At 45.4% G+C, this 288358-nt stretch overlaps 3 protein-coding genes across 4 annotated transcripts; 1 reads left to right on the forward strand and 2 right to left on the reverse strand.

Moving 5' to 3' along the window:
- Positions 1–20010: 20010 nt before the first annotated feature.
- Positions 20011–132328, reverse strand: DMGDH (dimethylglycine dehydrogenase). 2 transcript variants are annotated; one of them, XM_073680178.1, is made up of 17 exons: positions 132206–132328; positions 131672–131982; positions 129209–129392; positions 128497–128595; positions 125793–125957; positions 111242–111446; positions 68444–68692; positions 66155–66353; positions 63361–63530; positions 47835–47988; positions 42723–42888; positions 39141–39271; positions 35203–35420; positions 32113–32270; positions 29867–29926; positions 25702–25836; positions 20011–22479 (listed from the first exon to the last, which is right to left on the reverse strand). In XM_073680178.1, exons 2-17 carry the CDS (start codon positions 131803–131805, stop codon positions 22264–22266), a joined length of 2643 nt encoding a protein of 880 aa, XP_073536279.1. In that variant the 5' UTR covers positions 131806–131982; positions 132206–132328; the 3' UTR covers positions 20011–22263. The 2 variants fall into 2 exon arrangements, with proteins under 2 accessions (XP_073536279.1, XP_073536278.1); XM_073680177.1 differs by lacking the exon at positions 132206–132328 and having other exon boundaries at positions 131672–132122.
- A 66-nt stretch (positions 132329–132394) lies between these two features.
- On the forward strand, positions 132395–144662 carry LOC141266561 (betaine--homocysteine S-methyltransferase 1). Its single transcript, XM_073680179.1, has 8 exons — positions 132395–132551; positions 134272–134404; positions 134989–135107; positions 139589–139780; positions 140111–140258; positions 141578–141760; positions 142385–142613; positions 143958–144662. Exons 1-8 carry the CDS (start codon positions 132438–132440, stop codon positions 144130–144132), a joined length of 1293 nt encoding a protein of 430 aa, XP_073536280.1. The 5' UTR covers positions 132395–132437; the 3' UTR covers positions 144133–144662.
- Positions 136729–139244, reverse strand: LOC141165149 (uncharacterized). The gene is made up of 2 exons (XM_073650790.1): positions 138555–139244; positions 136729–138345 (listed from the first exon to the last, which is right to left on the reverse strand). Exon 2 carries the CDS (start codon positions 137692–137694, stop codon positions 136729–136731), a length of 966 nt encoding a protein of 321 aa, XP_073506891.1. The 5' UTR covers positions 137695–138345; positions 138555–139244.
- Positions 144663–288358: the final 143696 nt, after the last annotated feature.

Consider the following 288358-nt stretch of genomic DNA (forward strand, 5'->3'; position numbering starts at 1 on the left):
GTGCCCATAGCCTTTAATATTATATTTTTCAATAAAGGCATCGAGGACTCCTTGTACTTTTGTAGTGAATCCACCATTACATCATGTGGCAGAAAGTTTCATATGCCAGTCTTAACCTTTTACATTGATGGCCTAGCCTTAGGATAGGGCATCAAAGTCTGATTGTTTAGGGTCTGACACCCAGCACCGCCGAGCAGCTGTTATCGGTGTCGGCGGCGGGCGGAAGTGCTTACTTGGGAGCTACTTGTAGTGGCTGCCACAGGGTACTGCACCTTTGCCTCCCATTCTAATCAATAGGAGGCGGATGTGCAGTACCCTGCAGCAGCCACTACAAGTAGACGGCCAGCGCCACAGGTGAGTACTTCCGGCCCGCAGCTGATAACAGCTGATCGGCAGGGGGGTGCTGGGTGTCAGACCCCTACCAGTCAGACACTGATGAACTATCCTAAGGATAGACCATCAATGTAAAATTAGTGGACAACTTCTTTAAGTATAATGCACAAAATGTATTAAGAGGCACATGTCTAATAAATTTGTGTCATCTATTAGCTCCCCTTCGGGCACAGCTTTGTGTAGCACCCCGAGGGCTCGGCTGCTACAGGGGTATTGCACCTCAGACCAGAGGTGTGATATTCCACTCCCGGGTAAGGATGGAGTGTGGACCAGGACTCGGTAGGCTGCATGCACCACACACACCCCATTTCCGAGGGACAGCTCAACGGTGCTCCCACAGAAGTGCAGGCACGACAGCATCTGTCCCTGGCTAGAGTGGGGAGGGGAAAGTACACCCAGTGGTGTAGGAGCAGATAGGGGTGGGTCTCTGGGCATAGGTAGGAGCCCATTGGTTGCTAGTCACCTGGGCTCGGGTGTTAGAGGGAGGTATATAAGGTGGGCACCATCTTAGGACAGGAGCCAGTTCAGTCAGGAGGAGAAAAGGAGAGGAGCTCAGCCAGAGAGGGCTGACAGGGAGCTGTGGCTCAGCCAGGGCCCAGCTCCAGAGGCAGGCCTGGAGTGGAGGCCAGAAACAGCAGAAAGAGAGAGGAGAAGGAACGGAAAGGAAAGTAAGAAAGGAACTGGAACAGAGGAGAAAGGAAGCAAGGAACACAGAGAAAGGCCCAGAGACACGAGGACAGAAGGAACCCCATATGCCCAGAGGAGATACAGGGTGAAGGGTTGGCAGAGCAGGGTACCGGAACCCAAATTGGTGGAGGCGACTAATCCTCAGCCAAAACCGGAGGTTGTGACCACATCTTGGTGCGACCCCTCACTACATCCACCAGGAAAGCATACCACATAGGGTCAGGGAAACCGGAGAGAGGTTTCGCCAACAGAAGGCCCGAGGAAGCTGGACAAAGGTGGGTCACTGGTGGGGACGGCCAGAGAAAGGAAAGGAAGGGAGTCCTGTGCCACGCTCTGGAATTGCCTGGGAGTTGGTCGAGTCCCTTGCCTGGTGGACGCAGCATGACTCGGGCGGTCCTAACTGCGCACAAGTGACCTGATAAAGAACTGTGAGTAAAGCATTGAAAACTGCAACTGCACGTCTCTGTGATTCCTCGCCGCACCAGCACCATTAGCACTGGGACGCTCACATCACCACTACCATCATCTACACTAGCTGCCCTGAGGTAATACTTCTCCCGTGGGGAGTTATCCCATTCTTGGCTGCGCATACAACATCAGCCTCAGCGGTTTGCAGCGCAGCGGCGGTCCCCACTGACCGCAATCCACGGGTGGCGTAGTCTGACATTTGTTACAACATTAAGACTGCCACTGGTTTGACCACCCTGGGCACGGACCGGGTCACCGCCACACGGAGACTACAACCCCCAGCATCCTACAACAGGCCCGGTTCCGGGTTCCCCTGCACAGCACAGGCCCAGGGGGCGCGTCATTTGCACCACAGTTTACTCTAATTTCTAGCATAAATTATGTCCTGCCCACTTCCCCTCATGCTACATCCTGCCCGGTTTTCTCATCATTGGCAAAGGTAGGTCAAAATTGCAAAACATTGCAAATTTTTGTGCAAATAGGACTTACATTTTGGCATACATCTAGTAAATTCCCAGGTTATAGCAGTACCTCGGTCTCGAGGCATCAGTCGTAAATATTCTGTGACCATACAAGGATGCCAATAGTGAAGAAGGGCTTCTGTAGCTGGTAGAGGAGAGACTGTGCAGAACATAAAAGATGCACATATGCCATTCACTAGGGATGATACTTGTTTTTTTTTACCTTGAGAAAGGTGGTGAAACGCGTTGGAACGATAAAGATTCAATTAGGAACACAAAGTCTTCTCATTTACCTCAGCGCGTCCTCCTCTACTATTATTCATCTGGAAGAAGTTTTTCTCCGGCAGCAGTTACACGCGTCTACAGGTGTTGTGCCGTCACACAACACCGCTAGGTGAGCACATACTCCCGGCCTTCACGAACCTTGCCAGGCGATACTGCTCTATGTATGTGCACTTTTGTCCCCCAAGCAGTTATTCAGTAGGGCTCGGCTCTGTTACATTACACATTGGCTAACGTCTTTTTTTTGGGGGTAAAATATTGCTCCATATAAATGCCTTGCCTGACGTTGACCTAAATCTTAGCACAGGAATGCAAGCACCGAGCAAAGGGTGACACATACTCCATTCATTGAAAAGACCAGCAGGAATGGTGTCTGCTCAGGGAACATTACAACATCTGGAAACGCATGTAGGATCTGCAAAGAAACAACGCTACCTAACCTGAAAAACAAGGTGCATCAGTTTGACATCCTAATTGCACAATTTATCATTTTGTCATTTTAACACATTAAATAAATGACTGCGTGTTACCAGAATTTATAAAATCCTAATGACTGATACTGCGAATGGTAAAAGCATATCGTAAAAATATTATCAGTGCTGTCAGTGTTCCCTTTTCTGAGTAACAACACTACGCTGTGTTGATTTAGCAATCTCCTCTTGCAGCCATGTGGCCAGATAGATAGAGCCTGATAGGGCTGGTGTAAGACATCCTGTAACTCTTCATGATGGCGGAAATGCACGGTATTACAGAACCTTGTTGTTTGGCCGGGTGCATTAGATAAGTAAATGTCAACTAGAATAAGGCTTAATGCAATAAAAGAGGGAACGATTTACACGTGTAACTTCCTTGGCACCATCTTCTTATTTTTTGTATTATTACTACCATGATGTTACCATAGTTGAAAATGTTCCCTTAGTCAATACTTTGCTCTATGGGTCCTAATATTATACACCTGTCCATGGGTAGTGTCTGGTGTTGCAAATCCAATCCATTGAAGTGACTGGGGCTAAGTTGCAATACCACATACAACCAGTGAAAAGGTGTGGTGTTGTTTTTGGAACAAAGCAGCCATACAGTTCTCCTCCTATACAACGGATTTAATGTCAGTATATATAGATATACAAGGCTTAATTATCAGCAGCATATCAGCACCAGCATTTATGAAAATAACTGGCAGTGCCTCTTCTTCTGACATATATCTGACAGCATACACGGCTGGCTGTCAGCTCTTTCTACTGTTACCCTCCCTCTTTTCACAGTAGCAAAATATTAAAGATAATAGAAGGGAAGGCACACATCAGATCAGAATCTGGTACAAGAGGAAAGCATCCAAGTCTTCAGAGAGAGCAGATCACTCCGGCTGTGCACTATCAGTGTAGAAAGGTTGAAGAGCACAAATCACATAATCTATAGAGGAAGTGGGTGAAACTCAGAGACTGTGTTTAAGTGTATGGAAAGAGGACAGAACCAAAGCAGACTGTGCACGGGAGGTCTTCAACATCAGCGTCTGTCAACACAAAGAAACAGATACTTAAAGAAGTTGTGCACTACTTTAGATTACCCCCACCATGTATCCCCCCGGGGCCCCTAAGACTTTTCATAAATACCTTATGTTGCTGATAATTCCTGTGAGTCACAACAAGTGAGGCGTGACTCAGCGCTGGGGTCCCCGCGGTGGCTGCTTTCCCAATGAATGGGGAGAGGCAGAGCGCACGTGGATGCCGGTTGTGATGCGGGGGGGGGGGTAACCCCGCCCACAGCCTGGCATCCAAGAAGAAAAAGACCCCCGGCTGCTGCCCGCACTTGTCGTGACATCAGCGGATGTCAGAGCCGGCTGCAGCCGGGGATCACATGATGCCTGTGAGCGGCCAGTGATAGCGTTAGGCATTATCTGCAACGGAAGGTATTTACAAAAAGTCTTAGGGGCCCTGGGGGGGGGGGGGGATACATTGGGGGGGTAATCTAAAGTAGTGGACAACCCCTTTAATGAGCTGTAGAATCCCTCCAGGAATGACGCTGTTCAGATACATGGGAGTTTTTAAAGCAGCAGCATTATGTGCACACACACTAGCATGTCCACGTAACAAAAGTGTGAAATTAGGAGCAGATTGTAAACTGCAGGAGATCTAAAAATGAATGACTGAATGAAGATTACAGCCTAAAACATTGTGCAACTTTATAACTCAAAATAACCAATAACATATCTAACAATAATTTCTCCATATCAAAAGGTGAAAGATAAATATCTACCTTTATCATCAAGAGATTTTAAGTCTGTGTTGATATAATTTAATTGTAATTTTTTATATCTTTCAGGCCTATTTTTACATGCTGAATACCCCAACCTCCACACATTGCTGTTTGTGAGAGCATATTTGCATGATTGGTATTTTCCTTTATCCCTGTACATATTACCTTATAAGTCTTGTTGGGGTATTACCATACACTACTACTCCCCTCTTCCCTGGATGAGGGGAGGGAACAGACTAAGAGCAGATTCAGGAGCTCAGCAAGGTACGCGGCCCCGGCGTCTTCACCATTAGAAGTAATCCGGGGAGCAGGGATAGCTAGGTGTCACGCAGTGTAAGGGAAGACTAAGTGCACAATGACGGGAAGAGGGGGAGGAAGCCCAAACACTAGGGAAAGGGGGAGAGGAGACCCTTGGACAGACCTGACAATCACCCTGACTCCCCTAACATCCCTAAATAGGTTCCACACCTATCGCCGAGCAGGATACCTGACTGGCCCTAGCAATAGGCCCTAGGTAGGGAGCGGATGCAGTGAGCACTAGTCAGCCCCAACTGCAATTAAAGACAACCAGGTAAACAGACAAGGGAAACACGTAAGACACCAGAGAGATCACGCCAACTATCCTCCAAGGGAACTCTAAGAAGACACTAGCCGACTACTAGTACTTCAAGCCTGGACAGAGGAAACACGTAATTACTTACCAGTAATGTGTTTTTTTCGGAGTACATGACAGCACCCAAAGAGAGAGGGATCCGTCCTCCAAGGACAGGGAACCATCAGGCTTTAAAAGGACCTCTTGATATCGTGAGATCACCACAACCCTGAACACCACGTGTAAAACACCAAGAGGAGAAGAAGAAAGAAGTGACGAGCCCTCAACAATGGGAGGGAATATGAGGGTGCTGTCATGGTGGTTTTTAAAGAACCTGACCAACCTCCCTGAAGTATGTGCTGATCTAAGTGGGCTCCCCATCCCGAAGGACTGGCATCGGTTGTGACTATCTTTGCAGCTGGGGACCACCAGGGGTCTCCCGTGGACAGTACTGAACCGTCCAACCACCAGCGGACAGACTCCAGCGTAGCTGGTTGCAGAGTCAGCTTGCTTTCTAGATTTTGGCGTAGGAATTCCAGATTCACTAGAATATCCCACTGTAGAGTGTAGCAATCGGCGTCTCTGCCTTCTTCCAGGCAGAGACGCCGTCCCTCTCACCTCCTCGCTTCCCGCTCTCCTTCCCAGCCTGCTGTTGGCGCGCGCAGCCCTGTAGCTTCGGCGTCTCTGCCTCCTGCCGGGCAGAGACGCCGTCCCTCTCACCACGCTCCCCGCTCTCCTTCTCAGCCTGCTGTCTGCGCGCGCAGTCCCCCGGGCACTGTGCTTAGGGCGCACGTGCGCTCCCCCCTCTTAAAGGGGCCGCGCGCGCCGTCCTAAGGAGTCCCCGGCCAATCGCCGAGGGTCCTCCCATATATAGAGCACCTCCTCCAAAATGGAGGTGCCCGAGCAAAGTTGTTGCACAGTTTCTGATCTCTGCTTCAGCCCTCAGGTCCCGCTGCTAGCCTGACTCCTCGTCCTGCCTGCCAGCCTGTTATCTGCCCGTTACCTGCCGAGCCTGCCAGCCTGCTCACTTGGAGCGCTCACCTGTTACCTGCCTGTTACCTGCCCTGTCTGCCAGTCCGCTCACCTGGGAGCATCCGCCTGTTACCTGCCCTGTCTGTCTGTCTGTCTTCTCACCTGGGAGCATCCGTCTGTTACCTGCTGTGTCCGTCTGCCCGCTCACCTGGGAGCGCCCACCTGTTACCTGCCTGTTACCTGCCTTGTCGGTCTGCCCGCTCACCTGGGAGCGCCCGCCTGTTACCTGCCTGTTACCTGCCTTGTGGGTCTGCCCGCTCACCTGGGAGTGCCCGCCTGTTTCCTGCCAGCCTGCCTGGAGGCTCTGCCGCCACTTGCTGTGACCACCTGCCTGGTAAACCTAGAGACTATTATCTGCTCCGCTGTCACGTGTCGTGACCACCTGTCAGCTACCAGAGACTTCTGCCTGCTTGCCGTGTCCATCCGTCATACCGGTCAGTCCCAGCCATCTGACCCGTGGGATCCACCTGCTCTCTTACAAGGTCGTCCCCAGAGTAGCACCTGGTCCCTCAGCCCGGATCCTCCCTGGTCACGGTGTCGTTTGCTGCCGTCCGACCAGGGTCGGTTCGGGTTGATACTTAGTCACGCCCCTCTGGGTCCCTCCTTGCACTTCGGCACAGAGGTTCCACCACCCGGACCCGTAACAGTTTGCTCGGGCCATGGAACCCGGTGGCACCCAAACTCCCTCGCTCTCTGACCTATACCACGAAGTCTCCCGTCAGAGATCCCAACTGGAATCCATCCTGAACCACCTCCAGAGTGTCAACTCCCGCCTGGACACACTGACTGTTCCACCAGTAACCACCGCTAGTCGCACGACTCGCACCCCGGCAGCGCCGCTGCCCACCAATACCATGGCATCCTGCCCTGGACCCCTGCTTTCTGCACCTCCTCATTTCAGAGGCGACCCCACTCTAGCTCGGGGCTTCATAAACCAGTGCACCCTGAACTTTGAACTCTTGGCTCATCAGTTTATCTCCGACCGGGCCAAAGTGGCATTCATCATGTCCCATCTCACTGGAGAGGCACTGGCATGGCTTAACCCCCTGTGGGAGAAAGGGGACCCCCTGGTGTCCGACCTGTCGTCTTTCCTCACTGCTTTCCAGAGAGTCTTCGATGAACCGGGACATAAGACCTCATCAGCCTCCTCTCTGCTACGTCTCCGCCAAGGGAGTCTCACCGTGGGCCAATATGCCATACGGTTCCGCACCCTCGCTTCTGAGCTTGCCTGGGATAACGAGGCCCTGGTGTCCGTCTTCTGGGAGGGCCTTTCCTACCACCCTGGATGACCTGGTGTCGCTGGCTACCCGGATTGACATCCGGTTTCAAGAGCGCACCAAAGAGACCACCCGTGAGAGAAGGTTTCCCCGCCTTGCTCCTACTTTCCAGAGACCTGTCTCCTCTTCTGTCACTCCCCGGGCGCACTTACCCGAGCCCATGCAGATCGACCAGACCAAGATGGTCAAATCTCGCCAAGAGTCACGCCGAGCCGAGGGGAGCTGCTTCTATTGTGGCAGTAAGGAGCACCTGATCCGTTCCTGCCCGGAGAGGCCGGGAAACTCCAGTGTCTAGGACCGCTCGGAGAGGTCGCCCTAGACAAAAGTAAGCCCTCTCCGTCCCTGACTTTGTCTGTCTCTATCTCCTGGGGAGAGAACCGTCACTTTGAACTCGCCCACCTGGATTCTGGAGCCGCTGGAAACCTCATTTCCCAGTCCCTGGTTGAGAAATACCGCATTCTTACCAAGTCTCTGGCTGAACCATTGTCAGTCGCCTCCGTGGATGGAAGACTCCTTCCGGTGACCATCCTGCTCGTCACGGAACCCATAACCCTGCAGGTGGGAATGCTGCACTCTGAGGTAATCTCCTTCCATGTGCTACCCGGACTCTCCCACTCCTTATTGCTAGGCCTACCTTGGCTCCAGACACATGAACCCGTGTTGAACTGGCAATCCGGTGAAGTACTCCCGTGGGGGCCGGCCTGCCATAAGACCTGCCTGGTGCCAGTTCGTCCGGTTCGTCCACCACCTACCCCAGCTAATTTACCCGGTCTTCCGGCTCCTTACTGGCCCTATGCTGACGTCTTCGGTAAAAAGGAAGCAGAGACATTGCCACTTCATAGGCCATATGATTACCCGATCGACCTGGTACCGGGTGCTGTCATGGTGGTTTTTAAAGAACCTGACCAACCTCCCTGAAGTATGTGCTGATCTAAGTGGGCTCCCCATCCCGAAGGACTGGCATCGGTTGTGACTATCTTTGCAGCTGGGGACCACCAGGGGTCTCCCGTGGACAGTACTGAACCGTCCAACCACCAGCGGACAGACTCCAGCGTAGCTGGTTGCAGAGTCAGCTTGCTTTCTAGATTTTGGCGTAGGAATTCCAGATTCACTAGAATATCCCACTGTAGAGTGTAGCAATCGGCGTCTCTGCCTTCTTCCAGGCAGAGACGCCGTCCCTCTCACCTCCTCGCTTCCCGCTCTCCTTCCCAGCCTGCTGTTGGCGCGCGCAGCCCTGTAGCTTCGGCGTCTCTGCCTCCTGCCGGGCAGAGACGCCGTCCCTCTCACCACGCTCCCCGCTCTCCTTCTCAGCCTGCTGTCTGCGCGCGCAGTCCCCCGGGCACTGTGCTTAGGGCGCACGTGCGCTCCCCCCTCTTAAAGGGGCCGCGCGCGCCGTCCTAAGGAGTCCCCGGCCAATCGCCGAGGGTCCTCCCATATATAGAGCACCTCCTCCAAAATGGAGGTGCCCGAGCAAAGTTGTTGCACAGTTTCTGATCTCTGCTTCAGCCCTCAGGTCCCGCTGCTAGCCTGACTCCTCGTCCTGCCTGCCAGCCTGTTATCTGCCCGTTACCTGCCGAGCCTGCCAGCCTGCTCACTTGGAGCGCTCACCTGTTACCTGCCTGTTACCTGCCCTGTCTGCCAGTCCGCTCACCTGGGAGCATCCGCCTGTTACCTGCCCTGTCTGTCTGTCTGTCTTCTCACCTGGGAGCATCCGTCTGTTACCTGCTGTGTCCGTCTGCCCGCTCACCTGGGAGCGCCCACCTGTTACCTGCCTGTTACCTGCCTTGTCGGTCTGCCCGCTCACCTGGGAGCGCCCGCCTGTTACCTGCCTGTTACCTGCCTTGTGGGTCTGCCCGCTCACCTGGGAGTGCCCGCCTGTTTCCTGCCAGCCTGCCTGGAGGCTCTGCCGCCACTTGCTGTGACCACCTGCCTGGTAAACCTAGAGACTATTATCTGCTCCGCTGTCACGTGTCGTGACCACCTGTCAGCTACCAGAGACTTCTGCCTGCTTGCCGTGTCCATCCGTCATACCGGTCAGTCCCAGCCATCTGACCCGTGGGATCCACCTGCTCTCTTACAAGGTCGTCCCCAGAGTAGCACCTGGTCCCTCAGCCCGGATCCTCCCTGGTCACGGTGTCGTTTGCTGCCGTCCGACCAGGGTCGGTTCGGGTTGATACTTAGTCACGCCCCTCTGGGTCCCTCCTTGCACTTCGGCACAGAGGTTCCACCACCCGGACCCGTAACAGTTTGCTCGGGCCATGGAACCCGGTGGCACCCAAACTCCCTCGCTCTCTGACCTATACCACGAAGTCTCCCGTCAGAGATCCCAACTGGAATCCATCCTGAACCACCTCCAGAGTGTCAACTCCCGCCTGGACACACTGACTGTTCCACCAGTAACCACCGCTAGTCGCACGACTCGCACCCCGGCAGCGCCGCTGCCCACCAATACCATGGCATCCTGCCCTGGACCCCTGCTTTCTGCACCTCCTCATTTCAGAGGCGACCCCACTCTAGCTCGGGGCTTCATAAACCAGTGCACCCTGAACTTTGAACTCTTGGCTCATCAGTTTATCTCCGACCGGGCCAAAGTGGCATTCATCATGTCCCATCTCACTGGAGAGGCACTGGCATGGCTTAACCCCCTGTGGGAGAAAGGGGACCCCCTGGTGTCCGACCTGTCGTCTTTCCTCACTGCTTTCCAGAGAGTCTTCGATGAACCGGGACATAAGACCTCATCAGCCTCCTCTCTGCTACGTCTCCGCCAAGGGAGTCTCACCGTGGGCCAATATGCCATACGGTTCCGCACCCTCGCTTCTGAGCTTGCCTGGGATAACGAGGCCCTGGTGTCCGTCTTCTGGGAGGGCCTTTCCTACCACCCTGGATGACCTGGTGTCGCTGGCTACCCGGATTGACATCCGGTTTCAAGAGCGCACCAAAGAGACCACCCGTGAGAGAAGGTTTCCCCGCCTTGCTCCTACTTTCCAGAGACCTGTCTCCTCTTCTGTCACTCCCCGGGCGCACTTACCCGAGCCCATGCAGATCGACCAGACCAAGATGGTCAAATCTCGCCAAGAGTCACGCCGAGCCGAGGGGAGCTGCTTCTATTGTGGCAGTAAGGAGCACCTGATCCGTTCCTGCCCGGAGAGGCCGGGAAACTCCAGTGTCTAGGACCGCTCGGAGAGGTCGCCCTAGACAAAAGTAAGCCCTCTCCGTCCCTGACTTTGTCTGTCTCTATCTCCTGGGGAGAGAACCGTCACTTTGAACTCGCCCACCTGGATTCTGGAGCCGCTGGAAACCTCATTTCCCAGTCCCTGGTTGAGAAATACCGCATTCTTACCAAGTCTCTGGCTGAACCATTGTCAGTCGCCTCCGTGGATGGAAGACTCCTTCCGGTGACCATCCTGCTCGTCACGGAACCCATAACCCTGCAGGTGGGAATGCTGCACTCTGAGGTAATCTCCTTCCATGTGCTACCCGGACTCTCCCACTCCTTATTGCTAGGCCTACCTTGGCTCCAGACACATGAACCCGTGTTGAACTGGCAATCCGGTGAAGTACTCCCGTGGGGGCCGGCCTGCCATAAGACCTGCCTGGTGCCAGTTCGTCCGGTTCGTCCACCACCTACCCCAGCTAATTTACCCGGTCTTCCGGCTCCTTACTGGCCCTATGCTGACGTCTTCGGTAAAAAGGAAGCAGAGACATTGCCACTTCATAGGCCATATGATTACCCGATCGACCTGGTACCTGGCGCCACTCCACTCCGTGGGCGTATTTATCCGTTGTCTGCGGCTGAAACCCGGGCCATGTCTGGGTACATAGAGGAGAATCTGGCTAGGGGATTCATCCGGAAGTCTACTTCCCCGGCTGCAGCCGGTTTCTTCTTTGTCAAAAAAAAGGATGGCTCGCTACGCCCCTGTATTGACTATAGAGGACTCAATCAGATCACGGTTAAAAATAAATACCCCCTGCCGCTCATCTCTGAGTTATTTGATCGCCTTAAAAGGCACCAGGATCTTTTCCAAGCTGGATCTACGTGGAGCGTATAACCTGGTCCGTATCCGTCAAGGAGACGAGTGGAAAACGGCATTTAATACCCGGGACGGACACTATGAGTATCGTGTGATGCCCTTCTTCCTCTGCAATGCTCCCGCCGTCTTCCATGAACTGGTCAACGACATCTTCCGTGACCTTCTTTACTCCTGCATGGTGGTATACCTGGACGACATCTTGGTCTTCTCTCCGGATCTTCCCACACACCGGAGGGATGTTCGTCAGGTCCTGCTTAGGCTCAGGCAGAACCACCTCTATGCTAAATACGAGAAGTGCCTTTTTGAGCAGACCTCTCTTCCATTCCTGGGCTATGTTATCTCCCAGACAGGCTTGCGTATGGATCCCGAGAAGCTCTCTGCTGTCCTAAAGTGGCCCCGTCCGGAGGGGTTGAAGGCGATACAGCGATTCCTGGGCTTCGCTAATTACTATCGTCTCTTCATTCCACACTTCTCTTCTCGGACTGCTCCCATATCTGCGCTCACCCGTAAGTGAGAAAATCCCAAGGTATGGCCACCCGAAGCTGAGGAGGCCTTCCTTTCCCTGAAGCAAGCCTTCTCCTCTGCCCCTGTGCTGCACCGTCCGGACTGCAACAAACAGTTCTACCTGGAGGTTGATGCTTCCTCCTCTGGAGCCGGAGCGGTGCTCACCCAAAAGTCTTCATCCGGGAGAATGGTAACCTGCGGCTTTTTCTCCAAAATCTTCTCCTCCTCTGAGCGCAATTACTCCATAGGAGACCGAGAATTGCTAGCCGTCAAATTGTCGCTGGAGGAGTGGCGCTATCTGCTTGAAGGGGCTCTATACCCGGTGATCATCTACACAGATCACAAAAATCTGGCATATCTCCAAAATGCCCAGAGACTTAATCCACGTCAGGCCCGGTGGTCTTTGTTTTTTGCCTGCTTCGATTTCATCCTTCATTTCCGCTCGGTGGACAAGAATGTCAAAGCTGATGCCTTGTCCCGATCCTTCCTGTCCTCCGATCAAGAGGAGGAGCCTATGCACATTATCGACCCCTCCAAGGTGATGAATGTGGCCCCCTTGGATTTGACTCGTCTTCCACCCGGCAAGACGTTCGTAGCGGTTCCTGACCGTGAGAAGGTTCTTCGCTGGGGTCATTCTTCTAAACTAGCTGGCCATGCCGGCCAAAAGAAGACCTTCCTGCTCATTTCCCGGCATTACTGGTGGTCTACCCTGCGTAAGGATGTGGTAGACTTCGTCTCTGCCTGTTCATCTTGTGGCCGCAACAAAGTTCCCAGACACTTACCAGCCGGTCATCTCCTGCCGCTTCCCATACCTGTTGCCCCGTGGCAACACATCGCTATGGACTTCATTACCGATCTCCCTGTTTCTGCCGGGTGTACTGTCATTTGGGTGGTCGCAGACCGCTTTTCTAAAATGGCCCACTTCATTCCCCTGCCTGGTCTCCCGTCTGCACCTGAGCTGGCTAAGGACTTTATCCGCCATATCTTCCGTCTCCATGTCCTACCCCTCCACATCGTGTCGGATCGAGGGGTTCAGTTCACCTCACGCTTCTGGAGAGTCACATGTAAACTGCTGGATGTCACCCTGGATTTCTCCTCCGCTTACCACCCTCAGTCCAATGGTAAGTGGAGCGGATCAATCAGATCCTTACCAGCTACCTCCGGCACTTTGTTAATGCCCACCATTCTGATTGGGTGTACCTCCTTCCTTGGGCCGAATTCTCTTATAATAACCACGAGAGCGAATCCTCTTCCAAGTCCCCGTTCTTTATTGTCTATGGCCAACACCCCCGGATTCCGTTTCCCGTCTCTGCTTCTGTGGACAACCCTGCCGCGGAGTCTCTTGTCAGCGAGTTTTCTACCATTTGGGAGAGTACTAGGTCCGCACTTCTTCAGTCCTCCGAGCGGATGAAGAGATATGCTGATAAGAGACGTCTGGATCCGCCTCAATTCCGTCCGGGAGACCAGGTTTGGCTCTCCTCCAAACATGTGCGGCTCAAGATACCCTCCTACAAGTTAGGTCCTCGCTTCATCGGCCCTTTCGAAATCCTCAAGCAAATTAATCCAGTGGCCTACAAGTTAAAACTACCGGCCATCTTACGGATTCCCAACTCCTTCCACGTATCTCTCCTCAAACCCGTTGTCTTTAACTCTTTTTCCAACAATCCAGGTACTTCCCCTGCTCCGGTTTCCGCTGAGGACGTCTTTGAGGTAGAGAGTATTCTGGCCACTAAGAGGGTAAGAGGGAGAACTTTTTTTCTGGTGGATTGGAGGGGGTTTGGCCCTGAGGAGAGAACTTGGGAACCCAGGGAGTACATCCACGCCCCGCTTCTCCTTGAAAAATTCCTTTCTGGCCTAAAAAAGGGGGGGCGTAAAGGAGGGGAGGGTACTGTAGCATCGGCGTCTGTCCCTCTCACCTCCTCGCTCCCCGCTCTCCTTCCCAGCCTGCTGTCGGCGCGCGCATTCCTGTAGCTTCGGCGTCTCTGCCTCCTGCCGGGCAGAGACGCCGTCCCTCTCGCCCCGCTCTCCTCAGCCTGCTGTCTGCGCACGCAGTCCCCCGGGCACTGTGCTTAGGGTGCGCGCGCGCTCCCCCCCCTTAAAGGGGCCGCGCGCCGTCTTCTAAGGAGTCCCCGGCCAATCGCCGAGGGTCCTCCCATATATAGGGCACCTCCTCCAAAATGGAGGTGCCCGAGCAAAGTTGTTGCACAGTTTCTGATCTCTGCTTCAGCCCTCAGGTCCCGCTGCTAGCCTGACTCCTCATCCTGCCTGCCAGCCTGTTAACTGCCCGTTACCTGTCGAGCCTGCCAGCCTGCTCACCTGGAGCGCTCACCTGTTACCTGCCCTGTCTGCCAGTCCGCTCACCAGGGAGCATCCGCCTGTTACCTGCTGTGTCCGTCTGCCCACTCACCTGGGAGCGCCCACCTGTTTCCTGCCTGTTACCTGCCTTGTCGGTCTGCCCGCTCACCTGGGAGCGCCCGCCTGTTTCCTGCCAGCCTGCCTGGAGGCTCAGCCGTCACTTGCTGTGACCACCTGCCTGGTAAACCTAGAGACTACTACCTGCTCTGCTGTCACGTGCTGTGACCACCTGTCAGCTACCAGAGACTTCTGCCTGCTTGCCGTGTCCATCCGTCATACCGGTCAGTCCCAGCCATCTGACCCGTGGGAGCCACCTGCTCTCTTACAAGGTCGTCCCCAGAGAAGCACCTGGTCCCTCAGCCCGGATCCTCCCTGGTCACGGTGTCGTTTGCTGCCGTCCGACCAGGGTCGGTTCGGGTTGATACTTAGACACGCCCCTCTGGGTCCCTCCTTGCACCTCGGCACAGAGGTTCCACCACCCGGACCCGTAACATAGAGTCCTGGTATGGACCTGAGCCCAACGGACTCCTGGTATGCACGCCGTGAGAGACCCTAGGAGAGACATGGCCCGCCTTAAGAGTCATAGTCGGAAAGTCTACGGCCTTTAATACTAACGTCTGGATCCTCTCCACTTTGTCTGGTGGAAGGAGACACTCTTGAATGTTTGAGTCCAGTGTAAGACCTTGAAAAATTTGGAGTTAATCTTGATTTGTCCATGTTGATAAGCCATCCCAGATTTTGCAACATTTCGAGGACCTGTTGAACCTGCTCTGAACAATGATGAGCCAACCTTCCAACTATCAGAAAATCGTCCAGATATGGCATAATCAGAACTTTTCTCCCAAAGACGAGCTGATACCTCCGATATTACCTTGGTGAAGATTCGAGGGGTGATCGCGATGCCAAACGGAAGGGCCAGATACTGAAAATGTCTGACTATTGAACCCACCTGAATCGCTACCCAGAGGAACTGTTGGGACTGGACACATATGGGAATATGGTAGTATGCGTCTTTCAAGTCCAGGACTGCCATGTGGCAGCCTGGAAAGGGCAATTTTATTGCAGACCCAATTGATTCCATTTTGAAAGTAGGAACCTCCAGATAATTGTTCAGGTCCTTTAGGTTTAGGATAGTTCTGAAAGAACCATCTGGTTTCCTTGCCTGGAAGAGGGGAGAGTAATACCCTCTCCCCTCCTCCCGGGTCGGAACCTGAACTAGTACAGCCTTGTCTAGGAGACTTTGGATCTTCAAATGATTGAGCATATCTCTTTGAGGTTTTTGCAATGGCTACATCTAATTTCAGAGCTTTATCTCAAGAGGAGCAAGAAGCTTCCTCAAAGGGATATTTGCGTTTCATAAAGGCCATTGGAGCGCCTTTCCTATCTGGCTTCTGCCACTCTCTGGTTATGAGAGCATGGATTCTTTCATCTAAGGGGAAAGGGCGCCGTTTTTTCTGCTCCAACCCCCCGAACATTAAATCCAACTTAGATGGTTGTGCCTTCTCTTCTTCAATCCCCATTGTGAAACGGATGACTTTGATAAGATTACCCACTTCCTTAACTGGAAAACAGTGGCGTCCACTGTAGTCTTCATCTGAAGAAGATGCTGAGGATGACCCCGAGGACCCACACTCTCCTTCTGATCTATCTGAATCCTCTAAGGGCTGGGGGGGGCACTTTAGAAGAAGAAGACAGCTGTTTTCCCTGAGAAAAAGTCTTAAAGGTATTCTTAACTTCAGACCTAATTAGGGATTGCAGGCTGGAAGCAAAACCTGGCGACTCCTCCGTAATTGTCTGTTCTATACAGGCTCTGTATAATTTCTTAGCCCAGGTGACAGGGAGCTCACACTCACAGAGCCTACCTTGCAAGAGTTTAGATTTAGCCATTGATTTCCCAGTTTTTTTCTTCGTCGAAGCTGGAGCAGGACCCTTGTCCTGTGACAAATCACCTCTGGAGGTCTCGCGAGAAGAATGACTGCCTGTAGCGTCGGCGTCCCTGCCTCCTGCTAGGCAGGGACGCTGTTCCCCTCACCTCTCCGCTCCGTGCCCGGCGGCTTCCTCCCGCTCTGCTGGCAGCGCGCGCTGCTTCCCGGCCTCTGTGCTTAGGGAGTGCGCGCGCTCCCTCTTTCTTAAAGGGGCTGCGCGCGCTGTCCCAAGGAGTCCCCGGCCAATGGCCGGAGGACTTCACCATATATAAGGCACCTCCTCCAAAATGGAGGTGCCCGAGCAATGCTGTTGCAAAGCCTTTCAACTCTGCTTCAGTCCTCAGGTTCCGTTACCAGATACCTGCCAGATTCCTGCTTGATACCTGCCTGATACTTGTCTATCTGCTTGCATTCCTGCGGTCCGACAGTCTGCCTACCAGCCCTGCCAGTCTGTCTATGGATCAGTCTGCCCGCTCACCTGGGAGCACTCACCTGCTAACTGCCTGCTAGCCTACCTGGAGGCTCTGCCGTCACGTGCCGTGACTACCTGCCTGTCCAGAGACTCTTGCCCGCTCACCTGGGAGCGCTCACCTGCTACCTGCCTGCTAGCCTACCTGGAGGCTCTGCCGTCACGTGCCGTGACCACCTGCCTGTCCAGAGACTCTTGCCTGCTCACCTGGGAGCGCTCATCTGCTACCTGCCTGCTAGCCTACCTGGAGGCTTAGCCGTCACTTGCTGTGGCCACCTGCCTACTCACCTGGGAGCGTCCACCTGCTACCTGCCTGCTAGCCTACCTGGAGGCTTAGCCGTCACTTGCTGTGATCACCTGCCTGTCCAGAGACTCTTGCCCGCTCACCTGGGAGCGCCCACCTGCTACCTGCCTGCTAGCCTACCTGGAGGCTCTGCCGTCACTTGCCATGACCACCCGCCTGTCAAGAGACTGTCCCCGTCACTTGCCGTGACCTCCTGCCCTTCTACACAGAGACTGTCCCCGTCACCTGCCGTGACCTCCTGACCTTCTACCCAGAGACTGTCCCCGTCACTAGCCGTGACTACCTGCCCACCTTCCCTGGGAGCCACCCGCTTCCTTACAAGGACAGCCCCTTTGTATAGTTGCTCAGAGGTTCCACCTCCCAGACCCGTTACACTGCCACTGTGGTGCGTCCTCTTCTGGGACCCCATCTCTCCTGGAGCCTCCGTGCCGCTCATGGCTGCTGAAAAGGAGTGCTGTTTTTGGAGCAATAACACAGCAGCAGTTGGATGGAGCACTAAGGCACCGCTCCATCACCACTTCCTGCAGCCCACCTCCTAGCTTGAACCCAGAAGTCCGGGCGAGTCACAAGACCGGAGCACTAGTCATCGGGGACGCCCCCTGACATGCGAATGCCCGAGACACGGCGGCCGCCAATCAGGGCCGCCGCCGCCGCGCGTGACGTCATGGGTCTGGAAGTCCGGCGCACTCATCACCTGACCCGCCTCTTCCGGCCGGCCAGGCGTGTGCACAGGGGGATGCCCACCACAGCATGGCACCACCGGGTAACTTCATCCAGAGGGACCGTCAGCCTCCTCCGGACCAGGAGTCGCAACCCTGGTGCCTGGAGCCACGGGGCCCGATCGGGCCTACCCCGCGTCCGCACCCAGCAGGTACATTCAAAGGGGAAAAAAAAAAAAGCGCAATCTTCTGGAACCGCCGTTCCTGAGGCTCCCCTTTCAAGGACAGATAACCAACTGACATGGGGAGAGAAACCGCCCCTTTTAAAGCCTGATGGTTCCCTGTCCTCGGAGGGCGGATCCCTCTCTCCTTGGGTGCTGTCATGGACGACCGATAAAATAGAGCTATCACCGGCGACTCTCTGGAGAGACTGAAGGTATTTAAACATCCAGCAAGGGTATGTCAATTAGCAGCAGAAGGTGGAGGTCACTGCTAGGTCCTAGAGGCAGAAGGATGTCACTACACTAAAGAGATGAAAAAGATCAAGAAGGTGCTTGCAGAGCCAAGCGCAATGACCTTCTACAGTTGGATCCAGAACGACTGTCACACCTGACACACTCGTGACACTGGGGCTCCCCTAGCGCTAGGGACAGGGAAGGAGCCCCCGGCCCCGGGATACCCGACAACAGAGTTGTGACAGTTAAGCCACACATGCTCCGCTCTAGGTGGCACTATGTTATATATGGAGATAGCTTAGCATGCCTTTTGGTAAGATAGCAATACATTGTGGCAGTGACTGTATTGGGCAAAGTGTCACACAGCCAAGGCGCATCTGTCCTGAACTAGAACCAGTGGGGAAGGTCAGTGGTTGGAGTTGGGCCTGCCAAGTAGTGACCGTGAGAGCTGAAGGGTCAGTTATGGACCACCACCAGAGCCCTATATCTGCTTTGAACTGCAGTTACTATTGGGTCTGCGATCATGCATGAATAGAGGCAGCCTTGAATATTGTAAGAGAACCACTTCCAGTCTGTATTAAGGGTATGTACCAGCTGAGATGCCCTGGTTTAAGAGAATGACATTGCCAGCTTGCTAATTCCTGCCCCTTCTTGCTGAAATGCCTCATTCAGATGTCAGTGTTTCCATGTTTTTCATAGATAAATACATACTTATAATAGTCTCTGGGGCTGTAAGTTCAGCAAAAAAAATAAAAAAAAATCATGTAGACATGTTAATTTTTGATCCGCAACATGGATGAAATTTACCTTTACAAGTCTAAGGGTCCATGAAAATCATGAAGAGCACACAGATAGCATCAGTGTGCAATTCATGTGCTGTCGTGATTAACATTGGAATGGATAGGAGAAGCTTTGCAATTTTTTTTTTTACATTAGTGAAAAATCACTAATAGTAAAAACTGTCACACCGACCAAACACTGATGAGACTCAGATCCAAAACACTGATAAAAGAGTGACACACGGACCAAACACTGAGGAACAATGATCCATGCTTTCATGTACATAAAAAAAATCACGGACATCTGAATGAGACCTTATATTGTGAAATATGTTAAGAAACTGTTCCTGTTGGTAACTGACAAGCCCAGTGTAACCACTCAGCTCTGTATCTTTATTCTATATCTTAAATACTGTTCAAGATACATTTTTGAAATTAGTAAGGAATTTTCTAAAATGGTGGTCTGTGCACGTTGTCAGGGCATGATGGGAGTTGCAGGTTGGGGGGGAACACCGTTGTAAGCTAATGAAATAATACCCCTTGAATTCCTGTGACTCTTGCACTCCGACTCCTGTGGTCCAATTCAGTGGCCCCAGCAATATTGTGCCATACATGTAAAGTAAGGCCAGTGATTGGCTGCAGTGGTCACGTGACTAAGAAACTGGACAACCTTTCTTCTTGGACCACCAGAGTGTAGCCGCAGGAAATTTAAGGTGTTAATAGGCAGCACGGTGGCTCAGTGGTTAGCACTGTTGCTTTGCAGTGCTGGGGTCCTGGGTTAAAATCCCACCAAAGGCAACATCTGCAAGAAGTTTGTATGCGTGGGTTTCCTCCGGGTTCTCTGGTTTCCTCCCACGCTCAAAAAACTGATCAGGAATTGAAATTGTGAGCCCCATTGGGGACAGTGGTGATGATGGCTGTGGAATTAATGGCACTATAAAAGCAAGAAAAAAATAAATACATTCTACTCATTTCATTATTTTACATTCTTTGTTGCCCAATTTTTAAACTCCTGAAAGAACTCTTAAATTAGCACAAAATGTTTAAACAGTTTAGATCAATACAAAAAAGGAAAAAAAACAAGTTGTTATTACTACTTATTATTAGAGTGCCATGGATTCCATGGTGCTGTACATGAGAAGGAGTTACATACAGGATAAATATATAAAACACGGTGACCAAACTAACAATGACAGACAGGTACAGTGGGGAGAGGGCCCTGCCCTTGTGGGCTTACAGTCTACTGCATAATGGGAAAAGAGACAGTAGGTTGGGGGCATTTGCAGCAGCTCCAGTGGTGGTGAAGTGGCAGCGGGGTCATGGCAGGCTGTAAGTTTCCTTGAAGATATGAGTTTTCAAATTCCATCTGAAAGTTCTGAATGTGGTAGATAATCGGATGTGTTGGGGCTCAGAATTCCAGATGATGGGGGATACTCGGGAGGAGTTCTTGGGGGCAATTTGGTCAGGAACCTTTGAGTGTGAAGGAGAGGAGGAGGTCTTAGGAGAACCGGAGATTACATGTGGGGAGATATCGGGACATTAGTTCAGACATATATGGCACAGACAGATTATTGACGGCTTTGTGGGTCAATACTAGTAGTTTGAAATGGATACGGTGGGGAATTGGGAGCCAATGAAGAGATTTGCAGAAGGGAGAAGTGGAGGAGTAGAGTGGAGAGAGGTGGATTAGTCGGGCAGTGGAATTAAAGAAGTTGTCCACTACTTGGACAACTCCTTGTCATACCACAAGCTTGGGCCCGATAAAATAAAAAAAACTTCTACTCACCTCCTGTGCCTGCACTGTTCCAGTGGTGTCGGCACTCAAGGTCCCGGGGTTCTCGTGCGGTTGTTGTGACACATGAGCCTGGCGCCCAATCAGCGCTGGTGTCACTGACCCTGTCTTCATACAAATTGAACATAAAGAGGAAGTCAGAGATCAGCTGCAGCCCGGACTTCCTCTACATGATCAATTTGTCAGAAGGTGGAGAAACAGACGCCAGCACTGATTGGGCGCCGGGCTCACGTGTCACAACAACCGCACAAGAGCACCGGGGAGAGCGAGTGCAGACACCGCTGGAACTCACGGGAGGTGAGTATAGGCTTTTTCATTTTATCAGAGCCAAACATTTAGATCAACAAGGGGTTGTCCTGGTAGTGTACAACCCCATTAAGGATAGACTGGAGAGGTGTGGGAGTGTTGGCAGGGAGGCCACAGAGGAAGATATTGCAGTAGTCAAGACAGGAGAAGATGGGGGCATGCACTAACATTTTGGTAAATTCAGGGTTGAGGAAGGGACAGATTCTGAAAATACTTTTGAGTTGGAGGTGGCAGGAGGTTGTAAGAGCTTGGATGTGCTGTTTGAAGGACAAGGCAGAGTCAAGGGCTACTCTGAGTCTGCGGTTTTCCGGTACAGGGGAAACCGTGAGGTCATTTATTGTGATAGATAGATCAGGTAGGGGAGATAAGTGGGATGGAGGAAAGATGAGGAGTTCAGGTTCGTTACCAAGTTACTAACAACGTATGCACAATCCAATTAATAAAAAAAATACGAAAACGTACAAATTTGGTATTATAATTCAATATATTTTATGTCAGATATCTTGCATTTACAGCGTATTAAATGCGTTTGTTTCTTCTACCATATGTGAATACTTTTTTAAATGTATCCAAAGTAAAGATTTATTTACCAGTACCAATTTTTCTCATTTTTCTTCAAGATTGCTGATCTTCACCAGTGGGATTTGGCACCCATAGTATAAGGCTGATCTAAGCATCAATACTAGCTCACCATTTTTTCTGTTTGTGTAAACTGTAGTTGGTTTACTATCAGAGGCACTCCAAGAAAACCTGGTACACTGTTATACCTGATATTGGACCTAAAGGAGGTTTCTTTAGTGGCCTTTCCCCTCAGGCCCTGCATCGTAAATCCATATTTCACAGAAAATGTATTAAAATAGATTCATTCATAGGAGCCTATAACTAAAGATCCAAAAACATAGCTATATAGCTATTCAATTGTATGTTCTTAAAGGGATTATCTGGCACTTCTCACCTCCTCAGGCGGTAGGGTGGGAGCAGCTGATGTGGCGTTGATGGCCACCTACCAGGTATAGGCAAGATTTAAGCACGGTTGGCAAGTATTGTGTACCTGTCCTATGCGATAGAGAAAGGCACTAGATAATCCCTTTAAGACCTGTATAACTCCTGCTGCCGCTGATCCTTTGTATTATTTTTACATTTCTCTCAAAAAAATATCATATCGCCAGAAGTGACACCGCAGGTGCAATAGACGCCGCCTTCACGGTGAGGTCCTCGTAATGACAACGCTGCTTGTAGTTACACTTTGGCCCCTTCTCCTTTTTTCTGCAGTTGGCTCCTGGTTGGTTCTGTGAACACAAGTGGTTCTTGTATAACTGTAGAGGAATAATGTTTGCCAAGAAGTTCCACCTCCAGTTTTTGTCCAGTCGCACTCAACTCTATAGGCACGTAGGCAAAAGCCAAGCTCTTGTTGGTGGAGTAACTAAAGGTTCCAGATGTGGTGTTACCAACAACCTGAGGAAGAACATTTCAGACAATTTCATTAGAGAATCTGCAGGAAAAAGCTTATTTTCGCTTACATTATAATGTCCTTATTTTAGCCAGTCCATCATATTCAGGAACTATGCTTATTTTGGCCACAAACCACATGCACTTATTTTACCCCATATTGCAAAGGGTAATTCTACAAATTTTTGAAAATCGCATCATCTTCCTGCGTATTTTTTATTGCATGTCTATTGGGTTTGATAAAATAAAATACATGTAAATGATGTTTATTTTATAACCGGATTTCGATGCAGATCTGGAACAAATTTGCCATGTCTGAATTGGTCTTATGATTTCACCTGTTTTTCTGAATATATCCTGGTTTTCTACAATTTTTGTAAAATGACGGCATAAAATGAAGTTTGGCTGCACAGCTTGAATGTACTCTACTGTTTTTTTTTCATGTTTTGTACCTTTTTATGTAGGATTTTTTTGCAATCAGTACAGTCTGCAAGGCCCAGTGACTCTTTAAAAACGGATCTGACCTGCCAGCCCGAGGGTAGGGTCTGAGCCGCCAGCCCGAGGGTAGGGTCTGAGCCGCCAGCCCGAGGGTAGGGTCTGAGCCGCCAGCCCGAGGGTAGGGTCTGAGCCGCCAGCCCGAGGGTAGGGTCTGAGCCGCCAGCCCGAGGGTAGGGTCTGAGCCGCCAGCCCGAGGGTAGGGTCTGGTCTTCTCGCCTGCATGGAGCGGCAGCTTTTAGTAGTGGTGTGGGGGACCATGTTGCCCTGTGACCCCTATTGCTGTTTCACTGTATATTGTATATACATGTTTTTGAGTGAAATGGCAATTTTTTGTATAATTTATCAAAAAGAATATTCTGTTCTGTAATGGAAAATGGGCCCTTATACAGTCGATCATATTTGGGACCCATAGATCCCAGACATCTGGAATATGCAGCTCAAATTATCCCATGAGGCCAATTATTATCTATGCGTGTCTCACTATGATCAGAGTTTAAAATACCATATGTGAAACCTTTATCTGATGCTGGGATCATATGATTTGCTATATTAGGGATTCATGAATACAGCATTATATGTACTAATGTATATGTGTATGATTTTTGTGTTTTTTTTTTAAATATATCCATAAGATAAAGAAGTAGTGAAAAATAAGGAAAAAACTTTCACCCATCTACCTTAACACAATTTAGTTTCTGCTGTGCATCTGACTGTGAGGCGACTTTGGAAACTTAAAACTTATTCCTTGGTCCTTGAATAAAGAACATCACGTTGCCAGCCTGCTCTCACTTGTACATCAGAAGTCAGAAAATCACGTTTAATTACCTTACCAATGAATCCCACTATACTTGCCGGTTCTACAAAATGAACCACGTTTAACTGAGCTAAATAGATGTGTCACATTGATCTCAAGCTGTCTCAGTGTTGCATTTACTGCTACAAAGCCCTCCATCTGGTCTATGGGCATTGGATATTATCTCAGCTTTAACCCCTATTTTGTATGCTGCACTGGGTTCCGGTAGGTTAAATATCTTGTTAAGTTACAACAGGAATCTGAAGACAAGTTCAAACAGTGAGAAATTGGGAAGCAAAACACATCCAATATAGATACCCTCTGTTCTAAAACATAATTTTATCTTTAGAAAAAAAAACACCAATGGAGATAACTGAAAATGATATTAAAACATAAGAAAGAGTATCTAAAAAGTTACTCATCTATTACATAGATTAAAATAAATGTAATTTCCTAGACCCATTGTGTTGCCTTCTAATACCTTTTGCATACATTGCAATAAAGCCTTAGCAAGGACCAGGATTTCCAGAGTAGAATCTGACCAGTCTGAGGGAAAGAACTAGCCAGCCCGACGGCAGGATCCGACCCGCCAGCCCGACGGCAGGATCCGACCCGCCAGCCCGACGGCAGGATCCGACCCGCCAGCCCGACGGCAGGATCCGACCCGCCAGCCCGACGGCAGGATCTGACCTGACAACAGGATCCGACCCGCCAGCCTGATGGCAGGATCTGACATAGTCCTCTCAACCTAATCACTAATTCTGCTCTGCACCACAGAATAAAAAACAAAAGCAAGAACAGGTAAGCAATGGCACAGTTCCTGTTGGCACTTTTCTATGTGGAAATGCAGAGGGAAGCCATCTCTATGTTAAAGATCTGCCTCATAGTGAGACCAGCAGGGGTGTAGTTATAAGTGGCTCAGAGATAGCCCTCATATTTGTTTGGTGTCTTAGGCGCCCGATGTCTCATTTGCCACATGAGAAGACAGCAGCATTATAAAGTGCACACAGTGGTTGGGGGCCCTGTTACAAATTTTGGCGTGACCACACAGTTCAGTGTACCTTCCCACCTACTTTTTTCCCATCCATCTCTGCTTCCTTTAAAACTAAAGCCGTCAATCAATTTAAAGGGGTGAATATTGATGGAAAACAAAGTTAGGACTTTTTCAGATGTCCACGATCATCAGTCCGACCTCGAATAACAAGGCACGGACTGACCACGCATCTCCTGAATGGAGCGTGACAGCCTCATAGAAATATATGAAGCTGTCACGCTCGTGTCGAGAGACGCTCAGCCAGTCCGTGAATTGCAGTCCGAGATCAGACCGATGATCATGGACATCTGAAAGAGCCTTAAGAGAGAAGGTGCATTGAACTTTTTGGCCATGCTAAAAGGTGCGCCGAGCGCCTGTGCTTGTTTTGAATAGACTCAATATAAGGTTACACCTCTGAGGAAAACCAATATCAGCCATTTTTGATTAGCCAATAATAGTATAAAGGGTTGGCAGAATGGTATAAAAGGTATTTTGAAGAGTGGGAATTGACTGGGTAAGGATGGAATGGAAATGTAATTTTAATGCCCCCCATAGTAATTATGACACTTCTTGGAAGTGGAGCGTGACACTAGATCACTTATCCAGACATGGGAACATTGTAGTCAATATACTGTATCCCGAGAAACTACTAGAACATATTGATACAGTGGATACATTGTATGTACATCAGGGTACATTATCAATTTTGAATGGAGTTTCCTGAAAATATGTAGAATGGGTTTTAGTTAACATGACCAAGCGACAGATTACGAGTGGTGTTATTATTTGAGTTTTTGCGGCTTGAAATTACTGGATGTCATAGTTCAGCTCCTGTGCACAGTTCAGGTTTCTATGGACTATGAGAAGATTTCCAATTCACTTGCTATGATTACATTCTTCTCACCTTCCCATTGTGCCAGATGCTCTCATTTCCCTCAGGATCAACATTATCTGTTTCCAAGGTGAGATACACCAGTTTCCTCTGAAGCCCCTTTTCCTTGATTTCCTTCAGAGCTTGCTTGCCAACAAAGTCAGCTTGCTGAAATGAAATGAAGTTAATGATGATGAATGACTGCTGTGGCATCGAGACAGATATGTGTGCTCACACATTTACATACATGCATAGCATCATCTAAAAGTCATACAAACATCATAAGCAGTCTATAGCGATGACAAGTCATATACAGGAACAATGCAACCAGGGCTGTGGAGTCGGTAAGTCAAACCTCCAACTCCAGCTCCGACTCCTCAATTTCCATGACACTGACTCTAACTCCGACTCCACGACTCCCTCATACATGGCTCATGTTTAAGTGATAAAATTTACTGTAGCACAGATTAATTTCAGCTAAAAGTCTAGACCCTTAGATCAGGAATAGGACAGATATTTATTGGACATTTCTTATGAAAAAAATATTCCCCACAAACTGCATTGAACTATTGTACCCAATTTATTATATATTTTAGGAGTTGGAGTTGGTCCATTTTTTACCGACTCCAATTCCGACTCCACCAAAATGGACACCGACTCCACAGCCCTGAATGCAACATTACCCTCTGTGCTGTAGGTTGTGGTTACTGCTGTTTACAATGCTAAGTAGCTCAGGGTAGGTGGAAAACCATTAAAGGCTTCGGAGGAGGTTGCCTTTATTGGGAAAGGGATATACCCATCTTTGAAGTCCGGCACCCCTACTGATCCTGAAAACTGTTGGAGGCCAGCGCTCCAACCTGTCCGCTGTTTAGGGAACTTCAGTTCTGATTTTTCCTGCACATTGTTTTTTCTTTTTACTGAGGATTATGGAGGGCAGCATTTGGATCTCCATCAATACGAAGTTATGGTATATACTAGCTATAATGAAAGTCTCTATGAGGTGTGAGAAGGTCACTAGTAAAATACTGGAGGGGAGATATGTGTCACTTGGGATGTTAGCCTCAGTAATGAACTTGGAAAAATGCTCCAGCATACTAAGTGCTGAGAGGGGTTGATCGGTCATATTAAGGGCTGGGTTTTTGTGAACAGCAGAAGAGCGGGTGGGAGGCTATTCACCATATTTCCACCCCAGGTGATCAAGAAGGTAAATGTGAAGCCTTTGGACTCAGTGTTCATTGTGTCTGGAGATGAGAGCTCCAAAGCTGTGCTCGTATTAAAGGGATCTGAACCTTGTTTTTGTTCCCTCGAGTGGGCGGATCCCCGCAGCCACATGGACTGTACTGTATGCTATTTTGTTTTTCCCATTATGCCAGAAGGGCTGTTTTTATTTACCTAATTTTGGATTGGTTTATGCAGTACGGTTTTAATAAACCAGTTGTAAACTTAAACGGAAAGTGTAAAGGTGACTACCTCTTTGAGCAGCTGAGTGAGTCAATTTACCACAATGGGTATGTGCACATGGAGTCTCTTAGATGCCTGCCCACTCGCCGAGTTTTCCTGAAGCAGCTTCACTGGTGATTTTGCTCTTGATCTTGCGGCAGTTCTGTCACCGGCATCTTTTTTTCCTATGTTTTCAGGTATACAAAGCAGGCAGCTTCTTAGCAGAAGGCGCCCAACTTCTTTTTAACAGAGTCAGGTGGACACAGGTAGACAAGGGCCCTTGTCCAAGAGAAGTATATGGGCCCCTGCAGTCGAATAGTTCTGTCTATGACAGAAGCGGCTTTGGAGATGGAAGTGGGCCCCTGCCTAAACATGTGCACAACAATATCAATTCCACAGCTCTGGTCAATTTACACTGTGGATATATTTCTCTGCTGTTCATTTTCTTCATTTTATGGGGCGCATTTGGGGCTCTTTTTCAGGCAGATTCTGGGTGAAGCCGCCTGAAGAAGACGCCGTGTGCACATACCCTGAGGACAATTTTTTTTTACTGAGGATTGTGGGGGGTAGCATTTGAACCCCCATCAATAGGAAGTGATGTTATATACTAGCTGTAGTGCAAATCTCTATAAAGTAGCTGCACACGGCATCTTTTAGAAGCCAACGCTGAATTTTCCCAAGCAAAACAGCTTCAGAAAAATGCTGGTGGTAATTTTCCTGAAGTGGTTTCACTGGTGGTTTTGCTGATGTTCTTGCGGCGACGCCGAAGTCTTGTACTCTATACTTTCAAGTGTATAAAGCGGACAGCCTGAAGAATGGATCGGTCCTGTCTTTTAACCGCTTCAGGGTTCGGACTCTCTGAAGCGGCAGAAATAAGTGACAGAAGACTTCATGCCCAGCAATGGATTTTGAGCGCTTTTGCGGAGCTTTATTATCCAGATTCATCGAGGAATCCACATGAAAAAGATCTGATGAGATCAGCAATGACATCCTGTTGGTCTCAAATCAACAGCTCTTATCAATTTACACTGTAGATATGTTTCACTGCTAGTGCATGGCATTTCTTAAAATCTTATGCACAATGCTAGCATAGTAGATTTCAGCAGATTTTACACAAGCGATTACGCAGTGGAATATCTGCGGTTTTTTTGGCACATGGGAACGTACCCTACAGGGTCACTGAACTGCAAGGTAGAAATATATTAAGTGTCATTATGTGTGCTAACTGTCTAGTACAAAACGTAATCTGATAATCGAGGGGACCTGGTCATTGCTGAATTATTGCATATTCTGCATTATCAAAAAAGTGAAAGAAAATTATATAAACTGTCACAAGGAAAACTTGTTCATAGACGGTTGTTGACGTAGTTTGGCACAAATGCAGCGCTAAAACCAAGATGAGGAAATACTTCAAATAAGCTCCCAACACGTGTTGTTTGGTAGAAAAAGCATCATGTAAATTCTTTGAAATGTTTTCCATGTGTAAATCAAGGTTTTATCATTTTTTCATTGTGGTAAATATACACCCCAGATCACACCGAGAAACCGCATAAAAAAACCTCATCAAAACAGCATCAAAAGCAGGTGTCCTTAAAAAAACTGCATAGACAAAAAAAAAAAATTGCGTTATTAGAAGCGTTTTTGTTTATGCGAGTTCTTTAACCTGAAAAATGTGCTAAAAAAATGTAAACATCCCCTTAGGACTTTGTTTTTATCTGCTCGTGTATCATTTTTTCTAAAAAAAAAAAAATAAATAAATACGGTTTAATAAAATGTTCCTAAATGGCTTTTTCAGAAAACTACTTCTGAGGATGACTGCAGCAAAGAAAATGCCCAAAAATACCTTGTGTGAACTCAGCATAAGAGGAATAAAACAGTCGTGTTAAATCATTATCAACCCCTAGGGGGCAGTGTTGTCCTCAGCAAATATTTCAGTACAGTAATTTTAATTAGAATTAGTTCTATTTGATAAACAGGAAACACAAAATGATGCTTTAAAGCAGGGGTGCATAATCTGCATCCATTCTGTGCGGCCCCCAACCATATGGACAAAAAATATGATTGACCTACAGATATGGGATCAGCCACACACAGAAGAGTAGTGGCAGCAGCTGAGGACAAGCACACGGTGTAGAAAGCTCTGAATGCCTAATACATCAGGAGAATGGGGTCTCTTAACCCGTTTGGCAGTCTTTAGGGCCTATTCTCACAGTCTTTTGACGAGAATTTAGAAGCAGATTTTACTGCAAATCCATATAAAAATGCTTAAAATACTAGTTGAATAGGTTTCCTATTAGTTTTACTGCGAAATGTTTAAAATAACGTGAAAAAAAACATTGTACCGCGAACTTAAAGAGCTTTTCCCATTAAAAACAGTTGGAATCTTCTTCAAAGACTGATGCGGTTTTTGATGTGGAATTAGGAGCAGAATCTATTTCTAAATCCTCGTAAAAAAAACTAATTGTGAAGATAGCATTAGAGTGCTGATTAGTGGAAGTAAGAGTCCTGTAAATAGGTGGAAATTCTATTAGACATTTATGGAATATACTTTCGATATGCCACAATACCCTTTTATTACTTTTAGTGCAGCCCCTGGACTGGTTTGGTATGACAATGTGGCCCTTGGCCCAAAAGTTTGTAAAGTATCCACTGCATGTTACTATTCTTACACAGCTTTTAATTTCTAATTAGTAGAAAAAAATGCATTCATCAATTCCGAAAATGGGTGGACACCAAGAACATAGCTTTCCCCACCTACCTTGTTTAGCTTTATAAAGTATTGTAGTCCGGCCTCCAGGGGGTTTGTATCGCAATTCATCTGAAAAAAAAAAAAAAAACATTTAGAAAACATCTTACAAAAAAGGTTCATGGAGTGAAAATCACCTCCTGAATGACGTAACTCTTGGGTCCCAATATACAGAGGACTCGTCCCAACATGCATCATTTATGCTACTCATGTTGTCTTTTAGAGGTAGAGAGGGCTTAATCCTCCCAGGACAACATAGCCATTCCCAATGGGACGCTGAATGGAACGAGTTACTAAAGAATGGAACGTACAAATGAATAGTGTAGGAATACAAATTTGAGGGGGGTCCAGAGTAGACTTCCCCAAAGACATTTATATGTGTAGTAGAGGCAAGAGAGCCTTTAAGAGAATTCTTACAGGATGCTTCAAAGATGGAGAGAGATTGCCACCGGCTGGTCAGGCACAGTCAAGCGGAACCAAGATTTGCAAGGGAAGTTGGAGGGGGATCAGATTTAGATGCTGGACCCAGTCAGGTGACTTCCAGGAATGAGTTTCTGAGTATAAGAGGCCAGCACGCCAAGCCTGAAGTGCTTTTGGCGCCAAGCAGCAGAGAGGAGCAGACGTGCGCCCTAGGTGTTGAGAAGCCCTGCGTGGCAGGTCTAAGCCAAAGGCCTGCGAGGTGCCACAGCCGGACACCGGTGGATGAGCTCCGGATCCCTCACAGATGTGCCCCGAGTGCTGTGCCTACTGAGGAGAGTAGGAACCTGCTTGCGGTGCTGAGTGAGTTCGCGGAACCTGGCGGGCGATGAGGTCTGGACCCCGCTATCCACAGCTTGAGAGACTGCCTCCAACAGCCAGGAAGAGAGGAGTTGGGAGATGGCTGCGCAAGGAAATCACGCTAGTGAAAGCAGAGGAGCTGCATACGTGAACAGGGCCGTCACTTCTACTGTTCACTCACGGTACCGGGGCCAGTTTGGGTTTAGGTACTCAAGGAACGGAGGGGAACGGTTGGGGCGGAAGAAGCTAAACGTGATTTAATTGACTTTGTCCGGAAAAGACTTTCGGCCTAGCGGGAATAACCGGTGACCCCCGCTAGGGCCATATACAGAGTTAAAGAACTGACGTGGCGACTCCCATGATTGGGTGCACTACCTTGAGAGACTTCGCATTTTATTAATATTTCAAATTACCGTTCATTACCCCTGTTGCCATTCCCTTGTTCAGAATACCTGTTATATCTATATATAAACGGTTTATATTCATCTCTGACTGTCCTTGCATTGTGTCTGCATTCCGGAACCTGCAATACATAAGCTCGTATAGGGAATCCCAATGGGACAACCCTCTTAAAGGTATCTGGACATGCTACAGATTAATATGTGAATTACACCCATCTAAATACAAATTTATGCTAGGAATCTGCAACACCACATATACTGTATGCTGCAGATTCAGAGTGTGTATCTGGCTGATTGAGCGCTCCCAGGGTCACAAGGAATGATTATGAAAAAAAGGATTTTCTTCTTCAAAAGATTTATTCAAGTTCATAAATAGATAAAACTGATAAATAAAACAATGCGTTTCGGCTATTAAAATGAAAGATGTATAGCCTTCCTCAGGCCTGAGCAAGAGGAGATGATCAGATTGATATACATTTTTGTGGGAAAAGATTTAGAACAACTTGACTTTTATTCATTGATGCCCTGGTGTTTGTATCCATGAGTCCAGTGGGCGGTCCTAGTCAGTGATGGACAGTCTTCCATGTATGACCATGTCTGCAGAGAGCTGTCAATCATTGAGTAGAACCGCCCACTGTACTCATGGATAAAAACACCAGGGATTTCAATGATAAATTAAAACAATAAAAAGTTACACTGAATTTTTCCACCAGTAAATCATTCTGCTCAGCTTCTCCTTCTCTATACCGTGCTGTCCACAGACCGGCCTGCAAATACAACATGACAGGTTCCCTTTAACTCTGCGTATTACATGTATAGTCATTTATCCAGTGGCTGCTATGTAATACTATATCTTCTTGCAGTGGCTACTGAAGGATAAAAACATGGCTGCTGAGGCTTCCCTTGCTACAATAAGTGGTTTACTGGGACCCGGACCTCCAAACAAAAAGGAATTTTCTCTAATAAGACAACCCCTTTATTAAGGTTTACAGAGGAGAAATATTTCACCTCTTTCTTAGAAATAAAACTTAAGTGCTCTGCCCTAGAGCTAAAGATCTGTACTGTACACAGGTCTCTTACCTCTGCTCCCCAGCCACGGAAAGCTTTCTCCAGCCTTAGCACGTTCATGGCGTATGTGCCAAAGTTATCAATCCCTTCTTCATCCCCCGCCTGCATGACCTGGTTGTAGAGTGCGGCAGTGTCCTGCCTCCTGTGGTACAGCTCCCAGCCCAGCTCACCTACGGCACATTACAAGGGAGGATAAACACTGCTGGGAATTATTCCTGACATCCTTATGCTAGAAAATGGAAGGACACTGATACTGATTTCTTGTTTCTCATGTGTCACTTTCAATGGCTACTTGTTTAAGGCAAGTTCATGGTATCTGGAAACACCTTCTACCATTACGGCCATTACAGCAGCCTCCCTAGATTTGTCTTTGGCCAGGAATCTCAAGTAATAGGAGGACTCCACCAGATCTTCATGATTAGCATCCTGTCACATACTGCTGGGCCCTGGAATGGTGGAGGAAGGGTGCCAATTAACCTAAAACCACCATACACCCATATATATTATATTATATTATAATATATTATATATATATATATATATATATATATATATATATATATATATATATATATATATATATATATATATATATATATATATATATATATATATATATATATAGCCCTTTAACCTGAAGGGATAATATGTACAGACCTCTAAAACGTCCTAGTCCACCACCTCTAATACACCCTAGAAGTTCAGGGGTAGTATGTATGTACTGGATCCCTAATAAGATCATCTAGTAACACATAAAGCACCCTAAACCTCCAAAGACACTAATGTAATAGAAGAAAAGAAGACTAAATGAAGAAAATGTATAAAAAGTAAAAATATCCCAGCCATTCATCTCCTCCTTTCCTTTGATTATATTGATATAATCTGATATTATAATTAATATTAAAAAATCTAAAAATAAATCTTCTCATGTGTCTTAGGAACTTATCCATGTTTCCCCTCCTCCTGCATACTATTCTGTGTGTGGCTGTAAGACAACTGGCTGCAGCAGAAACCTCCACCCTCTGCCCTGTCTGCAGTAGGATGAATGAACACCATGTTGTGACCCCTTAGCTAAGGGGGCAAGGCTTCAGCCAGTCACCAGTCAAAAACTGAATGCATGAGCTGGAGATTAACCCCATTGTTCCCTGCAGGATTTCTTGAAGACTGCCTATTTCACGACGCTGCAGAAAATGATGCAGACTAACAAACAGGGAGGACAAATACATCTTTTCTTTAATTAAAATCATTAATTTTTAGGTTTAGTATGACTTTAAAGAGAACCTGTCTTCACATTCATGCTGTTAAAAACCACAGGCATCATGAATCAGGCACTGGCTATGGGACTGCCGCCAGTTATTTTTTTGCTCTGAATTGCTGCCGACTTTCAGAGAAAACATAGTTTGAAAAACTGGCAGGAGACTATGCGTCTCAGCTGACAGTCTGAGGTAGGTGCCCGGCTGGCTTCTCCCTTCCCCAATGCCTTTGCTGCAGCATTTCAGAGTAAAACACACTACACTGCAATTGGACAGGCAGTGTCTGAATCATGCTGCATGTGGTTCGAGCAGTATTAATCTGATAACCGGTTCACTTTAAGATATGCCAGACCACCAAGAATGTTAGTAATAACCCTTAAACCAAAAATGCTAATATAATAACTCATTTAAGGGATTGCTCGGGCTTAGTGTACAAGTCTGCAGTCACTGTGTGCGGTGAGGATTCTCCGATACAGGGAGTGGTCATGTGCCGACTAGATGGGCACAGCCTAGCTCAATGCAAGTGTATTGAGCAAGGCCGGACACGTCCAGTCAGACTGTGGCCGGAAGACTGGACATTCATCGTCTCCCACTCACACACCACCTCCTCATCTTTCCCCCTATCTGTCGGTGTCCCCCAAGGTTCAGATCTAGGGCCCCTACTCTTCTTCTTTTACACCTTCAGCCTGGGACAGCTCATAGTCTCATAGCTTCCAGTATCACCTCTATGCTGATGACACACAGATCTACCTCTCTGGACCTGATATCTCCTCCCTACTAACCAGAATCCCACAATGTCTGTCCGCTATTTCATCTTTCTTCTCTGCTAGATTTCTAAAACTTAACATGGACAAAACAGAATTCATCATCTTTCCACCATCTCACTCAACCCCCTCAACAGACCTATCCATCAATGTCAATGGCTGCTCACTCTCCCCAGATCTGTAAACTCGCTACCTCGGGGTAAACCTGGACTCCACTTCCTGCTGACTCCAACTCAAAAATATTTCCCGGATCCATACATTCCTTAATCAAGAATCTACAAAAACACTAGTGCATGCCCTCATCATCTCCAGCCTTGACTACTGCAAGCTCCTGCTCTTTGGCCTCCAATCTATCCTGAACTCTGCTGCCCGACTAATCTACCTATTCCACGGCCTCTCCCCTCTGTCAATCCCTTCACTGGCTCCCAATTGCCCAGAAACTCCAGTTCAAAACCCTAACCATGACATACAAAGCCATCCACAACCTGTCTCCTCCATACATCTGTGACCTAGTCTCCCGGTACTAACCTGCACGCAACCTCCGATCCTCACAAGATCTCCTTCTCTACTACCCTCACCTACTGTATGCTCAAACATCCCTTGTAGATTGTGAGCCCTCGCGGGCACGGTTCTTTCTCCTCCTGTACCAGTCGGCGACTTGTATGGTTTAAGATTATTGTGTTTTCTTTTTTTCTTTTTTATGTATACCCCCTTTTCACATGGAATAAATGGCGCTATAATAATAATAAATAATAATAAAGTGTGCATATCACATACTTGTGGACACATGACCGCCTGAACCCTGCGTCAGCATCAGAGAATCCTTACAGCGTGCAAAGTACTTAAACGGGTTGTCCTAAGAACGGACAACCCGTCTAAACAATCTAGGCCACCTGAATAACTATAGCCAACCTACAAACCGTACAACATTGAATTGTACTCTGCCTTGAAGGACAGAGAATTTGGAACTTTCCGAAATACAATCCTGGGTCTACTTTCCTTTGGACTAAGGTTTTGATGTGACAGCAAAATGTAAAAAAAAATGCACAAGTCAAATATACCGTCTATCTCTGTTGAGCCCTCACCTGTATAAGATATCCGGATGGCTGTGACTGGGATTCCAGCAATCTTCATTCTTCTAACATGAAGAAATTTGAAAGCAGATTCACTCAGATCCTCAGATGTTAATTTCTGAAGAACTTTTCTTGATAGCGGTCCTGCTACACCGAGAACTCCCACCTCATCTGTCACATTTACTATTTCCACATCATAGTTGCCTTGTGTGGCAATTTCTTCTATCCACCTATTAATACAGAATATGCGTGAACATTTTCAAACATAATTTCAATTTACATATTAAATTAATTTGCATGAAAATGTGAGTAATTTTTGTAATCAATCATTCTTAATTTCTCATTTTAAAAGATTTTTAGAACACACATCAAACTTTGGCCCGTGGGCCAAATCTGGCTGCAGGGTGGTTTTATTTGGCCCATGACACCAGAACCACCACCCCTATGTGGGGCCATTATTCTGTATGGAGGACTATGTGGGGCCCATTATTCTGTATGGAGGACTATGTGGGGCCCATTATTCTGTATGGAGGACTATGTGGGGGCCATCATTCTGTATGGAGGACTATGTGAGGCCATTATTCTGCATGGAGGACTATGTGGGGCCCATAATACTGTATGGAGGACTATGTGGGGCCCATAATACTGTATGGAGGACTATGTGGGGCCCATAATACTGTATGGAGGACTATGTGGGGCCCATAATACTGTATGGAGGACTATGTGGGGCCCATAATACTGTATGGAGGACTATGTGGTGCCCATAATACTGTATGGAGGACTATGTGGTGCCCATAATACCGTATGGAGGACTATGTGGGGCCCATAATACCGTATGGAGGACTATGTGGGGCCCATAATACCGTATGGAGGACTATGTGGGGCCCATAATACCGTATGGAGGACTATGTGGGGCCCATAATACCGTATGGAGGACTATGTGGGGCCCATTATTCTGTATGGAGGACTATGTGAGGCCAGTATTCTGTATGGAGGACTATGTGGGGCCCATTATTCTGTATGGAGGACTATGTGAGGCCATTATTCTGTATGGAGGACTATGTGAGGCCATTATTCTGTATGGAGGACTATGTGGGGCCCATTATTCTGTATGGAGGACTATGTGAGGCCATTATTCTGTATGGAGGACTATGTGGGGCCCATTATTCTGTATGGAGGACTATGTAGGGCCCATTATACTGCATACTGGCTGGCCCGCGACTTTGTCCAAGTTTTTAATTTTGGCCCTCTGTGTGTTTGAGTTTGACGTTCCTGCTTTAGAAGCTGCCATAAATAGCGATTGCAAAAGGCTAAGTTTACAAAATTAGTATTTTGTGCATTTTTGACAATGCATATATATTTGCTGCACAAATTACAGTTCCAGCAAAGTTGATGGAGTTTATAGAAATCTCATGCCCACCGTGCTTTTTTTGTTACACTGCAGGAACTGACCTACAGTGCGATTTTGAAATCTGCGACATGTTAATTTCTCTTGCTATAAATATGCATTTAAAAAAAAAAAAAAAAAAAAAAAAAAGCGCACCTCCAAAAAATCATACATTGATCTACTGCCTGTCAGCAAAAATATAAAACTGAGCATGAGGTTCTTAGTTTAACATTCTGATCAGACTGTATGAAGCCCACTGCCATGTCACGGCTAACCTCGCAGTGGGTCCTAACGTTTCCTGCCTAAAAGGAGTGGCGCCGTGCACCAACCACCACCGCAGCAACAATGCACCGGCAGGGCGGGCGACCTGGTGCCTCACATTGCACATGCTGCAAGACTGAGCCCCCATGACTCCAGGCCACGCCGCCCCAAAAGAACAAAACCACAGCAACAATGGCCGACACTCTGCACCAACACCACCCCCCATCTTTTGCATAAATATGCATTTTATTTGTGGATTTTCCCCATAGACTTGAAAAAGATGAGGAAAATATGCAGATAAAAAGCACATATACATAATGACCAAAAATGCTTTTTTATGAATCTAACCTTATGGCTCATTTGGACGTTCGTGATTCTCGTACAATTTATGTGATCCTCACAGGTAGAACTTATGCTCATTATAGTTTATGGGGTTGTTCACATGTCTGAGTTTTCTTTATAAGTCAGAGTGTCCACAAAAAAGAATAACGGAGAATTGTCTGTTTTTTTTATCCTATTCTAGTATCAAACTCAAAAATGGAAGTCTACGGACCTCTGAAAAAAAAAATTGGACAGCACTAGAAAGGCATCTTGGTTGCATCCTTATGCTTTCCAATTGTCCAATGCTTGTTTCATAAGTGAAGCTTCTCGTACAGAAAAAAAAACTGATGGTAAGAATTGACACACTGACTAAACAATGATGAAAATCTGATCCAAAATACTCATGAAAATCATTAATTTTTTTCTTGCTTCCGAGAAAAATAACTGATGTCTTAATGAGTCCTCAGGCTGGGTTCAGACTGTTATATTTTCGATCAGTGCATGGTCAGGGTTTCCCAGCAGACAGTTAATAATAATAATTAATAATCTCTTTATTTATATAGCGCCAACATATTCCACAGTGCTTTACAATTCAGACACATTATCGGCACTGTCCCCATTGGGGCTCACAATCTACTTTCCCTATCAGTATGTCTTTGGAGTGTGGGAGGAAACCAGAGAACCCGGAGGAAACCCACGCAAACACGGGGAGAACATACAAACTCCTTGCAGATGTTGTCCTTGGTGGGATTTGAACCCAGGACCCCAGCGCTGCAAGGGTGCAGTGCTAACCACTGAGCCACCGTGCTGCACAGTTTATTGATCCATTAAAGGGTTGTCTAGGCTTGAGGTTTAAGTCTGCAGTCACTCTATGCGAATCCTTACAGAGTGTACAATGCATGTTGTGAGGATTCTCCAGTACTGGGAGCGGGCGGACGCGTGACCGCAAGTATGCAATTTGAATACTTCTGCCACATTTCAACTAGACGTGACCTGCCTTACTCAACTAACTGCGTACGTCTAGTTAGCATGTGACTGCATGTATGCAGATTGCATACTTGTGGTCAATTGCCCGTCTGCTCTCGGTGCCGGCATCGGAGAATCCTGACAGCACGCACACTGCACGTTGTGAGGATTCAGAAGTCTGCAGTCACATAGAGTGACTGCAGACCTGAACCCAAAGTTTGGACAACCCCTTTAATTACTAGTGATCCTTTGCACACATGCGATTTTTCCTACAGACCCTCGTTTTACAGACCAGACTAATGCATGTCAATAGCAGGCAGTTGCTGCTCTCATTCACTATGCAGACAGGCACGGAGCCAGTTAAATTTACAATTTGCAGACATGACTGGCTTGAGTTTTAGCACAACCATCTGAACCCGGCATTACAGTAAGGCTGGACGGAGAGGGTGAGAACAGGTGTAATACTTGTGGAACAGCAAGGTCATTACAAGTGCATGCACAGTTTTGCAGGTGAAACAGCTGTTCTACAAAATCAAGACGTAATAGTATATGCCACTGAGAGGCCGCCCCGTGCCAGTATCCTTATAGGACCCGATTCAACAAGTCGTTTTCTCTAGAATTCTGGTGTAAAAAAATGTGAAATATTGCAATACTTTTACACAAAAATGAGGCGACCTTTGACATTTCAATGCCAGTCATGGTCAGCAAAGATTAAGTAGGAAGAGCTGGGGCGGGATGGGGCAAAGCACACCCAGCAAATTCATCTTAATTTACACCTAAAGTGTTGTAAATGACTCCTGAAAAGTATTGTCAGACCCTGCCTGGAGTAACATTTCTGATGGAGGCGCATGGCAGCTGTAAGATGCGCCACATTCAATGAGAGGTGCATGCCTTTTAATGAATTAGGCGCACCTTACTCCAGCGCCAACTTCATAAAGACTGGCATGCAAAACACCAGTCTTACTGAATTGGACCCATAGTATTCACATGGAAATGCATAAAATCCTGCACAAACCTGAGATCATGTAGTTCTGATCCAGATCCAGTAATCAGAAGAAACTCTCCGAGGGACAAGTGGGAAACTGTGAGCTCAGCATAGACACGGCCCCTTGGAGTCAGCATGTGGCTTATATTTGTGAAACCCTCCTGTATAAGAAAAAAAAAAAAAGAAAAAGGTATAAAAAAAAATCTCTATTACTATAAAGAAATAAAAAGAAAAGTGGTTTATCACTCAGGTATCCGCTGTGGGCACTCTGCAAAAAATGAATAAAAATTATAAATAACTTTTTTTTTACTAAAAGTTTCCATGTTGTAACCAAACTATCAGCTCCAAAACCGGCTTGTGCCATTAGACTTTGGGCTGATCACCCGATTTAGCAGAATCTGAGGAGCTTACTGGTATTCTCCCTTTTAACCTATCTACTGGGATCTGGACTTCACTGCATGGACCCCAGGTTGTGTCTACGGAGTAGTCGCTGACTGGTGGATCAAACAGAGGCGATTAAGCAGCCTGGAGTTTGAAACGATCACAAACAAGGTCAGAATCAGAAGCAACAGTAAAGTCGGGATAGCTAGGTCAGAGTCCAGGAGGTCAGGCAGAGTATACAGGCAAAGAACAATAAACAGTCCGAGGTCAAACCAGAAGAATAGTAAGAAAACAGCCAGAACAGAGTCACTGTGAAAATAAGATTACCAGATAGCACAGGGAATACACAATAGCTACATAGTTACATAGTTTATAAGGCCGAAAAAAGACAAGCGTCCATCCAGTTCAGCCTATTTCTTGTGCACTGCAGCTATTCCGCAGCGTTGATCCAGGGGAAGGCAAAAAAAAACCATGCGGTATAGGCCAATTTACATCATTGAGGAAAAGTTCACTTCCCGACGCCAATCTGGCAGTCAGATTAAATCCCTGGATTAATTAACTATCACTAAGCATAAGATGTAATTTTATTGCTCTCAAGAAAGGCGTCCAGGCCTCTGTTGAACTCATTAAGTGAGTTGGACATCACCACTTCCTCTCCCAGAGAGTTCCACAGTCTCACGGCTCTGACCGTAAAGAATCCCCTTCTATGCTGGTGCAGGAACCTCCTTTCCTCCAGACGCATAGTGTGCCACCTCGTCTTTGTCACCATCCTTGGTATAAACAGGTCATGGGAGAGATCTCTGTACTGCCCCCTGATGTATTTATACATGTTTATGAGGTCTCCCCTAAGCCTTCTCTTTTCCAACGTAAATAGGCCTAATTTTGACAACCTCTCTGGGTATTCTAGTCCCTCCATTCCCTTTATTACCTTAGTCGCCCTCCTTTGTACCCTCTCTAGCTCCAATATCTCTTTCCTGAGCACCGGAGCCCAGAACTGTGCACAATATTCTAAGTGCGGCCTTACCAGCGCTTTATACAGAGGAAGAACAATGTTCTCATCATATGCCCCTATTCCTCTTCTGATGCATGCCATGACTCTATTTGCCTTCGCAGCTGCTGCCTGACACTGGGCACTCCAATTTAATTTGCTGTTAACCAAGACACCCAGGTCCTTCTCCATGTCAGATTTCCCCAACGGTTTCCCATTTAATATGTATGGGTGACTGCTGTTTTTCTTTCCCATGTACATGATCTTACATTTATCGGCATTGAACCCCATTAGCCATTCTTTGGCCCAACTCCCCAATTTATCTAAATCCTCCTGTAGCTGTGCCCTATCCTCATCTGTATTAACTACTTTACAAAATTTAGCTGGCACATGAGGTTGTACACAGGGAAGTTAAGTAGATTGCCAGGACGAACGATGGCCACCAAACCCACCCTGTAATTGGTCCACAGATGAGGCCTATCGTACTGTACATGCACCAGCCAGTGTCTTTGCCTTTCAGAAAGGCTAGGTGCCAGAACGTGGCATGGTAACTTTGTGACTCCCCGTATTTTGTTTTTTTTTGCTCCTACACCGATATATTTTTCCATGGTTACAGATGGCATTTAAACCTTATGTAGTCATCTCCTTTAGTCACGGTCCCTTCTCTCTGCCTCTTACTTGTTGAAAATGTACCAAATATATGATAAGGTGATGGTAGGGAAAACGACTACAGGATAAAACCACGTCGTTTGTTTTGCTTCTGTATTTATAGTTCTGCATAGGAGCTGTATGCAGAAAATAGGAGGATTCATTGAACCAATACTATTTAAGAAATGACAGAAAAATCCTCCACGGCATTAAAGGGATTGTCCAGTTTCGTAACAAAACTTTGCAATCACTCTATGTGACCTCAGACTGCTGAATCATAACAGTGTGCGATGTGCTCACTGTCATAATTTCACTGTAAGCTCCGTGCAATTGGGAAGTCACTCGACCGCATTTTATATATGATTTGCATACTGGCGCTCAATTCTATTCTATTGAAAGAAGCTGGATGAGACAAGTCAGCTTGTCACTGCAAATATGCAAATCGCATGACCACCCATGATTTGCAGGGGGAATATGGGGGATTGTGACAAGTGTGCTCATTGCATACTGTCACAATTTGGCAGTTTGCAGTCACAAACTGATTGCAGACTTTTCTATGAAGACAGGACAACCCCTTTACAAGGCGATACAGGCTATGTGAAGCAGCAGGAAACATGGGCAGGCTCTCTCATTATAAACAGCTAGCTTTTACTGTAAAGTGCTATAGCTCTTCAGAGAAACCATCCTTACAAAATGACATGGATAAGAAGATTAAATGGTGTACTCCCCACTCTGCTGGACATGACTGACGGGTCTCCGCTTATACACAAATAATAAGAGACCTAACAATCAAACTGGCTGAGAAAAATTAATCTGGTGGAGCCGCCCCACTGACTCTTCTGCCCATTCCCTAGTGATTTCTAAACTGTATTACTCTCAAGTGCCTTAGTACTTTAAGCTAAAACATAGCCATTTGTCATGAGGGAACCTATCCCTTAACCACAGGCAACATGAATTCTTTAAATTAATTAATTTACAGTAGATTTAACATAATACCTTTAAAGCACCACTCCAGCATTTTTTTTTATTTCAGTGCTGGAGTGGTGCCACTAATGTAAGTATAATACTATATGCAGGGAACTTACATTAGTGGCACCACTGATATAAAAAAAATGCTGGAGCGTAGCTTATTTTCAGGTAGTGTGCTATCCGTATGCTCGACAGACAGCACGTCCAGTAATAGCTGGTGTGAAAGTACAATTGCAGTACACAGTAGTCTAGTGTGTTTTATAGTCTGGTGCTAGTCCTAAATCATGTGGCAAGGCTCGTTAAAGAGTCGATATTGACTTGTAGCATTGTTACTTCCAATAGGTGGCGCTAGAGTTCAAATCATCTTCATCTCTGAAGAGACAATTTGCATATTATGTGCATTGTATTTTATAATTGGAAGGATGGTACAAATCCACCACGTTCAAGATTTTCAAATAAATTCACAATTTCATTTGCCGGTAAATTAATTGAAGAGAATTTAATAACATGCAGATTGATTTTCCCATTGTATTTTAGATTAGTACATTTTTCACTTAATAAATAGCCAGTGAAATATACATTTACCTATAAATATAATAGTTACGGTTTCCCACTTCATTACAAACCTTTGGAATTGTATTTGCAAAAAGATGGTCCAATAATTTGATTGCGTCCTTCCCTTTCACAGTAAACTTGCCAAATGGTGTCAGGTCAATCACTCCGACCTTTTCCATCACCTGCTTATATTCTCGCCTCACTGGTTCAAACCAGTTTGTCCTACGAAAACTAGGTCTAAAAAAAAAAAAAAAAAAAGTTAGAAAAATACACAAAACATAAAAAATAAATAACTCCAAAAAGGATACCTGTAGATAATGTGTAGCTTCCCTGAAAATTTTATTAACTCTTTTAGAAATTTTTTGGGACGGAGGTTCAGTAACAAACCCCATCCATGGACAATAGTGCTGCTGTTTCTGGGGAAAAAATAAAAATAATTTCTTTTTAACGTTAGAGAACCCATCGAAGCAAACTGGACTATGATATCTATATTAACAAGATTCCAAATGTTTGTTTGGAACTGGAATATTGTTGTGATCTCCCACTTTGTAGAGTGACATGCCAGTGAAAGGAGACGTGCAGGCCATGCAATGCACCTCTGGGAAGGGTAGCATTGCATGGTCTATAAGTCTCCTTGCACTGGGGTGTAAGGCATGTCACACTCCACAAGGAGAGAGGTTACCCCTTCCCCTTACAACCCATACAGCAAATTCAGATCACTTGCTTTGCACTGAGGAGGGGCAACATCCTGAAACGCGTCTACAAATTGAGATTCAGGTTCGGCTTTTATTCTAAGTCATATGACAAGGGTCAATATTGACTTTTAGAATTGTTACTTCCACTAGGTGGCCCTAGAGTTCGAGCCCTCTTCATCTTTGAAGAAGCAATTTGCATGATTAACTCCCCTTTCAAGGGTTATACTTCAGTAAAAAAAATGATAATAATAATGCAGGTTGGTCAGACTAAAAGAAAATCAAGTTAAAAGGTACAAATAAATATTCTGATATTTGTTAAGCATACCCGACAATGTAAGTTACACTAGTTTGTAGATTTACAGCAGCTTGTTGTTCTTTTGACTTGTCGGGTTTATTAAATATGTAAATCCCTTATGAAATAACAATTCTGGAGCAGGTTTTGTCCGAACATTGTTTTCTCTGTTAAAGGTGGTCATGTACATTAGACTAATATTGATGAAAATGAATAATTTCAATTAATATGGTTATTTGTTGACTAAGAGTTAACAATGAATGATATTTTTTGCTCATCATTCATAAACTATCATTGTAAATAAAAAATAAAAAAATTCCATAGTTGAAAAAAAAGTTACTAGAATTCTCTAAGAGAGCTCCCTGAAAGATTCTTCATCCCTCCCCCGATGTGATACAACATATGTGGCCAGTTTGAACAATTGTAAAGGCAAATATGGACTAAAATGTTTTTGACTGCATTGGGGTAATGATCGTTCACCAGACGATCCCTCGTTTAATTGTTGTTCAACAATCAACCTACTTCTATCTAAGGCGTAAAGTTGGCTTTACCTGTGTTGTCCCTACATAGTGTGACAACCTTTGATCCGTGGTGAATTAGTGTTTTAAGTGTTACTCTAAGGAAGCACTCAATTTATTTGTTCCACTGGAACTGCACAATGCAAAAAAAAAAAAAAAAAGCTTCAGAATTATTATCTTATAAGCAATACAGGTAGTTACTAAAACAGACATATGGGGTGAGCTGAAAGGTACTCTATATAAGTGAAGTTTAAGTTTATAATGTAAAAAACTATACAAGGCGATAAAATATTGTTATAGGCTAAGTATAGGCTGGTGATGGAGGGGGATTATTTGATACACTGCCGATTTTGCAAGTTTTCCCACCTACAAAGAATGGAGAGGTCTGTAATTTTTATCGTAGGTACACTTCACCAGTGAAGACAGAATAAAAAAAACAATAAAAAAACAGAAAATCATATTGTATGATTTTTAAATAATTAAATTGCATTTTATTGCATGAAATAAGTATTTGGTCACCTACCAACCAGCAAGAATTCGGGCTCTCACAGACCTATTCATTTTTCTTTAAGAAGCCCTCCTACTCTGCACTCATTACCTGTATTAATTGCACCTGTTTGAACTCGTTGCCGGTATAAAAGTCCACACAATCAATCACACTCCAACAACTCCACCATGGCCAAGACCAAAGAGCTGTCTAAGGACATCAGGGACAAAATTGTAGAGCTGCACAAGGCTGGGATAGGCTACAGGACAATAGGCAAGCAGCTTGTTGAGAAGGCAACAACTCTTGATGCAATAATTAGAAAATGGAAGAAACACAAGATGACTGTCAATCTTCCTCGGTCTGGGGCTCCATGCAAGATCTCGCCTCATGGGGCAAGGATGATTCTGAGAAAGGTCAGGAATCAGCCCAGAACTACACGGGAAGACCTGGTCAATGACCTGAAGAGAGCTAGGACCACAGTCTCAAACATTACCGTTAGTAACACACACGTCATGGATTAAAATCCTGCAGGGCAAGCAAGGTCACCAATGACCATCTGGATGATCCAGAGGAGGCATGGGAGAAAGTCATGTGGTCAGATAAGACAAAAATAGAACTTTTTGGTATTAAATCCACTCGCCATGTTTGGAGTAAGAAGAAGGATGAGTACAATCCCAAGAACACCATCCCAGCCGTGAAGCATGGTGGAGGAAACATCATACTCTGGAGGTGTTTTTCTGCAAAGGGGACAGGACAACTGCACCGTATTGAAGGGAGGATGGATGGAGTTATGTATCGCGAGATTTTGGCCAACAACCTCCTTCCCTTAGTGAGAGCATTGAAGATGGGTCGTGACTGGGTCTTCCAGCATGACAATGACCCAAAACACACAGCCGGGGCAAATAAGGAGTGGCTCCGTAAGAAGCATTTCAAGGCCCTGGAGTGGCCTAGCCAGTCTCTAGACCTGAACCCAATAAAAAAAAAATCTTTGGAGGGAGCTGAAACTCAAAGTTGCACAGCAATAGCCCCGAAACCTGAAAGATCTGGAAAAGATCTGTATGGAAGAGTGAGCCAAAATCCCTGCTGCAGTGTGTGCAAACTTGGTCAAGAACTACAGGAAACATCTGACCTCTATAATTGCAAACAAAGATTTCTGTACCAAATATTAAGTTCTGTATTTCTATTGCATTAAGTACTTATTTCATGCAATAAAATGCAAATGAATTATGTAAAAATCATATAATGTACGATACGATAAAAATTACAGACCTCTCCATTCTTTGTAGGTTGGAAAACTTCCAAAATCGGCAGTGTATCAAATACTTATTTTCCCCACAGTAATTGCAACTAAAAATTGAAATACCCCAAACAATACAGAATGGCTACATGCTAAGTTCAAGGTGAAGGTTAGGATACCTGTTAATTTATGTGTGGTACCCTCTGTCTGTTTCAATTTCTATAGACTATTTAATAAAGCCATTACGGCATTTTATTGGATCGTGGGAGCTGGATGTTTTTCACCTCTCTTCATTACTGGTCACAGAGCGTGTGATCCGTGCACCTGGTGGTGAGTCAGCTGGATTTTATTTGTTTGTGAAGAAAGTAAGTCCAGCATTACGAACAAGCAATCCTCATTTATTTGGTGTGTAGATACAAAATTGATGGCAGGTAAAACCTTCGTAACATCTACGTGTTTCAGGAGCTCATGGCTAAGGGTGCCTTGAGTACCTGAAACGGGTAGATACTACAAAGGTTTTACCTGCCATCAATTTTGCATCTACACACCACATAAACGAGGATTGCTTGTTCGTGGAGCTGGACTTACTTTCTTCACTTCCAATTTGTACCTTCTGGGCAAGCACACTGTCCGAGCTCCGGACTGCAATGGTGAGCTGGATACTTTCTTTATTATATTGACTTTTTATGTTCAGCTGTTAATGTATAGTTCAATCCATATAACTTGAAACCATAGAGGTTGTTAGGTATTACTGTATTTTTTTGACTATAAGACGCACCTTTTTGTTCCAAAATATTGGAGGAAAGTGGCAGGTGCGGCTCATAGTCCGAATGTGTATAGTCCAAATAGTGTTGCTGTGGCTGTGAATGGGGAGTAGTGAATATTCATGCTCTTAAATGGCGGGCAAACGTGATTGCCAAGCCGCTGCAGGAGCGGCGGCTGCGGCTGACAATGTGCGCTCTATTAAGGTGAATGAATAGTCACTGCTCCCCTCACACATAGTCCCGAAGAGCAGTGACTATCCTGGCAGCTCATCTCAGCGTGTGAGGGCGCATGGCAGTGATATCATGTGCTGCTTACACGCTGAGATCAGCTGCTGGCAGCAGAACAGGGCGCAGAGCTGGAGCAGAGGGTAGGAAGGTAAGTAGAATAGTTTGTTTTTTTTGTGTGCAGCATGATGGGGATGTGGATGGGGGTGCCATGTATACCAAGATGGGCGTGCCATGCATATGGGGGTGAGGGGTGTCATGCATATGGGGATGAGGGGTGCCATGCATACCAGGATGGGGGATGAGGGGTGCCATGTATACCAGGATGGTGAACCATGTATACCAGGATGGGGACAACGTATAACAGGAAGGGGAGGCCATATATATACCAGGATGGGTAATATTAGTACAGAATTGGGGGACATTACCCTTATAACAGTGTCAGCAGCAGAGCCCCTCCCCCATAACCGTGCACCATGACCACATTTTTTTGCTTCAATTTTTTTTCTATTTTCCTCCTCTAAAACTTGGGTGCGTCTTATGGTCCGGTGCGTATTGTAGTCCGAAAAATACGGTATCCGGATGAATGTGATATTCAATGGAAGAAAGACGATTCCAGTAACTATATAGGAAAGGGTTCTTTACAGGCAAAGCAGTCAGACTGTGGAATGCCGACCACAAGAAGTAGTGATGGCAGACACTATAACAGCTTTTTAGAAAGGGCTGGACGATTTCCTCAGCACAAATGACATGATGGGTTACAAATAATTTAGTGATAAAGAGTTTATCATTGGTGGAGAAAGGTTGAACTTGATTGGTCTTTTTTATAACTTATATAACTATGTAATAATAATAATAATAATAACAACAACAACAACAACAACAACAACAACAACAACAACAACACCACACTTTCTCAGATTGAAGGTTTTTAGTATAAGTAAAAACATCCATCCTACACTTACTTGTATTCAGCATCATCTCCGGGCTTGTAGAACCAGTGAGGTTGTTCCCATCCCGCATGGAAGCCCATGGAGCATTTAGTCTTCAGCTCCTCATAAACGCCACTGACTCTTTCGGTTGGTCTTCCTGCAAACCTTTCCTCCTTAGGATAACCAACTATGTGATGAAATAAGAAGAAGTCCATGTTTTACATCTGGAGCTGTGTATGAGTATAGAAAATGACAATTTGGGCGCTCTGAACATTGCAGATTGTTTCTTTTTTTTATCAAAAGATGCACCCGACCTTGACATGAGAGACGAGGGACATAACCTAAGGTTTTTTTTTTTTTTAAACAGATGTGTGGGAAATTGGATCTTCTAAACGTCTTGTGCAAAGTGCTCAGCCGGACGTGTGTGGTACTTCTTCAATCAAGTGATTATTTTGGAGCTCTCTCCAACCAATTTTAAAAATTTCTGTTAAAAGTTAAAGGGGCAAGACTTTAATTTGCTTTTAGACGAATAATTACACTGTCTATTGCTATTAAAGGGGTTGTCTGAGCTTCTGACAAAAGCTGGCAGTCACTCCATGTGACGGCAGACTGTGAATCCTTTCATTGTGCGCACAGTATGCTGTCAGGATTTTTCAATAGTGCTGGAGAGAGCGAGCAGTCATATAACCGCAAGTATGCAATCTGCATCCTTACGGTAACATTCAAACTAGACGTGCTCATCCTTGCTTAATACAAGTGAATTGAGGTCTCACTGGTAATACTGGAGAATCCTGACAATGCATGGTGTGTACACAGTAAGGATTGAGAAGTCTGCAGTCACAGAGTGATTGCAGACTTTCATCAGAAAACCGGACAACCCCTCTAAGCTACTACTTACAACATGTAAATTATTATTTAAATATCCAAGTTTAATCAAATGTTGTAATAAAAGCTTTACGAGCTTCAGGTGACCACTGCAGTCAATCAGCTGCCACTTGTTAGCTGCAGCAGTCACATTCCGTCTAAGCCGTAAGGCTCTTTCTCCTGGCTTGGACGGAATGTGACTGCTGCAGCCAACTAATGGCTACTTATTGGATGCATTGGTCAACTGATGAACCCCACAGCTAGAGGAAGGCAGGAGACCAGAGAGGGATTGATTTATTAGGCAAGTATGTGGAACCATGATGGGCCCGTTTTTAAACTAAGCAATAAAACCGAAAAAAAATTAACTGGAGTATAAATTTGCATACATGCAACGTGTTGGAGTCTGCTCGGCCCTTATTCACATTGAGGTCATTTTTTGGAACATGGTAAGGTTTTAATAATAGAGGTTAGGACCGTCCAAATTGGGTACACCTGGTCGCTGGTAGGATGGCTTTTCCACTTTTTTTGATCAAAAACTGTTTACTAAGTGCCCTATGTTACTTATATGCACTATTGCTTTTTACTTACTTATAGCAGGGTATATGCTCATTTTGTTTCTATCTTAGGTTTTGTCTGTTTAATGGCCAGTGTGAACATGCATGTATATTAACTTATACTCCAGGTAATTTCTTTTGGTTTTGCTTTAGTTTATTAAACTCAGTGCCAACAAGTGCTTGGCCTCCCTTTCTTTGAGCTGTGTATTAAGTTTATATAGCTTCCAATGACTGGGTGTCCACAGTCAGGCCCCGTCCTGCTTGACCCTTTTTCACATTACGGTAGTTTTTGACAAATAGTAAAGTTTTAATTCTAGAGGTTAGGACCATCCCGACTAGGTACACCTGGTCGCTGGTGGGATGGCTTTTATGACGCGCCCAGGGAATGGGGACGACTCGGCGCCCGGGCCTTGTTGATGGTGCTGGGTGATGCCGCGGTGGCCGGCTCCCGGGGCCGTACCCTGGGGTCACTCTTAAAAGCAAGGAATAATGAGGGAAAAGGGAAAGTTCGTGACGCCACCCGTGGTGTCTGGTGAGACTCACCAGCGCTGCTACAGTCCTCTGAGGGCGGTGATCAGGCAGCTTAGTTGGTGCGGCTCCCCACAGGTGGAGCGGGGCCTCAGGGCAGCGTATGAGAAGGAATGCAGAACAGAGCGCTGGCGGGTGCAGAGCCACGGAGGAAAGAACAGACAGAGGCAGGATTTGAAGTCATCCAGGTCTTTACTCACGGTAGTGCTTTCTCAGCCCAGAGTTTCTCTCTGCTGTCACCCGGCGAGCTGCGGCCGCCAGGGTGGGGTTCAGCACACTCAAGGTAGTTCAGGAGCGCTTGACAGGACCCCCGCTTGTAAAGTGTTCCTCTCCTTGTGAAGTTTTTCCCACGTTGTGTCCCCCACTGTGTCCCGTAAGGGTACTGCGATGTCCTTGGTGGGTAGCTTGTAGCTCCCGGACCGACTGAGTGCCCTTCTTGGTTACTAGTGGTTAGAACTTGGCGTAAGGCCGGGTCCCTCTGGATGAACTCAGATTAAGGAATACAGGTGGCGACTCCGCTCCGTCCATATCCCCCTGGGATCCACATAAGCCTCCAGACTTTTCCGACAGAGACGTGAAGTGCAAAGTCAGATAATCGGGGAACGGTACCCCCTCTTGCGGCAGGGTCTCTCTGGCTGGGCCAGAATAAGGTATGCAGGTGGCGACTCCGCTCCGTCCGCACCCCCTGAAATCCTTTCGCCTGTGGAGCTTAACTCCTCTGCTCCCCTCCTGGGTCTTCTTGGGTGGAGTCTGACCGGGGACAGAGCCGGGTATGACTCTGCCCCAATCCTCCCGTCTTGAGGCCTGAGACTGGGACCCCTCAGCCGGCTGCAGCTTTGCGCTGACTTGCCGTCCCAAAGACCCACGACCAAAGACCCGGTTATCAAAATGGCCTCCAGTTATATATGATTCTATTAAGTGCTAAAGTAAAGTGCTTCCTCCACCCTCACTCACTACTTAGTTCCCCCTAACTTTGGTTCCCCCCAACTCCTCCATTCCAGAATGGGGCAGCACTATGGTGCTTTTTAAGCCCCCTGCAGAACTGGAGTGGTGTAGTGTTGAGTGTGTTGGTTGGGGTCCTGTGTGGTGCTCCATCCTTACCTTGGAGAGGCGATACCACACCTCATTTTGAGGTGCAGTACCCCTGTGGCGACTGAACCCTCAGGGGCGCCACATTTACGCTTTTTTTGATGATAAATACGGTGTTTACTAAAATACCCCATGATATTTATATGCACTGTTGCTTTTTACTGCCTTACAGCAGGGCATATGTTCATTTTGCTTCAGTCATAGGTTTTGTAAGTAGAAGGAGTAGACAACCTTTATAAGATGACTATATTACTTCTTTGCCCACTTGAATGATGGGCTTATCCAAATGTGTGTTCTCAATGGGAAGAGGGGAATAAGCTGCTGACAGGTTCCTCTCATCTCCCACGGGAACAAAGGAACAGACATGTTGAAATTCAGAATGATGGCTATCACTTTACTGGAAAAAATATCAGTTATAAAAAAAAAAAAAAAAGCCTCCAATGCTGATGTGAGCATACCCTTACTGTAATCAGCCCTAAACCTGTGCGTTCATCACAAGACAATGACAGATTTTTATCTGCTAGAATTTAAAAAAATATATTTCCTTACTGGTAATTTCATTTTCCTGAAATCCATGACAGCACCTGAGAGAGAGGAATCTCCCCCTATCATTGGACAGGAAACCAAGAGTATAAAATAAAAAGAAAACTCCCACTTCCTCTTTCAGTTGTTTCCAAGAACTCAAGTAAGAGTCACCTAAATTTATTTTCATCCATATTCTTGTTATAATTTATACATTCACTCAAGCTCATTCTTCACTCTGAGGAGAGAAAGACCAAAACCTCATGAACCACAAGCCAGAGGGATGGAATAAAAAGGAGAACGGTCATGGGTTTCAGGAAAATGAAAATTACCGGTAAGTAATTATCACTTCACCCCTCACCCATGACAGCACCTGAAAGATGATAATAAAGAAATCCTCTGATAGGGAGGGAGAACTCCTTGTAAGATCTTAGACCTGAAAAAAGATCCCAAGAATATCCTGGTTTAACTGATAGTGCTTAAGGAAAACAGATAGTGAAAGTGCTAGATAATTTTCCATCTAGAAAATAACTTTTTTGATTCGGAGCACAGGCAGTGTCCACAAACTCACTGGAGACATCAGACCCGATAAGGAAGAATTTGAACAAGTTACCATAATTCAGAACTTTTTTTTTTTTTTCAAAAGGAGAGGATCTATATTTATTGACTTTCCTTATATGTATGCTTGGTTATTTTCCTGCATTTAATTAGATCTTTGGTACTTGTTAAACCACTTAACCGACAACTGAAGTATTTAGGAACCGGAACTAAAACTTTGTATGTTAAAGAAAGCAGAAGTCAAGTGATCCAATGAACCTGGTAAGCCTAACAAGGCCTAGAGTAGGGTTCCAAGTGGGTTGACAGGCCAAACAACTGCACCTGATCAAAAAAAAATTATTTAACATTAATCCGAATATTGTTCACATTTCTATATTAAAATATGGCCCCCTAAGGCTAAGATCTTGAATTTTAAAGAAACCCTTCTAGTGTTTATGACAGTAGAACATAATTAATTCATTAGCAATTTGAAAATTAATTTTAACAAGAACCCATTATGGGTTCAAAACAGGCATTAAATTCTGTATCATCAAGTGACGATTGAGCACTAAAGTATGCCGACCTGGTTCTAGAAACCGAAGGATTAGTATCTCCAAAGGTACTCTGTTCTATAATGGCATCAATTCTGCAACCTCAATTGATGCTTAGAATATAGTCCAACCATGAAGATTGTTAGTAGAAAAGGTCGAATGCAAAACAGATTAGTCTTCAGGCAAAGAAAGAGACTGAGAAACCAAGCAATAACCATTATGAAACTAAAAAAAAGCAGGGGATACACATTTCCCCCCCCCCCTTTTTTTTCATAAACCCTTAGTCTCTAATTTCGCATGGCATTGGTCAAAGCTCAGATGGTCTTAATCCAAAGGTATTAAAACCCTACACCTTCAACAATGTACCTTATGGGTGCTCATCATGTTCTTGTGTAATCAGAACAGTATTATCTAAATCCCAAGGTATTCATCTAGACTAGCAAAGACATTCATCCATCGCTAAAGGAGTCTGACAGGTTAGGAGATACTTTAATCCATCCATTGAATCTTCCGTTTATAGGCTGATTTCAGACTTGCAGTTCCTATAACTCCAAATCGAGCACTTACTGGACTTTTAATGGTACCACAAGACTCTGCCCAATTTACCAGTTTTATGACTTCAAACCAAGAATAGCGACTGGTTATAATGGCTTCACCGACTTAATTTCAATGTGTCCCTCTTTCAACTCCAACTGGGAAAATTCACCGGGCTTGGAATATTTTGCCAGATCTAGTGTAACCACATTCGTCATACAATTCCATCAAAGAGTATAGATTGGGATATGGACGATTTACGTACCCAATACCGACAAGTCCAACTTACAACTCCAGACCAGGAGAGCAGACTAGGATTTTGAATAGTGCCATCAGACTTCGTGCAATTATGTCCATCTTACCACTCCAACTAGGAGGATTGACTAGGACATTGAAGGTTTAATAATTCAATGACCACAAAACCTGCCTTATGACTAGATTAGCAGGATTAACTGGATTTACAATGGTTTTATTCACCTCATCACAACCAAGTAAATTTTACAACTCCAACTAGGAGGATAAACTGGAACATAGATATTTACTGACCTAAATGCTGACCAGTCCATATTATGACTCCAACTAGTAGGATCAACTGGACTATTGTGGTTTCATTTAGCTTAGTGCACCCATCTTACAACTTCAACTAGGAGGATAAACTGGGACATAGATGTTTATCAACTTAAATGTTGACAAGCACATTTTAGGACTCCAGACTAGGAAGACTAACTGGTCTTACTATGGTTTTAATTGGTTTAACCAACCATGTTCAACCTACAACTCCAACCAGGAAGATAAACTAGGACATGGATGTTTATCACCTTAAAAGGTTGTCCAGTCCATTGTATGAATCCAGCTTTCAGGATTAGCTGGACATACTATGGTTCTATTCAGCTTACCATCACCATATCCACCTTACAACTCCAACTAGGAGGATTAACTGGACATACTATGGTTTTTCTCATCTTAACGTAACAATGTCCATCTTACAACTCTAACTACGAGGCTAAACTGAGACATAGATGTTTATCAACCTAAATGTTGACCAGTCCATTTTCTGACTCCAGACTAGGAGGTTTACCTGGACTTACTATGGTCTTATTTGGTTTAGCGCAACCATGTCAAATTTACAACTCCAACTAAGAGGATAAACTGGGATATGGATGTTTATCAACCTAAATGTTGACAAAACCATTTTAGGACTCTAGACTAGGAAGATTAACTGGATTTACTTTGCTTTAATTTAGTTTACCTCAACCACGTCCATTTTACAACATCAACTAGGCACATAAACTGGGACATAGATGGTTTACCAATTAAATGCAGACCAGTTCAATTTATGACTCTAGGCTAGAAAGATCAAACAGACATACAATGGTTTTAGTCTATTTAGCAAACCCATGTCCTTACAAAACTAATCCAACTGGAAGGACAAATTAAGGAGATAGGAGATATAGGAGAAATGACTGGGCTTACAATGCTTACATTTGATTTAGTGCAATATGCACATATCAAATGGAAGGGATAGACTGGATAACTGTTGGACTCAGCAGACTCCTGCAGAACTGCATTTTGGCCCCCTTTTTAATTATAACAGACCCCTGTATCATCTGGTACTCATCCTTCAGCAAGCTCAGCAGCATTGAACTGCAAGAAAGATAAGGTAGAAGCCAACACATTGTGAAGCAGTAGTGAAAAAACAGACCTACAAAGCCATGAGTCAGCTGACTAATCAGGCAAAGCCACATAGCCCAATGGTAATGCATATCATCAAGAGTTCTACCTGGCCGAAGACCACATCAAGCCAAGCCATGAGGCAGAGACAGCAGGCTAATGTGTCACCCTGGCCTGGATGCCACAAATATAATAAAGCTGTGTCTGAGAGCAAGGGGGAGGTTCTCTGGTCAGGGGAACATTAGCATGCAATACCTCCTGTCTCAGGCCAGTAGGGGGAAGCAGGCTGCTCCTATAAAAGCTGGAACTGGGGGCAGGGTTAGGGAGAACTGGACAACCTGTCTCTGGATAGAGAAGTGTCCCAGAGCAGAGAGGGACAGTTGTATTGCACCCTAAGAGGAAGTGTGGCAGTAGGAGAGCCACAAGCCAGAGACAAGAGGCGAAGTGAGCCTGTCTGGGCAGACAAAGAACTCCATTTTACCAGACTTTGGAGTCTGAGGCTGTGAGGATTCCACATGCTGCAGCAGATAACCAGTCCGCAGGGGACTGTATGTTCCTTGGCCTAAGAAGCCCGGAGGCTCTGCCACGACAGAAGGGACCAGCAAAGCCGTACCAGGCCGGGAGCAGAAAGGAACCCACGTTGCAGGCCATACAGGCGAGAATACACGGTGAGCTCAGGACCGTGGGCTGTTACCCTACCAGGAGGAGATAGCCAGAAGGAGCACAGAGAGCACGGTAGGCCTACACCCTCACCCTGACCCTGACCAGGGCCAATTTCCCAATTGCTCTCAGACATCCAGGTCCCCTCCTAGCCGGGACTGTTTGTGGGTCAGTTCACCTGTTCTAGTAAAGACCCTGGACTGCAACCTGTTGTCTGCGTGCTCCTTGCTCCTCCAGCACTAACGGCACTGGGACGCCCTACACACCATCACCCCCATCTTCCATTATACTGCCCTGGGGCCGCACTCTTCCCGTGGGGAGTCACACTATCTCAGCTGCATACATCATCAGCCCCAGCGGTCTGCCTTGCAGCGGCGGTTCCTAATAACCGCAATCCACGGGTGGCGTAGTCGGACATCACTTAAAACTTATAAAGGGACTACCACTGGTCTGACCACCCTGAGCCACGGACCAGGTCGCCACTACTACCCCCATCGTTCCCCTATTGCCCGGATCCGAGTGCCCCACGGCCCAGGGGGCGAGTCAGCTTTGGCGTAGTCGGCAGGATCGTAACCAACCCGCCACAAACGGGTATTGCGTGCCTGAAAAAGACTGTACACGTCCCCGAAGAAGAGGTTTCCCGCTATCCGGAGCCGTTTCCCGCCATTTTCAGCCGTCTCCCGCCATCTTCAGCTGTTTTCCCGCCATCGGACGCCATCTTCAGGACGCCGCGCGGGAAGAAGAGGGGCGTGGACGCCCAAACCGCACGAGACCCGAAGCTCCGCCGCACGCACCGACGCTGCGCAAGGTCCTGGAAGGGAGAGAGAGAGACGCTGACATCACCGGGACGCGACCCAAGGTCCTCGTCCGGAGCAGCATCAGCGGAGCCGCGGCCTACAGAAGAGGATCGTCGGAAGGTAGGCCGCGCTTAACTAGGGGGGAGGAAGATGTCGGACACAGAGGCGCCCACTACCACCAGCGCAGCTGCAGCAGCGGTGATGCCATTTTGCCTGCCCTACATCCCTGGAGCGGCCTGGCTGCCCTGACTGATTTTAAGGACAGGCTGTACAGTTTGATCCAAGTTTACCCCCTGACAGAGGAACAGAAGGTTAGCATACTAACAGGGCAGTTAACTGGCGCAGCCCAGCGGGAGGTAAAGTCATGGCCCGCTGAGGAGAAAAGGACTGTGAAGGACATTCTGGCCCGGCTGCGAGGTACCTTTGATACCCGTACCTCCGCTGAAATTAAAATGCGGTACTATGGATGTAAGCAGCGGGCACAGGACATCATCAGAGACTATGCCCTAAATTTGCAGGAAACCTTGAGAGCCATCCAACAAGCTGACCCTGGCAGAGTGCAGGATACGGATAAGCTACTAACAGAGCAGTTCATAGAAGGTCTGCTGTCTAGCGCCCACAGGACCCAGCTGCGCCTCATGTTCTTCCAGAACCCTGACCTGACCTTTGCCCAATTCAAGGACAGGGCCATAAGGGTGCTCCGTGAACCCGCAACAAGTGGCGCTATAAACCCCCGGCGCCCTGCTCTCACCTACCACCAGGAGGCGGCGCCCTCCTCTATGGACTCTGTGGAGGCCGATGCGCAGGCCCTGAACCAAGCCCCGTCGAAAGATCTGCATCACCAAGTCCAGGAGCGTCGCGGCATTGACCAGGACTGTCCAGGCGTTACAAGTGGACCCGTCAAGACCCATCGAGCTGGCTTCAAGTCCGGAGGATGTCCCGTGGCGCCCACAGACCGCTACGCAGAGGATGGACAGCCCATTTGCCATCGATGCAACCAGCCCGGACACATTTCCAGGTACTGTAATTTAAACTGGTCCAACCTTGGGCAGAGGGCCAACCCCCAGGCATAAGATCACCAGGCCCTTACAATTGGCGTAATAAGTACGTTGGGGGACGCCCGGTTTTACCCGTGGTGCTGGACGGTATCCCCATGAGCGCCTTGCTGGATACCGGGTCGCAAATAACCACTATCCCTTATGTACTTTTTAAGCAGTATTGGACTGATGCTGATATAACACGGTATCCAGACAGTGACTTGAGCATCATCGCCAGTAATGGCTTGCCCGTGCCGCAGATGGGGTTCAAGGAGATGACCATTAAAATTGGTAAAGTTGAACTACCGGCACAGGGAGTGATTATTGTGGACATTGACCGTCGTGAAAGTCACCCTAAAATAACTGTGGGTACTAACGTGATTGAAAATTGTCTTTCAGAGGTAATTGTAATTCTACAACAGGCGGCGGTGAATGCTAGTTCCAGCCAACAGAGAGTCCTCAACAAGGAGATAAAAGCCCTGATGAGACGGCAGCAGGTAGAACTGTCTGGTGGTGAGATCGGTAGCGTAAGAATGAGTGACCCATTCCCCATTTCCATGCCTCCCAAAAGTGAAATGATGATCTGGTGTCGGACTGCAATCGGGTTGAGAGGTAGAGACTACCAAGCCATGGTAGAACCCGTGTACTCGGACAGCAGGCCCACCATTTTGACAGCCCGGGGGGTGGTTGATGTCCGGCATGGGAGGGTGCCCGTTCGCATTCTCAACATTGGAGAGAGAGAGGTACACTTACCCAGGTACGCTACATTTGCCAAACTGTGTTGTCGAACACAAAGCTATCAGGGCCGTGGAGCCTTTGCTTACATCTCCACAGGCGGAGGGTAATGGCTCCCAGAAACAAAAGGAGGACTGGTGCCAGAAACTCCATGTGGGTGCTGACTCCACTCCCCTGCACCAAAAACAAGGAGTTTACCGGGTGGTACAGGAGTACGAGAGAGTCTTTAGTAAGCACCCGCTGGACTTCGGCAGAGTAAAAGGGATAGAACACCGCATCCCCACAGGGAGCCACCCACCAATAAAAGAGAGACACAGGCCTGTACCCCCTGCACATTATCAGAACGCCAAGGGTATGCAGCGGGAAATGAAAGAAGCTGGGGTCATTAGAGATAGCTGTAGCCCCTGGGCAGCCCCCCCTGATTCTGGTAAAAAAGAAAGACGGCACCATGAGAATGTGCGTGGACTATAGACAAATCAACCGTATCACCCACAAAGACGCATATCCGCTGCCTAGAATAGAGGAGTCTTTAGCCGCACTAAAATCAGCTAACTTCTTTTCTACTTTGGACCTTACTAGCGGGTACTGGCAGGTTCCTGTGGCAGAGGCTGAACAAGGAGAAGACCGCCTTCACCACCCCGATGGGACTGAGCGAGTTCAACTGTATGCCCTTCGGGCTCTGCAACGCACCAGGGACCTTCCAGAGGCTGATGGAATGCTGTCTAGGGCACCGAAACTTCGAGACGGTCCTACTTTACCTGGACGACATGATCGTCTATTCGAAGACCTACGAGGACCATCTAAAGCACCTGGCCGAGGTGTTCGAAGCCCTGGAAGGCTATGGCCTGAAGGTGAAACCATCAAAGTGTCACCTGTTGAAACCGAAGGTCCAGTACCTAGGGCACGTGGTAAGTGTGGAAGGAGTAGCCCCTGACCCTGACAAGGTCACGGCAATCAAGAGCTGGCCAAGCCCCTCGCACATCAAAGAAGTGAGGCAGTTCCTCGGGTTGGTAGGCTACTACCGAAAGTTCATCCCCGGGTTCACTAAGATGGCAGCTCCTATGCAGGACCTCCTGATAGGACAGTCTAAGTCCAGAAGCCAAAAGCCACCCTTCAAGTGGGATAAACCAGAAGAGGAGTCCTTCCGCCAGTTGAAGATGGCCCTCACAGGGGATGAGATCCTGGCCTACCCTGATTATGGCCAGCCTTTTATTCTCCACACAGACGCCAGTAATGTGGGACTGGGAGCCGTACTGTCGCAAAACCAACAGGGCAGAGAATGGGTGATCGCGTACGCCAGTCGGAAGCTGAGGCCCATCGAGAGGAACCCGGAGAATTACAGCTCCTTCAAGCTAGAATTCTTGGCAGTGGTGTGGGCCGTAACGGAACGCTTCAAGCATTACCTGGCCTCCGCAAAGTTCACCGTGTACACGGACAACAACCCATTGACACACCTGGACAATGCGAGACTGGGTGCCCTGGAACAGCGGTGGATGGCCCGTCTCTCCAATTAGGACTTCGTGATCAAGTACCGGGCAGGCAAAACCAATGCCAACGCTGAAGCCCTATCGAGAATGCCTCATTTACCAGAAGGTAACGAAGACCCAGAGGAGCTGGAGGAGGTAGAACTCCCCGCGTTTCACCGGTACGGAGCCGCTCAATACTCCCACCGCGTGAAGGAGGAAGATTTAACCACCGTTGTGATCAACCCCCTACCTCACCACTGCTGGGCCGAGACCCAAGATAGTGACCCTGCAGTCCGCCTGGTTAAAGATCTGCTGACCCAGGAAGACGCCCGTTTAGGTCCGGATGCTCCAGAGGAAGCCAAGCAGCTATGGAAAGAGAAGAACAAGCTGTTCCTTTACGAAGGCAAGCTGTGTAGAAGGATTGTCAACCACCGGACACATGAGCTGACCTGGCAAGTCGTGGTCCCAAGGCGGGATGTAGCTATGGTCCTGGGGGCTTACCATGACAGAGCGGGGCACTTCGGTTGGAAGAAACTGGAGTTCCTGCTAAGAGGACGGTTCTTTTGGGTCGGCATGAGAGGGGCTGTAGAAAAGTGGTGCAGAGACTGTGGCCCTTGTCACCTAAGGAGGAAGGACCGTGCCAGCCAGAAGACACCCTTGAGGCCCATCGTCACCCAGCAGCCTCTTGAGCTGGTAGCTCTGGACCACGTCAAATTGGCTCCAAGCCGGTCAGGATACATCTATGCCCTGACGATCGTGGACCACTATTCCCATTTTCTAGTGGTGGTCCCGGTAAAGGACTTGACAGCCCAAACAGTGGCCAGAGCCTTCCAGCAATACTTCTGCCGTCCACACGGGTATCCGGAACAGGTCCTGACAGACCAGGGTCCAGCGTTGGAGGCTGAAATCTTCCAAGAGTTCTGCAACCTCTATGGCTGTAAGAAGATTCGGACAACGCCTTACCACCCACAAACCAACGGGATGTGTGAGAAAATGAACAATATAGTCATTGATCTCCTGAAGACGTTGCCCCAGGAGGAACGCAGCCTGTGGCCAGAAAAACTGCCGGACCTGATAAACTTATACAATCATATCCCGGTGAATGCTACAAACTGCACCCCGGCTTACCTGATGCGAGCTAGACCAGGTAAGCTGCCCGTAGACCTGGAGATGGGAGTCCTAACACCTCAGGACACCTCCCCGGATGCGGACTGGGATACGGAAAGGCAACTGCAGTACAAGAAGGTACAGGAGAGTGTGGAGAAGAGCCTGGCCCAGGTGAGAGAGAGGCAAGAAAAACTCTTCAACCAACACGCCCCTGCTGGTCCCCTAGAACCTGGTGAGCAGGTCCTGAAGCGAAAGAGAAGGCTTCACAAGTTGGACGACCAGTGGGAAAGGGAACCCAACACCGTACTGCAGTCTGATCATGACAACCCAAAGGTGTGCGTGATCACCAAGGACGGAGGAGAAACCACTAGTACCATCTCCAGAGACCACCTCAAAAGATGTCCCGAGCAACTCCGTAGTGCAGAAGAGGATCAAAGTGACCTTGAACCCGAAGAGGACAAGGAAGAAATGATCAGCACCGTTCTCGGAGAGAGTTTCCTCAGTCCTGGACTCGAATAAACGATGCCATAGTGGTACCCGTCCTGCATTTCCTGCAACCGGCTCAGCAACAACCTACACCAGAGCCGGAAGGTGAAGAAGAGCAAGCAGCCCCAGAGGCAGAAGAGCCTGTACCAGCAGCCCAGGAGAGTCAACCCTCTGCTGACAGTGAGCCTGCCATGCCTGCGGTAAGCCAAAGGACCCGCAGACAGCTGCCTGCCCTGCCTGTAAGTCCAGCTGGTAGCTGTACCCCTAACGCTAGTGGGGAAAGCCAGGTCGGTCCACCACCAGACAGTGGGTTACGCAGGTCAACCAGGAGCACAAAGGGGCAGATACCCGCTCGCTGGAGAATATAGGGTGCACTAAAATTGTAAATAACCCTGTTGCCAAATGTTGAAAGGTTTGCCAAGTTACCAGCATGATTATTAATAGTGTATTTCAGTTTCTTGCAGTCACCGTACGGACTCAAAGGTTATGGACTTTTAATAACCGGGACTTTGTATGGACTGCGTTCGGAGCCTGACCAAGGAATGAACTAAGACTGTAAAGGACTTGGGGTAGGACAGACCCCCACCTGGTTAAGGCTCCCCGTTGTATTGGTGATATGGACACCCAGTCACAGACCACACTGTGAGCTTAAGAACTCAATCTGTGCGTCGTTTGTCTACTAATGTTTTATAGTCATGTATATTGTCTTTGTTTACTGTTTAGTCCCGGAGTACTAAATTCTACTAGGGGGGAATGAGTCACCCTGGCCTGGATGCCACAAATATAATAAAGCTGTGTCTGAGAGCAAGGGGGAGGTTCTCTGGTCAGGGGAACATTAGCATGCAATACCTCCTGTCTCAGGCCAGTAGGGGGAGCAGGCTGCCCCTATAAAAGCTGGAACTGGGGGCAGGGTTAGGGAGAACCGGACAACCTGTCTCTGGATAGAGAAGTGTCCCAGAGCAGAGAGGGACAGTTGTATTGCACCCTAAGAGGAAGTGTGGCAGTAGGAGAGCCACAAGCCAGAGACAAGAGGCGAAGTGAGCCTGTCTGGGCAGACAAAGAACTCCATTTTACCAGACTTTGGAGTCTGAGGCTGTGAGGATTCCACGTCCTGCAGCAGATAACCAGTCCGCAGGGGACTGTATGTTCCTTGGCCTAAGAAGCCCGGAGGCTCTGCCACGACAGAAGGGACCAGCAAAGCCGTACCAGGCCGGGAGCAGAAAGGAACCCACGTTGCAGGCCATACAGGCGAGAATACACGGTGAGCTCGGGACCGTGGGCTGTTACCCTACCAGGAGGAGATAGCCAGAAGGAGCGCAGAGAGCACGGTAGGCCTACACCCTGGCCCTGACCAGGGCCAATTTCCCAATTGCTCTCAGACATCCAGGTCCCCTCCTAGCCGGGACTGTTTGTGGGTCAGTTCACCTGTTCTAGTAAAGACCCTGGACTGCAACCTGTTGTCTGCGTGCTCCTTGCTCCTCCAGCACTAACGGTACTGGGACGCCCTACACCATCAACCCCATCTTCCATTATACTGCCCTGGGGCCGCACTCTTCCCGTGGGGAGTCACACTATCCCAGCTGCATACATCATCAGCCCCAGCGGTCTGCCTTGCAGCAGCGGTTCCTAATAACCGCAATCCACGGGTGGCGTAGTCGGACATCACTTAAAACTTATAAAGGGACTACCACTGGTCTGACCACCCTGAGCCACGGACCGGGTCGCCACTACTACCCCCATCGTTCCCCTATTGCCCGGATCCGAGTGCCCCATGGCCCAGGGGGCGAGTCACTAAAACACCAGGCCGCAGACAGTACAGCCAACACAAGGCCGCAGCTAAACATCAGACAGCTGACCATGCAACTAACACTAGGCTGCCATCAACCCTGAGGGCACAAGCCCGGCACCAACCATGAGGACGAAGGCTCCATATAACCATGATGTTGTAGGCCAAATATCAAATTGAGACAGAGGGTACTGGAGGCATGAAATCTAGCTTTCTCCAAACTAATGACATTTCAGTGCCCATCTAGGCTAATGTACGATTCTTGTTAGACGCCGCTATAGAGAACCCCAAGGGTGATCCATAATCCATAGCTGCTCCAGCCGAGTACTCAAGACTCCTCCACCTGAAGGACAGAAAAACCACTGAAGGAGGAAGTGGGAGTACCCTTTTTATTTATTGCTCTTGGCTTCCTTTCCAGTGATGGGGCAAATTCCTCTCTCTCAGGTGCCATCATGGGTAAGGGGAAAAAAAAGAAAGATTCTGTTGAATAACTGCAATCAGATATATTGAGGATTGTCAGTATATTACAAGAAAATTGTATAACTTTTCATTTTACAAAGAATATCATTTATTTAAATAATAACCCTGACCAACGTTTAATACACCAACTTCAGAATTGTAGATTAAAGGCTTACCAATGTTGTTGAATCCGTAAGACTCTCTTGCTTTCAGTGCTGTGTATTTTGTACTTGTCCATTTTCCATATCTGTTTGGGTCCAGTTCAATGAGATCAAAAGGAGGTTCTCCACCAAGAATCCAATCACTCAAGAATTTGCCGATGCCACCAGCATGAATGATACCATACCTGAAACCATACCGCCGATTATTATACCATTATATGTGTTATCAGTGGTCACATTTATAGGCTTGAAGCCTCCTATTCCCATTCTCCACTATTTCCTGGACAGCACGCCTTGTGCTCAGACATTATACACACTTACTATTGGATACTAGGCTGTCGATATACATGGGATGATTATCTAGATCTACAATCTAACAATAATAACTGTCCAGATCACCAGAGACCACGATGTGCTGTCTTGAGGACACAATACCTGCAACTTCCAAAATGTAGAGGAAGTCACATTAACCCCTTAATGACATAGCCAATTTCCATTTTGGCGTTTTTGTTTTTTTCTCCTTTCCCCAAAAAAACGTAACTTCTTTTTTTATTTTACCATCAACATAGCCATATGAGGGCTTGTTTTATTCATTTTACCACGCAAATTGTGCCATTGTTTTTGAGTTTCGTTTTTACGCATTAACAATGCAGCAACAATAAACTGGAAACATGATTAAGTCAGTACAAATATGGCGGTGCCAAACTTGTAAGTTTATTTTTGTACTTGTTTTTTTTCTATTATCCTGGTTTCTTTAAAAAAAAAAATCTTAAAAAGGTGTAAAAAAAAAAAAAAAAATTGGTTTCTGTTTCCAGTTTCAAAACCTCGTAACCTTTTTTATTTTTTCCACCAATGGTACTTCAAGAGGGCTTGTTTTTTTTTGCATGGTGATCTGTAGTTTTTATTGGTTGTACCCCATTTTGGGGTGCATATCATTTTTTTGATCGCTTTGTATTGCATTTTTTCGTGGAGCTGCGTTGATCCCCCAAAGAATGGAGATTCTGGTGTTTTGACTTTTAGGGTCATATAATTTTATATGCTGATAAATCAGACTCTGATATGGTGATACAGTCAATGCTTATTTTTTTAATTTTTGGATGCAGAAAAGAAATTGGATTTAAATATTTATGCTTTTTGTGTTCAAAATATTTTTTTAAACTTTACCGGTAATTACTTTTTACTCTATTTTTTTAGCTCCCCTAGGGGACTTGAAACTTCGATTGTTTGATCACCTATACTATGTACTGCAATACTTCCGTTTTGCAATAAATAATAGAAATTACAATCTCATATGAAGCCTGGCCCATGGAAGTCACCCGCTTTTGACATTTTTGCTCTCTAGTCACAGGTGGCAGAATGCATTGAGGTGACATGGGTGAAAGAGCTTTCTTTTTATATAGCGCTAACATATTCCCAGCGCTTTACATACATAAATCATCATCATTGTCCCCATTGGAGCTCACAATCTAAATTCCCTATCAGTATGTCTTTGGAGTGTGAGAGGAAACCCATGCAAACACGGGGAGAACATACAAACTCCTTGCAGATGTTGTCCTTGGTGGGATTTGAACCCAGGACCCCAGCGCTGCAAGGCTACAGTGCTAACCACTGAGCCACCGTGCTGCCAAAACAGATCCATTCACACTGACTTAAGTGATTTAACAAACAGTTCCAGCTGTAATCAGGCTTTCTTTTTTCGCCAGAACAAGAAGGTCTCCACAATATTTTTATCTTTCAAGAAAAAAGATTGCTGCTGGACCTGTTGGTTAAAGGTTATCTGCCAATAGGATCACCCCCCCCCCCCCCCAAGTAGTCTATATGGGCATGTAGGTCATAGGAAGCTGAATAAAATGATACCTTGATATCTCTGATCCAACGTCTTATTCCAGGGAAATCCATGTTTTTCTTATATGTAAATGAGCTGTTCAGATCTAAGGGCCGGACCCAGATCTGTATGAGAATCTGCCTCCAGAGGTTATTTAAAAAAAAAGGGGGTGTTACCCATATAGATGGCTTAGGAGGGCTGATTCCACTGACAGATTCCCTTTAAATAACTGAAGTCAACCATTACTCAACTGAAGTAATCGAACATACATGGGCACAACAGAATACGTCCACAAAAATGTGTTGGCGGAAAGTTTGTACAACAGTTGTTCAACAATCAACCAACTTCGATCCAATGTGTATAGCCACATTAAAGTGGTTCGCCTCTAGTTTTTTTTTTTTATTTATTGATGGCCAATCTTTAGGATAGGACATTAATATTTGATTGGTGGCGGTCAGAAGTTCTCAGATGCTGCAGGAACACAACAGCTCGATCATTTCTATAGTGGCCGCGTCCTGGTACTGCAGATTCACCCCCTATTCATTAGAACACTATGTAATCCAGCAGCATCTGAGCACTTCTGTCCGGCGCCGGTATCAGCCAATTGGTGGGGGTGCCGGGTGTCGCTCCTCCAACGATTAGATATTGATGGCCTATCCCAAGTAAAGGCCATCAATAAAAAAAGTATTGGCCAACCACTTTAACTGTATGTAAAACACAAGATACACATACGTCCTGCCTTACCTTTGATAATTTAATACATTCTCATGTAGACACTTAAAGCATAAACAACATGAATTTTGCTTTTCTAAAAGCTGATCATCTCACGCAACTATATTTCTCTGCTGACCTTGTTGGATGTAGTTTGATATTTTAGTTTAGTCTACATGTATGCAGTAGAAGTTTAGTTTAAGATTATTTAAAACTTTTCCACCAAAGGAAAGTTTTCAAAATGTACAGACATGAATAAATTAAATTACTTACCCAAACCCAATGGCCACCCAGTAATTTTGGACACCTTGATGAGGTCCAACCATTGGAAGAATATCAGGAGAGTATGTTATAGGTCCAGAAACAATGTTGATAATATCCGCATTTCTAAGCACGGGAACCATGTCCATAGCGGCTTCCACGTGCGGCATGATCCTGTCTAGATCAGACTCAAATAATTCTTTTCCAAAACCTAAGAGGACGTAGAGGAGCTTAATTATTCACAAGTCATTCTAGTTTCAGTATCTAAGGGGTAACATTTCTCCTTGCGTAGAGTGACTTGTTAAGCATGTCAGGTGAGGAGACTTTTAAAGCCGCAATTCTCCTATGGGGAATATGCAAATTGTCTCTTCAGCGAGGAAGAGAACTAGAACTCTAGTGCCACCTAGAGTAAGTAGCAATCCTAAAAGTCAATAGAGACCCTTTAACGAGCCTTATCGCATGACTTCGGATATAAGCCAGAAACTCAATTTGCAGACACTGTTTCAGGGTACAGAAAATGGAGTTTCTGGTTCTGGCTTATATCCCAAGTCATGTGACAAGGCTCGTTAAAGGGTCACTATTGACTTTTAGGATTGCTACTTCCTGTAGGTGGCACTAGAGTTCTAGTTCTCTTCCTCTCTGAAGAGACAATTTGCATATTCTAGTTTCAAGCACAGAGCTTGATCAGTCACCGAAATATTGTAGATATAAATGGGTACAGTCTATTGAATGAAACTCCCCAGTGTGAAGAGTCACAGTATGGACAATATACAATGATGATAATCCGTTTATATTCTCAATGCTGAACATTATTTAACAAATTACATAAAAAATAAATGTACGGTACATGAAAAGTTAACCAACTTTACAAAACATTGCTTTATTATCTTAGACTGAGGAGTTACAGCATGTGTAATGGCCAATGTCAATTCTACAGTTGTCAGAGCTGAAATCTCCCATCATTCCTTGTTGTCTCAATCGCTATACAGGTTATACTCAGTGTATAAAATGACTTTTTATCAAAGACTAAAAACCTCAGTTACATACAGTGATCTCATTTAAGGAATGGTGAGGAACAATTCTGACAAAAGCTTTCTATTTGTGACTTTCCAGTGACACCCATACAAGTCATAGATGTGGCAGGCATGTGACGTGGAGGCAATAGTAGGGTTAACCATTTTTTGTTATGCAATTATTTCATCTTTGTGTTACATGAGTTAACAGACAATTGGAAATATTGCACTTTGGGATTACTTTATTATGAGGGCAGGAGTAGGAAAATCAGGAAATGCCAAGACAGAGTTGCCAAATTGCATGTTGTTCACATGGCGCAATATGTCTGAGCAGCAGAGTACTGGGGAGGGAAAAATCATAGATGGACCTTATCTGCCCCAAATATAGGATGTTATGGGTTCACCATTGTGTAGAACAGTACGAGCTGTGGCTCCTTTATTCTTACTTAATATGACATAGCTGTTTTAGTAAATACTTGTATTCCTTATAAAAATATAAATTCTGGTCTACCTTTCCTAAGAACACTGTATTTTACAATTCCTTTGTTATGCCGCCTGGAAATGTATGAATATATTGACAATTGGTCATCAACAATCCCTTACAATAGCTTTTCTCTCTACTCACTCTAAGGGCTTGTCCACACGACCCATTTTCTTGTATGAGTGCTACCCTTGATTGTCATGGATAGTGCTTGTAACTATGATATTCTATGTGCACATGTCTGATTTTGACTTTGGACCTAGTGGACAACAGAAAAAAAATCGGAGACATGTCCGATTTTGATTTGAGTGTCAGATTAAAATATGCAATGGAAGTCTATGTGCTCGTGAAAAAAAATCGTACAGTTCGGATTTTTACGAACTGACAGAATGGAGAAGGTAGAGAAGCTTCGTTTTTTCCCCTCTCTCCACAACTGAGAAAAACTGATGCCATTCTGATTAAAGTCCGATCAGAATAGTCGAACCGTTTTTCTCAGATGTGGAGCTATCGGTTGTGTGAACTTACCCTAATATTGTCACTATTGATTGGCCAATGTCATAGCATGCAAGAGCATGCCTAACTGATGAGAAATGGTGACACCAGGAACAGAATAATACAGATTTCAAAGAAAAGATGCTCCAGCATTGTTATTTCATACAGAATGTAAGTATTTCCTATAAAAGACATGTGAGGAGGGCTCAAGGTTTGGCTAAAATGCAAAACACCAATTCTTCTCATCTATTACAGCAAAGCAACAGTGACATTACAAAATAACTTCATGTATAAAGGGTTAATATATTTAGATACCTGGTGGGACTCCGTCTGTAACCCAGGATTGTTGTAATTTCATCTTCTCTTGACTTTCATACGGACCAAATAATAGTCCGTCACGCTCCTGGCGCAAGTAGTATGAGCCTTCGAGGTCTCTAAGAACCGGGAGCTCCTTCTTCAAGGCTTTCACTTCAGGAACTGTCCCAGTAACCACATACTGATGGTGCACAGGAATAAGAGGATGGGCAAGTCCGATCAACTTCCCAACTTCTCGAGCCCAAAATCCTAGGAGATAACATTAAAATTAATTTTAACGGACGCCGGAATATTAAATAATGTCATTTAATCAGGAGTGACAGAGGTCATGTTGGATTTTGAATAAGGAATTCTGTAATGATCGGATAATTTTTTTCCACCACTTCATTTTAATAGGGTATTTCAGACTCAATCTCAGGATCAGTGGGGATCCCACAGTTGGACCCCAAGCCAGAGGAGTAATTGTGGTGAGCGAGGGGTTGCAGTCACACCTTGGTCTTTGAGTCTAGAGTACCCAAAAGGTCCCTTTGGTACATATGAAAAGACCTGTACTATTAAAAAGGTATGATATGGTGACCCTGTTCGAAATTTTGCATTGGGGCCCCATTAGCTTCAAGTCACACCACAGACCCCAGAGATTAGCAAGTTATCACACAACCTGGGAATATGTGATGCCCAGTTGGGAATAGGTTGTGCTATAACAATTATAGACATTTATGACATATGTACAGGACATGCCATAAATATCTGAATGCGGGAACCTTCACCTATCTCCATGACAGAGGTCTCCATGTATAGAATAAACAAATTGGCTACGAATATGCATAACTTACTCCATTTATTTCTTTAGGAACTACAGAAACAAAAAAGCAGCACTTTTATTCCCCCACCTGGATGCGGTATCTGTTAAGGTCCTCATGAACACTTGATAACATTTTGTCAAACCCACTGATTTTGGCAGGACTGGACGACCATTTGATATGTATGGGGACCCACTTGACTCTCCCTGGAGAGATGATGACAGGGGAAGAGAAGGATCCGGCAGTTGGAATTGGAACACTCGATCATGATCCTTTTGTAGTCAGGGGAGATAAGCTGCTGCCAAAAGGTGTCTGACAGCGGCTTTCTCTGCTCTCCATCAAAAACACAATATGCTTAGCGGAGCTGAACATTTATATGTATGGGGGAGTCGGGAGAGATCGGGGTCAGACAAACATTATCTCGGCGGACAGCTATCTCATGGATATGGCCAGGTTTAGGGTACGCTCACACTAGTGTATAACACGGCAGAGTGCAATGCGATGTTTTACCGGATAGCATTCAGCCCAATTTATACTATGGGGCAGTGCAGATCTGCGATTTTTTTCTCATGCCGATTTGCCATGAGTAAATAATCGCAGCATGCTGTGAGCGGCTCTGCAAATTGGACCTAGTGCACCCATATAAGTCTAAGGGTGCGTGTAAAACATCCGACTGCACCCAGATGTGATCCGAGTGCAGTCCGATGTATACGTACAGACAATGTAGAAGATGGAGAAATTAAGTTCTTCGTCTTCTCTGCACCGGTGATGCGATTCTCTCATGCGAGAGAATTGGATCACAGTAAGATGACACTCGGATCAAACTCTGACAGCGTTTGAGCCGAGTGTCATTAGCATAAATCGGCCCGATTCTCTCGCATAAAAGAGAAAATACGGCAGTGTGAGTGGGCCCTTAGACTACTTTCACACAACAGTATTTTGGTTAGCATTTCACATCAGTATTTGTAAGCCAAAACCAGGAAAGGAACAACCAGATAACAAGTATAACAAACAGAAACACGTCACCACTTCTTCATTTTACACCCACTCCTGGTTTTGACTTACAAATACTGATGTGAAATACTGACCAAATACTGAACGTGTGAACATAGCCTTAGGGTGAGGATCTATGGATATACCATAGAGGTCTTTGATTGGAATAACACTTTAATATGACACTTGTCACACATGACATTTAAATATGGACCCAGGATAAGCCACTTTCCTGGGTCTCTGGAATGGCTCTTATATTAAAACTGTTACCTGTTATGAGATAGCCCAATTAAAGGGAATCTGTTAGTAGGATCAACCCTCCTAAGCCATCTATATGGGTATGTAGGTCATAGAAAGTTGAATAAAATTATACCTTGATATCTGCAATCCGAGGTTTTATTCCAGAGAAATCTAAATATTTTCTAATATGTAAATAAGCTATTAAGATCTATGGGCCGGACACAGATCCCCCTAAGAATTTGCCTCCAGAGATTATTTTAAATGAAAAGGGCATTAACAGTGTGAGACATGTAGATCAGGAGAACAGACTGTCAGTGATTACATGTCTCACATTGGTAACTCCCCTTTCATTTATAATCAACTCTGAAGGCAGATTCTCGGGGAGATCTGTGTCTGGCCCATAGATCTTAATAGCTCATTTACATATATTAGGAAAAATGTGGATTTCGCTGAAATAAAATATTGGATCACAGATATCAAGGTACCATTTTATTGAACTATGACCTACATGCCCATATAGATGGCTTCGGAGTGTTGACTCTATTGAAATGCCCTTTAAGAAATATCATGAACTACACACAAGATTTCTCAGCAGTTGTGCACGGTGTGAGATAGTCAACTATCGTAACAAGTACGTGTTCCAAGTTTAGAAGGATACGCCTTTCAAATACCACAAAGCAAAAATCAGATTTTGCTTGCTGTGGGACAAAATTGCTGGATCTGCAACTAATTGCACATTTGGATTTTCTAAAAAGTAGAACAGCTTGGAGGCAGCCCCATCTAGTTCATTCTGGTTTTGCTATTGGCAAAGAGTCGACTTTTCTAAACAGTTTGTCTGTTCCAAGTGAGGAAATATGAAGCCAGCTCTACTTGGCAGCGGTGACACATGGACTAGAATCTGCGGGTCGGGGGAGGGGATATTTAGGGGTTACAGCAAAGTAGAATCTGTGACTACAAACGTTATACAATTTACTCTGAGGATAGAGTTGGATTATTTTCCTTTGGAACTGATTATCAGATTATTTTACATGGTTTTCAGTATATAGACAGTTATTAGCTCTGTTGTAGTCCTTTTATAATAATGTTTTATCAGTGAAGTGATAAGTTTTACTAAGAAATGTTATCTCACGAAGTGAGGGTAAGTCGAAAACTATCCACACTCTGGCGACTTAATCAACTTTATGAAAAGACAAATCTATCATTTTTCAATATACTGTAATTTCCCTGATTATCAACGCATTTTGTCCATCTGTTAACAACCTTTCATATTCCCTCTTAAAAATATATATTTTAGGCTGAGCTGTGAGCCACGAATTCACCGCTGTCTTTACCTCTTCATCTCAATTTAATCTTCGATCCCTGTGTACTTCACTTAGGGAGTGCGTGCTCCCAGTCTCTTAAAGAGACAGGGCGCACCGACTCAAAAGGCATTATTTAAGGCACCTCCACCTGTTGGGAGGTGCCTGAACAACATATATGCTTGTTTGCATGCTTGCTAGTTCTCAGGTCCCCTGTCCTAGTTCTTCTTCCAGTACCTACCTGTATACCAGCTGTAACTGCATGCACCTGCTGTGCCTGTTTGTATAACAGCCGTACCTGCCTGCACTTGCCATACCTGCCTGCACCTGCCGCGCCAGTCTGTACACTAGCCATACCTGCCTGCACCTGCCGTGTCAGTCTATTCTAGCCTTACCTATCTACACCTGCCTTGTCTTCCAGTATTCCTGCTGTGCCTGCCTGTACTTGCCAATTTTACCTATTCCTGGCTGTTCTAACTACCTGACCCTTTAGGGGTCAGCTGCCGTGTGTTAGAGGTCTGTCTTGGAGTAGCACCAGGAGTCCATCTGGAGTCAAGTCAAACCCCACCATCAGGGACTCTAGCGAAGAGTCAGGTGTTCGCCTAGTTACGCCCCTCCAGGCTTTCCTCGGTTCACGGCACAGTGGTTCCACCACAATCCCCGTTACACTGGCCTTCAGTCATAGAGGCGTGCCTGGAGAGACTACAATACACAGTGAGCGGCAACTGTAAGCATGCCCTGACACTTTGATTGACAGCTCACTCTGCAGCACATCTGTGAAGAGCGAGCTGTCAATCAAAGTTCCAGGGCATGCTTACAGTCCCCACTCATTGTGTATTGTAACTGCTCCAGCCGCACCCCTATGACTGAAGGCCAGTGGCTCACTGGAGGAGTAAAGTTTATTTCCTCCCAGAAGTTGCGCTTTCAGTAAGGCACCCGCACAGAACTGTACTGCTATTAACCTGCAGATTAATGTAATAGCAGCAGGTTGATAATGTTTGGGGACATGACAGGTTCCCGTTAACTATTCTATGAATAAAAGAGTCTTCAAATTTTGATACATTAATGATACATCCACAGGATATGCCATAAATGTATAGTGGATAGAAGTGGGTCACACAAATGGCACCCATCTTGAGAACCAAGTCCCATCACTGGTGAATGTCACTGAAGAGGTGGTTGGAATTCCCATACACGAGTGGCACAGGCACTGCCGCACTTCAGGGCCCACTCTCAAGATAGGTGCAGGTTCCATTCTGGGACTCAAATCTACATTTATGGCATATTCTGTGGATATACAGGTGCTTCTCACAAAATTAGAATATCATCAAAAAGTTAATTTATTTCAGTTCTTCAATACAAAAAGTAAAACTCGGATTTATTATATATATATATATATATATATATATATATATATATATATATATATATATATATATATATATATATATCTATCAGTACAGACCAAAAGTTTGGACACACCTTCTCATTTAAAGATTTTTCTGTATTTTCATGACTTTAAAAATTGTACATTCACACTGAAGATATCAAAACTATGAATTAACACATGTGGAATTATATACTTAACCTGTGATTTCGGTGACTCTTGGTCTTCCTTTCCTGGGGCGGTCCTCATGTGAGCCAGTTTCTTTGTAGCGCTTGATAATTTTTGCAACTGCACTTGGGGATACTTTCAAAGTTTGCCCAATTTTTCGGACTGACTGACCTTCATTTCTTAAAGTAATGATGGCCACTCTTTTTTCTTTACTTAGCTGCTTTTTTCTTGCCATAATACAAATTCTAACAGTCTATTCAGTAGGACTATCAGCAGTGTATCCACCAGACTTCTGCACAACACAACTGACGGTCCCAACCCCATTTATAAGGCAAGAAATCCCACTTATTGAACCTGACAGGGCACACCTGTGACGTGAATACCATTTCCGGTGACTACCTCTTGAAGCTCATCAAGAGAATGCCAAGAGTGTGCAAAGCAGTCATCAAAGCAAAAGGTGGCTACTTTGAAGAACCTAGAATATAAGACATATTTTCAGTTATTTCACACTTTTTTGTTAAGTATATAATTCCACATGTGTTAATTCATAGTTTTGATGCCTTCAGTGTGAATGTACAATTTTCATAGTCATGAAAATACAGAAAAATCTTTAAATGAGAGGGTGTGTCCGAACTTTTGGTCTGTACTGTATGTATGTATGTATGTATGTATGTATGTATGTATGTATGTATGTATGTATGTATATATATATATATATATATATATATATATATATATATATATATATATATATATATATATATATATATATATATATATATATATATATATATATATATATATATATATATATAACCCTGGCCTGGATGCCACAAATATAATAAAGCTGTGTCTGAGAGCAAGGGGGAGGTTCTCTAGTCAGGGGAACATTAGCATGCAGTACCTCCTGTCTCAGGCCAGTAGGGGGAGCAGGCTGCCCCTATAAAAGCTGGAACTGGGGGCAGGGTTAGAGAGAACTGGACGACCTGTCTCAGGATTGAGATTTGTCGCAGAGCTGTGAGGGACAGTTGTATTGCACCCTAAGAGGAAGTGTGGCAGGAGAAGAGCCATAAGCCAGAGACAAGAGGCGAAGTGAGCCTGTCTTGGCAGACAAAGAACTCAATTTACCAGACTTTGGAGTCTGAGGCTGCGAGGATTCCACGTCCTGCAGCAGATAACCAGTCCGCAGGGGACTGTATGTTCCTTGGCCTAAGAAGCCCGGAGGCTCTGCCACAACAGAAGGGACCAGCAAAGCCGTACCAGGCCGGGAGTAGAAAGGGACCCACGTTGCAGGCCATACAGGCGAGAATACACGGAGAGCTCGGACCGTGGGCTGTTACCCTATCAGGAGGAGATAGCCAGAAGGAGCGCAGAGAGCACGGTAGGCCTACACCCTCACCCTGACCAGGGCCAATTTCCCAATTGCTCTTAGACATCCAGGTCCCCTCCTAGCCGGGACTGATTGTGGGTCAGTTCACCTGTTCTAGTAAAGACCCTGGACTGCAACCTGTTGTCTGCGTGCTCCTTGTTCCTCCAGCACTAATGGCACTGGGACACCCTACACCACCCCCATCTTCCATTATACTGCCCTGGGGCCGCACTCTTCCCGTGGGGAGTCACACTATCCCAGTTGCATACATCATCAGGCCCAGCGGTCTGCCTTGCAGCGGCGGTTCCTAATAACCGCAATCCACGGGTGGCGTAGTCGGACATCACTTAAAACTTATAAAGGGACTACCACTGGTCTGACCACCCTGAGCCACGGACCGGGTCGCCACTACTACCCCCATCGTTCCCCTATTGCCCCACGGCCCAGGGGGAGATAGATAGATAGATAGATAGATATATATCTATATCTATCTGACCAGCACATTCTAATGTGAACAGGTGCAAGCTGCAGAAACTGAATAAGATATATAAAAAGAAAGCGCAGCACTCCATTATGGCCAAAATACATAAAGACAATAAAAACCTTTGATTTAAACTGTGTTATTACTCAATGAACTTTACTTACAAAAAACTGAGGTTCTTAGCGCATAAATTGGCCAATTCATGTGTGACCATCAACAGCTGCAAGGTGACCTCCCATCTGATGGGTTCTACTCTGCCTACATGCCTCTCTTGGGCTGTCCAGAGTCATAGGCTTGAAGCCCGAGAGGCATGTAGGCAGAGTAGAACCCATCAGATGGGAGGTCACCTTGCAGCGGTTGATGGTCACACATGAATTGGCCAATTTATGCGCTAAGAACCTCAGTTTTTTGTAAGTAAAGTTCATTGAGTAATAACACCGTTTAAATCAAAGGTTTTTATTGTCTTTATGTATTTTGGCCATAATGGAGTGCTGCTGCGCTTTATTTTATATATATATTATAATGTGTCGGACTAGATGACTCACCCCCCACTTTCCTCCAAAATTTTGGAGGAAAAAAGTGTGTCTTACAGTCCGAAAAATACCGTAATCCTTTCTGACACTTTTTGTATCTCTTTATGCTTTCATCTATGCAGAACGTCTAGAATTCATCTGTAAATTTCAATGTATATCACAAGATATTACTTTGATTATTTAATAAAGTTAAGTAAACCCACCAAGTTCTCCTTACAAGATTAACATAATGCCACCAGTTATTTAATCGCCCTGCCTACAACATGCCTACACATATCTACCAATGTAGGCGTGTGCAGCCCCAAGTATATTCAATGCTTGGCTGGAAATTAATTTTGCCCCTTGATCCATAGCTATATACCAGAATCACTCATATTTTGTTTTACTGGGCAAATATTTATCTTTCTGTAGATATAAAATTGTACTATATATTTTTTTTAAAATAAATAATCATAACAACAAAATAGTGCAAATAGCGCCATACTGTTCACATAAATAGTGGCAGCATGTTATTGTCCGTATGTAACAACATGACTGTTTTATTAAATTGAAGAGTCTTATTCATGTGATATGAAGGAGTTTTGAAAACATGGAGGAGCTATAACTGTTACATGTTTTTTCACTTCTTACAACCCATTCATGGTCACTTGGTGTGCCATGTGTACGTGTAAAACAACAGTTGCGACCTCAAGGCTGTGGGGTCTAAAAGATAGGGAGAGGTCGAAGAACAAGCGCAGATCTAAGTGTAGATTTTCTATGTAGGTTAGAAAAAGGAAAAAAGGTTTTAAGCTCACCTTTAAATTATCTTGTAATATTGCACGTCAACCTCACTGTCTTGTTTCAGTATCCAACTCCTCAGGTATGCAGCTTCATCACAGGTGTCACAGGATCTCTCAGCTAGGCATCCGTAGGATAGGATTCAGAATGAAATACCCGATAAGACTAGCGCTCCCAGATTTGCAAGGATTGGAAAAATTAACTCTTTAATCTTCAAAAGATTTATTTCACTCTATTTTCTCGATATAGTATATATTAAAATAATAAAACAACGCGTTTCGGCTATAAAATAAACACATAGCCTTCTTCAGGTTAATTTTTCCAATCCTTGCAAATCTGGGAGCGCTAGTCTTATCGGGTATTTCATTCTGAATCCTATGTGTACGTGTGATATAGGTGTATGCAGAGCTTGCCTATTTCTAGCTACTGCAAGCCCCCTATTTATGGCTACTCAGACACAGCTAATCCACAGCTAGTATAAGAATCGGTGGTCTATCACATACTGCTAGTCTTCAGCTAAGACCACATGTCGGTGGTCAGCAAAACCCTTTCATTGTCAGGAAGTATGTATGTATGTATGTATGTATGTATGTATGTATGTATGTACGTACGTACGTACAGTACAGACCAAAAGTTTGGACACACCTCATTTAAAGATTTTTCTGTATTTTCATGACTATGAAAATTGTACATTCACACTGAAGGCATCAAAACTATGAATTAACACATGTGGAATTATATACTTAACAAAAAAGTGTGAAACAACTGAAAATATGTCTTATATTCTAGGTTCTTCAAAGTAGCCACCTTTTGCTTTGATGACTGCTTTGCACACTCTTGGCATTCTCTTGATGAGCTTCAAGAGGTAGTCACCGGAAATCGTCTTCCAACAATCTTGAAGGAGTTCCCAGAGATGCTTAGCACTTGTTGGCCCTTTTGCCTTCACTCTGCGGTCCAGCTCACCCCAAACCATCTCGATTGGGTTCAGGTCTGGTGACTGTGGAGGCCAGGTCATCTGGCGTAGCACCCCATCACTCTTCTTCTTGGTCAAATAGCCCTTACACAGCCTGGAGGTTGGGGTTATTGTCCTGTTGAAAAATAAATGATGGTCCAACTAAACGCAAACCGGATGGAATAGCATGCCACTGCAAGATGCTGTGGTAGCCATGCTGGTTCAGTATGCCTTCATTTTTGAATAAATCCCCAACAGTGTCACCAGCAAAGCACCCCCACACCATCACACCTGCTCCTCCATGCTTCACGGTGGGAACCAGGCATGTAGAATCCATCCGTTCACCTTTTCTGCATCACACAAAGACACGGTGGTTGGAACCAAAGATCTCAAATTTGGACTCATCAGACCAAAACACAGATTTCCACTGGTCTAATGTCCATTCCTTATGTTCTTTAGCCCAAACAAGTCTCTTCTGCTTGTTGCCTGCCCTTAGCAGTGGTTTCCTAGCAGCTCTTTTACCATGAAGGCCTGCTGCACAAAGTCTCCTCTTAACAGTTGTTGAAGAGCTGTGTCTGCTGCTAGAACTCTGTGTGGCATTGACCTGGTCTCTAATCTGAGCTGCTGTTAACCTGCGATTTCTGAGGCTGGTGACTCGGATAAACTTATCCTCAGAAGCAGAGGTGACTCTTGGTCTTCCTTTCCTGGGGCGGTCCTCATGTGAGCCAGTTTCTCTGTAGCGCTTGATGGTTTTTGCAACTGCACTTGGGGATACTTTCAACGTTTTCCCAATTTTTCGGACTGACTGACCTTCATTTCTTAAAGTAATGATGGCCACTCTTTTTTCTTTACTTAGCTGCTTTTTTCTTGCCATAATACAAATTCTAACAGTCTATTCAGTAGGACTATCAGCTGTGTATTCACCAGACTTCTGCACAACACAATTGATGGTCCCAACCCCATTTATAAGGCTAGAAATCCCACTTATTAAACCTGACAGGGCACACCTGTGAAGTGAAAACCATTTCCGGTGACTACCTCTTGAAGCTCATCAAGAGAATGGCAAAAGTGTGCAAAGCAGTCATCAAAGCAAAAGGTGGCTACTTTGAAGAATCTAGAATATAAGACATATTTTCAGTTGTTTCACACTTTTTTGGTAAGTATATAATTCCACATGTGTTAATTCATAGTTTTGATGCCTTCAGTGTGAATGTACAATTTTCATAGTCAGGAAAATACAGAAAAATCTTTGTACAGCAGGCCTTCATGGTAAAATAGCTGTTAGGAAACCACTGCTAAGGACAGGCAACAAGCAGAAGAGACTTGTTTGGGGCGATTGACTCAAGCTCGTGGGCCTGAACACAAAATCTCCAACAGGGCCCCAACTATCTCAGGTATTTAATTTTATTGGTTTTCTCATAAAGGGCTAAAGTGACCTTTTGGGCCCTTCTAAGCTTTAAGCCACAGGTGCAACTGCTACCCCAATACCCACTTTACACCCAGTTATCAATAAAGTGAGATATTGTGATGGATATCCGATTGGTTTACAGCAAACCCCCCAAAAAAATTTCCTTGTGGTATTTATTGAGCTTAGGTTTTTATTTTTGCTTTTTATTGTCAACACATTTTGGTTTTGAAACATTTTCCCTTATTGTTAAATTTTTTAGTTTACAGCTGTTAAAGATTAACCGAAGTCAAGAATGTTTCTCAGTAATATTTTACCCACAAGTTGCAGCTAACTTGCTTATCTTTTGGTAACTCAAAAATGCATGTTTCTTTCAGAACTGGTGATTTGGAAAGATCCTGAGAAAATATGGGTCAAACATAGTTTGCCTTAGGAAATAATGCAGCGAGTTGCAGGTTGTATTGCAGCTTAGTAAAAGCAACTGTTTTTAAAGAAGACCTGTCAATTGTGCAAAAGTTAAATGCCTTGTTAAAATCTCAGAGTGCCCCTGATTCTGCTGCTTTTTTTCCATTTCGCGCCATGTCTCTTCATTGCAGAGATATTCGCATTTGTTTCTTTTGGAGAGCAGTATGTGAAATTTCTCCTTGCAGTCCAAGAGGGCATTTATTTAGAATCTTCTCTGGGGGCATGCACTTTTACCCCTTCTTCCCAAATGCTGTCAATGTCTGGGGCAGAGAAATGCCCAAGAGGCCATCAATATAAAGTAGCAGACAACCGCTTTAAGGCAAAAGACGTTAAAAGGTAGTAGTCTCTGAAATATTACCTGTAACATGTGCCAAACCAAAGAGGCAATGAGTGATTAGGGCAAGTGTCTCAGGAATTGGTGTAGGAAGGAAGGTTTTGGGTTCCTGGAGAACTGGGCTGATTTCTATGTTGACTACAGGCTTTACGCTAGGGATAGGATGCACTTTAATGGGGAGGGTGCAGCTGCTCTGGGAGAAAGAATGGCTAGAATGTTGGAAGAATGTTTAAGCTAGGGATTGGAAGAGGGCAATTACTCTAAAGGAGGGGAACATAGTGTAGTGTAGATAGTGAGAGTTTTGCTTATACATTAAATCTTCCCGATCCTGTGTGATTGTATATGTGAGGCCAATGAAAATGTAGTGTTCCTATGGATGGAAATAATGGCAGGGAGAAAGAATAATAAAATACTGATAGGGGTTTGTTATCAGTCTCCAAGTATAGTGGAAGCCGCAGAAAACACCCTGAAAGGATACATGTTCTTTGGGTAGCCGCTAGCATACACAGTCACCATCTCTGGTCCAACAAGGCGAGGTTTATTGTCTCCATAAGCTTCCACAGGACTCAAAACAATAAAACAGCCTTATTTATCACAACGGTAAACAAAAAGAAAACAGTCCATACACTGGCGGTCAATGTCCAACAATGCGGGCTCATCCGTATTAAATCAAGGTTCAGCGCTTTCAGACAGTGGCAGAGTCTGTCCAGCACTAGAGGGTCTTCCCGCCCCCCCCCGCCACACCCAGACAACTGTGAGACAGCTCAGCTGCCTTAAATACGACCTGGAAAGCTCGGACTGGAGCTATGGGAGCCACCATTCTCACTCAAGCTCTTCTGGTTGCTCCTAAAACCCAGACACAAAATTTTATCTTATTAAAAACTTAATATCAACCTACTATTGCCGGAACCTTTTATCTACAGGACTTACATCACCGAGGCTAGCCACCTTGGTGACACATACCTCTCAGCCAGGACTTTAGCAGCTGCCTTCCTACTATCCTCAAAGCAAATAGATTGTTATGCAAAGTGGGCTCACTAAGTGAGATGGATTCTCTAAGCCCAAGGTCCAGATGGGCACATGGACCACAGGCATTGATGCAGCAAGCGGGTAAGCTACACAGGACACGGATAGCAGAGTTACTGAAGACCGCAAGCAGATTGCAGAGTTACTGAAGACTGAAGTTCGCAGGCAGACTGGAATCTCAAGGACTGCAAGCCACAGGCAGACAGGAGGCGTCATGGAGACTGCAGACAGGTAGCAGACAAAACTCCAGAGTAATAAGAAAGACCATATACCATGGAAACCACAGGCGGCTATGAGACATCCTGGAGACCGCTGGACACACAGCAAAAGTCCTAGAAGATCGGGAGCAGGTAGAAGACAGAACTCTGGAGTAACTAGAAAGTCTGAAAGCCATGGAAGCTGAAGGCATATAGGAGATGTCCAGGAGAGTCTAGCCAGTTAGCCGTGGTCCTGAAAGCTGTAATTTAGGGACTGGAAACCACAGACAAACTAAATGTTATACTTTAAAGTCTTAATACCAAGACACAGGTATGCGTCTTTTGAGGCCTTACTGTATATAGTCCTAGGAAATAAACACATGGGCGCACACCGGGCCACCTTCAAAGCCTGAAGTGGAGCACAAGAAAGTTTAGTGGATCGGGGTGTAAGGAACAGAGCCCAGACCCAAGACAGGTGTGTAACAGATTAGGCAGCGAATCAGGGAGAAGTAATTATTATCGGGGACTTCAACTACCCCCCGATATAAATTGAAGAGCAGAAATCTGTAGGTCCAGAAAAAGAAAAAGACAATTACCTTTCACAACTGGACCCAACAAGAGAGAGGTCATCTCTAATGTTAACCAATAGACCAGACAGAATTGGAAATGTACGAGTTGGGGGTGGGGGGGGGGGTTCGCTTGGTTAAAAGTGATAGCAAAATAATAAGTTTTCCCATAAAAGTATAAAAGAGGGGCTACTAGGAGACTAAGCTTCAGGAAGGTGAATTTCCAACAGCTGAGAGATTATCTTGTTGCCATCAATTGGGACAATGTTCTTGAAAATAAAAGTACACAAAGCAAATGGGACCTGATCACAATATATTCCCTATGGGAATAAACAAGCTGGAAATAGGAGGAAACCACTATGGCTAAAAAGAGCTGTAAGGGGGCACAATGACAAAAAAAAAAAAAAAAAAAAACAATTCAGAGGTGCATTAACCCCTTGAAGCCTGTTTTTTTTTCCTTCCTGACCAGGCCAATTTTTTCAAATCTGACGTGTCATAACATAACTCTCCCACATATCCTAGCGAGTTTGAGACCGTTTTTTTCGTGATGCACTGTACTTCATGATAGTAGTGAATTTAGGTCAATATGATTTGTTATTTAGATATGAAAACATCTAAAATTTTATACAAATTTGGAAAAATTAGCAATGTTTGTACTTTGAATTTTTCATTTTTACAAGGGTGATAGGAGAAAATGAACTCCACAATTTGTGATGCAATTTCTCCTAAATACATAGATACCCCATGTGTGATCAGAGAAAAAACTGTTGGGGCACACGGCAGGGCTCGGAAGGCAAGAAGCACCATTTGACTTTTGTAGCACAGTTTTTGCTGGAATAGATTGTGACGCCATGTCGCATTTGGAAAGTCCCTGTGATGCCAAAACAGCACAAATTCCCCACAAATGACCCCACTTTGGAAAATTCACCCCTCAAGCAATTTATCTAGTGGTGTAGTAAGCATTTTAAACCAACTGGTGAATTGTGGAGTTTTACAGCTTTTTACAACAATTTTTTTCCATGAAAATGTTGCTTTAGCACAAAATTCACAAAATAAAAAGAAAAAAATTGCACAACAATTGCACCCAACACCGATAGCCACATGGCAGGGCTCATGAGGGAAGGTTTGCAGACTCTATTTACAGGGCCTCCAAGTGCCAGAACAGCATAAACCTCCCTTAAGTGACCCCATTTTGGAAATTACACACCTCTGGGAATTGACTCCATTGGTGTTTTCCACAAACAAAAACACAATAAATGTTGCAGAGTGAACATTGCAAATATGCTATTGTAGTGCCAAATACATAGTACTGCCCCATACATTTTGCCCAGCTTCTGCTTTTGGAACACACACCCCGTAAATTAAGTGGGTTCTACTCACTACAATAATGGCACACGTAGATGCTAACTGTGGTTTATGCACACTGTGGGATTTAGTAGGGTGGGGGGACATTTGGATTTTGGAGTGCAGATTTCACTGGATTTCTTTGGGGCAGTGGGTGGGGTGGGAGACAAAGTCACCTTTCCAGAGCTTTTGTGCTACTAGTAACGTGGAAACCCCCTATCCCCTATATTTTCATTAAAAGATGATGGATCTGAATGGGGACTTATTTTTTTGTGGGTTGAGTTGAAGTTTTTATTGGTAACATTTCGGATTACTTTTAAGGCTCGGTTCACATCTATCAAGGGTTCTTCGCTGAGCAATTACATCAGGGTTTCCATCTGAATCTTTGTCATAGGTGATTCAGACAGAACCCAAAATGGTGGTGCTGATGAATTGAGAGAGATACCCCCATCCCTCTCACAAGCTTCTAAATACCATGATTGCTATGGATTGCTGCATTTGGAGGGTTAAACAGCCAAAGGTGGTGCTGGCACTGGACCTGGCTGTTATAACAGGAACGCTTATCAGTTACGCCAAGCTTCCAGTTGTGATGTACGATCTGGTATGTCTATTTGCAGGAAGCACTAGCAAATATGACATACCTGTCTGTCATATGTTTGGAAAGGGTAGAGATGTGGATGCCCTCTATCTATAGGCATTTGATGCAGTATCACATAAAATGTTGGCACACAAAATAAGAGCAACAGGACTAGGAGAAAATATGTGCAATTGGCTTAGTAATAGGAAACAAAATATGTTTTTTAATGGAACACACTTGGATTGGGTCACAGTAAATAATGGTTCATCACAGGGGTCAGTATTGGGCCCTCTTATTTTTAACATTTATTAATAACCTTGTAGGGAACATACAGAGTAGAATTTCAATATTTGCAGATTATGCCAAACTCTGAAATGTAATCAACACAGAGGAGGATAATTTCATATTATCGGGATTTATGTAAGCTGGTGGCTAGGGCTGAAAAACTGCAATTGAAGTGTAATGTAGATAAATATATGGTCATGCACTTGGATAGAAGGAATAAAATGTGCAAACATGTAGTAAATAGCAAAATACTAGGTAAAACTTTCACTGAAAAAAATCTTGTTTTGGTAGATCGCAAACTCAACTTTAGTGACCAGAGCCAGGCAGCTGCTTTCAAGGCAAATAATAAAATGGGATGCATTAAGTCAACAATACTCAGGACAAGAACATAGTTTTGCCCCTATACAAGCCACACTTAGAATACTGTATACAATTTTGTGCTTCAGTGTATAAGAGGAACATAGCTGAACTAGAGCAGATGTGGAGAAGAGCAGCCAAGGTTATTAAGGGAGTTGGTGAACTGCAATATCAAGACTGGTTACCAAATTTGGGTTATTTAATTTGGAAAAACAAAGACTTAGGGGCAATTTTATTACAATCTAAAGATACATGAAGGCACAGTACAGACATCTTTCTAAATTTTACACCTAGGCCAGCTACGACAATAAGGGGGCATCCTCTATATCTAGAATAAGGAACATTGATCATAATTACAGATGCAGATTCTTTACTGTAAGAGCAGTGAGACCATGGAACTCTCAGCCTCATGATGATGCAATAGCGGATTCCCTAAAAAAGTATAGGGATGGACTGGATGCTTTTCTTCATAAATATAATATTACAGGTTATGGGCACTAGATTCTGTGTTGGGTTGTTGCTCCAGGGAACTAGTCTGATTGCTGTATGTGGAGTCAGGAAGGAATTTTTCCCCTAATATGGGGCAATTTTCATCTGCCTTATGGGGCTTTTGTCTTCCACAGAGTCAGTGTTAGGATAAAGGTTGAATGTGATGGACTCTTGTTTAGTTTCATCGTTAAAAGCTATGAAACTATGCATGACAGAAGCATATGGTGGCATCTTTGACCTTTTGGCTAATAATAGGTCAATGCTCAATTATATGGAATTCGTGGCATGTTGTAGTCCATGTATAGATCTGTGAAGGATGCAGTTTTATTTCAAGGCAACAGATGTATATTTGATGCTCAGACAAAGTCTGACTAATCATAAAAGATTCTGAAAATACAAAAACGAAGATCTTCAGGTGGTATTTCTGCACTTTTCTGGAACTTTTTATTGTACAGTACAGGTGAGAAATCTAGATCAGGTATGGTATTGTGGCTAGGATAAGTTATAGATAAAGAATCTTTGTTTCGCTAATTTGCTTTAGTTTTATCTTTACAATTTGAAGGTTGAAAAAAAAAAATCATGTCAATTATTGTTTCATGGTTGATAAGATTGGGGCGTACCCTCTCCCCCCACAAAATCCAAGTGAAACCAATAACTCTAAAGTGCTGATTCAATGGAAGACAATAAAAACCCAGAGGGTAGATGCTGTATCCCCCATATTAGTGAAAAATTCCTTCTCAACTCCTGATATGATAGAGTAAACCCCAGGATCCACAAATCAAAGTCTAGTGCCCATATCTGATATTATCCTGAATTTACGATATAAACTTTTGAAAGTGAATTGTAAGAGACTGGATGAACAATCTTGTCCTATGCCCCTATGGTCACAACAATGTTTTTGTACTTCTAGGTTAGTTAAAATTATCCAAAATCAGAGCCTTAGGCCCTGTTCACTTGAAGCATTTTTTTACAGTACCTGTAAAACCTGTGAGACTTCAGAAATCTTATGCACACACTTGTTTTTTTCCTGACTTAATTTTAGAACTGCAACATTTTTTTAAATCGGCATCATATCAGGCAGCTTTTTGTAGCGTTTTTGCACCCATAGAAAGCAATGAGAAAGTTTTTGATGAATAAAACTAACTTTATAAACATGTCTTGTGTAATGCACACGCCCGGGCTGAGTGGCATGTGCGTGTATATGTAGTGATTCCACTGGACCGTGCCGGAGAGTGAATACTTGGAGGGGCGTAACTAAGTATCCACCCGATCCAACCAGGGTCGCACGACGGCATACAACGCCAGTGCACCAAGGAGGAACCGAGCAGAGGGACCAGGTGCTACTCCAGGACAGACCCCGGACACGGCTGTTGACCCACACAGGGGAATACAGGAACAGGCAGGTTAGGCTGGCACACAGACTGCTGGGTATAGGCAGACACGGCTGGTATGCAGACTGGCGGATGCTGGTAAGCACGACTGGTATGCAGGCAGGGAGGTACTGGCAGGTACGACAGGTTGGAGCACCGAGTGGATAGGACCCAGTACAGACTGGGACTCAGGAACAGAACCGCAGATGCGGTGGACAAACAGCAGAGTGAGGCCGCCCAGAGCGGCGAGCAAGAGCAGAACAAGACGAGACTGCCGGAGCAGCGAGCAAAGGGTCAGAGCAGAGCGAGACTGCCGGAGCAGCGAGCAAAGGGTCAGAGCAGAGCGAGACTGCCGGAGCAGCGAGCAAAGGGTCAGAGCAGAGCGAGACTGCCGGAGCAGCGAGCAAAGGGTCAGAGCAAAGCGAGACTGCCGGAGCAGCGAGCAAAGGGTCAGAGCAAAGCGAGACTGCCGGAGCAGCGAGCAAAGGGTCAGAGCAAAGCGAGACTGCCGGAGCAGCGAGCAAAGGGTCAGAGCAAAGCGAGACTGCCGGAGCAGCGAGCAAAGGGTCAGAGCAGAGCGAGACTGCCGGAGCAGCGAGCAAAGGGTCAGAGCAGAGCGAGACTGCCGGAGCAGCGAGCAAAGGGTCAGAGCAGAGCAAGACTGCCGGAGCAGCGAGCAAAGGGTCAGAGCAGAGCAAGACTGCCGAAGCAGCGAGCAAAGGGTCAGAGCAGAGCAAGACTGCCGGAGCAGCGAGCAAAGGGTCAGAGCAGAGCGAGACTGCCGGAGCAGCGAGCAAAGGGTCAGAGCAGAGCGAGACTGCCGGAGCAGCGAGCAAAGGGTCAGAGCAGAGCGAGACTGCCGGAGCAGCGAGCAAAGGGTCAGAGCAGAGCGAGACTGCCGGAGCAGCGAGCAAAGGGTCAGAGCAGAGAAAGACTGCCAGAGCAGCGAGCAAAGGGTCAGAGCAGAGCGAGACTGCCGGAGCAGCGAGCAAAGGGTCAGAGCAGGCAAGAACCGCCGGAGCGGTGAGCAAGGCAGAGCAGAGGGGACAGGGCTCTGTTCCCACGGAACAGACTGGAAGGGAAAGGCAGAACCAGGTACACACAGGATACTTGCAATGAAGTAGCGAGTGGACTCTAAACTCACAAACGGGAGTACAGGGACGAGTAGGAGTTAGGTACGGGATCAGATTCTGCAGGAAAAGGGAAGGTACGGACATAGAGAAAAACAGGTAACAGGCTAGGAGAGTATTCAGACAAGAACACAGCAGCAAGATACAGGAGCGGGTCTAGGTATGCAGCCCCTAGAAGGCGGAACGAAAAGGCTAGGAGCGTGTTCAGACAGGAACAGGCAAGATACAGGAACGGGTCTAGGTATGCAGCCCCTAGAAGGTGGAAAGAACAGGCTAGGAGCGTGTTCACACTGGCCTGGAAATACAGCCTCCAGGATAGGCAGAAGACAACAGGCTAGAAGATAGTTCAGACAGGACACAGTTCAGACACGGGAACTGATACCGCAAGGCAGGAAGCATAGACAGGACCTGGCACATCAGTGACAGGAAGCCAACTGACAGAACACAATGCTCAGGCATGGATTCCAGGGAGGAGCTGGGTTAAATACCAGGTGACAGACAGCAATAGGCTGAGGACGCACAAGGGGTGTGCCTGCAGCAGCTACAAGAAGCAGGAAGTGATCGGGCGCCGCCCTTAAGCAGCAGAAACAGAGGCAAGCAGACAGCATGGAGGGAAGCCAGGCTAGCAGACTGGACTGGAGATCAAGTGCGCGCTCTTGTACAGTGGGAGATGGACCACTATGCAAGGACGCCGCCAGGTATGTTACATCTTGTGGATATAATCTGCACTCAAAAAATGCTGAAAAAGAAACCATGGCAAAGCGTGCGTTTTCAATTCAGCGTTTTTACTGCCTGGAGGGCAGATTTTGGCTGCAGCAGAAAAAAAATGCAGCAGAAACGCGTTGTGAGAACATATCCTTATAATAATATCAATATGTTGGTTAGATTAAACTGTAATGAGGATAGACTGGTTGCTCTTCTATAGGAAAATAAGAAATATTTATTTTTGTTGAATCGGGATTCATCAGAGGCCAATTTGGGCAATGTTACAAAATATTGGATTGATACAATTGGGGTGGGAGATTTTTGTTCCCCACTCATTTCTTGAAGGGGTGATAAAGACTTACCATAACTCTATAAAAAGGCACAGGAGCACAAGGGATGGACACTACAGGCCATGACCTTCTGCTCTTCTTGTGACCAATATCATAATGAGTCTTGAAGTCCAACCCCAAACGTCTCAAATGTGTTATGATGATGAACGGAGTTATTTCTATCTAGATTCTGCCAGCTGCTTCAGTTTGTTTTTTCATTATATCTTGGATAAATAAGGCCTAAGCAAGAAGATGTTTGCAAAGGGTGATGCACAAGGCCAGTACTAGGGATCCCTCTCAGGTTTAAAAGAGGTTGTCCACTACTTTTACATTGATGGATAGGTCATCAATGTCTGGTTGGCTGGGGTCTGATACCCAGCACCCCCACCGATCAGCTGTTCTCAGTGTCTGCGGCGCCGGCCAGAAGTACTCACTTGCCGAGCTGCTCCATCTACTTGTATTGGCCGAGGCCTGGTACTGCACATCCGTCTCCTATTCAAATCAATAGGAGGCGGATGCACAGTACCCTGCGGCCGCTACTAGAAGTAGACAGCCAGCTCCGCAAGTAAGTACCTCCGGCCAGCGACCGCTGACACCGATAACAGCTGATCGGCGGGGGGTGCCAGGTGTTGGACCCCGTCCAGTCAGACATTGATGATGTATCCTAAAGATAGGTCATCAATGTAAAAGTAGTGGACAACCTCTTTAAGAACACTACAGAAAAGGGGCTCTACGCTCTACACTTACCACCCATATCAGCATCCCTGTATCCATCACCACAGGAAAAAAAGAGGAAGAAAAGATTGAGACAGACCTGGGCTGTCGAGAAAAATGACAGCCTTTGCGCACTGCAAAATGTATAACGGATCATTATGTATGCATAATAAATGTTGTTTGCCTGTCTACACAGGCTATTAAAAAACTTCTGTTTAATGCCGCAGGTCACCTACAGTGGGGAAAATAAGTATTTGATACACTGCCGATTTTACACCTACAAAGAATGGAGAGGTCTGTAATTTTTATCGTAGGTACACTTCACCTGTGAGACAGAATCTAAAAATAAAAGACAGAAAATCACATTGTATGATTTTTAAATAGTTCATGCAATAAAATGCAATTTAATTAAGTATTTGATCACCTACCAACCAGCAAGAATTCTGTCTCTCACCGACCTGTTAGTTTTTCTTTACGAAGCCCTCCTATTCTGCACTCATTACCTGTATTAATTGCACCTGTTTGAACAAGTTACCTGTATAAAAGACACCAGTCCACACAATCAATCACACTCCAACCTCTCAACCAAGGCCAAGACCAAAGAGCTGTCCAAGGACACAAGGGACAAAATTGTAGACCTTCACAAGGCTGGGATGGGCTACATGACAATAGGCAAGTAGCTTGTTGAGAAGACAACTGTTGGCACAATTATTAAAAAATGGAAGAAACACAAGATGACTGTCAATCTTCCTCGGTCTGGGGCTCCATGCAAGATCTCGCCTTGTGGGGTAAGGATGATTCTGAGAAAGGTCAACAATCAGCCCAGAACTACACGTGAGAACCTGGTCAATGATCTGAAGAGACCTGGGACTACAGTCTCAAACATTGCCATTAGTAACACACTACGAAGTCATGGATTAAAATCTTGCAGGGCACGCAAGGTCCCCCTGCTCACGCCAGCATATGTCCAACCTGTTTGAAGTTCGCCAATGACCATCTGGATGATCCAGAGGAGATATGGGAGAAGGTCATGTGGTCAGATGAGACCAAAATAGAACTTTTTGGCATCAACTCCACTTGCAGTGTTTGGAGGAAGAAGAAGGATGAATATAACCCCAAGAACACCCTCCCATCTGTGAAGCATGGTGGGGGAAACAGCATACATTCGGGGTGTTTTTCTGCAAAGTGGACAGGATGACTGCACTGTATTGAACGGAGGATGGATGGGGTCATGTATCGCGAGATTTTGGCCAACAAACTCCTTCCCTCAGTAAGAGCATTGAAGATGGGTCGTGGGTGGACCTTCCATCATGACAATGACCCGAAACACACAGCCAGGGCAATTAAGGAGTGGCTCCGTAAGAAGCATTTCAAGGTCCTGGAGTGTCCTCGCCAGTCTCCAGATCTGAACCCAATAGAAAATTTTTTGGAGGGAGCTGAAACTCAATGTTGCCAAACGACAGCCCCAAAACCTGAAAGATTTGGAGAAGATCTGTATGGAGGAGTTGGCCAAAATCCCTGCTGCAGTGTGTGCAAACTTGGTCAAGAACTACAGAAAACATCTGACCTCTGTAATTGCAAACAAAGGTTTCTATACCAAATATAAAATTCTGTTTTTCTATTTTATCAAATACTTATTTCATCCAATAAAATGCAAATAAATTATGTAAAAGCCATACAATGTGATTTTCAGAATTTTTTTTTTTGGATTCTGTCTTTCACATGTGAAGTGTACCTATGATAAAAATTACAGACCTCTCCATTCTTTGTAGGTGGGAAAAGTTACAAAATCGGCAGTGTATCAAATACTTATTTCCCCCACTGTATTTACATGTACCCTTAGGGTCTGTTATTTGGCCAAAAAGGGAAAATATGTTGAGTCCTCTTGGTAAAAGACCAGAGATAATGAAGGGCACAATCTCCAATGTTTCCTTTTGCCAGAGACCCTGTAGATGAGGGGTCTGAGAAGACCTATAAAAAGAAGAGGTATTTGGGCCATACTTGCCCATACTTTCCAACACTCCTATAATGCTTCTGATAAAACAAGAGACCTTTTGGATTTTCAGAAGAGTTCGAAAATTTCCCATGAGCAGCTGAAATCCCCTTGGAAAATAATTCTGGAATGGTAGCGTGGTGGCTCAGTGGTTAGCACTGTTGATTTGCAGCGCTGGGGTACTGGGTTCAAATCCCACCAGGGACAATATCTGCAAGGAGTTTATATGTTCTCCACGTATTTACGTGTCGTACATGCATTTCTCCTTGAAAGGGTCGTTCAAGACACTATTCAGAAGAACAGCATACTTTGACTAAAAAGTTAATTGGAGAGGGTAAAACTTATAAAGAACTGCAGACAATGAAAGGCTGTTCAGCTAAAATGATCTCTAATGCTTTAAAATGGAAAGCAAAACCAGAAAGACATGGAAGAAAATGGAAGACTACCATTCGAATGGATCGAAGAATAGCCAGAATGGCAAAGGATCAGCCAATGATCAGCTCCAGGATGATCAGAGACAGTCTCAAGTTACCTGTGAGTACTGTGACAGTTAGAAGACGCCTGTGTGAAGCTAATCTCTTAGCAAGAAGTCCACGCAAAGTTCCACTGTTAAAAAAAACACATGTACTGAAAAGAGGATACAATTGCCAAAGAACACCTCAACTGGCCTAAAGAGAAATGGAGAAACATTTTGAGGACTGATGAAAGTAAAATTGTTCTTTTTGGGTTCAAGAGCCGCAGACAGTTCGTCAGACAACCCCCAAACTCTGCATTCAAGCCACAGTACACTCTGAAGACATTGAAGCATTATGGATCAAGCATCATGATATGGGCATGTGTAGCATCGGCGTCTCTGCCTCCTGCCCGGCAGAGACGCCATCCCCCTTACCACCGCGGTCCTGCTCCGGCGTCTTCTGGCCTCCCTGCAGCTGCTGCTGGTGCACGCAGCTTCCCTGGCCCTGTGCTTAGGGCACGCGCACGCTCCCAATTTTTGTATATGTTCCTTTTTGTTCAACAAAGCTGATGTATGTTTGTTCAGGTTTATCTCACCTGCAGTACACTGATGAAGGTCTTATAGTTTTGCATGGTTTTGGACAATACTCGTGCACCCTGGTCCAGTTGTGCTGCTGTTTCTACTAATATTGACTACCAGCCTAGTCTGTCAGTCTACTCCTGACTATCCGTCCAGCCCGACAGTCTGATTACAGTTCCATCCGCCAGTCTGTCTATGGGCTTGGCCAGTCTGCTAATCCGGAGCCTTCACCTGCTACCTGTCTCCGCCAGCCAAGGACACTCTCCAGCCCGCTGGTCTGCCTACGGTCAACCCGCCAGTCTGTCTATGGGCTAGGCTAGCCTCCCTACTTGGAGAACTTGCTTGCTACCTAGAGGCTCCTGCCCGTCACTTGCCATGACCACCTGACAGCCTACCTAGAGGCTCCTGCTCGTCACTTGCCGTGCCTGCCTGACAGCCTACCTAGAGGCTCCTGCCCGTCACTTGCCGTGCCTGCCTGACAGCCTACCTAGAGGCTCCTGCTCGTCACTTGCCGTGCCTGCCTGACAGCCTACCTAGAGGCTCCTGCCTGTTACTTGCCGTACCTACCTGTCAGCCTACCTGGAGGCTCCTGCTTGTTACTAGCCATGTCTGTCAGTCCGTCTGTCCGGACCACCCGTCAGCCTGCTTGCCGTGCTCATCTGCTGTACCGGTCAGTCCTTGCCATCTGACCCGTGGGAGTCACCTGCTCTCTTACAAGGTCGTCCCCAGAGTAGCACCTGGTCCCCCTGCTCTGTCCCTCCCTGGTCACGGAGTCGATTGAGCCGCCGTACACCCTTGGTCGGTCCAAGTTGATACCTAGTTACGCCCCTCTGGGTCCCTCCTTGCACCGCAGCACAGAGGTTCCACCACCCAGATCCGTAACAGTTTGCACGGGCCATGGAACCCGGTGACCTCCAGACCCCCGCGATCTTCGACCTGCACCAGGAGGTCTTACGTCAGAGTTCAACAGGAGACTGACCTGTCCTTTCTGCGGTCTGTTAACTCTCGCCTAGGCGCATTGTCCGCCCCATCGGTGTCCGCCTCTGGCAAAGCGGCGCCTGCTCCCGCGGCACCGCAACCCTGTCCTATTACGGCATCCGGCTATGGACCCCGACTCTCGGCACCCCCACGTTTTGCTGGCGACCCCGCTTTAGCTCTGGGTTTCATAAACCAGTGCTCCCTGCACTTTGAACTCCTGGAACACCAGTTCATCTCTGACCGGGCCAAGGTGGCATTCATCATGTCTCATCTCACTGGAGAAGCATTGGCATGGCTAAACCCCCTGTGGGAGAGAGGGGATCCCCTGGTGTCCGATCTATCATCTTTCCTCGCTGCTTTCCGGAAAGTCTTCGATGAACCTGGACAAAAATCCTCTACTGCCTCCTCTCTGCTACGTCTCCGCCAAGGGAGTCTCACCGTGGGCCAATATGCCATACAGTTCCGTACCCTCGCTTCTGAGCTTGCCTGGAACAACGAGGCCCAGGTATCCATCTTCTGGGAGGGTCTTTCCGGTCAGATCAAGGACGAGTTAGCCCGCCGGGACGTTCCTACCACCCTGGATGACCTGGTGTCACTAGCAACCCGGATTGACATCCGTTTCCTGGAAAGTGCTAAGGAGACTACCCGGGAGAGAAGATTTCCTCATCTTGCTCCTGCCTTCCAGAGACCTGCGTCCCAACCTGCAACTCCCCAGGCACGCTCGCCCGAACCTATGCAGATCGACCAGACAAGATGGTCAAATCTCGCCAAGAGACACGCCGAGCTGAGGGGAGCTGTTTCTACTGCGGCAGTAAGGAGCACCTGATTCGTTCCTGCCCGGTGAAGCCGGGAAACTCCAGTGTCTAGGACCGCTCGGAGAGGTAGCCCTAGGCAAAAGTAAATCCTCTCTGTCCTTGACTTTATCCGTCTCTATTTCCTATGGAGAGAACCGCTTCTTTGAAACTGCACATCTGGATTCCGGAGCCGCTGGGAATCTCATATCCCAGTCCTTGTAGGGAAGTATCAGATTCCTACCAAACCTCTGGCCGAACCATTGGCAGTCGCTTCCGTGGATGGAAGACTTCTTCCGGTGACCATCTTGCTCGTCACAGAGACCGTAACCCTGCAGGTGGGAATGCTGCACTCAGAGAGGATCTCCTTCCATGTGCTTTCCGGACTCTCTCACCCCCTTTTGCTAGGTCTACCCTGGCTACAGAAACATGAACCCGTTCTGAATTGGCAATCCGGTGAGGTGCTCCGTTGGGGGCAGGATTGTCATGAGACCTGCCTGGTTCCGGTTCACCCGGCTCGACCCCCACCTACTCCGACTAATTTACCCGGTCTTCCGGCACCCTACTGGTCCTATGCTGATATCTTCGACAAGAAGGAGGCACAGACTCTACCACCCCATAGGCCATATGACTGCCCTATCGACCTGATACCCGATGCCACTCCACCCCGTGGGTGTATCTACCCGTTGTCGTTGGCCGAAACCCGGGCCGTGTCGGATTACATCGAAAAAATCTGGCTAGGGGATTCATCCGGAAATCTTCCTCCCCGGCTGGAGCCGGATTCATCTTCATTGAAAAGAAAAACGGTTCACTACGCCCATGTATCGACTATAGAGGACTCAACCAAATCACTGTCAAAAACAAATGCCCCCTGCCGCTCATCTCTGAGCTGTTCGACTGCCTTAAAAGCGCGAAGGTCTTCACCAAGCTCGATCTTCGTGGGGCGTATAACCTGGTCCGGATCCGCCGAGGAGACGAGTGGAAGATGGCACTCAATATCCGGGACGGTCACTATGAATACCGTGTGATGCCCTTCGGTCTCTGTAATGCTCCCGCCGTCTTCCAAGAATTAGTTAATGACATCTTCCGTGACCTCTTATATTCTTGCGTGGTGGTGTACCTGGACAACATCTTGGTCTGCTCTCCGGATCTTCCTTCACATCGGAGGGATGTTCGTCAGGTCCTGCTTAGGCTCAGGCAGAATCACCTATATGCAAAATTTGAGAAATACCTCTTCGAGCAGTCCTCACTTCCATTCCTGTGCTATATTATCTCTAAGACTGGTCTACGGATGGACCCCAAGAAGGTCTCTGCCATCTTAAAGTGGCCCCATCTGGAGGGGTTGAAGGCGATTCAGCGATTCCTGGGCTTCGCCAACTATTACCGTCTCTTTATCCCACATTTCTCTTCCCGGACTGCTCCCATCTCTGCGCTCACCCGAAAGGGAGCAAATCCTAAGGAATGGCCGTCCGAAGCGGAGGAGGCCTTCCTCTCTTTAAAACAAGCTTTCTCTTCTGGCCCTGTGCTGCACCGTCCTGATAACAACAAACAATTCTTTTTGGAGGTTGATGCTTCCTCTTCCGGAGCCGGAGCGGTGCTCACTCAGAAATCTCCATCCGGGAGAATGGTAATCTGCAGCTTCTTCTCCAAGCTCTTCTCCTCGTCCGAGCTCAACTACTCCATAGGAGACCGAGAACTGCTAGCCATCAAATTGGCGCTGGAGGAGTGGCGTTACCTGCTCGAGGGGACTCTGCACCCGGTGGTCAACCAGACTGATCAGAAAAACTTGGCTTATCTTCAGAACGCCCAAAGACTCAATCCGCGTCAGGCCCGGTGGTCTTTGTTCTTTGCCCGCTTTAACTTTACCCTACATTACCGCCCGGCGGGCAAGAACATTAAAGCTGACGCCTTGTCCCGATCCTTTCTGTCTTCCGATCAAGAGGAGGAGCCTATGCACATCATCGATCCCTCCAAAGTGATGAATGTGGCCCCCTTGGATCTGTCTCGTCTTCCACCCGGTAAGACGTTTGTAGCGGTCCCGGATCGTAAGAAGGTTCTTCACTGGGGTCATTCATCCAAACTAGCCGGCCATGCTGGCCAGAAGAAGACCTTCCTGCTCATTACCCGGCATTACTGGTGGCCTACCCTGTGCCAGGATGTGGTAGACTTCGTCACGGCCTGTTCGTCCTCTGCCCGCAACAAGGTTCCCAGACATCTTCCTGCCGGCCATCTCCTGCCTCTTCCCATGCCTGCTGCCCCGTGGCAACACATTGCTATGGACTTTATTACGGATCTCCCTGTTTCTGCCGGTTGTACGGTCATTTGGGTGGTCGCTGACCGCTTTTCTAAAATGGCTCACTTTATCCCTCTGCCTGGTCTTCCGTCTGCATCTGTGCTGGCTAAGGACTTCATCCATCACATCTTTCGTCCCCACGGCCTACCCCTCCACATTGTGTCTGATCGAGGGGTCCAGTTCACTTCGCGCTTATGGAGAGCTACGTGTAAGCTGCTGGAGGTCACCCTGGATTTCTCCTCCGCTTATCATCCACAGTCCAATGGCCAAGTTGAGCGTATCAAACAGATCCTTACCAGCTACCTCCGGCACTTCGTCAACGCTCATCATACCAATTGGGTGGAGCTCCTACCATGGGTCGAGTTCTCCTACAACAACCATGAGAGCGAATCTTCTTCCAAGTCCCCGTTCTTTGTGGTCTATGGTCAACATCCCCGGATTCCGTTTCCCGTTTCCGCTTCTGTGGACAACCCGGCCACAGAGTCTCTGGTCTGCGAATTTTCCACTATTTGGGAGGACACTAGATCCGCACTTCTCCAATCCTCCGAGCGGATGAAGAAGCATGCTGATAAGAGACATCTGGACCCACCTCAATTCCGTCCGGGAGACAAGGTTTGGCTCTCCTCCAAACATGCTCGTCTCAAAATACCCTCCTTTAAGTTGGGTCCACGGTTCATCGGCCCATTTGAAGTCCTCAAGCAAATCAACCCAGTAGCCTACAAGTTAAAACTCCCAACCACCTTACGGATTCCCAACTCCTTCCACGTATCTCTCCTCAAACCAGTTGTGCTTAATTCTTTTTCCGACAATCCAGGTACCTCCCCAGCTCCGGTCTCCGCTGAGGACGTCTATGAGGTAGAGAACATTCTGGCCACCAAGAGGAAAAACCTTTTTTCTGGTGGATTGGAAGGGGTTTGGCCCAGAGGAGAACTTGGGAACCCAGAGAGAACATCCATGCCCCGCTTCTCCTTAAAAAATTTCTTGCTGGCCTGAAAAAGAGGGGGCATATGGTGGGGGGGGGTACTGTAGCGCCGTCCCCCTTACCGCAGCGGTCCTGCTCCGGCGTCTTCTGGCCTCCCTGCAGCTGCTGCTGGTGCACGCAGCTTCCCTGGCATTGTGCTTAGGGCACGCGCTCGCACGCTCCCGCCCTCTTAAAGGGGCCACGCGCGCCGTCCTAAAAAGTCCCCGGCCAATGGCCGGAGGATTTCCCCTATAAAGGGCACCTCCTCCAATATGGAGGTGCTCGTGCAAGGTTGTAGCTTTGTGTGTTAATCTCTGCTTCAGCTCTCAGGTCCCTTTGCCTGCCTGACTACCAGTCTAGTCTGCCAGTCTACTCCTGACTATCCGTCCAGCCCGACAGTCTGCTTACAGTTCCATCCGCCAGTCTGTCTATGGGCTTGGCCAGTCCGCTAATAGGGAGCCTTCACCTGCTACCGGTCTCCACCAGCCAAGGACACTCTCCAGCCTGACGGTCTGCCTACGGTCAACCCGCCAGTCTGTCTATGGGCTAGGCTAGCCTGCCTACTTGGAGAACTTGCTGCTACCTAGAGGCTCCTGCCCGTCACTTGCCGTGACCACCTGACAGCCTACCGAGAGGCTCCTGCCTGTGGCTTGCCGTGACCACCTGACAGCCTACCTAGAGGCTCCTGCCCGTCACTTGCCGTGCCTGCCTGACAGCCTACCTAGAGGCTCCTGCCCGTCACTTGCCATACCTGCCTGACAGCCTACCTAGAGGCTCCTGCCTGTTACCTGCCATGCCTGCCTGACAGCCTACCCAGAGGCTCCTGCTTGTTACTAGCCGTGTCTGTCAGTCAGTTTGTCCGGACCACCCGTCAGCCTGCTTGCCGTGCTCATCTGCTGTACTGGTCAGTCCTTGCCATCTGACCTGTGGGAGTCACCAGCTCTCTTACAAGGTCGTCCCCAGAGTAGCACCTGGTCCCCCTGCTCTGTCCCTCCCTGGTCACGGAGTCGATTGAGCCACCGTACGACCTTGGTCGGTCCGAGCTGATACCTAGTTACGCCCCTCTGGGTCCCTCCTTGCACCGCAGCACAGAGGTTCCACCACCCGGATCCGTAACAGCACGTTTCTCTTACTATGGTGCCAGACGTATTTATCGCATACCAGGGATCATGGACCAGTTTGCATATATTAAAATACTTGAAGCGGTCATGTTGGCTGAAGAGGATATGCCCTTGAAATGGGTGTTTCAACAAGACAACGACCCTAAATACACCAGTATACAATCAAAATCTTGGTTCCAGTCCCACAAAATTGAGGTTATGAAGCCGCCAGCCTAATCCCCGGACCTTAATCCGATAGATCAATTGTGGAGTGATGTCAAAAATGCAGTTTCTGAGGCAAAGCCAACAAATGGCAAAAAATTGTGGGATGTAATCAAAGCATCCTGGGCTGGAATAACAGATGACAGGTGCGAGAAGTCGGTTGACTCTATGCAACATAGATGCGAAGCAGTTCTAAAAAACTGTGGTTATACAACTAAATATTAGGTTAGTGATTCACAGGAATGCTAAATCCTCAAAAAAAAGAGTACATATTGTGAGTTTATAAAGACAAATGCAGACACTGCTATTTTTTTTTAGAACAGCCTAATATTCATTTTTTGTTATCTTCTGTAATGTAGGTAAAAATTATATACATTTCTTTTCAGGTTTTGATTAAGAAAACAGTGTGCAATGTTCCCAATGCATGGACATAACAACTAGTAGAAAGATTTTGTGCTTCACTCATGTTTTTGAACTCACTGCTATTATTTTGAACACTACCGTAGCCAAACGTGTGTGATAAATGTGTGGTGCTTGCCTATTTCTGGCCACTGTAAGCCCTCTAGCTTGCAAATTCTACAAGGCAACAACTATTTATGGCTGCCCAGACACAGTCCTGGGGGCCCCCAGCTAATCCACAGTTAGTATAAGTAATAAATAGTTTCTCACATTCTGGTAGGGACCACATATCGGCAGCTAGCAAAATACTTCCATCATCATAATGTGCATTAAAAAATATAAATTGTGGTACCTTGTTAGCCCGAAAAAAAAAAATCTCTGTATATCCTTCTATGCACAAAAAAGTATTTTAGGAGTGTTACCTTTATTGGCTAACCAGAAAAATTATATTTTCAAACTGTCAGTGCACAGGGACTATATAACTGAATGACTGAGAATGACTGTATATAACTGAATGACTGAGACTCTCTCCGGTGTCCACCGCCGTTCTTCTCTGGTTCTCAGTGACATCACCACTCTGCAGACTCTCCAGGTCACGCTGCACTCTGCGTGACTCGGAAGTTCATTTTACAATGTAAGTCTATGGAGGGTCAGAACAAGGCACCGCAGGCTTTCTCTATAAAATAATCTGAGGTGCGGTGACGTCATTGAGGAGAGGAGAAGAGCTGTGCTGGACACTGGAGAAAACAGCGCAGGTGAGTATATACTCACACTACATTATATGCACATATACACACACATTTAACCCCTTTACGACCTTGGACCTATGAGTCGTATGAGGGCCCTACTCGCTGCAGCAAGTCATTCTACTTGGCTCCTTGGTGTGAGCAGTCGCATGGATTACAGCAGGGGACACTTAGGACAGGTGAGTATAAGGATTTTTTATTTTATTCTTATTTTTACAGTGGGAGCAGACTACTAATCTCATCATTGTCCCCTGCTGATGGTGATCGCAGCGGCGGCAGGGTACAATGATGACGGCAGCGTTCAGCACCAGGCGCTTGGAAACAGCACTAACTGTAAGCAGATTCCCAGGTGACGGTACGTGTCACACGGATGACACAAGGATGTCATCCATGTGTCATCTGTGTGGGACGTTTTACGGCTCGTGCAGCAGGTAAAAAAACAGACATGTCAGCGTGTTTTGCCCACAGACACACGGTCCGTGGAAACACGCGGACATGTGCGCAGACCCATTAATTTGAATGGGTCTACGTTTGTCAGCATCTCCAGTACATGTGGAAACGGACACCACACGAACTCGAAATACTGATGTCTGAAAGAGGCCCAATAGAGACTTTTTTTTAATTGTGCCTCTCTGTTGCCAGTGGTTTCATATGGTGCAGTACTTCTCCCTGCATGAGTTGCTATCTGATCACTATAGTTAAGTCCCAAGTGAGTGTTAACTCATTAGGTACCAAATACTTTCATTGCTAATATCTCGGCAACAGAGACTCGGAATTTTAACCCCTTCACGACATCCGCTGTACATGTACGCTGCTGTGGGAGGTGCGCTCCCGCAAAACCGCCATACATGTACAGCTTTCCAATAGTATGGGCTCACTCGGAGCTTGCGCCGGCACGATCAAAAGCGGGTGTCAGCACTATATGAGAGCTGACACCCTGCAGCAGACAATAGGAACTGTGTAAAAAATAAATAAATAAAACCAATTCTTGATCTGCTCCTTGCCCCCCAGAAGAAAACCACAGTGTGCCTAAACCAAATTTAGTGTCCACATGTTTGGCATTTCTGTAGTGATAAAAGCCTGCCTAATTTACGAGGGCCATGTCTCCAGAAGCACGAGCTGGGCACAATGTCCGGGCACTACAATGACAGATTTGCAATTTTCACTCAGCAACATCCACTGCTGCTTGTTTCTGGCAAACACCCATGGAGTCAAAATAATCACTACACCTGTAGATAAATTCCTAGAGGGGTGTAATTTCCAAAATGGGGTCACTTGAGGGGGGTATTCTGCTCTTCTGGCACTTAGGGGCTCTGTATATGGAGTCTGCAAAGTAATCTATGATAATTTGTTTATTTGTTCTCCGTCGCACCTGTGTGAGAACTTTTTATTTACGAGGGTCAGTCAATAAGTAATGCCTCCTATTTTTTTTTCTCCTTAAAGAATGTAGTTATGTTAAATATTCGAATTTGGCACAATTCCTCAAACCTTCTTCTCCAATCCACAGCAATTGCAACTTCCTCCACCAACAGGTGGCAGGACTGTATCAGTTTGCAAAATGGCTGACATCGATGTTCGTATTAGACAACGTTCTGTGATTGAATTCTTGCATGCAGAAGGTGAAACGCCCATTCGAATTCATGAGAGACTGAAAAATGTGTACGGTGATGCAACAGTGGATGTCAGTACTGTTAGACAATGGGTTCATTGCTGTAACACAGCTGAAGGGCCATCACCGTTGGCTGACAAAATGCGGAGTGGCAGGCCAGTAACCGCAGTGACTCCAAGCAACATTCAGCGAGTCGATGACATCATTCGTGGTGACCGCCGGGTGACTGCAGATGAATTGTGTGGCATTATCTGCCTCAGTAAAGGCAGTGTGATGAAAATTATTGGACAACTGGGATACAGAAAAGATTGTGCACGGTGGGTCCCAAGAATGCTTTTTACCATGCTGGAATACATGCCCTTGTTAAACGGTGGACCAAGACTGTGGAAATGGATGGAGATTATATTGAAAAGTGACAAATTACTCGTTAATGTTGTGGTTTTCAACCTATGTAATTGCATTAGAATTTCTTGCCAATTAAAAGGAAAAAAAAAATAGGAGGCATTACTTATTGACTGACCCTCATATTTTAAATAGAATGGTGAACCAGGGAAAGTGTGAGGTAGTGTTTATTTAAATAAAGATTTTTGGGTGTTTTTTTCTTTTTACTTACTGGGTTAGTAATGGGAGTGTCTGATAGACATCTCTCCATTACTAACACCAAAGCCCCAGAACCCACATTACCACAGCACCACTTCTGGGACGGCTGAGGACTGGTATTTTTAGGCTTGGAAGGGCCCAATTACCATGGAGCTTCCCAGCCTGATAAAATCAGCTCTCAGCTGTCTGTTTTACCTTTGCTAGTTACAAAAAATTGGGGGGGGGGGGGGAGAGAAGGAGGTGAGGGGGTGCCCACGTAGATTTTTTCATTAATTTATTTAATCATAAAGAATTGTCCAATAAGCTCCACAGGATGCAATTTTATAATATGTCGGGGGTCGTGCAATTATATGTCTGTCAATCTATCTATAATCCATCTCTAGAACATTCATTGCTGTCCAAAAACAATATAAAAACGCAGGTGAAAAAACACATGCAAAATGCATAGAAAACTCATCACAAATGATGCAAAAACGTGTGGTTTTCCTGTCAAGAGTTGCGGAAAAGGTGCCGAAATTTCTGCATTCAAATACTCAACACGTGCACATACCCTTAGGATCAACCTACACCACATATTAATACCAACTATTTGTGAACAACATTGCAACCATGCTACTTAAAAAGATCAATCAATTCAGGGATCCAAAGTCAATTTCCAAGCCATTAAATATCTTTTGGGCTACATTCTCATGATCAGCATTTGTGAGTTTCAAAAAAAAAACAAAAAAACAAAAAAAAACACCTTACCAAAAACTCCCTTTTTCCTCTCCCCCCGCATACCCTTCGGGGTCTCAGTCCAATGCTGCACGCTGAAATGCTCCGCACACAAAAATAAAGGAACGTTTTAAAGAAGACTGGGTGAGTGCTGCCTTTCCTTCTATTCTTGCTTGTGACTGAAATATTTCTTGGATGTGCACCACCGTTTAAGTCTTGAAGCACACAGTCTGAATTATGCCCTGGTGATTGATCCTCTGAAAAAACAGCGTGGTGCCAGAATGTTTCTCTTGCATTTGAACTATTAACAATCCTTTCAAGGCTGTGGTTACCCCGGTTGCTTGTCCACCTTTATCTACCACACTTTATTCGTACTCCCATGACAGCACCACGAGAGAGATTATCCACCCATCATGGACAGGAAACCTACAGGTTAAAAAGGACGCCACCACTCTCCCGCCTCAGTTTAGGTTTCCTGTCCATGATGGTACCTGCAGGATGAATATTGGAAGCGGTCTCTTGCCCAGAGGGATAGACAGGGTACCTGAAGCGGTGAAGTTCCTGCGCTGGTTGGTCCTGTTCTTCCTGGAGACGCCACGGCAGGGCTCAATGGGGCACCTCCGTGTGTGTTGCGGTCAGCGTGACATCCCCTCGATGGAGCCGGATGGTCCGCTGTGTGTGTGTGGGACCGAATGCGGGTAAACCCCCCCCCGCTTCATTACAAGAGATCTGGGCCGCGCCGGCGGGGAACGTGTTAGGCGTGGCCCGGTAACGGCGGGCCTATGACGTATTTCCGGTGCGCCGGCCTCCACCGGAACTGGGCGCAGTTCGCGCACGGCCAGGAGGTACGGGCCGCATGCGAGCGGTGGGGACGCCGGAGCCCGGAACAGTATGGGCATCCCGCAAGTACTGCTATGTGCAGTGTTCTGCCCATCCCGGGGAGGGGGAAAGGGAGCCCCCCCCCCCCTGTTCCACACAGGTACCTGCATGGCCAGTATAAAAAAGGTCTGGTTACATGCAGAGGTGCTTCCCAGCCCTTTCTTTATTCATGACAATGGGAGATACAAAGGAGCTTTCACCTCAGCAAGAACAACTGCTGCAGGAGCAGCCCTCTGGGGAGCCCTCACAACAGGCGGTGCAACGTCGTTCCCGGACCGGGTCCAGCCGTTCAACTAAGAAGTTCACTGCTAAAAGCAGGAAGGAAGGTCCTGTCATTCGGCGTGATCCTCCGCCGGTTAAGAAGGATTCCTCTGCTTCTACGGTACCGCATATGCCAGGGGGTAAGTGGAATCTTCGTGAAAGTTCTACTAATTGTTTCCTTTTTCTTCTCTTGTCTATGAAGTCTTTTCAGAGCAAGAAATGTTCGTTTAAATCAAAGCATAAAGAATGTGCCCTATGCAGCAGCCCGCTCCCTGATACATATATTAAAAAGTTGTGCCAACCTTGTATTGACAAGGTGATAACGGAAGAAACCCCAGGGTTTTCTTTGGGTCTAAAAACTCTAATTAAAGAAGAAGTAGGCAAGGCTTTGCGAGGGAATTCTGAGGTCAGCCATTCCCCTCAGGACCCTCGATCAGGCTCAAATTCCGACATCTCAGACATTTCTTCCTCTTCCCTATCCTCGTCTGATAGCGAATCTGAGAGACAATGTTTTCCTTTAAATGAGGTGGATGCCTTGGTGAAAGCTGTCCGTTCTACTATGGGCATTGTGGACACTAGACCAGAGAAGTCTTTAGAGGATGTAATGTTTGGAGGATTAGGTCAAAAAAAGAAAATATCCTTCCCCATGAATACAAAGATTAAGGATCTCATTGAAAGAGAGTGGCAAAAGCCAGACAGAAAGGGCAGCATCCCTCCCACTTTCAAAAAGAGGTATCCGTTTGATGATACCGCATGCTCCTCCTGGTCAAAGGCACCAAGGCTTGATGTTGCCATTGCTAAAGCATCAAAAAAGGCTTCCCTCCCCTTCGACGACATGGGAGCTTTAAGAGACCCCCTGGACAGACGAGCAGATACCTTTTTAAAAGGTACTTGGGAGACCACTACAGGAGCCCTAAAACCAGCAGTGGCTGCCACCTGCACATCCAGAGTCCTGATGGTCTGGCTGGAACAGCTTGACAACCAATTGAAAGAGAGTGTCTCCAGGAAGGAGATTATTTCTACTCTCCCCCTAGTCCAGTGGCCTTTCTTGCTGACGTATCTGCAGACTCAGACTAGCAGCGAAATCGGCAGCTCTTTCAAATGCTGCTCGGCGAGCCCTTTGGCTAAAGTGCTGGCCTGGAGATGTACAAACAAAATCTAGACGCCGTACAATTCCTTGTGAGTGTGAATATCTTTTCGGCCAAACCATGGATGATCTGTTGGAGAAAGCAGGAGATCCTAAGAGGGGCTTTCTGTCTGTACCTCTACCCTCTTTTAAAAAATCTTTTCTGAAAGAGAACTTTGTCCGAAGACGATTCTTTAGAACAGGAGAAATTCGAGGAAAGAGGTCGCAAAGGTAGAGGCCTACTCTTTGGTTCTTCTTCCAGGGTTGAGCAGAAGCCAGGGGAAAATCACAATCCACCCAGGTGGGAGGGAGATTGTCGTTGTTTTATCCGGCTTGGGAACGTATTTCACATAGCAGTTGGATTTTAGGCCTGATTAGTTTTGGTCTTAAATTTCAATTTCAAGCCCTTCCTTACAGGAGATTCGTAATTATTCCCTCTAGTTCCTCCCCAGAGTGGCAGACAGCCCTCATATCAGAAATACAAGACCTAACAAAGAAAAAAGTCCTGATTGAGGATCCGAAAACAGAAGAGGGACACGGATTCTACTCCACGCTCTTCTTGGTTCCCAAGCCGGATGGGTGTTTCAGGACTATCATAAATTTAAAATCCTTAAATAGGTTTCTTAAAATAGACACCTTCAAAATGGAATCATTAAAAACAATAATAAAATTGCTTTTTCCCCACTGTTATATGGTAGTCCTGGATCTTAAAGACGCTTATTACCATGTTCCCATTCATAGGGATTATCAAAAGTATTTAAGATTAGCCATCAAAATAAAAGGGGTGGTAAAACACTACCAGTATACCGCTCTTCCCTTTGGGTTGGCTATAGCCCCGACAGTTTTTACTTAACTGGTGGCAGAAGTTATGGCCCACATAAGAGAAAAAGATATTTTAATAACCCCTTACCTCCATGATTTCCTGATAGTGGGGAATTCCTTTGCACAATGCGAGGCCCACCTTCAGGTAACAATTTCTGTCCTACAAGACCTAGGTTGGTTTCTAAATCTGGAAAAATCTTGGTTAACTCCACAAAAAGCCCAACAGTTCCTGGGGGTCATTTTAGATTCAGATAGACAGTTATGTCATTTATCAGATGAAAAAATTGCAAAAATCCAGGGACTAGTGAAACATTGTATGGATAGACCCTCCATGACACTGCGCAAAGCCATGTCATTATTAGGGACCCTGACCTCAAGTTTTTCTGCAGTGCGCTGGTCCCAATTTCACTCAAGGGCTCTTCAATGGGATGTGTTATATAATGACTCAATCCTAGCTGGACATCTAGACCGGGAGTTTACCTTGGCCCCTAGCTCCTTACAATCCCTTCGCTGGTGGTTGCTATACACTAATTTTTTTAGGGGAGTAAACCTACAGCAGTTTTAACTACAGATGCAAGTGCTACAGGTTGGGGAGCTCATTTTGAAAACAGCTTAATTCAGGGAACCTGGTCAGAAAATGAGGTACAATTTTCCTCGAATGTTAAGGAGCTTTTGGCGGTTGATTATGCGTTCTATGGGTTCCTTGTATATTTACAGGGCCAGGATGTCCGTATACTCTTGGACAATCAAGTCTCTGTAGCGTATATAAATCATCAAGGGGGGACCCATTCAAGAGACTTAATGAGAGTAGCAGACAGACTTCTTCAGAAAGAAGATCATTTTCTCTCCCTTTCTGCGGTTCATCTAAGAGGAAAAGAAAACATCAGGGCAGATTTTCTCAGCCACAATTCCCTAAAAGAAGGAGAATGGTCCTTGAACCCTCAGATATTCTCCAAGATTGTCGCAATGTGGGGTCGTCCAGCAGTGGACTTGTTCGCGACGAAGTCCAATCGGAAGGTGTCAACATTTTGTTCTCTCTCGGCTCCATACTGGCCCTATGCGGACGTCTTCGGTAAAAAGGAAGCGGAGACGTTGCCACCCCATAGGCCATATGCCTGCCCGATGGACCTGGTACCGGGCGCCACTCCTCCCCGTGGGTGTATCTACCCGTTATCAGCGGTCGAAACCCGGGCCATGTCTGAATACATTGAAGAGAATCTGGCTAGGGGATTTATCCGAAAATCTACCTCCCCGGCTGGAGCCGGATTCTCTTTGTCAAAAAGAAAGACTGCTCGTTACGTCCCGGTATTGACTACAGAGGACTCAATCTAATCGCTGTGAAAAACAAATACCCCCTGCCGCTCATCTCCGAATTGTTTGACCGTCTCAAGGGCGCCAGGATCTTCGAGGAGCATATAACCTGGTCCGTATCCGTCAAGGAGACGAGTGGAAGACAGCATTCAATACCCGGGACGGTCACTATGAGTACCTTGTGATGCCCTTTGGTCTCTGTAACGTCCCCGCTGTCTTTCAAGAGCTGGTCAACGACATCTTCCGTAATCTCCTGTACTCCTGCGTAGTGGTTTACCTGGACGATATCTTGGTCTTCTCTCCGGATCTCCCCACACGCCGGAGGGATGTTAGTCAGGTCCTGCTTAGGCTTCGGCAGAACCACCTCTATGCCAAATACGAGAAGTGTCTCTTCGACCAGACCTGCCTTCCATTCTTGGGCTATGTTATCTCCCAGACAGGTCTACAAATGGATCCAGAGAAACTCTCTTCTGTTCTAAAATGGCCCCGTCCAGAAGGTTTGAAGGCGATACAGCGATTCCTGGGCTTCGCCAATTACTATCGTCTTTTCATCCCACACTTCTCGTCCCGGACTGCTCCCATATCTGCGCTTACCCGTAAGGGGGCTAATCCCAAGGTATGGTCGCCTGAAGCCGAGGAGGCCTTCCTTTCCTTAAAGAGAGCCTTCGCCTCTGCCCCCGTCCTGCATCGTCCGGACAGTAATAAACAATTCTACCTGGAGGTTGATGCCTCCTCCTCCGGAGCGGTACTCACCCAAAAATCTTCTACCGGGAGAATGGTAACCTGCGGCTTTTTCTCCAAAATCTTCTCCTCGTCTGAGCGCAACTACTCCATAGGAGACCGTGAATTGCTAGACGTCAAATTGGCACTGGGGGAGTGGCGCTATCTGCTAGAAGTGGCTCTTTACCCGGTAATCATCTACACGGATCACAAAAACCTGGCATATCTCCAAAATGCCCAGAGACTCAATCCTCGCCAGGCCCGGTGGTCGTTGTTTTTTGCCCGCTTCGACTTCATTCTTCATTTCCGCCCGGCGGACAAGAACGTCAAAGCTGATGCCTTGTCCCGGTCCTTCCTGTCCTCTGATCAAGAGGAGGAGCCTACGCACATCATTGACTCCTCCAAGGTGATGAATGTGGCCCCCTTGGATCTGACTCGTCTTCCACCCGGTAAGACGTTTGTAGCAGTACCAGATCGGGAGAGGGTTCTTCGCTGGGGACATTCTTTTAAACTAGCTGGCCATGCTGGCCAAAAGAAGACCTTCCAGCTCATTGCCCGGCATTACTGGTGGCCTACCCTGCGTAAGGACGTTGTAGACTTCGTCGCGGCCTGTTCATCCTGTGCCCTTAACAAAGTTCCCAGACATCTACCAGCTGGCCATCTCTTGCCCCTGCCCGTACCTGCTGCTCCATGGCAGCACATTGCTATGGACTTTATCACCGATCTTCCTGTTTCTGCTGGTTGTACAGTCATTTGGGTGGTCGTTGACCGCTTTTCTAAAATGGTCCACTTTATTCCCCTGCCTGGTCTCCCATCTGCACCAGAGCTGGCTAAAGACTTTATCCGCCACATCTTCCGTCTCCATGGCCTACCCCTCCACATCATGTCGGATCGTGGGGTTCAGTTCACCTCACGCTTCTGGAGAGCCACATGTAAGCTGCTAGACATCACCCTGGATTTCTCCTCCGCTTACCACCCACAGTCCAATGGTCAAGTGGAGCGGATCAATCAGATCCTGACCAGCTACCTCCGGCACTTTGTTAATGCCCACCATTCGGGTTGGGTGGGTCTCCTACCATGGGCCGAGTTCTCTTATAATAACCATGAGAGCGAATCCTCTTCCCAATCCCTGTTCTTTATTGTCTATGGCCAGTACCCCCGGATTCCAGTTCCTATCTCCGCTTCTGTGGACAACCCTGCCGCAGAGTCTCTTGTCAGCGAATTTTCTACTATTTGGGAGAGTACCAGGTCCGCTCTTCTTCTGTCCTCCGAGCGGATGAAGAGATATGCTGATAAGAGACGTCTGGATCCACCTCAATTCCGTCCGGGAGACAAGGTTTGGCTCTCTTCCAAATATGTGCGGCTCAAAGTACCCTCCTACAAGTTGGGCCCTCGGTTCATCGGACCCTTCGAAGTCCTCAGGCGAATTAACCCAGTGGCCTACAAATTAAAACTCCCGGCCACCCTACGCATTCCCAACTCCTTCCACGTATCCCTCCTCAAACCCGTTGTCCTTAACACTTTTTCCGACAATCCAGGTACTCCTCCTACTCCGGTTTCTGCTGAGGATGTCTTTGAAGTGGAGAGTATCCTGGCCACCAAGAGGGTAAGAGGGAGAACCTTTTTTCTGGTGGATTGGAAGGGGTTTGGTCCTGAGGAAAGAACTTGGGAACCCAGGGACAACATCAACGCTCCGCTTCTCCTTGAGAAATTTCTCTCTGGCCTAAAAAAGGGGGGGCCTAAAGGGGGGGGGTACTGTAGCATCGGCGTCTCTGCCTCCTGCTAGGCAGAGACGCCGTCTCTCTCACCTTCCTGTTCAGCGCGCGGCGTCCTCCAGCGCTCCTTCCCTCGCTGCTGCCGGCGCGCGCTCCTTCCCGGGCACTGTGCTTAGGGCGCGCGCGCGCTCCCCCTCTCTTAAAGGGGCCGCGCGCGTCGTCCTAAGGAGCCCCCGGTCAATTGCCGGAGGACTTCCCATATATAAGGCACCTCCTCCAAAATGGAGGTGCCCGAGCAAAGTTGTTTGCACTGTGTCTGTTCTGTGCTTCAGCCCTCAGGTCCCGCTGCTAGCCTGACTTCTCGTCCTGCCTGCCAGCCTGTTATCTGCCCGTTATCTGCCGAGCCTGCCAGCCTGCTCACCTGGTGCGCTCACCTGTTACCTGCCTGTTACCTGCCTTGGCTATCTGTCCGCTCACCTGGGAGCATCCGCCTGCCCTGTCTGTCAGACCGCTCACCTGGGAGCGTCCACCAGTTACCTGCCTGTTACCTGCGGTGTCCGTCAGCCCGCTCACCTGGGAGCGCCCACCAGTTACCTGTCAGTTACCCGCCTCGTCTGTCTGCCCGCTCACCTGGGAGCACCTGCCTGTTTCCTGCCAGCCTGCCTGGAGACCCTGCCGTCACTTGCTGTGACCACCTTCCTGGTAAACCTAAAGACTGCTACTTGCCCTGTTTTCTCGAACTGTGACCACCTGTCAGCTACCAGAGACTTCCGCCTGCTTGCCGTGTCCATCTGCCATACCGGTCAGTCCCAGTCATCTGACCTGTGGGAGCCACCTGCTCTCTCACAAGGTCGACCCCAGAGTAGCACCTGGTCCCTCAGCCCGGATCCTCCCTGGTCACGGTGTCGTTAGCTGCCGTACGACCAGGGTCGGTGCGGGTGGATACTTAGTCACGCCCCTCTGGGTCCCTCTTTGCACCTCGGCACAGAGGTTCCACCACCCGGACCCGTAACACCCTCCTTGGGGAGTGTGTCAATGACGGCCTTTTGGACATCTGTCAAGTCAGCAGTCTTCTCCGTGATTGTAGAGCCTACTGAAACAGACTAAGGGACCTTTTTAAACGCTTAGGAAGCCTTTGCAGGTGTTTTTTGTTAATTATTCTAATTTACTGAGATAATGACTTTTGTGTTTTCATTGGCTGTAAGCCATAATCATCAACATTAACAGAAATAAACACTTGGAATAGATCACTGTTTGTAATGACTCTATATAATATAGGAGTTTCACTTTTTGGATTGAAAAATTGAAATAAAATTTACTTTTTGATGATATTCTAATTTTGTGAGAAGCACCTGTATCTCTCCAGTTACCATCTAATTATCCTATACTTATGCAGAAAATGTGCCATTAGAAAACGACCTTCAAAACATAAAAAAATAATCTTGCCTTTTTGACACTGGCTACTGGGGCTACTTTAAGCTCATATTTCCTGTTCTTTACAGAAGACTTTTCAGAAGTCTCATTATCCATCACAGACAGAATTACAATGAAAAAGGTAACACCTCTATCTACACAGAATCCACCAAAGATGATATTACAGCTCATGTCCATCCCCTTCATTCACAATAACATTTGCACAGATCATTAGATGCTTTAGTACATCAGATAGACTGCCACAGACCCTATTGCTGCTGATGTTCATGTGAATTTCTTTAAAAACAGTATGTTTGAGTCTTGAATAGCCCAAATTACCAGTATTAACTATGCATTATTTCTAATTTTTCCTTAAATGGCATCTCTCAGCAGGTTTTTGTCATGTAATCTGAGAGTAGAATGATGTAGGGGCAGAGGCCCTGATTTCAGCGATGTATCACTTACTGGGCTGCTTGCTGTGGTTTTGCAGACAAATAAGTGACATCAATGGAATCAGGGTCTCTGTCCCTACATCATGCTGCTCTCAAATTTAAATAACAAAAACCTGTTGACAGATTCCCTTTAATACAGACTGTGATATGAAAAAAAGGTACTTTTTTTTTTTACATAAAAATCTGATTTAAACAGTAGGTTAATTCTAATGACACATTCTTTTAAAAATAGTAAATGAGCATGCTGCTGCAAATCCAAACAAACTTGCTGGGAGCTAAAGATAGATATACAACTACAGATTAGACAAAAACCTATGAATTTGACAGGCAAGTTTGGTTTAGGTTGGATAAACAATGTGGAGTATATACCTGTAGCATTCACAATCCTTTTTGCATGAATCGTCCCATGAGGGGTTTCCACATTCCAAGTCCCATCAGGTTGAGGTATTAGGTTAGTGACTTGTGCTGGAAAGTATAACTGTGCACCATATTTCCTGGCCCCAGATGCAAGGGCCATGGTTAGTGAATAAGGATCAATATGACCATCCCCAGGGTTGTACAAACCAGCAAGAACCTGTAGTAAAAGAAAAAAGTGTTAGGCTGCGTGCCCACGTTGCGGATTACAAGAGTTTTTTGCTGCGGATTTTCCGCAGCGGAAACGCTTGTAAAACGCTTGGTAATCCGCATCCCATGGTCCCCAATGAGAATCCACAAGTTCTATGCCCATGCTGTGGATTTTTCCGCAGCGTTTATGCCGCGTTCAAAAATCCGCATTAATTTTGCGTTTCTGCATGCGGAATTGCCTTGTGCAATGCATTAAAAACGCAAGGCAATTCCGCATGTTGAAAACGCGCGATAAACGCGCATTAAACGCGGCGGAATTCCGGGGGAGGACATGCGGAAATGAAGCAGAAATTTTGTGCTTCATTTCCGCAACGTGGGCACATAGCCTTAAAATGTTGAATACATCTGAAACTTGATAAATATAGAGCAAAAATATCTGATACTTTGATTTTCTGAACCACTGAGACGCATAGAATTTATTTAAAACGTACACTACTGTTCAAAAGTTTGGGGTCACCCAGACAATTTTGTGTTTTCCATGAAAACTCATACTTTTACTTATCAAATGAGTTGCAAAATGAATAGAAAATATAGTCCAGCCATTGACAAGGTTAGAAATAATGATTTTTATTTGAAAGAATAATTTTCTCCTTCAAACTTTGCTTTCGTCACAGAATGCTCCTTTGCAGCAATGACAGCATTGCAGACCTTTGGCATTCTAGCTGTTAATTTGCTGAGGTAATCTTGAGAAATTTCCCCCCATGCTTCCTGAAGCCCCTTCCACAAGTTGGATTGGCTTGAGGGGCACTTTTTTTGTACCATACGGTCAAGCTGCTCCCACAACAGCTCAATGGGGTTGAGATCTGGTGACTGCACTGGCCACTCCATTACAGATAGAATACCAGCTGCCTGCTTCTTCCCTAAATAGTTCATGTATAATTTGGAGGTGTGCTTTGGGTCATTGTCCTGTTGTAGGATGAAATTGGCTCCAATCAAGCGCTGTCCACACGGTATGGCATGGCGTTGCAAAATGGAGCGATAGCCTTCCTTATTCAAAATCCCATTTACCTTGTACAAATCTCCCACTTTACCAGCACCAATGCAACCCCAGACCATCACATTACCTCCACCATGCTTGACAGATGGCATCAGACACTCTTCCAGCATCTTTTCAGATATTTTCAAATGTTCTTCTGTGTGATCCAAACACCTTAAACTTTGATTCATCTGTCCATATAACTTTGTCCAATCTTCCTCTGTCCAATGTCTGTGTTCTTTTGCCCATAATAATCTTTTCCTTTTATTAGCCAGTCTCTGATATGGCTTTTTCATTGCCACTTTGCCCTGAAGGCCAGCATCCCGGAGTCGCCTCTTCACTGTAGACGTTGACACTGGCATTTTGCGTGTACTATTTAACCCCTTTACCCCCGAGGGTGGTTTGCACGTTAATGACCAGGCCAATTTTTACAATTCTGACCACTGTCACTTTATGAGGTAATTACTCTGGAACGCTTCAACGGATCCCCCTGATTCTGAGATTGTTTTTTCGTGACATATTGTACTTCATGATTTTGGTAAAATTTCTTCGATATCACTTGCGTTTATTTGTGAAAAAAACGGAAATTTGGCGAAAATTTTGCAATTTTCAAAATTTGAATATTTATGCCCTTAAATCAGAGAGATATGTCACACAAAATACTTAATAAATAACATTTCCCACATGTGTACTTTACATCAGCACAATTTTGGAACCAAAATTTTTTTTTGTTAGGGAGCTATAAGGGTTAAAAGTTAACCAGCGATTTCTCATTTTTACAACAAAATTTACAAAACCATTTTTTTAGGGACCACGTCACATTTGAAGTCACTTTGAGAGGTCTTTATGACAGAAAATACCCAAAATTGACACCATTCTAAAAACTGCACCCCTCAAGGTGCTCAAAACCACATTCAAGAACTTTATTAACCCTTCAGGCGCTTCACAGGAATTTTTGGAATGTGGAAGAAAAAAATGAACATTTAACTTTTTTCACAAAAATGTTACTTTAGACCCAATTTTTTTTATTTTCACAGGGGTAACAAGAAAAAAATGGACCCCAAAATTTGTTGTGCAATTTCCCCTGAGCACGCAGATACCCCATATGTGGGGAAAAAAACGCTGTTTGGGCGCACGGCAGGGCTCGGAAGGGAAGGAGCGCCATTTGACTTTTTGATTGTAAAATTTGCTTGAATAATTAGCGGACGCCATGTTGCGTTTGGAGAGCCCCTGATGTGCCTAAACATTGGAGCTCCCCCACAAGTGACCCCATTTTGGAAACTAGACCCCCAAGGCACCTATCTAGATGCATAGTGAGCACTTGGAACCCCCAGGTGCTTCACAAATTGATTCGTAAAAATGAAAAAGTGTTTTTTTTTTTCACTTTTTCATTTTTACGAATCAATTTGTGAAGCACCTGGGGGTTCCAAGTGCTCACTATGCATCTAGATAGGTGCCTTGGGGGGGGATCTAGTTTCCAAAATGGGGTCATTTGTGGGGGAGCTCCAATGTTTAGGCACACAGGGACTCTCCAAATGCAACATGGTGTCCGCTAACAAATTGAATGGAAAATCGGCTCAAATTGTTAGCGGACACCATGTTGCGTTTGGAGAGCCCCTGTGTGCCTAAACATTGGAGCTCCCCCACAAGTGACCCCATTTTGGAAACTAGACCCCCAAGGCACCCATCTAGATGCATAGTGAGCACTTGGAACCCCCAGGTGCTTCACAAATTGATTCGTAAAAATGAAAAAGTGTTTTTTCTTTCAGTTTTACGAATCAATTTGTGAAGCACCTGGGGGTTCCAAGTGCTCACTATGCATCTAGATAGGTGCCTTAGGTGGTCTAGTTTCCAAAATGGGGTTACTTGTGGGGGAGCTCCAATGTTTAGGCACACAAGGGCTTTCCAAACGCAACATGGTTCCAATTTGTTAGCGGACACCATGTAGCGTTTGGAGAGCTCCTCGAGTCCCTGCCCCGCAAGTTTCACGGTTATTAGACACCCAAAAAAAAAAAACATGCGGGGATCGCTCGTGCATGGCAGGCAATCCCCGCAAAGTTTTTTTGGCCACGAAGCATATGGGGCGGAGACTCGAGCATGTCACTCAAATACCCACGATACTCAATGCATACCAGAGCACCCGATCCAAACTCAAGTAGCGAGCACTTGCGCTCAACACTAGTCGCCATATCGTCATCTTTTTTTCTTACTTTTGAAAAAAATACCAACCCTGACCCCAACCCTAACCCCAACCCCAGCCCTAAGCCTAGCCCAACCCTAACCCCAAACCCAGCCCTAACCCTAGCCCAACCCTAACCCGAGAGTTTATTTTTTACGCCGTTTACAGCGGTACCACATTTATATCGTTTTTCTATGTTTTGCACTTTTACATAATAAAAGCAATTTTATAGAAAAAATTATTTTTTAGCATCGCTTTATTCTGAGAGCTATAACTTTTCGATTTTTCGGTTGATGAAGCTGTATGGCGGCTTGTTTTTTGCGGGACGAGATGACGTTTTCAGCGGTACCATTTTTATTTATATTAGTCTTTTTGATCGCGTGTTATTCCATTTTTTGTTTGGCAGTATGGTGATAAAGCATTGTTTTTTGCTTCGTTTTTTTTTTTTTTTTTTTTTTACCGTGTTCACTGAAGGGGTTAACTAGTGGGACAGTTTTATAGGTCAGGTTGTTCCGGACGCAGCGATACCAAATATGTGTACTTTTATTGTTTTTTTTTTTTTTTATAATAATATTTATTGATGGGTACATTATATTTTTATTTTTGGTGGATTTTTTTTAAAATATTTTTACAATTTTTTTTTTATTTTATTTTTTTCACTTTGACACTTTTTTTTACTTTTTTACTTTGTCCCACTATGGGACTTTCACTTTTTTTTCCTCTGATCGCCTGCATGGCACAGGAATGGAGCACCATCCCTGTGCCATGCAGGCTGTCAGCGCTGGACAGGGAGAAGATAGTTTGGAGATGCACTGCGCATGTCCAAAAAATCTTCCTGCTGTCTGGTGACCCGGATGTTGTCATGACGACATCAGGTCGTCATGGCAACATCCTGGAAGCCACGGCAGACAGCGCTGGAGGCCGGAAGAGGAGGTGAGTATCGTTGATCACCACCCCTTGCCACCGCAATGCTGCGATCGACTTCGATCGCAGCATTGCGGGGGTTAATGTGCCGGGAGCGGTGCGGGACCGCTCCCTGCACATTGTCACAGCTGAAACCCGGTACTATCAGCTGACACCCGGCGGCAATCGCGCCCGCACAGCCTGTGTGCGGGCGAAATCGCCAGGGCGTATAAATACGCATCTGGTCCATAAGTCCCAGGGCACAGATACGTACTAATATGCCCTATGTCGTAAAGGGGTTAATGAAGCTTCCAGTTGAGGAGCTGTGAGGCGTCGATTTCTCACACTAGAGACTCTAATGTACTTGTCTTGTTGCTCAGTTGTGCAGCGGGGCCTCCCACTTCTCTTTCTACTCTGGTTAGAGCCTGTTTGTGCTCTCCTCTGAAGAGAGTAGTACACACCGTTGTAGGAAATCTTCAGTTTCTTTGCAAATTCTCGCATGGAATAGCCTTCATTTCTAAGAACAAGAATAGACTGTCGAGTTTCATATGAAAGTTCTCTTTTTCTGGCCATTTTGAGAGTTTGATAGAACAAAAATGTAATGCTCCAGAATCTCAACTAGCTCAAAGGAAGGTCAATTTTATAGCTTCTCAAATCAGTCAAACCGTTTTCAGGTGGGCTAACATACTTGTGCAAGGGTTTTCTAGGGTTTTCTAAACATCCATTAGCCTTCTTACACAGTTAGCAAACACAATGTACCATTAAAACACTGGAGTGGTGGTTGTTGGAAATGGGCCTCTATACACCTATGTAGATATTGCAATAAAAACAAGACGTTTGCAGCTAGAATAGTCATTTACCACATTAACAATGTATAGAGGGTATTTCTGATTCATTTAATGTTAGCTTCATTGAAAAAAAATGTGCTTTTCTTTCAAAAATAATGAAATTTCTAAATGACCCCAAACTTTTGAACGGTAGTGTATATAAATGCACATGTCCTGATAATCATTTCTGTTATTTTAGGTAGTTCAGAATCCAGACAACTTTAACAGTCATACTAGAGCCATGCATAATTAGGAACTACCTATTTTAATGTTATTAATGGCATTGTTTGAATTATAAGCAGTACTCATCTAGTATTGTATGCATATCTCATAGCCATCCCCTATCCAGCGAGATGGTCTCAAATTGGTGAAGATGTCCCACTGTCTCAGGAGACCATTGTAATGTCCCAACTTCAATTCTGAGTCTCAGGGGCAACACAGCGATGTTTTGTTTTATGGCTGTGAAGACTCAGACACTGCTGCAATTGTTCCTCCTTAGATACAGAATCCTGGAGGGGGACTAGCATCTGTCTGATCTGTACATTCATTAATGCTTTGTTTTTCTTGAAGTGTGATCATCCCCAGGATTCAAACTCTTAATCTCTTGTATAGTGGGCAGCAGCTTTAACCAACTATAGATGAATTTGTTCTGCTTACATATCTAAATAATCTTCTTTACCGGCACATTGTACTGGTACATAGACATTTCTCTCTCTATCTATTGTGGTAGATCGCTCACACGGCTGCACACAGAGGTAGACACATGTACGCCGTCTCTTTAAATCTTTGGTTGGTTTATTATAATATAGCATAAACCAACCTTTAGTACGTAAAATTAAACACAGCCCGCTGGGCAAAACAGGAGAACAAAAGCAAAAATGGTAACACAAAAAACGCAGTCCTTGTAGTAGCAGAGCTTCGTCTGCTGGGAGTTCAGCAACTTCGCATGGTTCAGGAACAAACACAAGCTCCCTTCTGGAGCTTACTTCTCCAGACATTGAACATTGAATGCCTCAGCTGGCCAAGTATTTAAACTTCCCCAGACCACACCCTGAGGCGGAGAGATATGGTGAATAGCCTCCCACCCTTCACAATGGCCATTCACAAAAAACACTTCCTTTTACTATGTACTTAACCCCTCTCAACAAATAACATGCTAGAGGAAATGTAATAGTTTTAGTTCACGGACGCCAACAGCCTCAGAGAAACATATCTCCCCTCCAGCACTTTACCAGTGACTTTGTCACACTATCTATATGTACACAGTGGTGTGAAAAAGTGTTTCACCCCTTCCTGATTTCTTATTCCTTTGCATGTGTGTCACACTTAAATGTGAGCCCTGCGCCCAATCAACGTCACTGTCCCCGCCTTCAGATATATACGGAGGCTGCTCTCTCACCTCCTGTTAATTACTTATATGTCTGAAGGCTAGGACAGTGACACCAGCACTGATTGGGCACAGGGCTCATGTGTCATAACCTCACGTTATGCTTGGGAACGTGAGTGCCGAAACCGCTGGAACGGCGCTGGCACTGAAGAGGAGAATAAGCCCAAAACACGAGGAATGAAAAGAGGTTGTCCAAGTAGTGGTCAACTCCTTTAATATAGCTTTTTTTTTTTAGGGTTGATAGGAGAAACAGCCCCTCCCTTCTTCTATATGGACATATTACAGCATTTCCCAAACTCCAGTCCCCAACAGATCAGGTTTTCAGGATTTCCTTAGTATTATACAGGTGAGAGAACTTGTGGCAAATTCTGATGCCTTGATAGTATTTTGCACAGGTGATGGAATGAAAACTAAATATTAAAACTAAATATCAAATGAAACTAAACATTACACATGGCACAAGAATATACACACATTACACATAGCACATTACATTTGTCACATTTTAAAATATGTTCCAGAACAAGGAAAACGTTTCTATCTATAGCTGTAGAAACGTAGTCCCATAAAACAAAATCAAGTGCTGGTGACAATGCTAGCACACTGTGTTAATGAGTTCCTGAGACTGCATACAAGTGTGACTGAGTATTACAAAATGATTCTTGCAGAGTACAAGGCCACCTGAATATACAGGATTAATGCTGCTCAGTAATCTGCAGAGATGAAGGACGTATGGCTGTGTACACAATAAGGCTCAGGCCATTCTTCCCACATGACAGAAGTCCTGACATGACCTTCTGTGTGCTCTCAACTCATTAGAAAAGTATTTGTTTTATACCTTTATTGATAATGTATTACTTTATTTCCAAATGTGGTCAGAGAAATCTGAATTGATCCTTTGTTAAATATGAATTTAAATGTAATAAGGGGATTTACATAATTAGGAGACAGATTTCAATATGATTTCGGCATGGATTCCACACTAGAAGCCACATTAAATTTGATGGCAAGTCTCATTTAATGCAGGTGAATTGGGTTTCTGCATCTCAATTCGCATGCAGCTGATTTTACCTTGCTGATCAAGTAATTAAAAAGGTGTTCAGTTAAGAAAACCCAATTTCATATGCCCCATTAGTCACTTCTGAGTTGACAAAGGAGGTAGTCATTTTAGGGTGCTAATATTTGAGCCTGAGCGAGTGTGATTACAAAGATCATCCCTGAGTATTTCTCAATTTCATGCAAACACTGCCCTGGCTCATATTTCAAAGGCTTAAAAAGTAATCTACACCACTAGCACTGATGGGGACTGGATTTCCCTAAATTAGAGAGAAGCAGGGCTGAAATATTGGTAGGGCTCTTAAGGCCTATCTTGGAGGTCTCCATCTCATCTCCAGGTTCCTCTAATGCAGTTGTTGCATTTTTTTGCTTGTGATCTGCTGGGTGTCATTTTCCACAAATGCCGATGTAATATGATGACTAGTGATGAGCGAGCGTGCTCACAACTGTTCGGTACTCGCCCGAGTATCTCACGCTCGAGATGCTCAGCGAGTACTTCCAGGTTACTCGGGCGGGAGCTCGGGCTCCTGCCCCACATGTTTGGCGCTCTTTAGACAGCGAATAAACATGCGGGGATTGCCTGCCACTCACTGTAATGCCGTAGCCATGTTGGTTGTGGCATTACAGTGATTAGCTGGCAGCATAGCTTCATCGGGTCTATATAAGACCTGGCACCGCCATGCTCGTCACAATCTACCCCGGAAACAGGCAGAGTAGGGAGAGATGCTGCTGAGTGAGGGAGAAAATTGGCGGTTTATTAGTTAGGTAGAGGTGTTCTGCAGAAAGATATATAGCCATCTGAACTAACAGTCCTTCTGAGGACTAATCCAGCTGCATATATTACTGGTGATAGCAGGAGTTAGGCAGGCAGAGATTGTGGACACTGTATACAGCAGAATGTGGTCCATTGCACGTTCTGTCTGCTGCTGTTAAAGATATCCATAGCCCAAAATATCAGGGCTATTTTTTTTTTTTTTGCTCTTAATCCTAATTATTTGCTTAAAAAGCAATACAGTACACCATTTAACTGCTCCATATGCTTGTTAGCAGAATATGGACAGATTTTTTTGATTTTATTTGCATTGCTGTATTGTGGAAGCAGAGAAACTTGTCCATCATCAGACGTGATCCCATATTACTGCCGTAATAATCGTGACATTTTTTGGAGCCAGCCAAATATTACACTCCAGTTAAAATCTGCCAGTTGTGTGTTGTTCAAACCTACACTTGGTCACTGACCAATATCCTACTAATAGGCCACTGCCTAAAACTGTGGTCATCAGACGTGATCCCATATTACTGCAGTAATACAGACATTTAGTGGGGCTTGTCAAATATTATACTCCATTTAAAATGGGCAAGGTGCTTGGCAAGGGACGGGGAAGTGGGCGTGACGGTGATTGTGCACACCAAGGCCGTGGGCAAGATGAAACTGTGCCTGCTGAGGGAGCACAACAAACACCCACATGATATCAAACTACCTTCCTGTCCCAATTACTGGGGGGCAGCGGAATACCACTCTTGAAGCCAGAGCAGTGTGAAAAGGTTGTTGGTTGGATAGCAGATAATGCTTCCAGTCAGTTTGCCACCACCAGCACGTCTTCCACAAGGTCAAGTCTCAGTAGCCGTGAGTCTGGACCACATATTCCTCACCCTGATCCTCCTTCCTCCCACCATGCCGAGTGCCTGGAGACAAGTGATCCCACACATGGACACTCTGAAGAGCTGTTCACATTTCCATTCATAGATTATGGCCTCTTGCTCTGCTCGATTCAAGCGGCGAAAGAGGAGATCACATGTAGTGATGCCCAAATATTTGAGCAGCCACGGTCACACGAAGGTGAGGGTGGGAAAGTGCAATTACTGTCGCAAGAGGTGGATGATGAGACACAGTTGCCACCAAGTCGATGAAGTCACTGACCCAACCTGGCAAGGTGACATGCATAGTGAGGACAGCAGCACAGAGGGGGAGGGAGGCGTAGCATCACAACAGGCAAGAACAAGTAGTGGGGTGGCCACAGACACAAGGAGGGCAATTGCTCCCCGGAACACCAACACGACGGAAGTTGCCAGTCCAACTGTTAGGTCTTCCAGAGTCTGGCTCTTTTTTAAAGACTGTCCAGATAACACCAAAAAGGCCATTTGCAACCTCTGCCACGCCAGCATCAGCAGGGGCAGCAAAATTACCAGCCTGACCACCACCAGCATGCTCAGGCACGACAGCAAAGCACCCGACTAGTTGGGCCGAATGCCAGGGTCCAGAAACAGTGTCTGTGGGTGACACCACTGTCTGTTCCGCTGTTGTGCGTGCACGCCAATCCCCTGTCCATGGCGCAGGCGAAGATGCCTCCCGCCCTGCACCTGTCGTTGCACACTCACAACCCTCACCATCAGCAATCACCATGTCCACACCCTTGTCCCAGCGAAGAGTTCAGTTGTCCCTACTCCAGTCCTTTGAATGCAAGCACAAATACGCAGCCAATGCCCCACAGGCCACACTACTAAACTGCCACATTTCTCGAATGCTTGCACTTGAAATGTTGCCTTTTAGGCTCATTGAGACAGAATCTTTCCACAACCAGATGGCGGCGGCTGTCCCTCGGTACTCGGTCCCCTGCCGCCACTATTTCTCCCGGTGTGCCATCCCCGCATTACACAAGCACAAGTCCCACAACATTAGCCGTGCCCTCAACAACGCAATTACTGGGAAGGTCCACCTAACCACGGACAAGTGCTTGTGGCCAGGGACGGTACATCTCGCTGACGGCACACTGAGTAGTGGAAGCCGGTAACCAGTCGGACACTAGGAAGGAACACGTCCTCCCGACACCGAGGATTGTGGGCCCTGTGTCAATCAGGGTTGCCCCTACATTCTACAGCTCCTGCACCTCCTCCTCCTCAGCCTCCATCTCCGAAATGACCACATCAGTCTGAAGCTGGAAGCACTGTCTCGGCCAAGCAGCAACAGGCTGTGCTGAAACTAATAGGCTTAGGTGACAAACCACACACCGCTGCAGAGTTGTTGACAGCTGTAAAAGAGCAGGCAGATCTGTGGCTGTCAACGCTGAACCTACAGTCAGGCATGATCGTGTGTGACAATAGCCGAACCTGGTGGCAGCTCTGAACCTAGGCAAACTGGCACACGTACCATGCCTGGCCCATGTGCTCAAACTAGTGGTTCAGTGGTTTCTCAAAACCTACCCAAATCTGCCTGAGCTGCTTGTCAAAGTACAGCTTCCGCCGCCCTCACCGTGTTTCAGCAACGCTTGCAGCTTCCAGCTCACCGACTGGTGTACGATGTCACCACACGTTGGAACTCAACCTTGCATATGTTGGGAAGGATTTTTGAGCAGAAGAAGGCAATTGTTGAGTACCAGCTTCAACACGGCCGTTGTTATTCAGGTCAGCCTCCGCACATAAGAGCTGATGTGTGGGCATGGATGTCAGACATCTGTGCCGTCCTTCAAAACTTTGAGAACTCCACCAAGATTGTGAGCAGCGATGACGCCATAATCATCATCCCGCTTCTCTGTATAATGAAATGCTTGCTGCTCACAATTAAAAAGAGGAGGCATTGCAGGCGCAGCACAATGAGATGGAGCAAGGAACCATACAGGGTGATGCCACACAGCCAAGCCTCATCTTATCCCAAAGCGGATTGGGTGACAATGAGGAGGAAGAAAAAGAAAAAGAAGGAAGGAGGAAGGAGGAAGGAGGAAGAAAAAGAAAAAGAAGGAAGGAGGAAGGAGGAAGGAGGAAGGAGGAAGAAAAAGAAAAAGAAGGAAGGAGGAAGGAGGAAGAAAAAGAAAAAGAAAAAGAAGGAAGGAGGAAGGAGGAAGGAGGAAGAAAAAGAAGGAAGAAGGAAGGAGGAAGGAGGAAGGAGGAAGAAAAAGAAAAAGAAAAAGAAGGAAGGAGGAAGGAGGAAGAAAAAGAAAAAGAAGGAAGGAGGAAGGAGGAAGGAGGAAGAAAAAGAAAAAGAAGGAAGGAGGAAGGAGGAAGGAGGAAGAAAAAGAAAAAGAAGGAAGGAGGAAGGAGGAAGGAGGAAGAAAAAGAAAAAGAAAAAGAAAAAGAAGGAAGGAGGAAGGAGGAAGAAAAAGAAAAAGAAGGAAGGAGGAAGGAGGAAGAAAAAGAAAAAGAAGGAAGGAGGAAGGAGGAAGGAGGAAGAAAAAGAAAAAGAAGGAAGGAGGAAGGAGGAAGAAAAAGAAAAAGAAAAAGAAGGAAGGAGGAAGGAGGAAGAAAAAGAAAAAGAAGGAAGGAGGAAGGAGGAAGGAGGAAGAAAAAGAAAAAGAAGGAAGGAGGAAGGAGGAAGGAGGAAGAAAAAGAAAAAGAAAAAGAAGGAAGGAGGAAGGAGGAAGAAAAAGAAAAAGAAAAAGAAGGAAGGAGGAAGGAGGAAGGAGGAAGAAAAAGAAAAAGAAGGAAGGAGGAAGGAGGAAGAAAAAGAAAAAGAAAAAGAAGGAAGAAGGAAGGAGGAAGGAGGAAGAAAAAGAAAAAGAAGGAAGGAGGAAGGAGGAAGAAAAAGAAAAAGAAGGAAGGAGGAAGGAGGAAGAAAAAGAAAAAGAAGGAAGGAGGAAGAAAAAGAAAAAGGAGGAAGGAGGAAGGAGGAAGAAAAAGAAAAAGAAGGAAGGAGGAAGGAGGAAGGAGGAAGAAAAAGAAAAAGAAAAAGAAGGAAGGAGGAAGGAGGAAGAAAAAGAAAAAGAAAAAGAAGGAAGGAGGAAGGAGGAAGAAAAAGAAAAAGAAAAAGAAGGAAGGAGGAAGGAGGAAGGAGGAAGAAAAAGAAAAAGAAGGAAGGAGGAAGGAGGAAGAAAAAGAAAAAGAAAAAGAAAAAGAAAAAGAAAAAGAAAAAGAAAAAGAAAAAGAAAAAGAAAAAGAAAAAGAAAAAGAAGGAAGGAGGAAGGAGGAAGGAGGAAGGAGGGAGGAGGGAGGAGGAAGGAGGAAGGAGGGAGGAGGAGGAGAGCATGGACAGTCATCCTTTTGGTCAGGACAGGGAAGGCCTGGCTGTTGCCAGTCTGGAACACATGGCTGACTTTATGTTCCTCTGCCTTTCCCGTGACCCTCACGTTGTAGACATTTTGGCCAACAGTAATTACTGGTTGGTCACACTTCTAGACCCACGCTACAAGGAGAACTTTCTATCTCTTCTTCCCATGGCGGAGAGGTCTAGTAAAATGTTGCAGTACCAAAAGGTCCTTGTTGGAGTAAAGGCGAGGGAGACACAAATACGATGCAGCAGAGGCAGGGGAACACTGTCAAAGGTCTGGGATAGTTTGCTCAGATCCTCCCAGCGCCCAGGCCCTGATTCACAGGGTACTCTGACAAGGAGGGAAAAGTTTTGGAAGATGCTGAAGTGTACCTTCCCGACCGTACCAACGTCCTCCGTGATTCCTTTGTGCCTTATAACTATTGGGTATCCAAGCTTGACATGTGGCAAGAACTGTCTCTCTACGCCTTGGAGGTCCTGGCCTGCCCTGCCGCTAGCATTTGTCAGAGCGAGTTTTTAGTGCAGCCGGGGGCATTATAACTGATAGGCGCATCCGCTTGTCAACTGAAAATACTGACAGGCTGAGCCTTCTAAAAATGAACAAGGGCCGGATTGGGCCAGACTTCTCAACACCACCGGATGATAGCAGCGGAACATAAAGTCAAATCCAGTGGCTTATTTTTGGGAGGGGGTCTATTCCCATGCACTTCTTCACACCCAGACATGGGTATACACTTCCTGATTTTGTCTATTTTCTGTTGTCCTCCTCCTTCTCCTCATCCTCCACCACCATATCACCAGAGTGACCTTGATGCAACACCCACATAATTTCTTTAAGGGTGCTTATAATTCCCGTAAGAAATTTTTTTAGAGGCCTATCTCTAACATTCAGTATGTTATACAGTACGATCATGTATACCCCCCAGGGGTAAATGTTTTTCAGCCCATGCACTTAGTGCATGGGCATTACCAGTATAGGAGACCCACTCCTTAACAATGGTAACAATTTTTTTTAATGAGGAGCTCCGCTATGTCCCTTCAAAGGGGTATTGGGGTACGTCCAAATTTTTGTCAGCCCTTGCAGTCACTACATATGCAATAACAATGTAGGAGACCCATTCTTTAATAATGGGAACAACAAATCATAGCCGGCTGATGGCCCTCTAATAATAGTAAGGGGAGCCTGATGGCCCTGTAAAAATAGGCTTTGTGACTTTCAGAGTCCCTCCTTCATAAATGAAGCAGAATGTGTCTGATCATGTCTCACACACCACATGGCCAGATAAGGTAGTAAAATTGAAAAATACATTTACTGGTGAATGTATTTTTCACCGTTGAAAGCAATGCAAAAACGCATCAAAAACGCTACGTGTGAACATAGCCCAAGGAGTGGAGCAGCAAGCAAAACAGTCTGGGTGGGAAAGGTCGCTCCCGTCCCTCCCAGTTTGAGCTTTACAGGTCCTACAAAAGGCAACTGAAATGGCTCAAGAGTGTCTAACACATGGGAGCTGCAGTGTGTTCATTATTGCTAACCAAACAGAGAGAAGCAGTGCCTAGTTTGCTGCACGGTTGAGACCGTTGTATCTTTTGGTTACCCAGAGAAGGGACTATTTTGTTCCTGTGTTGTTATTCATTTAAGCTGAGGAAAGACTATAGTTTATTTCATGTGAACTCTGTTAATGGTTTATGACGGATAACCAAGTACCGTTGTGTACCCAAACCGCTAACAGAAAACTTGAATCCCTACACCATCTTTTTTTGAAGTCTAAAGAAGTTGCAAGCTCAACTATATCCAAAATTCCTATAGACTTTAGCAGAGGTGGCCATGTGCATTTCCAGTCACCTCTACTATACATGGTTGCCAGAAATGGTCCATAGGGCTCAATTCCAGAGTACCTGTTTGGGGTCTGTAGTCGTACAGGATGGATCCAGAGTTTGGATTATGCAATATAACCTATTGTTTAGAATAGACACAAAATGACCGATTTACCTTTTCCATATTAAGTAGAGGAAACAGTTCTTGCACTTTTTCTGGTCCAATCAGATACTGAGGATTCGGATGCCATCGGGCCCTTGTCATCTGGTATTTTAGTTCATCCACACGAGTCGGAGTTGAAGCAATTCTGATACTTCCTGGTTGATGGAAGCCAATGGCCTGTAAATGTAGAAAGGTAATGATGTCTCCACTGCCAAGATCCATGGTTAATTACAGTAAGCTTAAAGGGAATCTGTCAGCAGGTTTTTGCCATATAATCTGAAAACAGCAGTAGCAGCTGAGACACTGAATTCAATAATGTGTCACATTTTTGGCTGTGTGCTGTTTACTTCTAGTGATAAAAAAAAAAATCATTGTAAGATAATCACTGCTGGACTACAGCAGCATGTGAGCCCAGGTCCGACCACGCCCCTTCTGTGATAAGCATCACATTGTCTATAGACTATGCACACAGGGAGCCTGGTGTGGGCGGGGTTAGCTTTCTCAGCTCTGCTTCATGCTGCATCTGAAAACTCTGACTGTGTCACAACTGCTACACCCAGTAAACTATGATATATATCGTTGCAATCTGGCTCACATTCCCTATATTATGCTACTCTCAGATTAAATAGCAAAAACCTGCCAACCGATTCCCTTTAAGTTCATGAGAGGAAATCAATTAGATATGGGCAATATACTCAGAAATAAACTGACTTTACTAGGACTTATGTGGCAGCTTTATGTACAGAGGATGTGTAAGTGGCACTTATATGTTCATTTATATTACTTCAAAACATATTTCTGACTCTGTCTTTGCACTCTGTTGCTGACCGCTTTCTTGGGCCTCACAACCTTCTTTGACATCCATATTAACCTCCCAGGTACTAACCATTCTGGGTGCAGATTTTGCTTGTACATCTACCACTGTTATTCCCATCATAGGCAGCTGCATGCTCCAGTACATAGGTACCAGGTCAGGGTTTACCTGTAGGCACCAATGGCGTGTGCCTATATATTGGGTGCAATTAAAAAGTTTACAAATGAATAGACTGAGCGTTATGTATTCTTATGAATATTATATGTATCTATAGGTTATTATCACACTACTGAGAAAGTGAGAGGAGGACACCCATGGAGGAAAGGCGGGAAGTCTGCAGAAGGTGCTCCATGTTTTTCAGGGGCACACTGCAATCTTCTTTTTATGTAAGAGCAGACCAATATTTCAGACAATGAGCACACTGGCACTTTAGGCTTACTGTAAATCTGGTACAAGCAAATAATGGAAAAATATAGCAGCACGCACAAAGACATACATAAACAGAGACCATACGGATTATTATAACCTGAATTACTGTTTTACTTACTAATTTTAGGTTCTTAGTGCACATTTTGATCAAGCTGTATAAACCTATAGTAAATATAACAGTAATGCAAAATAATATTCCATGTCCACATGTAATGGGCGACTATCAGGAACAAGCGTTCTTAGGAACAGCTCTTTCCCCGATAATCGTGCAGCGTAAACAGAATGCTGACATAGAAATAAAATTTGTCAAAAACATATGCAAAACAAAAACAAGATTTAAACAATCGATCATTTTTTGATCCCTTTCATGCTTGCAGTGCGCTGCCTTATCTTTTGTATTTGTTTGCTTTAGTATTGCGGCCATAGCAGTGTGCACAGGCACCTTTATTTCACGTTTGATGTATTGGCCTTGTTTGCTTTTTGCATGGGGCAGGTGTAGGTTGTCATTTGGGTCCCAGCTGAGTGTTTTCAGGGAGTAAATCTAGGTAATGTATGTTGTGATAAGTCCCAAAGCTTGAAAAAATATCTGCAGTCCAACTGTCCGAATACAGCAGAATTTTTACACAATATATCTATGGTGAAAGCACACCATAGAAATATGATGGCGGTCGGCCATGCGATGGTTTGGCCGATTGTTCAAATGGCAGCCACCTTGACCGTCATCGCTGGCTTATTGATCTGACCTGTACGTTTTCAGACTGTTGATCATATTGTCTCCAGAGATATTCCCCCCCCCCCGACAATAAATTGTCCAGGGCTCCCACACATGTTAGACTGTCGGCTGAAGATATTGTTATCTGTGAGTTAGACTGCTGCTCTAGTCTATGGCGGATTGCACTGATATTTTCCCCTAAGCAAATGTGCATGTAAAATTTGCAGCATTTACATCCCATGCGGTCGGGTTCAGATAAGCCGATGCAAAATTGTTTGATTTTTGTCCCGAAAAAAACTGACGTTTTTACATTGGTGTGGGGAAAATACGCAGCGTTTTACAGTACCCACAAAGTGAACGAGATTTCTGAAATCTCCAGCACGCGTTACTTTTTTCCCCTACAGATTTGCAGCAGATTCAGTTCTGCAGCATGCCAATTCTTCCAGCATACTTCACTTATATTAATGAGTGGGGAAAAATACGCAAAAAAAACATATGTCAAAAATGTGGCAAAAGCACAGATATTTTACATAGCGTTTTTTCCTTCCAACACATCAGGATTTGCTGCAGAAAATTTTACTGCAAATTCTGAATGTGGGCACATAGCCAGACAGCCGTGTAGAAGTAAAGAGTTCTATAGATAAAATTCACAATAGATTGGGTTCTCCAGGCCAATATGGGTATAAACCCAATGAATGATATCTGATCAGAACGATTATAGAGGTTATAAAATGTGATTATTTTGCCAATGTTGCCCATACCTGTCCAGTCTCTTCTTCTAAGTCTTCATACAGTTTGATACTGTAATAATGGATTTTCTTTAGGTTAATCCCAGGATGAAAATATGCTGTTAGCCCAGCCTGAAAATCAACAGCTCAGATAAATTAGTGTTTTTCTATTGATTACATCCAATGGATTTTTAATTGGCTTAATCAGAGGAAGACATATTAGATAAGATGATAATTTATTTGTAGCTCGTTACATGTAAAATGAATACTAAAAGCAACATCTCCTATTTTCCATTTTAAAAAAAAAGACGATGTAGCCAGGGTTACAAAAAAAAAAAAAAAAAAGGAGAGACTACTTTCTTCCAGAAACAGCGCCACATATGTCTACAGGTTGTGTATGGCATTACAGCTTAACTTAAGGGCTGGTGCAGACGTCCATGATCATCGGCGCGATCTCGGATCGAGGTGTGGCCACGTGTCACCAGACCATAGAAATATATGAAGCTGTGACGCTTGGGGTTGGGCGACTCATGGCCAGTCCGTGCATTGTGATCTGAGATTGGACCGATGATCGCAGACATCTGCAGCAGCCATTACCCTCCTCAATGGAGCTGAGCTGCAATACTGGACACAACCCAAGGGCAGGTGTGGTGCCTATTTTATTAGAAATCAGCCATGATTTTAGTTACTACTTGATGCTCATAAACTATAACATTTTTAGGAAAGTCGTAAAACAAACACTTACTGCATGCCATGTAGATCCCGCTGTGAGCTCTGATTTCTCCAGTAATACCACATCCTTCATGCCAGCCTTGGCGAGGTGATATGCCAGGCTCACCCCCACGCATCCACCACCAATAATAACCGTGTTTGCAGTGTCCTTCCATCTCTTCCCCAGAAAGGAAGATTTGCTTTCCACATTGCTTATACTTATAAAAACAAACAATATAAATAAGGTAATACAATGTATCAACTATATGCTGACAGTCATGATAAGAGATTATATAATGGACAGAGATTATATAATGGTCGATGTTACAGACAGTTTACTGGGAAAATATAGTAGTGAAAGTGTGAACAGTACAGATATCTCCTCCCAATAATAAGCATGGCACAGCGCATTTCTCATGACTGCCCTGCAGATCTGTCAGCAGACTGGTTTCACAGCGGAGGCCTCTCTTTTGAGGATACCGTTTAGTCAATCTTTCTTTTGATGTGTGGATGGAAACTCATAATAGCATATAAATATCATACAGACTCCCTCTCGTGATATTCTAGATATGTTTGAAGTGAGAATACCCCTTTATGCTTGAAAAATAACTACATCTATAGTTTGAATAAAAGTAAACTCTCCAGGAAAAAGGACCATAATTGTAATGAGTGTTCCCATCTGGGTATATGAATAGGATACGGTCTGAGCTCCCAAAGAAAGGAATACACAATGCACACGCATGTGTGGCCGCCTCTCCATTCCTGACAGTCCGGCCGGGGCCTCTACTCGACATAGATGCTGATCTCAGCATTGATCATTGCACATAGAAAACTGCAGATATTGTACCGGTAATGTAGCGTCACTAGAATGTTATCTGTAGAGCGCATGGAAGACAAAACATTCCGCATTTTCTTAAAGGGAACCTGTCACCAGAAAGAACGCTATTAACCTGCTGATATGCGGTTAATCTTCAGGGTAACAGCATTATTATGCTGCCCGGCGCCTGCATGCAGCCGAATGCAGCAGATAGAAAATTAACTTTATTCTCCCCGCCAGCATTCGGCGTTCAGGGGGCGCCGCGGGTTCAGTCATCGCTCTGAGAATACAGAGTGGCTGCTATAACTGCTTCCCCGGTCATGACTGACCCCAATGCAGAGGGCACGTCACTCAGGGCCAGGCACGCGATTACAACGCACGCTCTGTATTCTCAGAGCGACGACTGAACCCACGGCGCCCCCGTGCCTGAACGCCAAATGCAGGCGGGGAGAATAACGTCCATTTTCTCCCCGCAGCCTCTGGCTGAGTGCAGGCGCCGGGCAGCATAATAACGCTGTTAACCTGCAGATTAATAGCGTCATTTCTGGTGACAGGTTCTCTTTAATTGAATATAAAGGGCTCAAAATATTAGAAAGGTGAATGAGACTAAGCTGCAATACAAGACACAACCTATTTACTACTAACTGTTTAACAATTATGGAGCAACCTAAAAAAATCTAATTCAGCTCTGATATATATGTATTGGGGCTTGTGCAGACAAATCGGATAGCACTTGTCCCCATTCTATTCTATGGGGCTGTGAACATGTCCAATTTTTTTCCTCAGACAGAAGAGCCCGTCTGGGGGAAAACATAACAGCATGCCCAAACTTGATCCAATATTCGGATTGCACTCGGCCATGTGAGTCAGTGAGTTTATGGAAAACCTCAGACTGCACTCCGATGACATCGGAGTGCGGTCTGATTTCCACAGACTGACAGAATGGAGAAGATGGAGAATTTTTTTCTCATCTGAGAGAATCAGATCACACTGTGCTCAAACGCTGATCAAACTATGATCCAAGTGTAATTTGCATAATCGGCCCGATTCTCTCGAATGACAGAATACACGCTCGTCTACACCTAGCCTAAATCACACTGATTTAACTATACCATCATATCAATACTGGAACCCTCTGCATATATATGTGCACTGTGGGCAGCACGGTGGCTCAGTCGTTAGCACTGCAGCCTTGCTGGGGTCCTGGGTTCAAATCCCACCAAAGACAACATCTGCAAGGAGTTTGTATGTTCTCCCCGTGTTTCCGTGGGTTTCCTCCGGGTTCTCCGGTTTCCTCCCACACTCCAAAGACATACTGATAGGGAATGTAGATTGTGAGCCTCAGTGGGGACGGTGATGACAATATCTGTAAACTGCCGTGGGATATGATGGTGCTATATAAGCAAGTAAAATAAATAAATATATAGGCATCAGGGAAAACTAATTTGTGATTGTTGTCAGAAAAGGTTGCTTTTTCTATATCAGGTAGTGTGCAGTCAGCAAGGAGTTTGTATGGGTTTCCTCCCACACTCCAAAGACTGATAGGGGATTTAGAGCCCTAACGGGGACAGTGTTGATGATGTCTCTAAAGCGCTGTGGAATTAATGGAGCTATATAAGTGAGCATAATAAATCATATCAATACTGGAACCCTTTGCATACACATATGTGGGTTACCCACCTCTCTTTGTTAGGACCTGTGCTGACAGTCCTCCTGGGCTCTTGCACACCAGTGACCACAGCTTGCACCCTGCCCCTAGCTGCTAGTAAGTGATCCTTCTTCTGCAGCAGGAGCCTCACATGCTGGAGCCTCATCTTGCTGAGAGTGCTGCTAGCAGGTGGAGGAGCTCTGAAATCTCATACACTCTTCTTATTCCCTAACTTTAGATGTATGCAAACCCCCAAAAAAAGCAAAACACACGGTGGAGGAGATTACAAGCTGCCAGGATCCGCCCTCTTGCTTCACAAATCAGCACCAAGCCTCATCTTCCCCTGCAGGAAAAAAACACTCCATGATCAGTTAAACATTCAACAGGATAGAGATCTTCTGCACATGTTACAATCCTGTGGCTCTCTGTGCAGTGGACTCTTCAGCATCAGTAAAGAAAATATTTTCAATAGTTCATGGTAACAAAGTTTAAAAGGGATGACCCAAAATTAACGCTTTCCATTTCATATGTTTGGAAACTTTGCTGAAAACTTTTAACAAGTTTACTTTTTCTTTGTAGCGTTGCGCAATCCAGGCAGAAGAATCAGCTCATGTTGTTACTTATGTTGCATTATATGTCTATATTTTGGAAAGAACAAGTTAACATTTAGTAAAAGACAAATGTTTGCACTGCAGATAGCTGATGTGTCTGTATGTGATGTCTGCCAATAGGTGGAGTGTGGAATAACTGGAGGAGGTGGGGGATAAGCCCACAAATCAGAGAGAAGAAAACAGCCTGATGCAGCCCCACCCGCCTGCCATTTATATAAAGGATAGATCTGCAGTTGGCACTGACAACTTGTCCACCACAGAGATGGCACCAGCTGGAGCAAAGAGTGGGCAGGCCAGAAAGGTAAGGAGGCAGAGGTGCTGCTCCTCTCACTTGTAGGATATGCAGTAGACACAGTATAATGTTATGGGAAGTTTTATAATATTGGAAAACTAAAACTGATTTTGTAGAAGGGTCATTGATGGTGAGTGAAATGGTTATGTAGGTATAGTGTCCGACTAAAAATGGTGTTATCACAGGCCTCCTACCCAGACCTTAATCCTACCATCCTCCATAGTAAGGAACGATCTACCAGCTAGAACCCATTCTGCTCCCCGTGAGGTGCACTTCTTCTAAAACATAATACTGCCGTTATTTCATAGTAAACTATTGCTATCACTTTAATCCTTTTTTACTTTCCTCTTGAGGATATAAAGGAAAAAACTATTCCTTGACTGTAAAATTATCATAATGCAATCCCAATATTTGAGCTCTGACTAGGGTCATGACGGTATAAAAAAAACACCTTTCTGGCTGTAGATGCATATTCAGTGAGTGAGAAAAATCGTTCATCTGCACTACCCCTATGAATAAAATCGGTCCGAGTACATAACTCAAACCCCCCCACACCTAATCTGTACAATTTTTTTTTTTTTTTTTAAACAAAAGTTATGTAATGGATAGTGAAATCCATCAGCACTTCCCTGTTCAATCATGGTAAGACTTGGGATCGGTTCACACGTGTCAGATTTGCCTATGGCAATCTGACATGTATTCACTAGAGCAGGGTTCCCCAACTCCAGTCCTCAAGGCCCACCAACAGGTCATGTTTTCAGGATTTCCTTAGTATTGCACAGGTGATGGAATTATTGCCTGTGCAGGTGATGCAATTATCACCTGTGTAATACTAAGGAAATCCTGAAAACATGACCTGTTGGTGGGCCTTGAGGACTGGAGTTGGGGAACCCTGCACTAGAGGATCTGTGGCTCAAATTCAACTTAAATGACGGTGCACTGGAATATCAGCCCTTGATCTACCTGCTTAGTATAGAGTCCTAGGCATTCTGTGCCAGCATATGGTACCTTCCAGGGGGCTGTGTATTGCAATTCACCTCCCTGTACTATGAATGCAATGATTTGGAAGAACAATACCTCTGCATCTGATTGTACATATTGCAAATTATTAAACAAATAAAAATACTGCAAATTTTCACACTAGCCACTGTGGCTATTTTTTCCTTTGGGCTCTAACATGATGATTCCTGAAATAAGACCTGTACATGGCCACAATGATCATACCTGACCCCCATCTTTTGTATTGCAGACTCTAATGAGCCTGTGCAAAGATCATTGGGAAGGCAGGGTCAGGTGTGACATCCTATATGGCAGATGCTGTGTATAGAGGTGTTGCCTGTCATTGTATTCCTGCCTCTGCTGATAAGGAGCCTGTTGAAACTGTACCTGAAAGGACCATAAGTATGAGCCTAAAAAAAGCCACTGTGAAACTTGCAAGATCACTTTTTTTTTTTTTTTTTTTAAATAAAATGGTTACACAAAAGCAGATGTAAATGGGTAATTTTGAGGATGGCCTCCCTTCCTATGGACCTGTAAACTTCTATGATTCCTATATTGCAGCTCCATACTTCTATTTAAATCAAGCTGTGATGATTATGTGCATGCATACATGGTCGTGTACTTTAATAAACTGTTATCTGTGTTAGGGTTTATTTATTCAGGAACATGTGACAGGAGGATCCATTCAACCACTTTAGTGTCTGATTAATGGACTTTTATTTCATTCTAGGGCCTCTTGGAGCGTCTTGATGCCGGGGAAATTGTTATTGGAGATGGGGGCTTTGTGTTTGCTTTGGAGAAAAGAGGTTATGTGAAAGCAGGACCATGGACCCCTGAAGCTGCAGTAGAACATCCAGAAGCTGGTAAGTGTCTGCAGGTGATCAATGGTGCTACCATCTAACAAGGATAAACAACTACCCAAGTATAAGGGCCGGATATTATAGTATATTTGTGCACTGGAAAATACTTTGTGTATTACTACTTATTTTCAGTGGCCTAGAAGACCAGTTGTCACATCTAATGCAACATTTTAGAGGCAATCTCCTCTGCTGGCTTTTTTTTTTTTTCCTTCTTACACCCTTGGCGTGTCATCAATATTGAACCAGTGGGGGATATCTGACACCCAAAACCTTCACTGGTCAGCTGTTACTAGCTCTGATTGCATCCTTGTGTGCACAGCTGCGTTCACTGTGGTAGGTTTGTTGGACCCCCTCCCTTATCTGATATTGATGACCTGCTCAAAAAAAGTCCTGCAATAGAGGAGATTGCCTGGAAAACCTGTTAATTTTACAAAAAAAACAGTGACCTATATAGTTCAGGAGGTATGCAGTATTAAGTGACCGCTATTTCCTAGTAAACCAGTTAGACCGACTTTACCAGGTGCAGTAGATGGATCCACTGCGGGGTAACGCCACTAGAAATGCGTTATAATATTCTTGTTTTACAGTACGTCAGCTTCACAGGGAATTCCTCAGAGCCGGGGCAAATGTGATGCAGACATTTACATTCTACGCCAGCGATGATAAACTGGAGAACAGAGGGAACTACGTGGGGGAGAAAATCTCAGTAAGTGTTCAGGGGTTAATGACCTTGGTTAAAGAGGTCCTAATGTATTTACACTGCACACTTTATTTCATATGGAAACTTCCCTACTAGCTTTGTCCTGTAGGGTATGGACGTTTATGGCTGCAGTGATAACACAACATTGGACTGTGATCAGACAGATCCAATAGTGGAACTACAATTTCCAGGGGTCGTATTCATTGAGAAAGTCAGGATCCAGGTGTGGCGCTAGGTCATGCTTTAGCAATCAAACAGGAGTGAGACTGGCTAAAGGTAGACTCGGGACAGAAATCTCTTTACTGGTGACTTGAGGCAAGGTCCACATAAGGGCTGAACAACATTGTTGCATAGCCACAGAGCACGAAACAGAAGGGGTTAACCATAACTTGATTCTACACAAAGGCTGAAGTAATAAAAATCGTACTGTAAAACTTTGCAATTTTTTGGGGGTTTAAAAAACTCTCTTTTAATGTGGTTTTGTTCATTAGCTCTCTGCTCCTTTGCATTCCATCTTGCTGGGGGAGGATGCACTGCTGACTGACAGATCTGGGAAGCAGCATGAACTTGTGCATGCTTCAAACAGAGGCAACATGGGGGGAGTGGGGAGGGACCCAAGGGACACTGAAATTTGGACCACATCAATGATCTAGTCAACTTCAGAGCAGAGCTTTTAAACCTGCTCATTGCATAGGAAACCAGCCACTGCTGACAGATAGTAGACAGATAACCAAAATGAAAAATTCCTTTAAGTAAAAAAGATGCCCCTCCCGAAAGATGTTAATATCCTTTTTAATTGCAGACATTTTTAAACCCCACCCCCCCCTTCATGACTTGTGAAACATTTAGAGGGCAAAGATCCTTATAAAAGAAAGCGGCAACCCCGACCACTAGTATCCCCTCTGCTGCGATTGTCTGAGTAGAATTAATTATGTCCCGTCAGTCACCTGACCACCAAGACCACTGACTTGTCTCTAGATTCAGCTGTTATCACTACCAGTTTGGCTTTCACTGGGAATGAAGTATTGCTTTTTTCTGTAATCCCTACTCTCTGCAAACTTCACATGAGTATTGGGAAAACTAGTTTAATAATCTATTCCAAATCAGGGTGGATTTGATTTGAATCTAACTGATTTAAATCACTATTTAAATCAGTAGTCAGTAAGGCGTGATTTAAATCAAAGTTTCTACCTAAACTAGTTCTTGCTACTTTACTTTAACATGCAAGCAGATGAAGATTTTTAGAATCACTTTTTATATTACTTTTTTCTCCCCAGTTTAATGGGTTAATCATTCATATTTGGACACCACTGTTCTGTTGTACTTAGGAAGGAGAAAAATAATCCTGACCTTAACAATTTAAATAGATTTATTCAACTGAAACAATAACAACATTACAGCATAAGTTATTTGCTTAAACAAACATCCATGTTTGTTAACTAATTTGGCTAAACAATATATATATATATATATATATATATATATATATATATATATATATATATATATATATATATATATATATATATATATATATATATATATATATATATATATTTATATTAAGAAACTTAGACTGTCAGCCCAGCTGACCATGAAAAACTTAAATACTGCTGTCCTCTGTAGCTCACTCGTCGTCTTCATCTTCTTCTTTGTTCCTATTCATAATCTGGAAAAGAAAAACAATCTTTCCTGCTTTATTGGGTCCCAACCGATTTCTCAATTTAGAATGAATGAGTCCAAAGGAAGAGAATATTCTTTCAACGCCTGCAGAAGAAGCTACTGCTGTTAAAAGTGAAATCATTACTTGAACAGTCTCTAAATCCAAGCGCTTAAGTGACTTCCACCAGTTTACTGGTGTGACCTTCCTTAAAATATCTTCAGCAAACATATATATTTCTTGAATGGTTCCCCCCTTAGCTCTGAAGTTTATTATAGTTGGCATTAAAGATGGATGATTGCTGGATACCCATGTCATAGCTAACTCCTCTTCCTCAGCACTTAGGTTTTGACCCTGATATTGGATATTGACAATATTTGCCAAAAAATGAGCTGGAGTCAGTGCTTGTCCCATTCGTTTGTTTACTGCTTGTAATTTAATTCTGTCCATGTGTAGTTCTGTTTTTAAGTGTTCACTCAGTTCCTTCCAAATTTCAACAGCATCCGCAATAAAACAGCTATTTTTCTGTATTTTGTTTAAAGCTTGAGAGATGGGTTTCAGGAAGCTCAGCATATGTTCAACATTTCTCTTAAGTCCAATGTTGAGGATTTTGGCCGTGACGGTGCCATCTATTTTTATCTTCATTTTCTTCAGTGTCATCAGAATAGGCCAGTTTTTGATATACTGCTCAAAACAGTCCACCACAGAGTTCCATCTAACATTTTGTGGGAGCGTTAGCTTGGTTCCACCCATCCTTTTCAGAGCTGCTGCAGCAAAATGATTATTACGGAAGTATTTAGCAATTTCAACAACATTAGCCTTTATTTCTGGAACACTTAAGTCTTTGGCTAAGAGGTGCAGCAAATGAGCACTGCAACCATATGTTATTAGCAGCTTTGTATTCCCTCCCTGCTCTTCTAAATTTCTTCTCATCTTGGATACGTTTGCAGCATTGTCAGTGACCAAACTGCGTACTAGACATTTGAATTTTTGTTCACATGTTGTTATAGCTTTTACTGCCACTTCTTGTAAGTATTCTGCTGTGTGTGCATTTCCTGACGTATCCGTTGTTTGCAAGGAAGACTTTACCTTCTTCTGTTATACAAGCACATACAATAGGATCATTGTGGACATTACTCCACCCATCAATACTTAGGTTAACAATTTTACCCTCCAGAGCTGTTGCACATTGCTCCATTTCTCTGTCATACACTTGATCCAGCAGTTTCCCTGCAACATCAGCTCTGCTGGGTGGACTGTATCCTGGTCTCAGTGACTGAACCATATTAATGAAATGTGGGTTCTCAGTCAGACGGAAAGAAGAGTTCATTGCATAAATAAACTGGGCAATTTTTTCATCAATCAACTATTTTTCTAATCTGCTCGTTCTTATCACAAACCTATCTCTGGTGGTTCCAGGAGGTAAAGGTTTTTTCTTCCTTTTGGGTGATGGTGATATGTGGCTGTGGGTGTCTGATGATGCTGCTGCTAATGAAGCACTATCCTGGATGGATAACTCTGAAACTGTAGAACAGGATGATGGTGATCTTGGAGGTGGATAGTTTCCAGAATCCATGAATTCCCCTAAACAAAAAGTCAATGCTGTTATTTTATTGTTTATACAATTTCTGCTTATTGTACACAACACATCACTGCCCCTGCCCCAAAAGGAATATTTGTTTTTCTTCATAACTGTACCAAATGACAGTAACATGCAGTAATAATAAGAAATATAATTTTTCTCACACAAGACAGTTCAGCCTTTAGAAATAGGATTCAATAAAAATGTTTACCAACAGATCCTGCCTGTTCAGAAGTGTTTCTTTGGTCATCTTCATCACCGCACTTCTCATGATGTTGCCTCATTCGCACCACCAGGCCTTGCATCTTTGTTGCATCGTTTGCATTTTGCACGCATGCCTGCCTTACCGATAGGCGAAGGAGCTTCATTAAAATATTCCCAAACTGGGTCTCTTTTACGGCCTGCTACCATTATAAGGAAAGAATGTAATAAACCTCAGATCGTACACACAAACAGATCCAGACTTGTCTGTCTGTGGCTATGCTGCAGTATTGTGCTCAAAGTTTCACTTTCATTTTCTTGTCTGCTTGCCCTTCCTCCTCCTCACACTTAGATTCACATTCTTCTTGTGTTGTGCAGATCTATTCCACTCCAAACAATCAGAAACATATTGTCTAACTTCTTGGACTTGGCACTGAAGGGGTTGATTCTGTATTCATAGGTTTGTAGAACAATAGGATTAAGGTCTTTTTCTCCACTCTGTTCATGTTGTAACATTTTTGCCGTGAAGAAGAGGCTGGGACCTCTGCGGAGTCAAATTCAGTTTTGAGAACTGCGTAAGTAAAGCGAGCGTCTGTGATAATATAGGAGAGAAACTGCCCACTAATCCTACAGAAACCTCTGGAAGAGCATGGCATTGTGAATGTTACACATATACAGCCTTTATTCTACTGAGTTAAACAACTCTGCTTTATCTCATGATGGAAGAACCTTTGGATGGTAAAATATTTTCCTCAAAAAGCAGTTTATTGAAAAAAATCCGATTTAAATCAAAAAAATCCTTTTTTTTTTTTTTTTTTTTTTTAAAAATTGATTTTTATCCACCCTGTTCCAAATGTTGCTACTTGGAATCAGTGCTTTCAGACAATGACTGTATCATGGCGGACATTGGGCATAATGGAGATCAAAATGTAACACTTGCATAGTGCTCAAAAGTATATGTAGGTTATATCTAGCTGTAAACTGGACACTTATACTCGGTTTATCTAATTACCTTGGCTTTTTTGCATTTTTGTTTCACTTCAGGGCCAAAAAGTGAATGAAGCGGCTTGTGACATCGCGAGGGAGGTAGCAAATGAAGGTGATGCATTGGTTGCTGGAGGCGTGAGTCAAACCCCTTCATATCTAAGCTGCAAGAGTGAGTCTGAGGTGAAGGCTATATTCCGAAAGCAGTTGGACGTATTTGTAAAGAAGAATGTGGACTTTCTTATCGCTGAGGTAATGTGATCCATATATCTAACAGCTCCTACTGATGTGACTGTTGGCAGAGCTGCAGTACCTAGGAGTGCCCTCTAGGTGGTGGACAGAGCTGTGCGGTTTTGCTCAATTCACTGTTTACATCAGGCTGCTGCCAGAAGTGATGGCAGGTGATCAGGGTCTGGGGGGGTCTTGGACCCATCCCCCACCACCATTCTGATGTTGAGAACCTATGCATTGACAGCCGTGCAAACCCTTCAAGCTAAATATGGAGCGAGTGAGACACTCTCATGCTTTGTGCTCTACTACTGTAATTGTCAGAATTACCAATATTGCATTGTTTATTTCTAGTACTTTGAACATGTGGAAGAAGCTGTCTGGGCAGTAGAAGTGTTAAAAGAGGCTGGAAAGACTGTGGCAGCCACATTATGTATTGGTCCAGAAGGAGATTTAAATGGCGTCTGTCCAGGAGAGTGCGCAGTCAGGCTGGCAAAAGCTGGTACATTTTATTTTTTTCCCTTTTAGAGGTTGTACACTACTTTTATCCTTGACCTATCCTTAGGATAGTCATCAATATCTGACACCCAGCACCCCCCGCTGATCTATTCTCGGTGTCGGCAACAGTCAGCTGGAAATGCTCCATTTTTTTGCAGAGACTTGCAGGCCTTCCATCCATTGTTCAGATTGCTAACCTTGCTGATGGTGTGGTGTAATGGTTTGTTCTCTCTGCCCTTCCTTTGGGGAATTGGCTCTTCTTGAGACTAAAACTTTTTGTCTCATTGGCAATCTCCACATGAAGAAATATGCAGTTTTCTTTCCTTCCAGGTGAGAAGTACTGTATTTTTCAGACTATAAGACACACCTAGGTTTTAGAGGAGGAAAAAAAAAAAAAAAAAAAAATGTGGCCATGATGCACTGTTATGGGGGAGTGGGTCTGGTGCTGACACTGTTATAGGGGTAATGTCCCCAAATTCTGTACTAATATCCCCCATCCTGGTATATATGGCCCCCCTCCTTCCTGTTATGTGGCCCTCATCTCCCATCCTGGTATACATGGCACCCCTCCATCCCCCATATTATGCTGCACACAAAAAAATAAACCATTCTACTCCCCTTCTTTCCCTTTGCTCCAGCGCTGCGTTCTGTTCTACCAGCACTGATCTCAGTGTGAGCCACGCATGATGTCACTGCCATGCGCCATCACACGGTGAGATCTGCCAGCACAGTCGCTGCTCCCCACGCTGGAACTATGGACGTGGGGAACAGTGACTATTCACTCTAATAGCGCGCACAGTGTAACCAGCAGTGCAGCTCCTGCAGTGGCCGGCAGTCTCATGTGCCCGCCATTAAAGAGTATGAATATTCACTACTCCCCACGCCCATGGGAGTGGGATATAGTGAATATTCATGGTTTTTAATAGCGGGCACACGCAACCTCCGAGCCATAGCAGGAGCTGCGCTGTGGCTACACTGTGCGTGCTACTAAGGAAAACTAATATTCACTGCTCCCCACACCCATGGGCATGGAGAGCAATGAGTATTCATTTTATTTAGCAGTGGGCACAGTGTAGACTGCTCCTACCTACTGTGCCACGCTCCTCCACCACTGCTGCTAAAAGTAATTTTTTTTTATTCTTAAGAATTGAGTATCACAATGTCAGTTACATCTACTGGTATTTGCACAGCCTTGTATAAGAATTAAAATGGATTTAGGATTTTAGTCGGATATCTAATCGCACACATTACAAATTTTATGGTAAACATGCCTACAGATATACGCTAAGGCCTATTCTAGTAATTTGTTACTGTGAACTCCAGGGGCCTCTGTGGTTGGAGTTAATTGCCATTTCGACCCAATGACCTGTGTAGCCACAGTGAAGCTGATGAAGGAAGGTTTGGCTGCAGCCAATGTCGAGGCTCATCTGATGACCCAACCACTTGCTTATCACACACCTGACTGCGGAAAGCAAGGCTTCATTGACCTGCCAGAGTTTCCTTTTGGTAAGTCCAACGTTTAATGTAACTAATGTTTAGTCATGAGAAATTATATGGAACTTGTTACTTTCAGTACTTATGTCATTATGAGCTGCCTTTATTACATATGATGGCATTGCATTACAATGACATTAATTGCCCTGAAGAGGAGTAAAACCTCCATGAACAATGGACGGCTGCCAACCATCTCTCCTGGCACTCAGCGCTCCTGTTATCTGAGATGGCGGCTGCCAGGCTCCTCTGGTGGTGGCTTCTTGCTGAGGGTAAAAGGGTTGACAGTATGAAATCAGACACGTCAGATCCTTCTCTCCACTGACACATCTGTCTGGGAAAATTTGTGTGGTCGATATACGAAGTAGACTGTTTACTGATATTTGTGAATTAGTTTGTATATAGGGGTGTAGTAGGAACACCTTTTATTACTGTGCAGAACAGTTGGAATCTCCTATGAGGAGCCAGAAAACTTTTACGGAGGTGCAACAATAGGATCTGCTATAGATCTGACTGGTGCAGTCATGTGGTGAATCTCCTGTCTCACCTTGGACTATTGAACATTTGAGCTGAGGGAGTGATCAGAACTCATGGACCTGTTCTTGATGATCACTTGCTTTATATACTAATATATTTCAGCTTTGGAACCACGTATTGTGTCAAGATGGGACATACACAAGTATGCCAGAGCAGCCTACGATCTTGGAGTCCGGTACATTGGTGGTTGTTGTGGGTTTGAGCCATATCATACTAGGGCTATAGCAGAAGAGCTGGCCCCAGAAAGAGGATTCTTACCAACTGGTTCAGAGAAACATGGCAGCTGGGGCAGTGGACTGGATATGCACACTAAACCCTGGGTTCGTGCAAGGTAAGCGCGCAATATGTATTACATTTATGACTGGAGGAGGAGACTGACTGTGTACCCACGATGTGTGTGTGGTTTTTTTTTTTTTTTTTAGTTTCTGCAGCGGCAATTCCACTGCAGAAATGCTTGGTAGAAGGTATGCAATGATCCGTATGTGCTGTGCACATACTGCTGAAATTTCCGCTGTGGATTATCATTGTGGTAAAAAAAACGCAGCACTACCAATTTTGCGGAAGCGCTGTTTTCAACGCCATTGACTTGCATTGGAACGCATGGAATCCGCATCACTGGATCTGTTCATTTCAATGTGCGGATGGTACCTGGGTTTGGAGAAGAGGAGACTCTCCTCCAGACCCGGGTACCATAGAACCTGTGAAGAAAAAAAAAAAGAGAAAAATTATACTTTCCTTCTGATGGCCCCCACTGTCTTGGCTTGCCAGCAGATCGCAGTGGACTCAAGGACCTGCCATGACATCATTTAGTCATGTGACTGGTCACGCGACTGCTGACGTCGGCAGGTCCTTTCAGTGTACCGCGAGCTGCCGGCAAGCCGAGACTCATCGAATAAAGACACCCGGGGGCCATCAGAAGGTAAGTATAGATTTATTTTTTACCGTTCTTATGGTCACAATATATAAATCCATGCTGTTTGCATGGATTTATATAGTGTGACCAAGTTGTCAAGCACTTTCCAAGTGATGCTAAAATCGATTGGAAAGCACTTGTCAACCCACATGTGCAAAACACTTCACTTCCCCCTGGCAGGAAAAACGCATGTACAATCCGCATGCGTATTTTTCTGCCAGGGAGATGCAGAAACGCTCAGGAAAAACCTGAGCATTTCTGCATTGTGGGCACAGAGCCAAACTCCTACCAATCCCAATCCTACCGATCCTTGCACAAAAATCCAGACCCAAAAAACAGGGTTTGGTGTCTTTTTGTAAAGAATAAAAAAAGTTACTGTCCTTCTTTCTCGTCCATGATGGTTTGGAGATATGGCATCGTGTAATGTCCCCCATCCTACCTCTCTCTGGACATTCAGGAAAGCTGGAATCCCTCATATGTGTGCTGTGAATGGTAGATATTGGCAGCTTGTCTCTACCCACTAGCTCAAACAACTAAAAATTGTGTGTGTGTGAATGGTTAAAATGCAGGATACAACTCATGTAATGGACAGAAATAGTGTTGTTCCTCCTGGACACACGGCAGCCTATTTTGATTTCATCTTTAAGTTTTAAAAGGCTCTTCCCATTCCACATTGTCATGAATGGTGGTCCAGCCCACAACTGTAGATCCTGTCAATGAGATTTGATATGTATATGAATTAGCTTTTTTGTTTTATGACAGGGCCAGGCGTGACTATTGGGAGAAGTTGCACCCAGCTTCAGGGAGACCCTACTGTCCTTCCATGGCAAGGCCAGATGCCTGGGGAGTGACCAAAGGAGACGCAGAACTGATGCAGCAGAAGGAGGCGACTACAGAAAATCAACTGAGAGAATTATTTTCAAAGCAATCCTTGTAATCCAGCAATGTTAATATCAATAATTTGATGCAGTCTGTACAAAAAATTAACCAGTCAGATATTTAATGGTAAATGTTTAGCTTTGCTGGAATAAAACATCAATCCTGATGGATTTTTACTAGCTAGGTTTGACAGTATACACTATTGCTCATACACTAGCTTTTCATAGTTCTGACCTGACTCCATTACCATAGGCCTTGCTGATTGTTGCAGTATGTGCACTAGTCACTGCCTGCCACAAGACCAGCACACTCTTCTTCTGCTGCTATGAACATTCCAACTCTACACAAATATATAGCGAAGACACAATAGTGATACAGGCATCCTAGGGAAACTCTCTCTGCTGCCATCAGGATGGACACCCTTGAGATTATCATACAGTAACTATCAGTGCTCAACTAGTAGATGCAATCAGTGAAGAAATGACCCATATCCAAGGGTGGACAGACCATATGTGGTAATTGCCATAATTCTATCTGATAATATGCATTAATTGTTTGTCTTGCATCAAATAAATATTTTGTAAAGAATGGATGGAATTAATTTTATTTACATTTATTTTATGCAGTGGAAATGACTTTCTGCAGTGAGTGCAGCTGTTCATAGGGCAATGGGTCTAAGACTCCAGTGTAAACTAAAGCCACCTATTGCTGATGTAGGAAAATCTGCAGCAATTGCATAACCAAAATCTGCACTATAGCTGGATAAGTATTTCTCACTTTGCAATGGTAAGTGTAAAATCTGACCTACCGCAGGCTAGAGCAAGATTTGCATTTTAAAATTCACACATAGAATTTTATTTTTTGTTTGGGGAGTGGCGGGGGTTAACCCTATGCACAAGTAGATGAACTTGCTAAAATACTGTTTGGTGCATTTTTGTGCAATAAATGCACAAATCAAACTAAAAAAAGTGGTGTAAGGTGATTTATCACTTTTTGTATAATATCTAAGTCTGTTTAAAAGATTTTTGTATGGGGATGCTTAATATGCAAATTGCCTCTTCAGAGAAAAGAGGACTTGTACTCTGTAGCACCACCTATTGGAAGTAGCAATCCTACAAGTCACAATCAACCCTTTAATGAGTCGTGCAATATGACTTGGTATAAAAGCCAAATCAGAATCTCAATTTGGGGATGGAAACTGCAATTTATCAAGGCTCCTTTTTTATACAACTACTTTCTACTGTAGAACAGGGTAACTCTGCCATCATGTGGATACTAATTGTACAGCAAGCAAATTTTTCTAGGTTGTGAGGATACTTATTTAGGAGCAAATAACTAATGTTTAAAACTATTAAATAAGGCACATTTGTGGAGGATATTTAAGACCTTCAATATTCTTTCCTGATGATTCCCCCAAATATCACTTCTTAGTTTAACTGCAATATACAAAAGTATAAAAGACAAATATTGTTGTGCAATATCCAATTGTAAAGAAAACAATCTACCCCTGGAGATCACCGTAAATGCTCTCCTCTAAAAAATAGCAAAACTGATCCTGTGCTGCCTTCCCTGACCCCAGAATGTCTGTCTGATCACATCTCTGCCTTTTGTCCTCCTGTACTTCGGAGGGGCAGAGACACTGGTACGATCAGCTGTTGCAGACCCGAGGGCTGCCTTGGAGTGGTACTTGGTGACTACCTGTAGCCAAGCCTATCCTCACCATCAAAGACTCTAGTGAATACCAGGTAGTCACTTGGTTACGCCCCTCCAGCGTAAGCCCGGCTCAGTGGGTCCACATACCAGCATTAAAGTACTTTCTGGACCCCGCTGACAAATTGGGACCCAGAGATCCCAAGTCAAATATTTAAGGACTGTACTATGAGATATGCTCTCAATCTGAGCACCAGGACCAGATGATGCAGACAATCAATGAGATGGCAAACCGGCTGCAGAGTCTGCCTTGCCTCTACCACATCTGGTCAACACTCCTCAGAACTGCTTATGACCTCAGTTTCTGGTGGAACTGCTAAGCTACAGCTTTCATTTCCATCCTGCTATGATGGAAACCCCAAGGAAAGCCGTGGCTTAACTAATCTGTCAGATCCACTCCATGCTCCATATTTTTCATTCAGACCAGAAAAAGATAGCGTTTATGTTCTCTCTGCTGTCTGGGCAAATCCCATCTGGGAGTCTGGTGGTCCTCGAATACTCGAGGTTCCATGCCGCACCTCCCCAGCTGCTTCGTCCCTTTTGTCTCTAAGGCAAAGCATGGATACCATGGCTCAGTATTCCTTACACTTCCGTATCTTAGCAATGGAGCGGTCTTGGAACAAAGAAGTCCTGGTGGCAATATTCTGGCAGGGCCTGTACGGTTGTATTGATGATGAGTTGGCAGGTAGGGATCTACCATCCTTGCTAGATACCCTTATACAGCTGGCCCCTAAGATAGATCCCCCGCTTCCATGAGAGATCCCCCGCTTCCATGAGAGATCCCTGGAACAAGGTTTTCGTGTCTCCTAGTGCCAGAAGACCACACAGACTGGCTCCTATCTTTCAGTTGCCCTTGCTGCCGCAGGCCACACCACCAGTCACTGAGCTGATGCAGGTTGAGTAGCCAAACTTTCTGTGCAGGAACAACAGCGGAGGTACAGAGAGATGGTATGCACGTACTGTGGAGGCAAGGGACATTTTGTTTGCCAGTACCCTGTGAGAAACCAGTGCCCAGGAAACTCCAGCACCTAGGGCTGGCCAGAGACGACCCTAGGTGAGAGTAATTGCTCTTCAAAGCTATTGACTGAAGTTACCCTGGCCTGGGAGGAGAGGTCTCTTTGCAGCTGCCCATCTGGATTCCTTCTCCATGGGCAACTTCATCCATCAGGATCTGGTCCATTGATTTCAACTCCCCACACAACAGCTGTATAGTCTCCTGACTATTGCATCCATTGAAGGACAACTCTTGGCAAAGCTTATTCAGTTCATCACGCTGCCAGACAAGCTGGGATTGGAGTCCTGCATTCGGGGAAAAAAATATTTCTACGTGCTACCCTAATCTGTGAATCCTATTCTTCTGGGTCTTCCATGGCTGTGTCTACACGTGTCGGTTGTTTACTGGTCCATCGGTCAGATGCTTCACAGGAGATCATATTGTGCTTCCAACTGCCTTGCCATGGTCACGCCCTTGACTCTGCCCTCCCTGCCTTTGAACCTTGCTTCTCTGCCCATCCATCATCATGACTTTGCAAACGTCTTTTGTGAGAAGAAGGCAGAGGTCTTGCCACTCCATAGACCTTACAATTGTCCTATTGATCTGCAACCTGTCACCTCTCCAACCTGAGGCGGGGTGTATCTGCTATAATTTCCATAGAGTTCTGCCAAGTGGGAATACATCCAAGAAAACCTAGCTAAGGGATTCATCCATAAGTTCTCTTCTCCTGCCATGGTTGGCTTCTTCTTCGTGACTAAAAAGTATGGCTCCCTACTTCCCTGCATTGATTATTGGTGTCTTAACAAAATCACCATCAAGAACAAGTACCCTCTGCAGTTGATCTCTGAACTATTTGACAGGGGCAAAGATTTTCACTAAATTGGATCTAATAGGAGCTTATACCTTGATCAAAATCTGCAAAGACAATGAATGGAAGACGGCCTTTAATAACCGTGACGATCATTACGAGTATCTTGTCATGCCCTTTGATCTGTGTAATGCACCCACAGTGTTTCAGAAGTTCATTAAAGACCTCTTCTGTGATCTCCTTTATGTTTTCATGTTTGTGTATCTGGACCATATTCTGATATTCTCCCCTGATGTAGCTACCCACAGAAGACATGCCCGTCAAGTCTTCGGGAGAACAATTTGTTTGCCAAGTTGACCAAATGTATTTTAAAAACCTCCTTACCCTTACTGTCATGCTTCTAGAATTGAACCCTTGGTTCTGTGTTCTGTGGTCGGCGTCTTTTTCCGCTGGGCCACAGCAGATCTTTGGGTGTTTTAGTTCTGCTATTTCTGTTTCTGTTGGTTTTGGGTAACATGTTTTTCATTTGTTTGTCTGTCCCATCACCTTTCGAGTACACCATTAAATACGTTCCCCTACTGTTGTTTCTTGCTGGTGATAGACTTTGTTGGATTCAGTCACTTAGCTGTAGTTTGTGTTGGTTGCAGTAGTTTTGTGTGTGATTCTGCATTCCTTAGGGAACTGCTACTCTAGCGATTCTAAGAGCTGCTAGGGACATTCAGGGTAAGCCGCCGTCGAGTGGGGGCGACGTTAAGTTATCTTAGGGTGCCAACCTCTGCGGTCACGCTGTGACAGACCAGGATCACACAAGGGTTTTTTCCTCAGAACAGAAACCTGTCAGGTTCAGGTATTAGTCTTCCTGGTTTGTACGTTACCCGTATGAATGTGCTTTGGCAGTCGAGAAGGTTTCTGTTGTTCTCTCCTGGCCTCATCCTCAAGGTTTGCGTGCCATCCAGCGCTTCATGGGTTTCGCCAACTTCTACAGGTAAATTATTCCACACTTCTCATTGGTCATGGCATTCATTTCCGCCTTAACCAAAAAGGGAGCTAATGCCAAGTTCTAGTCTGAGTCAGCCGTGTCACCCTTCCAAGAAGAGGCCTTCGCAAGAGCTCCAGTGCTGGATCACCCTGATCCTAAGGCCACAGCCCCACTATCAGTATCTGCTCAGTATTCGGTCAGTATTTTTTCTTAGGCGTGGGAGCCGAAACTTGAAGTGGATGATAAATGCAGAATTGATGCACTTGTTTCTATTATACCTTTTCTCTCATTGTTCCTCACCTGGTTTTGGCTCCCACTCCTGAGAAAAAATACTGAGCGAATACTGACCAAATACTGAAAGTGGGGTCATGGCCTAACAAGCAGTTCCTGCTGGAAGTGGATGCTGCTATAATCTGCTACAAGCACTAAGGAAAGACAGGAGATCTGTCCCTACAATAGAACTAAGCTAGATCCCTACGATGTAACGGGGAACCTGATCCTGCGATCAGACCCGCTAAAGTCCTCAGCTAGTCTGAACGAAGACCTATAGATGTGAGGGAGGGATCCCGACAAGAACTAGGGACTGGGAGAAAGATGGACACCTCCTAGCAGAAATTGTAGCAGTAAAAAGACAAACACACAACATAGAACATAAAGGTCAAAAGACCTAGCTAAACTGACTGAGAAAGGTAACAAAGCACCTGGCTAGCTTAAGAGTAGAAATTACAATGAAGTCCAGCATTGCCAGAAGGGCGGAGCAGGATTAAATAGGCAAAAAAGGTCATGTGACCAGCAAAATAGAAAAAACCTAACAGGAGAGTTCTAACAGTACCCCCTCTTCTAAGAGGATCCTCTGGATCCCCTAGGCCCAGGCTTATCAGGAAACCTCTTGTGAAATGCTCTGACAAGTCTGGAAGCAGAAACATCATCCGCCCTCACCCATGAGTTATCCTCGGGACCGAAACCCTTCCAAGCAACGAGATACTGCAAACTCCCCCTATACCGTCTAGAATTAAGGATGCGGGAAATTTCATATTCCCCGTCATCCACCACCGGAGGAACAGTGGCAGTGGCGTCTCTATCTGATACATCAGCTTTTTTCAATAGAGAAACATGAAACACCGGATTAATCTTCCAGGAGGTAGGAACCTCCAACCTAACAGCAGATTGGTTAACTACCTGAAGCACCTTAAAGGGCCCTACAAACTTGTGACCCAATTTTTTAGAAGGAATCCTCAACCGCAGATTCTTAGAGGACAACCAAACCATGTCACCAACCGTAAACAAAACCTCTTGACGTTTCCTGTCAAAGTACCTCTTAGATTTTTTGTTAGCCTCCTGAAGATTACCACACACATCCGTCCAAACTCTCTCCAAATCAACGGAAAAACTCTCCTCCTCAGGCACAGCCGATACCAATTTGGAGAATGACCCAAAAGACGGATGTCTCCCAGAACAACAAAAAAAAGGCGAACACCCAGCAGAAGAGGATGTATGGTTGCTAAGAGCAAATTCAGCAAGCGGCAGAAACTCCGACCACCCCTCTTGATTGTCTGCCACAAAACAACGCAAGAACTGCTCAACATCCTGATTCTTCCTTTATATCTGGCCATTAGACTCAGGATGATATCCAGATGAAAACGACAAATGAACTCCCAACCTGTCACAAAAGGCACGCCAAAAATGAGCCACGAACTGAGGTCCCCTATCAGAAACAATGTCAGTAGGAACACCATGGAGTCTGACAATTTCCTTGACAAAGGCCTTAGCGAGTGTCTTAGCGCAGGGCAGTTTGATGAAGGGAACCAAGTGACACATCTTGCTAAAACGGTCCACGACCACCCAGATGACTGTGAAACCCTCAGAGGAGGGAAGGTCAGTAATAAAGTCCATAGCCAGATGTGTCCAAGGTGCACTAGGAACCTCCAGAGGGCAAAGCAACCCCGCAGCAGGAGTACGTGAAGACTTAGATCTAGCACACACAGTACATTGACGCACCCACTTAATGACCTCCTTCTGCCATCCAGGCCACCAAAAACTGCGACCCACAAGTCTCTTGGTCTCAGAAATTCCAGGATGACCTGCCAACCGAGACTCATGACACTCAACAAACAAATCTCTCCTAAAGGTCCTAGGCACAAACAACCTCCCATGGGGAGTGTTAGATGGGGCATTCTCCTGTGCTTTAAGAATTTCATCTTCCAAAACGGAGTCCAATGCAGCAATCACAACACCTTCTTGTAAAATGCTCTCCTCCTCCTCAGCACCGACCATGGGAGAAAAGCTGCGAGACAACGCATCAGCTTTAACATTCTTGGTACCCGGGATGTAAGTAACGGAAAAATTAAACCGCGAAAAAAAGTGCCCACCTAGCCTGACGGGCATTCAAGCGCTTGGCAGCATCAAGATAGATCAGATTTTTATGATCAGTGAAAACCTGAATGGGAAATTCAGCACCTTCCAAGAGATGACGCCAATGTTCAAATGCGAGTTTAATAGCCAGCAATTCCCGATTACCAATATCGTAATTAAGTTCAGTCTCAGAAAAAAAAATTAAAAAAAAGGCACAGGGATGTAATCCATCCTTGTTTTCCTGAGACAACACCGCACCGACCCCCACAGAAGAAGCATCAACCTCAACCAAAAACGGCTTAGTCACATCAGGCTGCATAAGGATAGGGGCAGAACTGTACCTCTCCTTTAGAAACACACGCTTCAATGGCCTCAGTAGTCCACTGAACCGCATTAGCACCTTTCCTGGTGAGATCGGTCAGTGGTTTAACAATAATAGAAACATTTTTAATGAATTTTCTGTAATAATTGGCGAAACCCAAAAACCTCTGTACCGATTTCAAACCAATAGGCCTAGGCCATTCCTGCACAGCTTGAACTTTCACCGGGTCCATCTCAAAGCCCTCGCTGGAGATAATGTAGCCCAAAAAACTAATTCTCTGTACAGCGAACTCACATTTCTCCAGCTTAGCAAAAAGCGAATTGTCAATCAATAACTGTAATACCTCACGTACGCTCTGCCAATGAGACTCCAGGTCAGGCGAATAAATCAAAATGTCTTCCAAATACACAACCACATTCTTACCAATCAAAGGTCTAAGGATGTCATTAATAAGATTCTGAAAAAACGCTGGTGCATTGGTAAGACCAAAAGGCATAACCAGATTCTCAAAATGACCCACAGGAGTGTTAAAAGCAGTCTTCCATTCATCACCCTCCTTCATGCGCAACAAATTGTATGCCCCCCCGGAGATCAATTTTAGAGAACCACTTGGCCCCCACTAACTGGTTAAACAAATCAGGAATCAATGGCAGTGGGTAGGGATTACGTACAGTAATTTTATTAATCTCGCGAAAGTACAGACAAGGACGTAAACCACCGTCCTTTTTTTAACAAAAAAAAATCCAACAGCCACAGGTGACTTAGAGGGTCTGATATGACCGGCGGCCAAGCTCGTCTGTATGTATTCCTCCAAGGCCTTCCTCTCAGGAATAGTAAGATTAAATAAACGACTTTTAGGAAGAGTCGCTCCAGGGACAAATTCAATGGTACAATCATAGTCTCTATGGGGAGGCAAAATTTGAGACTCCTCCTCAGAAAAAACTTTCCAAAAATCCTGAATAGGTACAGGTAATTCCCCTTTATCCACAGCAGCAATGCGCCCGTTACAACACTTGTCATAACACTTAGGGCTCCAGAACTTAATTTCATTAGTAGACCAATCCAGTACAGGATTGTGCAATTTTAACCAGGGTAACCCCAATATTACTGGAGAAGGCAAATTATTTAATACTACCAAATCAAAATTTTCTTGGTGAATACCATTAATAGTGACAGGAAATTCATAAACCTTGTGAGTAACACATTTCAAGGGAGAGCCGTCGACAGAAACCACGGCAATAGGGGATGACAAAGGTTTGGGTTTTAATTTAAGTTTTTCCAAGAATCCCCCATCAATCACATTCAGAGTAGAACCACAATCCACAAATACCCGAAATTCAATTAATTCTTCCTGAGCTGCAGTAGTAGCAGAAAGAAATACCCCCTTAGTATTTAAACAGGCTATACAGGCGTAACTGCCCTTTTTTTTTTCTTTGTTCATACGAAGCACACAGTTCTTAATGAAATGGTCAGATTTTCCGCAATAAAAGCACAAACCTTCAGAAAACCTGCGGTCTTTTTCCTGAGAGCGGGGTGACATCGCCCCAATCTCCATCGGCTCTCCAGTGTCAGTACAGACCCTCTCAAGACTAGGAGCTGACATGGCAAAGGATATACTCTCATTAACCATGCACGCAGTCTCCTGTCCACCCGTATAGCTAATTGCATTGCCTCCTGCAAGTTTCCAGGTGTAGGATAAGCAATAAGCAGATCCTTAACCCTTTCACCTAGCCCCGCAAGAAACAAACTTTTCAGAGCTGAATCATTCCACCCCACCTGAGCAGACCACCGACGGAAGTGAGTGCAATAATTTTCCACATTACCTGATCCCTGCCTCAAATGTCTCAATTCCGTCTCAGCTGATGAGACACGATCAGGATCATCATACAACAACCCCAAAGCAGAAAAAAAACTATCCACTGATCTAAAGCACGGATCACTAGGTTGGAGAGAAAAGGCCCATCCCTGAGGTTCTTTGCGCAAAAGTGACATTATGAACCCTATGCGCTGTGATTCATCACCAGAGGATCTGGGTCTCAAACGAAAATACAATAAACAAGCATTTTTAAAGGAAAAAAAATCTTGTTGTTCACCAAAAAATAAATCAGGCAATCGTACCTTTGGCTCCACAAAATGCGCTCCAGAACAGCTACTCACGTGTTGTTGGAGCTCGGCCACCTCCAGAGAGAGTCACTGCAGGCGTTGAGCCAAATCCTGAACCGACACCATGATGGAAACTGGAGGTCTTTCCTTAGAGAAAAATTTTTTGGGCTGGACTTACTGTTATGATCTGCTACAAGCACTAAGGAAAGACAGGAGATCTGTCCCTACAATAGAACTAAGTTAGATCCCTACGATGTAACGGGGAACCTGATCCTGCGATCAGACCCGCTAAAGTCCACAGCTAGTCTGAACGAAGACCTATAGATGTGAGGGAGGGATCCCTACAAGAACTAGGGACTGGGAGAAAGATGGACACCTCCTAGCAGAAATTGTAGCAGTAAAAAGACAAACACACAACATAGAACATAAAGGTCAAAAGACCTAGCTAAACTGACTGAGAAAGGTAACAAAGCACCTGGCTAGCTTAAGAGTAGAAATTACAATGAAGTCCAGCATGGCCAGAAGGGTGGAGCAGGATTAAATAGGCAAAAAAGGTCATGTGACCAGCAAAATAGAAAAAACCTAACAGGAGAGTTCTAACAGATGCCTCCTCTATTGGTGCTGCAGCAATCCTTCTGCAAAGGACTTCTTCGGGGAGGTGTGTCCCCTGTGGTTTTTTCACTAGGCTGTTCTCTTCGGCTGAGCGAAACTATACTATCGGAGATCGTGAACTACTGGCCATTAAGATAGCGCTTGAAGAATGGAGACATCTATTGGAAGGTGCCAGCTCTCTAGAGATAATATACACAGACCATAAAAATTTAACTATACTGCAGTCCATCCAACCGTTAAATCCTCGCCAAGCCAGGTGAGCACCCTTCTTCGCTCTGTTCAACTTTGAGTTGTACTACCATCCTGAGGAGGAGAGTGTGAAAGCGGATGCCTTGTCTCGATCCTTTGATGTGACTGATTCTGAGGAGGAGCCACAGCTCATAATTAACCCGGCTAATATTGTTGAAGTGGCTCCAGTTCTTTTAAAAGATATTCCTCTGGGTTAAACCTTTATCTCTAGTGCTAGGGGGAGGAGAATTCTGTCCTGGGGGCACAAATTCAAGATGGCTGGCCATATGGGCATACGCAAGACTACTGAGCTTATTGCTCGTCGCTCCTGGTGGCCTTCGTTGGTCAAGTATGTTTGGGACTTTGTAACTGCTTATCCACAGTGCGCCAGAAATAAGTCCTCCAGGGACAAGCCTGCTGGTCTCCTTCAGCCTCTGCCGTCTCCTTCTTCTCCGTGACAGCACATAGCCATGGATTTCATCTTGGACGTCCCTCTCTCTGAGGCTGGCAACACCATCTGGGTCATGGTGGATCGGTTTTCCAAAATGGCTCACTTCATTCTTCTAGTAAGCCTTCTCTCCGCTCCCTAACTCACTACGCAGTTTTTCAACACGTATTTAGTCTCCATGGTCTTACTCTCCACATTGTTTCAGATCGTGGGGTTCAGTTCACTTCCAAATTCTTGAGAGCTCTTTGCAAGTTGCTGAATATCCAGTTGGATTTCTCCTCCGCATATCATCCGCAAACCAATGGACAAGTGGAATTGGTTAATCAGATTTTCGAGACCTACCTTCGCTATTTTATCTCTGCCCATCAGGATGGCTGGATACAACTGCTCCCCTGAGTTTTCCTACATCTTCCGGAGTATCTCCATTCTTCATGGTATACTCCCAGCATCCTGAAGTGTCCTCTCCTATGACTGCTTCCTCCAGGGTATCAGCAGCTGATTCCTCGTATGGTGCATTCCTCCAGATCTGGCAGCAAACACAGGCCTCCCTCCTTAAGGCCGTGTCTTGGATGAAGACTCATGCGGACAAGAAGAGAGGTTTGCCACCTCAGCATCACCCTGGAGATAAAGTCTGGCTGTCATCCCGGAATATTTGCCTAAAGTTACCCTCATATAAGTTCGCTCCACGATATCTCGGTCCATAAAAAACCCTTAAGCCACTTAATCTGGTGACCTACCGTCTTCAACTCGCTGCGAATCTACGGATCCCTAACTCCTTTCATGTCTTGCTCCTGAAGCCAGTGGTCCTGAGTCACTTCTCGAAGCCCCATGCTAATTTCACTAACTCTGTTCTTGACGGTCTCTTGGATATCTTCAAGGTTAGGGACATCCTGGATAATAAAAAGGTTCAGCGAATGACCTTTCTGCTAGACTGGAAGGGCTTTGGACCTGAGGAGAAATCCTGGGAGCCTGCAGATAACATCTTTGCTCCTGTCATCTTGGAAAGGTTTCTCCATTAGGCTGGCTAAGTAAGGGAGCGGCGTAAGGGGGTGTACTGACACGGTGGTAACGCACACGCGTTTCCAGTGCTGTGCTACTCATTGCGTTTGCCGCTCTGCTCCTTCCCTTGACAGACTGCGATACTGAGTCCCTGTAGCTCCTCCAACTCTGCTGCATATCCCTGCTATCTCAACCTGGCTATAGGGAGGCGTGCCCAAGTCCTGCAGGAACTTAACCCTGCTGTGTCCTGCCGGGTTTAACTTCCCCAGCCTATCCCTAGGCAGCAGGGGGTTTATTAGGCAACTCCTCCCACCACTCCTTGCCTGAACATTGGTTCATAGTTAATTTGTCTGCTAGTATAATGTTTATATGCTTGTTTGCATTGATTCTCCCGTTATCGACCTGGCTTAGATACCCATCCTGTCTGACCTCTCAGCTTCTGACCATGGCTTTGTACTCTGATTCTGTGCTGCCTGCCCTGAGCCCGGATTGTGTGACCACATCTCTGCCTTCATCCTCCTGTACCTGTGTCTCTGACCCTCCAGTCAGCTGCAGCAGACCCAGGGACTGCCCTGGAGTAGTACCTAGTGACTACCTGCGGCCAAGCCTATCCTTAACATCAGAGGCTCTAGTGAATACCAGGTAGTCACTTAGTTACGCCTCTCCAGGGTAAGCCTGGCCGGTGGCGCAGTGTCCACATCCACCAGCATTACATTTGGCATTTCTGTAGCAAGGTAAACTACTTCATTTTTTGGGTGCGTGTCTTCAGAACCATGAGCTGGGCATAATGTACTGGACACTACAATATACTGGGCACTATAATGGCATATTTGAAATTTTCACTTTTCAACATCCACTGCGTGTTTGTATCTGGAAATCACTCATGGAGTCACAGCCATACTGCATGTGACATGCAGAAGTAGTGCTGCTGCATTCAGCAACTATTACAAATAACACAAGCAAGCACAGGAGCTAGGAAGTGTTGTGCTTCAGAAGCATCCAGCAACTAGAGGGGTTAACACAGTCATAGGAGACAGGGAGTGTTTTAGCAGAGCCCCAGGGGATTATGGGGAACTTGCTATTGTAGTCTGGCTGAAGCTGAAGAGAAAGGTGGTGTGTTATCTGTATTTGACAGAAGGCAACTGAACAGGATTCAGATCAGGAGAGAAACAGAGGTCAGATAAACTCCCTGAACTAGCAATGCAGAGTATTATCGGGCAGGAAGATAAGGACTGAAAGTAATTGTGTCATAGGGATCATCTCCCTCATCAAATCTCCTCCCCCCGTCCATCTCCATGCAGGATAAAGAATGCTGTGTACCATTGTCCTTATGAAGGAAAAGCCTGTGGTTGTGCATGCATAGAAGTGTGCTGCTAAAAGATCTAATCTATGCTGAATTATGCTACTGAAGAGACTGTAATACTGTGCCTTGTGAAGAAACTACTGTATTGTCACTGGAGCCGGTTGCTCAAGAAACTCAGACTGCACTGTAATGAAGATTTTTGCTGTAATATCCTTGAATTGCACTGGCCATGCTTCAGATTAAATTCCACTGTTAAACTGTTGAAAAAGACTCTTGTCAGATGTGTCTGGTCAGCAAATGAATCTATCGTGTGCCTGAGAGAAGCTGCAGCCTATGGTCGTCCTGAGTAATGGTTCCCTCAGGATTCCAAAGAATTCATGAAACCTGTCTCGCCCCTATCTGAACCTAGCGCAATGCATGTAACATACACCTGGAAGTGAATTCCCAGAGAGGTGTAGTTTCTAAAAATGGGGTAACTTGATGGAAGTTTCTGCTGTTCTGGCACATAAGATTTTAGGAAAATCTGTGCTTCAAAAGTCAAATAGTGCTGAAAATGGAGTCTGCAAAATATTTTCTGACTTGTGGTCAAATTGTGGAAGAAATTGTGTAAAACATATTAGGGCCTTTTTTTTTACCAATTTATCCTTGCGAAAATGTAAAATCTGGAGCCAAAACAACATTTTAGTGGTAAAAATGTAATTATTTCTTCTTCACCTCCCAATGGTATAACATTTTGTCAAATACCTGTGATGTCAATATGCTCACTGCAACCCTAGATGAATTAATTGAAGAGTGTAGTTTGCAAAATGTGGTCACTTATGGGAGGCTTCTGTTGTTCTAGCACCTAAAGAACTCAGTTAATGTGACATTACACCTGCAAACTATTCCAGCAAATTCTGCATGCTAATATGGAGCTCCTTTCTTTCTGAGCTTTGCACTGTGCCTGAAAGCTAGTTGCTGACCACAAATGGGTTATTCGCGTACTTATTATGTGGTCCATTTTCTCCTATTAGCACTTTTATAAATTAAAAACTTGAGGCTAAAGAAACATTTCATTGTAAAAATGTAATTACTTTTTTTTCACCACCCAATGGTGTAAAATTATGTGAATCTCCTATGGTGCTAATATGCTAACTGCACCACTAAATGAATTAATTCAGGGGTTTAGGTTGTAAAATGGGGTCACTAAAGCAGGGATTCTGACAACAGAGTTAGAAAAAGTTCTGAAATTATTCTTTTTGATATGATACTTTTACACAACAAAAACCTGGCATTTTGACAGGGGTGGGCAGACTTTTTATACCCACTGTACATTGAGGCCCCCACAGCTCCCATATATACACTATGAAGTCCCCCACATCTTCATATATACAGTATTAAGCCCACAACTCCAAATGTACAGTACAGTGGGTACGGAAAGTATTCAGACCCCTTTAATTTGGTAAATGGTAAAACTGAAATATCACATGGTCATAAGTATTCAGACCCTTTGCTCAGACACTCATATTTAAGTCATATGCTGTCCATTTCCTTGTGATCCTCCTTAAGATGGTTCTACTCTTTCATTGGAATCCAGCTGTGTTTAATTAAACTGATAATACTTGATTTGAAAATGCACACCTGCCTATATAAGACCTCACAGCTCACAGTGCATGTCAGACCTAATGAGAATCATGAGCTCAAAGCAACTGCCCAAGGAGCTCAGAGACAGAATTGTGGCAAGGCACAGATCTGGCCAAGGTTATAAAAGAATTTCTGCATTACTCAAGTTTCCTAAGAGCATAGTTGCCTCCATAATCCTTAAATGGCCTAGACCTGGTCGTCCAGCCAAACTGAACAGTCATGGGAGAATAGCTTTGGTGAGAGAGGTAAAGAAGAACCCCAAGATCACTGTGTGCTGAGCTCCAGAGATGCAGTAGGGAGATGGAAGAAAGTTCCACAAAGTCAACTATCACTGCAGCCCTCTACCATTCGGGCCTTTATGGCAGAGTGGCCTGACGGAAACCTCTCCTCAGTGCAAGACATATGAAAGCCCGCATAGAGTTTACTCAAAAACACATGAAGGACTCCCAGACTATGAGAAATAAGATTTTCTGGTCTGATGACAAGAAGATAGAACTTTTTGGTGATAATTCTAAGCGGTATTTGTGGAGAAAACCAGGCACTGCTCATCACCTGATCAATACAATTCCAACAGTGAAACATGGTGGTGGCAGCATCATGCTATGTGGGTGTTTTTCAGCTGCAGGGACAGGACAACTGGTTGCAATTGAAGAAAACATGAATTCGGCCAAGTACAGAGATATCCTGGATGAAAACCTCTTCCAAAGTGCTCTGGACCTCAGACTTGGCCTAAGGTTCACCAACCAACAAGACAATGACCCTAAGCACACAGCTAAAATAACAAAGGAGTGGCTTCAGCACAACTCTGTGACCATTCTTGACTGGCCCAGCCAGAGCCCTGACCTAAACCCAATTGAGCATCTCTGGAGAAACCTGAAAATGTCTGTCCACCAATGTTCCCCATCCAAACTGACGGAACTGGAGAGGATCCGCAAGGAAGAATGGCAGAGGATCCCCAAATCCAGGTGTGAAAAACTTGTTGCATCATTCCCAAGAAGACTCATGGCTGTACTAGCTCAAAAGGGTGCTTCTACTCAATAGTGAGCAAAGGGTCTGAATACTTATGACCGTGTGATATTTCAGTTTTTCTTTTTTAATAAATTTGTAAACATTTCTACATTTCTGTTTTTTTCAGTAAAGATGGGGTGCAGAGTGTACTTTAATGAGAAAAAAATGAACTTTTTAGAATTTACCAAATAATTGCAATGAAACAAAGAGTGAAAAATTTAAAGGGGTCTGAATACTTTCCGTACCCACTGTATTATATTCCCCCAGTGAACCCTATAAACAGTATGATGGCCCTCACAGCCCTGTATATACAGTATGAAGACCCAAAGCCCCAGTATACGTTATAAGGCCCCTATAGCTTCATGTATACATTATAAGGTCCCCAAAGCTCCTTTTATACAGAATGGTGGCTACCACAACCCCCCTATACACATATGACCCAATTACCAATTTCTTCCTGTAACACCATGCATGAAACTCCCTGCACATCACCGGCAATTCCATGTCATCCTCGGGGTTCAATATCTATGAACGTTTTTGCTGATCTACCAGTTTCAAAGGGGAAGACTTCCATTGTAGTCGTGGTTGACCGACTCACCAAAGCATCATATTTTGTTCCTCTGCTAAGGAGACTGACGATCTCGTAATTCAAAATGTGTTTCCTCTTCATGGAGAAGAAACACATTCTGATTAAGTTGTCTGTGATTGTGGAGTACAATTTACATCGAGCATCTGGAAGAAATTTTGTGCAGCATTGGACACTGATGTCAGCTTATCCTCTGATTTTTCCCCAGTGTAATGGTCAGACTGAACGCACTACCCAAACTTTAGAGCCATATCTCCGATGATATGCTTGACATCTTCAGAATGACTGGTTTGATATGCTTCCTAAGGCAGAGTTTTCATACAACAATTCTCAAAATGCTTCAACTAAACAGACACCATTCTTCACAAATTTGGGTTACCATTAAAGTATTCTTCCTAATTTTCCAAGAGAAACGCCTATTCCTGCTGCCGCTGACAGAATAAAATCCCTCCAACAGAATCTAGAAATGCTAAAAGAGAAATATATGGAAGTAGCTCCAAACTTTCAAATGGGAGATGAAGTCTTGCTTTCCACAAAGATTTTGAAACTCCATAACTTCACCAAACAGGGTCAAAAATGCATTGGTCCTTTCAATATCGTTGGACAAGTTAGCTCAGTAGCTTTTTATCTTCAACTTCCCAGGACAATGAAGATACATCCAGTGTTCCATGTCTCCTTACTGAAGCCATTTGTTCCAAATTCTTTTCTAGGACATCGCCTACCTCTTCCTGATCCTATTGAAGTGGATCATTAGACTGTTGAAAAGATCCGAGACTCCAGAATATTCAGAAACTGGTTGCAGTACTTAATAAATGGCATGGGTACGGCCCTGAGTATAATTCCTGAGAACTTGTAGAAATTTCAATGCTCCTTGACTGCTTAAAGAGTTTTATCGAAGATATCCAGATAAATCAAATCAAGCATCACCCAGAGGCAGCTGTTGAAAGGAACGAGTAATATCAGGATTTTGTTAATCTTCTGCAAATTGACCACTGCTATTATTCACCTTGACAAAATGTGCTGCATTTCACTCCTTATTAAATCAATCGACTGTTCATTCAGTCGGGATGGTCAGATTGTACTCTTCAAATTAAACTAGTGCACGCAGCAAGAAGCATAATTAAAACCTAACTTTTATTAGATATATGTTAAAATAACACCTATACGAACAAGACAATAGAGTGCTCAAAGTGGTAGTGCTCATAAAGAAAATTCACAATCTCACCCAAAGAGATAACTCCAATCGAGTCCTCAGCATGGAAACGGACATACCATAGCACACAGGATGCAAAAATGTGTACCTTGCCTACCCTGTGGTGCCCTGTATGTCTCCCGCTCTAACAAGAGTAGTGCCCAAATAAAAACTAAATACCCAATTATGCCTGATCTGGAATGATCAGGCAGCACTCTGCATGGTCGACCCTAGGTGTTTCTGCCACTGCAGCACCAGGCGTCTTTTTCTTTTTCTCAGTAGCGCCTTAAATAGTTTGCTGTACTCAGTATATTTCTTGGACCTCGTGTCCTCATATCCCCAAGTACATTCCCCTGATGAGGCCTCATCATTGAGGCCGAAACACGTTGGTAGGGCTGTTTTGAATTGGGTATTTAGTTTATATTTGGGCACTGCTCTTGTTAGAGCGGGAGACATGCAGGGCACGACTGTATTGGTGTTTTTTTAACATATGTCTAATAAAAGTTAGGTTTTAATTACACTTCTTGCTACGTGCACGCATTTCCACTGCTTACCACTGGAGGCTACTATTGTGTATTTGTAATCGCCCTTTACTAAAAGGCTGATGTTGAACCTGTGAAAGCCAACTTGTTCCCTGTTTAGGTCTACTTACACACGTGGTCAATATTTTTGGTACCCCTTGTTTAATGAAAGAAAAACCCACAATAGTCACAGAAATAACTTGAATCTGACAAAAGTAATAATAAATTAAAAATCTATGAAAATGAACAAATGAAAGTCAGACATTGCTTTTCAACCCTGCTTCCACAGAATTTAAAAAAAATTTAATTCATGAAATAGGCCTGGACAGAAATGATGGTACTCTTAACTTAATATTTTGTTGAACAACCTTTTGAGGCAATCACTGCAATCAAACGATTCCTGTAACTGTCAATGAGACTTCTGCACCTCTTGACAGGTATTTTGGCCCACTCCTCATGAGCAAACTGCTCCAGTTGTCTCGTCTTTGAAGGTTGCCTTTTCCAGACGGCATGTTTCAGCTCTTTCCAAAGATGCTCCATAGGATTTAGGTCAGGGCTCATAGAAGGCCACTTCAGAATAGTCCAATGTTTTCCTCTTAGCCATTCTTGGGTGTTTTTAGCTGCGTGTTTTGGGTCATTATCCTGTTGCAAGACCCATGACCTGCGACTGAGACCAAGCTTTCTGACACTGGGCAGCACATTTCTCTCTAGAATCCCTTGATAGTCTTGAGATTTCATTGTACACTGCACAGATTCAAGACACCCTGTGCCAGATGTAGCAAAGCAGCCACAGAGCATAACAAAGCCTCCTCCATGTTTCACAGTAGGGACAGTGTTCTTTTCTTGATATGCTTCATTTTTCTGTCGGAGAACATAGAGCTGATGTGCCTTGCCAAAAACTTCCATTTTTGTCTCATCTGTCCATATGACATTCTCCCAGAAGCTTTGTGGCTTGTCAACATGTAGTTTGGCAAATTCCAGTCTGGCTTTTTTATGATTTTTTTTTTTCAACAATGGTGTTCTCCTTGGTTGTCTCCCATGAAGTCCACTTTGGATCAAACAATGATGGGTGGTGCGATCTGACACTGATGTTCCTTGAGCTTGTAGTTTACCTTTAATCTATCTAGAAGTTTTCCTGAGCTCTTTTGTTACCATTTGTATTATCCGTCTCTTTGATTTGTCATCAATTTTCCTCCTGCGGCCACTTCCAGGGAGGTTGGCTACAGTCCCATGGATCTTAAATTTCTGAATTTATATGTGCAACTGTAGTCACAGGAACATCAATCTGCTTGGAGATGGTCTTATAACCTTTACCTTTAACATGCTTGTCTATAATTTTCTTTCTAATCTCCTGAGACAACTCTTTCCTTTGCTTCCTCTGGTCCATGTTGAGTGTGATACATACCATGTCACTAAACAGCACAGTGAGTATCTGTAGCCCTATATACAGGCCCACTGACAGATTACAGGATTGTAGACACCAGTGATGCTAATTAGTGGACACAACTTGATTTAACATGTCCCTTTTGTCACATTATTTTCAGGGGTACCATCATTTCTGTCCAGGCCTATTTCAGGAGTTTAATTTTTTTTAAATTCTGTGGAAGCAGGGTTGAAAAACAATGTCTGACTTTCATTTGTTCATTTTCATAGATTTTTCATTTATTATTATTTTTGTCAGCTTCAAGTTATTTCTGTGACCATTGTGGGTTTTTCTTTCATTAAACGAGGGGTACCAACAATTTTGACCACGTGTGTAAAGGGGTTGTCCACTACTAGGACTATACCTTCTCATACTGAATGTTTGCCCCCGTTAAAATAAAAACACCTATAACACCTCCGCTGCCGGAGCCATTCCAGCTGTGTCGCCACTCGCGTTCCCGCTGCTCACATAAGGTTGTTACTTATGGCAAGTCCTGCAACCAAGCAGTGCCAGCTTCACTATCTCTGCTTTCGAACAATATGCTTGAGTATTTTGTGTAGACTTTAGTCTAGTTCCAGTCTCCAGCTCCTGAGAACTGTCTCACTCAGACTGTTCCCACTCCTCTCCGGATTGTTCCTACTATTTCTAATGCTACTTCCAAGAACTACCACTTGCTGTGCCCCGCTCATGCTCCTCCAGCCATTGGATTCCAGCCATGTTCCACCATTATCGTAACAATATGATGGCACCAACAGTCCCCTATACACAATATTATGGTCCCCCACAGCACCCTATATACAATGGGGAAAATAAGTATTTTATACACTGCTGATTTTGCAAGTTTTCCCACCTATAAAGAATGGAGAGGTCTGTAATTTTATCGTAGGTAGACTTCAACTGTGAGAAACAGAATCTTAAAAAAAAATCCAGAAAATCACATTGTATGATTTTTACATAATTAATTTGCATTTTATTGCATGAAATAAGTATTTGATACAATAGAAAAATAGAACTTAATATTTAGTACAGAAACCTTTGTTTGCAATTACAGAGGTCTGACGTTTCCTGTAGTTCTTGACCAAGTTTGCACACACTGCAGCAGGGATTTTGGCCCACTCCTCCACACAGATCTTCTCCACATCTTTCAGGTTTTGGGGCTGTCGCTGGGCAACATTGACTTTCCAAAGATTTTCTATTGGGTTCAGGTCTGGAGACTAGCTAGGCCACTCCAGGACCTTGAAATGCTTCTTAAAGAATCACTCCTTAGTTGCCCTGGCTGTGTGTTTCTGGTCATTTTCCTGCTGGAAGACCCAGCTACGACCTATCTTCAATACTTTTACTGAGGGAAGGAGGTTGTTGGCCAAAATCTTGCGATACATGACCCCATCCTCTCTTCAATATGGTGCAGTCATCCTGTCCCCTTTGCAGAAAAGCACCGCCAAAGTATGATGTTTCCCCCACCATGCTTTACGGTTGGGACAGTGTTCTTGGGGTTGTAATCATCCTTTTTCTTCCTCCAAACATGGCAAGTGGAGTTGATACCAAAAAGTTCTATTTTGTTCTCATCTGACCACATGACCTTCTCCCATGCTTCCTCTGGATCATCCAGATGGTCGTTGGCGAACTTCAAATGGGCCTGGACATGTGTTGGCATGAGCAGTGGGACCTTGCGTGCCTTGCAGGATTTTAATCCGTGATGGCATAGTGTGTTACTAACTGTAATGTTTGAGACTGTGGTCCCATCTCTCTTCAGGTCATTGACCAGGTCCTCCCGAGTAGTTCTGGGCTGATTCCTGACCTTTCTCAGAATCGTCCTTACACCATAAGGCGAGATCTTGCATTGAGCCCCATACCAAGGAAGATTGACATTGTCATCTTGTGTTTCTTCCATTTTCTAACAATTGTGCCAACAGTTGTTGCCTTCTCACCAAACTGCTTGCCTATTGTCCTGTATTGTCCGGTAGCCCACCCCAGTCTTGTGCAGGTCTAGAATTTTGTCCCTGGTGTCCTTGGACAGCTCTTTGGTCTTGGCTATGGTGGAGAGATTGGAATGTGATTGATTGTGTGGACAGGTGTCTTTTATACAGGTAACGAGTTCAAACAGCTGCTATTAATACAGGTAATGAGTGCAGAGTAGGAGGGCTTCTTAAAGAAAAAGTAACAGGTCTATGAGAGCCAGAATTCTTGATGGTTGGTAGGTGATCAAATACTTATTTCATGCAATAAAATGTAATTTATTTATTTAAAAATCATACAATTATTTTTAGATTCTGCGTCACAGTTGAAGTGTGCCTACGATAAAAAATACAGACCTCTCCATTCTTTGTAGGTGGGAAAACTTGCAAAATCGGCAGTGTATCAAATACTTCTTTTCCCCACTGTGTAACATGATGACCTCCACAGCCCGATAATACTGTATATATAAAAAAAGAAAATTGACAACCAACTAATCCTGATTTCCATCAGTTTCTGTCTCCTTTTGCTTCTACAGTGGGCCTGCAGAAACGGTGCAATACATTGACATCATTATGCCATCTGTGTGAGTACCCTGTCGCCTTATATGTTGCCTACAGCCTGCAGCCTACGAGATGGTGATTGATAGGGCAGGGAGCTAGTAGCTCTCTGTTCTATCACGGGATTGAGCTGCATCAGCATCACTGACACGTGTGTTGATGCTGACACATTTCAATGTGGTGGCCGCCAGAGATCCAGGGTCCTGGGCAAGAAGCCCCAGATCTTTGATGCTCACCATGCCTGCACAAAAAAATTGGAAAATACGATCTATATTTTAGAACATAGATGATATTTTCAGAATACTTGGTTGCGGTTATGGCTACTGCTCGGGGCCCAAGGCTCCAGGGGGGCCCTTAGCCAGATTGCCCTCATTATAATATTTTTTGCACCAACATCGGTGGCGCTTATCGCCAGCAGAAAGCGCTCCTATTGTTCCGCTGCTGGAGAGAAATGGAGCGTAGCTGCAGCCCGTCGCCTTCTCTATGACTCAGCCAGCATGGCTGCGTCATTTACCATATGTGCGCCGGCAAGAAGAGAAAGGAAGTAGATCGCCAGGAGAGGTGTGTTATTCTTTTTTTTTTCTTTAAAGTAAATGAATTGGGGTGGGAGGATGGGTGAGAGGACTGCACAGTATGTGATAATGAATTTGGCTGGGAAGATAGGTGAGAGCGCTGCATAGTATGTTATAATGAATTGGGATGAGAAGATGGGTGAGAGCACTGCACAGTATGTTATATTGAATTGAGATGAGAAGATGGGTGAGAGCACTGCACAGTATGTTATAATTAACTGTGATGAAAAAATGGGTGAGAGCACTGCACAGTATGCTATAATGAATTGGGATGAGAAGATGGGTGAGAGCACTGCACAGTATGTTATAATGAATTGGGGTGGGAGGATGGGTGAGAGCACTGCACAGTATGTTATAATGAATTGGGGTGGGAGGATGGGTGACAGCACTGCACAGTGTGTTATAATGAATTGGGGTGGGAGGATGGGTGAGAGCACTGCACAGTATGCTATAATGAATTGGGATGAGAAGATGGGTGAGAGCACTGCACAGTATGTTATAAAGAATTGGGGTGGGAGGATGGGTGAGAGCACTGCACAGTATGTTATAATGAATTGGGGTGGGAAGATGGTTGAGAGCACTGCACAGTATATTATAATGAATTGGGGTGAGAAGATGTGTAAGAGCACTGCACAGTATGTTATAATGAATTGGGGTGAGAAGATGGGTGAGAGCACTGCACAGTATGTTATAATGAATTGGGGTGGGAGGAAGGGTGAGAGCACTGCACAGTATGTTATAATGAATTGGGGTGGGAGGATAGGTGAGAGCACTGCACAGTATGTCATAATGAATTGGGGTGAGAAGATGGGTGAGAGCACTGCACAGTATGTTATTGTCACGCAAGGTGTGGAAAAGACTTAGTGCAAGACAAAGAGAAGAGGGAAAGGGAGCCCGGAATATAGGGAAAGGGAAGGGGGAGTGGAGACCTCCTAGGTTGATCTAGCGTCACCTTGTCTCCCCTAAAGTCCCTGTATTGGCTCTTCACCAATCGCCGCATACGTACCTCATACTGTCTTTCCCTGGCGTTTGGCTCAGGGTAGGAAAGGGAGGAGATGAGCACTAGTCGATCTCCACTAAACACTATAGACAACAAGGAAGGACAAACGGGGAAATTGCTTAGCTTTAGACAACTCCAGACAAATGCGCACACGTCCTCAAGCTCCAGAGAGGACAAAGTACTGGACTTGCTAAAGCCTTCACCAGTAGTAATGAATGTCGCCGGTGTGGCACCCCGAGGTCTGGTTGCCACAGTGACAGCAATGTCATGTCTGAGAGCAGGTGGGAGGTTCCCTGGTTGGGGACAATTAGCATGCAGCACCTCCTGCCTCAGTCCAGGGAGGGGAGAAACCTGCCCTTTATAAACTGGATCTGGGGCGGGGTTAGGGAGAGACCAGACAGAGACCAGCCAGAGACAAGTTCCAGACAAGTTGCAGATAGGGACAGGTCAGCAGCAGGCTGAGGAGTCCCTGTAGGCAGAGGAGGAACACGAGGCCAGGAGGGGAACTAGCAGAGTTCGTCCTGACCAGAGACTTACTAAGCCGGACACTGGAGTCCGAGGCTGTGAGGGTTATAAGCCCAGCAGCAGAAAACCACCACGCAGGGGACTTCAAGTCCTCTGGCCCAAAGAAGCCTGGAGGCTCAGCCACACGAGAGGGACCACTACTGCCCTGGAGGGGTGAGAAGCATGGAAGGCCCGAGTCGCCAGTCATATGGATGAGAACAACGCGGTACACTCAGAGATGTGGGCTACCACTACACTACAGCAGGATAGCCAAGAAAAAGTGAAGTCAGCACGGTAGGCCTACAAACTCCCCCTGACCAGCAGGATTTCCCAGTTGCTCTCAGACTGACCAGGCCTCCCTTGTTAACTTGTATTCCGGACGGGTTCTTTAATACCACCAACAGTAAAGACCCTGAATTGCATGACAGACTCCGTGTGGTTACTGTTGCTCCCGCGCACCATCACCACCAACATCCCTATACACTGCCCTGAGGCTACACTCCTCCCGTGGGGAGTTGTACTACACTCTGCTGCACTCACAACACCAGCCTCAGCGGTCTGCCCTGCAGCGGCGGTTCATCCTGACCGCAAGTAGTCGGACATTTAAAATACAACAAACAGACTGCCATTTCAGTTGACCACCCTGAGCCACGGACCGGGTCACCGCCACGCGGAGACTACAACCCCCAGCATCCCACAAAAGGCCCGGTTCCGGGTTCCCCACACGGCCCAGGGGGCGCGTCACCGGCACCTCCCGCTAGAACACACCAGGTATTTATACACCCAGGCCAGGGAGTTAATTAGCCAGAGGGAGGTAGCCGCTGGGTCCTAGAGACTGCCTCTAAGAAGATGTAAGTAATGCCAAACATAGAGATCTCCTGCAACCAACTGCAGGGCGACTGTCTGTCACTTCTGACATACCCGTGACAGTTATAATAAATTGTGATGGGAGGATGGGTGAGAGCACTGCACAGTACTGTATGTTATAATGAATTGGGGTAGAGGATGGGTGGGAGCATTGCACAGTATGTTATAATGAATTGGGGTGAAGAATGGGTGGGAGCACAGGTTGTTATAATAAATTGGGGGGTATGTGGCTACACTGAATTGGGATATGTAGCTATAATGAATTGCAGGTATGTAATTTTAATTTTTGGGGTATACAATTAGAATGAATTGGGGAGAGGACATGTAATTATAATAAATTGTGGGAGCAGAAGGAGCACAGTGAAGGTTGAGGACGCAGGAGAGAGACTGTGAATTAATTGGGGGAAAGAGCACAGGGGCTAATTAATTTATATTTTTATTGGGTGGGGAAAAGTGACTAATTATAGTTAGAGGGGGTCAAAGTGGTGGTGTATTAATGTATATTTTGAATGATGGGTTGCACAGTGGCTAATTATATATTAATGGTGGGTGCATGTCTGTATTCAGTGGCGCAGTCAGTCAGAAAAATTGGGCAAACTTTGAATGTGTTCCCAAGTGCAGTTGCAAAAACCATCAATCGCTACAAAGAAACTGGCTCACATGAGGACCGCCCCAGGAAAGGAAGACCAAGAGTCACCTCTGCTTCTGAGGATAAGTTTATCTGAGTCACCAGCCTCAGAAATCGCAGGTTAACAGCAGCTCAGATTAGAGACCAGGTCAATGCCACTCAGAATTCTAGCAGCAGACACATCTCTACAACTGTTAAGAGGAGACTTTGTGCAGCAGGCCTTCATGGTAAAATAGCTGCTAGGAAACCACTGCTAAGGACAGGCAACAAGCAGAAGAGACTTGTTTGGGCTAAAGAACACAAGGAATGGACATTAGACCAGTGGAAATCTGTGCTTTGGTCTGATGAGTCCAAATTTGAGATCTTTGGTTCAAACCACCGTGTCTTTGTGCGACGCAGAAAAGGTGAACGGATGGACTCTACATGCCTGGTTCCCACCGTGAAGCATGGAGGAGGAGGTGTGATGGTGTGGGGGTGCTTTTCTGGTGACACTGTTGAGGATTTATTCAAAATTGAAGGCATACTGAACCAGCATGGCTACCACAGCATCTTGCAGCAGCATGCTATTCCATCCGGTTTGCGTTTAGTTGGACCATCATTTATTTTTCAACAGGACAATGACCCCAAACACACCTCCAGGCTGTGTAAGGGCTATTTGACCAAGAAGGAGAGTGATGGGGTGCTACGCCAGATGACCTGGCCTCCACAGTCACAAGACCTGAACCCAATCAAGATGGTTTGGGGTGAGCTGGACCGCAGAGTGAAGGCAAAAGGGCCAACAAGTGCTAAGCATCTCTGGGAACTCCTTCAAGATTGTTGGAAGACCATTTCCGGTGACTACCTCTTGAAGCTCATCAAGAGAATGCCAAGAGTGTGCAAAGCAGTCATCAAAGCAAAAGGTGGCTACTTTAAAGAACCTAAAATATAAGACATATTTTCAGTTGTTTCACACTTTTTTGTTAAGTATATAATTCCACATGTGTTAATTCATAGTTTTGATGCCTCCAGTGTGAATGTACAATTTTCATAGTCATGAAACTACAGAAAAATCTTTAAATGAGAAGGTGTGTCCAAACTTTTGGTCTGTACTGTATATATATATATATATATATATTTATATGAGGGACATATGTGGCGCCCCTGCGGGTTCAGTTGCCACGGAGGTATCCCACTCTCAGGTAAGGAGGGAGTACTGTCCGGGACCCACCCACCTGCATCCAACACTACACCATTCCAGACCAGCAGGCAGGGCAAGATGCACTGGCTTATGCTGAGCCCTGTCCCTGGTTGGAAGTAGGGGGAGCCTAGAGGGGGGAACCATGTAGTGGGTGTGGGTGGAGAAAGTCGTTCATGGGAGCATCTTCAGTGGGAATATAAGAAAGCAGGGAACCATCTAGAAGCAGAAAGGCAGAGAGAACCAGTCGAACAGAGGAGAAGGAGTGGGAGCAGGAGCTCTGGAGGAGCTCTGCTCAGAGAGGAGAGAGAAGCGGGCCTAGAGGGAGAAGCCCAGGAGGACAGGCCGGAAGAGGACGGGAGCAGACGGAAGGCTCCATGAGGAACAGAGGGGATCCCAGGGACACGGGAAGTGCGGATGTCACCCGTGCGCCCGAATCTACCAGAACGTGGAGGGATCAGGCCGCAGAGGGGACCGGCCCCTAACTAGTGGAGAACCACAAGGCTCAGCTAGAAACCGGAGGTTACTGCACTTTCAGGGTGCAGCTGCTCACAACCGCAACTAATAGCTAAAAAGGTAGCCACATAGGATTCAGGGGACTGCAGGTTGCCCGCCAAAATCCGAGGCTACCGGCTTGAGACACTGGTTGCGAGGCGCAGGGTAGGAGGATGAGAGCCGGCACAGGAAGACCACTGAGGAAGGCACACAGCATGGGGTCCCATTAAGTGCTCTTGAATTACCTGAGGGATTGCTGAACCCCTCCCTGAGTGAACACAGGACGGCGCGGGAGGTTACCCTGGCGCTGGGAACCTGGAGTCTGACAACTGTGAGTAAATCTTGAAGACTGCACCCCACTGTGTCCTAGAATTATTATCTGCGCCATCACCTGCACCACATTGCACAGCGACATCTACCAAGTCACCATCTATACTGCCCTGGAGCTAAGCTCTGCCTGTGGAGAGCTGTCCCAACTCTGCTGCGTCACCATCAGCTCCCATGGATCTGTACCGCAGCGGTGGCTCCATATAGCCTCATACCACCGCATACTATAAAAACCATAACCCCTTTTTATTGACCGCCCTAGGTCACGGACCGGGTCACCGCCACTGTGACATCCCCCAGCACCGACCGGCCCGGCTACCGAGTACCCCACGGCCCAGGGGGCGCGTCACATACATATATAACGTTTTTATTTTTAGGGGCGCCGTGAACAGTGCTTAAAACTCTGCAGTGGCCACATCATGGCTTTAAAACGTCGACAAGAAGGTTTGACAAGATGGAGAAGAAATAAAGAAAATGGCTGTAATCAGACAAGACATCAGCAGTAAGTTACTGGCTGCAAATATTTATTCTGCATCTGCGCCATACAGAGGTTTACACAGTTATCAGTGGCGCTAAATGGCCACTGATAGGTAAACCATGATCATTGTTCTCGGCTGAGCGAGTCCTGTTTACAGAGGACGATGATCTTTTGCGCTGCACAAAAAGTAATTTCACCTGATGAACGAGCGTTTTGCTAACTCATCGGGTGATCGGCAGACTGTTCACATGGAAAGGATGTATCATAAGAACGCTTCTTCACTGATTATCTTTCAGTGTAAATGCAGCTTTATTTGCAGAGATGATTGGAGTAATACTTTTGCTTGCAAAAGAAACTCCCTTATTATGTAAAGAACAGTCACTTAGTATAGAGGGTCTTCCCTTGTTATGTTCAGTGCTATATGTAAGGGAACAAATTTTCCCTTCTTCCATAGCATCCCCTCTTGTTAGGTATAGCCCTGTCCAGGGGCGTACATAGAAATCATGGGGCCCTATAATAGAAGCTCTAATTGGGCACCCCCCCAAATAAATAAATAAATAAATATTTGTCTGTGTCACAGAAGAGCAGATCTCACAACTTTCCAGCCTTTACATAGTAATTTTCCTCCTGCTAAAGTCTTAGATCCCTCTTTCATTTCCCCATAAAGTATGATGCCAACAAAAGTGCCCCCCAGACACAGTATGATACCCCCATGGTGCATTCCTCCACATTAGCATCCACATGCACAGTATAATGACCCTACAGTACCCCACTTCAACTCCCAAGGCTAAGTATGGTGACACCAACACAGTATGATCCCCCAACTGTGACCCCCACAGAGCCCTCCATACACTATAATGGGCTTACATACAGTATAATGGCCTGCACTAGCCTTCCAAACAGTATAATGGCCCCCCCCCCACGTAGCCCTCAAAATATTATAATGGCCCCACATAGCCTTCCATATAGTATAATACGCCACTGATAATCCTCTATATAGTATAATGCGCCCCCATAATCCTCCATATAGTATAATGCGCCCCCCATAATCCTCCATATAGTATAATGAATTTACCATGGTCCTCCATAGAATATAATTCACTCCCCACAGTTCTCCATACAGTATATTACACACCCCATAGGGTAAAATGCTGCCCCCATATAGTATAATGCACCCCACAGTCCTACAGTATTATGGGCACCACGTACTCACTGATTTTTAAAATACCATATATTTTAAATAAGCCGACCTGAGTATAAGCCGAGGCCCATAATTTTACTACAAAAAAACTGGAAAAACGTATTGACTCGAGTGTAAGCCTAGGGTGGTAAATGCAGCAGCTAATAGTAAATTTACCAATCCTGGTACGTATGGCACTCCTCATCCTCAAATCCTGGTACGTATGGCACCCCTCATCCCCCAATCCTGGTATGTGTTGCCTCCTCAATCCCCCAATCCTGGTATGTGTGGCTTCCTCAATCCCCCAATCCTGGTATGCGTGGCCTCCTCAATCCCCCAATCCTGGTAAGCGTGGCCTCCTCAATCCCCCAATCCTGGTATGCGTGGCCCCCTCAATCCCCCAATCCTGGTATATGTGGTCCCCTCAAACCCCCAATCTTGGTATGTGTGGCTCCCCCAAACCCCCAATCCTGGTATCTATGGCCCCCTCATCCCCCAATCACTGCACACACAAAAAACACTAATACTCACCTTCCTTCCTCACCTCTCCTCCAGCGCTGCGTCCTGTCTGCTGCAGCTCATGTCGGCATCTGAGCAACGCGCATTCTCAGATCCTGAGGTGAGCTGCTGCTGCCGGCATATTCACTCCTCTCCACGCCAGGACTATGGGCGTGGAGAAGCGTGAATATGCATTCTCTTTAGTAGCAGGCACTGTCAGCATTAGCTGCGACTCAGCGCTCCTCCGAGCCCACTACTAAAGAGAATGAATATTCCCTCTTCTCCACGCCCATGTCCCTTTAGCAGCGGGCACATGTGATAGCTGCTTCAGCTGCTACTGTGTGTGCTCCGCTCCGCCGCAACCTCCCCCACCACTATCCACCAATACTCACCTATACAACTCGTCCCCACGCTGCTTGGGTCCCCCCGCTGCTTGGGGCCCCCCGCGGTCACGGTACGCCACTGGACCCGTCCCTTATAACATGGTATCCTCTATCGTTATGTATAGCCCCGTCCCTTATAACATGGTATCCTCTATTGTTATGTATAGCCCCGTCCCTTATAACATGGTATCCTCTATTGTTTTGTATAGCCCCGTCCCTTATAACATGGTATCCTCTATTGTTATGTATAGCCCCGTCCCTTATAACATGGTATCCTCTATTGTTATGTATAGCCCCATCCCTTATAACATGATATAGTCTATTGTTATGTATAGCATCGTCCCCTATTATATGGTATTCTCCATTGTTATGTTTAGTGCTGTATGTAAGGGAAAAAAAATTAGCGTCTAGAGATGTGCACCAGAGCACATGTGAGTTCATCACGTGGCCTGTCACATGACCTCCCAAAAACATCATGTGGCATGTCACGTGATATGTAGGGTACTGGGGGGCCCATGCAAAAAAGCTGCCTGGGGCCTTGGCTACTCTTAATCCGCCCCTGCATAGGATGCCTGTGGATGTGGTCCAGTTAGGCACTCTCAGGGTATAGAACGTGAAATTAAGCCCAACAGTGTTAAGATTGATTAGATTCAACTGCACCAAGTCGTTTAAAAGCAACTTCAACACTATCGTATTTTTTAGACTACAGAACTCGCCTTACTATAAAACTCACCCCAGTTTTACATATCAGAAAATAAGTAAAATATATGGTGAGAACTGTCCATGTCCTGATCAGCTTTACTAATGTGTAAGTGACTCGCCCCCTGGGCCGTGGGGCACTCGGATCCGGGCAATAGGGAGCAATGGGGGTAGTAGTGGCAACCCGGTTCCGTGGCTCAGGGTGGTCAGGCCAGTGGTAGTCCGTTACGTGCTATTGATTATGTCCGACTACGCCACCCGTGGATTTGCGGTCATTAGGAACCGCCGCTGCAGGGCAGACCGCTGGGGCTGATGATATATGCAGCTGGGATGGTGTGACTCCCAACGGGAAGAGTGCGGCCCCAGGACAGTGTGGTGGATGGTGGGAGTGATGGTAGTGAGAGTCCCGGTGCCGATAGTGCTGGAGGAGCAAGGAGCACACAGACAACAAGTTGCAGTCCAGGGTCTTTACTAAAACAGGTAAACTGACCCATAAACAGTCCCAGCTAGGAGGGGACCTGGATGTCTGAGAGCAACGGGGAAATTGGCCCTGGTCAGGGTGAGGGTGTAGGCCTACCGTGCTTTCTGTGCTCCCTCTGGCTATCTCCTCGTTATAGGGTAACAGCCCACGTTTCCGAGCTTTCCGTGTATTCTCGCCTGTATGGCCTGCGATGTGGGTTCCTTTCTGCTCCCAGCCTTGTACGGCTTTACTGGTCCCTTCGGTTGTGGCAGGGCCTCCAGGCTTCTTAGGCCAAGGAATATACAGTCCCTTGCGGACTGGTTATCTGCTGGAGAATGTGGAATCCTCCCAGCCTCAGACACCAAAGTCTGGTAGATTAAGTCCTTTATCTGCCAAGACAGGCTCTCTTTGCCTCTTGTCTCTGGCCTGTGGCTCTCCTCCTGCCACACTTCCTCTTAGGTGCAATACGACTGTCTGTCCCTGCTCTGCTCTGGGACAAGTCTCAGTGCTGAGACAGGCCATCAAGTTCTCCCTAACCCTGCCCCCAGCACCAGCTTTTATAGGGGCAGCCTGCTCCCCCTACTGGCCTGAGACAGGAGGTACTGCATGCTAATGTTCCCCTGACTAGAGAACCTCCCCCTTACTCTCAGACACAGCTTTAATTACACTTGTGGCATCCAGGCCAGGGTGACACATTCCCCCCTAGTAAAATTTAGTACTCCGGGACTAAACAATAAACAAAGACAATATGCATAACCATAAAACAATAACAGACAGACGACGCACAGATTGAGTTCTTAAGGTCACATTGTGGTCTGTGACCGGGTGTCCATATCACCAGCACAACGGGGAGCCTTAACCAGGTGGGGGTCTGTCCTACCCCAAGTCCTTTACAGTCTTAGTTCATTCCTGGGTTAGGCTCCGAACGCAGTCCATACCATGTCCCGGTTATAAAAAGTCCATAACCTTTGAGTCCTTATGGTAGCTGCAAGAAACTGAAACACAGAATTACCAAACATGCATGTAACTTGGCAAACAATTCAACATTTGGTAACAGGGTTATTTACAATTTTTGCGTGCTCTATATTCTCCAGCGAGCGGGTATCTGCCCCTTTGTGCTCCTGGTTGACCTACGTAGCCCACTGTCTGGTGGTGGACTGACTCTGCTTTTCCCACTAGCGTTAGGGGTACAGCTACCAGCTGGGTGTACAGGTAGGGCAGGCAGCTGTCTGCGGGTCCTTTGGCTTACCTCAGGCATGGCAGGCTCACTGTCAGCAGAGGGTTGACTCTCCTGGGCTGCTGGTACAGGCTCTTCTGCCTCTGGAACCGCTTGCTCCTTTTCACCTTCCGGCTCTGGTGTTGGTTGTTGCTGTGCCGGTTGCAGGAAATGCAGGACGGGTACCACTATGGCATCATTTATGCGAGTCCAGGACTGAGGGAACTCTCCGAGAACGGTGCTGATCATTTCTTCCTTGTCCTCTGCGGGTTCAAGGTCACTCTGATCCTCTTCTGCACTACGGAGTTGCTCGGGGCACCTTTTGAGGTGGTCTCTGGAGACGGTACTAGTGATTTCTCCTCCGTCCTTGGTGATCACGCACACCTTTGGGTTGTCGTGGTCAGACTGCAGTACGGTGTTGGGTTCCCTTTCCCACTGGTCGTCCAACTTATGTAGCCTTCTTTTTCGCTTTAGGACCTGCTCACCAGGTTCTAGGGGACCAGCAGGGGCGTGTTGGTTGAAGAGTCTTTCTTGCCTTTCTCTCACCTGGGCCAAGCTCCTCTCCACACTCTCCTGTACCTTCTTGTACTGCAGTTGCCTTTCCGTATCCCAGTCTGCATCCGGGGAGGTGTCCTCAGGTGTTAGGACTCCCATCTCCAGGTCTACGGGCAGCTTACCCGGTCTGGCTCGCATCAGGTAAGCCGGGGTGCAGTTGGTAGCATTCACCGGGATGTGATTGTATAAGTCTATCAGGTCCGGCAGTTTTTCTGGCCACAGGCTGCGTTCCTCCAGGGGCAACGTCTTCAGGAGATCAATGACTATGTTGTTCATCTTCTCATACATCCCGTTGGTTTGTGGGTGGTAAGGCGTCATACGAATCTTCTTACAGCCATAGAGGTTGCAGAACTCCTGGAAGATTTCAGCCTCGAACGCTGGACCCTGGTCTGTCAGGACCTGTTCCGGATACCCGTGTGGACGGCAGAAGTATTGTTGGAAGGCTCTGGCCGCTGTTTGGGCTGTCAAGTCCTTTACCGGGACCACCACTAGAAAACGGGAATAGTGGTCCACGATTGTCAGGGCGTAGATGTACCCTGACCGGCTTGGAGCCAACTTGACGTGGTCTAGAGCTACCAGCTCAAGAGGCTGCGTGGTGACGATGGGCCTCAAGGGTGTCTTCTGGCTGGTGCGGTCCTTCCTCTTTAGGTGACAAGGGCCACAGTCTCTGCACCACTTTTCTACAGCTCCTCACATGCCGACCCAAAAGAACCTTCCTCTTAGTAGGAACTCCAGTTTCTTCCAACCGAAGTGTCCCGCTCTGTCATGGTAAGCCCCCAGGACCATAGCTGCATCCCGCCTTGGGACCACGACTTGCCAGGTCAGCTCGTGCGTCCGGTGGTTGACAATCCTTCTGCACAACTTGCCTTCGTAGAGGAACAGCTTGCTCTTCTCTTTCCATAGCTGCTTGGCTTCCTCTGGAGCATCCGGATCTATGCGGGCATCTTCCTGGGTCAGCAGATCTTTCACCAGGCGGACAGCAGGGTCACTACCTTGGGTCTCGGCCCAGCTGTGGTGAGGTAGGGGGTTGATCATCACAGTTGTTAGATCCTCCTCCTTCACGCGGTGAGAGTATTGAGCGGCTCCATACCGGTGAAACGCGGGGAGTTCTACCTCCTCCAGCTCTTCTGGGTCTTCGTCACTTTCAGGTAAGTGAGGCATCCTTGGTTTTGCCTGCCCGGTACTTGATCACGAAGTCATAGTTGGAGAGACGGGCCATCCACCGCTGTTCCAGGGCACCCAGTCTTGCATTGTCCAGGTGTGTCAACGGGTTGTTGTCCATGTACACGGTGAACTTTGCGGAGGCCAGGTAATGCTTGAAGCGTTCCATCACGGCCCACACCACCGCCAAGAATTCTAGCTTGAAAGAGCTGTAATTCTCCGGGTTCCTCTCAGTGGGTCTCAGCTTCCGGCTGGCGTACGCGATCACCCTTTCTCTGCCCTGTTGGTTTTGGGACAGTACGGCTCCCAGTCCCACATTACTGGCGTCTGTGTGAAGGATAAAAGGCTGGCCATAATCAGGGTAGGCCAGGATCTCATCCCCCGTGAGGGCCATCTTCAACTGGCGGAAGGACTCCTCTTCCGGTTTATCCCACTTGAAGGGTGGCTTTTGACTCCTGGACTTAGACTGTCCGATCAGGAGGTCCTGCATTGGAGCTGCCATCTTGGTAAACCCGGGGATGAATCTTCGGTAGTAGCCTACCAACCCGAGAAACTGTCTCACCTCTTTGATGTTCGAGGGGCTTGGCCAGCTCTTGATTGCCGTGACCTTGTCAGGGTCGGGGGCCACTCCTTCCACGCTAACCACGTGCCCTAGGTACTGGACCTTTGGTTTCAGCAGGTGACACTTCGATGGTTTCACCTTCAGGCCATAGCCTGCCAGGGCTTCGAACACCTCAGCCAGGTGTTTGAGATGGTCCTCGTAGGTCTTCGAATAGACGATCACGTCGTCCAGGTAAAGGAGGACCGTCTCAAAGTTTCGGTGCCCTAGACAGCATTCCATCAGCCTCTGGAAGGTCCCTGGTGCGTTGCAGAGCCCGAAGGGCATACAGTTGAACTCACTCAGTCCCATCGGGGTGGTGAAGGCGGTCTTCTCCTTGTCAGCCTCTGCCACAGGAACCTGCCAGTACCCGCTAGTAAGGTCCAAAGTAGAAAAGAAGTTAGCAGATTTTAGTGCGGCTAAAGACTCCTCTATTCTAGGCAGCGGATATGCGTCTTTGTGGGTGATACGGTTGATTTGTCTATAGTCCACGCACATTCTCATGGTGCCGTCTTTCTTTTTCACCAGAACCAAGGGGGCTGCCCAGGGGCTACAGCTATCTCTAATGACCCCAGCCTCTTTCATTTCTCTTAGCATGCCCTTTGCATTCTGATAGTGTGCAGGGGGTACAGGTCGGTGTCTTTCTTTTATTGGTGGGTGGCTCCCTGTGGGGATGTGGTGTTCTATCCCTTTTACTCTGCCGAAGTCTAGCGGGTGCTTACTAAAGACTCTCTCGTACCCCTGTACCACCCGGTAGACTCCTTGTTTTTGGTGCAGGGGAGTGGAGTCAGCACCCACATGGAGTTTCTGGCACCAGTCCTCCTTTTGTTTCTGGGAGCCATTACCCTCCGCCTGAGGAGATGGAAGCAAGGGTTCCACGGCCCTGATAGCTTTGTGTTCGACAACAAACAGTTTGGCGAGTGTAGCGTACCTGGGTAAGTGTACTTCCCTCTCCCCAATGTTGAGAATGCGGACGGGCACCCTCCCATGACGGACATCAACCACCCCCCGTGCTGTCAAAATGGTGGGCCTGCTGTCTGAGTACACGGGTTCTACCATGGCTTGGTAGTCTCTACCTCTCAACCCGATTGCAGTCCGACACCAGATCATCATTTCACTTTTGGGAGGCATGGAAATGGGAAATGGGTCACTCAGCCTTACGCTACCGATCTCACCACCAGACAGTTCTACCTGCTGCCGTCTCATCAGGGCTTTTATCTCCTTGTTGAGGACTCTCTGTTGGCTGGAACTAGCATTCACCGCCACCTGTTGTAAGATTACAATTACCTCTGAAAGACAATTTTCAATTACGTTAGTACCCACAGATATTTTAGGGTGACTTTCACGACGGTCAATGTCCACAATAATCACTCCCTGTGCCGGCAGTTCAACTTTACCAATTTTAATGGTCATCTCCTTGAACCCCATCTGCGGCACGGGTAAGCCATTACTGGCGATGATGCTCAAGTTACTGTCTGGATACCGTGTGATATCAGCATCAGTCCAATACTGCTTAAAAAGTACATAAGGGATAGTGGTTACTTGCGACCCAGTATCCAGCAAGGCGCTCATGGGGATACCGTCCAACACCACGGGTAAAACCGGGCGCCCCCCAACGTACTTATTACGCCAATTGTAAGGGCCTGGTGATCTTATGCCTGGGGGTTGGCCCTCTGCCCCAGGTTGGACCCGTTTAAATTACAGCACCTGGAAATGTGTCCGGGCTGGTTGCATCGACGGCAAATGGGCTGTCCATCCTCTGCGTAGCGGTCTGTGGGCCTCCCTCGGAACGACGGGATCCTCCTCTGTCGACGCCACGGGACATCCTCCGGACTTGAAGCCAGCTCGATGGGTCTTGACGGGTCCACTTGCAATGCCTGGACGGTCCTGGTCAACTCCGCGACGCTCCTGGTCAGCTCCTGGTCTTGGTGGTGCAGGTCTTTCGACGGGGCTTGGTTCAGGGCCTGTGCATCTGCCCCCACGGGGTCCATAGAGGAGGGCGCCGCCTCCTGGTGGTAGGTGAGAGCAGGGCGCCGGGGGTTTATAGCGCCACTGGTTGCAGATTCACGGAGCACCCTTATGGCCCTGTCCTTAAATTGGGCAAAAGTCAGGTCGGGGTTCTGAAAGAACATGAGGCGCAGTTGGGCCCTGTGGGCGCTAGACAGCAGACCTTCTATGAATTGTTCTGTTAGCAGCTTATCCGTTTCCTGCACACTGCCAGGGTCAGTTTGTTGAATAGCCCTCAAGGCTTCCTGCAGATTTAGGGCATAGTCTCTGATGCTGTCCTGTGCCCTCTGCTTACATCCATAGAACCTCATTTTAATTTCAGTGGAGGTACGTGTGTCAAAGGTACCCCGCAGCCGGGCCAGAATACCCTTCACAGTCCTTTTCTCCTCAGTGGGCCATGATTTTACCTCCCTTTGGGCTGCGCCAGTTAACTGCCCTGTCAATATGCTGACCTTCTGTTCCTCTGTCAGGGGGTAAACCTGGAACAAACTGTACAGCCTTTCCTTAAAGTCAGTTAGGGCATGGGGCTCCCCTGAGTACTTGGGCAGCCAGGCCGCTCCAGGGATGTAGGGCAGGGAAAAGGGCATCACCGCTGCTGCAGCCGCGTTGGTGGTAGTGGGCGCCTCTGTGTCCGACATCTTCCTCCCCCCTAGTTAAGCGTGGCCTACCTTCCGACGATCCTCTTCTGTAGGCCGCGGCTCCGCTGCTGCTGCTATGGACGAGGACCAGCCGTCGCGTCCTGATGACGTCAGCGTCGCTCTCTCTCCCTTCCAGGACCTTGCGCAGCGTCGGTGCGTGGGGCGGAGCTTCGGATCTCGCGCGGTTTTGACGTCCACGCCCCTCTTCTTCCCGCGCGGCGTCCTGAAGATGGCGTCCGATGGCGGGAAACAGCTGCGGATGGCGGGAAGGCGGCAGAAGACGGCGGGAAACGGTCCAAGATGGAGTCTGATGGCGGGAATCGGCTCCGGACGGCGGGAAACTTCGCCACAGGTAAGTTACAAAAGTCTTTTTCAGGCATGCAGTACCCGGTGGTTGCGGGCACGAAATCCTGCCGACTACGCCAAAGCTGACTCGCCCCCTGGGCCGTGGGGCACTCGGATCCGGGCAATAGGGAGCGATGGGGGTAGTAGTGGCAACCCGGTTCCGTGGCTCAGGGTAGTCAGGCCAGTGGTAGTCCGTTACGTGCTATTGATTATGTCCGACTACGCCACCCGTGGATTTGCGGTCATTAGGAACCGCCGCTGCAGGGCAGACCGCTGGGGCTGATGATATATGCAGCTGGGATGGTGTGACACCCCACGGGAAGAGTGCGGCCCCAGGGCAGTGTGGTGGATGGTGGGAGTGATGGTAGTGAGAGTCCCGGTGCCGATAGTGCTGGAGGAGCAAGGAGCACACAGACAACAAGTTGCAGTCCAGGGTCTTTACTAAAACAGGTAAACTGACCCATAAACAGTCCCAGCTAGGAGGGGACCTGGATGTCTGAGAGCAACGGGGAAATTGGCCCTGGTCAGGGTGAGGGTGTAGGCCTACTGTGCTTTCTGCGCTCCCTCTGGCTATCTCCTCGTTATAGGGTAACAGCCCACGTTTCCGAGCTTTCCGTGTATTCTCGCCTGTATGGCCTGCGACGTGGGTTCCTTTCTGCTCCCAGCCTTGTACGGCTTTACTGGTCCCTTCGGTTGTGGCAGGGCCTCCAGGCTTCTTAGGCCAAGGAATATACAGTCCCTTGCGGACTGGTTATCTGCTGGAGAATGTGGAATCCTCCCAGCCTCAGACACCAAAGTCTGGTAGATTAAGTCCTTTATCTGCCAAGACAGGCTCTCTTCGCCTCTTGTCTCTGGCCTGTGGCTCTCCTCCTGCCACACTTCCTCTTAGGTGCAATACGACTGTCTGTCCCTGCTCTGCTCTGGGACAAGTCTCAGTGCTGAGACAGGCCATCAAGTTCTCCCTAACCCTGCCCCCAGCACCAGCTTTTATAGGGGCTGCCTGCTCCCCCTACTGGCCTGAGACAGGAGGTACTGCATGCTAATGTTCCCCTGACTAGAGAACCTCCCCCTTGCTCTCAGACACAGCTTTAATTACACTTGTGGCATCCAGGCCAGGGTGACACATAAGTTCAGCTTAGTGCTCTGCACTGATCACATAAATCAGCGTTAGAGATGATCAAATCTGTCAACATTCACCAAATACCCTGGATTCAACATGAAAATTTGATTTGCAGCAAAGTTATTATTTGCAAACTGAATGTCCTCCAGATCCCAGAGCATAATAAACATGGAAAAAAAATAGGATGTAAAACAGAAAAAAATGTAATACTTGCAGGTCCAGCTGTCCCCGCAGCCTACCGTCTGGTCCGCTGGTCTCTTTCCTTAGGCCTCTTTACTTCAAGCCTGATCTACCAGCTAGACAAGGCCTTGAACATCACTCTACGCGCGTCGTAACATCTCAACGGCACTGAGCACAGTGAAGTTCGAGGCCTACTCAAGCTGGAAGACATGGCTTGGCTGAAGAGAGTATGCAGAAAGGGGGAAGGAGAAAAAGCCGAGGTAGAGGACCAGACAGCGGTCTGCAGGTATGGTGGGACAGGTGAACAGTGATGTCTCACTTTTTTTTTAATATTTGCCAGCCTTATACATTTCAGAAAAATGGCATCTTCAGCTGGCTGCTATTTTGCTGAATTCGCTCAGAGCAAATTGTAAAAAAATCATATTCTCTCTCAGTGATCGGAAAAGAATCTCTATCAGCGCGCCTATTCATTACGAAAGACGCATCCTCCGGACTATGAGAAGCTCACAGATTTTAGAAAAATTGTTTCTTTTTGGTGTTTGTCAGAAAATTTGGTCAGAAAAATAGGATATGTTATTATGCTTTTTATATGTATACATATCAATATAACTTATTGATTTATCCAACGGTGATGGGTAAGGCAAACCATTCAGCTGCTATGGGGTCTATGGAGAGAGGGGATCCATTAGTTCAATTTTCCCCTTGCTACTGCATGATGTCTGTACAGAACTCATAACTTTGGTGGAATTTATTTTTTTGCACTAAATGGCTTTATAATTGTCCCAAGGGTCAGGGAAAGGAAGCAAAATTGCAGAAAAATGGTAAATTAACATTAGACTCTTCTAGATCTCTCCTGGATAATAAATTCTGTCTTTCTTAAAACTGATGCTACTGCATCGACACTCCACCACTGTCCCATTCTTTGTTGAGAAAGACTTGTGACATCACGACTACAGCATGTGACTGCTGCAGCCAATCATTAGGCTCAGTGGTCTTGAGCCATCACATTGGCATTACCACAGAGCCCTTGGATTGTATGCAGCTTTAACGTGCTATAGCCATGTCTTTATCGTTGCAGCCATGTCACCTGGATGTGCTGGAGTGGCAGGGGGTAAACGTAAGGCTGATTTTTTTTAGACCTAGCATGTTCCATTATAAAATTTAAAAGAGGAAAACCTATCTTATGTACATATGTTTTACTTTACTTCTTTCCATTGATGAAAATATAAAGTAACAGTATTGAGATTGAGCATTTGATTGCCACAGCTTTTTCTATGAATATAAGAGTAGGCATGATATATCACCGAAAATATTAAGTACAGTAGATGGCTTGAGAAGTTCCCATCTACTTAACATACAGTACACAGTGAGTTCTCATCATATAACTTTGGGTTATATATAGTGTTGAGCGAGCATGCTCGACACTGCTCGTTACTCGCCCGAGCATCTCATTACTCGGGATGTTCGGCGAGCACAGAGCATTTCCGGGTTACTCGGGCGGGAGCTCGGGTCTCCGCCCTGCACGTTTGGCGCTCTTTACAGAGCCAATGAACATGCAGGGATTGCCAGCCAGTCACTGTAATGCCGCAGCCATGTTGTTTGTGGTCATTACAGTGATTGGCTGGCCGCACAGCGTCACCTCGAATATTTAAAACCGGGCGCCGCCATCTTGGACACAGTCGCCCGGGATCAGACAGTGTAAGGTCAGTGCTGCAGAGTTAGGGAGAAATATATAGTACAAAATAGGTAGTGTAGGGTCTCTATAGCCTGCCAAATCAAACAAACAGTCCAGATATCTGGCAGGCAGGCTGTATAGGAGACGCAGTGGTTATACCAACAAACAGTGCATTACAGTCCTGTGTGCTCCTGCTGGTCAAATTGCTAGACTTATCCCCAGGTCTCAGAGGCCAGGAAAAATCCTTTTTTTTCATCTAAATCCTGTATTTTATTTTTCCCTCAGTCAGACTGTACAAATACCCGTCTTATTAAACTTATTGGTATCCCCCCCCCCCCCAAAAAAAAAAAATTGAGTGTGTCTGTGACTGTTCAGGCACCAATATATCTGTTTAAAAGAGTCTGGTGTAAGCCAGATAACTAAAACTTTGGTTTTGCAGTTCCACGGTTCAAATCTCTGTATTATCCTGCTTTTGGCAATTTTTCCTAAAAAAAAACAGTAATAGTGTCTCCCTGACTGTTCAGACACAAATATATCTGTTTAAAAGAGTCTGGTGTAAGCCAGATAACTAGAACTTTGGTTTTGCAGTTCCACGGTTCAAATTTCTGTATTATCCTACTTTTGGCAATTTTTCCGTAAAGAAGAACAGTAATAGTGTCTCCATGACTGTTCAGACACAAATATATCTGTTTAAAAGATTCTGGTGTAGGCCAGATAACTAGAACTGTGGTTTTGCAGTTCCACTGTTCAAATCTCTGTATTATCCTGCTTTTGGCATTTTTTCCGTAAAAAAAAACAGTAATAGTGTCTCCCTGACTGTTCAGACACCAATATATCTGTTTAAAAGATCCTGGTGTAGGCCAGATAACTAGAACTGTGGTTTTGCAGTTCCACGGTTCAAATCTCTGTACTATCCTGCTTTTGGCATTTTTTCCATAAAAAAAAACAGTAATAGTGTCTCCCTGACTGTTCAGACACAAATATATCTGTTTAAAAGAGTCTGGTGTAGGCCAGATAACTAGAACTTTGGTTTTGCAGTTCCACGGTTCAAATCTCTGTATTATCCTGCTTTTGGCATTTTTTCCGTAAAAAAAAACAGTAATAGTGTCTCCCTGACTGTTCAGACACCAATATATCTGTTTAAAAGAGTCTGGTGTAGGCCAGATAACTAGAACTGTGGTTTTGCAGTTCCACGGTTCAAATCTCTGTATTATCCTCCTTTTGGCGAGCACAGAGCATTTCCGGGTTACTCGGGCGGGAGCTCGGGTCTCCGCCCTGCACGTTTGGCGCTCTTTACAGAGCCAATGAACATGCAGGGATTGCCAGCCAGTCACTGTAATGCCGCAGCCATGTTGTTTGTGGTCATTACAGTGATTGGCTGGCCGCACAGCGTCACCTCGAATATTTAAAACCGGGCGCCGCCATCTTGGACACAGTCGCCCGGGATCAGACAGTGTAAGGTCAGTGCTGCAGAGTTAGGGAGAAATATATAGTACAAAATAGGTAGTGTAGGGTCTCTATAGCCTGCCAAATCAAACAAACAGTCCAGATATCTGGCAGGCAGGCTGTATAGGAGACGCAGTGGTTATACCAACAAACAGTGCATTACAGTCCTGTGTGCTCCTGCTGGTCAAATTGCTAGACTTATCCCCAGGTCTCAGAGGCCAGGAAAAATCCTTTTTTTTCATCTAAATCCTGTATTTTATTTTCCCCTCAGTCAGACTGTACAAATACCCGTCTTATTAAACTTATTGGTATCCCCCCCCCCCAAAAAAAAAAAAATTGAGTGTGTCTGTGACTGTTCAGGCACCAATATATCTGTTTAAAAGAGTCTGGTGTAGGCCAGATAACTAGAACTTTGGTTTTGCAGTTCCACGGTTCAAATCTCTGTGTTATCCTGCTTTTGGCATTTTTTCCTAAAAAAAAACAGTAATAGTGTCTCCCTGACTGTTCAGACACCAATATATCTGTTTAAAAGAGTCTGGTGTAAGCCAGATAACTAGAACTTTGGTTTTGCAGTTCCATGGTTCAAATTTCTGTATTATCCTACTTTTGGCAATTTTTCCGTAAAGAAGAACAGTAATAGTGTCTCCATGACTGTTCAGACACAAATATATCTGTTTAAAAGATTCTGGTGTAGGCCAGATAACTAGAACTGTGGTTTTGCAGTTCCACTGTTCAAATCTCTGTATTATCCTGCTTTTGGCATTTTTTCCGTAAAAAAAAACAGTAATAGTGTCTCCCTGACTGTTCAGACACCAATATATCTGTTTAAAAGAGTCTGGTGTAGGCCAGATAACTAGAACTGTGGTTTTGCAGTTCCACGGTTCAAATCTCTGTACTATCCTGCTTTTGGCATTTTTTCCATAAAAAAAAACAGTAATAGTGTCTCCCTGACTGTTCAGACACAAATATATCTGTTTAAAAGAAGCAGGATAGTACAGAGATGTGTAGGCCAGATAACTAGAACTTTGGTTTTGCAGTTCCACGGTTCAAATCTCTGTATTATCCTGCTTTTGGCATTTTTTCCGTAAAAAAAACAGTAATAGTGTCTCCCTGACTGTTCAGACACAATTATATCTGTTTAAAAGAGTCTGGTGTAGGCCAGATAACTAGAACTGTGGTTTTGCAGTTCCATGGTTCAAATCTCTGTATTATCCTGCTTTTGGCATTTTTTCCGTAAAAAAAACCAGTAATAGTGTCTCCCTGACTGTTCAGACACCAATATATCTGTTTAAAAGAGTCTGGTGTAAGCCAGATAACTAAAACTTTGGTTTTGCAGTTCCACGGTTCAAATCTCTGTATTATCCTGCTTTTGGCAATTTTTCCGTAAAAAAAACAGTAATAGTGTCTCCCTGACTGTTCAGACACAAATATATCTGTTTAAAAGATTCTGGTGTAGGCCAGATAACTAGAACTGTGGTTTTGCAGTTCCACAGTTCAAATCTCTGTATTATCCTGCTTTTGGCATTTTTTCCGTAAAAAAAAACAGTAATAGTGTCTCCCTGACTGTTCAGACACAGATATATCTGTTTAGAAGAGTCTGGTGTAGGCCAGATAACTAGAACTGTGGTTTTGCGGTTCCATGGTTAAAATCTATGTATTATCCTACTTTTGGCATTTTTTCCGTAAAAAAAACAGTAATAGGGTCTCCCTGACTGTTCATACACCAATATATCTGTTTAAAAGAGTCTGGTGTAGGCCAGATAACTAGAACTGTGGTTTTGCAGTTCCACGGTTCAAATCTCTGTATTATCCTCCTTTTGGCATTTTTTCCGTAAAAAAAAAAACAGTAATAGTGTCTCCCTGACTGTTCAGACACCAATATATCTGTTTAAAAGAGTCTGGTGTAGGCCAGATAACTAGAACTTTGGTTTTGCAGTTCCACGGTTCAAATCTCTGTATTATCCTACTTTTGGCATTTTTTCCGTAAAAAAAACAGTAATAGTGTCTCCCTGACTGTTCAGACACAAATATATCTGTTTAAAAGAGTCTGGTGTAGGCCAGATAACTAGAACTGTGGTTTTGCAGTTCCATGGTTCAAATCTCTGTACTATCCTGCTTTTGGCATTTTTTCCATAAAAAAAACAGTAATAGTGTCTCCCTGACTGTTCAGACACAAGTATATCTGTTTAAAAGAGTCTGGTGTAGGCCAGATAACTAGAACTGTGGTTTTGCAGTTCCATGGTTCAAATCTCTGTATTATCCTGCTTTTGGCATTTTTTCCGTAAAAAAAAAACAGTAATAGTGTCTCCCTGACTGTTCAGACACCAATATATCTGTTTAAAAGAGTCTGGTGTAAGCCAGATAACTAAAACTTTGGTTTTGCAGTTCCACGGTTCAAATCTCTGTATTATCCTGCTTTTGGTAATTTTTCCGTAAAAAAAAACAGTAATAGTGTCTCCCTGACTGTTCAGACACAAATATATCTGTTTAAAATATTCTGGTGTAGGCCAGATAACTAGAACTGTGGTTTTGCAGTTCCACGGTTCAAATCTCTGTATTATCCTGCTTTTGGCATTTTTTCCGTAAAAAAAAACAGTAATAGTGTCTCCCTGACTGTTCAGACACAGCTATATCTGTTTAGAAGAGTCTGGTGTAGGCCAGATAACTAGAACTGTGGTTTTGCAGTTCCATGGTTAAAATCTATGTATTATCCTACTTTTGGCATTTTTTCCGTAAAAAAAACAGTAATAGGGGCTCCCTGACTGTTCAGACATCAATATATCTGTTTAAAAGAGTCTGGTGTAGGCCAGATAACTAGAACTTTGGTTTTGCAGTTCCACGTTTCAAATCTCTGTGTTATCCTGCTTTTGGCATTTTTTCCTAAAAAAAAACAGTAATAGTGTTCTCTGACTGTTCAGACACCAATATATCTGTTTAAAAGAGTCTGGTGTAAGCCAGATAACTAGAACTTTGGTTTTGCAGTTCCACGGTTCAAATTTCTGTATTATCCTACTTTTGGCAATTTTTCCGTAAAGAAGAACAGTAATAGTGTCTCCATGACTGTTCAGACACAAATATATCTGTTTAAAAGATTCTGGTGTAGGCCAGATAACTAGAACTGTGGTTTTGCAGTTCCACTGTTCAAATCTCTGTATTATCCTGCTTTTGGCATTTTTTCCGTAAAAAAAAACAGTAATAGTGTCTCCCTGACTGTTCAGACACCAATATATCTGTTTAAAAGAGTCTGGTGTAGGCCAGATAACTAGAACTGTGGTTTTGCAGTTCCACGGTTCAAATCTCTGTACTATCCTGCTTTTGGCATTTTTTCCATAAAAAAAAAACAGTAATAGTGTCTCCCTGACTGTTCAGACACAAATATATCTGTTTAAAAGAGTCTGGTGTAGGCCAGATAACTAGAACTTTGGTTTTGCAGTTCCACGGTTCAAATCTCTGTATTATCCTGCTTTTGGCATTTTTTCCGTAAAAAAAACAATAATAGTGTCTCCCTGACTGTTCAGACACAATTATATCTGTTTAAAAGAGTCTGGTGTAGGCCAGATAACTAGAACTGTGGTTTTGCAGTTCCATGGTTCAAATCTCTGTATTATCCTGCTTTTGGCATATTTTCCGTAAAAAAAAACAGTAATAGTGTCTCCCTGACTGTTCAGACACCAATATATCTGTTTAAAAGAGTCTGGTGTAAGCCAGATAACTAAAACTTTGGTTTTGCAGTTCCACGGTTCAAATCTCTGTATTATCCTGCTTTTGGCAATTTTTCCGTAAAAAAAACAGTAATAGTGTCTCCCTGACTGTTCAGACACAAATATATCTGTTTAAAAGATTCTGGTGTAGGCCAGATAACTAGAACTGTGGTTTTGCAGTTCCACGGTTCAAATCTCTGTATTATCCTGCTTATGGCATTTTTTCCGTAAAAAAAAACAGTAATAGTGTCTCCCTGACTGTTCAGACACAAATATATCTGTTTAAAAGAAGCAGGATAGTACAGAGATGTGTAGGCCAGATAACTAGAACTTTGGTTTTGCAGTTCCACGGTTCAAATCTCTGTATTATCCTGCTTTTGGCATTTTTTCCGTAAAAAAAACAGTAATAGTGTCTCCCTGACTGTTCAGACACAATTATATCTGTTTAAAAGAGTCTGGTGTAGGCCAGATAACTAGAACTGTGGTTTTGCAGTTCCATGGTTCAAATCTCTGTATTATCCTGCTTTTGGCATTTTTTCCGTAAAAAAAAAACAGTAATAGTGTCTCCCTGACTGTTCAGACACCAATATATCTGTTTAAAAGAGTCTGGTGTAAGCCAGATAACTAAAACTTTGGTTTTGCAGTTCCACGGTTCAAATCTCTGTATTATCCTGCTTTTGGCAATTTTTCCGTAAAAAAAACAGTAATAGTGTCTCCCTGACTGTTCAGACACAAATATATCTGTTTAAAAGATTCTGGTGTAGGCCAGATAACTAGAACTGTGGTTTTGCAGTTCCACAGTTCAAATCTCTGTATTATCCTGCTTTTGGCATTTTTTCCGTAAAAAAAAACAGTAATAGTGTCTCCCTGACTGTTCAGACACAGATATATCTGTTTAGAAGAGTCTGGTGTAGGCCAGATAACTAGAACTGTGGTTTTGCGGTTCCATGGTTAAAATCTATGTATTATCCTACTTTTGGCATTTTTTCCGTAAAAAAAACAGTAATAGGGTCTCCCTGACTGTTCATACACCAATATATCTGTTTAAAAGAGTCTGGTGTAGGCCAGATAACTAGAACTGTGGTTTTGCAGTTCCACGGTTCAAATCTCTGTATTATCCTCCTTTTGGCATTTTTTCCGTAAAAAAAAAAACAGTAATAGTGTCTCCCTGACTGTTCAGACACCAATATATCTGTTTAAAAGAGTCTGGTGTAGGCCAGATAACTAGAACTTTGGTTTTGCAGTTCCACGGTTCAAATCTCTGTATTATCCTACTTTTGGCATTTTTTCCGTAAAAAAAACAGTAATAGTGTCTCCCTGACTGTTCAGACACAAATATATCTGTTTAAAAGAGTCTGGTGTAGGCCAGATAACTAGAACTGTGGTTTTGCAGTTCCATGGTTCAAATCTCTGTACTATCCTGCTTTTGGCATTTTTTCCATAAAAAAAACAGTAATAGTGTCTCCCTGACTGTTCAGACACAAGTATATCTGTTTAAAAGAGTCTGGTGTAGGCCAGATAACTAGAACTGTGGTTTTGCAGTTCCATGGTTCAAATCTCTGTATTATCCTGCTTTTGGCATTTTTTCCGTAAAAAAAAAACAGTAATAGTGTCTCCCTGACTGTTCAGACACCAATATATCTGTTTAAAAGAGTCTGGTGTAAGCCAGATAACTAAAACTTTGGTTTTGCAGTTCCACGGTTCAAATCTCTGTATTATCCTGCTTTTGGTAATTTTTCCGTAAAAAAAAACAGTAATAGTGTCTCCCTGACTGTTCAGACACAAATATATCTGTTTAAAATATTCTGGTGTAGGCCAGATAACTAGAACTGTGGTTTTGCAGTTCCACGGTTCAAATCTCTGTATTATCCTGCTTTTGGCATTTTTTCCGTAAAAAAAAACAGTAATAGTGTCTCCCTGACTGTTCAGACACAGCTATATCTGTTTAGAAGAGTCTGGTGTAGGCCAGATAACTAGAACTGTGGTTTTGCAGTTCCATGGTTAAAATCTATGTATTATCCTACTTTTGGCATTTTTTCCGTAAAAAAAACAGTAATAGGGGCTCCCTGACTGTTCAGACATCAATATATCTGTTTAAAAGAGTCTGGTGTAGGCCAGATAACTAGAACTTTGGTTTTGCAGTTCCACGTTTCAAATCTCTGTGTTATCCTGCTTTTGGCATTTTTTCCTAAAAAAAAACAGTAATAGTGTTCTCTGACTGTTCAGACACCAATATATCTGTTTAAAAGAGTCTGGTGTAAGCCAGATAACTAGAACTTTGGTTTTGCAGTTCCACGGTTCAAATTTCTGTATTATCCTACTTTTGGCAATTTTTCCGTAAAGAAGAACAGTAATAGTGTCTCCATGACTGTTCAGACACAAATATAACTGTTTAAAAGATTCTGGTGTAGGCCAGATAACTAGAACTGTGGTTTTGCAGTTCCACTGTTCAAATCTCTGTATTATCCTGCTTTTGGCATTTTTTCCGTAAAAAAAAACAGTAATAGTGTCTCCCTGACTGTTCAGACACCAATATATCTGTTTAAAAGAGTCTGGTGTAGGCCAGATAACTAGAACTGTGGTTTTGCAGTTCCACGGTTCAAATCTCTGTACTATCCTGCTTTTGGCATTTTTTCCATAAAAAAAAAACAGTAATAGTGTCTCCCTGACTGTTCAGACACAAATATATCTGTTTAAAAGAGTCTGGTGTAGGCCAGATAACTAGAACTTTGGTTTTGCAGTTCCACGGTTCAAATCTCTGTATTATCCTGCTTTTGGCATTTTTTCCGTAAAAAAAACAATAATAGTGTCTCCCTGACTGTTCAGACACAATTATATCTGTTTAAAAGAGTCTGGTGTAGGCCAGATAACTAGAACTGTGGTTTTGCAGTTCCATGGTTCAAATCTCTGTATTATCCTGCTTTTGGCATATTTTCCGTAAAAAAAAACAGTAATAGTGTCTCCCTGACTGTTCAGACACCAATATATCTGTTTAAAAGAGTCTGGTGTAAGCCAGATAACTAAAACTTTGGTTTTGCAGTTCCACGGTTCAAATCTCTGTATTATCCTGCTTTTGGCAATTTTTCCGTAAAAAAAACAGTAATAGTGTCTCCCTGACTGTTCAGACACAAATATATCTGTTTAAAAGATTCTGGTGTAGGCCAGATAACTAGAACTGTGGTTTTGCAGTTCCACGGTTCAAATCTCTGTATTATCCTGCTTTTGGCATTTTTTCCGTAAAAAAAAACAGTAATAGTGTCTCCCTGACTGTTCAGACACAGCTATATCTGTTTAGAAGAGTCTGGTGTAGGCCAGATAACTAGAACTGTGGTTTTGCAGTTCCATGGTTAAAATCTATGTATTATCCTACTTTTGGCATTTTTTCCGTAAAAAAAACAGTAATAGGGTCTCCCTGACTGTTCATACACCAATATATCTGTTTAAAAGAGTCTGGTGTAGGCCAGATAACTAGAACTGTGGTTTTGCAGTTCCACGGTTCAAATCTCTGTATTATCCTGCTTTTGGCATTTTTTCCGTAAAAAAAAAAACAGTAATAGTGTCTCCCTGACTGTTCAGACACCAATATATCTGTTTAAAAGAGTCTGGTGTAGGCCAGATAACTAGAACTGTGGTTTTGCAGTTCCATGGTTCAAATCTCTGTACTATCCTGCTTTTGGCATTTTTTCCATAAAAAAAACAGTAATAGTGTCTTCCTGACTGTTCAGACACAATTATATCTGTTTAAAAGAGTCTGGTGTAGGCCAGATAACTAGAACTGTGGTTTTGCAGTTCCATGGTTCAAATCTCTGTATTATCCTGCTTTTGGCATTTTTTCCGTAAAAAAAAAACAGTAATAGTGTCTCCCTGACTGTTCAGACACCAATATATCTGTTTAAAAGAGTCTGGTGTAAGCCAGATAACTAAAACTTTGGTTTTGCAGTTCCACGGTTCAAATCTCTGTATTATCCTGCTTTTGGCAATTTTTCCGTAAAAAAAACAGTAATAGTGTCTCCCTGACTGTTCAGACACAAATATATCTGTTTAAAAGATTCTGGTGTAGGCCAGATAACTAGAACTGTGGTTTTGCAGTTCCACGGTTCAAATCTCTGTATTATCCTGCTTTTCGCATTTTTTCCGTAAAAAAAAACAGTAATAGTGTCTCCCTGACTGTTCAGACACAGCTATATCTGTTTAGAAGAGTCTGGTGTAGGCCAGATAACTAGAACTGTGGTTTTGCAGTTCCATGGTTAAAATCTATGTATTATCCTACTTTTGGCATTTTTTCCGTAAAAAAAACAGTAATAGGGTCTCCCTGACTGTTCATACACCAATATATCTGTTTAAAAGAGTCTGGTGTAGGCCAGATAACTAGAACTGTGGTTTTGCAGTTCCACGGTTCAAATCTCTGTATTATCCTGCTTTTGTCATTTTTTCCGTAAAAAAAACAATAATAGTGTCTCCCTGACTGTTCAGACACAACTATATCTGTTTAAAAGAGTCTGGTGTAGGCCAGATAACTAGAACTGTGGTTTTGCAGTTCCATGGTTCAAATCTCTGTATTATCCTGCTTTTGGCATTTTTTCCGTAAAAAAAAACAGTAATAGTGTCTCCCTGACTGTTCAGACACCAATATATCTGCTTAAAAGAGTCTGGTGTAGGCCAGATAACTAGAACTTTGGTTTTGCAGTTCCACGGTTCAAATCTCTGTATTATCCTGCTTTTCGCATTTTTTCCGTAAAAAAAAACAGTAATAGTGTCTCCCTGACTGTTCAGACACAATTATATCTGTTTAAAAGAGTCTGGTGTAGGCCAGATAACTACAACTGTGGTTTTGCAGTTCCATGGTTCAAATCTCTGTATTATCCTGCTTTTGGCATTTTTTCCGTAAAAAAAAAACAGTAATAGTGTCTCCCTGACTGTTCAGACACCAATATATCTGTTTAAAAGAGTCTGGTGTAAGCCAGATAACTAGAACTTTGGTTTTGCAGTTCCACGGTTCAAATCTCTGTATTATCCTGCTTTTGGCAATTTTTCCGTAAAAAAAACAGTAATAGTGTCTCCCTGACTGTTCAGACACAAATATATCTGTTTAAAAGATTCTGGTGTAGGCCAGATAACTAGAACTGTGGTTTTGCAGTTCCACGGTTCAAATCTCTGTATTATCCTGCTTTTGGCATTTTTTCCGTAAAAAAAAACAGTAATAGTGTCTCCCTGACTGTTCAGACGCAGCTATATCTGTTTAAAAGAGTCTGGTGTAGGCCAGATAACTAGAACTGTGGTTTTGCAGTTCCATGGTTCAAATCTCTGTATTATCCTGCTTTTGGCATTTTTTCCGTAAAAAAAAAACAGTAATAGTGTCTCCCTGACTGTTCAGACACCAATATATCTGTTTAAAAGAGTCTGGTGTAAGCCAGATAACTAAAACTTTGGTTTTGCAGTTCCACGGTTCAAATCTCTGTATTATCCTGCTTTTGGTAATTTTTCCGTAAAAAAAAACAGTAATAGTGTCTCCCTGACTGTTCAGACACAAATATATCTGTTTAAAATATTCTGGTGTAGGCCAGATAACTAGAACTGTGGTTTTGCAGTTCCACGGTTCAAATCTCTGTATTATCCTGCTTTTGGCATTTTTTCCGTAAAAAAAAACAGTAATAGTGTCTCCCTGACTGTTCAGAGACAGCTATATCTGTTTAGAAGAGTCTGGTGTAGGCCAGATAACTAGAACTGTGGTTTTGCAGTTCCATGGTTAAAATCTATGTATTATCCTACTTTTGGCATTTTTTCCGTAAAAAAAACAGTAATAGGGGCTCCCTGACTGTTCAGACATCAATATATCTGTTTAAAAGAGTCTGGTGTAGGCCAGATAACTAGAACTTTGGTTTTGCAGTTCCACGGTTCAAATCTCTGTGTTATCCTGCTTTTGGCATTTTTTCCTAAAAAAAAACAGTAATAGTGTTCTCTGACTGTTCAGACACCAATATATCTGTTTAAAAGAGTCTGGTGTAAGCCAGATAACTAGAACTTTGGTTTTGCAGTTCCACGGTTCAAATTTCTGTATTATCCTACTTTTGGCAATTTTTCCGTAAAGAAGAACAGTAATAGTGTCTCCATGACTGTTCAGACACAAATATATCTGTTTAAAAGATTCTGGTGTAGGCCAGATAACTAGAACTGTGGTTTTGCAGTTCCACTGTTCAAATCTCTGTATTATCCTGCTTTTGGCATTTTTTCCGTAAAAAAAAACAGTAATAGTGTCTTCCTGACTGTTCAGACACCAATATATCTGTTTAAAAGAGTCTGGTGTAGGCCACATAACTAGAACTGTGGTTTTGCAGTTCCACGGTTCAAATCTCTGCACTATCCTGCTTTTGGCATTTTTTCCATAAAAAAAAAACAGTAATAGTGTCTCCCTGACTGTTCAGACACAAATATATCTGTTTAAAAGAGTCTGGTGTAGGCCAGATAACTAGAACTTTGGTTTTGCAGTTCCACGGTTCAAATCTCTGTATTATCCTGCTTTTGGCATTTTTTCCGTAAAAAAAACAATAATAGTGTCTCCCTGACTGTTCAGACACAATTATATCTGTTTAAAAGAGTCTGGTGTAGGCCAGATAACTAGAACTGTGGTTTTGCAGTTCCATGGTTCAAATCTCTGTATTATCCTGCTTTTGGCATATTTTCCGTAAAAAAAAACAGTAATAGTGTCTCCCTGACTGTTCAGACACCAATATATCTGTTTAAAAGAGTCTGGTGCAAGCCAGATAACTAAAACTTTGGTTTTGCAGTTCCACGGTTCAAATCTCTGTATTATCCTGCTTTTGGCAATTTTTCCGTAAAAAAAACAGTAATAGTGTCTCCCTGACTGTTCAGACACAAATATATCTGTTTAAAAGATTCTGGTGTAGGCCAGATAACTAGAACTGTGGTTTTGCAGTTCCACGGTTCAAATCTCTGTATTATCCTGCTTTTGGCATTTTTTCCGTAAAAAAAAACAGTAATAGTGTCTCCCTGACTGTTCAGACACAGATATATCTGTTTAGAAGAGTCTGGTGTAGGCCAGATAACTAGAACTGTGGTTTTGCAGTTCCATGGTTAAAATCTATGTATTATCCTACTTTTGGCATTTTTTCCGTAAAAAAAACAGTAATAGGGTCTCCCTGACTGTTCATACACCAATATATCTGTTTAAAAGAGTCTGGTGTAGGCCAGATAACTAGAACTGTGGTTTTGCAGTTCCACGGTTCAAATCTCTGTATTATCCTGCTTTTGGCATTTTTTCCGTAAAAAAAAAAACAGTAATAGTGTCTCCCTGACTGTTCAGACACCAATATATCTGTTTAAAAGAGTCTGGTGTAGGCCAGATAACTAGAACTGTGGTTTTGCAGTTCCATGGTTCAAATCTCTGTACTATCCTGCTTTTGGCATTTTTTCCATAAAAAAAACAGTAATAGTGTCTTCCTGACTGTTCAGACACAATTATATCTGTTTAAAAGAGTCTGGTGTAGGCCAGATAACTAGAACTGTGGTTTTGCAGTTCCATGGTTCAAATCTCTGTATTATCCTGCTTTTGGCATTTTTTCCGTAAAAAAAAAACAGTAATAGTGTCTCCCTGACTGTTCAGACACCAATATATCTGTTTAAAAGAGTCTGGTGTAAGCCAGATAACTAAAACTTTGGTTTTGCAGTTCCACGGTTCAAATCTCTGTATTATCCTGCTTTTGGCAATTTTTCCGTAAAAAAAACAGTAATAGTGTCTCCCTGACTGTTCAGACACAAATATATCTGTTTAAAAGATTCTGGTGTAGGCCAGATAACTATAACTGTGGTTTTGCAGTTCCACGGTTCAAATCTCTGTATTATCCTGCTTTTTCGCATTTTTTCCGTAAAAAAAAACAGTAATAGTGTCTCCCTGACTGTTCAGACACAGCTATATCTGTTTAGAAGAGTCTGGTGTAGGCCAGATAACTAGAACTGTGGTTTTGCAGTTCCATGGTTAAAATCTATGTATTATCCTACTTTTGGCATTTTTTCCGTAAAAAAAACAGTAATAGGGTCTCCCTGACTGTTCATACACCAATATATCTGTTTAAAAGAGTCTGGTGTAGGCCAGATAACTAGAACTGTGGTTTTGCAGTTCCACGGTTCAAATCTCTGTATTATCCTGCTTTTGTCATTTTTTCCGTAAAAAAAACAATAATAGTGTCTCCCTGACTGTTCAGACACAACTATATCTGTTTAAAAGAGTCTGGTGTAGGCCAGATAACTAGAACTGTGGTTTTGCAGTTCCATGGTTCAAATCTCTGTATTATCCTGCTTTTGGCATTTTTTCCGTAAAAAAAAACAGTAATAGTGTCTCCCTGACTGTTCAGACACCAATATATCTGCTTAAAAGAGTCTGGTGTAGGCCAGATAACTAGAACTTTGGTTTTGCAGTTCCACGGTTCAAATCTCTGTATTATCCTGCTTTTCGCATTTTTTCCGTAAAAAAAAACAGTAATAGTGTCTCCCTGACTGTTCAGACACAATTATATCTGTTTAAAAGAGTCTGGTGTAGGCCAGATAACTACAACTGTGGTTTTGCAGTTCCATGGTTCAAATCTCTGTATTATCCTGCTTTTGGCATTTTTTCCGTAAAAAAAAAACAGTAATAGTGTCTCCCTGACTGTTCAGACACCAATATATCTGTTTAAAAGAGTCTGGTGTAAGCCAGATAACTAGAACTTTGGTTTTGCAGTTCCACGGTTCAAATCTCTGTATTATCCTGCTTTTGGCAATTTTTCCGTAAAAAAAACAGTAATAGTGTCTCCCTGACTGTTCAGACACAAATATATCTGTTTAAAAGATTCTGGTGTAGGCCAGATAACTAGAACTGTGGTTTTGCAGTTCCATGGTTAAAATCTATGTATTATCCTACTTTTGGCATTTTTTCCGTAAAAAAAACAGTAATAGGGTCTCCCTGACTGTTCATGCACCAATATATCTGTTTAAAAGATTCTGGTGTAGGCCAGATAACTAGAGCTGTGGTTTTGCAGTTCCACGGTTTAAATCTCTGTATTATCCTGCTTTTGGCATTTTTTCCGTTAAAAAAAACAGTAATAGTGTCTCCCTGACTGTTCAGACACAGCTATATCTGTTTAAAAGAGTCTGGTGTAGGCCAGATAACTAGAACTGTGGTTTTGCAGTTCCATGGTTAAAATCTATGTATTATCCTACTTTTGGCATTTTTTCCGTAAAAAAAACAGTAATAGGGTCTCCCTGACTGTTCATACACCAATATATCTGTTTAAAAGAGTCTGGTGTAGGCCATATAACTAGAACTTTGGTTTTGCAGTTCCACGGTTCAAATCTCTGTATTATCCTGCTTTTGGCATTTTTTTCCGTAAAAAAAAACAGTAATAGTGTCTCCCTGACTGTTCAGACACAAATATATCTGTTTAAAAGAGTCTGGTGTAGGCCAGATAACTAGAACTGTGGTTTTGCTGTTCCATGGTTTAAATCTCTGTACTATCCTGCTTTTGGCATTTTTTCCATAAAAAAAAACAGTAATAGTGTCTCCCTGACTGTTCAGACACAAATATATCTGTTTAAAAGAGTCTGGTGTAGGCCAGATAACTAGAACTTTGGTTTTGCAGTTCCACGGTTCAAATCTCTGTATTATCCTGCATTTGGCATTTTTTCCGTAAAAAAAACAATAATAGTGTCTCCCTGACTGTTCAGACACAACTATATCTGTTTAAAAGAGTCTGGTGTAGGCCAGATAACTAGAACTGCGGTTTTGCAGTTCCATGGTTCAAATCTCTGTATTATCCTGCTTTTGGCATTTTTTCCGTAAAAAAAACAGTAATAGTGTCTCTCTGACTGTTCAGACACCAATATATCTGTTTAAAAGAGTCTGGTGTAGGCCAGATAACTAGAACTGTGGTTTTGCAGTTCCACGGTTCAAATCTCTGTATTATACTGCTTTTGGCATTTTTTCCGTAAAAAAAAACAGTAATAGTGTCTCCCTGACTGTTCAGACACCAATATATCTATGTAAAAGAGTCTGGTGTAGGCCAGATAACTAGAACTGTGGTTTTGCAGTTCCACTGTTCAAATCTCTGTATTATCCTGCTTTTGGCATTTTTTCCGTAAAAAAAACAGTAATAGTGTCTCCCTGACTGTTCAGACACCAATATATCTATTTAAAAGAGTCTGGTGTAGGCCAGATAACTAGAACTTTGGTTTTGCAGTTCCACTGTTCAAATCTCTGTATTATCCTGCTTTTGTCATTTTTTCCGTAAAAAAAAAACAGTAATAGTGTCTCCCTGACTGTTCAGACACAAATATGTCTGTTTAAAAGAGTCTGGTGTAGGGCACATAACTATAACTGTGGTTTGCTGTTCCACGGTTCAAATCTCTGTATTATCCACCTTTTTGCCTTTTTTACATAAAACATAAAAAAATTGAGTGTCTCGCTCAGTGTTCAGACACAAATTTATCTGTTCAAAAGATTCTGGTGTTGGCCAGAGAAATAGAACTGTGGTTTTCCTCTTCCACGGTTCTAATCTCCTTTCTGTTACCCTTTTTCCATTGATAGTGCGAGTATAAGCTATTTTACTTCTTTACAATGGGCAAGGCGCGTGGCAAGGGACGTGGAACTGGACGTTCTGGTGATGGTGCGTGTAGAGGAAGGGGCCGTGGCCAAGGTGAAAATGTGCCACAACCAACAGCCACATCTTCTCGCTCCCACTTCTTGACCGAATTACTAGGGAAGCACTCAACAGCACCACTATTGCGAACTGATCAGTGTGAACAGGTTATTAATTGGATAGCAGATAATACTTCCAGTCACCTGGGCACCACCACCTCCGGTCTGTCTTCCACATGGTCAAGTTTTAGTAGCCGTGAGTCTCGACCGAATACTCCTCCTCACCCTGATGCTCCTTCCTCCTTCCTCCTTCTGAAGAGCTGTTCACTGGTCCATTTCCATATTTGTGCCCCTCGCCAGCTCTGCTTGAAGTGGTGGAAGAGGAGATCCCATGTAGCGATGCCCAAATATTTGAACAGCCACGGCCACAGGAAGTCGACGCTGGCAATTTGTCACAAGAGGTGGACGATGACGAGACACAATTGCCATGAAGTGAGGAGGAGGATCGTGGTGCGCAAGTTGAAGAGGAGGAGGTGGTGGATGATCTAGTAACTGACCCAACGTGGCAGGAGGACACGCAGAGCGAGGCCAGCAGCACACAGGGGGAGGGAGGCAGAGTACCCCAACAGGCAGGAAGAAGCAGTTTGGTGGCCGCACACAGAAGGCGAGCAACAGTTCCCCGTCATACCAACACGAGGGACGTTGCCAGTGCAACCGGTAGGTCTTCCAGAGTCTGGAATTTTTTTAAAGACTCTGCTGATAACCCTAAAAAGGCCATTTGTACCACCTGCATGCCAGCATCAGCAGAGGTGACAAAACTACCAGCCTGCCCACCACCAGCATGATCAGGCACATGTCAGAAAAGCACCCGACTTTGTGGGGCGAACCCCAGGGTCCACGACCAGTGTCAGCGGGTGTCACCACTGCTTCTTCCGCTGTTGTGCATGTAAGAGAACCCCCTGTTGTGCGTGCAAGGCAATCCCCTGTCCATACTGCATGCAAAGATGCCCCCTTCTCTCAGTCTTCACTTGTTATGGCAGTTTCTCAAGAAACAGCATCAACGTCCACATCCACGTCCCACCGCAGCGTTCAATTGTCCATATCCCAGAATTTTGAACGAAAGCGCAAATTCGCAGCCAACGCCCCACAGGCCACAGTCCTAAATTCGCACATTTCACGACTGCTTGCATTGGAAATGCTGCCTTTTAGGCTGGTGGAGACGGAATCCTTCCCTAACCTTATGGCGGTGGCCGTCCCTCGGTACTCGGTCCCCAACCGCCACTATTTTGCCCGGTGTGCCATCCCCGCACTACACAAGCACGTGTCCCAAAACATCTGCCATGCCTTCAACAACGCAGTTACTGGGAGAGTCCACCTGACAACGGACACGTGGACAAGTGCTTGTGGCCAGGGACGGTACATCTCCCTTATGGCACACTGGGCAAACATAGTGGAAGCCGGGACCCAGTCGGACCTTGGGACGGAACACATCCTCCCCACACCGAGGATTGTGGGCCCTATGTCAGTCAGAGTTGCCCCCACAGTGTACAGCTCCTGCGCATCATCCTCCTCCTCCTCATGTTCAGCCTCCATCTCAGATATCACCACATCAGTTACAAGCTGGAAGCACTGCAGTACTGCCTCAGCCAAGCGGCAACAGGCTGTGCTGAAACTCATAAGCTTAGGTGATAAACCTCACACTGCTTGTGAGTTCTGGACAGTTGTGAAAGAGCAGGCAGATCTGTGGCTAAGACCGCTGAACCTACATCCAGGCATGGTCATGTGTGACAATGGTCGTAACTTGGTGGCGGCTCTGAGGCGAGGCGAGATCACACACGTACCATGGCTGGCTCATGTGCTTAACCTGGTGGTTCAGCAGTTTCTTAAATCATACCCCGAGTTGCCAGATCTGCTCGTCAAAGTACGCCGCCTGTCAGCTCATTTTTGGAAGTCAACTACAGCTTCCGCCACCCTAGCTGTGTTGCAGCAACGTTTGCAGCTTCCGGCACACCGACTGGTGTGTGATTTCCCCACACGTTGGAACTCTACCCTCCACATGTTGCAAAGGATTTGTGAGCAGAAGAGAGACGTTGTGGAGTACCAGCTGCAACAAGGCCGATGATATTCAGGTCAGACTCCACACATAAGACCTAAGGAGTGGACCTGGATGTCTGACATATGTACCATCCTGACAAACTTTGAGGAGTCCACCAAGATGGTGAGTGGTGATGACGCCATCATTAGCGTCAGCATCCCACTTGTCTGTCTTTTGCAACGCTCTCTGCAGAGAATTAAAGAGGAGGCATTGCAGCCAGAGTATGATGAGATGGATCAAGAAGCCGTAATGGGCGATTACACACAGCCCAGCCTCATCTCATCCCAACGTGCATTGGGGGACAATGAGGGAGAGGAGGAGGAGGAATAACAGAAGCTGGTATCATGCGCTGTAGACTGTAGTACCTGTACAACTGTCATACCGTCGGTTCAGCGTGGGTGGCCTGATGACAGGGGAGAGGAGGAGGAGGAGAGCATGGTCAGTCGTCATCTTGGTGAGGACACGGAAGTCTTACCCGTTACCAGTCTGGCACGCATGGCTGACTTTATGTTACGCTGCCTTAACCGTGACCCTCGCGTTGTCAAAATGTTGGGTGACAGTCATTACTGGTTGGTGACACTTTTAGACCCCCGTTACAAGGAGAACTTTCACTCTCTTATTCCTGAGGTGGAGAGGTCTACAAAAATGTGGCAGTACCAGAAGGCCCTTGCTGCAGAACTGTTAAAAAAATTCCCATCTGATCACGCTAGTGGCAGAGGTCACAGTTCGTTGACCAACCAAGGCGTACAGGTGAGAGAGACGCAACTCCAATCCAGCAGAGGCAGGGGAACACAGTCAACATTCTGGGACAGTTTTCTGAGACCCGCCCAGCTTACAGGCCCTGAGGTGCGGGGTACTCTCACAAGGAGTGGAAAGTTTCAAAAGATGGTGAGGGAGTACCTTGCCGACCGTACCAGCGTCCTCCGTGATTCCTCTGTGCCTTTTAATTATTGGGTATCCAAGCTGGACACTTGGAATGAATTCGCTCTGTACGCCTTGGAGGTCCTGGCCTGCCCTGCCGCTAGCGTGTTATCGGAGCGTGTTTTTAGTGCCGCTGGGGGAATTATAACTGATAAGCGCACTCGCCTGTCAACTGACAATGCTGACAAACTGATCCTTATCAAAATGAACAGGGGCTGGACTGGGCCAGACTTCTCATCACCACCGAATGACAGCAGAGTAAAATAAAATCAAGTCCACTGTGTAATTTCGGGAGGTGTATTCCCATGCACCGCTTCACACCCACACATGGGTATACGCTTCCTCATTTCGACTGTATTTTGCTCTTCTCCTTATCCTCAGCCTCCCCCACCACTATACCACCAGGGTGACCGTGGTCCGTGTTGCCAGCATTGCAAGTTCCCCCGTCCTAATTTTTGGCAGCTTTTACTTGGAAGGCATAGGCAAAGACTATGGGAGTCCGACTCCCCAACAATGGGAATAATGTTTTTAATATGCTGTACTGAATGGCTCTTGTTTGCCAGCATTGCAAGTTCCTCCATCCTAATTTTTGGCAGCTTTTGCTTGGAAGGCATAGGCAAAGACTATGGGAGACCGACTCCCCAACAATGGGAATAATGTTTTTAATATGCTGCACTGCATGGCTCTTGTTTTCCAGCATTGCAAGTTCCTACGTCCTAATTTTTGGCAGCTTTTGCCTGGAAGGCATAAGCATAGACTATGGGAGACCCACTCCCCAATAATGGGAATAATGTTTTTAATATGCTGTACTGAATGGCTCTTGTTTGCCAGCATTGCAAGTTCCTCCGTCCTAATTTTTGGCAGCTTTTGCTTGGAAGGCATAGGCAAAGACTATGGGAGACCCACTCCCCAATAATCAGAATAATGTTTTTAATATGCTGTACTGCATGGCTCTTGTTTGCCAGCATTGCAAGTTCCTCCGTCCTAATTTTTGGCAGCTTTTGCTTGGAAGGCATAGGCAAAGACTATGGGAGACCCACTCCCCAATAATGGGAATAATGTTTTTAATATGCTGTACTGCATGGCTCTTGTAAGGGGCATGAAAACCGTCTTGCTAAACCAATCTGAACTCCACAGCTCTTCCAAGGGGCATTAAAACCGTCTTGTTAAGCTACTGTGACCTCCACCACTCTTCCAAGGGGCATTGATATTGCCTTTTTATTCCACTGCGACCTCCACCACTCTTCCAAGGGGCATTAAAACTGTCTTGTTAAGCTACTGTGACCTCCACGCCTCTTCCAAGGGGCATTAAAACCGTCTTGTTAAGCTACTGTGAACTCCACGTCTCTTCCAAGGGGTATTAAAACCGTCTTGTTAAGCTACAGTGACCTCCACCACTCTTCCAAGGGGCATTGATATTGTCTTTTTATTCCACTGCGATTTCCACCACTCTTCCAAGGGGCATTAAAACTGTCTTGTTAAGCTACTGTGACCTCCATGTCTCTTCCAAGGGGCATTAAGACCATCCTGTTAAGCTACTGTGACCTCCACGTCTCTTCCAAGGGGCATTAAAACCGTCTTGTTAAACCACTCTGAGCTCCACAACTCTTCCAAGGGGCATTAAGACCGTCTTGTTAAACCACTCTGAACTCCACAGCTCTTCCAAGGGGCATTAAAACCGTCTTGTTAAGCTACTGTGACCTCCACCACTCTTCCAAGGGGCATTAAAACTGTCTTGTCAAGCTACTGTGACCTCCACCACTCTTCGAAGGGGCATTGACATTGTCTTTTTATTCTACTGCGACCTCCACCACTCTTCCAAAGGGCATTGATAGTGTCTTTTTATTCCACTCCGACCTCCACCACTCTTCCAAGGGGCATTAAAACTGTCTTGTTAAGCTACTGTAACCTCCACCACTCTTCCAAGGGGCATTGATATTGTCTTTTTATTCCACTGCGACCTCCACCACTCTTCCAAGGGGCATTGATATTGTCTTTTTATTCCACTCCGACCTCCACCACTCTTCCAAGGGGCATTAAAACTGTCTTGTTAAGCTACTGTGACCTCCACCACTCTTCCAAGGGGCATTGATATTGTCTTTTTATTCCACTGCGACCTTAACCACTCTTCCAAGGGGCATTAAAACTGTCTTGTTAAGCTACTGTGACCTCCACGTCTCTTCCAAGGGGCATTAAAACTGTCTTGTTAAACCACTCTGAACTCAACAACTCTTCCAAGGGGGCATTAAGACCGTCTTGTTAAACCACTCTGAACTCCACAGCTCTTCCAAGGGGCATTAAAACCGTCTTGTTAAGCTACTGTGACCTCCATGACTCTTCCAAGGGGCATTGATATTGTCTTTTTATTCCACTGCGACCTCCACCACTCTTCCAAGGGGCATTAAAACTGTCTTGTTAAGCTACTGTGACCTCCACCACTCTTCCAAGGGGCATTGATATTGTCTTTTTATTCCACTGCGACCTCAACCACTCTTCCAAGGGGCATTGATATTGTCTTTTTATTCCACTGCGACCTCCACCACTCTTCCAAGGGGCATTAAAACTGTCTTGTTAAGCTACTGTGACCTCCACGTCTCTTCCAAGGGGCATTAAAACCGTCTTGTTAAGCTTCTGTGACCCCCACGTCTCTTCCAAAGGGCATTAAAACCATCTTTTTAAACCACTCTGAACTCCACAACTCTTCCAAGGGGCATCAAGACCGTCTTGTTAAACCACTCTGAACACAGCTCTTCCAAGGGGCATTAAAACCGTCTTGTTAAGCTACTGTGACCTCCACCACTCTTCCAAGGTGCATTGATATTGTCTTTTTATTCCACGGTGACCTCCACCACTCTTCCAAGGGGCGTTAAAACTGTTTTGATAAGCTACTGTGACCCCCACCACTCTTCCAAGGGGCATTGATATTGTCTTGTTATTCCACTGCGACCTCCACCACTCTTCCAAGGGGCATTGATATTGTCTTTTTATTCCATTGCGACCTCCACCACTCTTCCAAGGGGCATTAAAACTGTCTTGTTAAGCTACTGTGACCTCCACCACTCTTCCAAGGGGCATTAAAACCGTCTTGTTAAACCACTCTGAACTCCACAGCTCTTCCAAGGGGCATTAAAACCATCTTGCTAAGCTACTGTGACCTCCACCACTCTTCCAAGGGGCATTGATATTGTCTTTTTATTCCACTGCGACCTCCACCACTCTTCCAAGGGGCATTAAAACTGTCTTGTTAAGCTACTGTGACCTCCACCAATCTTCCAAGGGGCATTAAAACTGTCTTGTTAATCTACTGTGACCTCCACGTCTCTTCCAAGGGGCATTAAAACCATCTTGTTAAGCTACTGTGACCTCCACGTCTCTTCCAAGGGGCATTAAAACCGTCTTGTTAAGCTTCTGTGACCTCCACGTCTCTTCCAAGGGGCATTAAAACCGTCTTGTTAAACCACTCGGAACTCCACAACTCTTCCAAGGGGCATCAAGACCGTCTTGTTAAACCACTCTGAACTCCACAACTCTTTCAAGGGGCATTAAAACCATCTTGTGAAGCTACTGTGACCTCCACGTCTCTTCCAAGGGGCATTAAAACCGTCTTGTTAAGCTTCTGTGACCCCCACGTCTCTTCCAAAGGGCATTAAAACCGTCTTGTTAAACCACTCTGAACTCCACAACTCTTCCAAGGGGCATCAAGACCGTCTTGTTAAACCACTCTGAACACAGCTCTTCCAAGGGGCATTAAAACCGTCTTGTTAAGCTACTGTGACCTCCACCACTCTTCCAAGGGGCATTGATATTGTCTTTTTATTCCACGGTGACCTCCACCACTCTTCCAAGGGGCGTTAAAACTGTTTTGATAAGCTACTGTGACCCCCACCACTCTTCCAAGGGGCATTGATATTGTCTTGTTATTTCACTGCGACCTCCACCACTCTTCCAAGGGGCATTGATATTGTCTTGTTATTCCATTGCGACCTCCACCACTCTTCCATGGGGCATTAAAACTGTTTTGTTAAGCTACTGTGACCTCCACCACTCTTCCAAGGGGCATTAAAACCGTCTTGTTAAACCACTCTGAACTCCACAGCTCTTCCAAGGGGCATTAAAACCATCTTGCTAAGCTACTGTGACCTCCACCACTCTTCCAAGAGGCATTGATATTGTCTTTTTATTCCACTGCGACCTCCACCACTCTTCCAAGGGGCATTAAACCTGTCTTGTTAAGCTACTGTAACCTCCACCACTCTTCCAAGGGGCACTGATATTGTCTTTTCATTCCATTGCGACCTCCACCAATCTTCAAAGGGGCATTGAAACTGTCTTGTTAATCTACTGTGACCTCCACGTCTCTTCCAAGGGGCATTAAAACCATCTTGTTAAGCTACTGTGACCTCCACGTCTCTTCCAAGGGGCATTAAAACCGTCTTGTTAAGCTTCTGTGACCTCCACGTCTCTTCCAAGGGGCATTAAAACCGTCTTGTTAAACCACTCGGAACTCCACAACTCTTCCAAGGGGCATCAAGACCGTCTTGTTAAACCACACTGAACTCCACAACTCTTGCAAGGGGCATTAAAACCGTCTTGTTAAGCTACTGTGACCTCCACGTCTCTTCCAAGGGGCATTAAAACCGTCTTGTTAAGCTACTGTGAACTCCACGTCTCTTCCAAGGGGCATTAAAACCGTCTTGTTAAGCTACTGTGACCTCCACCACTCTTCCAAGGGGCATTGATATTGTCTTTTTATTCCACTGCGATTTCCACCACTCTTCCAAGGGGCATTAAAACTGTCTTGTTAAGCTACTGTGACCTCCACGTCTCTTCCAAGGGGCATTAAGACCATCCTGTTAAGCTACTGTGACCTCAACGTCTCTTCCAAGGGGCATTAAAACCGTCTTGTTAAACCACTCTGAACTCCACAACTCTTCCAAGGGGCATTAAGACCGTCTTGTTAAACCACTCTGAACTCCACAGCTCTTCCAAGGGGCATTAAAACCGTCTTGTTAAGCTACTGTGACCTCCACCACTCTTCCAAGGGGCATTGATATTGTCTTTTTATTCCACTGTGACCTCCACCACTCTTCCAAGGGGCATTGATATTGTCTTTTTATTCCACTGCGACCTCAACCACTCTTCCAAGGGGCATTGATATTGTCTTTTTATTCCACTCTGACCTCCACCACTCTTGCAAGGGGCATTAAAACTGTCTTGTTAAGCTACTGTGACCTCCACCACTCTTCCAAGGGGCATTGATATTGTCTTTTTATTCCACTGTGACCTCCACCACTCTTCCAAGGGGCATTAAAACTGTCTTGTTAAGCTACTGTGACCTCCACGTCTCTTCCAAGGGGCATTAAAACCGTCTTGTTAAGCTACTGTGACCTCCACCACTCTTCCAAGGGGCATTGATATTGTCTTTTTATTCCACTGCGACCTTAACCACTCTTCCAAGGGGCATTAAAACTGTCTTGTTAAGCTACTGTGACCTCCACGTCTCTTCCAAGGGGCATTAAAACTGTCTTGTTAAACCACTCTGAACTCCACAACTCTTCCATGGGGCATTAAGACGGTCTTGTTAAACCACTCTGAACTCCACAGCTCTTCCAAGGGGCAATAAAACCGTCTTGTTAAGCTACTGTGACCTCCACGTCTCTTCCAAGGGGCATTAAAACCGTCTTGTTAATCTTCTGTGACCCCCACGTTTCTTCCAAAGGGCATTAAAACCGTCTTGTTAAACCACTCTGATCTCCACAACTCTTCCAAGGGGCATCAAGACTGTCTTGTTAAACCACTCTGAACACAGCTCTTCTATGGGGCATTAAAACAGTCTTGTTAAGCTACTGTGACCTCCACCTCTCTTCCAAGAGGCATTGATATTGTCTTTTTATTCCACTGTGACCTCCACCACTCTTCCAAGGGGCATTAAAACTGTCTTGATAAGCTACTGTGACCCCCACCACTCTTCCAAGGGGCATTGATATTGTCTTGTTATTCCACTGCGACCTCCACCACTCTTCCAAGGGGCATTGATATTGTCTTTTTATTCCATTGCGACCTCCACCACTCTTCCAAGGGGCATTAAAACTGTCTTGTTAAGCTACTGTGACCTCCACCACTCTTCCAAGGGGCATTGATATTGTCTTTTTATTCCACTGCGACCTCCACCACTCTTCCAAGGGGCATTGATATTGTCTTTTTATTCCACCTCGACCTCCACCACTCTTACAAGGGGCATTGATATTGTCTTTTTATTCCACTGCGACCTCCACCACTCTTCCAAGGGGCATTAAAACTGTCTTGTTAAGCTACTGTGACCTCCACTACTCTTCCAAGGGGCATTAAAACCATCTTGTTAAACCTCTCTGAACTCCACAGCTCTTCCAAGGGGCATTAAAACCGTCTTGTTAAGCTACTGTGACCTCCACCACTCTTCCAAGGGGCATTGATATTGTCTTTTTATTCCACTGCGACCTCCACCACTGTTCCAAGGGGCTTTGATATTGTCTTTTTATTCCACTGCGACCTCCACCACTCTTCCAAGGGGCATTAAAACTGTCTTGTTAAGCTACTGTGACCTCCACCACTCTTCCAAGGGGCATTGATATTGTCTTTTTATTCCATTGCGACCTCCACCACTCTTCCAAGGGGCATTAAAACTATCTTGCTAATCTATTGTGACCTCCACGTCTCTTCCAAGGGGCATTAAAACCGTCTTGTTAAGCTACTGTGACCTCCACGTCTCTTCCAAGGGGCATTAAAACCGTCTTGTTAAACCACTCTGAACTCCACAGCTCTTCCAAGGGGCATTAAAACCATCTTGATAAGCTAGTGTGACCTTCACCACTCTTCCAAGTGGCATTAAAATCGTCTTGTTAAGCTACTGTGACCTCCACCACTCTTCCAAGGGGCATTAAAACCGTCTTGTTAAGCTACTGTGACCTCCACCACTCTTCCAAGAGGCATTGATATTGTCTTTTTATTCCACTGCGACCTCCACCACTCTTCCAAGGGGCATTAAAACTGTCTTGTTAGGCTACTGTGACTTCCACCACTCTTCCAAGGGGCATTGATATTGTCTTTTTATTCCACTGCGACCTCCACCACTCTTCCAAGGGGTATTGATATTGTCTTTTTATTCCACTGCGACCTCCACCACTCTTCCAAGGGGCATTAAAATCGTCTTGTTAAGCTACTGTGACCTCCACCACTCTTCCAAGGGGCATTAAAACCGTCTTGTTAAACCACTCTGAACTCCACAACTCTTCCAAGGGGCATTAAGACCGTCTTGTTAAACCACTCTGAACTCCACAGCTCTTCCAAGGGGCATTAAAACCGTCTTGTTAAGCTACTGTGACCTCCACCACTCTTCCAAGGGGCATTAAAACTGTCTTGTCAAGCTACTGTGACCTCCACCACTCTTCGAAGGGGCATTGACATTGTCTTTTTATTCTACTGCGACCTCCACCACTCTTCCAAAGGGCATTGATAGTGTCTTTTTATTCCTCTCCGACCTCCACCACTCTTCCAAGGGGCATTAAAACTGTCTTGTTAAGCTACTGTAACCTCCGCCACTCTTCCAAGGGGCATTGATATTGTCTTTTTATTCCACTGCGACCTCCACCACTCTTCCAAGGGGCATTGATATTGTCTTTTTATTCCACTCCGACCTCCACCACTCTTCCAAGGGGCATTAAAACTGTCTTGTTAAGCTACTGTGACCTCCACCACTCTTCCAAGGGGCATTGATATTGTCTTTTTATTCCACTGCGACCTTAACCACTCTTCCAAGGGGCATTAAAACTGTCTTGTTAAGCTACTGTGACCTCCACGTCTCTTCCAAGGGGCATTAAAACTGTCTTGTTAAACCACTCTGAACTCAACAACTCTTCCAAGGGGCATTAAGACCGTCTTGTTAAACCACTCTGAACTCCACAGCTCTTCCAAGGGGCATTAAAACCGTCTTGTTAAGCTACTGTGACCTCCATGACTCTTCCAAGGGGCATTGATATTGTCTTTTTATTGCACTGCGACCTCCACCACTCTTCCAAGGGGCATTCAAACTGTCTTGTTAAGCTACTGTGACCTCCACCACTCTTCCAAGGGGCATTGATATTGTCTTGTTATTCCACTGCGACCTCAACCACTCTTCCAAGGGGCATTGATATTGTCTTTTTATTCCACTGCGACCTCCACCACTCTTCCAAGGGGCATTAAAACTGTCTTGTTAAGCTACTGTGACCTCCACGTCTCTTCCAAGGGGCATTAAAACCGTCTTGTTAAGCTTCTGTGACCCCCACGTCTCTTCCAAAGGGCATTAAAACCATCTTTTTAAACCACTCTGAACTCCACAACTCTTCCAAGTGGCATCAAGACCGTCTTGTTAAACCACTCTGAACACAGCTCTTCCAAGGGGCATTAAAACCGTCTTGTTAAGCTACTGTGACCTCCACCACTCTTCCAAGGTGCATTGATATTGTCTTTTTATTCCACGGTGACCTCCACCACTCTTCCAAGGGGCGTTAAAACTGTTTTGATAAGCTACTGTGACCCCCACCACTCTTCCAAGGGGCATTGATATTGTCTTGTTATTCCACTGCGACCTCCACCACTCTTCCAAGGGGCATTGATATTGTCTTTTGATTCCATTGCGACCTCCACCACTCTTCCAAGGGGCATTAAAACTGTCTTGTTAAGCTACTGTGACCTCCACCACTCTTCCAAGGGGCATTGAAACCGTCTTGTTAAACCACTCTGAACTCCACAGCTCTTCCAAGGGGCATTAAAACCATCTTGCTAAGCTACTGTGACCTCCACCACTCTTCCAAGGGGCATTGATATTGTCTTTTTATTCCACTGCGACCTCCACCACTCTTCCAAGGGGCATTAAAACTGTCTTGTTAAGCTACTGTAACCTCCACCACTCTTCCAAGGGGCACTGATATTGTCCTTTTATTCCATTGCGACCTCCACCAATCTTCCAAGGGGCATTAAAACTGTCTTGTTAATCTACTGTGACCTCCACGTCTCTTCCAAGGGGCATTAAAACCATCTTGTTAAGCTACTGTGACCTCCACGTCTCTTCCAAGGGGCATTAAAACCGTCTTGTTAAGCTTCTGTGACCTCCACGTCTCTTCCAAGGGGCATTAAAACCGTCTTGTTAAACCACTCGGAACTCCACAACTCTTCCAAGGGGCATCAAGACAGTCTTGTTAAACCACTCTGAACTCCACAACTCTTTCAAGGGGCATTAAAACCATCTTGTTAAGCTACTGTGACCTCCACGTCTCTTCCAAGGGGCATTAAAACCGTCTTGTTAAGCTTCTGTGACCCCCACGTCTCTTCCAAAGGGCATTAAAACCGTCTTGTTAAACCACTCTGAACTCCACAACTCTTCCAAGGGGCATCAAGACCGTCTTGTTAAACCACTCTGAACACAGCTCTTCCAAGGGGCATTAAAACCGTCTTGTTAAGCTACTGTGACCTCCACCACTCTTCCAAGGGGCATTGATATTGTCTTTTTATTCCACGGTGACCTCCACCACTCTTCCAAGGGGCGTTAAAACTGTTTTGATAAGCTACTGTGACCCCCACCACTCTTCCAAGGGGCATTGATATTGTCTTGTTATTCCACTGCGACCTCCACCACTCTTCCAAGGGGCATTGATATTGTCTTGTTTTTCCATTGCGACCTCCACCACTCTTCCAAGGGGCATTAAAACTGTCTTGTTAAGCTACTGTGACCTCCACCACTCTTCCAAGGGGCATTAAAACCGTCTTGTTAAACCACTCTGAACTCCACAGCTCTTCCAAGGGGCATTAAAACCATCTTGCTAAGCTACTGTGACCTCCACCACTCTTCCAAGGGGCATTGATATTGTCTTTTTATTCCACTGCGACCTCCACCACTCTTCCAAGGGGCATTAAACCTGTCTTGTTAAGCTACTGTAACCTCCACCACTCTTCCAAGGGGCACTGATATTGTCTTTTCATTCCATTGCGACCTCCACCAATCTTCCAAGGGGCATTAAAACTGTCTTGTTAATCTACTGTGACCTCCATGTCTCTTCCAAGGGGCATTAAAACCATCTTGTTAAGCTACTGTGACCTCCACGTCTCTTCCAAGGGGCATTAAAACCGTCTTGTTAAGCTTCTGTGACCTCCACGTCTCTTCCAAGGGGCATTAAAACCATCTTGTTAAACCACACTGAACTCCACAACTCTTGCAAGGGGCATTAAAACCGTCTTGTTAAGCTACTGTGACCTCCACGTCTCTTCCAAGGGGCATTAAAACCGTCTTGTTAAGCTACTGTGAACGCCACGTCTCTTCCAAGGGGCATTAAAACTGTCTTGTTAAGCTACTGTGACCTCCACCACTCTTCCAAGGGGCATTGATATTGTATTTTTATTCCACTGCGATTTCCACCACTCTTCCAAGGGGCATTAAAACTGTCTTGTTAAGCTACTGTGACCTCCACGTCTCTTCCAAGGGGCATTAAGACCATCCTGTTAAGCTACTGTGACCTCAACGTCTCTTCCAAGGGGCATTAAAACCGTCTTGTTAAACCACTCTGAACTCCACAGCTCTTCCAAGGGGCATTAAAACCGTCTTGTTAAGCTACTGTGACCTCCACCACTCTTCCAAGGGGCATTGATATTGTCTTTTTATTCCACTGCGACCTCCACCACTCTTCCAAGGGGCATTGATATTGTCTTTTTATTCCACTGCGACCTCAACCACTCTTCCAAGGGGCATTGATATTGTCTTTTTATTCCACTCCGACCTCCACCACTCTTCCAAGGGGCATTAAAACTGTCTTGTTAAGCTACTGTGACCTCCACCACTCTTCCAAGGGGCATTGATATTGTCTTTTTATTCCACTGTGACCTCCACCACTCTTCCAAGGGGCATTAAAACTGTCTTGTTAAGCTACTGTGACCTCCACGTCTCTTCCAAGGGGCATTAAAACCGTCTTGTTAAGCTACTGTGACCTCCACCACTCTTCCAAGGGGCATTGATATTGTCTTTTTATTCCACTGCGACCTTAACCACTCTTCCAAGGGGCATTAAAACTGTCTTGTTAAGCTACTGTGACCTCCACGTCTCTTCCAAGGGGCATTAAAACTGTCTTGTTAAACCACTCTGAACTCCACAGCTCTTCCAAGGGGCAATAAAACCGTCTTGTTAAGCTACTGTGACCTCCACGTCTCTTCCAAGGGGCATTAAAACCGTCTTGTTAATCTTCTGTGACCCCCACGTTTCTTCCAAAGGGCATTAAAACCGTCTTGTTAAACCACTCTGATCTCCACAACTCTTCCAAGGGGCATCAAGACTGTCTTGTTAAACCACTCTGAACACAGCTCTTCTATGGGGCATTAAAACAGTCTTGTTAAGCTACTGTGACCTCCACCACTCTTCCAAGAGGCATTGATATTGTCTTTTTATTCCACTGTGACCTCCACCACTCTTCCAAGGGGCATTAAAACTGTCTTGATAAGCTACTGTGACCCCCACCACTCTTCCAAGGGGCATTGATATTGTCTTGTTATTCCACTGCGACCTCCACCACTCTTCCAAGGGGCATTGATATTGTCTTTTTATTCCATTGCGACCTCCACCACTCTTCCAAGGGGCATTAAAACTGTCTTGTTAAGCTACTGTGACCTCCACCACTCTTCCAAGGGGCATTGATATTGTCTTTTTATTCCACTTCGACCTCCACCATTCTTCCAAGGGGCATTGATATTGTCTTTTTATTCCACCTCGACCTCCACCACTCTTACAAGGGGCATTGATATTGTCTTTTTATTCCACTGCGACCTCCACCACTCATCTAAGGGGCATTAAAACTGTCTTGTTAAGCTACTGTGACCTCCACTACTCTTCCAAGGGGCATTAAAACCATCTTGTTAAACCTCTCTGAACTCCACAGCTCTTCCAAGGGGCATTAAAACCGTCTTGTTAAGCTACTGTGACCTCCACCACTCTTCCAAGGGGCATTGACATTGTCTTTTTATTCTACTGCGACCTCCACCACTCTTCCAAAGGGCATTGATATTGTCTTTTTATTCCACTGCGACCTCCACCACTGTTCCAAGGGGCTTTGATATTGTCTTTTTATTCCACTGCGACCTCCACCACTCTTCCAAGGGGCATTGATATTGTCTTTTTATTCTACTCCGACCTCCACCACTCTTCCAAGGGGCATTAAAACTGTCTTGTTAAGCTACTGTGACCTCCACCACTCTTCCAAGGGGCATTGATATTGTCTTTTTATTCCCCTGTGACCTCCACCACTCTTCCAAGGGGCATTAAAACTGTCTTGTTAAGCTACTGTGACCTCCACGTCTCTTCCAAGGGGCATTAAAACCGTCTTGTTAAGCTACTGTGACCTCCACCACTCTTCCAAGGGGCATTGATATTGTCTTTTTATTCCACTGCGACCTTAACCACTCTTCCAAGGGGCATTAAAACTGTCTTGTTAAGCTACTGTGACCTCCACGTCTCTTCCAAGGGGCATTAAAACTGTCTTGTTAAACCACTCTGAACTCCACAACTCTTCCATGGGGCATTAAGACGGTCTTGTTAAACCACTCTGAACTCCACAGCTCTTCCAAGGGGCAATAAAACCGTCTTGTTAAGCTACTGTGACCTCCACGTCTCTTCCAAGGGGCATTAAAACCGTCTTGTTAATCTTCTGTGACCCCCACGTTTCTTCCAAAGGGCATTAAAACCGTCTTGTTAAACCACTCTGATCTCCACAACTCTTCCAAGGGGCATCAAGACTGTCTTGTTAAACCACTCTGAACACAGCTCTTCTATGGGGCATTAAAACAGTCTTGTTAAGCTACTGTGACCTCCACCACTCTTCCAAGAGGCATTGATATTGTCTTTTTATTCCACTGTGACCTCCACCACTCTTCCAAGGGGCATTAAAACTGTCTTGATAAGCTACTGTGACCCCCACCACTCTTCCAAGGGGCATTGATATTGTCTTGTTATTCCACTGCGACCTCCACCACTCTTCCAAGGAGCATTGATATTGTCTTTTTATTCCATTGCGACCTCCACCACTCTTCCAAGGGGCATTAAAACTGTCTTGTTAAGCTACTGTGACCTCCACCACTCTTCCAAGGGGCATTGATATTGTCTTTTTATTCCACTGCGACCTCCACCACTCTTCCAAGGGGCATTGATATTGTCTTTTTATTCCACCTCGACCTCCACCACTCTTACAAGGGGCATTGATATTGTCTTTTTATTCCACTGCGACCTCCACCACTCTTCCAAGGGGCATTAAAACTGTCTTGTTAAGCTACTGTGACCTCCACTACTCTTCCAAGGGGCATTAAAACCATCTTGTTAAACCTCTCTGAACTCCACAGCTCTTCCAAGGGGCATTAAAACCGTCTTGTTAAGCTACTGTGACCTCCACCACTCTTCCAAGGGGCATTGATATTGTCTTTTTATTCCACTGCGACCTCCACCACTGTTCCAAGGGGCTTTGATATTGTCTTTTTATTCCACTGCGACCTCCACCACTCTTCCAAGGGGCATTGAAACTGTCTTGTTAAGCTACTGTGACCTCCACCACTCTTCCAAGGGGCATTGATATTGTCTTTTTATTCCATTGCGACCTCCACCACTCTTCCAAGGGGCATTAAAACTATCTTGCTAATCTACTGTGACCTCCACGTCTCTTCCAAGGGGCATTAAAACCGTCTTGTTAAGCTACTGTGACCTCCACGTCTCTTCCAAGGGGCATTAAAACCATCTTGATAAGCTAGTGTGACCTTCACCACTCTTCCAAGTGGCATTAAAATCGTCTTGTTAAGCTACTGTGACCTCCACCACTCTTCCAAGGGGCATTAAAACCGTCTTGTTAAGCTACTGTGACCTCCACCACTCTTCCAAGGGGCATTGATATTATCTTTTTATTCCACTGCGACCTCCACCACTCTTCCAAGGGGCATTAAAACTGTCTTGTTAAGCTACTGTGACTTCCACCACTCTTCCAAGGGGCATTGATATTGTCTTTTTATTCCACTGCGACCTCCACCACTCTTCCAAGGGGTATTGATATTGTCTTTTTATTCCACTGCGACCTCCACCACTCTTCCAAGGGGCATTAAAACTGTCTTGTTAAGCTACTGTGACCTCCACCACTCTTCCAAGGGGCATTAAAATCGTCTTGTTAAACCACTCTTAACTCCACAGCTCTTCCAAGGGGCATTAAAACCATCTTGTTAAGCTACTGTGACCTCCACCACTCTTCCAAGGGGCATTGATATTGTCTTTTTATTCCACTGCGACCTCCACCACTCTTCCAAGGGGCATTGAAACTCTCTTGTTAAGCTACTGTGACCTCCACCACTCTTCCAAGGGGCATTGATATTGTCTTTTTATTCCACTGCGACCTCCACCACTCTTCCAATGCGCATTAAAACTGTCTTTTTAATCTACTGTGAACTCCACGTCTCTTCCAAGGGGCATTAAAACCATCTTGTTAAGCTACTGTGACCTCCACCACTCTTCCAAGGGGCATTGATATTGTCTTTTTGTTCCACTGCGACCTCCATGACTCTTCCAAGAGGCATTAAAACTCTCTTGTTAAGCTACTGTGACCTCCACCACTCTTCCAAGGGGCATTAAAACCGTCTTGTTAAACCACTCTGAACTCCACAGCTCTTCCAAGGGGCATTAAAACCATCTTGTTAAGCTACTGTGACCTCCACTACTCTTCCAAGGGGCATTAAAACCGTCTTGTTAAACCACTCTAACCTCCACTTCTCGTCCAAGGGGCATTAAAACCATCTTGTTATACCACTCTGACCTCCACGTCTCTTCCAAGGGGCATTAAAACTGTCTTGTTAAACCACTCTGAACTCCACGTCTCTTCCAAGGGGCATTAAAACTGTCTTGTTAAATCTCTCTGAACTCCACAGCTCTTCCAAGGGGCATTGAAATGTTGTTTTTAATTACCTCTAACCTCCATGACTCTTCCAACGGGCATTGCATTTCCTCCTAATTTTAGTCAGCTTTTGCTTTTCAATGCATAGGCGAACACTAATGTAGACTCACTCCTCAATAATGGGTGGAAGGTTTTAGTACGCTGTAATCCACGTCTGTTTCAAGGGGCATTGCAGTTCCTCATAATTTTTGGAAAGCCTTCCATTCACTGCTTAGGCCAACAGTGTACAGGAGACCCAGTTGCTATAAATGGAAAAAAAGGTTTAGTTAAGGCCCTCTGACCTCCATGTCACTTCCAAGGGGCATTGGAGTGGCTCGAAATTTTTGGTAGGCATTGCACTCACAGTATGCCCTATAACTGTGTAGCTGAACCGCTCCTTTTGGTACAGAAACATATCCTACAAGACATGTGTGGTTGACTGGCCTGATATTGATGTGAATGGTACCTGTTCCTCCTGCTCTTTCTCCTTTGCCACCACCTCATCCATCATTCATCACCTGAAGCTTTGTTTTAACGGGAGTCATAGAACTGGGATAGTAGCAGGAAAACATCCAGCAATCCTCGGAGGAGGTAGGATATGCGTCAAAACGCTGACCACCTCAGGCCTAGCCGCTACTACATACATGCGCTTGCATTCCAAGGAACAGAAAGCTAAGGAGATGGATGGCCTCATGATCATGAATAATTTACTCGTTGTGTAGGTGGCCGACCACTGCTGCTGTCTACCTTCTGAACTTTGTGTTGAAGCTTGATTGACCCAGGACCCGCAATCCCTTATGTCTGGAGGACGTGTTGCATCCCAGTGTCCAACTGTGTCCCGGCTTCCACAATATTAACCCAGTGTGACGGCGTCAGTCAGCTGGACCATCCCTGGCCACATTCACTTGTCCACGTGTTTGTGGTTAGGCTGTCCTTCAAATAGGGGCGGCTGGGGACCGTTTATGAACATCTGGCCGCCCCCAGGCGGCTGGGGACCGTGTGTGGGCACCCGGCCGCCGGGCGGCTGGGAACTGAGTATGGACACCCGGCTGCCCCCTGGTGTCTGGGGACCAAGCGTGGACACCCGGCCGCCTGGCGGCTGGGGACTGAGTATGGATACCAGGCCGCCGATGCAGCCATGACGAGGTGGCCAGATTCCGTCTCCACATGCCTAAAAGGCCCAATTTCAAGTGCAAGCAAGCAAGCAGTATGGTATTGCAGCCTGGGGGTGGGTGGCAGGCTGCATACTTGCGCTTGCATTGCAAGGAATGGGGGAGGTACAATTGAACACTGCCCTGGCACAAGGACTTGCACGGGGATAGTTGCAAGTCTGCATCTTCTGATGCGGCAAGGATCACTTCTGATGGGCACACTTTTAGGCAGTGACCTGGGGGTCAGAGATGCTTCCAAGGGTCTTCCCCATGCTGTTACCATGTATTTTCAGCACTGTATGCATGTGTCACACAGCACATGGCCAGATAAGGTTGTAAAATGTTAAAATTACATTTCCCGGTGAATGCATTTGTCACGGTTGAAAGCAATACAAAAGTGCAAAAACGCATAAAAAATGCTACTTGTGAACATAGCCCAAGGTGTGGAGTAGTATTTTTGTTTTTGGTTATTTATTTTACCTTATACAAAAGTCTTTACCCTGGAAAGGAAGTTCCTTAACATATTTCACAGGAAAGCAGTTTCAGTTTTGTTTTTGAACGTTTTATTGTGAGCCCGTAAAAGTGGCTTAATACCTCTGACCACGTTGTTGACAGCAGTGACCTGGGGGTCAGAAATGCTTCCTGGGGCGATCCCCATGCTGTCCCCATGTCATTTGAGCACTGTCACTATCGTTTTGGGCACTTTTTAGGCTTTCTACAGACTGCCGGGGGTGCCGCCACAAAAATGCTCGGGTCTGCCATAGACTAACATTGGGCTCGTTGCTCGGGTCGAGTACCCGAGTATCACGGTGAGCTCGGCCCGAGCTTCGAGCTCCCGAGCATTTTAGTGCTCGCTCAACAATAGTTATATACATTCAAGTCCTTCTTACATCAGGGGTGCCCAGATATTTCTAGAAAGTGATTAACTTTTTCAAAAGTCTGAATTATTTCCCATTCACATAAGCTGCATTATGATATCAATTTGAACAGAGTTTTAATAGGATTGCCACAAAATTGCATTTGGTCACTCATGAACCTATGTACACTTCCTTTGATGGATCCAAGTCTAATTTTCGTCTTTATAACGGATGTAACAGAAATGCAGTAAAATAAGACATAAAAATATCATATATGTACAATGTAATCAGAAATGTCATTTTCCTTCTGAATTATATATGTGAAAAGCACTGAACGGAACTGTCCATAGCAGCCATAGCACTTACAAAAAGTGATGCTAACTGCAAAATATTACAGGACTCAGAGAAAGGGACTCAGTGCTGAATGATCCTGAAGTTGTAGCCATAATCACTAAAAGCTTTTTGGCACAAGTCTGTGGTGAATGTTTCTGCAGGGTGGAGATGCTGACTAATCACATTCACTTATAGAAGATATTCTTTATCTAAGAGCGAACTGTCAAGGACACTGAGAATTTCATAAAAAAGGTTAGCTGGTGGAAAATAAGAAGGTTTTATACTGGCCTCATTCTATGCAGTGACGTAACTAGGGTCTGATGGGCCCCGGTGTAGACTTAGACCGGGCTCCCCCCATCTTGCATCTTGGTATATATATTTATATATACCCTCCATCCTGATATATATGTTCCTCATCCTGGCCCCATCCTGGTATATATATATATATATATATATATATATATATATATATATATATATATATATATATATACACAGTACAGACCAAAAGTTTGGACACACCTTCTCATTTAAAGATTTTTCTGTATTTTCATGACTATGAAAATTGTACATTCACACTGAAGGCATCAAACTATGAATTAACACATGTGGAATTATATACTTAACAAAAAAGTGTGAAACAACTGAAAATATGTCTTATATTCTAGGTTCTTCAAAGTAGCCACCTTTTGCTTTGATGACTGCTTTGCACACTCTTGGCATTCTCTTGATGAGCTTCAAGAGGTAGTCACCGGAAATGGTCTTCCAACAATCTTGAAGGAGTTCCCAGAGATGCTTAGCACTTGTTGGCCCTTTTGCCTTCACTCTGCGGTCCAGCTCACCCCAAACCATCTCGATTGGGTCCAGGTCTGGTGACTGTGGAGGCCAGGTCATCTGGCGTAGCACCCCATCACTCCCCTTCTTGGTCAAATAGCCCTTACACAGCCTGGAGGTGTGTTTGGGGTCATTGTCCAGTTGAAAAATAAATGATGGTCCAACTAAACGCAAACCGTATGGAATAGCATGCCGCTGCAAGATGCTGTGGTAGCCCTGCTGGTTCAGTATGCCTTCAATTTTGAACAGTGTCACCAGCAAAGCACCCCCACACCATCACACCTCCTCCTCCATGCTTCACGGTGGGAACCAGGCATGTAGAGTCCATCCGTTCACCTTTTCTGCGTCGCACAAAGACACGGTGTTTGGAACCAAAGATCTCAAATTTGGACTCATCAGACCAAAGCACAGATTTCCACTGGTCTAATGTCCATTCCTTGTGTTCTTTAGCCCAAACAAGTCTCTTCTGCTTGTTGCCTGTCCTTAGCAGTTGTTTCCTAGCAGCTATTTTACCATGAAGGCCTGCTGCACAAAGTCTCCTTACAACAGTTGTTGTAAAGATGTGTCTGCTGCTGGAACTCTGTGTGGCATTGACCTGGTCTCTAATCTGAGCTGCTGTTAACCTGCGATTTCTGAGGCTGGTGACTCGGATAAACTTATCCTCAGAAGCAGAGGTGACTCTTGGTCTTCCTTTCCTGGGGCGGTCTTCATATGAGCCAGTTTCTTTGTAGCGCTTGATGGTTTTTGCAACTGCACTTGGGGACGCTTTCAAAGTTTTCCCAATTTTTCGGACTGACTGACCTTCATTTCTTAAAGTAATGATGGCCACTCGTTTTTCTTTACTTAGCTGCTTTTTTCTTGCCGTAATACAAATTCTAACAGTCTATTCAGTAGGACTATCAGCTGTGTATCCACCAGACTTCTGCACAACACAACTGATGGTCCCAACCCCATTTATAAGGCAAGAAATCCCACTTATTAATCCTGACAGGGCACACCTGTGAAGTGAAAACCATTTCCGGTGACTAATGAAAATACAGAAAAATCTTTAAATGAGAAGGTGTGTCCAAACTTTTGGTCTGTACTGTATATATGCCCTCGGTCCTAAAATATTTGTCCCTCATCCTAGCCCCATCCTGGTACATATATATTGTGGTAGATTGGCTCACTCGGCTGCCTACAGAGGTAGACACAGGAACATTTTTTCGGCTGGTTTATTTAAATCACTGAATAAACTAGTGAAGGATTCAGCAAAATAAACATGGCCTTTTTGGCATAACGGGAAAACAAAAGATAACTTATAACACAGTCCATATGTCTGCAGGATTTGCCTACTCCGGATACAACAACTTCAGCTCCCACTTTAGCTCCAGACTGGAGACTTCTATGCCTCCAACACACAGACAGAGAAAAAAACTCAGTGGTCAGACATTTAGCTTGCCGAACCACACCCTTGGGGAGGAGATATGGTGAGTGGCCATCCAGCCCATCTCTTACAGCCACTCACAAAAAAGCCAACCCTGTCATGGCCGATTAACCCCTCAGCACATAACATGCTGGAGAGAAACTCCTGGGTTTCACATCACGGAAGATGGCAATGTTCGTGATACATATCTCCCCTCACTTACATTGCCAATGACCCTGTCACAATATATAGATATATATGTCTTCCATCCTGGTATATATGTTCCATTGCCTGGCCCAATCCTGGTATATATGTCCCTTATCCTGGGCCCCATCCTGGTAAATATCCCCTATACTGGTGTAAATATATCCCTTATCCTGGGCCCCCTCATGGTATATATATCCCCCATCCTGGAATATATGTCCCTTATCCTGGGTCCCAGCCTGGTATATATGTCTGTTATCCTGGGCCCCATCCTGTTATATATGTCCCTCATCATCGGCCACATCCTGGTATATATGTTTGTTATCATGGGCCCCATCCTGCTATGTATGTCCCTTATCCTGGGCCACATCCTGGTATATATGTCCCCCATCCTGATATATTTCCCTTATCCTGGGCCCCATCCTGATATATATATCCCCATGTCCCCGGTTCTGCCGCTGTTAATGCATAGAAAAAAAAAATTATACTCACCTTCCCTCTGCTCCCCCTCTGCGTGGCGTCCTCTTCTGAAGCCAGCAGCTGACTTCAGCGTGCAAGCGACGGGAGTGCATGATGTCACTGCCTTGCGCCCCCAGTCACGTGCACGCCGACGTCAGCTGCTGTCCTCTGATTGACAAACTGGTCTGTGCGTTGAAGTTTACGCTGGCGTCGGCAGGCCCCTCATCTGCACGGGTCCGGTAGTGACCTCTACGTATAGAAATATTACCATAAAGATGTATTAAAATGTATTTATCCTTGTAAATTTTGGAAAATATTGAGTTAGAACAAAAAATCTTTAAGCAAATTATATAATACACTGACTGAATGAAGTACAGTAACTGTGTGGTGTAATTAGATAATTGTGTTATCTACAGTAGGTCTGAATATCTGCAAAGCAAGGTTGTCCATGTGCAGTAGAGGGAAATCTTACTTTCTGTCATTAATGTTAATTTTTCTTTGATATGTACGCCATTGATGGTATGTCAAAAAAGGCGCTCAAAAAGAAAAAAGGCTCCTCCATGTAGTAGCAATGGTGCACGGACTGCTCCTCGATAAGACATCCAGCTAGGTTATGCTAATCCTTAAAGATTTTTCCAACTCCAGAGGATTAAAATAATGCTTTTTATTGATATAATTAAAACTTCATAATCCAAGTGAAAAAAATTGTGGAAAAAAAACAACAAACAAGCATCCTTAATCGTAAGGATGTCATGATTAAGGATGCTTTTTTGCATTTGAAACTTGCAGGTTTTTTCTACTATTTTTTCACTTTTATTATGTAGTTTTAATTATATCAATAAGGGCAGGTGCAGACGGCCGTAGATTATCGCAACCGAGAGAATCGAGAGCCAATTATGCTAATCACATTCTGGCCAGAGTTTGATCAGTGTATCAGCATAGTGCGATCCGATTCTCTAGTATGAGGAGAAGATGGCGAAAAAAAAAGTCTTCATTTTCTCCATTCTGTGAGACTTCAGAAATCGGATTGCACTCAGATGACATCTGAGTGCAGTCCGATATTTCCAAAGGACTCATTGACTTGCATGGCCGGGTGGGATTCCAATATCTCGGTCCGAGAAAAAAAATCGGACATCTGTAAGGCCCCATAGGCTAACACTGGCCGATAGACAAGTACACTCGTCTCCACCTGCCCTAAAAACCCTCTGGAGCTGAAACAGTCATTTTGGATTAACAAAAAAGGTGACTCCAGACTCTAAAAAGCAAGGAATTTAAAAACTGGTTTATTTCAACAATTAAAATCGAATTGCTCATGGGATCTGAATCATAACACCTATATTACACTGAAGGGTGAACTGAATCTCTTTTTTTCTACCTTTCCTGACATGGTATTCTCTAATGTCAGTGGCTTCTTCAGCAGGATAATGCTCATGGCCACACTGCGGCATGTGCTGGAAAAACAAGTTGGATGGATGGAAGCTGTGCTTCACAACTTACATACAGTCCTGCTTATCGTTATGGGCACCCATGAAATTTAAGTACATAATGTGGAATATCTCCTGGAAAAAATGAATCAATTGAAACAGTTTTTTTGTATAGAGACTCGTGTTAAATACAAAAGAGCAAATGATAAACAATAATTTAAAACAAAAAACAATGGGAGGGAAAAACAGAAAAACCTAAAGCTTCCTGTGACCCTGGTATTGACACCCTTTACATTAATTTAGTATGGAAACACATTTTGACTTACCTGTGGTAAATCACAAAAGAGATTCACCTGTGATTAATTGTCGGTGCCCATGTGACATGAATTAGCCAATGAATGATGACTTCAGTGTTTTAAAAAGCCAGATGGTAGGCCCTGTTCCTTTGTTACAATGGTGAAGACAAAGGATCTGTCTGAGGACATCAGAACTGCTCCCTGGACTTGGGGCAAAGAGGAAAATTGACAAGAGATGTCTTCGAAGGTTGATGTCACGCCAGATGTGGGAAAGACTTAGTGCAACACAGAGGGAAGGGGGGAAGTGGAGACCTCCTAGACTGGTCTAGTGTCACCCTGTCTCAACTATCCTTCCTATATTGCTTCTTCAGCAATCGTGTGCCTTGCCTTGTCTTTCCCTGGCGTATGGCTAAGACTAGGGATGGGAGGAGATGAGCACTAGTCGATCTCCACTAAACTCTATAGACAAGGGTAGACAAACAGGGTGAGAATGCTTAGCTTTAGACGACTCCAGACAAATGTGAACTCATCCTCGAGCTCCAGAAAGGACGAAGTACTGCTCTTGCTAAGCCTTCACAGGTAGAAATGAATATAGCCGGCACCTCCCTCTCAGACACACCAGGTATATATACACCCAGACCAGGGAGCCAATTACCAGAGTGAGGTAGCCGCTAGATCCTAAAGACAGCCTCTCATCTAAGAAGATGTCTGTAATGCCAAACGTAGAGATCTCCTGCAACCAACTGAAGGGCAATTGTCTGTCACCTCTGATACACCCATGAAAGTTGGTGCAAATGGTGGAAAAAACATTACTTCAAACATCCAAAGACCTGAAGGTCAACCTGGAAAAATCTGGAGTCAAGGTTTCAACAAGTACCACACGTTGCACACTAAACCAAGCAGAGTTTTATGTGCGAAGGCCAAAGGGGAAGCCATTGCTGAAGAAAATACATAAAAATGAACGACTGATCTTTGCTAAAGAGTACCATGACAAACCACAATCCTTCTGGGAAAATGTTATATGGACAGATAAAACAAAAATAGAGCTTTTTGAAATTGCAAAGCAACTGTTTATTTACAGATGGTGCAATGAAGCTTATAAGGAAAAAAACACTTTACCAACAGTTAAGCATGGTGGAGGATCCATAATGCTGTGGGGTGCTTTGCTGTGTCTGGTACTGGAGGCCTTCATCATATCACAGGAATCATGAAATCAGAGAATCATCAAGAGATTTTAGAGCGAAATGTCCTACCCGGTGTAAGAAAGCCTGATTTGAGTCGAAGATCATGGGTCCTCCAGCAAGACAGTGACCCAAAGCACACATCCAAAAGTACACATGAATAGTTGAAAAAAAAAAAATGGACTGATTTAAAGTGTCCTGAACTCAATCCCATTGAAAATCTTTGGGGTGAGCTGAAATCTGCCATTGGGAAAAAGAACCCTGCAAACATTTAAGAGATTGAACAAACTGCAAAGGAAGAGTGGGAGAAAATTCCAGTTGAGAAGGGCAAGAAGCTTATAGATGAAATGTTGGGAGGCTGTCAGCAATGCCAAAGGGTGTGCAACCAAGTATTAATTAGGGGTGCCTCTACTGCTGCACAGGGGTGGACACAGACTGCAGTGGGCCCCTGTGCAGGAATTTTTGGGGGCCCTCCCCTGCCCTTTATAGGGGGCATGAAGGCCCCCCCCCCATGCATCTCTCATCCCCCCGTGCATCTCTGATTCCCCCCACTCCTAGTTAATTAATTGTATTTAAAAAAAATAAAACTTGTTATACTTACCCCCAGGGATGGCTCCAGGTTTTTGTGGGCCCTGGGCGACAGAATTTTAGTGGGCCTCTTTAACACATACCATGATTCATGATGCACAGATACCACAGAGAAATATATATATAGTACAAGGCCAAGGATTTCACTTACTACATGACATGAGCGATATCTATTGTAAATTCTACAATAGCTCAGAAACCGGCGAATCCTCACAGCGCACAGTGCAGACCGGACAGTATAGTCTTTCATACAGTATTATGGGTACCATATAATGCTCCATACAGGATTCTGACCCCCTTATAATGCTCCATACAGGATACTAGTCCCCATATAAAGCTCCATACAGGATACTAGCCCCCATATAACGCTCCATACAGAATACTGACCCCCATAAAATGCTCCATACAGAATACTGACCCCCATATAACGCTCCATGCAGAATACTGGCCCCCATATAACGCTCCATACAGAATACTGTCCCCCTTATAACGCTCCATACAGTATAGTCCTCCATACAGTATTATGGGCACCATATAATGCTCTATACAGGATACTGACCCCCTTATAATGCTCCATACAGGATACTGGTCCCCATATAATGCTCCATACAGAATATTGGCCCCTATGTAATGCTCCATGCTGGCTGTTCCCCCCTTATAATGCCCCATGCAGGATGACACCCCCCTTTTAATGCCCTATGCAGGATGTCACCTCTACCCCCCATAAAATGCCCCATGCAGGATGTCATCCCCCCCATATAATGCCCCTTGCAGGATGTCACTTCCCCCCTTTTCAATGCCCCATGCAGTATGTCAGACCACCCCCTCCTTATAATGCCCCATGCAGTATGTCACACACATACCCTCCTTATAATGCCCCATGCAGGATGTCAATTCCTCCCTCCCCCTCTTATAATGCCCCATGCAGGATGTCACCCCCCCATATAATGCCCCATGCAGTATGTCACTTCCCCCCTTCCCCTCTTATAATGCCCCATGCAGGATGTCACGCCCACTCTCCCCCCACCATATAATGCCCCATGCGGTATGTCACCCCCCCATATAATGCCCCATGGAGTATGTCACACACACCCCATATAATGCCCCATGCGGTATGTCACCCCCCCATATAATGCCCCATGCAGGACGTCACACCCACTCTCCCCCCACCATATAATGCTCCATGCGGTATGTCACCCCCCCACCATATAATGCCCCATGCAGTATGTCACACACACCCCATATATTGCCCCATGCGGTATGTCACCCCCCCCATATAATGCCCCATGCAGGACGTCACACCCACTCTCCCCCCCACCATATAATGCCCCATGCAGGACGTCACACCCACTCTCCCCCCCACCATATAATGCCCCATGCCCCCATACATAAAAAAAAAATCAAATACCTCACTTCTTACCTGATGCTGATCCGGACTCCACAGCGTCGCCCGTGTCTTCCCGCTGTGACAGCTCAGGAGAGATCGCGCGCGCTGTAAACATGTCACCGCGCCCTCTGACCTGAGACGTCACAGTCAGAGGACGCGGAAGACGCTGCGGAGGCACGGGGAGGGGTAAGTATTGTGCCGGCGCCGTCACATGACCGGAGATGTCCCTGCGCTCAGCATGGGGCCGGGGGCCCATGATGAGCGCAGGGACATCTCCGGTCATGTGACGGCGGGGGGTCCTGCGAGGGGGCCCCATGAGGAGACGCACAAGACGGGGGCCCCAACGGGGCCCCGACAGCCCGGGCCCCATGCTGGAGTCAGGCGGCCCTGCTGGAGGCTGGAGGGGCCCCCTCTCCCTCGGGGCCCCCGTTAAGTTAACCGGCTGCACGGGCGGTAGGTCCGCCCCGGCTGCTGCACATACTGTTTATTCTGTTTCTTATTTGAAATTGCAACATGGAAGTTGAAAAACAATGTTTTATTGTATTACTTTGGACCACTAATTAAAAAATCCTGATGATATAACATTTAACTTATAACAATTCCATTTATTTCTGAAGATATTGTATAGTTTATGAAAAAATGAAGGGGTGCCAATAATGGTGAGCAGCTCTGTAACTTACCTGCTACTAAAGTGGCAGATACAAAAAGACCTAGGAAGATGCCTACAGAGATCTTTTGGAGTCTATATCACAGAGCTCTTTGGGTGGAGCAAAGGGTAACTACATTAGACAGGTGGTTTTAACTTTCATGATGATTGTGTGCATATTGGCCAACTGTGTATAGAAACCAACACTTGACATGCTCAATCACATCTGTCTTAAAGCACAACATCCGTCAATTTAAGGATAAGAACAACACCTTGTGTTTTGTATAATAGATACTATCTGAGATGACTCCCTCTAATTACATAGGATGAAATCATAATGTCTTATTTTGGAGATGTAATTACATGATATGTGTGTTATATTATTCTAACAGGGTCATCCGGGAGTTAGTCATGTGTTCAGCAAAATCTACTGTCAAGACATCTGTAAGGAACTAAGGGCAGTAGAGATGGAAATGTATTGTCTCTTTTTGTCATTCTTCCAATATGTCAGCTGGAAGGAAACAGAACCACATCCTCCCATGGACTGTGCATGGTATTGCAACTGAGGGCATTCACTTAACCCCTTCACCCTCAAGTGGTTTTCCATTTTTTTGTTTTAGTTTTTTCTACCCCTTCTTCCAAGAGCCATAACTTTTTTATTTTTCTATCCACGTAGCTTGAGGGCTTGTTTTTTGTGGGACGAGTTATACTTTTGAATTACGTTATTCATTTTATTATGTGATGCACGGAAAGAGGGAAAAAAATCTAAGTGCGTTGAAATTGCAAAAAAAAGTGTGATTCCACAATTGGTTACACAAGTGGCTATTAAAGGCACATGATGACTGATTAAATCAGCCATGTTCTGCCCAGAAGGATGCGGGAAACATGAAGCAACATCTCAAGACATCAGCCAGGAAGTTAAAGCTTGGGCGGATATGGGTCTTCCAAATGGATAATGACCCGAAGCATACTGCCAAAATGGTAACAAAGTGGCTTAAGGATAACAAAGTCTATGTTTTGGAGTGGCCATCACAAAGCCCTAATCTCAATCCTATTGAAAATTTATGGGCAAAACTGAAAAGGCAGATGCGAGCAAGGCGACCTACAAACCTGGATCAGTTACACCAGTTTTGTCAGGAGGAATGGGCTCAAATTCCGACCAACTATTGTGAGAAGCTTGTGGAAAGATATCCAGAATATTTGACCCAAGTCATTCAGTTTAAGGGCAATGGTACCAAATACTAATGAAATGTATGTTACGCGCCCCCTGGGCCTGTGCTGTGCAGTGGATACCCGGAGCCGGATCGCTGGGGGCTGTAGTCCTCCGTGGCTGTGACCCGGTCCGTGCCCAGGGCGGTCAAACCAGTGGCAGTCTTAGTAAGGTGACAAATGTCCGACTACGCCACCCGTGGATTGCGGTCAGTGGGGACCGCCGCTGCGCTGCAGACCGCTGAGGCTGATGTTGTATGCGCAGCCCAGTATGGGATAACTCCCCACAGGAGAAGTATTGCCTCAGGGCAGCTAGTGTGGATGATGGGAGTGATGGTGTGAGCGTCCCAGTACTGATGGTGCTGGTGTGGCGATGAAACACAGAGACGTGTGGTGCAGTTCAGGGTCTTTACTGATGGTATAACGCGGACCCCGCCGGGAGTACTGGTTAGCAGTAGAGGCCTGGTCAGTCTGTAAGCAAGTAGGATCTCCCCTGGCCAGGTGGAGTTGTAGGCCTCCCCGACTATCTGCACTCTTTCCTGGCTACCTTGCTCTATGTGGGTAGAAGTAGCCCACGTCCCTGAGTATACCGTGTGGTGCTCACCCGTATGGCCGGTGACTTGGGGCCTTCCGCTAGCCTCCGCTTCACGATGGCGGTGCTGGTCCCTTGCTTGTGACCGTGCCTCCGGGCTTCTATGGCCAGAGGACATGGAATCCCCTGCCGGTTGGATTCTGCTGCTGGACCTGGATGTCCCCACAGCCTCGGACTCCGTGTCCGGGTTTAGTGTCTTCAGCCAAGGCGAGCTTTCTAGCTTCCAGCCTCTGGCACTCGCTCCTGCTCCTACAGAGCTCCTAGTTCTTGCTTTCCCTCTCCAGGCTCTGACTCTCAGACTCTGTCTGCTCTGCTTGTTCTGCAGGCTCTGTCTCTGTCTAACCTAATCCCACCCCAGACCCAGTTTATAAGGGCAGATTCCTCCCCTCCCAGGTCTGGGCGGGCAGTGTTGCATGCTTAGGGCTCCTGACCAGAGAAACCTCCCACTTGCTCTCAGACATAATATTTCTATTACTGTGGCAACCAGACCCCTGGGGTGCCACATTCTCCCCTAGTAAATTTTAGTACTCCGGGACTAAACACATTTTTAAAGAAACATAAATAAAGGGTATAACAATAACACAATAACATATTTACAAGAAGCTTTAGTTTTTTAAAGGTCACGGCGTGTCCGCAACCAGGTGTCCATATCACCCAAGGTGAAGTTTTAAGCGAAGTAGGGGACCTGTCCAAAGCAAACCCCTTGCGTTGGCCCTGGGCATGGCTGCAAGGCTGAAGCTAGCTACTTTGGACCGCTAGGAGGCCACACCAGACAGGTTTTCTCTTCCGTGGCCGTCTTCGCAAGAGGCACCAAGGTGCAACTATCTACAAGAATTGTTCCGGTTATCCAGTGTCCATAACCTGTTAGTCCAAATAAATCTGCAGGGTAACTGAGAAACATAATTAGTAACAGGCTACAACAAAAACCATAAACATTTTCAAGAAACAGGTAAATTTACAGTGCATTATTTTATATTTTCCAGCGAGCGGGCATCTGACCTCTAGTGACTCAAGTGGACCTACGGAGCTCACTAACTGGTCCTGCACTACAGGGTGTAGGAGGTGTTATGGGTAAGCTGGGCTGCTGTCTGCGCACTCTTTGGCTCACTAGGGGCACGGCAGGCTCACTACTAGCAGAGGGTTGATCCTCCTGTGCTGCTGGTGTGGACTCTTCTGCCTCCTGGGCCGGCTGCTCTTCCAGCTCTACCTGGTCTTCTGTAGGCACTTGAGGGGCTGGCTGGGGAAATGTGAGGACGGGCACCACGATAGCGTTGTTTACTTGTGTCCAGGACCGGGGAAAGTCTCCGAGTACGGTGCTGATCATTTCCTCCTTTTCCTCTACGGGTTGAGGGTCTTCCTGATCTTCATCCGTGCTTTGCAACTTCTCGGGGCACTTTTTCAGGTGGTCTCTGGAGACAGTGGCTGTGGTCTCTCCTCCATCCTTGCTGATGACGTACACCTTTGGATTATTGTGGCTTGAGGGCAGTACGGTGTACGGGTCCTTTTCCCACTGGTCGTCCAACTCATGGAGCCCCCTTTTTCTTTTCAAGACCTGCTCTCCAGGTACCAGGGGAACAGCGGGAGCATGTTGGTTATAAGTCCTCTCCTGCCTTTCTCTTGATTGGCAGAGACTTCGCTCGACGCTCTCCTGTACTTTCTGGTACTGCTGCTGCCGTTCTGTATCCCAGTCTGCCTCTGGCGAGGTGTCCTCGGGTATCAGGACTCCCATATCCAGGTCAAAAGGCAGCTTACCAGGTCTTGCTCGCATTAGGTAAGCCGGGGTACAGTTGGTGGAACCTACCGGGATGTGGTTATACAGGTCCACTAGATCGGGCAGTTTCTCAGGCCACAGACTGCGTTCTTCCAGGGGCAATGTTTTTAGCAGATCTATCACCACCTGGTTCATCTTCTCGCAGAGTCCATTGGTTTGGGGGTGATAGGGCGTTGTTCTTATCTTCTTGCAGCCATACAGGTTGCAGAACTCCTGGAAGACCTCCGCTTCGAAGGCTGGTCCTTGGTCCGTCAGCACTTGGTCCGGGTACCCGTGTGGGCGGCAGAAGTGCAGCTGGAAGGCTCTGGCTGCTGTCTGAGCCGTCAGGTCTTTGACAGGGACCACCACCAGGAACCGGGAGTAGTGATCCACGATGGTTAGGGCGTAGACATACCCGCTTCTGCTTGGAGCCAATTTAACATGGTCCAGAGCGACCAGTTCCAGCGGCTGCCTGGTGATAAGTGATAGCAGGGCGCCTGTGGGTCACAGCGCCACCTGGTGCCGGTTCTTGGAGCACCCGGACGGCTCTGTCCTTGATCTGTGCAAAGTCAAGGTCAGGGTCCTGTAAGGCCATTGCCCGCAACTGGCTTCGGTGGGCATTGCACAGTAGACCCTCAATAAATTGTTCGGTCAACAGCTTGTCTTCATTTCCCACGCTGTCAGGGTCTGCCTGCTTAATGGCTCTCAGGGCCTCTTGTAGGTTTAGAGCATAGTCTCTTATACTTTCATGTGCCCGTTGTTTGCACCCGTAAAATCTGAGCTTTATTTCGGCTGAGGTGCGGGTGTCAAATGTGTCTTTCAGCCGGGCTAGTATTTCTCTGACAGTCCTCTTCTTCCCAGGTGACCAGGACTTTACCTCCCTTTGGGCTGCCCCGATTAACTGGGCCACCAGGATGCTCACTTTTTGCTCTTCCGTGAGGGGGTATACCTGGAAGAGGCTATCCAGTCTTTCCCTAAAGTCACTTAGGGTATGTGACTCCCCTGAGTACTGGGGTAGCCAGGTTGCCCCCGGGATATAGGGCATGGTGAATGGCATGACCGCTGCAGCGGTTGCGCTGGCGGCCGGTGTGGCGGTGGAGCTCCCCTCGGTATCCGACATCCTTATACCCCCCTAGTGGACCGTGGCCTACCTTGCGATGCTCTTCTTCCGTAGGCCACGGCTCCGCAGTCAATCGTCGGGGTAGAGGACCTGGCGTCGCGCTCCGATGACGTCAGCATCGCTCTTCCTCCCTTCCAGGACCTTTCGCAGTGTCAGTGCGTGGGGCGGAGCTTCGGATCTCGCACGCTTTCGGCGTCCACGCCCCTCTTCTTCCCGTGCGGCGTCCCGAAGATGGCGTCCGAAGGCGGGAACCAGCTGCGGATGGCGGGAAGACGGCAGAAGACGGCGGGAAACGACCCAAGATGGTGTCCGATGGCGGGAAACGGCTCCGGACGGCGGGAAACTTCGCCACAGATAAGTACAAAAGTCTTTTTCAGGCACGCAGTACCCGGTGGTTGCGGGCACGAAATCCTGCCGACTACGCCAAAGTTGACGCGCCCCCTGGGCCTGTGCTGTGCAGGGGATACCCGGAGCCGGATCGCTGGGGGCTGTAGTCCTCCGTGGCTGTGACCCGGTCTGTGCCCAGGGCAGTCAAACCAGTGGCAGTCTTAGTAAGGTGACAAATGTCCGACTACGCCACCCGTGGATTGCGGTCAGTGGGGACCGCCGCTGCACTGCAGACCGCTGAGGCTGATGTCGTATGCGCAGCCCAGTATGGGATAACTCCCGACGGGAGAAGTATTGCCTCAGGGCAGCTAGTGTGGATGATGGGAGTGATGGTGTGAGCGTCCCAGTACTGATGGTGCTGGTGCGGCGATGAAACACAGAGACGTGTGGTGCAGTTCAGGGTCTTTACTGATGGTATAACGCGGACCCTCTCGGGAGTACTGGTTAGCAGTAGGGGCCTGGTCAGTCTGTAAGCAAGTAAGATCTCCCCTGGCCAGGTGGAGTTGTAGGCCTCCCCGACTATCTGCACTCTTTCCTGGCTACCTTGCTCTATGCGGGTAGAAGTAGCCCACGTCCCTGAGTATACCGTGTGGTGCTCACCCGTATGGCCGGTGACTTGGGGCCTTCCGTTAGCCTCCGCTTCACGATGGCAGTGCTGGTCCCTTGCTTGTGACCGTGCCTCCGGGCTTCTATGGCCAGAGGACATGGAATCCCCTGCCGGTTGGATTCTGCTGCTGGACCTGGATGTCCCCACAGCCTCGGACTCCGTGTCAGGGTTTAGTGTCTTCAGCCAAGGCGAGCTTTCTAGCTTCCAGCCTCTGGCACTCGCTCCTGCTCCTACAGAGCTCCCAGTTCTTGCTTTCCCTCTCCAGGCTCTGACTCTCAGACTCTGTCTGCTCTGCTTGTTCTGCAGGCTCTGTCTCTGTCTAACCTAATCCCGCCCCAGACCCAGTTTATAAGGGCAGATTCCTCCCCTCCCAGGTCTGGACGGGCAGTGTTGCATGCTTAGGGCTCCTGACCAGAGAAACCTCCCACTTGCTCTCAGACATAATATTTCTATTACTGTGGCAACCAGACCCCTGGGGTGCCACATATGTAAACTTTTGACTTTGCAGTAAGTAATAAAAATGCCTTAACACATTCTCTCTCTCTCATTATTTTGGCATTTGTCAAATATTAAACATTATGGTAATCCTAATTTACCTAAAACGGGAAAGGTTTATTCTGATTTCATGTCAGATATTGAGAAAAACATGCATATGTGTCTTTTTATATAGTGTATGTAAACTCCTGGTTTCAACTGTATATCCTTGTGCTTTTTGCTCCCAGAAGTTCCCTCAAGTGGAATCTAATTATGATATAGGTGACTAAGAACTTCTGGTGGTTAAAAGAGCCTTCCAGGAATGGAGAGATTAGTTGGAGGGGGCAAGACATTAGGTGACTGTATTTTCTGATCATAAGAACCTGTTATATATTGACGCTGGTAAGTGCTTAAACAGCAGACAGGCTCGGTGGGCCTTTTTTTTTGCCCTGTTTGACTTTGTTGTTACTTATCTCCCTGAATGTAAGAGTGTCAAGGCTGACACTTTATCCTGTAGCTTTGTCATAGAGTTGAGGGGCGAAAATCCAGTCAAGATTCTTAGTCAGGGGGTGGTGGTTGGTGCTCTGGGGGTAGATACCAGGCGGCGCATTCAGGATGCTCAGGAAAGTGCACCGGAAGGTTTACCTATAAACAAACTTTATGTGCCGCCCTCGTGTGGGTGATGGTAGACTGTTTTAGCTAAATGGTTCATTTGGTCCCACTTCAAAAGTTTCCAACTGCTAAGAGCTTAGCAACTTTGTTCATGTCTCATATCGTTAAATTGCATGGTGTTCCCAAATACATTATTTCTGATAGAGGAACTCAATTTCAGGCGTAGTTATTGCTCCAGATTGGGTATCAAACTGTCTTTTTCCTCAGGTTATCATCCCTAGACTAATGGGAAAACAGAAAGGATGAACCAAGAGGTAGAGCAGTATTTGAGATGTTTTGTTTCCTCTAATCAGGAAGACTGGGTGGTGTTTCTGCCCCTTGACGAGTTTACTATAAATAACCGTACCTCTGCGACAGGGCCGGCTCCAGGTTTTTCTGGGCCCTGGGCGAAAGAGTCTCTGTGGGCCCCTTTAACACATACCACGATTCATGATGCACAGATACAGCAGAGAAATATATATATAGTCAGGGGTGGATTAAGAGTAGCAAGGGCCCCGGGCAGTTTAGAAGGCGCGGCCCCCCCCCACACCTGATTTATCACGTGACATGTCACATGATCCCCTGTGATAGATCATGTGATAGTTCACGGGAAATTAATTTGGCACAATATTAATTGTGCTGCCCCATCTGAGAGCAGCACAATATAGGGGCAGATACCCTGATTCCAGCGATGTGTCACTTTTTCAGCTGCTTGTTGTCATTTTGAGAAAATCACCGTTTTATCTGCTGCAGATCTAGCAGCTCTCTGAATGCTGCTCTCTGTATAGCCCCGCCCACACCACAGATTGGCAGCTTTCTGCCCATGCTCAGTGTACACAGAAATCTACTGATCAGTGATGGGGGTGGGGTCCTACAGAACTTACTAGTCAATTACCTTCTGACAAATCAATGATTTTATCAAAACAACACTAAGCAGCCCAGTAAGTGACACATTACTGGAATCAATGCCTCTAACCCTACATTATGCTGCTCTCAGATTAGGTGGCAAAAACCTGATGACAGATTCCCTTTAAAGGAGCTGTAAAGACAAAAAAGTTTGTATTAAAAAAAATACAAGCCATTTGTGAAATTAAATTTTTTTCATTGTTAATTCACATTAGACTGTATCTTCAACACTTTTGTCAGCAGGTCTTATTACAGACTCTGAATAGGGCAGCTCTCTCCCTCTCCCTCAGCAGAAAGTCACAGCATGGTTAAAAAACGGGATCTTTTATGATTTTCTCATAATAAATAAAAAAGGACATGCAAGTCCTCCAAACTATTTTCCGTTTCTCTATAGGGGAGGTCCTAAATCTTTCTTTTTCTTTAGTTGATCACATGTCAAAAAGGCAAAGCATTTACTATGAACTCGCCTAAAAAAATATACACTTGGAGAGTAATATCATCATCTGCATGTAAATATTCCTTGACTCTAAGGGCTCGCTCACACTGTCGTATAACACGGCCGAATGCTATGTGATGTTTTATTGGATAGGACTCAGCCCTATGTTATACTATGGGACAGTGCAGATCTGCGATTATTGGCATGAGAAAATAATCTCATTCGATATTCGGACCATGTGCACCCATACAAGTCTACGGGTGCACGTAAAACATTGGACTGCACTCGGATGTCATCCAAGTGCAGTCCGATGAACACTCACAGACTATGGAGAAGATGGAGAAATTAAGTTCTCCATCTTCTCCATATCTGTGCTGCGAGAGAATCGGATCACACTCAGTTGAAGCTCTGACAGAGTTTGAGCCGAGTGTCATTAGCATAATTGGCCCTATTCTCTTGCATGAGAGAATATATGGCTTAGTGAGTGGACCCTAAAACTGAATAGTAGTGACGGACAGGCACCTCACAAGCGGGATCCATGTATCTCTCAGATGTCATGTAGGTAGGGCTTCATTCCATGGGGTAGGGCTTAATTTCAAGGTATATAAAAAAATGGACTTCAAATAAAAATTAAATGAACACAAAAAGCACTAATTGAATTATTTTTTTCGTATTTATGTTTGCAGCCCCTTTAAAAACCCTTTGAGGACCAAGGCACATATATGTCCCATAGTTTTAAACTGGAAAAAAATTTGATTGAATAAAATTTAAGGTCCTCCAAGGTTTAAGTAGGTCATAAATTCATATGAATACTTGCTCATACAATTGCACATGCCAAAAGATGAAGAAGAACAGAATCAAAAATATGACATTAAGTGGAGCACTTACAGGTATTCAAGGTGAAAGAGACCAGCAAAGGCATCGTCTCGAATGACAGTAAATGAGTTAGAATTCAGCAAGCTGAAAATGAAGACAGCAGGTTAGAAGCAAACCAGACTTTATGGTGCTCAGAATTAGTCAAGCAGAATTTATTGACTGCTCTTGCAAAGCACTGAGACTCCCGCAGTGTATAGATGGCGCCGTGCGGCCTCCGGCTGTGAATAGATGGCGCCGTGCGGCCTCCAGCTGTGTATAGATGGCGTCGTGCGGCCTCCCGCTGTGTATAGATGGCACCGTATAGATGGCTACGTGCGGCCTCCTGCTGAGTATACGTGTATAGATGGCTACGTGCGGCCTCCTGCTGAGTATAGATGCCGCACGGCGCTCCCCCCAGAGACAGCAGGAGGCCACACAGCGCCATCTATACTCAGCGGGAGACCGCACGTAGCCATCTATACACAGCAGGAGGCCACACGGCAACATCTATACTCAGCGGGGGGCCGCACGTAGCCATCTATACACAGCGGGGGGCACACGTAGCCATCTATACACAGCGGGGGGCCGCACGGCACCGTCTATACACAGCGGGGGGCCGCACGTAGCCATCTATACACAGCGGGGGGGCGCACGTAGCCATCTATACACAGCGGGAGGCCGCACGGCGCCCCCCCCAGAGACATCAGGAGGCCGCACGGCGCCAACTATACTCAGCAGGAGGCCGCATGCAGTCATACACACACACAAACATATACAGACACGCATAAACACATTTGAAACACAAAAATACATACAAACAGACATCACACAATGACATCTGCCCACACACACACACACAAACAGACAGACATCACACACCTGCCCACACACACACACCTGCCCACACACACACACACCTGCCCACACACACATCTGTGTGTGTGTATGTATAGTGTGTGTGGTGTGTGTGTATAATGTGTGTGTAGGTATAGTGTGTGTGTGTGTGTATAGTGTGTGTGTATGTATAGACGTTATGACCAGCTGTAGTAATGTGGATAAAGAACTGTGAGTAAATACTCTGGACTGCCTTACAGGACTCTGTGTCGTTACTGCTGCTCCCGCGCACCATCACCCCCAACATCTCCACTTGCTGCCCTGAGGCTATACTCCTCCCGTGGGGAGTTATACTATTTCCTGCTGCACTCACAACACCAGCCTCAGTGGTCTGCCCTGCAGCGGCGGTTCACTCTGACTGCAATCCACGGGTGGCGTAGTCGGACATTTAATATCACAAAACTCTATAAGTAGACTGCCACTGGTTTGACCACCCTGAGCCACGGACCGGGTCACCGCCACGTGGAGACTACAGCCCCCAGCATTCCACAACAGATCCGGTTCCGGGTATCCCCACACACACACGGCCCAGTGGGCGCGTCAACTTTGGCGTAGTCGGCAGGATTTCGTGCCCGCTGCCAACGGGTACTGCGTGCCTTAAAAGAGACTGTTTTACTGTATTGAATATGGCGCCCGCCCCAGCAGAACGGACGCCATAATGTGCGTGCCAAAAGACAACAAGAAGCCACCTCCCATCGTGGGCCAGAAGGAGCCCACCCCCAACAGCCTTGAGTGCGGCTGTAGAGATGTCCATCAATGTGGGGGGGCTGCCCCTGAGAGTGATTGTCAGCAGACTGCCCCGGGACCACCCCCAACAGGGGCGGAAAGAGAAGAAAACCGAGGGGCAGGGTGTGGTTTGGATCAGTCTCGGCAGACCACACCTGGAGATGGCGAGTAGCACCGACTCCAGCACCCTGACTGGTGGCTTGCTGCAGGCCATCGCGGCCCCGTACAGCCTCAAGGAGCTGATAGCTCAGCTCCCTGGAGAATACCCGGAGTTCCTCCGAACGGCGTTGGAGGATCTGGACCGGAGGATGGTTCAGGCGCAGAGGGAAGCTGTAGCAGAATGGAGAGAGGAGATGGCCCGGCGGGTCGCGGCCCAGCAGCACGGGACGCCGCCAGCACCGGCCAGCGAGCCAGCCCCTGAGGACGAGGAGCGGAGGCTGGAAGCTGAGAGCAGCGCAGCCCTGGAAGCAAGTAAGGGGAACACCCCTGCCACCAGCCCTGATGTCACCAACCTGCCTCTGGACCCTGTCGCGGAGCCAGACGTTCTGGGCGTCGCTGCGCCTCCCCCGCTCCCACCGCCGGCACACAGGCCCCAAGCCGTGAGCACCGTCGCCGGATCAAGCCCCGGGCCGTGCCCCCTGACCCCGGGTGCGGTCGGAAGCGGCCCGCTCCAGGCCCGGTCGCAAGGCCCGACCTCCCCAGGCGCCTTCCAGCAGCGTGCGCCCCCGGTCCCGAAGCCACCACCCCTAGGGACTGACCTGTACAGCCAGCTCGCAGGACCCGATGGAGAGCCGGTCCCCATACCAGAAGGATGGGTTCACCCTCGTCAGAGGAAGAACCTGTCCACAAAGGCCGATGCCCCGCTTGCTCCGCTCCTGCCCGTGCCACAGCCAGTCGCCATCCCCCAGCTCCCGGAGGAAGAGGTCCAGATCGAGTGGGACCAGACCGGGGAGGATCTGATGGGGTTTTCGCAGGAGACGCAGCTCGCAGGCGGGAGTTCTGCGAGTGGGAAATCAGGCAGCTTGAGAAGGAGGAGCGGGCGCGGCGCCAGAAGAGGGGGCAGCTGCAAGCCCGGAGCGCAGAGGAGAAAACGCGGACCCGCCGAAACCCCCAAGCTGCACGCGGTCCAAAAATTGCTGGGACCGTGGTAAAGTTCCACCAAGAGAAAGGGTGGGGGTTCATCCGGGACTCTACTACCGCCACAGACCTCTATGTTGACAGGAGGGATGTGGAGGGTCACCTGCCAGCGGGTCACCCGAAGCGGGAGTTGTTCCCGGGATATCGGGTAACACACCCGACATCGAGGACTGCAAGGGTGGTATGCCCTCAATGTCCAGCGGGTAGAGGAGCAGCACTACCATGAATCTGACTATCCAGAGGACCCAGACGGGTCTGAGGACTACGAGGAGGAGGAGCGTGCACAAGGAGGATGCCGAAGACGAGGTCCAGCATCTGGATCATCTACGCCCTGCAGCCACCCCAGGGCCTCCGTTGAGGATTTGGGCCGGGTCCCTTATGTTTATCTGTTACCTGTTTGCAAGTTTGCACCTTATTGAAAAAGAATGGACACCTGGTCACAAGTTGCACCGCGGCCAGTACAAGAGAGTCCACTTGAAAATGTTTTATATGAAAAGTTTTATATACCGAAATGCTTTATATGGTGCTTTACATGATGTTTGATAAAAGAGTTCCCGTGATATTAAAAGTGCACTTATAATGTTGAAAAGAGAAAATGTTTCCCATAAAGGGAAGTGATATGCAGTTGGCAGTTAAAAAAATAAATACATTTCTTTGCATGTCCTAATTTGCACTGTCTTTTGCTCTATTCCAGCCCGCGGACGTGCTGTGGTTTACCAGGGGGGAATGTGGCACCCCGAGGGCTCGGTTGCTACAGAGGTATTGCACCTCACCCAGAGGTGTGATATCTCACTCTCAGGTAAGGATGGAGTGTGGATCAGGACCCCGACACCTGCATGTATTACACCACATTTCCGGGGGGCAGGGCGACCGATATGCTCCAAGTAGAGCACGACAGTCCCTGTCCCTGGCTGGAGTGGGGGGAGGGAACAGCGAGGAAGGGGGAACCCTGTAGTGCATAGGAGGGAGAGGGCAGTTCCTGGGTGCACCTAGAGGGAGGTATAAAAGGTGGGCACCATCTTAGTTCTGAGAGAAGTCGTGGGAAGTCAGTCAGCTCAGTAGCTGGGAGCAGAGGCTCTGCATGGGCTTTGCTCCGCAGGCGGGCCTGAGAGTAGGCCGGGGCCTGGAGGAGGAAGAAGGAAGAAAGAGGAGCGGAGGAGGCTCCAGGAACAAGGAACGAAGGGACCCCAGGGGTGCGGACCGGCGAGTCGCCACCGCACGCCCGAATCTACCTGCGTAGAAGGGTCAGGCCAAAGGGGGAGACCGGTCCCCGAAACTAGTGGAGGCGGGGAACTACCCTCAGCTAGAAACCGGAGGCTGTGACATTTCACGTGGCGCAGCCCCTCGCTATACCCGCGAGGAAGGCACCATATAGGGTCAGGGAAACTGGCGCCAAAGTTTACCAGAGAAGGCCCGAGGCAGCCGAACAGAAGCGATGTCACTGGCGGGGTATGACAGGCCAGAGAAAGGACACGTAACAGGGGTCCTGTGAAACGCTCCAAAGTTATCTGGGAGTAGGCCGAGCCCTTCACCTAGTGAACACAGTGCGACGAGGGACGTTATGACCAGCTGTAGTAACGTGGATAAAGAACTGTGAGTAAATACTCTGGACTGCATTACAGGACTCTGTGTCATTACTGCTGCTCCTGCGCACCATCACCCCCAACATCTCCACTTGCTGCCCTGAGGCTATACTCCTCCCGTGGGGAGTTATACTATTTCCTGCTACACTCACAACACCAGCCTCAGCGGTCTGCCCTGCAGCGGCGGTTCAGTCTGACCGCAATCCACGGGTGGCGTAGTCGGACATTTAATATCACAAAACCCTATAAGTAGACTGCCACTGGTTTGACCACCCTGAGCCACGGACCGGGTCACCGCCACGCGGAGACTACAACCCCCAGCATTCCACAACAGATCCGGTTCCGGGTATCCCCACACACACACGGCCCAGGGGGCGTGTCAGAAAGACGTCACCGCGTCCTCTGACCTGAGACGTCACAGTCAGAGGATGCGGAAGAGACAGGAGCTGCTGCGGAGGCACGGGGAGGGGTAAGTATTGTGCCGGGGCCCTGAGCAAGCGAGGGGAGGGGAGCGGGCGCTGACACCGCTCTCTTCCGCTCATGGGTCCCATAGCGCGGCGTGGTGCCCGACGGTGAGTGGGCCCCCCCGCCTGCTCAGGGCCCCGGCACTTGCCCGGGTGCGTGGGGTGCTGGCGCCGGACCTACTTTACGGCTTTCAGGACCTCGCCTCTTTTTTTGCTGTGGGGGATTTCATCCAGTGTTTGGGAACTTTTACAGTCCTCCATGCCAGAGGAGGAGAGATTTTCTTCCCAATTAATTAAAGTCTGGAGGGAAGTCGAACGGGGTCATTTAGTAGCTAGTGACTGGGCCAAAATAGGTGCTAACTGCAGATGTAGAAAGGCTCCTGTCTTTAGGGTAGGGGACTTTGTGTGGTTGTCCTCAAAAAATGTATGCTTAAAGGTCACGTCTAGGATCTTTATAAAATTATTATTAAAAAATTATTAAAATTTTAAATCCTGTGAAGGTTAAGTTGCAACTTCCTATTGCCTGGAGGATAAATAATTATTTCCATTTGTCTCTTTTAAAAAAATTTTTAAGGGTGCACCTGGTCCTCAAGGCATAATTGAGGTGGGTTTTGGAAGGGGTTCGGGAGTGTGAGGTAAAGCAAGTTCTTGGTTCCAGGCGGATCAGGGGCCGTGTGCAGTATCTCGTTAAGTGGAAAGGTTATGGTCGTGAAGATAACTTCTGGGTTGATTCGGAAGATCTTCATGTGGATCGGCTGGTGAAGGAGTTCCATCTGCGATGTAGGAGCTTCTGAGGGTCCGGTGACCCCTCGTAGAAGAGGGGTACTGTCATGTCTGCTAAGCTATTTCCCTCTCTTCCCCATCCCAATGCTGATGGTTCCAATTATCTTTGTTCCCCCTTCTTGATTTGTGCCTCTCTAGGTGTTCTCCCATTTTGGTATGCCCTAACCCATTCTAGATTGGATTTTATATGTTCATCCTTCACTGCACTTCCTTGCTGGCTATACTTCTAGGTGGACTTGGGTTTAGGAGTTCCAGCCCTTCAGCTTGGAATGAATGTGTTTTAATTTTCTCACCCTGGGTTTTTGCATCTTTCTGCACATTTTCCTCTCCTCTTGTTGGCAGTGTGTTGCGGGCTTCCCTCTGGTTCCTCAAGAGGTATGAGAAACACCTTGATGGCCTTTTAGGGAGTCAGGTGTTTTTGACTTGTGCAGTTTGCAGTTAGGGTCCTCTAGTCTGCACAGGGACCAGTTGGGTGTTGGGGCGGCGTCTCCCTGTAGTAGATCTTCCCTTTTTCCGTTCCCTGTGAGTGAGTGTGTGTTACATTCATAACAATTACATTTTCTACACACATAAAACACTGAACTAGTCCTTTTATGACCTGAGGTTTTTTTAATCAAATTGCATTTATATCACATGATTTATCTTTTTTAATTGGTTTTAATCATTTTAATAAGTTACATTATTTATATTAACTATTAAATTATTTATTATATTGCTACAGTACCCCCAAAATGGGATCCATCACGTGGTAACGTCATATCTTGTTACACTAGCAGCTGAAACAGTACACGAGTCCGATAGGTCAAGTAAAAGCCTTGAGAATGATTTTAATTATTGGTCCAAAAAATCTGACTTCAACACTGGTCCCTTATAGTGGAGTTGCTTTGTGGAGTTCCCTAGCACTCTGTCCTAAACCAGCTACAGTACACCGGTGATATGCACCCTACCCGCCAGGTCTAGTTGACGAAACTGAGAGGTACAGTTAAAAAAGTCTCTCAACATAGACAAACTGTAGCGCACAAATAACTTCTCTGTTAGTGGCTATCCCACTAATGACATTTATCACCTGTCCACATTATAGGTGATAAATATATAATCACTAGATGGTGGCCCGATTCAAACGCATCGGGTATTCTAGAATATGTATGGGCCGACTCGGCGCAATCAGCAAAGCGGTGTTTAAATTTGGCGCAAAAATCGCTGATTGGTCGCGGTCGCGGCCAATCAGCAGAGTGGTGTTCAAATTTGACGCCAACATCACTGATTGGTCGCGGCCGGCGGCCGCGACCAATCAGCGAATCGTTTTACTGAGGACCGGGGAGCGGCGCTGCGTGTGCGTGTACTTCCGCTGTGAGCAGCCAGGAGATGAGCGGCTGCTCGCAGCAGAAGCATCCCGACCGGCAGCGCCGCTCCCCGGTCCTCCCTTCGCACTTGCCGTCGGGAGATCAGCGGCCGTAGCCGCTGATCTCCCGACAGTAGCCGCATGGAGGTCAGCGGCGCCACCGGTCGGGGTAGTTCTGCTGCGAGCAGCTGGGAGATGACCGACTAGCGCCGGTCATCTCCCGGCTGCAGCGCCGCTGACCTCCATGCGGCAGATGAGCCGCTAATGGCCGCCATCTTTTTCTGAAATCCCGCGTCGCTCATTGGCCGGACCAATCAGCGACGTGGGATTTCCTGGACAGAAGGACAGACAGACAGACAGACGGGATAAGACAATTATATATATTAGATTAGGTTTCCAGGTGTTTAAAATTGGTAGTGGTGATTGATAGTGCATATGCCAATTGGATTCTTCATTGCCCCTGTCGTGGTGTTTCTGGAAAATTAAACAATTACTTCCAGGTTCCACCAAATTGGGTCTGAACATCATCATTACTTCTTTTCTTAACAGAGTTATGACCAGAATAAAGAATCTGTTTGAAAACTGATCCTCATTTGCTTATATTAGGGTCTGTCAGGACTGTCAAGTTTTTAAACGAATTCTAAAAAAATTCTTGTTGTCGTTAATGGGCTGAAATCTGCCAGTCTAGTTGTACCTTAAACTATTTTTTTTAAACTTTTTTAGCTTAGCTACCGGGGGGGCAAACATAGTGGCCCCCACCGAGAGTGACCCATTTATAACTGTATTGGCGTACAACGCAGAGTGCATAGTGCACTTGGGGAATATTTAATTGCTAAGTAGACATTATTAATTTTAGGGACACTCAGGGGGAAATGTTAAATGTTACTTAGGAGGCATTATTACTTTATAGGGGCACAAAGTGGACATTTTTACTGTATGTCAGGGGACTTAGGAGGTGTTATAACTATATGTGCAAGAACTCAGGGGGCCATCATTACTGTACATGTGGGAACTAAGGGGACATTATTACTTTTGTTGGGGCACTCGGGGCATTGCTAAGGTGATACTCAAGGGACAATATTAAATGTTACATGGTCACTTAAGACATTAATACATTATATGGGCATTTAGAGTATTATAACTTCAAAAGGGCACCAGGGGGCATTATTATTTTCTTGAAGGCAAAATATGTGGTTTATAACTTGCTAGGGTACTCATGGGAGGCAGTAATATTTTTTAGAGGACAGTTATGCCACCTAGAGGGCACAAAAGGGGCATTATATTGTGTAAAGGGCACAGTGGTGGGCATTATTATGTGGGACACTAAGAGTAGTATTGTTACCATGACACACAGCAGGTGCAGTAATAGAGACAAATATGGCAGCAGCGGCTCAGCACTGGGATATCGGCAGGATGGGGAGTGTGTGCTGGTTGGGAATAGTGCAAGAAATGTGAGAAGTCAAACGTGTCTTTGTTGTAAACTCTACAGATGAATCGTGGCTGTAAGAAGTCGTCATGCCAGTCTGGGCCAGACGGAAAAAATGGGAAAAGTGGACAACATCATCAGAAAGAACGTTACCTGTCTATAGTTGTACTATCATTATCTATAATTATACTGTAGTCTCTTAATATGTTTTAACTACTGCTTTGTGGCTTACACTTTATGTAAACTGTATACAGCCTGTAAAGCCACATGACAAATTGTCCTTTAAATATAAACAAATAATAAGTTAGAAAATATTCTATAGTTATCTCCACCGATGAAAACATCACCCAATACTGTGTATAGATACAGATGATGCGAGGGCAGCGCTCTGATAACACCCTAGCCTACAGAGTAATGTTAGTACAGAGCAACACAGCTCTCAATTGTCCCTTTTATCTGGTGTTTGCCTTTTGTTCATTACAAAAGTAGACTTGATTGTTTCCTGTTTTACAAGTTATTAGTTATGATCATGTTGCCACGTCAGGTATTTATGCCCCATATTATGTTTATGACTAGCTTTACATGTATATTTTTTATTTCTCATCTTAAAGGAGTTGTGTTTTAGAATCCAAAATTGCCCAATCCCTTTAATAAGTTTTAAAATGTATATTAGTCTTCAGCTATGCAAAAATAAACCATCAGACAGATTTTGTACACTCTACTAAAGTGCTAGAGTACCATTGTGCATAAAAAATAGTGAAAAACATAAACGTCACAAATGATGAATTAGGCTAAAAGATCTGAATAATTCAAACCACATTCATAATATTGAAAAAAAAAACAGACAAAACCAAGTAAAGTTAACTTTAAAAATACATAAATTAAATAATGAATAAGGTGCAAATAAAAAAATCTCTGCAAGGTTTAATTCAAACATTCTTTAATCATGAACAGAGTATATTCATGAACATGTGCCCATTGAACTCTAAAATGCTATTCACATGCCGATGTTTTTTTTGCTGGCCTTGTGTCACTAAGACATGATTGGAGTCAAAGATCAAAATTACCCTTAAAAGTCTAAGGGCAGCAAACGGAAGGCATCAGTGCACTGTCCGTGATTGACATTGCAATGAAAAGGAGAAGGTTTGCAATTTATTTATTTTTCATACGTGAAAATCACTGCAAGCTGTAACATCAGTGCCAGGGCTCCTGCATGGTTCCCCTTCCCCTTCCATGCAGGGATGCCAACATACTCACCACCTCGGCCGCTCAGTGACCTCCCCATCTTCTGCTCTCTGCTTCCTGTGCACACCGCACAGGCTTCCCCGTGGCACGTGCGCTCCCCTGATCTTAAAGGGGTAGCAAGCGTTCTGTGAAATGCCTCCAGCCAACAACGTTCTTCTTTCTAAGTTGTGAAACTAGTGAGTTGCCAGGTCCCTGTCCTGTATCCTGAACTTGTTTCCCATGTAGCCTGATCATGAACCCCTGATCCTTGTGTGGCCAGGGCCTGAATCCAAACACTCTGGTCCTTGTGTGGTCAGGGCCTGAAACTGAACCCCTGATCCTTGTGTGGTCAGGGCCTGAATCAATCCGAATCCTAATTCTGAAACCGCATTGGCAGTCTTTGAGCCTGAAGCCACACCGATGGCATCTGAACCCTGACACCGCTCCCTGCAGTAGCTGTCCCTGAAACCGCACCCGCAGCACCTGAAGCCTGACACCGCCTCCGGCAGTATCTGTGCCTAAAGTCACAACAGCGGCACCTGAAGCCTGACACTGCCCCTGGCAGTAACTGTGCCTAAAGTTGCACCAGCGGCACCTGAAGCCTGACACCACTCCCAGTGGTACTTGTGCCTGAAGCCACACTGGCGTTACCTCAACCCCAAACCACATTGGCGGTCCTAGAACCTGAATCCACACCGTTGGTACCCGAACATAAAACCGTTCCTGCAGTACTTGAACCAGCTCCAGTGTATTTCCTGGTTAGCGTTACAGAGTCCGTACGGTCGGAGCCTGTTCCAGTATCCGAATCCTGTGACTCCGTGTCAGTATGATCGTTCTGCCCAAGGATCAGAACCTGTGTAGTCTGAACAGAGTCCGAATCCTGTCCTGCCAGTTACTCCGAGCCCAGTTCACTTCTGCTATCCTGACCCCTGGGGTCAGCTGCTGTAGTACCGGGGACAGCCTAGGTATCTGGTAGCTACCTGCAGCTCAAGCCTGAATCAACCATCAGGAACTGCAGTGAACACCAGGTAGCAGCTTAACTACACCCCTCCTAGGTAAGCCAGGCGCCATAGCACAGTGGATCGAAGAATCATATGCCCCCCTTCCCTCGTACATGACACATGCATTATGATATTTTTCAGCCATTTTATCCCAGGGTGTGCTATTCATTAAAATGTGGTTGTTACTATCTCAGTGTAGAAATGCCTTCCTCTTGTGTACTGGTTCAAGCAAGGGCAGAGATACTGTTCTTGCACAAGGGCACACATCTGTCCTTGTCCCATCCTGGGTTCAAGATAATAAAAAGAAGGAAAACAGGTATGACTATGAAGTAACATACACAAGACTGACAGATATTCAGGTAAGAAAGATGGCAGAAGTAACCCAGGTGCTTCTGCCAATGTCCTATCCCCAGTTACAGGGATAAGATCAGCGCTGGAGCACAAACTTCTGTACAAAGAAGTAAAGCACTGTGAGGCCTTCTTAACTATTTTCTGCCCTTCATGTTCCTTGACCCTAGAGTAAGATCATACAGATGGTTGACAACCCCTACTGATAAGACTTTAGTCAATTGCTTTTTACTGATAGGAGATATTTACAATTAAGGCTAAGTGCCCACGTTGTGGAACTGAAGCATATTTTTTACGCTTCTCCCTGGCGGGAAAATCGCATGCGGATTTTACATGCGGTTTTCCCCCCAGGTAGAAGCGTTTGTGAGGCGTCTTTGCAGCATCTTTGCATGCATTTCAGCATGCGGGTTATCAAGCACTTCTCCAAGTGATTTAAGCATCACTTGGAAAAGTGCTTGACAACTTGTTCACACTATATAAATCCATGCAACCGGCATGGATTTATATAGTGTGACCAAGTAATAGTTAAAAAAAAAGAATCAGAATGGTAAAAAATAAAAAAATAAAGTTTATACTCACCTACCGATGCATTCTCTGCCCCGTCCGGAGTCTTGAGCGGCTCACGCTGTTGTGTGCAGGACCTGCGGTGAAGTCATTGAGTCATGTGATGGGTCACATGACTCAATGACGTGGCAGGTCCTTCACACAACAGCGCGACGGAGGGAAAACAACAGAAGATAAGTATAAACTTTATTTTATTCTTTTTTTTACAGGTTCTTTGGTACCCAGGTCTGGATGAGAGTCTCCTCTCATCCAGACTTGGGTACCATCCGCACATTGATTCCGCTGCGCTTCCACAAAATTTATGAACATGCTGCGGATTTTTGACCGCAGCATATACGCTGCGGAAAAATCCGCAGCATGGGCATTGACATTGCGGAATGCCATTGGAGACCATGGGGTGCGGATATACATGCGTTTTACAAGCGTTTACGCTGCGGAAATTCCGCAGCATATACGCTTGTAATACGCAACGTGGGCACGCAGCCTAAGTGAAGAAACTAAACATTACTCACCTACCTACTTTGGTGTCCAGCGCGGTTCTGCTTCGCTTTTGAATGTCGCTTTTTAAGTCTATGGCGCCTCGTTCTGACCCTCTATAGACATAGGCTATGTTCACATGCTGCGTTTTTGCAGCGTTTTTTTATGCAAATTTTCAGCTGCGTTTTACAGTACCAGCAAAGTCTATGAGATTTCAGAAATCTCATACACACACCTTGGTTTTTATTCTGACTGTTTTCTCAAAGAGCTGCGTTTTTGCCAAATGCAGCTTGTCACTTCTTTCAGCGTTATTTCAGCATTTTTCACCCATAGAAAGCAAGAGGTAAGTGAAAAACCGTTGCAAAAACCGCAGGTATCAGGTTTTGCTGCGTTTTGGGTGCCAAAACCTGAGGAAGTTAAATCAGGTTATTTTTTTTTATGCACTAAACTTTATCAGTATGCACAAGAAGCAAATGTACCCTTACAGAAACACAACAAAAAAACGCAGCAAAAACTCATCAAAACCTGCTTTTTTGACGTTGCTTTTTTATTGCCAAGAGAGCAGGTTTTGCATGCAGTAAAAAACTTAGCAAAAACACAAAGTGTAAACATAGCTTAACACTTTCAGCATCACAAATCTGCAGCAAAACCCAACTCTGGCAGAAAATCAGCTGCATCAAAAATGCAGATTTTGCTGAATTTTGTTGTGCGTTTTTTTCATTGTCCTTCTGCCTCTATTTATGTATGTACATAAAGTTCTGTGAAAAAAAAATTCTCATTCTGGTTTTGGCATAGTGGACAAGCTGAATTGTCCAGGAATAGTTTAGATACTGGCAATGCATTCAGTTTTTATGACACTATTTACTTTCACACTATGGGGTCTGACATTGTTCAATTTCACACCTCCCTAGGCCACAGGTATTGTTCAATCTCACATGTAGCTCAGCTAATGTTTATACTTAACTCATCATCACTCATTTAATTAAACTCTCCTAATACAAACAACCATCTCAGTGACCAAGTCAGAATGGTTAATCACAAAAATAAATGAGTTTCACACACTGCTGTACTTGCTTATTTTCACTAAAAATACAGCAAAACCTGATAGAAAGAAGCTCTATTTTCCAAAAACATAATCAAGGCAAAAAATACGCAACAAAAAAACAAGATGTGTGAACAGAGAATTCTGGTTTCTCATAGACTTTGCTGGTACTGCAAAATGCAGCTGAAAATTTGCATATAAATCTGCAGCAAAAAACGCTGAAAAACCCAACATGTGTGAACATGGCCTAAAAGGCACTTCCAGGCCGCGCAGAGCGCAGTGTGATCCAGAGAGTCTGCAGAGCGGTGACATCACTGAGGAGTGTAACGGCGCTGGATCCCGGAGAGAGTGGCAGTAGGTGAGTATATTAATACATTTACACTACGTAACACACACATATACACACATTTAATAAAAAAAAATACATGGGAGGGATTCTTTATGGGGAAACGTATCAAATTATAAATGAAAATCATATCACTGGTTAAAAACCTGACAAGTCGGGACCTCAATGAACTTTGGCCAGGCAGCGTGTAATTATTTACCAACTACACAAGCATTTTGTTCATTTATTTATAGAATACTGATAGAAGTGATAGAAAATAACAACATCAACCTGGGTACTAACAACAAAACAAATGTACAAATAAGCCATCATGTAAATCAATCATTTCTATACATTTTTATACATTATAATTGCTTTATATTATAGTTAGAAAAAAAAATCTAGTTATACATATATAATCAATATATCAATATACTGTACTTACTAATTTGTTTCTATTTTCGAAATTGTTTCTTTAAAATAAAAATTATTTTATTTCTTTACCCTTTACCACGGTGTCTTTTTTTGTTTATTGGGTGGACACAGAGAGCAGGGACCCCTGTGCTGTAAAAGAATATGGACTCCGTACTCTTCAATATGTGATGAGAGAGCCCTCCCCCCGTTTGTATCTCTAACAATTCCCCAGGAATTGTAAATCATGAAACTCTTTAGCTCAGACCCTTACATACAATCTAATAGACTGCTGTAGGAAACTAAGAAGGTGGCAGTGGGCTCCCTATTCATTGGGTCATTGTGCAGCTGCACTTGTCAAATATATGAAATGTTCGCCCCTGGTCCACTAGTAACACTCACACATGAGCAGCCGCCTTCTGACTCTGGCTTCTTCCACCATAGCTCTGTGTCTACTCTTGTTTGCTGATGCTTGGGTCCAATACTTATCTTTACCGTGGTTCCCCTGAGGAAGAGGTCCATTCCACCTAGAAAAGGGTTGGAAATAAACTACAATCTATTTCTAATCATCTGAATCCTGCAAATTCTTCACCAGCAGCGCAGCACACCTACAGTTCTCCCTTTTGCTTCAGGTCCAATTCATGTTTGGGTCCAATACTTATCTTTACGGTGGTTCCCCTTAGGAAGAGGTCATTTCAACCTAGAAACGCGTTGGAAATAAACTACAATCTATTTCTATTCATCTGAATCCTACGAATTCTTAATCAGCAGCGCAGCACACCTGCAGTTCTCCCTTTTGGTACAGGTCCAATACTTGTGAGTTTCAGCACTATCCTCTCTTAGTCTAAATCAGCCGATGTCAGCGTACAGAGGACTGCAGTAGAGAATCATGGGTGAGCGACAGCATGAATCATGTAATGTACTCACCACCCATGATTTCAGAAGAAATTTAGGAAGCAAGGAGACATGAAAAGAGCTGTTTTAGCATAAATATGGGACCGTTTCTACTGAATACATTATTATTATTTATTATTATAGTGCTATTTATTCCACGGCGCTTTACATGTGAAAGGGGTATACAAAGCACAAGCAATTACAACAATTTTGAACAATACAATTACAAATTGTGGGAGATGATTTTAAGCACATGGAAACTCTCGCTATGGATAAAAAAAATTGCACATTTACGCATATTATGTACATATTAATATTTTAATTATTTTGGAACATTTTTGATATTTTTTTGTCCAATCTATATACTAGGTGTGATGCGCTCTGCCAGCTACGTCACCTCCTTGGTGAAGCTTGTAAATTCGGCTAATATGGCACCTGTTCAATGAGAATAGCAACAGATAATCAACATAAAAGTGGCACAAAATAAACCAAAAAAATTTGCCCAAACTTTGACTATCCAATATTTATGCAATATTTTCCCACACATTGAAGCATTAAAGTTGTGTAATAATTGCAATTACCTGTGATTTCACATAACAATCCCTGTGGAGCCGCAGCCTAAACCCCGCGCACCATGTGCTGGATATGTTTACCAGTAGAGTTTTGTTTGTTGTTAATAGGGCTGTTTTTTACCAGCACACTGCAGTATTGTATTGGCTCCAGTTAACCGTTCTCACATTACAACCATTTCTTAGTATACCATATGTGCACAGCTTCAGTCATTATTTATGACAATCGCTGTCTTCTTTGAAATGTTATTACTTGCCTTTGAGAATTTAGGACCCTCTGGGAGTTCAGTGACCACCTCTAGGGATTCACGTCAACAAGCCATATGGTCTGGAAGTAATAAAAATGAAATAAATAAAACTCTTCAAAAGCTGAAATTGATTTTAATAAACTCGGGAAACTGTCAAACTGGAATTGGGTGATGGAGTTTTAGAAGTACTACAGGCAGGGCCGGTTTTAGATAAAGTGGGGCCCGGGGCAAAATTTTAAAGTGGGGCCCTAAATGGTCACATATTGTACCATCACACAGAAACATTTCTGTTGTGTTTACATGCACTGAGTTCAGGCTACTAAACGAGCATGATCGACAATATTGAAGTCGTTCGGCGCTTGTTTCCCGGCTTCTTTACACCGGCTGAGGAAGAATGATGGGGACAGAACAATCACTAATAGATCAATCTGTCCCCATACAGTATCATGTTATCAGCAGCACATCTGCAATTTTCACCGGGTGATCTGCTGCTGAGAACAGTGATTTTTGTTCCGGCATAAACAATCCAATCACTTGGTTAATAGGCAGCATTTTGCTCATTTAATATAATGCACCCCATAGTCCTCCACATAGTATAATCCACAGCCCATAGTCTCCCATATAGTATAATGTGCCCTATAGTCCACATAGTATAATACACTCCCCATAGTTCTCCATATAGTAAAATGTGCCCTATAGTCCTCCACATAGAATAATACACTCCCCATAGCCGTCAACATAGTGTAATACACTTTCCATAGTCCTCCATATAGTATAATGCATTCTCCCTACTACTCCATACAGTATAATGCACTCTCCATAGTCCTCCCTATTGTATAATACACCCCCATTGTACTCCATAGAGCAGTGTTTCTCAACTCCAGTCCTCAGGACCCCCCAACAGATCAGGTTTTCAGGATCTCCTTAGTATTGAACAGGTGAGAGATCCTGCGGCATTTTTTGATGCCTTGACAATAATTCCATCACCTGTGCAATACTAAGGAGATCCTGAAAACCTGATCTGTTGGGGGTCCTGAGGACTGGAGTTGAGAAACACTGCCATAGAGTATACTTGTCACGGGTGTGTCAGATGTAACAGACAGTGACTCTGGATCTGTTTATAGAAGGTCACTGCGTCTGGCATTGCAGACGCCTTCTTAATCCGTCTGCTTCAGGGACTCGCCGGTGATATTTTGATGTTTCTTGGCTCTGGATTGGGGTACTAGCCGTCGACCTCTTCTCTGGTGCCCTTGGAAGATTGTTTGCGTTTCTCCTCTGGTGTCTGCTCAGGCTAAGTTATCCCCTTTGTTTGTCTATCTTGTTGTCTTTAGTTTGTAGTGGTGCCTGACCAGTGCTCACCCCCTTCCCCTCCCAATCTAGGGCCAAGATCTAGAGATATTCAGGACTTAGGTTTCCTGCTCGGCAGTTGGTGTGGAAACAATATAGGGACTGTAGGGTAGGCAGGGTGTTATTAAATCTGCCTAGGGATCACCATTTCCCCTTTCCCTAGTGTTTGGGCTTCCTTCCCCTCTTCCCTTCGTGTTGCACTTTGTCTTCCCACACCGTGTGTGACAATAATGCACTCCCCATAGTCATCCATATAGTATAATACACTCCCCATAGTCATCAATATAGTATAATGCACTCCCCATAGTCCTCAATATAGTATAATGCACTCCTCATAGTCCTCCATACTGTATAATGCACTCCCCATAGTTCTCCATGTAGTATAATACACTCCCCATAGTCCTCCATATAGTATAATACACTCCCCATAGTCCTCCATATAGTATAATACACTCCCCATAGTCCTCCATACAGAATAATGCACTTGTGACACCCCAGGGGTCTGGTTGCCACAGTGATAGAGATATTACGTCTGAGAGCAGGTGGGAGGTCTCTTGGTCAGGAATCCTATGCATGCCACACCTCCTGCCCAGTCCTGGGAGGGGAAGAACTTCCCCTATATAAAACTGGGGCTGAGGCAGGGTTAGGAGTTAAGAGGAGCAGCTATAGGAAAGAAAGATCAGGAGCTCAGTGGGAGCAGTGCTACAAGGAATCAGGGGCTGGCAGCTGTAGAGCTCGCCCTGATTGAAGAATTATCACCGGACCCGGAGTCCGAGGCTGTGGGGACTAATCCTTACCCAGCAGCAGAAACCGACCGGCAGGGGATTTCAGGTCCTCTGGCCAAGAAACCCGAAGGCACGGTCACACGCGTGGGACCAGCACCGCCGTCGTGGAGCGGAAGCCACTAGAAGGCCCCGAGTCACCGGCCATACGGGTGAGCACCACACGGTACACTCAGGGACGTGGGCTACTTTTACCCGCCTCTAGCAAGGTAGCCAGAAGAGTACAATTAGTTGGGGAGGCCTACAACTCCGCCTGGCCAGGGGAAATCCCATCTGCTCAAAGACTGACCAGGCCCCGATCGCTAGCCAGTACTCCGGGAGGGTCTATCTTTATCACCAGTAAAGACCCTGAACTACACCGCATCGTCTCTGAGTGGTTCCTGCTACCCCCATCTTCCACGTCGGCTGCCCTGAGGCCATACCCCTCCCGTTGGGGGTTATCCCATCCACGCTGCACAATCCTTCCACCGGCCTCAGCGGTCTGCCCTGCAGCGGCAGCTCCATAGCTGCATTCAACGGGTGGCGTAGTCGTCCAACATCTACTGCTAATACTCAGCCACACAGATTGACTCCCTGGGCACGGACCGGGTCACCGCCACGAGACTACTACCCCCAACAGGCCCGGCTCCGGGTAGTCCCCGCGTGCGCAACGCTACACCAAGTAGGCCCAGGGGCGCGTCACACTCTCCATAGTCCTCCATACAGTATAATGCACTCTCCATAGTTCTCCATATAGTACAATGCACTCCCCATAGTCCTCCATATAGTATAATACACTCCCCATAGTCCTCCATATAGTATAATGCATCCCACAGTCCTCCATATTGTATAATGCACCCCCGTAGTCCTCCATATAGTACAATGAACTCCCCATAGTATAATGCACCCCATACTCCTTCATATAGTATAATGCACCCCATAGTCCTTGATACAGTATAATGCAGCCCCCATATAGTGCACATAGTATATGCACTCCCCATAGTCTTTGATAGGGTATACTGCAGCCCCCATATAGTACATACAGTATAAAACACAGCCACTAGTCCTTGATTGAGAATAATGCCGCCCCATATAGTAAAATGCAGCTCCCATATAGTACATACAGTATAGTGCACTTCCCATAGTCCTCAATCGAGTATAATGTGCCCTATAGTCCTCCACATAGTATAATACACTCCCCATAGTCCTCAACATAGTATAATACACTTCCCATAGTCCTCCATACAGTATAATGCACTCTCCATAGTTCTCCATATAGTATAATGCACTCCCCATAGTCCTCCATATAGTATAATACACTCCCCATAGTCCTCCATATAGTATAATGCACCCCATAGTCCTTGATACAGTATAATGCGGCCCCCATATAGTGCACATAGTATATGCACTCCCTATAGTCTTTGATGGGGTATACTGCAGCCCCCATATAGTACATACAGTATAAAACACAGCCACTAGTCCTTGATAGAGAATAATGCAGCCCCATATAGTATAATGCAGCTCCCATACAGTACATACAGTATAATGCACTTCCCATAGTCCTCAATCGAGTATAATGTGCCCTATAGTCCTCCACATAGTATAATACACTCCCCATAGTCCTTAACATAGTATAATACACTTCCCATTGTCCTCCATACAGTAAAGTGCAATCTCAGTAAAATGATCTTAGAGGGGAGGTTGTAGTGAGGGAAATTCAGCAGACGCCCGAGACTGCAGGGCGTAGACCCAAATCCAGGACTGTCCACTGTATCCGGGACAGTTGGGACTAGAGATGAGCGGATGGATTCTCTGGTCCAGCATCCAGTTCAGTGCTACCTGGCGGCTGGATGGGAGGCCGTGAATCTTTATCCTTCCGGTGTCCCCGGCAGCTTTTGATCACCCAGGGCAGCGCGACGTCATCTGTGCATCCTGCTCATCTCTAGCTGTTCATTCATTCCCAGAACTTTCTCATCTTTATGTAGTTTCCGTTCATGATATCTGGCTTTTTGCGTCTGTGAGGCCGTGTTCACACGTTGCAGAAATACTATGTTTTTTGTTTTCTGCATATGTCCGCACTAAACTACAGGATAACAATTTTCTTCCACTTATTTGACGCGTTTGATGTGAAGCTGCGTTTTTAATGTTTTTCTTATTGTACAGAAAAGCTTTGATTCTGTACTTAATAAAGTATCTGCAGTTATTTACATGCATTTTTATAGGCTCAACATAGAAGCATTTACAGAAAAAAAAAGCACCAAAACTGCACAGTTCAGCCGCGTCCTTGGGCGCACAGCGGGCGCCTTTTTTGTTAAAGTAGTTTTTAGTAAGGTTTTTTACATAAATGGGATAAAGAAAAAGGGGAGAGACATATAAATACACAGTTAGGGCTCTTTCACACGTCAGTGTCTCCTGTAAGTGTGGTGACAGTTTCCACATGTACTGGAGACACATATACACGCAGACCCATTCAAATGAATGGGTCTGTGCACATGTCAGTGTGTTTCCACGCACCGTGTGTCTGTCGGCAAAACACGTTGACATGTCCATTTTTTTATCTCTGCAGGGGCCGCAAAATGTCCCACACACGTGCACACGGATGACATCCGTGTGTCATCCGTGTGACACGTACCGGCACCAGGGAATCAGCGGTACAGTTAGTGCTGTTCCCAAGCGCCAGGTGCTGAAGCGATCACTCATCATTGTCTCCTGCTGACACAGGGATCAGTGCTAGCAAGGTACAACGTTGAGAGTAGTATTCACCTCCAGAAGTCTCCAAAACCTGTAAAAATAAGAATAAAATAAAAAAGTCCTTATACTCACCTGGATTGAGGCGACCGCGCACTCTGAGGAGCAGAGGAGAATGACTCGTTGCAGCAAGCAGGCCCCTGACCTGCACTGAGCTCAGTGAATGACAGGACATCACTCATGAGCTCAGCGCAGGTCCGGGGCCTGTGAAAGAGGCCTAGTATAGAAGCAAACAAGAACAAAATAAAAACAAAAAAGCTAAATTTAACCCCTTAATGACGGGAGAATTTTCAGTTTTTGTGTTTTCGTTTTTTGCTCCCCTTGTTCCCAGACCCATAACTTTTTTATTTTTCAGTCAATATGGCCATGTGAGGGCTTATTTTTTGTCAGGACAAGTTGTACTTTTGAATAACATCACTGGTTTTACCATATCGTGTACGGGAAAACGGGAAAAAAATTCCAAATGCGGTGAAATTGCAAAAAAAGTGCAATACCACACTTGTTTTTTGGTGTTTTTTTTTTACCACGTTCACTGAATACTAAAACTGACCTGCCATTATTATTCTCCAAGTAATTAGGAGTTTATAGATATCAAACATGTATAGGTTCTTTTTTTATTTAAGTGGTGAAAAAAAAAATCCAAAGTTTGCTAAAAAACAAACAAAAAAAGTTGCCATTTTCCGAGACCGAGATCTAGGGCCGGGTGAGAGCTTATTTTTTGTGCTCCGAGTAGATATTTTTATTGATACCATTTTGGGGTAGATCGGATGTTTTGATCGCCTGTTATTGTATTTTATTGCAATGTTGCGGCGACCAAAAAAACGTAATTCTGGCATTTAGAATTTTTTTCTCGCTACGCGGTTTATCAATCGGATTAATTATTTTTTATATTGATAGATCGGGCGATTCTGAATGCGGCGATACCAAATATGTGTATGTGGGTTTTTTTTTTATTGTTTTATTTTGAATGGGGAGAAAGGGGGGTGATTTAAACTTTTTATATTTTTTTGATTTTTTTACTATTTTTAAAAACTTTTTTTTACACTTTCTGCTTGCTTCAAGCATGCCAACCCATGTGTGGCCCGCGGTCACCGATGGGCGGAGTCAGTGACGCCCGGAAGCTAAAGTTAAAGTTAAATGGTGCTGTCAGAGATTGACTGTGGCATTTAACTAGTTAACAGCTGCGAGTGGATCGCGATTCCTCCCGTGGCTGTTGCGGGCACATGTCAGCTGTATAAATGGGTGTGGATTGGGGTGTGGCCAAAATGTGTCGCGACGTGCTACTCATGCCGCATGATCTGTCCCTCTTTCTGTTCTTCAAAAGTTGTGAGGTATGCACTTACTATCACTGCTATGCGCAGCGCACTGACATCAGCACTCGGTGCATAGCAGTGATGTTTAATGACAGTGATTGCCCCGCGGTCTTTAAATGTCACTGCTATGCGCCGCATGATGACGTCAGCACACAGTGCATAGTAGTGACATTCCTGCCAACCATCTTAACATAAGATGTATGTGCCGCATGCTTAAGCGCGCGTCCTTTGATAGTCCCGTGGTCGTTCTAATGACCAGAGTTACCTGCGGGCCCCCACTATATCCGGCATGGGAGCCCACCGAGGACCTAGGACCTATTGGAGGATCATCTAGTGTCCTGGAGGGCCAGTCCGATGCCGGGGCTAGGCATGATATGTGTACGAGCTTGCCAAACTTCAGAGCCACCACCAAGTTACGGCCATTATCACACACGACCATGCCTGGCTGTAGATTCAGTGGCGATAGCCACAAATCTGTCTGCTCTGTTATATAAGACCCTATGACGTGATGCGGCCAGCCAATCGCAGTAATACCAGTAGCCAACATGGCTACAGCATTACCATGTATGGCAGATAATCCCCGCATGTTTATTGTTTATTTTACAACTGTGAAACATGCGGGGGGGACTTGAGCATGGCGCTCGATCACCTGCGATACTCGGTAGAGTAACAAGCGTAACCGAGCACCCCGACGCATGATCGAGTATCGAGAAGTAGTGAGCATCACTGCTAGATACATCTCTAGCTCACACTGTATATAGGGGGCTATGTGTGGTCTCATACTGTATATAGAGGGATATGTGGGGGCTTATATTGTATATAGAAAGGCTAAGGGGGGGGCTCAGAGCAGGAGCTGAGACGCCTCCTTCATGCCTGTCAGACGCTGATCTGATGCTCTGCAGTGCAGAAGCGCTACAGAGTATTAGATCAAGGCAGAGAAAGTTGATGTCCCATAGTGGGACAATGTGAAAGAGTAAAAAGTTAATGATAATTGTAAAAATATTTTTTTAAAAATCACAAAATAAAGAACAAAAAAAAGGAAAAAATATTAATTCAATAAATACATTTTTCTGTGTAAAAAAAAAATAAACAAAAAAAGTACACATATTTGGTATCGCCGTTTCTGTAACGACCCGACCTATAAAACTGTCCCACTACTTAACCCCTTCAGTGAACACTGTAAAAAAAAAATGAAAAAAAGGCAAAAAACAATGCTTTATCATGATACCACCGAACAAAAAGTGGAATAAAGTGCGATCAAAAAGACGCCTGTAAATAAATATGGTACCACTGAAAACATCATCTTGTCTCGCAAAAAACAAGCCGCCATACAGCTCCATCAGTGGAAAAATGAAAAAGTTACAGCTCTCAGAATAAAGCGTTGCCAAAATAATTATTTTTTCTATAAAATAGTTTTTATTGTGTAAAAGTAGCAAAGCATAAAAAAATTATATAAATGTGGTATCGTTGTAATCGTACTGACCAGAAGAATAAAGCTGCTTTATTTATTTTCCCACACGCGGAATGGCATAAAAAAATCCCCAAAAAACAATTCCTGAATTGTTGGTTTTTGTTCATCCTGCCTCCCAAAAAATGGAATAGAAAGCGATCAAAAAATGTCACGTACCAGAAAATGGTACCAATAAAAACGTCAACTTATCTTGCAAAAAAAAAGCCGTCACATGACTCTATTGATGGCAGAAATATGGAAAAATTATAGCTCTCAAAATATGGCGATGCAAAAACTTGTTTTTACAATAAAAAGAGCATTTTAGTGTGCCAATAATAAAAACCCAATATAAATCTGGTATCGCTGTAATCGCACTGATCCAAAGAATAAAGTTGTCTAATCAATTATACCACAAGAGGAACGGCATAAAAAATTAAATAAAACCAATTCTTCACCTGCTGTTGATTGGTTCTTTCTATCTCCCAAAGATCTCCCAAAGATCGCAGTAAGGCTCGGCTCACATTTATCCTGCGCTCTGTGCTGAGCGCTTCACTAGGGTCTCCGTGTAAATCGGTGAAATAAGTGATTCAGACGAAATCCCCGGTGGAAGATTCCTTATAGTGAAGCAGATGGAGACACTGTGGACACCGTCTGGCCTATGATCTGGAGGTGTCCGTCTTTTTATTAGGCATGCATAAAAGTGCCGTCGGCCACAGTTTTGTGCATTTCTGAAAAGAAGGACACCGCTGACCAGAGGCCAGATGGAGTCCAGAGTAACTCTGCTGCCTCATTATAGTGAATGGATCCCTTGGGGATTTCATCTGAATCACGTCACTCGGAGATTTAGATGGAAACCCCAATATAAGTGCTCAATGTAGAGAGCAGGATAAATGTGATCCAAAATGTTATGTAAAATGTTCCCAATTAAAACTTCAACTCCATTCACAAAAAAAGCAAGTCCCCACTCAGGTCCGTCATCTGTTAACGAAAATATAGGGGGCTTCCATGTTACTGGTAGCACAAAGGCTCTGGAAAAACGAAATGGCTCCTCGCCCTCCAAAAGAAATCCAGCGACTTCTGCACTCCAAAATCCAAATGTCCCCCTCCCTTCTGAGCTCCATTGTGTGTCTAAACTGCAGTTAGCATCCACTTGTTTGGCATTCCTGCAGCGATAAGAGCCTGCCTTATTTACGGGTGCATGTCTCCAGAACAACAAGCTGGGCATAATGTACTGGTCACTGCAACTTACTGGTCACTACAACAGCAGTTTGCAATCTTCACTTAGCAACATCCACTGCTGCTTATTTCTGGAAAGCACCCATGGAGTCCAAATCATCACTACACCTTTAGATAAATTCACAAATGGGTATAATTTCCAAAATGGGGTCACTTGAGGGGGGTATTCTGCGATTCTAGTACTTAGGGTCTCTGTATATGGAGTCCGCAAACTATTCTAGGAAAATCTACGCTCCTGGAGGCAAAAAGAGCTTCGTCAGTCCCAAGTCTCGCCGTGTGGCTAAGCAGTACTGTACAGCCACATATGGGGTATTTCTACATTCAGCAGAAATTGTGGGACAAATTTTGGTGCCATTTTTATCCATTTCCCAGTCTGAAAATGTAAAATTTGGGGCTAAAACAATTTTTTTGTTGTAAAAATGTAATTATTTTTCTTCACTGTCCAATGGTATAAAATTCTGTGACACACCTGTTGCGTCAATATGATCACTGCTCCTCTAGATGAATTCATTGAGAGGTGTAGTTTGTAAAATGGGGTCACTTTTGGGGGGTTTAGCTGATCTGGCACCTCAGGGGCTCTGCCAATGTAACATGGCACCCTCAAACCAGTCCATCAAAATCTGAACTCCAATATGGCGCTTCTTCCCTTCTGAGCTTTGCACTATGTCTCAAAAGTAGTTTTCTATCACATATGGGGTATCTGCATACTCAGGAGAAACTGCACAACAAATTTTGGGGTCCATTTTCTCCTGTTACCCTTGTGAAAATGCAAAATTTTGTGCTAAAGAACATTCTTGCGGGAAAAATGTGTTTCTTTTATTTTCATGGCTCAATGTTATAAACTTCTGTGAAGCACCTGGGGATTCAAGGTGCTCACCACACATCTAGATAAGTTCCCTGAGGGGTCTAGTTTCCAAAATGATGTCACTTGTGGGGGGTTCCACTGTTTAGGCACATCAGGGGCTCTCCAATCGTGACATAGCGTCCGCTAATTATTCCAGCAAATTTTACATTCAAAAAGTCAAATTGCGCTCCTTTAGCTCCAAGCCCTTCTGTGCGCCCAACCAGTAGTTTTCCTCCACATGTTGGGTATCTGCATACTCAAAAGAAATTGCACAACAAATTGTAAGGTGCAATTTTTCCTGTTACCCTAGTGAAAATGCAAAATTTGGGGCTAAAAAAAACATTTTTGTGGAAAAATGTGATTTCTTTATTTTCACTGCTCAATGTTATAAACATCTGTGAAGCACCTGTGGGTTCAAGGTGCTCACTACACATCTAGGTAATTTCCTTGAGGGGTCTATTTTCCAGAATGGTTTCACTTGTGGGGGGTTTCCACTGTTTAGGCACATCAGGGGCTTTCCAAACGCAATATGGCGTCCGTTAATTATGCCAGCAAATTTTACATTAAAAAAGTCAAATGGTGCTCATTCCCTTCCGAGCCCTGCTGTGTGCAAAAACAGTGGTTTTCCCCCACATATTGGGTATCGGTGTGCTCAGGAGAAGTTGCACAATAAATTGTGGGGTCCATTTTCTTCTGTTACCCTTGTGAAAGTAAAAAAGATTGGGTCTAAAGTTAAATTTTTGTGAAAAAAGTTAAATGTTTATTTTTTTCTTTCCACATTCCATTATTCCTGTGAAGCACCTGAAGGGTTAATAAAGTTCTTGAATGTGGTTTTGAGCACCTTGAGGTGTACAGTTTTTAGAATGGTGTCACTTTTGGGTATTTTCTGTTATATAGACCTCTCAAAGTCACTTCAAATGTGATGTGGTCCCTAAAAAAAATGGTTTTGTAAATTTTGTTGAAAAAATGAGAAATCGCTGGTTAACTTTTAACCCTTATAACTTCCTAACAAAAAAAAATTATGTTTCCAAAATTGTGCTTATGTAAAGTAGACATGTGGCTAATGTTATTTATAAACTATTATGTGTGACATGATTTAAGAGCATAAAGATTAAAGGTTTGAAAATTGCTAAATTTTCACAATTTTCGCCAAATTTCTGATTTTTTCACAAATAAACGCAAAGTCATATCAAAGAAATTTTACCACTATCATGAAGTACAATATGTCACGAAAAAACATTCTCAGAATCAGGGGAATCCGTTGAAGCGTTCCAGAGTAATTACTTCATAAAGTGACAGTGGTCAGAATTGAAAAAATTGGCCTGGTCAGGAAGGTGAAAACAGGCTTCGGAGTGAAGGGGTTAAAGTTATATCCTTTAAAGGGAACACATAAAACCTGAAGATAATTATGTAATTGTCAGGTGTTATTGAGGCTTAGGCTGCGCTGCGTGCCCACTGCATGCCCACGGCAATTCCGCAGCGGAAACGCTTTAAAAACGCTTGGTAGAAGGCCTGCCATGTTCCCCAATGATAATCCGCATGTGCTGTGCACATGCTGCCGAAATTTGCGCTGTGGATAATCATTGCGCATAACATCCGCATGACTACATGTGCACATGCGGATATTATGCGGTTCAATGCGTGGTTGGTACCCGGGTCTGGAGAAGAGGAGACTCTCCTCCAGACCCAGGTACCATAGTACCTGTATTTAAAAAAGAATGAAAATAAAAAATAAACATATACTCACCTTCCACCTTCGGCGGTCGCGTGACCTGTCACATGACTAAATGACGTCATGGAAGGTCCTTTTACACCACCGCGAGCTGCCGAAGACACCAGACTCACCATACAGGAGACCGGGGGCCATTGGAAGGTGAGTATAATGTTTATTTTTATTTTCACCATTTTTATTCTTTTCTTTACTATTGATGCTGCATTTGCAGCACAGCATCGTAGCTTGGTCACACTATATAAATCCATGCCGGTTGCATGGATTTATATAGTGTGACCAAGTTGTCAAGCACTTTTCCAAGTGATGCTAAAATCGCCTGGAAAAGAACTTGACAACCCGCATGCGAAATCGCATGTTAAAAACGCTTCACAAACGCTTCTACCTGGCAGGAAAAACGCATGTAAAATCCACATGCGTTTTTTCTGCCAGGGAGATGCAGAAACACTCAGGAAAAATCCGGAGCATTTCTGCATCGTGGGCACATAGCCTTATAGTAATATACAGCCCAGATCAAAAATAGAAATCTAACAAATATTGGGAAATCCTTGTACAACACCAATGTTGTTCAAATATTCCCCACTTTGGTAGGATTCATATTGTTTGATCTCTAGTATATTAGGCAATGCACTTCAATGGAAGCCCGCAGTAACCTCCAACACTTGTAAGGTCACGGAATGTGGTGGTTGTTGGCTCCATTCACATACAGTGCCTACAAGTAGTATTCAACCCCCTGCAGATTTAGCTGGTTGACACATGCGGAATTAACTTGGCATTGTGACATTTGTACTGTAGATCAGCCTGGAAGTGGGAAATGCACTGCAGCAAATTTTTTTTTTTTTTTTTAAAAACGTTAAAAGTTAATTCAGAGTGTCATTTATTATTCAACCCCTCAAACCACAAGAATTCTGTTGGGTCCCCCAAAAGTATTAAGAAGTAGTTCAGGCACCAAGAATAATGAGCTTCACATGTGTGGATTAAAGATCTCTTTTGCCAGCCTTTTCTGACTATTTAAGACCCTCCCCAAACTTGTGAACAGCACTCAGACATGGTCAACATGGGAAAGACAAAGGAGCATTCCAAGGCCATCAGAGACAAGATCGTTGAGGGTCACAAGGCTGGCAAGGGGTACAAAACCCTTTCCAAGGAGTTGGGCCTACCTGTCTCCACTGTTGGGAGCATCATCCGTAAGTGGAAGGCTTATGGAACTACTGTTAGCCTTCCACGGCCAGGACAGCCTTTGAAAGTGTCCTCCCGTGCCGAGGCCAGGCTTGTCCGAAGAGTCAAGGCTAACCCAAGGACAACAAGGAAGGAGCTCCGGGAAGATCTCATGGCAGTGGGGACATTGGTTTCAGTCAATACCATAAGTAACGTACTCCACCGCAATGGTCTCCGTTCCAGACGAGCCCGTAAGGTACCTTTACTTTCAAAGCGTCATGTCAAGGCTCGTCTACAGTTTGCTCATGATCACTTGGAGGACTCTGAGACAGACTGGTTCAAGGTTCTATGGTCTGATGAGACCAAGATCGAGATCTTTGGTGCCAACCACACACGTGACGTTTGGAGACTGGATGGCACTGCATACGACCCCAAGAATACCATCCCTACAGTCAAGCATGGTGGTGGCAGCATCATGCTGTGGGGCTGTTTCTCTGCCAAGGGGCCTGGCCATCTGGTCCGCATCCATGGGAAGATGGATAGCACGGCCTACCTGGAGATTTTGGCCAAGAACCTCCACTCCTCCATCAAGGATCTTAAGATGGGTCGTAATTTCATCTTCCAACAAGACAACGACCCAAAGCACACAGCCAAGAAAACCAAGGCCTGGTTCAAGAGGGAAAAAGTCAAGGTGTTGGAGTGGCCTAGTCAGTCTCCTGACCTTAACCCAATTGAAAACTTGTGGAAGGAGCTCAAGAATAAAGTCCACATGAGACACCCAAAGAACCTAGATAACTTGGAGAAGATCTGCATGGAGGAGTGGGCCAAGATAACTCCACAGACCTGTGCCGGCCTGATCAGGTCTTATAAAAGACGATTATTAGCTGTAATTGCAAACAAGGGTTATTCCACAAAATATTAAACATAGGGGTTGTATAATAATTGACCCACACTTTTATGTTTAAAATTTAATAAAATTCAACTGAGCAACATAACTTTTTGGTTTGTAAGATTTATGCTTCTGTTCATAAAACCTACTCTCATTTGCAGTTTGAAGGCTCTAACTTATTTGCATCTTATCAAACCAGCTAAATCTGCAGGGGGTTGAATACTACTTGTAGGCACTGTAAGTTGTTGCTTGTTATGGCACAGAATGTTGGGGTTGATGATTCCGTTAGATGCTTCATATGATGTCACAGAATGTTATCGTTGTTGGCTCTGCCCTCATTAGCTCTTATTTGTCATTTCATGGACTGTTTTGGTTGTTGGTTTCAATCCCATAAGCTACTACTTGTGATGTCACCAAACGTTTTGGTTCTTGGTTTCGCCCCCATTAGCTTCTACTCGTGATGTCAGTGAATGTGGAAGGTAGCCCTTTAGAACAGAATGGCTCTTGACTACCTGTTATCAATTGAAGGTGGAACTTGTGCTGTTATAGGTGAGGAATGCTGCTCCTAGATTGAAGGTGCACATGATTCAATTGAGAGAAACATGGATAAGGTAAAGGAGCTGCAACAAAAAGCTAGAGATATATCCAAGGAGGGATGGAATCCCTTTTCCTGGATGGGGTCTATCGGAGTTTGGTTAAACACTGTTACGGGTCCGTATGGTGGAACCTCTGTGCTTCGGTACAAGGAGGGACCAGAGGGGCGTGACTAAGTGCCTACTTGGCCCGACCAAGGTCACACGGCGGCTTAGTCGACTCTGTGAATCAGGGAGGGACCGGGCAGGTGGACCAGGTGCCACTCCGGGACCGACCTTGTGTGAGAGCAGGTGACTCCCATGGGTCAGGTGGCAGGAACTGACCGGTACAGCGGATAAGCACGGCAGGAAGACTGACGGGTGGTCTGGGTAAATAAGCCGGCTGGTTCGGCAGATAGCCAGATGGGTACTCCAGGTAGACAAGCAGGCGGGCACAACAGGTAACTGGCAGGTGCTCCGGGTAGGCTGGCGGGCACAACAGGTAACGGACAGGTGCTCCAGGTAAGCAGGCAGGCGGGCACGGCAGGTAACTGACAGGTGCTCCAGGTAAGCAGGCTGGCGGGCACAACTGTAGACAGACTGGAGGTCGGAACTTTTAGACAGGGTTGGACTGACAGACAGGCTGACACGCAGGATTGACAGGCAGCGGGACCTGAGGGCTGGAGCTAGTGTTTAGCACACAGAACAACAACCTTGCACAGGCACCTCCATTTTGGAGGAGGTGCCTTATATAGGGGAAGTCCTCCGGCCATTGGCCGGGGACTCTATAGGACGGCGCGCGCCCCTTAAAGAGGGAGGGAGCGCGCGCACGCATGCCTAAGCACAGTGCCCGGGAAGCTGTGCACGGTGCGCGCCACAGCAGCAGGTAAGCGGGAAGACGCCGGACCTGGACCGCGGCGGTGAGGGGAACGGCGTCTCTGCCCGGCAGGAGGCAGAGACGCTGATACTACAAACAATATACTCTCAACTTTGCTAAAGCCCATAGTGATAGTGATCGGATTGATTGTATTGATCTTGATTGCCTGGAAATTATAAATGTGATATGTTTCTTATTGCAGGAAGTTAATTATACATTGAAGCCACTGGCGGACACAGACAGAAGAGGCCCCTGTGCAAGTACAATATATGAGGCCTTTGCAGCCTAATAGCTCATCACAATTCACAATTCCATCTGTTTTGGAGGTGGAATGGGCCCCCTTACCTCTTGGTCTGTGTGCAGTCGAACAAGTTGCACCAATCACATGTCCGCAGCTGTCCGCCCCTGATTGGAACCATAGGAAGGATGACACTGCAGCTACAGAGGTCTGATGGCCTAGACTAGCTCAACTACCCACCTCTCCTGAAGACCCTTTCAGCCTTTTGAGACTTGGGTGGAGGACATCCTCTCCGAAAATAGGGACCCACAGCTGCACCCCAACAGTTTGAGAACTGAGAATTATTTAATTCTCCAGAGTGGTTCTTGTGGTGGGATGCAGGTCTGGACAGCTGGCGTCATCCCATGATCTATGCAGACTAGCTGTATACATGAAGTATGAGCTGTCAACAGGGGTCATTTCACGAAAGGCAGGAACATAGCACAGATCGGGACAGCTGTGGTTATCCTATTAGATATATTAATTCTTATCCATGTGTATATATGCTTTAATAAAGATTGAGTGAATGCTTAGATGAAATGGCAACTACAGTATAAGGTAGCCAGCAATGGATGTCTGACATCCCATGATCTATGCAGACTAGCTGCATACTTCATGTGGTATGGGCTGTCAACAAGTCATTTCACGATAGGCAGGATTCTATAACAGCATCCATGCCCTATTATGCAGCTTTGGTGTGCATCCGTACACCTCCTTTAGGTGTTGTATGTACAGTTTTTTCTCCCCTAAAAGCAATACTTAAAGGTGAGAATACCTCCACATAAGCAGCAACCCATGGAATATGCCAAATAAAGACCCACAGAGCTTGAACAGCTGCGCACTATGAGGATTCTCCGGTGCCGGGAAAGGCAGGAGTGTGACCGCAAGTATGTGATTTGCATACATGCGGTCACGAACTGACTAGATGACCGTGGCTTCGCTCAATGCAAGTGTATTGAGCGAGGATGGATATCGTCTACTGTAGTCAGAATGTGGCCAATTCGCATACTTGCAGTCACATGACTGCCCGCTCCCAGCGCCGGCACCGGAGAATCCTGACAGCGCACAGTGCGCGTGATGTGAGGATTCACAAGTCTACAGTCACATAGAGTGACACATAGAGTGACTGCAGACTTGTAGCTTAAGACTGGAAAACGACTTTAATGTGTATGGATATCCAGATGGTGTAAAACTCTATCTGTTCTAGTGTTTATATACACTTTAGATAGATATTGATCAAAATCATCAAATTTTACTTTTGCAGCTAACTATTGGGAAGACAACATATTTTTTGAAAAGAAGGTACAATATTGAAGACTTCTTGGCTATTCTTCTTTTCTTGCCATAAACACTGGAGTTTATCCTCTAATAAAAGTTTTAGTAAATCATATCATTGTGACCTTTCTTTTTAAATTGCTGTTTGATATAAATGTTTTGCATACAGCCTTAACATAAATGTTTAGTTTTACTTTACGCAGCAATGCGCTATCTTCTCAGCTTACCCAACTGTCATGAGTGTGTCAGATGTGACAGACAGTTGCCCTGCAGTTGGTTGCAGAAGATCTATTCATTTGGCATTACAGACATCTTCTTAGATCTGTCTCGCTCTAGGACCCAGCGGTTACCTCCCTCCTGCTAATTGACACCCAGGCCTGGGTGTTTAAATACTTTCTGTTTGCTACAGGGAGGTGCCGGTGATATTAACATGTTCCCTTGTGAAGGATTGGAGCTATTGCAGTCTGCTTACTTCCTCTCTGGTGTTAGGAGGACGTTTGGTGTAATCTCTCTGAAGTCGGCTCAAGCTAAGTTACTTTCCCCCGTGTTTGTCTCCCTTGTTGTCTTTAGTTGTTAGCGGGGACTGACTAGTGCTCATCCCCCCTCCCTATCCAAGGCCAAATGCTAGGGATATACAGGGCTTAGGTTCATGTGTGGTGATTGGTGCGGAAACAATATGGGGACGATAGGCGAGACAGGGTGATATCAGATCAGCCTAGGAGGTCTCCACTCCCCCTTTCCCTAGTGTCTGGGCTTCCTTCCCCTCTTCCCTTCGTGTAGCACTTAGTCTTTCGCACACCTTGCGTGACACCCACTTTTCAAACTCAGACGGTTGCAGTGCTGGTAGATGCAAATATCCACACAGTTACGATCTTCCTCTGTTACTATCTTTACTGTAGATTAACACTTCATTTTGAGATTCTAATAACTGCAGAAAAGTAAGTATGGGGAAAAAATGAAAACTGAATCTATGTAGCTATGGTGCAAGAACATTATCCATTCTGTTAGCAGTTTATTAGCTTCATCTCAGGAGATCGAACAGAACAATTCCATTAAAGTAAGGATGTGACAAAATGTGTGAAATGAATGACAGGAATATTGTCACCATGCTGAAGAAATGACAATTAGCGTATTAAATGTCAGCATTGTTATACTCAGCTGATCCAAACCACCGTCATCTATATACTTTGTAGTAAATTAAATTTGTGTTATATTCCTCAAATCATTCCACAATATTTTCATCATTCGGTAGAATAAGTCCATAGGCCCAAATTATGACCAGATAGAACGACTTTTCAGACTGTGTCTTAGTGGTCTAGCTTTGGCACCTTTGGGTTTCTCTTTTTTGTTTTTTCTTGGCCTTCATACAGTGCTGGCCAAAAGTATTGGCACCCCTGCAATTCTGTCAGATAATACTCAGTTTCTTCCTGAAAATGATTGCAATCACAAATTCTTTGATATTATTCTCTTCATTTAATTTGTCTTCAATGAAAAAAACACAAAAAGAATTGTCCAAAAGCCAAATTGGATATAATTCCACGCCAAACCTAAAAAAGGGGGTGGACAAAAGTATTGGCACCCTTTGAAAAATCATGTGATGCTTCTCTAATTCGTGTAATTAACAGCACCTGTAACTTACCTGTGGCACCTAACAGGTGTTGGCAATAACTTAATCACACCTGTAGCCAGTTAACATGGATTAAAGTTGACTCAACCTCTGTCCTGTGTCCTTGTGTGTACCACATTGAGCATGGAGAAAAGAAAGAAGACCAAAGAACTGTCTGAGGACTTGAGAAACCAAATTGTGAGGAAGCATGAGCAATCTCAAGGCTACAAGTCCATCTCCAAAGACCTGAATGTTCCTGTGTCTTCCGTGCGCAGTGTCATCAAGAAGTTTAAAGCCCATGGCACTGTGGCTAACCTCCCTAGATGTGGACGGAAAAGAAAAATTGACGAGAGATTTCAACGCAAGATTGTGCGGATGGTGGATAAAGAACCTCGACTAACACCCAACCAAGTTCAAGCTGCCCTGCAGTCCGAGGGTACAACAGTGTCAACCCGTACTATCCGTCGGCGTCTGAATGAAAAGGGACTGTATGGTAGGATACCCAGGAAGTCCCCACTTCTTACCCCGAGACATAAAAAAGCCAGGCTGGAGTTTGCCAAAACTTACCTGAGAAAGCCTAAAACGTTTTGGAAGAATGTTCTCTGGTCAGATGAGACAAAAGTAGAGCTTTTTGGGAAAAAGCATCAACATAGAGCGTACAGGAAAAAAAAAGAGGCATTCAAAGAACAGAACACGGTCCCTACAGTCAAACATAGCGGAGGTTCCCTGATGTTTTGGGGTTGCTTTGCTGCCTCTGGCACTGGACTGCTTGACCGTGTGCATGGCATTATGAAGTCTGAAGACTACCAACAAATTTTGCAGCATAATGTAGGGCCCAGTGTGAGAAAGCTGGGTCTCCCTCAGAGGTCCTGGGTCTTCCAGCAGGACAATGACCCAAAACACACTTCCAAAAGCACTATAAAATGGTTTTAGAGAAAGCACTGGAGACTTCTAAGGTGGCCAGCAATGAGTCCAGATCTGAATCCCATAGAACACCTGTGGAGAGATCTCAAAATGGCAGTTTGGAGAAGGCTCCCTTCAAATATCAGGGACCTGGAGCAGTTTGCCAAAGAAGAATGGTCTACAATTCCAGCAGAGCATTGTAAGAAACTCATTGATGGTTACCGGAAGCGGTTGTTTGCAGTTATTTTGGCTAAAGGTTGTGCAACCAAGTATTAGGCTGAGGGTGCCAATACTTTTTTCCGGACCATTTTTGGAGTTTTGTGTGAAATGATCAATGATTTGATTTTTTGCTTCATTCTATTTTGTGTTTTTTCCTTGCAAGCAAATTAAATGAAGAGAATAATACCAAAGAATTTGTGATTGCAATCATTTTCAGGAAGAAACTGAGTATTATCTGACAGACTTGCAGGGTGCCAATACTTTTGGCCAGCACTGTAAGTACAAATTATGACTAGTGATGAGCGAAAAGTAAAATGTTCGAGTCGAGCAAATTGGAATGCTCGAGTGCTCGGACCGAGTAATTCCGCAACAAGGGCCTTCTGGTACTGCACCATTTTGTTAGGCCTGTACTGCAAGGGAATAAGAGACAGGATGTTCTCCTTGTAGCGTGGGTCTAGAAGTGTCACTAACCAATAATTAATGACTGTCACCCAAAATTTGGGCAACACGAGGGTCACGCGAAAGCCAGCGTAACATAAACTCAGCCATGTGTGCCAGACTGCAAAGAGGCAAGACTTCAGTGTCCTCACCAAGAGGACGACTGACCATGCTCTTCTCCTCATCCTGCTCTTTTTCCTCCTCCTCCCTGTCCTCAGGCCATCCATAATGAACAGACGGTATGACAGTTGTGCAGGTAGTACCGTCTATAGCGCAGGAAACTAGCTCCTGTTCTTCCTCCTCCTCTTCCTCATCGTCGCCCAATCCACGTTGGGATGAGATGAGGCTGTGTGTAATCACTTTGTATGGTTCCTTGCTCCATCTCATCGTGCTCTGCCTGCAATGCATCCTCTTTAATTATGAGCAGAGAGCGTTTCAGAAGACAGAGAAGCGGGATGGTGACCCTAATTATGGCGTCATCGCCGCTCACCATCTTGGTGGAGGGCTCAAAGTTTTGGAGGATGCTACATATGTCTGACATCCATGTCCACTCTAGAGGTCTTATGTGTGGAGTCTGTAAAGAGAGGAGAGAACAAGGCGCAATGGGTGACTCAGTATTGCAATTGTTAGAGGGGTGTGGGGATGGCTACTAGCCTTATGAAGTTGTGCACCTCTGCACAACCCCAGTGTAAAGCTCCACAAGCTCCGCTCTGTTGGTGGCTGTCATCTATTTCCAGCGGCGTTCACAGATCCTGATCTCTCGGTGGTGGATCACGTGGTCAGGTTAGTAGCATGTAACGCCGAGATGGACGCCCAGCTTCACCAACACCCCCGGCAGCGTTCCGGAGGGGTTAGGGCAGCGCAGCTTGGAAAACCAGGGTAGTAATTCTAATTAAATTGCTCCCACAGGTGAAAGAACAATAGATTAAAGGCAGCTCTACCGCACCCCAACAGGGGGAAAGGGACAATCAGTGAATATGAATAGCGGTACCAGAGCGCCAATAACAGGGCAAAAATATTAAAAGGACTGGTGTATTAATACACACAACGTGTTTCGGTGGACACAGCCACCTTCATCAGGTGTGACAAGCAGCAAACAATTGATCCTTATATACATTTGACTAGGTATGCAATTACTTAAAAGGGGCGGGGCCAGATACAGAGTAATACCTCTATATTAACCCCTTGAGTTCATATATGCTCAATAGAGTAAAAAGGATTGTTATAAATTAATGCCTAATGAAGCATATAGGGTTCTTATAAAAAGGATTCGCTGTATAAAAACTTGTGAATCCTATAACTTTATATTTATACATTGTTTTATGTTGTATGTAAAAATTATTATTATTATTTTTTTTTTATAAAATAAAATATAGGGTGGTAGATGACAATATATCCTATTAAGTATTATGATTATAGGATTCACAAGTTTTTATACAGCGAATCCTTTTTATAAGAACCCTATATGCTTCATTAGGCATTAATTTATAACAATCCTTTTTACTCTATTGAGCATATATGAACTCAAGGGGTTAATATAGAGGTATTACTCTGTATCTGGCCCCGCCCCTTTTAAGTAATTGCATACCTAGTCAAATGTATATAAGGATCAATTGTTTGCTGCTTGTCACACCTGATGAAGGTGGCTGTGTCCACCGAAACGCGTTGTGTGTATTAATAAACCAGTCCTTTTAATATTTTTGCCCTGTTATTGGCGCTCTGGTACCGCTATTCATATTCACTGATTATGTGTGGAGTCTAACCTGAATACCGACGACCTTGTTGATGCTGGTAGTCAACAACTGCCCTCTTCTGCTCACAAATCCTTTCCAACATCTGCAATGTAGAGTTCCAAAGCGTCGGGACATCGCAGATCAGTCGGTGAGCTGGAAGCTGCAAACGCTGCTGAAGCACGGCAAGGGCGACGGAAGCTGTAGCTATCTTTCTAGAATGAGCACAAAGGCGGCGTACTTTGACAAGCAGATCCGGGTAGATTTTGATAAACCGCTGAACCAAAAGGTTAAGCACATGGACCAGACATAGTACGTGTGTGAGTTCGCCTTGCCTCAGAGCCGCCACCAGGTTCCAGCCATTGTCACACATGACCATGCCTAGCTGTAGGTTCAGCGCTGTCAGATACAGATCTGCCTGCTGTTTCAGAGCTGTCCACAACTCTTCAGCATTGTGCGCTTTGTCACCTAAGCATATTAGTTTCAGCACAGCATGTTTCCGCCGCTTGGCCGAGCCAGTGCTGAAGTGTTTCCAGCTTACGACTGATGTGGTAATTTTGGAGATGGAGGCTGAAGAGGAGGAGGTGCAGGAGCTGTAGAATGTGGGGGTAACCCTGATTGACCTGTGGCCTGCAATCCTCGGCGTCGGGAGGACGTGTTCCATCCCAAGGTCTGACTGGGTCCCGGCTTCCACTATATTAACCCAGTGTGCCGTCAGTGAGATGTACCGTCCCTGCCCACAAGCACTTTCCACGTGTACGTAGTTAAGTGGACTTTCCCAGTAACTGTGTTGTTGAGGGCAAGACTAATGCTGTGGGACCCGTGCTCATGTAATGCGGTGATGGCACACCGGGAGAAATAGTGGCGGCTGGGGACCGAGTACCGAGGGACGGCCGCCGCTATCAGGCTGCAGAAAGCTTCCGTCTCCACGAGCCTAAAAGGCAACATTTGAGTGCAAGCATTCGCGAAATGTGTGAATTTAGTAGTGTTGGCTGTAGGGCGTTGGCTGCGTATTTGCGCTTGCGTTTCAAGGACTGGGATAGGGACAACTGAACGCTGCTCTGGGACAAGGACGTGGACGTGCTTGCTGATGGTGCTAGTTGAGCGTGTGCAACGACAGGTGCAGGGCGGGAGGCATCTTGGAATGCCCATGGACAGATGATTGGCGTTCATGCACAACAGCGGAACAAGCAGTGGTGTCACCCGCAGACACTGTTGCTGGACCATGGGGTTTTGCCCACTTTGTCGGGTGATTTGCTGTCATATGCCTGATCATGCTGGTGGTGGTCAGGCTGCTAGTTTTGCTACCCCTGCTGATGCTGGCCTGGCCGGTGGTTCAAATTGCCTTTTTGGGGTTATCTGCAGAGTATAACCAGACTCGGGAAGACCTAACAGTTGTACTGACAACTTCCGTCGTGTTGGTGTTATGAGGAACGCTTTCCTGCCTTGTGTCTGCGGCCACCACACTGCTTCTTCCTGCCTGTTGTGGTGCTACGCCTCCAACCCCCTGTGTGCTGCTGTCCTCGCTCTGTATGTCCCCCTGCCAGGTTGGGTCAGTTACTATATCATCCACCACGTCGTCTTCCACTTCCGCACCCTGATCATCCTCCTGACTTTCTGGCAATTGTGTCTCATCATCATCATCCACCTCTTGCGACAGTAATTGCACTTTACCACCGTCGCCTTCGTGTGACGGTGGCTGCTCCAATATTTGGCCATCGCTACACGCGTTCTCCTCTTGACTCACTTGAAGCTGGCCGGGCGAGAGGCCGGAATCTACAAATGGAAAAGTGAACAGCTCTTCTGAGTGTCCAAGTGTGGGATCAGTTGTCTCTGGGCACTCAGCATGGTGGGAGGAAGAAGGATCAGGGTGAGAAAGATGCGGTCCAGACTCACGGCAACTGAGACTTGACCGTGTGGAAGACAGGGTGGTGGTGGTGGTGGCTACGTGACTGGAAGCATCTGCTATCCAACCAATAACCTTTTGACCCCGCTCTGTGTTCAATAGTGGTGTTCTGTGGTCCCCTAGTAATTGGGACAGGAAGGTCGAGCTACAAGATGTGGGTGTTTGTTGTGGCACAATTTCAGCATGCCCGCGGCCACGTCCTCGGCCTCTGCATGCATCATCACGTCCACTTCCCCGTCCCTTGCCAGGCACCTTGCCCATTTTTAATGGAGGACAATATTTTCCATGTTCACAAGAAATGGCTGATTTTGAAACGCAGTTATATGTGATACGTCTGACAGAGAACCACGGTTTTAAATAGTAGTAATGTAATTTACTAATATTATTCTACACAGAGACCTAGTGTGAATAGCTTCACCTACACACTACAACGGAATGAAAATGGAAGAAATGTATGATTTTTGAACAGTCTTATAGGTGATATGTCTGACAGAGAGCCACGGTTTTAAATAGTAGCCCTGTAATTTACTAATATTACTCTACACAGAGATCTAGTGTGAAGAGCTTCACCGACACACTGCAACAGAATGAAAATGGAAGAAATGTATGATTTTTGAACAGTCTTATAAGTGATATGTCTGACAGAGAACCACGGTTTTAAACAGTAGGCCTGTAATTTAGTAATATTATTCTACACAGAGACCTAGTGTAAATAGCTTCACCGACACATTGCAAGGGAATGAAAATGGAAGAAATGTATGATTTTTGAACAGTCTTATAGGTGATATGTCTGACAGAGAACCACGGTTTAAAACAATAGGCCTATAATTTAGTAATATTATTTTACACAGAGACCTAGTGTGAATAGCTTGACCAACACGCTGCAACAGAATGGAAAAGGAGGCCAATATTTTCCATGTTCAGTTCAAAGTTCTGGATTTTTATCGCTGAAATATGGAACAGATCTGGCTTTATTCTGCAGTGTGCTCAAAAGTTTACATACCCCAGCAGAATTTTTTCTTTCTTGGCCTTGTTTCAGAGAATATGAATGGTAGCAAAAAAACTTTTTCTCCACTCATGGTTATTAGTTGGATGAATCCATTTATTGTCAAACTACTGTGTTTATCTTTCTAAATTTTAATGACAACCAAAAACATCCAAATGACACTGATCAAAAGTTCACATACCTCAGTTCTTAATACCGTGTATTGCCCCCTCTAACATCCATGACAGCTTGAAGTCTTTTGTGGTAGTTGTGGATGAGGTTGTTTATTTTCTCAAATGTAAAGCTGCCCATTCTTCTTGGAAAAAAGCCTCCAGTTCCTGTAAATTCCTGGGCTGTCTAGCATGAACTGCGCGCTTGAAACTTATCCTCAGAAGCAGAGGTGACTCTTGGTCTTCCTTTCCTGGGGCAGTCCTCATGTGAGCCAGTTTCTTTGTAGCGCTTGATGGTTTTTGCAACTGCACTTGGGGACAATTTCAAAGTTTGCCCAATTTTTCGGACTGACTGACTTTCATTTCTTAAAGTAATGATAGACACTCGTTTTTCTTTACTTAGCTGCTTTTTTCTTGCCATAATACAAATTCTAACAGTCTATTCAGTAGGACTATCAGCTGTGTATCCACCAGACTTCTGCACAACACAACTGATGGTCCTAACCCCATTAATAAGGCAAGAAATCCCATTTATTAAACCTGACAGGGCACACCTTTGAAGTGAAAACCATTTCCGGTGACTACCTCTTGAAGCTCATCAAGAGAATGCCAAGAGTGTGTAAAGCAGCTATCAAAGCAAAAGGTGGCTACTTTGAAGAACCTAGAATATAAGACATACTTTCAGTTGTTTCACACTTTTTTGTTAAGTATATAATTCCACATGTGTTAATTCATAGTTTTGATGCCTTCAGTGTGAATGTACAATTTTCATAGTCGTGAAAATACAGAAAAATCTTTAAATGAGAAGGTGTGTCCAAACTTTTGGTCTGTACTGTATATGTTGTGAAATACCTATACTAACAGGGTGTTCAATGAACCCTCTGTAGCATCGGCGTCTCTGCATCCTGCCGGGCAGAGATGCTGTTCCCCTCACCTCCGCGGTCCCAGCCCGGCATCTTCCTGCTCTCCTGCTGCTAAGGCGCACAATGCGCGCAGCTTCCCGGGCACTGTGCTTGGGCGTGCGCCCTCCCTCTTAAAGGGGCCGCGCGCCGGCCTAAAGAGTCCCCGGCCAATGGCCGGAGGACTGCCCCTATGTTAAGCACCTCCTCCAAAATGGAGGTGCCTATGCAAGGCTGTTGTTTGTTGGCTAACACTCTCCTCAGCCCTCAGGTTCCTTGCACGCCAGTCTGTCTAACAGTCCTGCTCGCCAGTATCTATCAGCCATGCCCGCCAGTCTGCCTATCAGCCGTGTCCGCCAGCCTGCCTACCCAGAGCACTTGCCAGATTACCTACCGTGCCCGCCTGCCTACCCGGAGCACCTGCCAGTTTACCTGCCGTGCCCACCTGCCTAACCGGAGCACCTGCCAAGTTACCGGCCGTGCCCGCCTGCATGCCTGCCCGGAGCACTTGCCAAGTTACCAGCCGTGTCCATCTGCTCGTTTACCCGGAGTACCTGTCTGGCTATCCGCTGTACCCGCCTGCTTGTCCACCCGGATCACCCGCCAGCCTACCAGCCGTGCTCATCCGCTGTACTGGTCAGCTCTTGACCCGTGGGAGTCATCTGCTCTCACACAAGGTCGGTCCTAGAGTGGCACCTGGTTCACCTGCCCGGTCCCTCCTTGGTTCATGGAGTCGACTAAGCCGCCGTGTGACCTGGGTCGGTCCGAGTAGGCACTTAGTTAAGCCCCTCTGGTCCCTCCTTGCATCAAAGAACAGAGGTTCCACCACCCGGACCAGTATCACCCTCTTGTGCTGTATCATACACTGCATTCTGCCACATACACTGCCTGCCTGCCTAACTCCTGCTATCACCACTGAATAGATACAGCTGGATTAGTCCTCAGAAGGACTGTTAGTTCAGATGGATATGTTTATAATATATTGTGGTACACCTACACTAACTAAGACAAGCGAATCTCTCCCTAGCTCAGCAGCATCTCTCCCTACTCTGCCTGATTCCGGAGCGACTGTGACGAGCATGGCGGCGCCAGGTCTTATATACACCTGATGATGCTATGCGGCCAGCCAATCACTGTAATGCCCACAACCAACATGGCTGCGGCATTACAGTGTATGGCAAGCAATCCCTGCATGTTCATTGGCTCTTTAAAGAGCGCCAAACATGCAAGGAGGGTACCCGAGTTCTCGCCCGAGCAACCCAGAAATACTCGCCAAGCGCGTCGAGCACAGTGATGCTCGGGCGAATACCAAGCACTGGCGAGCACGTTCGCTCATCACTAATTATGACCTTTTCCTAGAATAGCCAGTCTATGTAAAAAGCCAGTCAATTCTATTTGCTAATAAAAAATTTGGTAAACTACTGTTAAATTTAACTTGGATTGTCTACCCGCTAGAGCAGGGGTCTCAAACTCGGCTGGGTATATGGGCTGCACATGGAAAAAAATTGAATTTAGGGGGCCGTATTCTTTGCAGTTCAAAGTGACATTTTTAGTGATACCGTATTTTTTTGTATACACCATCTGAACATTTTTGCTGTTTATTTTATTTTTTTATAGCTTGGGTCATTGCGATGTGGCAATAATAAACGTGCACTTTTTTGTGTTTACTTTAGTTTATATATAAAACAGTATTTTAAGTGGCAAAATATTTTTTCATGCTTTATTTTATTTTTATTTTTTTTCATTTTTACAATTTTGTTTCCTCCAATTGGCCACATACAGTAATATTGTTTTACAATTAGCACCATATCATAATTCTGGCAAACATCTAGTAATGTGCCCCATCCTGGTGGTCCCAATCTTGTATTAACGTGCCCCATCCTGGTGGTCCCCATCTTGTTGTAATGTGCCCCATCCTGGTGGTCCCAATCTTGTAGTAATGTGGCCAATCCTGGTCCCCATCTTGTAGTAATATGACCCATCCTGGTGGTCCCCATCTTGTAGTAGTATGCCCATCCTGGTGGTCCCAATCTTGTAGTAATGTGCCCCATCCTGGTGGTCCCCATCTTGCAGTAATGTGCCCCATCCTGGTGGTCCCAATCTTGTAGTAATGTGCCCCATCCTGGTCCCCATCTAGTAGTAATGTGCCCCATCCTGGTGGTCCCCATCTTGTAGTAATATGCCCCATCCTGGTGGTTCCCATCTTACAGCAATGTGCCCCATCCTGGTGGTCCCAATATTGTAATAATGTGCCCCAACCTGGTGGTCCCCATCTTGCAGTAATGTGCCCCATCCTGGTGGTCCCAATCTTGTAGTAATGTACCCCATTCAGGTCCCCACCTTGTAGTAATATGCCCCATCCTGGTGGTCCCCATCTTGCAGTAATGTGCCCCATCCTGGTGGTCCCCATCTTGCAGTAATGTGCCCCATCCTGGTGGTCCCCATCTTGCAGTAATGTGCCCCATACTGATCCTCACCTTGTAGTAATGTGCCCCATCCTAGTGGTCCCCATCTTGTAGTAATGTGCCCATCCTAGTTGTCCCCATCTTGCAGTAATGTGCCCCATCCTGGTGGTCCCAATCTTGTAGTAATGTGCCCCATCCTGGTGGTTCCTATATTGCAGTAATGTGCCCCATCCTGGTGGTTCTCGTCTTGCAGAAATGTGCCCCATCCTGGTCCACATCTTGCAGTAATGTGCCCCATCCTGGTGGCCCCCATCTTGCAGTAATGTGCCCCATCCTGGTGGTCCCCATCTTGCAGTAATGTGCCCCATCCTGGTGGTCCCCATCTTGCAGTAATGTGCCCCATCCTGATCCCCACCTTGTAGTAATGTGCCCCATCCTGGTGGCCCCATCTTGTAGTAATGTGCCCCATTCTGGTGGTCCCAATCTTGCAGTAATGTGCCCCATCCTGGTGGTCCCCATCTTGCAGTAATGTGCCCCATCCTGATCCCCACCTTGTAGTAATGTGCCCCATCCTAGTGGCCCCCATCTTGTAGTAATGTGCCCATCCTAGTTGTCCCCATCTTGCAGTAATGTGCCCCATCCTGGTGGTTCCTTATTGCAGTAATGTGCCCCATCCTGGTGGTTCTCGTCTTGCAGCAATGTGCCCCATCCTGGTCCACATCTTGCAGTAATGTGCCCCATCCTGGTGGCCCCCATCTTGCAGTAATGTGCCCCATCCTGGTGGTCCCCATCTTGCAGTAATGTGCCCCATCCTGATCCCCACCTTGTAGTAATGTGCCCCACCCTGGTGGCCCCATCTTGTAGTAATGTGCCCCATTCTGGTGGTCCCCATCTTGTAGTAATGTGCCCCATCCTGGTTCCCACCTTGTAGTAATGTGCCCCATTTTGGTGGTCCCTATCTTGTAGTAATGTGCCCCATCCTGGTGGTCCCCATCTTGTAGTAATGTGCCCCATCCTGGTGGTCCCTATCTTGTAGTAATATGCCCCATCCTTGTGGTCCCCATCTTGTAGTAATATGCCCCATCCTGGTCCTCGTCTTGGAGTAATGTGCCCCATCCTGGTGGTCCCCATCTTGCAGTAATATGCCCCATCTTGGTGGTCCCTATCTTGTAGTAATATGCCCCATCCTGGTGGTCCCCATCTTGTAGTATTATGCCCCATCCTGGTCCTCGTCTTGGAGTAATGTGCCCCATCCTGGTGGTCCCCATCTTGCAGTAATGTTCCCCATCCGGTAGTAATGCCCCATCCAGGTCCCTATCTGGTAGAATTGTCCCCTGCGCTGTTCTTCACACACATAAAAAAGAAAAAAAAAAGATTCTTCTCACCTGTCCTCCGTTCCCTTGGCTTTGTGCATATGCGGCCCGCAGGCACAGACCCCTTGACGATCCCGACCTGGTCCAGGAGGAGCCACCGACAGCAGCACTGCATTGCCGTGCAGAGACTGGCTCTCTGCACAGCATTTCCAATGCCAGACACTGGCCAATCAGAAGCCAGCAGCTGATATCTGAGCATGGCAGCGACGTTATACGTCGCTGCGCAGGGACGCAGATATCAGCTGCTGGCTTCTGATTGGCCAGTGTCTGGCATTGGAAATGCTGTGCAGAGAGCCAGTCTCTGCACGGCAATGCAGTGCTGCTGTCGGTGGCTCCTCCTGGACCAGGTCGGGATCGTCAAGGGGTCTGTGCCTGCGGGCCGCATAAAGCAGCCTCAGGGGCCGCATGCGACCATCGGGCCGCTTGTTTGAGACCTCTGCTCTAGAGTAACAGTGTCATTTGCTTAAGAAGAAATGTGATCACTTTTGTTGAAAAGGTGATAATCCCAAGAGGTGTGGTTTTACTGGTGTTAGAACCTGAAAGTTTAACGTGTTTCTTACTAAACTTAAGATAAATACAATGTAAGTAAATAAATAGTAGTAAAAAAAAAAAACACATAAACATATATATACAGTATATATATCTATATATATATATCTATACATATATAGAGTGTGTCTAAAGGAGTTTAGATATTGCATAGGACTGATATGTGGATAACCTTGAACCTTGAATACAGTGTAATTCATACAGTTATCTATTTACAAATGTACAGAACCAAACAAGTTGACACATAGTGTATAAAATGATACAGTATACACAAAGGACACTGTGTGCTCTTCTGACACTTCACTCTATACAGAATGTTTTTGTAGTCACCTGAAATGATGAAAGTGAACCTACTGAACTATCATGTTTCCTCCTTTGAACTCATTTTATTTCAAGTTACATTTCAATGGGTACAAAAGAAAAACAATGAAAACAATCATTATATTCTTATCTACAAGTATGGACACTGTATAATTATTCACCAAATGGGGAAACCCCATATAATACCCCTCACTAAAGACTATAAAATTTAACTTTTATTAAATATTCAATTAAAATGCACACTGGGTATTAAAAACATCCCTGATCTACCTTAACTTTCTATTATAGTCACTCATATGTTTGTTCTGATGGCCTCATAGGAAGCCACCATTCGTGGCAGAATAGGAAGGTAGTTTATACTAGCACATGTCCCCCCAACATCTTTCACCGCTTCAGCGTCGTCGTCAGGGGATGGGACGTTGGCTTGAAGACACAGTATAATTACTCCATAACATACATAGTTTGATGCTTTTTGCCCCAGCGCAAAATCTGCACTAACCAAGTGACAAAACCATAAATAATTAAGGTACTATACAACGTACAGATAATAGGGCCAAACTGTGGAAAAGCGGAAAAGCAGGACCACACAGGGTGTAAAAAACATTGCCATACAGTGTCCAAATAATCCTGTCATATTAGTCATAAATAATAGGATCAGTCAGATCTGAAATAAAAGTGGAATTAGTTGTAAAATAAATTGACTTACAAGACCACAAATATATATACAGAAAGTCTTTTCATACTGTGTACATTTTCATACAGTAAAATTAAATTGCATTTTTATAGTGTTTTTTTTAACCCCATTAAGTATTACATAGTAACATAGTAACATAGTTTGTAAAGCCGAATAAAGACTTGCGTCCATCAAGTTCGACCTGTTAGTTCTGTAATTGCTAAAGTTGATCCAGAGGAGGGCAAAAACCCCAAATGATTTGGCCAATCTTCACCTGAGGAAAAATTCCCTCCCGACTCTGAAACCAGCAGTCAGAATAAATCCCTGTATCAACCTACTATTTTATTTTATTTTTAAGTATATGCTGAAATCTGCCTGGTATCTAGAAATGCATCCAGTCCCCGCTTGAACTGGTGTAGTGAATCCGACATTACCGTCTCCTCACTCAGTGAATTCCATATTCTCACTGCTCTTACCATAAAGAACCCCTTCCTATGCTGGTGCTGAAACCTTTTCTCTTCCAGTCTTAGTGAGTGCCCTCTTGTTACCGTAATATCCCTCCTTTTGAACAAATCCCGGGCAAGATCTCTATACTGTCCCCTAACATATTTGTACACATTTATTATGTCCCCCCTCAACCTTCTCTTTTCCAGGCTGAATAGTCCTAGTTTTGCCAACCTCTCTGGGTATTGCAGTCCCTCCATTCCCTTTATTAATTTTGTTGCCCTCCTTTGTACCTTTTCAAGCTCATTTATATCCTTTCTATATATTGGGGCCCATAACTGAGCACAGTATTCCAAGTGTGGTCTGACCAGTGCTTTGTACAGTGGAAGAACAATGTTCTCATCCTTTGCAGCTATACCTCTTCTGATACATCCCATTACCCTGTTTGCCCTTACAGCAGCGGCCTGACTTTGGGCACTCCAATTTAGTTTGCTATCAATCAAGATGCCCAAGTCCTTCTCCATCTCTGAATTCCCCAATGATTTCCCATTCAGTGAGTACTGGTGACTTCCATTTTTCCTTCCCATGTGTATGACCTTACATTTCTCCTCGTTAAACCTCATTTGCCATTTAATGCTCCACCTACCCAGCTTATCCAAATCCCTCTGTAGGTCTGCACTGTCCTCTTTTGTATTAATTGTTTTACATAACTTTGTGTCATCTGCAAATATTGATATTTTACTATTTATCCCGTTGACTATGTCGTTAATAAAGATATTAAATAACATTGGGCCTAGTACAGACCGCTGTGGTACCCCACTAGTGACGCTTACCCAATCTGAGTATATTCCATTTATAACCACCCTCTGCCTTCTATCCTTTAGCCAGTTAGCTACCCACTTGCAGACATTTTCCCCCAACCCCATCATTCTCATTTTGTATACCAACCTATTATGTGGCACACTATCGAACGCTTTTGAGAAGTCGAGATACACGACATCCACTGGTTCCCCCTGATCTACTCGAGAGCTAACCTCCTCGTAGAAGTCAATCAGGTTTGTTTGGCAGGAGCGATTCCTCATGAATCCATGTTGGTTCGGGATTAAAAGATTATTAGCATCAAGATGCTCCGTAATTGCCTCTTTAATGAAGCTTTCAAAAATTTTGCCCACAACGGACGTCAGACTCACCGGCCGATAGTTTCAGGCGTCACTTTTCGCTCCCTTTTTGAATATTGGCACTACATTCGCCTGTCGCCAATCAAGTGGCACAGACCCAGTCTCAACAGAGTCCTTAAATATAAGATATAACGGTCTGTCTATCACATTACTTAGTTCCCTTAGTACCCGTGGGTGTATGCCATCAGGTCCTGGTGATTTGTTTATTTTAATGTTACTGAGGCGTTTCTGTACCCCAGCTTGGGTTAGATTTGTCATACTTAGTGGAGGATTAAGCTTGTCACTTCTCATTTCTCCTGTTAGTTCGATTTCCTTTGAGAAAGTTGTCGAAAAAAAATTATTTAATAGATTAGCTTTATCCTCATCTTTCTCTATGATTTTGCCCTCCTCACTTTTTATCGGTCCAATATTATCCGATTTAATCATTTTACTATTTATATACGTAAAGAACAGTTTGGGATTTGATCTACTTTCCCTAGCAATACGCTTCTCTGTTTCCTCCTTCGCTATTTTTATTTGTTTTTTACAGGTTCTCGTTTTTGCCTTGTAACACATTAGTGCCTCCTTACTGTTTTCCTGTTTTAATCTCTTGAATGCCTCTTTTTTGCTATTTAACGCCCCTTTTACGTTCTTGTTCAACCATATTGGTTTCCTCTTATTTCTGGCCCTTTTATTCCCATACGGTATATATCTCTCGCACTGAGTATTCAGAATTCTTTTGAAGGTTTCCCATTTACTATTCGTATTCCTTTGATTAAGAACTTTGTCCCAGTCAATAAGTTGAAGGCTTTCTTTCAGCTGATCAAACTTCGCCCTCCTAAAGTTTAATGTTTTTGTTGTTCCCTTATTGATAACCCTACTGAAGGGCATTTTGAAGTCGATAATATTATGGTCGCTATTACCTAGGTGCCCCCCTATCTGTACCTCAGTTATTCTATCAGGCCTATTAGTCAATATTAAGTCCAACACGGCCTTCCCTCTCGTTGGTTCCTGCACTAGTTGGGAGAGATAATTATCCTTAATATTTGTCAAGAACCTTTTTCCTTTCTGAGATCTACAGGTTTCTGTTTCCCAGTCAATATCCGGGTAGTTGAAATCCCCCATTACAATCACTTCATTATGTTTTGCTACTTTGTCTATTTGTCCTAATAGCAGATTCTCATTCTCCTCTGTTATATTGGGTGGCTTATAGCAGACCCCCAGTAATATTTTATTATTATTTTTAGTTCCCTCTATCTCTACCCACATGGACTCGACCCCCTCTTCTCCCTCTCCTATATCTTCCCTTAGTCTGGGTTTTAGACATGACTTTACATATAAGCAGACTCCTCCGCCTTTCCCCTGTTTCCAGTCCCTTCTAAATAAACTATAATCTAATAAATTTACCGCCCAGTCGTAGCTATCGTCTAGCCAAGTCTCTGTTATACCTACGATGTCATACCTCTCCTCCGATATAAGCGCCTGCAGCTCATCCGCCTTATTGGTCAGGCTTCTTGCGTTGGTCAGCATGCAAGATAAACCTTTGGGGTTATTTAGCATCCTATTCTTCTCTAACGATCTAACTGTACTATCCCCACCCCCCTCTCCACCCTCATTATATTCACTTCTCCCCTTCCCCCTTGCTTGCCTCACATCCCACCTATTTCCTTGGTTCCCCCCCCCCGGTCTCTAGTTTAAAAACTCCTCCAACCTATTAGCCATCTTCTTCCCCAGCACCGCTGCACCCTCCCCATTGAGGTGCAGCCCGTCCCTACGGTAGAGCCTGTAGCCGACCGCGAAGTCGGCCCAGTTCTCCATGAACCCAAACCCTTCTGCCTTGCACCAACTCTTTAGCCACTTATTCACCTCCCTAACTTCCCGTTGGCGCTCCTGTGTGGCTCGCGGGATTGGTAGTATTTCTGAGAAAACTACCTTGGAGGTCCTTGCCCTAAGCTTCCTACCTAGGTCCCTGAAATCATTTTTAAGGACCCTCCATCTACCACTCACTTTGTCATTGGTGCTGATGTGGACCATGACCGCTGGGTCTTCGCCAGCCCCACCCAGTAACCTGTCAACCCGATCCGCGATGTGCCGGACTCGAGCGCCAGGGAGGCAGCACACCGTTCGGCGATCCCGGTCTTTGTGACAGATTGCCCTGTCTGTCCCCCTAATAATAGAGTCACCCACTACCAGAACCTGTCTTGCCTGCCCTACACTTCCCCCCTCCCCCTCATTACTGGAGCATACACTCCCCCGGCGGTCAGAGGATCTGTCGTGCTCCAATAATGCCGGTTCTGAACCAGCCTTCCTATACTTCTTCTCTCTATCCCTCCTAACTGTTATCCAGCTCCCTGCCTGTTCAGCCTGCACTTCCCCTCTATGCTCCACCCCCAGTATTGACCCATTGAGTGTCTGCTCGGTGAGCAGCAAACTCCGTTCCATGTTGTCGATGCTCCTCAGTACCGCTATCTGAGCACTTAGATCCAGAATTTGGGCTTCCAAGTGCACGATATGCTCACATCTCTCGCAGCAGTATGGATCCTCGAGCGGTTGCTCACGGAATGCATACATTGCGCAAGATGTACACTGCAC

The sequence above is a fragment of the Phyllobates terribilis genome, unplaced genomic scaffold (genome assembly GCF_046119375.1).
Source record: "Phyllobates terribilis strain yellow unplaced genomic scaffold, ASM4611937v1 Scaffold_1__5_contigs__length_1240528914, whole genome shotgun sequence".
Taxonomy (NCBI): Eukaryota; Metazoa; Chordata; class Amphibia; order Anura; family Dendrobatidae; genus Phyllobates; species Phyllobates terribilis.

What these genes read in the sequence shown, in the direction of transcription:
- DMGDH (XM_073680178.1), bottom strand. Translation starts at nt 131,805, where the DNA reads ATGAGGCTCCAGCATGTGAGGCTCCTGCTGCAGAAGAAGGATCACTTA. An exon ending in TACAGACGGAGTCCCACCAG is followed by an intron (nt 66,354 to 68,443) that starts GTATCTAAATAT and finishes ACGTCCTCTTAG; the next exon opens with GTTTTGGAAAAGAATTATTT. An exon ending in GCATCTGGCACAATGGGAAG is followed by an intron (nt 22,480 to 25,701) that starts GTGAGAAGAATG and finishes GTTCTTCCTCAG; the next exon opens with GTTGTTGGTAACACCACATC.
- LOC141266561 (XM_073680179.1), top strand. Translation starts at nt 132,438, where the DNA reads ATGCAGCCCCACCCGCCTGCCATTTATATAAAGGATAGATCTGCAGTT. An exon ending in TGGACTTTCTTATCGCTGAG is followed by an intron (nt 139,781 to 140,110) that starts GTAATGTGATCC and finishes GTTTATTTCTAG; the next exon opens with TACTTTGAACATGTGGAAGA. An exon ending in AAACCCTGGGTTCGTGCAAG is followed by an intron (nt 142,614 to 143,957) that starts GTAAGCGCGCAA and finishes GTTTTATGACAG; the next exon opens with GGCCAGGCGTGACTATTGGG.
- LOC141165149 (XM_073650790.1), bottom strand. Translation starts at nt 137,694, where the DNA reads ATGAGAAGAAATTTAGAAGAGCAGGGAGGGAATACAAAGCTGCTAATA.